The 288,358-nt window shown below is 40.1% G+C and overlaps 1 protein-coding gene, 1 long non-coding RNA gene and 2 pseudogenes across 7 annotated transcripts; 2 read left to right on the top strand and 2 right to left on the bottom strand.

The window, feature by feature from the left end:
* Positions 1 to 24,163: 24,163 nt before the first annotated feature.
* LOC112207230 (small nucleolar RNA U13) lies at positions 24,164 to 24,273 on the top strand (annotated as a pseudogene).
* A 37,487-nt stretch (positions 24,274 to 61,760) lies between these two features.
* On the bottom strand, positions 61,761 to 184,249 carry LOC104003971 (uncharacterized). The gene is made up of 5 exons (XR_676777.4): positions 184,060 to 184,249; positions 181,513 to 181,659; positions 178,835 to 178,947; positions 67,863 to 67,956; positions 61,761 to 62,925 (listed from the first exon to the last, which is right to left on the bottom strand). It is a non-coding gene; the product is annotated as an uncharacterized LOC104003971 (long non-coding RNA).
* LOC112207177 (U6 spliceosomal RNA) lies at positions 106,544 to 106,642 on the bottom strand (annotated as a pseudogene).
* A 788-nt stretch (positions 184,250 to 185,037) lies between the features above and the next one.
* Positions 185,038 to 251,125, top strand: AMOT (angiomotin). 6 transcript variants are annotated; one of them, XM_009439539.3, is made up of 14 exons: positions 185,038 to 185,475; positions 193,558 to 193,634; positions 200,714 to 200,862; positions 202,741 to 203,674; positions 210,050 to 210,566; positions 214,533 to 214,677; positions 215,940 to 216,032; positions 220,828 to 220,973; positions 233,942 to 234,091; positions 235,138 to 235,328; positions 243,209 to 243,331; positions 244,747 to 244,979; positions 246,268 to 247,005; positions 247,338 to 251,125. In XM_009439539.3, exons 4-14 carry the CDS (start codon positions 202,803 to 202,805, stop codon positions 247,433 to 247,435), a joined length of 3,306 nt encoding a protein of 1,101 aa, XP_009437814.2. In that variant the 5' UTR covers positions 185,038 to 185,475; positions 193,558 to 193,634; positions 200,714 to 200,862; positions 202,741 to 202,802; the 3' UTR covers positions 247,436 to 251,125. The 6 variants fall into 6 exon arrangements, with proteins under 6 accessions (XP_009437814.2, XP_063660583.1, XP_063660582.1 ...); XM_063804511.1 differs by lacking the exon at positions 185,038 to 185,475 and adding an exon at positions 185,606 to 185,685; XM_063804513.1 differs by lacking the exons at positions 200,714 to 200,862; positions 202,741 to 203,674 and adding an exon at positions 185,612 to 185,685 and having other exon boundaries at positions 185,103 to 185,475.
* Positions 251,126 to 288,358: the final 37,233 nt, after the last annotated feature.

Below are 288,358 nucleotides of genomic sequence, written 5' to 3'. Positions count from 1 at the left end.
TATATACTAGGTATAAAATATATATTATATATAAATACATACATATTTATATATACTCTAGCTCTCTTTTGATTATGTTAACATGGTTTATCTTTCTCTATTCCTTTATTTTTTGAGTCTTTATCTCTAACTGGGGTTTCTTATACACAACATATGGTTGGATCTTGTTTTCATATCCACTCAAATAGTCACCATTTTTGTTTTTGTTTTTTGTTATTTTTTAAAAAAAATTTTTTTATTTCCATAGTTATTGGGGAACAGGTGGTGTTTGGTTACATGAGTATGTTTTTTGCTGGTGATTTGTGAGATTTTGGTGCATCCATCACCCGAGAAGTATACGCTGCACCCAATTTGTAGTCTTTTACCCCTCACCCACTTCCCACCATTTGCCCCTGAGTCCCCAAAGTCCATTGTGTCATTCTTATGCCTTTTCATCCTCATAGCTTAGCTCCCACTTATGAGTGAGAACATATGATGTTTGGTTTTCCATTCCTAAGTTACTTCACTTAGAATAATAGTCCCTAATCTCATCCAGGTTGTTGCGAATGCCATTAATTCATTCCTTTTTATGGCTGAGTAGTATTCCATCATATATATATGTGTGTGTGTGTGTGTGTATATATGTGTGTATATATATATATATATATACACACATATATACACACACACACACACACACACACATACACATACCAAACTTTCTTTATCCACTCATTGATTGATGGGTATTTTGGTTGGTTCCACATTTTTGCAATTGCGAATTGTGCTACTATAAACATGAATGTGCAAGTATATTTTTCGTATAAGAGAGTCACCATTTTTTAATTTTTGTATTTAGATGATTGACCTTTAAAGTGATTACTAATATAATTGAATTAATATCAACTGTTTCTGTTAGTATTTTTGTTGCCCTTTCTTATTCTTTGTCTCTTTTTTGGTCTTCTATTTTTCTGCCTTCTCTGGTTTTAATTGAGCATTTTATGTGATTCCAGTTTTTTCTCCTCTCTTAGCATATCAATTGTATTTTGTAATGTTGTGTTTTATGTGTCCATTTGACTGCCCCATGGGGTGCCTACATTAAGCATTATTTCTTGGTGTGTCTATGAGGACATTTTCAGATGAAATCTATATTCAAATCAATGTACTCAGTAAATCAGATTGCCCTACCCAATGTAGGTGAGCATCATTCAAACTATTGAGGGCTTGAATAGAACAAAAAGTCAGAATTTACTCCTTTTGCTACCTGCCTGCCTGGGTGAGCTTAGACACTGGTCTTCTGCTCTTCACCTAGAATTAGTACCATCAGCTCCCCTGGTTCTCAGACTTTTTGGACTCGAACTGAAATTATATCACCAGCTTTCCAGGTCTCCAGTTTGCCCATGGCAGAAAATGGGACTTCTCAGCCTCCATAATTGTGTGAGTCAATTCTTCATAGTAAATTTTTTTTTTTGAAATGGAGTTTTGCTCTTGTTGCCCAAGCTGGAGTGCAATGGCACGATCTCGGCTCACTGCAATCTCTGCCTCCCGGGTTCAAGTGATTCTCCCGCCACAGCCTCCCGAGTAGCTGGGATTACAGGTACACGCCATCACGCCCGGCTAATTTTTTGTATTTTTAGTAGAAACAGGGTTTCACCATGTTTGCCAGGCTGGTCTCGAACTCCTGACCTCAGGTGATCCGCCTGCCTCAGCCTCCCAAAGTGCTGGGATTACAGGCATGAGCCACCGCACCCAGCCAGTAAATGTATTTTTAATATCTCCTATTGGTTCTGTTTCTCTGGAGAACCCTAATGTATCTTTTTTAAACCTTTTTTTAAATTGTTGCCCATGAGTTTGCAATATACGTTTACAATATATCCAAGTTCAATTTCAGATAATGCTATACCACTTTATGGATATACAAGTAACTTAGAACATTCCCAGTTCCTCCCTCCTGTCCCTTATAATATTATTGTAATTCATTTCACTTATTCATAAGCTATAATTTTCCAATACACTGTTGCTATTATTCTTATTATATTTATTCAGAATAATAAAATATTTCATTTTATTATAAAAGAAAAAATAAAATATTTTGTTTTAACCTTCATTTATTTCTTATGTAAGTCTCTTCATTTCTTATGTTAATCCTAATTTACAATCTATTCAGTTTTACTTCTTTCTGAAGAACTTTAACATTTTTTGCAAGGGTATACTGCTGATAAATTCCCTCAATTTTTGTTTAATTTTTTTCCCTCAATTTTTGTTTGTCTAATAAAATCTATTTCTCCTTCACTTCTGAAAGATAATTTTTCTGGATACAGAATTCTAGGTTGGTGTTTCTTTGTTCTTTCAACACTGAGTATTTCACTTCACTCTCTTCTTGGTTATATGGTTTCCAATGAGTTCAATGTAATCTTAAACTTGCTGCTTTATATGGGTAAGCTGTTTCTTTCCCACTGGCTTTTTTTTTTCCAAGATTTTCTCTTTGTCTTTGATTTTTTGCAATTCAAATATAATATGGCTAGGTGTACATTTTTATTCTTTATTCTGCTCAGTGTTAACTAACTTTCCTGGGTCTGTGGCTTGATATGTGTAAGTAAGTTGGGAAATCTCAGTCAATATTGCTTTGGTATTTATTTAGTCCTTTACTTTCTTCTTTTTATTTTATTTTATTTCAATAGTTTTTGGAGAACAGGTGGTTTCTTGCTAAATGGATAAGTTCTTTAGTGGTGATTTCTGAGATTATGGTGCACTCATCACCTGAGCAGTGTACACTGTACCCTGTTCTTCTTCTAATATCTCATTAGGTATATGTTACACCTTTCATAATTGTCCCATAGTCATTGGCTATTCTGTTCTGCCCTTATTATTATTCTTTTTCTCTTTGCAATTCAGTTGTGGAAGTTTCTACTGATATTTCTTCAAGCTCACCAATTCTTTCTTTGGCCATACCCAGGCACTTGGTGAGACCATCAAAGGCAATCTTCATTTCAATTGTGGTACTTTCTTTATTTCTAGGTTTTCCCATTGATTCCTTGAGTTTTCATCTCTCTGCTTACATTACTCGTCTCTTTTTGAATGTTGACTACTTTTTCCAGTACAGCCCTTTGTATATTTATCATACTTGTCTTAAATTCCTGGTCTGTCAATTTTTACATTTCTATCATATCTGGGTCTGGTTATTATGTTAGGTCGGTCTCTTAAATTGTATTTTTTGTCTTTTAGCACGCCTCTTAATTTTTATTGAATGCTGAGCATGATGAATTGGGGAAAAGAAACTGAGGTAAATAGGTCTTTGGGGTGAGGTTTCATGTTTATCTGGCTAGAAACTAGGCTGTGTTTACTGTTTGCTGTAGCTGTATATGCCAGAGACTGAACTTTCCTCTGGTGTTTTTGTCTCCCATGTTGTCTTTGGATTTCCATAGAAACTTCTTAAATAATGTCTGAAATGTGCAGTTCTTCTCATTATATCTCCCTGTTATTATACAGGAGCCTTATTGATGTAGTGGTAAGGCGTAGGTGGAGGGAATGCATTTTATAGTCCTATGATTAGGTCCCAGTCTTTTAATAAACCTGTGCCCCTAGGCTTGACCTTCAGAAGAGCTTCTCAGTTCTTTCCCCCTTAGATGAGGCAGGAGGCTAGAGGAGACTGAAATTGGTATTTCCCTTTCCCAAGATGGAAAGCTAGAGGTGGGTGGAGTTGGTTATTTCTCTTCCCCCAGGTTTGTTAGGCTCTGGTAAAACTCTAATAGTTAAGCTCTGAAAACAGTTTTTCTTAATGACAGGTCTTGTTAAGAAGAACAAAATGCTCTGGGCATATTTCAAAATGATAACTTTTTGTCACCCTGCCAGAACTACCACTGAACTTTTATCCAATCTTCACCATGAGAATGTGGTAAGGTTTCTGGAGGTAAAACTCACAAAATGCGAGGGCACTGCCCACCAAGACTGGGACCCCCACCCCCTGGAGTTTTTAACTCGCAAATTTGTCCACATTCAGCCTCCAGCAATTCATCAATTACAGTTTGTTTTCCTACCCCAGTACTTATTCCAGTGGTAATTTCTGCTCCTGTGTTTCTACTCCAATAAGCTGTGGTTCTCTGTATTCATCTGTCTGTCTCTCCAATTTGTGGGTTGGGGGACAACAGTTTGACCTACAATCTCAATTCTTTAAAGGATCTAGGAGGAGTTGTTGAGTTTCAGTTTGTTCCGCCTTTTTCTCATTGTGAAGATGAGAGTAATGACTTCCAAACTCTTTACTGGACCAGAAACTGAAAGTAGTAGTTTTTGTTTTGTAGGAATTTGTACATTTCATCCTGGTTATCTACTTTGTTGGCATAAAATTATACAAAGTGTTCTCTTATAATCCTTTTTATTGCTGTGAAATCAATAATAATGTTCTTTTTTTCATTTCTAATTTTGATTCTTTCCAAAATGCTTTATTTGATCAGTCTACATATGAGTTCATCAATTTTGTTTATCTTTTCAAAGGAAAAAATTTTGGGTTTCTTTGATTATCTCCATTGCTTTTGTACTTACTACTTCATTAATTTCTGCTTTAATCTTTATTACTTTCATCGTTTTAGTTGCTTTAGGTTTAGTTGGTCCACATTTTTCCAGTGTCTTAGATGGAAGGTATCCTTCTCATTATTTAATATGAGCATTTACAGTTATACATTTCCCTGTTAGCACTACTTCAGCTACAACCCATAAGTTTTTGTATATTTTATGTTCATTCCTCTCAAAGGATTTTCTAATTACCTTTGTGATTTTTTAATTTGATCCACTGACTATGTATGACTGTGTTTTTTAATCCCCACATATTTATGAAGCTCCAAAATTTCTTTCTCTTATTTATTTCTAATATTATTTCATTGTGAACAGGAAACATATGTTGTATTATTCTTATCTTTTCAATTTATTGACACTTGTTTTATGGCATGGCATATGGTCTCTCCTGGAAATCTTCCACACCCACTCAAGAAGAATGTGTATTCTGCTCTTCAGAGCATTTTATAGATGTCTGTTAGGTCTATTTGATTTATAGTATAGTATAATAATATCTTCTATTTCCTTCTTGATCTTTTGCCTACTTGTTCTATCCATTGTGGAAAGTGAGATATTGAAGTCTACAACTAGTATTGAATTGTCAGCCAGGTGTGGTGGCTCACACCTATAATCCTAGCACTTTTTGAGAAGAAAGCAGGAAGATCACTTGAGCCCAGTAGTTCGAGTCCCACCTGGACAACATAGTGAGACTGCATCTCACTATGCATCTCACTACAAAATAAAAAATAAAAAATAAATTAGCCAGGTGTGGTGGTATGTGCCTATAGTCCTAGCTACTTGGGAGGATGAGGTGCGAGAATCACTTGATCCCAAGAGGTTAAAGCTTCAGTGAACCATGATTGTGCCACTGTACTCCAGACTAGGCAACAGGACAAGACCCTGTCAAAAAAAAAAAAAAGTGTCTACTTCTCCCTTGAATTCTCTCAGTATTTTTTAATGTGTTTTATGACTCTCTTGTTAGGTGAAAATATGTGTCCTGGTCTGCTAGGGCTGCCCTAACAAAATACCACAAATGAGATGGCTTAGACAATTGAAATTTATTATCTCCCTATTCTGGAGGCTGAAAGTCCAAGATCAAACTACTAGCAGGATTGATTTTTCCTGAAGTCTCTCTCTTTGGCTTGAGGATAGCTGCTTTCTCACTGAGTCCTCACATGGCCTTTTCTCTGGGCATGCATGTCTATGATGTCTCTTCCTTTTTTAATAAAGACACAAGTCACATTTTGGATTACAGCCCCGTCCTTATGATTCATTTTATTTTTCTTCTTCAGATACTTTGCATGTTATGCTTTTCTAAATATCTTTCCATGTCATGTAAGTTATTAAGTGTACTGGCATGAAATTGCTCATAATATCTTCCTATAATCTTTTTAATAACAATTGTATTTTTGTTATATATCCTTTCACATTACTAATATTGTGCATCTGTACCATATCTCTTACTTTTTTATTTCTTGCTTACTTTTGCCAGTAATTTTTCAATTTTATCTTTTTTCCTTAAGTTTGAAATTGGCTGTGTTGGTCCTCTATATGTTTATTTTGTATTTCACTAGTCTCCGCTTTTTGTTGTTCCTTTACTTATCTTTTTCTTGCATTTATTTTTCTACTTTTTTTTTTTTTCTTTTTTTTGTGAGACGGAGTCTCGCTCTGTCGCCCAGGCTGGAGTGCAGTGGCGCGATCTCGGCTCACTGCAAGCTCCGCCTCCCGGGTTCACGCCATTCTCCTGCTATTTTTCTACTTTTTAAAAAATTCTTGAGATGTATGTGTATGCCATTAGTTTCCAGCCTTTCTTTTCTTTAATATAAATACTTGACTATTAATTTCCCTCTAGTTTTACCTTAGATGGATCCAAGTTTTGTTATATTGCATTTTTGTTGTTAATTTTTATTTCCAACTATTTCACAATTTCCATTATCATTTCTCTTTTGATTTGTTAGTTATTAAAATGTGTGTCTTAACTTCTCAGCATATGGTATCTTTGTAGTTATCTATTGATATCTAACTTAATCACATGTGGTCAGAGATTATTGCCTATATGATACCCATCCTTCGAAATTCTAAAGCTATTCAGTATATTTACCCTCAAACTGAATAGTACAAGAACTTTAGTACACTTTAAGCCTTTTCCAATGTGATCAAACCTCCTCTTGACTTGTATGCTGTTATTCAGTATTTTGTTTTATCTGTTCTTGTTCCATAAGACATCATCATTATTATTGTCTAAATATTCTCTATTTAAGTTTACCATGTACTCATCATTTTATTTCTTCGTTATTCCGTCTTGCTTCTCAAATCTTTCATGTTGAATCAAATCTTGCTTCTCAAATCTTTCATCTTGAATCACTTTTGTTCTGCCTGAAAGATATCTTTGTTGGATAGAGATCTCAAGTTTGCTGGTCATTTTCAGATCTCCTTGCATCTGTTGTTCTTTAGTTTCAACAAAATGTTTCTAGGTGTTGATTTCTTTTTTTAAATCTTGCTTGGGATTAACTAGGCTTCTGAAATCCATGTATTGGTTGGTGTCTTAACAGTGTCTTAGTTTGGGCTATTATAACAAAGTACTATAGACTGAGTGACTTATAAACAGCAGAAATTTATTGCTCACAGTTTTGGGGGCTGGACATCCAAGACCAGGGTACCAATATTGTCTGTTTCTGATGAGGGCCCTCTTTCAAGTTGCAGACTGCTGACTTCTAATTTTATCCTGAGACAGAAGAAAGAGGGCAAGAGAGCTCTCTAGAGTCTCTTTTACAAGGAGACTAATCCCATTGATGAGAGCTTTTTCCTCACGACCTAAATTACCTCTCAATGGCCTCACCTCCTAATGACATCATATTGGAAGGCAGAATTTCAACGTATGAACTTGAGGGGACACAAACATTAATTCCATAACAGTTTTACAAAAAAAAAATTCAAGCGTAATATCTTTAAATATTTTCTCCATTCCACACTCTCTTTCTTCTCCTTTTACGTCTCTGGATGTTGATCTTCTCAGTCTATCCTATAAATCTATTAATCCCTCTTTTATATTTCCCATCTCTCATCTCTTTGGGATATTGTCTGTATATTTTCTTTAGTTCTATATTATAGTTCATTAAATCTCGATTTTCTTAGTTCTATATTATAGTTCACTAAATCTCTATTCAATTGTATATAATCCACTGTTAAACTCATCCGCTAAGTTTAAACCTCAATTATATTTCCTATCTTCCTGGAAAAATCAAGTTGTTTTTTATGTATATGTGTGTGTATGTGTGTTTGCATGTGTGTGTGTGTGTGTGTGTGTGTGTTTGTGCATATTCTAATTCTGCAAGTTTTTTATAGCTTTTCACATTCATGCGTTATTTACTCATATTTTAAATCCTCTCTTTAATATATTGAAATAAAGAAAGCATGCTTATTTTATACTCTGAGTTTGGTAGTTTCAAAAATGAAGTTTTTCTGGTGAAGTCTTAGTCTACTATCTGTTGTTCCTATTGGTTCTCACTCGTGGTACCTTTTTTCCTCATGAGTTTAATGGCTTTTTTCTCTCATTTTCCTTTGATTACTATCAGTAGGAATTATCTTGAGCCTGAGATAAAGTGAATCCCCTCAAAACAGGATTTGAGCTTGGTTCTATCAAGCACTTGGAGGAGCAACCAACTAGTCTGCGTCGGCTTCAAACTAAATACTCAACTTTAGGTTTTCCACACCACCCACATAGTATTTGGACTGTAAACCCATGTGAGGACTATCTTGTTATTACAAAATCTCAACAGAAAATAGCCTCACACTCTTAGTGCCAAATATCAAGGCAGGTAGTACAGTTTTCCTTGCAGTCTCTTGGATGAGCAACAGATTTATTTATAGTTAACCCTTAACCTGTGGTGTGGCTCTTTGGGGCCCAAGCTTTGTAAAGCGTCTCCTGTTAGGTTCTCCACCTTAGGAGGACCATGAGCTTTGTCTCCTATTCCGTGAACTCCACATGGCTGTGAAAAACAAAAGTCCAAGTTTGTTAGACTCAGCAAATTCTCTTATATTGAAGGTTGGCTTCAGAAAGCAGTTTATCCATTTCAGGTGTCTGCCTTCGTTTGGCTGCTGGAAGACAATTTCTTATCAGCTTACCGATGTACTCAAGAAGATATTTTTCTTGATAATAAAATATATAAAGGCCCTTATAAATATTCATATATTCAGGCCCAATCATTGCAAATCTAGGTCTATAAACTAGAGATATAATCAGAAATGCAGGAAAGCAAGTTTTATTTATGGCAATATGGTTAACAATATCCCATACATGAAAACACTTAAATGGCCTATAGTAGAGGAAGTATAAAACAAAGTGTGCTGCACCTATGTGGTATAACATTATATAGCAACTATAATTATATTTTAGAAAAGTATGCAAGGACATGTGAAAATGCTCAAGATATAATGCTAGATTTAAAAAACTAGGATACGAAAGTATATAAAATATTCTATACGTATAAAAAAGGGTTGAGATGAAATAATTACTTGACATTATGTTGTGTGTCTTTGGCAAATATGGGTGCTTCTGGTTAACTTTAAAAATTTTTTCAGTATCTTCAAAGTACTTTTTACAATAAACTATATCTTTCAGAAACAATAAAGGTATTATTTTTGTTTTTAAACAAAAGTCTTAGATAATAAAATGGTTTTAAAAGTTGTTACTCTGAAAAATTGACCTTCCCTAGTGTTTTCAATAACGCACTTCATTTTGCCAGTTTTAATAACTAAGAATGTCTTTTGTGTAAAAGATAGCACTTTTAATAAATGATTTGAAAACTTATACCTGATTAAACGTGATTAAGAAACATCCTGATAAATGGTCAGTCTGGTGTTTTCAGACATTTTAACAAGCAGAAATGATTTACTACAAAGGTGATCCCATTGATTATGTAAAAAGTACAATCCTTAAGAGGTCTGAAAAAAACAACTTGACCTAAAAAAGCCTCTCTTCTCTAGCTACCAGTAAACTTGGATCAGCTTTGCATGCTTTTATCATTCTCCTCTCTCTCTGTTTCATTTTGTTTTTCTCTCTCTCCACAGCCACCTTACTCCTCACCTCTCCTTTTTCTTTTTTAAACCAAACTCAAAGCCTTAATATAACAATTGCCATAACATGACTGCAAATATCACTACATCTTGATGGATCTGTCACATGTGGTGCAACTTAAATTTGAGAACTGTTTGAAACTAAAGCATGCAGGCTGGGCACGGTGGCTCATGCCTGTAATCCCAGCACTTTGGGAGGCGGAGGCAGGCGGATCACCCGAGGTCAGGAGTTCGAGACCAGCCTGGCCAACATGGTGAAACGCTGTCTCTACTGAAAATACAAAAATTACCCAGGCGTGGTGGCGCCTGCCTATAATCCCAGCTACTCGGGAGGATGAGGCAGGAGAATCACTTGAACTGGGAGGCTGAGGTTGCAATGAATGGAGATTACACCACTGCATTCCAGCCTGGGCAACAGAGCAAGACTTCATCTCAAAAAAAAAAAAAAAAAAAAAGAAACTAAAGCATGCAAAGCTCACAACGGAAGGTAATAAGAAGTAAACATGTCCAATCTAGCAATCTAGACAGGGAATTGGTTTTGATGGTAGCCAAAGTCAATGACAGTAGGCCACAAGAGCCATGGAAGTGGTGCCAAATGTGGTAGTTTAGTGCAAAATGCAAGGAAAAAGGACATAAAATCTCACAAAACAATCAAGGAGTGATCAAACTAATCCTGCATATTTATTGTCAAGGGAATCATTTTTAGTGTCACAACTTTATGTGGATTATCTTTTCCTTCATGATACCTTAGCCCCAAACATATCCTGTTTTTACCAATGTAAACTCCATGGAAACACAGACCGCTTTGTCCTCTGCTTTATCTAGAACTGATATTCAGTCAGTGAACACTGGTACCACCTACCGGGCTTCATAGGTTCTGATCAATGGAAGTCTAGGCTGCACATGTCATACCAATTGCTAAATATCCTGTATGTTACCAATGGCTAGTACATTGCCTGGCACATAGCAGACATGCTACATATATTCTGCTTTTGTAGTTCTTCACAAATTCTCTGTCCTTTTCTTTCTGTTCTTACTGTCATCGTGGCTTAATCCCATGTATGACTTTCAAGGGCTTGCATCTTCAACACCCTCATACTTTTTCAAGCCAGCATCGATGCCAACCTCTCTTTACCTGTCAATGGCTATCATAGCACCAAAATAATATATCTAAAATGCTATTTTGGTCATATCTCTCCCCTGCTAAAAACCAACAAACACAAAACACACCAACGATTATTCATTCATTAAGATAAAATTTAATAATTCAAACACTTCAATTTGCATCTAAGACTTTCCAAATTCTAGCCCAAACCTATCTTTTTGGCCTCCAAAATTCCTCTGCATCTTTGCTCATAATGTTGTCTCTTATTGGATTATTCTATTTCTTCCATCAGCTCAAGTTTAACTTCACCTGTGAAATGTTTCCTGGTTACTCTAACCCATTGTAAACTCTTCCTCATATGAAAACCAACTCCATTTAAGTTTCATACTTCTGGCCAGTCGCAGTCTCATGCCTGTAATCCCAACACTTTGGAAAGCCAAGGAGGGACGATCATTTGAGGCCAGGAGTTTGAGACCAGCCTGTGAAATATAGTGAGACCACCATCTCTACAATTTTTTTTTAATTAGGCAGGCAATGTGGTGCATGCCTGGAGTACTAGCAACATGGGAGGCTGAGATGGGAGGATTGTTTGAGCCCAGGAGATCAAGGCTGTAGTGAGCCATGATGGCACCACTGCACTCATGCCTGGGAGACAGACTGAGACCCTGTCTTTGACAATAATCTTAGAATCATATTTGAAAACACTAGTTAAGAACACAAATACTTGCTGTTTGGTTAGCTTTCTTTCTTTTCTTCCTTCTTTCTCTCTCTCTCTCTTCCTCTCTCTCTCTCCTTCCTTCCTTCCTTTCTTCCCTCCCTCCCCTCCCTCCTGCCTTCCTTTCTTCCCTCCCTCCCTCCTTCCTTCCCTCCCTCCGTCTGTCTTTCTTTTTCTTTCTTTCTTCTTTCTTTCTCTCTCCTTCCTTCCTTCCCTTCTTCCCTTCCTTCCTTCCTTCCTCCCTTCCTTCCTCCTCTCTCTCTCTCTCTCTCCCCCTCATCTCTCTCCCTCTCTCTCTCAACAAATACTTGTGAGTGTCTTTGCTGTGCCTGGAAGTGAGGACATAAAAATGACAGGACACAGTCCTTGATTTCAAAGACATTTCTGTGCAGATTTCTCTAACCAAAGAATCTTAAATAACCCATTGATCATCCAATGGAAAAGGTCTGAATTATAACTTACTGACCTAATAACCCTTAATGCTTTTTTAAAATTCTATATTTGCCTGAACTCCTTTATTGTTGCATTTTTTTAATTGATAAATCGGCTGTTAAACAAAGGTTGAAGCAAGGTAAGAGCCATTTTGGGCCAGGTGCGGTGGCTCATGCCTGTAATCCCAGCACTTTGGGAGGCTGAGGTGGGTGGATCATCTGAGGTCAGGAGTGCGAGATCAGCCTGGCCAAAATGGTGAAACCCCATCTCTACTAAAAATACAAAATAACTAGCCAGGCATAGTGATGCGCACCTGTAGTCCCAGCTACTTGGGAGGCTGAGGCACGAGAATCGCTTGAAACCAATTGAGGCAGAGGCTGCAGTGAGCCAAGATCGCACCATTGCTCTCCAGCCTAGGCGACAAGAGTGAAACTTCGTCTCAAAAAAAAGATAAGAGCCACTTAGAAAACTCTAGGTCAGCAAAAGATTTCATGGTGTAATAGTGAGCACTCTGGACTCTGAAAACTCTAGGTCAGTGGTCCTCAAACATGGCTGCACTTAATCCCATGGGAGGCTTTTACCCAATAGAGACCAATTAAGTCAGAATGGGCAGGGTGCACATCTGCACATCTAGTCATCTACTTTATAAAAGCTCTCCAGGTGATTTTAATGTGCAACAAGGTTTGAAAAACACTGCTGTAAGCTAAAATAAAATTGTATTTCCATATATTAATTACATTTATGTTTAAAAAGGTAACAAATATATATGGTTTACATATTCATATGAAAATAAAATCATTTCATCCTTTCCATTGTTTAAACAACAAAACTAGGTAATGTCTTCTAAGAAAACAATTTCAAAATTCTTCACTATTTTTACCAGTGTAGATAAAGAAATCAGCTCCATAATACATCAGCTCTATATTTTTTACTAAATTGTTAGGTAAATCTCACTCTGCATCTGTTTTAGGATACTGGTTTCTACTAAGAGGATCTAATAGTGAATGTAGAGTATTGGGTTGGGTGTGGTGGCTCCTGCCTATAATACCAGCACTTTGGGAGGCCAAGGCAGGTGGATCACCTGAGGTCAGGAGTTTGAGACCAGCCTGACCAACATGGTGAAAGCCCAGCTCTACTAAATACAAAAAGTTAGCCGGTTGTGGTGGTGCATGCCTGTAATCCCAGCTACTTGGGAGGCTGAGGCAGGAGAATCGCTTGAAGCTAGGAGGCAGAGGTTGCAGTGAGCCGAGATTGCACCATTGCACTCCAGCCTTGGTGACAAAAGCGAAAAATCTTATTTAAAAAAAAAAAATATATATGTATATATACACACACACATATATATAATATACTAATTATATACTCTATATATAGTATTATATATATAGTATTATATTCTTTTTCCAAGCCCAGTGGAAAAGCCTCAGCAAGCGTGGAGGTATCAGAAGCCTCCAAAAGGATCCCACTAAGTAATTCCAAGTCACTCTCATTCACCCCATTGGAAGTTCCAATGTATATAATACTATATATATAATACTATACTATATACAATACTATATATATAATACTAGTATTCATGGGATGTAAAACCCACATATATGGAGGCCTGACTTTTCATATCCATAGATTTCACAGGGCTGACTGTGAGACTTGAGTATACATGGATTTTGGTATTGGCAGGGTCCTGGAACCAATCCCCTGTGATTATCAAGGGGTAATTATAGTTTCATATTACTATTATTTTGTTAAGGTTTACTACATCTATGTTTAAAAGGGATAGTTTTCTGTAGTTTTTTGTCCTTGTGATGTCATGCCTTTGTTTGATTTCTTTGGTTTCATCTGGAGTTGGGCTTGGGGTTAGTATTTACAGTATTTGGGATTAGAGGGTTAAGGCTTAGATTTTAGGGATTAAGGAATAAAAGAATTTGAGGATTGGGGTTAGGGTTGGGGCTGGGATTAGGATTGGGGCTGGGATTGGGACTAGGGCTAGGGTTAAGGTTGTTTTACTATTGCCTTCCTTTCTTTCACTATTACCTTGTAGGTTAATTTAGCATCCTCCCCGGCTAACACCTTGCCTCTCTACTACATACCCACCTCATCCTTTCCTTCTCTGGCCCTGTCATTCTTACCTATTTTCTGAATTGTTGAACATCGAGTATCTACATGGGCTTCAGAGGCTGCTCTGTGAAGCTCAAGGACTCAGGAAGGAACAAAGGGAGAAAATTCACACTCACCCTAGCTTACTCTTGTCAAGCAGGCATCCTTGCCTCTCTCCTCTGCCACCTACCCTGATAGTTGAGTTAATGCCCCCATGGCCTATTTCCCCATATGCAAGAAGAAATTATCCCAAGGCCCTTAAGGTGGAAACCCACCAGTGAACTCTTCCAGTGCACCATCTCCTAAGCCATTCCCCAAAAGCTCCGTCGCCACTCTATTCCCCTCCATCTATACGCTGGGTCAGGCAGGAGGCAGCAGGGTTATGGCCAGACACCACTGTTCAAAGTGAGTCACCACCAGTCTAAGCCAGTCAAAGCATGTCAACTCGAGTCACGGCTGGTCAAAAACAGTCTGAGGCCACCAGGTGCAGTGGCTCATGCCTGTAATCTTAGCACTTTGAGAGCCTGAGGCAAGTGGATCCCTTAAGGTCAGGAGTTCAAGACCAGCCTGGCCAACTTGGTGAAACCCCATCTCTACTAAAAATATAAAAATTAGCTGGGTGTGGTGGCAGGCACCTGTAATCCCAGCTACGCAGGAGGCTGAGGCACAAGAATCACTTGAACTGGAGAGGTGGAGGTTGCAGTCAGCTGAGATTGCACCGCTGCACTCCAGCCTGGGCAACACAGTGAGATTTTGCCTTAAAACAAAAACAAAAACAAAAAGCAAAAAACAGTCTGATCATGGCTAGTTAAGACTGGTCAAGGCCAGAAAAAAGTAGGCCCAGGCTGGTCAAAGCCAGTTGTAGCTGGTCAAGAATGGTCCTAGGTTGTTAATACCAGTCCAGGCCAATCAAAGCCAGTGACAGCTGATCAAAACCAGCCAAATCCATTGAAAATCAGCCAAATGTGTCCAAAAGTGGTCAATTCCAGTCAAAGGCAGTCAAGGTTGTTTGAAGCTAGTCACTGCCTATCTAAGCAAGTCAAAACTGGTAAATTCTGGACAAAGCCAGCCATAGCTGGTCAAAGCCACTTATAGCCAGTTTAAGCCAGTCAAAACTGGTTAATTCTGGTCAAAGCCCAGTCACTGCCAGTTAAAGCCAGTTACAGCCAGCCTAAACTCATCAACACTGGTTGATTCTGGCCAAAGACAGTCACAGCCAGTCAAATCTCATCATGACCAGTCAAAGGGTTGCCACAGCTGATCTAACCCAGTCAAAACCAGTCAATTCTGGTCAAAACTGGTTGTAGCCAACCTACTCCAGTCAAAACTGGTGTAAGCCAGCCAAAACCAGTTGATCCTGGTAAAACTAGTCATGGCTGGTCACAGCTGGTATAAGCCGGTTGATTCTGGACAAAGCTAGTCACTGCCTGTCAAAACCAGTTGGTTCCAATCAAAGCCAGTCACATATGGCCAAAGCCAGTTACAGCCAATATAAACCAGTAAAAGACACTGAATTCTGGACAATGCCAAACACAGCTGGTCATAGATGGTCACAGTCAGTCTAAATCGATCAAAAACTAGTCAATTCCACTCAAATCCAGTCACAGTCTGATAGATTTGATCACGACCAGTCAAGGCTGGTCACATTCAGTCTAAGCCAGTCAAAACTAGTCAATTCTGTTCAAAGCTGGTCACAGCCAGTCATGTTTTGTCTAAGCTGGTCAAAATCAATGAATGCTGGTCAAAGCCAGTTGTGGCCAGTTATGGCCTGGCCTGTCATGGGAAGTCTAAGCCAGTCAAAATCAGTGTAAGATGGTAAAAAACAGTCAATTCTTGTGAAAGTTGGCTGCAGCCATTCATGGCCAGTCTAAGCAGGTCAAAACCAATCTAAACTGGGCAAAGCAAGTCACAGCCAGTGAAAGCCTGTCAGTGCTGGTCAACGTGGGTCAATTCTGGTCAAAGCCAGTCAGAAGTTGGTCAGGTCTGATCAAGACTACTCAAGGCTGGTCATAGCCAAGCTAAGCCAGTCACAACTGGTAGATTCCAGTTATAGCTGGTCATGGCCAGCCAAAGTTTGTCACAGCCAATCTAAGACAGTCAAAACCAGTCTAAGCTGGTCAAAGCCACTCAAATCTGATCAAAACTAGTCACAGCCAGACTGAGCAAGTCAAAACCAGTCAATCCCGTCAAAGCCAGTCACAGCCAGTCATGGATATTCAAAACCAGTCACAGCCAATTAAAACCACTCCAGGCCATTCAAAGTCAGTCAGACGCAGTGAAAACTGGCCAAATCCAGCCACAGCCAGCCAAGGCTGACCAAAGCTGTTCACAGTCAGTCTAAGCTGGTCAAAACTGGTTACAGCTGGCCAGAGCTAATCAAAGCTGGTCACAGCTGGTTAGAATCAGTTAAAGCCCACCATGCCAGTCAAGGCTGATCATGATCAGTGAAATCCAGCCAAAGGTGGTCATGGCTGATCACTGTGGGTCCAAGCCCATTGTGGCTGGTCAGACCGCAAAAAGGAATTAGTACAATCTAGCCCAATCATCTAATTTTAGATACATGAGATTGGGTGAAATCCAGAGAGGTAAATATTCGTTTTCTTTTTTCTTTTTATTTCCCTAAGACTTCTGAGTCAAGAGGTAAATATCCAAGTCCCTAAATTATTGAGTGACACAGCCAGTGACTAGATCTCTGGTGTCCTGGCTGACAGACCAGTGTTCTTTCTTACACATCAAGACTTAGCAAATGTTCTAGCAGCCCAAGTCAGCAGAATTATCAAACTCACTGACTTCAGTTCCATTTGCATATATACATAGTGGTGTTGAGATGGGGTTATGGCTTTAGAAATTCATGGCAACATACGTTTTGGAAAACTTTCAAATAAAAGCTAAAAATAGGAAATGCTATAGCAAATTCTGTCACATAATTTTTTTAATAGTATGTGTGCTTTAGATGTAAAATTTATTCACCACACCATCAAAAATTAATTGCCAGATTATCTTGCAAGCTAAGAAAAACAAACCGTTAAGTTTAGTAGATCAGTATACTCTCCAGGTGACATTTATTATTTTCATTAGACAACTGACTGGTCACATCTGCTTTCTTCGCCATAATATGCACACAGGATTATCTTATGTAGAAAAAGGCCCACCAGACATTCAATTAACCCAGCTGTCACACATCTGTTGCTGTCTCTATAAATGTGCAGTTAACTGGAAATTACTCTTCTGATAACTTTACACCTCTTTTTTTATTGTGATAGTCTCTTACTTCCTCCATACAAACTACCTCAATGGCTTTGTTTGTGATCCAAAGATTCTAGAACATATCCAACTATTTCTGATCCTCTGAATGGAGGAACAAGTCTGGCATTTACATTTAGTGATTTGGAATCTTACAGATGCAGTCTCAGTGTAATTCATCAGATATTAAAATAAGAACCTAGACTACTTAATAAAGGTCTGAAGTTGTTATTCTACTCCAACCATTACTATTAACTTGCTGTGAGTGCCTAAGTAAATTGTATTACTGCCTTATAGTTGAGTTTTCCAGTTTGTAATATATGCAGGAGGAGAGAGCTCTCCATGCTACTTTATAAAACTTTTGGAACATTGTGTGTGGTTATTCAAATTTCCTGGGGGCATCAACTATATTGTGGTATTAGAGTCCCCCAGAAAACTGAGATAAATAAACGTACCAACACAGCCTTTTTTTTTTTTTTTTTTTTTTTTATTTGAGGTGGAGTCTTGCTCTGTCGCCCAGGCTGGAGTGCAGTGGAGTGATCTCGGCTCACTGCAACCTCCGCCTCCCAGGTTCAAGCAATTCTTCTGCCTCAGCCTCCTGAGTAGCTGGGATTACAGACACACGCCACCACACCCGGCTAATTTTTTTGTATTTTTAGTAGAGACGCGGTTTCACCATGTTGGTCATGCTGGTCTTGAACTCCCGACCTCGTAATCCACCCGGCTCAGCCTCCTAAAGTGCTGAGATTACAGGCGTGAGCCACCATGCTTGGCACAGCTTTCTCTTCCTTAATAAATAAATAACAAATATTATCATGCATTTAACAGCCCTTCACATTATTCAAAAGGGCTTCACCAAGAAGGCATTTTTGAGTACCTGCTATGTGCCACACCCTGCAGTAGGTGCTAAAACTATAAAAATTATTAAAACCTAGTCCCTTGGTTTAGGGGTCTTTAAGGCAGCCCAATAGATAAAAAGTCCCTTTCCTGTTCAAGTCCTGAAACAAATTGAAATGTAGCATATGGTATAGTAAGGTAGACAGATACCAAAATACCAACGTCATTGCTCCTAAAACTAGTATTGAAGAATATGGTGCATCTAAGTCCACATGGACTTTATAATCAGACCCTGAGATTTACAGACTTAACCACTCAACAGAATTAGACCTGGAAAACAGAGCCAGCCCTGGAGAACAAAGGAGAATATATGCTCCCTGCAGGCAGCTACTCCCAAGGAAGCAGAGCAAAGGAAGGGACTGCACTAGGCTTGCTTAATTTCTCCATTCAAAGTTGTCAATCAGCCAGGCACAGTTGCTTCCGCCTCTAATCCCAGCTACTTGGGAGGCTGAGGCGAGAGGATTGCTTGAGACCAGGAGTTCGAGACTAACCTGGGCAACATATTGAGACCCCACCACCACCCCAAGACTCCATCTCTAAAAAGAAACAAACAAACAAAAAACAAAGTTGCAAAACAAATATGTGCTCTTCAACCATCCTCAGTTAAGAATGAGTATGGAACAAATCAGTGCCAGAAGTGTTACACAAATGGATGTCCTTCCACCTGGTAGGAAACATCTGAAGTGGAAAGGAATCATTCCCCCACCCTAATACCTACCCTCAAGAACCTCATTACATTGATATTCACAGCAATCCTAAGAGGTAAATAGGAAATTACTATTTTAACTGTTTTATTTTATTTTATTTCTTCTCATTTTCTTCTTTTTAGACTCAAAATTATGATTAACTGTTTTATGGTAGAGAAAGCTGAGACATGGAAGAGTCACAGAGCTAGGCTGAAACCATAGTAGAATAATATCTTAATTCTTTATGGTATGAACTTGGACATTTTTACCAGTGAAATTAGGTGATGAATTTGTCTATACAATGCCTTACTTTTTTTGCAAGTGAAACATAGGCTTTAATCCAAATGGTTTTGTGATTATCTAAGGTTATGACAAAAGCATCTATCATCTTGTGTACAGATGAGGTTATTTGCACATTCAAATCTTCCATCTCTCTTTCAAGGTTAGGAGTAAAAGTTTTTTAAAAAGAAAAGGCAAAAGCAGATAAGCTTTAAAAAATGGAATGCCACCATAGTAAAGTTTTATAGAGAAAGGAGCCAGGCATAGGTGAGGGAAGCAGATAAGAAAGACAAAATAAAACCAGGCAGTTATCCAATGCTCAATATGAGAAAGAATGCTTAATTTAGTCAACTGACACTGTGTTTCTTTTTTTTTTCTTTTTTTCTTCCTTTAAATGAATAAACCTATGAAATGTGTACCTATCGTAATTATTAGATTCACACATTAAGCATTTTATATGTTTTCGGTTCTGGGCTAAGTACTATATAAATAATACTATATACATAAAGTGCTATGTAAATGCATGTACAAGGAAGTCACCCTCTCTGTTTTGTTTCACATGGGAAAATAGACTTATTTGGATGAAGCAACTTATCTTTTTTCACATAATCAGTAGTATGTGAGAGTGTCAAGATTTGAACCCAAGATGTCTGACTCCAGAGCCCATACTCAGTCAGTTCATTCTTATTTTTTGTTTTTCTTTTTTGTGATTTTTCTTTTTCTTACCCAGTTCATTCTACTGGTCTATCAGCTAAGAGCAGAAATTGTTACTTCTGGGTGGAGCACATTCCAGCAGGGAAAAGAAAATATGTCTAAGATAGCTACCTTATTTGAAGCTTATAATGCAGTTAGGTACACATGGTATAAACACTAAAAAGCTTATGGTAAGTGAACACAAATGAACATATTAACAAGTATATGAGCCTTGAGATGAACTGGAATGAAAAAAATTATTGGAGAGGGAGAGTGTTAAGCTGACAAGCATGTGCTCATAGTCTGAGCTGTTTAAAGATAAGCCGCCTCCAGAAGTAATAAGTTCTCATCATGAGAGGGACTTCTCACACAGGCTGAAGGAACAAACATTTGGTAGATCAAATTATTTAAAATGACATCCAAAGTCCTTCCAACCCTGAGATTCTGTGATTTAGTTATTATTTTGAATAGCCACTATGTGCTAAGTCCTGGGGTAAGTTCCTCTCACAAAGGGGAATAAGACATACCCTAAAAGAGCCCACAGTTTAGTGGAGCACATAGCATAAACTTAGAAATATAGAATACAGTGTAAGAAGTACTCATATGACATGGGAACAAAGAAAATGTGCACCTAATCCAAACTGGGAAGGGCACTTAAAAAGGAAAACTGAAAATGTTTCCTAGATATGAAGCCTAAACTAACTCTTGAAGGAAGAGCAGAAAGCTAGCTAGGTTTTGTTTTATCTATTGCAATGTAACAAACCATCCCTAAAACTTAAAACAAAAAAAAAATTATTATGTCTCATAATTTTGTGGATAAGAAATCCAGGCAGGGATCAGTTGGCCAATTCCTCTGCCCTTCTCTTGAAGTTACTCAATGGTACTCAGCAGCTGAGCTGGTCTGCAGGGTCCAAGACAAATTCACTCACATACCCGGTCTCTTGCAGGGGATGGCTTTAAAGACTGGTCTCAACTAAAACTCTCCTTCTCTTTATGTGATCCCTTTAGTAGGGTAAGTGTATTCTTACATGGCGGCTCAGGAATCCAAAAACTAGTGCCGCAAGAGATCAACATGAATGAACCTCAGAACAGTGAATTTGGATTTGCTATATTACATAAATTGTAAACATTCTAAGAACTTGGGTGAGAGAAAATGATGTCGGCAAAAATGGATTTAACTTACCTCCATACCAGATGGGCCAGATGCGACAGAAGTGGGGGCACAGAAAACCACTTAATTGTTGCAATTTTTATACTAAGAGCTACACTTGTGTGGTGTCTATAGCAGCAGAAAATAGAGGATATCCAGACATTACTGTGAAGACATACTAAAATTATGGATAGCAAGGTGTCCATTTGACTCCCAACTACTGATTATTGGGGAACATTATCATCAAACTACTTGCTTCAGATGGGTAAAAAACAGATGGATAAAAGCAGACATCAGTCTATTTTTAAGACTGTTGACTATTTACTCACTTTATTCAAGCTAACACTAAAGATGTCAGAGGCCTAGTACTGGATAAATGTGTAAAGTATCAATTAAGGCTCATAATAAGACTTGATCGCTTATAATGGAGGTAAGATTCAGGGAAATGTCCCAAGGAGTTTCCTGTGGATGCCTGAATAAATCTTCCCCCTGACACCATACCTTCCTCTCTTGCCTGTAACTCCTTACTATGAACCAAAGAAATAGGTAGGTAATTGCTCACAAAGGGAACTACAAGAAGATTTAAAAGTCACTTACAAATTCAACTAAGGTATTTCAACAAAATAGACTGTTTTCCTCAGGAAAATGGCATTCTTTATAAAATTATAAAATTTCTTAAGCAAACTTCCCAGACCAGTGTAATTAGGAAGGTATTTAAGACTCGCCTTCCTTCCTAACTCTAATTGTCCCCGAGTTATTATTATTTTTTTTTACTTTAAAACTAAGCAATATAGGCTCACGCCTATAATCCCAGCACTTTGAGAGGCCGAGGTGGGCAGATCACCTAAGGTCAGGAGTTCGAAACCAGCCTGGCCAACATGGTGAAACCCTGTCTTTACTAAAAATGCAAAAATTAGCCAGGCATGGTGGTGCATGCCAGTAATCCCAGCTACTCGGGAGGCTGAAGCAAGAGAATCTCGAACCTGGGAGGCAGAAGTTGCAGTGAGCCGAGATTGCGCCACTAGACACCAGTCTCGGCGACAGAGCAAGACTCTGTCTCAAAGAAAAAAACAAAAACAAAAAGAAAAGAAAGTTAAAAAATAAAAATAAAAAAAAACTAAGCAATACTTTAGCTTTTCTTAGACTCTAGAGCCAGTCTTGTGATGTTCAGTTGGATAGCTCGGAGCTTTCCCTCGGGCCACTTCATCATTGTTTCCCGTTATCAGCTAATTAAAATGAGACTAGTAAAAGACAAGCTTTCACAATTGGACTCAAAAGAGAAGACAGCCGGAGATTGGGTCGTCTGTCCCTACCAAACTTACAGACTTCAGATGATTGGAGCAGATCATTTACATTTGTGCAACCAGTATTATACCTATTTTCAAAAGAAAGTCTATTACTCCTGAAATCATCTTGGGGTTTGACTTATCGAACTTATTTCTTCAAGTAAAATAAATTCTGAAAGCATTAAGAACCTTTACATGACATAGAAAATGGTTGATCTTTTGAGAGAAAATGGCCAAGCCAAAAAAAAAAAAAAAAAGAAAGAAAGAAAGAAAGAAAAGAAAAAAGAAAAAGATTGAACTACACAATGGAAAAAAGGATGCTTGATTTTGTTGAAATGACTATAAACTTTAAAATGAGAGACTCACAGCTTACAAAATGTCTCCTCTCAGATGCAATTCTTTTTTAAAAATTTAATCACTTTCTCAGCCGTGTACGTTTACAGTATATTCAAATGTAAATCAAATCACTAAGACAACGAAACCATTCACAATTTATAAACTGTGTCCATAAAAAATTCCATTTTGCCAATAATAAACAGGAACAGTCTCTGCATCACTTTGATTTCCATAAAGAAGTATTATCAGAGGTTGACACGTTACGTTCTTTTTTTAAAAAGACTATTTATTTATTTATTAATTTAGACAGAGTCTCGCTCTGTTGCCCTGGCTGGAGTGCAATGGCCCAATCTCGGCTCACTGCAACCTCCGCCTCCCGGGTTCAAGTGATTCTCCTGCCTCAGCCTCCCCAGTAGCTAAGGTTACAGGCATGCGCCATCACTCCCAACTAATTTTTGTACTTTAGTAGAGATGGGGTTTTACTATGCTGGCCAGGCTGGTCTTGAACTCCTGACCTCAAGTGATCTGCCCACCTTGACCTCCCAAAGTGCTGTGATTACAGGCGTGAGCCACCATGCCTGGCCTATATGTTATCTTTTTAAAATAAAACATCTTATTAATTTAGACCCCTGGGACCCTTAACTATTATATCATGACTTTAGTTTTGCAAAGTCTGCCCACAAGTAGGTTTTTTTTTTAACGTATTAAATACCTAACGCTGCTATGCGAACATACTGTCACCAGATGGCAGTTGTATGCCACAGCCCTCAAGGTTTGATCTATAAGACATAAGCTAAGACTTGTTTCATTGAAGTAGAGATATCTTTCTTTTACCTTGTTCATATCAAAAGCATATAATAAATAATAACGAAATCTGAAAACGCTTTTTTTTTTTTTGAGACAGAGTTTCGCTATGTCGCCCAAGCTGGAGAGCAGTGGCATGATCTCGGTTCACCACAACCTCCGCCTCCCGGGTCCAAGCGATTCTCCTGCCTCAGCCTCCAGAGTAGTAGCTAGGATTACAGCCATGCACCACCATGCCCAACTAATTATCGTATTTTTAGTAAAGACAGGGTTTCACCATCTTGGCCAGACTGGTCTCCAACGTCCTACCTCAGGTGATCTGCCCGCCTCGGCTTCCCAAAGTGCTGGGATTACAGGCGTGAGCTACCACGCCTGGCCTGAAAATACTTTAGAACAAATGCCAAACAAGTGAACTCCAGGATGCAATTTTATTTGCACAACATATCTTACTCTAACCAAATACCAATGTTTCATTAGAATGCTAATCTTTATATCTGTTATCACTTCGACTTAATAGTTCTTCCTGATTTTCTTTTATCCTCAATTTACAGTCTTGTCCCACACCCCTCGCCCAACACTCATTTAGTCAAACACCATATAGCCATGGCAGCCTAGTTATCCCAACTAAAGGAATAGCATCTCTTATGGTCTCTTCATCTCCCTGAAGCTTTCTGGTTCTTTTATTTTTCTCTGTTTCTTCCTCTTCACTTAGGATATATACTTTACTCTCCACAGTTCCTAGAAAATGTATCTTCAAGTTTGTTTCTAATTTTAAAAATTTGTTTGATTTTTCTTGTTGAGAATAATTTACACTGCTCCATTGCTGGAACTGACTAAATCCTTTTGTGGTTCATGAGTGCGATGATTGGTTTTTCACACATATATGTGAGATGTGCCTCCCTCAAACCTTGTTAGGAGTAGAAGGTAGGCACATTACCTATCTGACATGAAAAAAAGAAGAGAAAAAAGTAACATATCTAAAAGGTGCCCAAACAACCCAATTCAAAAATGGCAAAGGACTTGAATAAATATTTCTCCAAAGATGATATACCAGTAATAAGCACATTAAAAATACTCAACATCATTAGTTATTAAAGAAACGCAAATCAAAACCACAATGAAATACTACATCATACCCACTGCAATGGTTATAAACAAAAAAAATCAAAAATAAGTGTTGCTGAGGATGTGGAGAAATTAGAACCCTCTTACACTGCTGGTGAGAATGTGAAAATAGTGCACCCACTACAGAAAACGGTTCGGTAGGCCGTGCACGGTGGCTTACAACTGTAATCCAGGCACTTTGGGAGGCCGAGGCAGGTGAATCATTTGAGGTCAGGAGTTCGAGACCAGCCTGGCCAACATGGTGAAACCCCATCTCTACTAAAAATACAAAAATTAGCTGGGCATGGTGATACACGCCTGTAATCCCAGCTACTTGGGAGGCTGAGGCAGGAGAGTTGCTTGAACCCGGGAGGCGGAGGTTGCAGTGAGCTGAGATAGCGCCACTGCACTCCAGCTTGGGCGACAGAGCCAGACTCTGTCTCAAAAAAAAAAAAAAAAAGAAAGAAAAAAGAAAATGGTTTGATCGTTTCTCAACAAGTTAAACATAGAATTTCCATATGATTCAGCAGTACCATCCCTAGGTATATACTCCAAAATGAATTGAAAGCAGAGACTCAAACAGATACTTGTACACGCATGCTCATGGCAACATTATTCACAATAACCAAAAGGTAACACAACCCAAGTTTCCATCAGTAGATGAATGGATAAACAAAATGTGGTATACACATACAATGGACTATCATTGAGCCGTAATAAGGAATGAAATTCCCATACATGCTGCAACATGGATGAACCTTAAACACACTATGCTAAATAAAATAAGCTTGACACAAAAGGACAAATATTGTATGATTCCACGTGTATAGGATACCTAGAATAGTTAAATGCATAGAGAGAGAAAGTAGAATAGTGGTATCCAAGGACTTGGGAGAAGGGAAATGGGGAGTTAGTGTGTAATGGGTACAGAGATTCAGTTTGGGAAGAGGAAAAGGTCTAGAAATGGATGGTCATGATGGTAGCACAATAATGTAAATATATTTAATGTCACAGAACTATACACTTAAAAACGGTTACAAAGGTAAATTTTATGTTCAGTAATTTACCACAATTAAAAAAAAAAAACAAACTTTAAAAAATGCCCATGGGCCACTTGCTGATAATAGAAGCCTAAATAGGAATTGCCTCAATTTAAAGAAGAATATGTCGTGAAGCAGGAGATTTTGAATAAAGGAAAATCAAGCATAGCTTTACCTGGCTGTGTCACAAACCCATTAATTCAGAACTTGTGATTATTCAGACCAGTGTTGATTTTCTGGGTCTAGCAAAGCATTTCTTCTCATCAGTGTAAACAAGAGGCAGAATTAATCAATTTAACAGAACAATCTATAAGTTCCTCAGCATATTTAGAGTCTATGAGAAAATTAATATTACTAATTATAAGTACTTGTCCCACAGTTGAACTTCCCATAAATTTCAGTATTTAGGGCTGCCTGTTAAGCAATGTAACTTTGTTCATCCAGTGTGCTCTTCTCTTTTTTTTTTTTTTCTGAGATGGAGTCTCGCTCTGTCACCCAGGCTGGAGTGCAGTGGCTCAATCTCGGCTCACTGCAACCTCTACCTCCAGGGTTCAAGTGATTCTCCTGCCTCAGCCTCCTGAGTAGCTAGGATTATAGGCGCGCACCACCACACCTGGCTAATTTTTGTCTTTTTAGTAGACATGGGGTTTCACTATGTTGATCAGGCTGGTCTCGAACTCCTGACCTCATGATCCGCCCACCTCGGCCTCCCAAAGTGCTGGGATTATAGGCATAAGCCACCGTGCCTGGCCACTCTTCCCATTTATCTAAAACATTTTTGTTTTATTGTTTCTCTGGCTTGACAGAATCTCTCCTACCTCTCTGAAAATCATGTAACCCTTGCAGAGGAACAGGGCACCCTCTTCCTCTATCCCAGCTTTTCTAGCCCATCTCTGAGAGGGTAAAGAACCTGGACTATTCTCACATCATTAATATTGTATTATTATTGCCTACCACTGACTGGGGACCTAGTTTGTGAGAGCACTGTGCTAGTGCTTTCCCAGTGTTATCTCTAATTCTAAAAATCCTGCAAGATAGACATGGGAATATCTATTTTTGAGATTGGGAAACTAAGGCAATAGCAGTTATGGGTCTTTGATCAAGGCCACATAGCTATTAAGTGTGCACCAGGTTTTAAACATGTCTTTCATCACCAAAGCCTATATGTGACCTTTCTGATACTGTGCCACCTTCCAAATACTGTCTTATTGCAATCAGACATGTTCTGTGAGAGTTTGTACTAGTCCTAAAAGGAACGAAGATGCATTTCTTCTTAAAGAATGTAAAATTTGAGCTTTTCCCTTTAAGTGGCCTTGCTCCTTATTTTAATTTTTTTTCTGATTCAGTGCAGTTTCTCTGTGAAAGCCTTGTAGCTCAAAGGTCCCTCCACAACCCTAATCTTTAGTCCTCAGGTTAATGTTAGCAAGTCTCGGAGGATGGTTTTCTTCTTGATGACCTTGGCAGGAAAAGAAGTTAACCCCTTCATCAACTCAGTCTGTAGGCAACACCAAAACATGATGAGATGGGCTTCATTTTTTGCCTCAAATAATCTGTTTATGTAAATCCCCAGAGCCCAGCCAAGGCAGCTTAGAGGGCAAAGCAAATGTCTTCCGTGACTGCAGAGAAAAGTTTCCAGGAAGCCAGGGATCTCACAGGCTGCTCTCAGCCCTGCTTGTCAATGAACAAGCAAAAGAATCAAAAACAGATAAGGAACAAGAAGATAAGAGAAGCCCAATATGGTCTAAAACAAACTAACAAAGAAGAGATAAGATGTTTGCAGAAAAAAATAACCTTTGGAAAGGGCTAGCCTTTGACAAAATTGTGAAGGAGGTTGTCTGTTTTCTCTTTCACGCCATCTGCATTCGCATCTCCTCTTATCATTCTACTCCTCCACCCTATGTAGTCACAGAGCTAATAAATACTCTTGAATAAATGCATGTTGAAGCCTCCTAGCATGAGCTTGCCTTCTCCCTGCCACCCCCTTAACATATTTCGTGTTCCACGACATCCTCCCTATCCAAGTCAAAACTTGCTCCCTCCTTCACATTCTCATATAGAAACTCGATCAAATTCACTCGGTCAATTTATCTAGCAAGTATGTTGATGGTTAGCAATGATTTAATGCACTACCCCTACCAGATTACACATTTGCATTTTGATGGGGTTATCCAAACCTTAGACCTGTCTTTCCCTCTCCACTATCTCTTCCCTGGCTTTCACTTGTGAATCCGTAAATCCCATCATGGTGTTTGCACAACTTCTCCAACAAGTAAGTTTTGGCTGTGTAAGATAAAGGACTAATGGCCATAAGAGATATAGCATATGTTTGCAAACATTAATGGGGCATTGCTTGTAAGCCTGGGATTCCTTAACTTGAAGGGGCTTACAATTTAGCTGGGAGACAAAATCAACACCTATAAAAAGTCAAACAACAAAACCAAAATTTGGTGGCCTTCCTATATTTAATAATTTGCAACACCAGCTGACTCCAGTGATCTGACACTACCTCAGGGAAAGATCTAAAAGTAGTATCCTCAAGGTATATGGCAATAGCAACAGTATCTAAATGGTGGAGGGTGAATGAGGCAGTGACAAAGTCACAAATACACTGTCAAAACAGGCCCATAGCCATAGCATGTACACCCATAAATCCTAGTGTGTGTCAGAGTATTCCAGTGGTGAGCATGCAAGCTCAGAAAATACATGCATGAGCCGCTATTTGGTAAATACCTCCACAAAACTGGCTTCCATCATTTTCCTGTGAATACATTGGAAAAAAAATTGATGGCTTTTTAATTAACTCTGTGTCTAATATCCAGATGGTAAGTTCAGCAATTACACAAAACAATTTCCTTAGGTTGCAGCTCTGAAATCATGATTTAGGAATGGAATTTTCAAGAAGATGTTTTGAAACACTACTGAGAGGGGTTGGAAGTTGTTGGGCAAGGGGACACATAAAAGGAATTACCTGTTAAGTTTTTCTTATCTCTCCAAACTATACAGGCATAGAAGGGACAGCTGCATGTGCCCTCCTAAATATTTAAGTGGTGGTGAAATCATTCTAATTATCTGTTTTCAAATAACCTGAATTCCTGTCAAGTTTAAGTTAAATATTTCTATAGTACCTTTCTCTTTTCTATGCCCTACAGCACTGAGTATAGTGCCTTTCACCCAGAAAAGAAATTCAACACATGCTTTCCCATTATTGATTGGTTTATTCTGGTGGAGACCCCAATCTTTTAGAAGTTTCTGGTACAAGCTAAAATTTTTCTAACTCCAAGCTCTGTTTCAGAAAGTTTATAATCCTATCTCTCAACTGAACTGTTACCTTCTCACTGAGAAATTCACTGAGTTCAAACACCAGTTCGCATTAGAAGAAGGTAAAATATAGATCAGAAGGGAGGGGAAGAGATTGAAGTGGGTTTCCCAGAAAGAGAAGAGGGAGGGGAAAAACAAAAGGTGGCTCATGCCTGTAATCCCAGCACTTTGGGAGGCCAAGGTGGGTGGTATCACCTGAAGTCAGGAGTTTGACACCAGCCTGGTCAACATGGTGAAACCCCGTCTCTACTGAAAATACAAAAAAAAAATTAGCCGAGGGTGGTGCCGCACGCCTGTAATCTCCGCTACTGGAGAGGCTGTGGCATGAGAATTGCTTGAACCCTGGAGGTGGAGGTTGCAGTGAGCCGAGATTGCGCCACTGCACTACAGCCTGGGCAACAGAGCGAGACTGTCAGGAAAGAAAAAAAAAAAAAAAGATGTGGTGGAGTAACAACACCCACCCGATTAAGGCAGTAAAGAGACTATGAGGTGACAAGGAGAACTAACAGGATTATAAATGTGGCTTATACTGTCACATAACTTTGAGTGCCCTAATATAGTCCAAAGTCAAGGATATGTTCTAATGTTGATTGTAGAAAACTTTCTCACTAAGACCTTGCTCTGACACCCACCCCACCATTTCATGGCAACCCCACTTTACCCCACCCAACCCCACACCCCATCCTCCTTCCATGCTATGTTTTCTTCCATGGCACTTATCAATACTTATTTTGCTATACATCTGTATTTATTTGTTTACTTTATTATCTATTTGCCCCACTGGTATGTAAGTTCCAGAAGGACAGAGTTTGTCAAGTTCACCACTGTTACAAAACAATTTTCAAAACAAATGGCAAAATCGTGACTCTCATACAAATATAAAAATGAACACCTGTTGAACACATTTCATTTAACTCATTAATAAGGAAACTAGTAACTGTTACAACTGGTCAAAAGGAGAATCCAAGAACAGACACATTTATAGATCAGAAATATTGAAATAAATGTGTAAATGGGAGGAAAACTGTTCTGAGGGAGAGAGTTGTCCCTCCCACCTCACAGAACTGAATTTGCTTGTCTGTAGACAATCGTTATTGTCTATAGACAAGGATTATTTTGCATTGCTATGTTATCTTCAGTTTACAGAATTGCAAAATAACTTCCACTCAAGCAGGATCAAATAACTCTGAAGATGTGCTATAGTCAATGAATAATTTTCTACTGAAGAACAGAATTCTGTCTACATCACAGCAGTACCTAGCAGGGTGTCTGGCACACAGCGGATACTTCAGAGGGAAGCAGAAGGACCAATATGCCCAACATGTACCTAATTCTAAATGAAACCAGGACTGGCGTCTAAAGAAACCTTCACAATCAAAGGCTAAGTAAGGTGCAGATTGGCTCTGTGGCTATGTTATCTCCAAGAGCTCATCATCCCCAATTGCTCTTTCTCTCACACCCAGCTCCTTCCATATCCAATCAATCGCAGTGTCCTATCATTTCTACCATCTGCAAATATATTTTTATTTTTTCCACTTCTCTCCATCCCCATTGCCACTCCTGTACTTCAGACCGCCAGTAGTCTTTCCCTAGGATTATTGCAACAGTCTCTTAACTACTCCCACCTCCAATCCATTCATAAGGAAAATCCATTCTACTACGTAAATCTCATCATGTTGTTGTCATACTTAAAACCCATTGTCCTGGCTGGGCGCAGTGGCTCATGCCTGTAATCCTAGCACTTTGGGAGGCCAAGGCGGGTGGATCACCTGAGATCAGGAGTTCGAGACCACCCTGGACAACATGGTGAAACCCTGTCTCCCCTAAAAATACAAAAATTAGCCGGGCATGGTGGTGCATGCCTGTAGTCCCAGCTACTTGAGAGGTTGAGGCAGGAGAATCACTTGAACACGGGAAGTGGAGGTTGCAGTGAGCTGAGATCGCACCACTGCACTCCAGCCTGGGTGACAGAGCCAGACTCCGTCTCAAAAAAAAAACACCATCAGAATAAACTCTAAAGTAGTTTAAAACCTAAGGCCCTATACTACTGCCGTATCTCTAACAATGGAGAAGAGAACAAAAAGGTCAAATACAAATCATCAATTTAGCATAGTTGCTGGCATATAATGAATGTGCAGTAACTGGTTACTTCACAAAGTTATTCAAAGCTGGTCCTCTATACCTCATCTTCCCTTTGAATACTTTTTTCTGATTATAAGTAAAGTTTATTCTATACATATATCTTCTTTTACCTTTTTCATTTGGAACTCAGACCTCATTTCAAAAAAATAAGGGGCCGGGGCACAGTGGCTCACACCTGTAATCCCAGCAGTTTGGGAGGCCGAGGAGAGAGGACTTCTTGAGTCCAGGAGTTTGAGATCAACCTTGACAACACAGTGAGACCCCAATCTCTATAAAAAATAAAAAATAAAAAAATTATCCAGGCATGGCAGCATGCATCTATAGTCTCAGCTACTCAGGAGACAGGTGGGATGATCACTTGAGCCCAAGAGGTTGAGGCTGCAGTGAGCATTACAGCCTTGGTGACAGAGTGAGACACTAGCTTAATAAATAAATAAATAAATACATAAATAAAACAAGAAAATAATTAATTTTAGGTTCCATGAAAAGTTTTGTCTTGAATCTAAGGTCCTAGAGTATTCAAATTATATAGTTAACATCGCCAACCTGACAAAGTCTTACCTAATGACATGTCCCACCCCCACCCCCAAGGAAGTCTCTAGATGGTACTGCCAAATAATGAATTGTTGCAATGAAAATCAAAAGCCAATGTAATAATTTTGTAGATGTAGAAATTGTTTCTAAGTTAACTGAAACTGGCTGGAATTGAAGGCCTCTCTGATTTTATGACTGATGTTATTTTTTATGTATTTTATTTTCTTTGAAGTGGGGGCTGACATCTAAAGAAACCTTCACAATCAAAGGCTAAGGTACAGGTTGGCTTCGTAGCTGTTATCTCCAAGGGCACATGTTTCTTTGGCAGGGGCAGCTCCTTAGAGTTACTATACAAAAAAGTTCACCAGGAAAAGAAGATGCCAATTCAAAATTTAATTCCAAGATGCCCATAACCAGAAATTATGGTAGTGAAATTCAGTCTTTTACATTTAGCAAAATAAAATCTGTAAGAAATTACCAAAAGCACTGTAGTAGGACTCTTAAAATGCTGTAGTGGGCCGGGTGTGGTGGCTCACACCTGTAATCCCACCACTTTGGAAGGCCAACACGGGAAGATTGCTTGAGTTTGAGACCAGCCTGGGCAACATAGTGAGAACCCATCTCTACAAAAAATACAAAAATTAGCTGGGCTTGGTGGCACCTGCTTGTAGTACCAGCTACTTAGGAGGCTGAGGTGGGAGGATCGCTTAAGCCTGGGATGTCCAGGCTGCAGTGAGCTATGATCTTGGCACTGCATTCAAGCCTGGGCAACAGAGCAAGACCCTGTCTCAAAAATAAATAAATGAATAAAGCTGTACTGAAGGCTGACATTAGAAAATCTGAGGTAAATCAGTTTCACTTTAGTATCTTCCAGCCTTCCCTTCATTGCCTTATCCCCAAAGATACTTCTTCCCATGCTGCCTTAGCAGATAACCAAGATCTCTCATGTGCTAGCCATAAGACATCTGCCTTCTTTGGAAACTATCTTGTCCTCAATTTTCAATCCACCCTTGCTCCATCAAAATTGACCTTTTATGGGCCTCACAGTGAACTTTCATGTTGGAAAATATCAAATATACGTTTGATTGATAAGGTGTAACTCATTTTAGATTATGCAATTCTCTGCTGGGCACGGTGGCTCATGCCTGTAATCCCAGCACTTTGGGAAGCCGAGGCCGATCACTTGAGGTCAGGAGTTCGAGACCAGCCTGGCCGTCATGGAGGAATCTTCGTCTTTACTAAAAATACAAAAACCCACCGGGCATGGTGGCGCATACCTGTAATCCCAGCTATTTGGGAAGCTGAGGCAGAAGAATCGCTTGAACCCAGGAGGCAGATGTTGCAGTGAGCCGAGATGGCACCAAGGCACTCCTGCCTGGGTGACAGAGCGACTCCATCTTAAAAAAAAAAAAAAAAAGATTATTATGCAATTCTCTTTTCAAGGACAGCTGTATTTTGCCATTCTTTAAATCAAAGGCTAATGAGCAAAGGTAAAATTTCAGGCATCTCAAACTGAATGCTATCTGGGAGGCTAGAGTCCTTCACAGTGTTCTTCAAAACACAACAAATAGGCCTGCTCATTGGGACAGCCTACCATTTATAACTGTACTATCTATAACATACTTACTATAAAGTTGTCCTTTTATTTGCCTTGTTCTTTTAAAATTCAAGTGCAGAAAAAAAATCCTGTTAATTGAGAGTTCAGGTTAGTTAGAGTCAGGTCAATCAAGGTTTTACTCTAATAGAATTGAGATGTTGTGACTTTCCGCTGTGAAAATTTTTTTGACTAATCAGTTCAGTTAGCCTGTAATACTGATTTAATGACCTGTTGGAATGAGTCACACTAATTGAACTAAACTATGTTGTTTACAAAAACAGTTGATAGTGAAAGTAATGTGTCCTGCATCCTTCTGCCAAAGCAGAAAATGCAGCTCATTATATTAAAACGGAAAATGTTATTTTATTAAAAGCTGAAAATTATACTGTATTAAATGTTTTATATTGGCTTTCATGAACTCCATTTTGAACATACATTAATTTTTCATTTTACTTCATTTAATATATATACCTTTTTAAAATTTATTTTGAGCAGGGTCCTGCTCTGTCACCCAGGCTGGCGTGCAGTGGCTAAATCTCACAGCTTATTGCAGCCTTGAACTCCTGGGCTCAAGCCATTCTCTTGCCTCAGCCTCCCAAAGTGCTGGGATTACAGACGTGTGTGTGCCATCATATAAAAGGCCTGTATACCATTCTATACATCCTAAGGTGAGCTGATTTCAAGTGGAAAACTATAATAGTAAACAGAAAGGAGACAAAGTCAAGTCTATTTAATCTTGATCACTCCAATTTTTAGTTTTAATTGTTGTGATATTTCTGGGAAAAAAAGTGATTATTTTGGATAACATGAAATAATATTTCGGCTGGTATCAGTTTGAGGGCATACATTAATTTCTTAGGGTATGCTATGGAAATATTTTGAATGTGAAAAAAATGGTGGATACATCCTTTCCAAAGTTCTAATTGTAGACATTTGAATTATGCTACAATACTCTTTCAAACATGTCATTTTGGCCAGAAATATAATTAGTCAAAAACTAAAGCATTAAAATATTAAGGTTATGGCTCTACAGCTTAACAATTTTTAACCACCTATTTTACTTGAAATATTATTCCCTCTCCCAGCCCATAGGCAACCCCGCCTACAAGATATCATGAAAATATAGCAGCCTGCATAGCCTAGCGAGACCTTGTCTCTACAAAATTTTTTTTAAAAAGTTAGCCTCCAGCCTGGCCAACATGGCGAACCCTGTCTCTACTAAAAATACAAAAACTAGCCAGGTGTGGTAGTGTACACCTGTAGTCACATCTACTCGGGAGGCTGAGGTGGGAAAATCGCTTGAACCCAGGAAGCAGAGGTTGCAGTGAGCCGAGATGGTGCCACTGCACTCCAGCCTAGGTGACAGAGGGAGACTCTGTCTCAAAAGAAAAGTTAGCCGGGCATGGTGGCATGTACCTGTAGTCTCAGCTACTCTGGAGGCTGAGAGGTGGGAGGATTGCTTGAGCCTGGGAAGTCAAGCCTGCAGTGAGCTGTGATCATGCCACTGCACTCCAGCCTGGGAGACAGAGCAAGACCCTGTCTCAAATAATAATAATAATAAATACAGAAGAAGTATTTATTATCAACCTATTCTGTGCCCAGAATTGTGCTAGGTACTGTAAGGAATACCCATATAAAGCATTCCCTACCTTAAAGGAACTTGTAATCTTTTTTAAAAAAAAACTTTTTAATTTTTTTAAACTCTCCTATTCTGAGAAACATAAGGAACTTGCAATCTATTTGAGGAGGCAAGATAAATACACATAAGCAATTAACCTCAGTATAAAACAAAAGAAAGAGTAGATGAGAAAAGAGCAGTAAAGGAAGGTTTTAAAGGAAGAATGGGACTCCAGCTTGCTCCTATAATCCCACTCAGGAGGTTGAGGCAGGAGGATCGTTTGAGCCCAGGAGTTCCAGGCTGCAGTAAGGTATGATCCTGCCATTGCATTCCAGCCTGGGTGACAGAGTGCGAACCCATATCCAAAAAAAGAAAAAGAAGAAAGGATGGCAACCTCAGCTCGATCTTGAAGGAAGGCCAGATATTGATAGGAGAAAGGAGTAAGGAGCCATTCCAGAGCAAGAGAATGGCATAAACCAAAGGACTGAGAAGAAAATTGGCATAAAATGTATCTGAGTTGGGAGGAGAAGAACGATGAGCCTGACATGCCTCGAATGAGGTATATTGCACAACAGTGAAAAAGAAGGCCAAATGAGCAGTAAGTTTTGTCTCACATGTGAGATTATTTGCGCCTCAAGGAAAGGAACCATGTTCATTACATCTTTTTTTCATACTTTTTAACACCTACCTCAGTGAAATATACATAATAGATACTAAATAAGGCCTGGTTGAATAAATGAATCTTAAAGGACATGATGACAGATACTAGAGAAATAGGCCTAAGAAGGAACACCTAGCATTAGGATACAGTGAAAAAGCAAAAGCTCAGGATTGCCATCTTTGAAAATTTTACTTGTAACTGTCACTTAGGGAAGGCTTATAAATATTTTGCTGATGAGAAGGTACAGAATCTGCCTAACAAGCTTCTACTTGCTTTTACCCACATGATTTATCCCTCTGTCCAATTAACTTTCCTAGCAACATACTGGTCCTTATTCCCTACACATTCCATATAAAATCTTTCAGAGCAAGGCAAAAAAGTCGCAAAACTCAAGACCTGAAAATTGGGTATACACTGCATTCATGGGTCTGTAAATATTAGAATAGCATTTCCTAAAGTGTCTTCCAGATAGCTCTGAGAGATGTTAATAGGTGTAAAATACAAATATGTCATAGAATCAGGTAAGTTTGGGAAGCCCTGCCTACTCTGTCACTTGCTTGGAGATTTCCAATGCATATTTGCATATCAAAACATTCTGAAATGTACTACAGTAATCTATTTTAAATTATTTATGTTGTTTAATACAATATTTTCCAACCTTATTTTACCACGGAAATCTTTTTTTTAAATACGGACTACTACCCAACATTAAACATCATTGTGTAGGATATTAACGTCTCAACATGTGAAAAATTCCGTTAGGAATACCAAGAGAGTTGTTGGAAAACCTTGACTGTGCCCATATTATTTATTCATTTATTTGGCTCTGTGTCCCCAACCAAATCTCATCTCCAATTGTAATCCCCACGTGTCAAGGGAGGGAAGTGATTGTATTATGGGAGCGGTTTCCTCCATGCTATTCTCATGATAGTGAGTGAATTCTCTCATGTGATCTGATGGTTTTATAAATGGTAGTTTTTCCTGCACTCTCACATGCTCTCTGTCACTTGCTGCCACGGAAGACGTGGCTGCTTCCCCTTCTGTCATGATTCTAAGTTTTCTGAGGCCTCTCCAGTCATGTGAGACTGTAAGTCAATTAAACCTCTTTCCTTATAAGTTACCTAGTCTCAGGTAGTATCTTTACAGCAGTGTGAGAATGAACTAATACATTTATTTTTATTTTTTTAAATAGAGACGAAGTTTTACCATGTTGCCCAGGCTGGTCTTGAATTCCTGGGCTCAAGGGATCTGCCCTCCTCAGCCTTCTAAACTGCTAGGATTACAGGCATGAGACCATGCCCATTTAAAATCATTTGTGCCTTGCTGTCATCTCAAAGAGTGTTCCCTCAAGAAAAGGGTCATATCTCACAAGAAGTCATCACTCCTCACCTCCAGATACTGTAGTTTGTCATTCAGACAATCTGAATTGTCCGCCTACTTGGTGAAATGATCTAGTAGTCCTCAAGAATGAAATAGTTACATCGATCTATGATAGTTATAAACATAGTCTTTAGGCCAGCCCGGCATGGTGGCTCACACCAGTAATCCCAGCACTTTGGGAGGCCAAGGCGGGCAGATCACTTGGGCTCACAAGTTCAAGACCAGCCTGGCCAACATGGTGAAACCCCATCTCTACTAAAAATACAAAAATTAGCCGGGTGTGGTGACGGGTGCCTGTAATCCCAGCTACTCAGGAGGCTGAGGCAGGAGAATTGCTTGAACCTGGGAGGCGGAGGTTACAGTGAGCCAAGATGGCACCACCGCACTCCAGCCTGGGCGACTATGTTTTACTTATTTTTTATTACTTTTGTTTTCTTAATCTGAGTCAGTTTTTATTCAAAAAGTATGTTCTATTTAACTAACATCACTGAATTCAGTGGTAGATTTAAAAATAAATTTATAATGCATTTGGGACTATAATGGAATATTTTGAATAACCATAAAATTTTTTTTTCTTTGGGAAGTACATGAGGATATTAATATTGTTGCACTAGTTCTGATTTGTTATATTTAACTTTTTGTGAGTTTAGCGAGATATAATTTATATTCAGTAAAATTCTAAAATATCAATGAAGAATGTATCCAGTCATGTAACCACCACCACCGTGATCATTATATAGAAAATATTCATCACTCTAGGACATTCCCTTTTGTCTCTTGGTGGTCAATACCCTCTCACAACCTCAAATCCTGGCAACCACTAATCTGCTTCATGTAACTGTAGTTTGCCTTTCATGAATATCATATAAATTGAATGGTCAAGTATGCAACTGGTGTCTGGCTTCTTTCACTTACCATATGCTTTTGAGAATCATCTATGTTTTTTGTTTGTTATCAGTAGTTTGTTCATGTTTATTTTCAAGTAGTTTTCCATTTTCTAGATGTACCACAATTTGTTTAGCCATTCACCCATTGAAGGACAATTCGGTTGATTTTTGGTTTTGACTATTTAGAATAAATCCCCACAAACATTCAAGTACAGATCTTTGTGTAAATAAACACCCTTAATTCTCCATGCAAAAGCTTACAATATATAGCAGACTTTAATGCGGTAGGGCACCTAAAGATAGAAGGAGGTCCACAATAGAGACGTTTCTCAAAATAAGGAGACAACAGAGTCTATGCTTTAGAGAGGGCTAAAAGGATGACAACTGGAAAAGTCACAATATAAAACTATTATCAGAACACTGGAACTTTAGAGAAATAATTTTAGTACAGTTGTGAGATTAGAAGCCAGATTTTAAAGAATACAAACAAGCAGTAAGGAATGGAAACCTTAAAAATAGTCTAAAATATTGGCAGTAAAGGGTATGGGGGGAAAATGAAATGGTAATTTTAGGAGATATACAATTTCAAGCAATATTGTGGAGAATTCTGAGGGAACAAAAGAGATTGACATTGCAGAGAGGAGATCATTGATGCAGCAAGATGCGAGAGGTATTTCTTCCAGAACAAAAATAGGATGTTAGATGCTTAGATACTGGTGGAGAGGAAAGCTTGGCAATAAAAATCTACTTAGAGGGAAACCAGGGAGGGTCAGAGCCCATATTTCATGGCTTCAGTTTTATCCATGGAATTAAGTAACTATGTTTAGAGCTGAGATACTAGACTGTATAAAGCTTAGGCATCTACCATAGGAAATTATCAGAATAGCTTAAGAAAGGCTGAAAGAACTAGTAAGCAAAGTGCAAAATCCAGCTGAAGTTCAATAGCTAAAATTTATTGTGAACTTGGTCATCATGGTTTTGTGACTTTACTCAGAAATGTTTCATGGCCTAGGAGTAAAATCAAAGGAACAGAATGATAGGACATTTCTTGCTTGGTGAGAATGAGCTTTGCAGGGCTGGACGTGGTGGCTCACACCTGTAATCCTAGCACTTTGGAAGGCCGAGGCGGGAGGATTTCTTAAGCTCAGGAGTTAAAGACCAGCCTGGGCAACATAGCAAGCCCTCTTTCCCTCCCTTCTCCTCCCCTCCCCTCCCCTCCCCTTAGACCAGCCTGGGCAACATAGCAAGCCCTCTTTCCCTCCCTTCTCCTCCCCTCCCCTCCCCTCCCCTTAGACCAGCCTGGGCAACATAGCAAGCCCTCTTCCCTCCCCTCCCCTCCCCTCCCCTTAGACCAGCCTGGGCAACATAGCAAGCCCTCTTTCCCTCCCTTCTCCTCCCCTCCCCTCCCCTCCCCTTAGACCAGCCTGGGCAACATAGCAAGCCCTCTTCCCTCCCCTCCCCTCCCATCCCCTTCCCTTTTTTTTTTTTTTTTTCTGAGACGGAGTTTCGCTTTCGTTGCCCAGGCTGGAGTGCAATGGTGAGATCTTGGCTCCATGCAACCTCCACCTCCCAGGTTCAAGCGATTATCCTGTCTCAGCCTCCTGAGTAGCTGGGATTACAGGAGCGTGCCACCACGCCTGGCTAATTTTCCTATTTTTAGTAGAGACGGGGTTTCATCATATTGGTCAGGCTGGTCTCAAACTCCTGACCTCAGGAGATCCGCCCGCCTCAGCCTCCCAAAGTGCTGGGATTACAGGCGTGAGCCACTGCACCCGGCCAACCCCTCATTTCTTACAAAATTAAAAACATTAGCTGGTCACGGTGGTGTGCCTGTGGTCCCAGCTGCTCAGGAGGCTGAGGTGGGAGGATGGCCTGAGCCCAGGAAATCAAGGTTGCAGTGAGCTGTGATCACAACATTGCACTCCAGTCTGGGCAAGAGAGTGAGATGCTGTCCTGTCTCAAAAAAATAAATAAATGAAAGACAGAATGAGCTTTGCAGACTTAACAAAATATCAAATAAATAAGACACTATTTGAGTTAATAAAGAGATATCATGGGTCTCATGATGAGTAGGCAAGAAAGTTAAAAGAACTAAATGAAAAACTCATCAGGAAAGCTAAAAATACTGAAGATTATTTGGTAGGGGTGGGGAACAAAAAGAGAGAGTACTGTAGCTAATAAAAGAAGATGAGGAAGAAAATATTGTGGTCACAGAATAGTGATGGCTGGTCCTTAGAACTGACTCACTGAAGAGATAGTTAAATGGCTGAATAAGGAAGATGTTGGGGAGAAATTTGCTGGAAATGGAATCAGCACAGATCCCTTGTAAAAGATAAATTACTGCAAGACACAATGAAAGGAGAAATTTGATGATAAACTAAAGATCTATTAAGATAAGTTACCTGTTTCTGCAAAAACACAGATTGCCTCCGGGAAGACTGAGGCTCTATCATAGAACCTCATCAAATCAGAGTGCAGAGACAAGCAGTTACCAGTTCTTTGATTGTGTACTGCTTTTCTTTACAATCCATTTATCAGTTTTAGTGCACACTGCTGCCATGCTTACCTTTTCAACTGCTACCACAGTCATAAAGCAGTTGGTGCACAGTACATTTCCACTGTCTGTCATATCCGCCAAGTGTACACTGGCAAATTAAATAGAAAAGGTTTAATTTTTTAAAACACAGCTAGAGTAATACCCTTATTATAAACAACACCAACATATTCTTGCTGACAGTAGCAGAAACAAAAGCATGAGGATACAATAATAAAAATAGTTGTGCAATTGGGGGTGCAGAATGGGAGCTTGGAACAAAAGATCAAGACAAAGCCGAGTTATGTCAATCCAGGAGTTATAAGCTTCAACCCAGAGCCACAGCAACAGTGATAAGATTTGCTTGATACAATGAAAAGGACATGGACACACCAAATTACTTATAGTTGTTATCTCTGGAAAGTGGATAGAGGATGACAAAGACAAAGAGACTTTCATTTTTAACATTTTATACTTTTGTAATGTTTAGGTTCTCAATGCCAATTATGTGTAACTTCTGAGAATTTTCTAAAACTTGCAAAAGGTAAAAAAAAAAGGAAGGGAAGGAGACAAGGAGACAGAGACGAAGAAGTTTATCACCTCCATAACTTTGGGCAACATATTTAACCCATCTGAGCATCTATTTCTTCAATTATAAAATGTGAATATGTATGAAGAACTACTTTGCATGTTTGTTCAATCAGTCAAAAATTGTGTATAGAATTTACTGTCTTAAGTGCTGTGTGTTGGCAGTAATCAGGGCTGTTGTGAGGAATCAAATGAAACGATTTGGATGATGTGGCTGACACAGAGAAAGTACTTAACAGACGTCATTATTTTCCTTCTATCGCTCTTGTATAAAAGCAGAATTGGTCTCAGAATTTGAGGCAAGGCAAAGCAGTCTCAGCTATGGGGGCTGGTGAATGCAGAAGCAGAATATTGGGCAGATTCTAACTATGTGAAATCAGTTTAACCTCATGTTGCCTAGGGGAGAGGATTTCTGTAAGGCCTGAGAAAGCCCCAGAGTTCTCACATTTGTTCTGAGTCGATTCTTGCATCAATAAAATTGGACTGCAAGTCTGAAGTCTCTTTCCATCCCTGAGAACTTGCCTTTTGGGGTAATCTTCATTTCATTCCATCAAAAGCTGCACTGTACAGTTAAATTTATAGTGTCTTGAAGTACCTCACTTACTTGTCCAATAAAGGCTCTCCAGATCTTAGCTGTGCATGCCTAATGTTAAAGTTTAAATGGTAGTAAAAGCTAAAGTGTAATATTAAAGCATACAACTGTCTCTAAATATTGAATACTTTTGATGAAAAAAAGATTTTTTTTGTTCAAGGTTGATCTCCTATGGAATGTCCTCAGGGAGGGAGTGGGTGATAGTGCTGAAGGGAGTCAGCTCAGGAGCTATCAATCATGTCATGAAATAGAGTTGCCGTTAGGAATCAAATGAAATGATTTGGGTAATGTGTCTGGGACAGAGTAATTGTGTCTGGCACACTGATTATTGTTAAGCTGCCAGATTCAGCCTGCTAAATCCAGTCTCCTCATCAGTTACCTTATGATTCTGTAATAAAAGACCATTAAAATAAGTTTCTTTGCAATCTGGTAGAAGCATCTACTCATCACTATTTTTTTGAAAAAATATCAGCTATATCACATTACAATGTGACCACATTATGCTGTTTCTCAGGGCATCAGAGGAGACAAAACTCTGAGCTAGAAAGCTTTAGGTGTAGGAACAACGTAATATGAGGATTAGATTTGAGCTGTAGATAAATATGATTGAAAGGAAAATCTTAATATGCTTTAAGAGAATCAAAGTCTTGGAGAGAAATTAAGTTTTCTTACTTGTGAAAGAGTCCATATTTTGTTAATGCTCTCCTGGAATCAGAATACTTTGATTTCTGATTCTTGAATTCTGGCTCTTCCATAGATTATAGTAACTAGTAATGTAATCTTGAATAACTCACAGACACATATTTCCCATTTGTAAAATGAGTGTAGTGCTAGCTGACTTGCCTAACTCTTGGCGATATAATAAACCTTAAGTGGGATAATATATGCAAATGCACTTGGAAGCATGTAAAGTACTATATAAATATAAAAGAGCATTATCTAATTTCCTTCTACATACTTAATGAAAGGCTTCCTCTCCAATTCTAGCACATACTCTTTGGCCCTTCTTTCAACATTTAAAACGGTACTTTTCAAATAATTATGTTTATTTTAATCAATAGCATTCTTTATTCAAGTGAAATAATAGGAAGATCAAGGAAACCCATAATCTAATATAGGTAAGGGAAGAGCTGCTCCATTGGAGTTGGAGTATGGGCCAAAAAGCCTTCCTGTCTAAGCTCAATATCTCCTATCTTTCCTTTCTCACTCATAGCCTGGGAACTCCTGAGCCAGGCCCATCAAAGGCAACCAGAAAACTACTAATCTGATACTTTTGTGAAATGATTGCTACCTGATTTAGCCCAAAATTAAAAAGATTTATGCAATTCTGACTTATCACTTTGTTAGCTTTTCAAAGGCAAGCACCAGGTCCTCTACTTATTCTGGACCTAAAATGGTACACAGGCCAGGTGTAGTGGCTCATGCCTGTAATCCCAGCCCTTTGGGAGGCTAAGGTAGGCGAATTACCTGAGGTCAGGAGTTCGAAACCAGCCTGGCCAACATGGTGAAACCCTGTCTCTACTAAAAATACAAAAATTAGCCAGTCGTGGTGGCGGGCACCTGTAATCCCAGCTACTCAGGGGGCAGGCAGGAGAATAGCTTGAACCCAGGAGGCAGAGGTTGCAGCAAGCCCAGATCACACCACTGCACTCCAGCCTAGGCTATAGGGCGAGACTCAATCTCAGAAAAAATAAATAAAATAAAATAAAATAAAATAAAATAAAATAAAATAAAATAAAATAAAATGGTAGACAAATGACAAGCAGCTCAAGTAGCATGATTCATCAAATCTTTGATGCCATCAATTGTAGGATGCACGTTATTTTATGTACCATTAAGAAATAAAAAAACTCCACATTGATCATCTTTTTTTTTTTTTTTTTTTTTTTTGAGACAGGGTCTCACTCTGTCACCCAGGCCGGAGTGCAGTGGTGTGATTATGGTGATTATGGCTCACTGCAGCCTTGACTTCCCTAGCTCGAGCAATCCTCCCACCTAAGCCTCCTAAGTAGCTGGAACTACAGCCATGTGCCACCATGCCCAGCTACTTTCTATTTTTTATAGAGATGAGGTCATACTGTGTTACCCAGGCTGGTCTTAAACTCCTGGGCTCAAGTGAACCTCCCACTTTGGTCACCCAAAGTGCTGAGATTACAGGCATGAGCCACCATACCTGGCCACTGGGTAATTTATTAACAATAGAAATTTATTTCTTACAGTTCTGGGGGCCGGGAAGTCTGAGGTCAAGGCAGCACCAGGTTGGTGTCTGGTGAGGACTTGTGCCTCATAGATGGCACCTCCTCACTCCATCCTCACATGGTAGAAGAGGTAAACAAGCTCCCTGAAGTCTCTTTTATAAGGACACTAATATAAGTCTCAACCTTCATGACCTAATCACCTCCTAAAAGTTCCACCTGTTAATATCACCACATTAGGGATAAGGTCTCAACATATAAATTTGGTTAAGGGGACACCAACATTCAGATCATAGCAATCAGCCTCATTAATTTATTTATTCATTGAGGGCCTGTTATATATAATAATGAAGAAAATAGAAAAACAGCCTTGCCACCTGTAGAGCTTACATTCTTAGGAGACAGAAATAAATTAACAAATGAATATATATTGTATTTATTACTGATAAAGGCTATGACAAACAGATTAAGCAGGATAAGGAGGCAAAGAGTGGCAGAAGGTGCTGTCTTATATAGAATGGTCTAAGAGGTCCTGAGGAGGTAATAGTTGAGCAGAAAATGTAATGAAATAAAACAACAAAGGCAACTGCAAGAGAAAAGGTCCTTGGGGGCCATCAAGAAATAGCAAGGAGTGCTTCTGTAAGCAACTGGAGAAAAAACAAACAAACAAACAAAATGGCAAGGAGGCCAGTGTGTACAGAACAGAGAACTATGGATTTCATAAGTGTACTGGGAAGCCACTGAAGGACTTTTTTCGTTTGTTTGTTTTTGAAATGAGGTCTTGCTATGTTGTCCGAGCTGGTTTCAAACCCCTGGGCTCAAGCAGTCCTCCAGCCTTGGCCTCCCAAAGTGTTGGGATTATAGGTGTGAGCCACCATGCCTGGCCAACTGGAAGACTTTGACTAGGTCATTGGCATAGTCCTATTTGCATTTTCAAAGGATTGTTCATCCTATGGTATGTACAATAGACTTTAGAGGGGCGAGAGTGAGAGCACTTAGGAGTCAGCTGCAGTAGTTCAGTTGAGATACGATGGTGTCTTGGGCTGGAGTGGTTGAAGCAGAGATGGTGAGAGGTTTTCAGATTTGGGTTATATTTTGAATGTAGACCAGAATGGATTTGTTGATGGATTCAAAGTGGATTGTGGAAGAGAGAGAAAATCAAGGATATTTCTGTGTTTGGCTTAAGCGACTGAATAATAATAAGGGAAGAGCTGATTGAGGAGGGGGTAGGAATAAAAATATTGGTTTCAGACATGTTAAGTTTAAAATGCCCTTTAGATACCCAGGTGGATAGCCTGGGATTCAGGGAAAGACCTGGGCTAGAGATATAAATTTGGCAGTCATGGTACCAGCTGAGATTATATAGAAACCCATTACAGATAAAGCAGAGCTCCAAGGACTGAGCTATGGGACTTTCCAACATTTGGAGGTTGGGATAAGGAATAGAACCTAGAAAACGAAATGGGATAGTCAATGATGTAAAAGAAAAACCAAAAGAATAATAGTACCAAAGAGCCAAGGAAACAAAATGTTTGCAAGAGGAATTTACCAAATTGCCAATTATATATCCAAAGTTTCAAAATGCTTTTACTCATTGACCCTCCTCTAGCAATTTATCCTACAGAAATATTCACATATGTGTACAAGGATGTAGCTGCAAGAATATTAATTAGATTGATGTTTACAGTAGTGCAGTCGTAAACTATCAAAATGTTAATATGGAATTATTTCAAAAATAAACTCAGCAGCAAAAAAGCCCTAGAAGTCCCATTAAAAATGGTCTAAAGACTTGAATAGGTATTTCTCCAAAGAAGATTACAAATGGCTAACAAGTATATGAAAAGATGTTCAACATCATCCGGGAAATGCAAATCAAAACCACAATGAGCTATAACCTCACACCTGTTAGAAGAGCTATTATCAAAACAAAAGACAACAAATGTTGGTGAGAATGTGAAGAAATTGGAACCTTTGTACTCTGTTGGTGGAAATGCAGAATGCTGCACCTGCCATAGAAAACAGTATACAGTATCATCAAAAAATTAAAAATAGAACTAATGCATGATCCAGCAATCCCACTTCTAGGTATTCATCCCAGATAACTGATATCAGGATCTTTAAGAGATATTAGCAATCTTTTTATTGTAGCACTACTCATGATAGCCAAGTTGTGGAAACAACTTAAATGTCATCAGTAAATCAATGAATAAAGAATATGTGATATAGGCCGGGCACGGTGGCTCACACCTGTAATCCCAGCACTTTGGGAGGCCAAGGCAGGTGGATCACCTGAGGTCAGGAGTTCGAGACCAGCCTAGCCAACATGGTGAAACCCCATCTCTACTAAAAACACAAAAAAATTAGCCAGGCATGGTGGCACGCACCTGTAGTCCCAGCTACTCGGGAGGCTGAGACAGAAGAATCACTTGAACCCGGGAGGCGGAGGTTGCAGTGAGCCAAGATTGCGCCACTGCACTCCAGCTTGGGCAACAGAGTGAGACTTCGTCTAAAAAAAAAAAAAAAAAAAGAATACATGGTATATACATACAATGGGATATTATCCAGCCTTTAAAAAAAGGAAAAAACTGCAACATGCAACAACATGAATGAACCTTGAGGACATTATTTTAAGTGAAATAAGCCAGTCACAGAAGGACAAATATTTAAAGATGCTTAGACCATTATTTTGAGAACATTTTCTTTTTTAATACATGCATTTAGTGTTATACATTTCCCTTGGAGAGTTGCTTTAGCTGCATGTCACAAATGTTTTAATTTAATCCAAATATTTTCTAATTTCCCTTGGGTCTCCCTTTTTTATTCATAGGTTACTTAGTAGTGTCTTTCAAATATTTGAGGGTTTTCCAGATATCCTTCTGTTATTGATTTCTACTTTAATTTCATTATGATTGGCAAACATACTTTGTATGATTTCAATCCTTTTACATTTTAAAAGTTTGTTTTATAGCTCAGAATAGTCTATCTTAGGGCATATTCCATGTACACTTGGTAAGAAGGTGAATTCAAGTTGGTGATAGTCTTCTATATCCACATTCAGCTCCTAATTTTTCTGTCAACTATTGATATATGTATGTTAAAGTTACCATGTACAATTGCAGATGTGTCCATTTCCCCTTTCAGTTCTTTTACTTTTTATCAGGTGTATTTGGAAGATCTGTTGTTAGCTGCATATACATATATGATTGTTATGTCTTCTTTGTGTACTGATTCTTTTATAATCATGGATTCCTTCTTTATCCCTGGAAATATTCCTTGCTTTTAAATTTACTTTATCTGATATTAATATAGCCACTATGGCATTTTTAAAATTAGTGTTGGCATAGTGTATCTTTTCCCATCATTTAATTTTTGACATATGTATGTCTTTATATTTAAAGTGCATTTCTTGTAGACAGCATATAATTGGCTCTTATTTTTATTATCCAATTTTCATTCTGTCTTTGAATTAGTGTATTGAGATTATTTGTATTCAATGTAATTTTTAGCATTTAGGCCTGACATTTGATTAGGCCTGATATTTCCTGCTTTCTCTTGGATTAAATACATTTTACTATTCTATTTCAACTTACATATTGGCCTTTTTGCAATTTCTTTTTGAATTATATTTTTAATCATTTTTCTAGGATTTCTGCATGTGTGTGTATGTGCATATACATGTATAAAGTTGGTGCAAAAGTAATTGTGGTTTTTGCCATTAAAAGTAATGGGAAAAAATGCAACTACTTTTGCACCAACCCTGTGTATGGCTACAATCTATTTAAGAGCTAGCCATTCTTAAGTAGAATTTTGCCACTTCAAGTAAAACATAGAAGCCATACAACCATATAGGGTTTTTTTCCCATTTATTTTCTATTTTTCGTAAGTTTAACATCTACCTACATTGAAAACTCCACCAAATCTTATACCTTTGATTTCAATATTAATATATATTTTAAAGAATTTCAGAGAAAAACAGGCTTTTATACTTAATCGTATAATGTTGCTCTTTCTTCAAACTTAAGGATTTCAGTTTCCCTTTGGTATAATTTTCCTTCATCCTGATGAACTTCCTTTAGCATTTCTTGTAAAACACGTCTGTGAGTAACAGATTCTCTCATTTTCCCTTTTTCTGAGAATGTCTTTATTTCACCTTCAATTACAAAATATATTTTTAGCGGATATAAAACTCTGGGTTGACAGTTATTTGCTTTCAGCACTTTAAAGATGTTGTCCCATCGTCCTCCAGCCTTCATGATTTCTGATGGGAAATCCACAGGTGTTCAAATCATTGTTTCACATATACCATATGATGTTTTTCTTGACTGCTTTTAAGACTTTTACATTTATCTTGGTTTTCAGTAGTCTGGGCATGGTATTTTCTGAGTTATTTTGTTTTGGGTTCACCAAGTTTCTTGAATATGTTAATTTATGTTTTACTATATGTGAAAAGTTTTCTGAGATTATTCCTTAAAATATTTTTGCACTTTTCTCTCCTTTTGGAACTCTAATGACCTGAATGCTATACTTCTTTATAATGCGTCAGAAGTTCCTGAAGTGTGTTCATTTTGTTCAACCTCTTAATCTTCATTGTCTTAGTGTTCCTCAGATTGGACACTATTTACTGACCTATTTTCTAGGTCACTGGCTCTTTCCTCTGTCATCTCTAGTCTATTATTGAACCCAACTGGTAAAATTTTTTATTTCAAATGTTGTGTTTTCCAGTTCTAAATTTTCCATTTTGTTCAATGTTATAGTTTCTATTTTTCTGCTGAGAACACATTCATCTACCCACTCATTTTGAATGCATTTTCTTTTAGTGTTTCTAATAATTCCAACATCTGCATTTTTTCAAGGTTCACATCTGCTGAATGTATTCTCACTTGAGAATTGGTCACTTTTTTTCTGGCTTTTAGTATGTCCAGTTTAGAGCATTTCTTGGACATTTTGATTATTATGTTGTTTAGAAAATTATCCTATTGTACTTCTCTGAAGAATGTTTACGTTTTGTTTTATCAGGTAATCAACCCGTTAGATTCAGCTCATAAATTCTGTCTTGCCTTCTATAAGTGGCAGTTCAAATCTTCTATGGGTGGAATAGCCATATAATGGAATACTTTTCAGCCATTAAAAATAACAAAATACTGATATATGCTACAATATGGATGAACCTAAAAAACATTATGCTAAGTGAAAGAAGCTAGATGTAAAATACTATGTATTGTATGATTCCATTCATATGAAATGTCCAGAAAAGGCAAATCTATAGAGAAAAAAGTAGATTAGTAGTTTTCTGGGAGTAGAGATAAGAACTGTAGTCAGGAAATGGGATCTTATTGGGGTGAAGGAAATGTTCAAAACTAAACTATAGTGATGGTTGCACAGCTCAGTAAATTTCTCAAAAATCATTTAGTTCTAAATTTTAAACAGGTGAATTTTATAGTATGTAAATCATACCTCATTAAGTTTCTGAAATATTGGATTTTATGTTATTCCTCTAAGAATTAGCTCTTTTTATTTTTATCTGTCCATCGAAGGCATTATTCAAGGTTAACCCAAGACTTGTATGGGTGGTTATGATCTCACTTTAGTTCTCAAAGCCTTTACTTTGCTCATTATGGTCTATCCCAAGCATGAATAGCTCAGGGATTCAGCTGTGATTTTTGCAGAATTAGGGGACCCCCTTCAGTTTTCTTCCATTTGTAATTCCTCCCACACTCTCCAGCCTTGTGGGGCTCATTTCCCTTATTTCTTTGACCAGAAAGTTGATGAGATTTCTATCCGAGTTTTAACCTTCGACATCACCACAGCGTTATGTGACTGGGACCCAACCTTGGCACAAAAGAACACAAGAAAAAAAAAAAAAGTAAAACTAACCACCATGCACGTTATTTCTTCCAATTTTGACTTTCTTTTATTATCTTCCTGTTTTATTAACTTTCTTGGAGCCCTCAAGTAGATGGTTTTTTTTGTGTGTGTTTTTCCATAGTTTTCAGTTACAGTCTACTGGAAAAATAGGCTGTAGTTACCTTACATCACCATAGCAGGACTGCAACTATGACAGATCCAGTTTTGAATCCTAGCTCTGCCACTCACTAGCTATATGACAGAGTAAATCACCTAACTTCTCTGAGTCTATTTTATTTTCATCTAGGAACTGGGATTTATAACTATAGCTTCCTGAAAATGATTTTTGACTTGAAAAATGATAGAAAAATGATGAGCAAAGACAAGCCTCCTAGAGATAATCCCATTATTATTTGCTACCAGAGAGGAAATATGTACTTTGCCTAAATGTATTTCTTTGTTTTCTGAGAAGTAACATTGGTTATATTGTGATGAAATTAGTTGTCTCCTCCGCTAGAATGGAAGTTCTATGAAGTCAGGAACTGTATTTTCCTCATTTATGGTTATATCTTCTACAATACTTTCCACACAATTGGCCCTCACTATTTGTTCAATCAATAAAGATCCCTATGAATTGTCAGGCCACTCAGCACCCTGTGTTTACAATATCTTAAGCCTCTAACTCCTGTGACATTTACCTCCATCACACTCCACCTACTCACTACCATAGTGGACCTGTATTTCTTGCCATTCCCCAAAACTACTCTATATCAGAAATCCTTGACTCCAATATCCCACTCTCTGACCTCAACCTTATTCTTCTGCCTTTACTTTCACTACATGTTCTCTTGACCTATAGAAACTCTTGTTCTTTTTCTCTCAGTCTTTTGGTAAGAGGCTTGTAGTTCCCTTGAGGCCGTAAACCATCCTAGAGAAATTTCTCAGGTTCCTTCTCTCTATTTCCTTTGAGCTCCACTCATTGGCCCTTGGGGATACAACAGCATGTTTCTATAGTTATTTTATGTCAGGGATAGCTAAATGGTAAGAATTTTAGATAATCTTTTGATTGCAGACATATGTTCAGTGTGCTACATAAGGTGCCAAGCTCTAAAACTCCATTTTGGTTTATTATTACATGGCAAACTACATATTTTCAAAAACTGGTTCTCATTATGGAAGATCTCTTATACCACACATATTCTCCATATTTTCATTTATACATTTAAATGATTTCCATTTTCATGAAAAGCATAATCTAGTCATGATAGAGACCTTTTGCTTTTTTTTTTTAAAAAAAAGGCATGGCAGAGAGATGTTTTTGAATAAGTAATTTTCACTCAATCATTAGGAACAAATGTTTTTATGAATCAATACAGTCTGTTTTTTTTTTATTCTGGGCTGGTGTTTGGAGAATAAATCCCTCATTAGTCTCTTATGATTCTTTAATCTCACTAACCTAGGGCACTGGCAGATTTGCAAGTGATTTGTATTACTTGGTATAAATGTACATTTCTTTCTACTTTCATGTGTTAATAAAATTTTTACATGCCTTTTTAAAGAAATAGCCAAGTCTCTACGCTTAAGCGTAATAATTTTTAAATGATAACTTCGAGTCATGAATTGTAGTTAATGATTACTTTCATTTTTGGTGGCAGGGGGTTGGGGGGAGGATCCCTGGGGTGCAGAGAGGTAAATGAAGGGGAGAGAGGGAGTGAGGAAAGATGCCTACCTCTTGGTAAAGCAAATGCTGGCCTTGTTTTACCTATTTCATTCTACTCCTGAATTAAAAATTATTTCTTCAGTTTCTCTTTCTTTCATCATCCTTAGCCTCCTAGAAAGTGCTGAATCTTGTTTATCCTAGCCCTAGAATCTTTTGGTCTCTCTGGGAACAGATCATAACATCATGTACTCGAGACACGAGCCACATATGTTTAATACATACTGGGAGCCCCCGCAAAAGGCACCAGTTGGTGACTACTAAGACATCACATCCTCAGAATTCACATCATACACACACTGCCACACTGCCAATTTAGGCTGAAGTATGTAATCTGAAAACTATAAAATGGCAGAATTGAGAGCAGACAGGCAATATAATCCAACTCCTCAATTATATTACACATGGAAAAACTGAACACTTGAGAGGTTAATTAACGTGTCCAAGGTTACATAGCTGTATCATAGTTTTGACATTCATTCTGTGACAAAAGAACATTTTGTAATGTGATATATTTGTTATGCTAACATTGCTATTGCAGTCACACAATGATGCATTTTCCTCTTTCATTCTCATTTTATAAAATATAAAAATAATCACAAATATTTGTTCATTGTCAGAACACCCACTCTCCTGTTTTATTGTATTTATTATTTATTTATTTATTATTAATTTTTTTTGAGATGGAATCTTGCTCTGTCACCCAGGCTGGATGATCTTGGTTCACTGCAACCTCCACCTCCCTGGTTCAAGCGATTCTCCCACCTCAGCCTCCCAAGTAGCTGGGATTACAGGCACATGCTACCACACCCAGCTAATTTTTGTATTTTTAGTAGAGATGGGGTTTCTCCATGTTGGTCAGGCTGGTCTCGAACTCCTGACCTCAAGTGATCCACCTGCCTCGGCCTCCCAAAGTGCTGGGATTACAGGTGTGAGCCACCGTGCCCGGCCCTGCTGTTTTAGGTCATAGGCATAAAATTGCATCTATTTGATATTTTTCTTCTCATAGCTGCAAAATGTAATTTCATTACATATCATTGATTCATTTATTCATCAAGGATTTGAAACTATGTTCTCAAGGCTTGGGCCAAGGATGATATAGGAAGGGTGTTACAAAATAGGAGATGAATTCCTCACTGCCCGTGAAGAGCTTTGAAACTAGTTAGTGTAGGGGGCAAAACATGCAGAAAACGACTCAAGAACAATTACAAAGCTATATATCTGCAGATGCAGATGATTGTGCAAACTGATAATGTGAATGCTGAAAAGAGGCTCCAGAATAATGGGGGGTCCTAAATTAAATGGGGTAAATGAGGCAATTTCGTGGAAAAGGCGAGTTTTGAGCAAGATTATGATGAATTGAAAGGTTGTGGCATTAAAGAGTGAAGAGCCATTTCTGTGGGGGTAGTAAATGTATGGCACTGAGATGCTAAGTAGTGTATGGGGCAGAAAGGAAATTAGTTTTGGCTGTAACGTCATGTCAGGTAGGCTAAGAGCTTTAAAAATTGTCTCATTTGGCCGGGTGCAGTGGCTCATGCCTGTAATCCCAGCATTTTGGGAGGCCGAGGCAGGCGGATCACTTGAGGTCAGGAGATCGAGACCATCCTGGCTAACACGGTGAAACCCCGTCTCCACTAAAAATACAAAAAAATTAGCCGGGAGTGGTGGCGGGCGCCTGTAGTTCCAGCTACTCGGGAGGCTGAGGCAGGAGAATGGCATGAACCCGGGAGGTGGAACTTGCAGTGAGCAGAGATCGCGCCACTGCACTCCAGCCTGGGCGACAGGGCAAGACTCTGTCTCAAAAAAAAAAAAAAAAAAAAAGTGTCTCATTTATCCCTCACAACCGTACTATCAGTGAAGTTGTAATATATTCCCCCACTTTGTTTACAAGGAAACTGAGCCACTGATGAAATAAATAACATTACAGAAGTCTCACAGCTGGCAAAAGGTACTCAGACACGTACCTTCTATCTCTCTAGAGCTTCCCGTTATAACCACTAAAGTTATAAGCATTCTCTATAGGCTTTTTTTTTTTTTTTAGATGGAGTCTCGCTCTGTCGCCCAGGCTGGAGTGCAGTGGTGCAATCTCGGCTCACTGCAACCTCCACCTCCCTGGTTCAAGTGATTCTCCTGCCTCAGCCTCCCAAGTAGCTGGGATTACAGGCATGCACCAAGCCCAGCTATTTTTTGTATTTTTAGTAGAGACAGGGTTTCACCATGTTAGCCAGGCTGGTCTTGAATGCCTGGCCTCAAGTGATCCGACCTCCTTGGCCTCCCAAAGTGCTAGGATTACAGGTGTGAGCACCTGCACCCGGCCTCTCTATGGGCTTTTAAAGAAGAGAAGAACATAATAAAAATAGTGTTGGTAAGAGATTGTTGCAATAGGTATGTAAAGGAAAAGCATAAAAGCAAAGTCATAATTATTAAATAGTTCACATGAAATAGTCACCATTAATTCTGTCACAATTAATAGTAAAGTGCATACCATTCCCCCACTGAATTTTTTTAAAAAACCATATGTATGAATATTCTGATGTGAAAGGAGAAAGATTAAAACTTAATACCACCTGTTTCCTATTCCCAGCTGTGCTGAACAATGGGAACAATACACACAAGTTCATTCTCTTCCCTGACATTCATCATTACCCTTTAAACAGATGAAGGAAGTCTGGAGTTTGATGAACTTTTACATATGTATTTGTTTTGTGTATTTGTCTAATTTTGGTAGGACATAAAATCCCAGGGAAAAATTAATTTTTCTTTTTATAGATCTAGCAAAAATTATATCCAAGTCAAATATAACCTTTTGTAGCAGTTTTGTGATGAAAAATCAAAATAATTGTTCAATTAGTTTCTGTCTCAAAAAGAATTACAAGCTTGAGTCAAAGAACACTTATTCTCTTTTTCTTTGAGATGAAGTTTTGCTCTTGTTGCTCAGGCTGGAGTGCAGTGGCATGATCTCGGCTCACTGCAACCTCCACTTCCCAGGGTTCAAGTGATTCTCCTGCCTCAGCCTCCCAAGTAGCTGCGATTACAGGTGCCCGCCACCACACCCAGCTAATTTTTTGTATTTTTAGTAGAGACGGGGTTTCACTATGTTGGCCAGGGTGGTCTTGAACTCCTCGCCTCAGGCAATCCACTCCCCTCAGCCTCCCAAAGTGCTGGGATTACAGGCGTGAGCCACCGCACCCGGCTGAACACTTACTCTTAATATCACAAAGTTTCTTCCACTGCCAGTAGTTAGACACCTAGACTAAAAACATGAAAAATAAAATCTACAGTGACCATCACTGCCCAGGGCCACCAAACACATGTATGTTGAGTACCAGCAATGAGCCAGGCACTGAGCTAGGGGCATTTGGTTTTATTGGTTTGATTCTTTCCACATAGATACCCAAGATATGTTAGAATGAGTTTAAGAATAAAGAAATATATATGTCCAAAAACTTATCTCTAGGATCTCAAGCACTAGGTGAATTCTGCTCATTTATTTGAAGTGACATGTAAACTGCCACCGATTTTAAGTTATCCAAATTCATTTATGTATTTTAATCATCAGCTCCGTTTCCCTTTCCCCTGAGAGAGATCCACAGTAAACATAAACTTCGACCTGGGCCCCAGCTGCCCCATTTGTCAAGTAAGCTATGAAGGGTCTTGGAGATAAGTAGTCTAACTCCTTTAGAGGGTTAGAATAATTACCAAGAAACTGCAGAAGTCCCTTCCAGTTCCAACATTGTCTAATCTGTGGAATGTCATGGAGATTGTATTAATTCTCTCCCTCTGGTCATTCTTCTGGCTAATTTATAACCATCTCTGTTTACTTCTTACTAAAAATGCAACCTGCAACCTAGAAGAAACTCCAAAAGAAAGAAATTTGAAGTTATTTTCTTTTAAGACAATACTCTTATTACTCTTACCCCCAAATAACTTGTAACACAGAGCATCAACAAAGTTAGAAAGAAAATAAGCATGCCATTTAATCAAATTAATGTCTAGCCTATTCTTAAAGCCAATCCAGGGAGGAAATTCCTATATTCTCCTGGGTAATCTTGAGAAGCTGGTGAAATAGTGTCAAATACATTCATTCTTACTTGAAATTGACTAAACTATGGCTCCTTGAAAATGTTACCTGTCTTTATATCCCCACAATACATCATGCTGTGCCATGTCCATAGTGAGTTCTTTATATCAAATTTTAGATGTTTATCAACAGTGATATTCAGCATAAAGCTCTAGTGACCTGAGAAACTCAGAGCTCTTGCAATAAAACTTGAAAAACGTTTCTATTGTTTTGCATGTACTGGAAGGGGCTGATCTAGTTCATTTTTATTCTTGTCAACATGTAGCTTCTCAAAAGTATTCTTAGCATATAGGATACGACCAAAACACATTAAATAGTCATTTCAAATTCTAGCAAAGGCAGACAACAATTTTAAGCCATTTATTTTCCAAGGTTTGCCTAGTTTAGGGAATTGGAGTATCAAAGCAATGAGATAATTGTCCAGTTTTCCACCTCTTTCAACTGAAATTGAATCTGAGACTTTAGAATTTTTTAAAATCTATGACATAAATTTACATATTCTATAAATGCAAAAGTAGATTCATATAAATTTAAAATGTAATATAAATTTGTAAATTCTGTATAAAAGTACAGGTGTACCTATTCAGTGATACATATGTAAATTACATATACTTAAATTACACATGCTTATAAATATACATACAGATAATTAGAGAATAAGGCTTTTAGACTAGGTTTCGTTTATTTTGGGTTATTTTGGTTTGTTTGTTTTGCGGAGTCTCACTCTGTCACCCAGACTGTAGTGCAGTGGCGCGATCTTGGCTCACTGCAACCTCTACCTCCTGGGTTCAAGTGATTCTCTTGCCTCAGCCTCCCGAGTAGCTGAGATTACAGGCATGTGCCACCACGCCCGGCTAATTTTTGTATTTTTAGTAGAGACAGGGTTTCACCATGTTGGCCAGGCTGCTCTTGAACTTCTGACCTCAGGTGATCTGCCCACCTTGGCCTCCCAAAGTGCTAGGATTACAAGAGTGAGCCGCCGCACTCAGCCTAGACTAGTTTTTAAATATATGTCTGTTGCTCCAAAATGTTAGTAAAACCTTAGTGGTTTGATATTTCTTCTCCCTTTTTTTTTAACCTTTAAATATTATAGGAAATTGTACCTATAATAGCGCTGATTTCTAGAAAATAGTCGATAAGTATTAGAATATCCATTTACATAGAATTCTCATTCTACATAACAAATATCTACCAGTCATTGACTCAGATCCAGCCCATATAAAACTAGCCTGTATTTTAATTGACCTAACATTTAAAAATCAAGAGATATCACTTTTTTAAAATCCAGTTTTCTGATTTCTCTTGGAAAATCAAAAGATCTGGCAACACCAGCCCAACATTCCAGCATGACCACAGTCAGTCAGTAGGAACTGTGTAGCTGCCACTCCCTTGAAACAGAGCTGTGCTCTTCAGGATGTCTCAGCCAAATAGGCCATCTCAATTATTTGTTGCATGTTTGATCCCTATACTCATTTGAGTTAGCAACCACTGATTGGGCCAACCTTTTCACACTATAAAGGTGGACTAACTCAGAAGTTAAGTGACTTTCCTAAAGTCATTTAAGGGGAGAACAAGATGGGTAGATACAGTCCTTGCCCTCAAAGAGTTCATAGTCTGCGTCAGGGAAATACACATATTCATAATAAAGTACAGAATATGATAACAGAACCATGTAAAGAATGCACAGGAAGTTGCAAGAAGGGATCACATCTTGGTGGGAACATCAAAAATGACTTCATGAAGGAAGTATCATTTCACAAAGCAGGACATATCAGAAACCAGTTTGTCAGGTTTCTCAGCAAAACTCTAGCCCTGATACTTGCCAGCTTTCTTACTGAGGCTAAGTTACTTAAAGACTCAGAGCCTCAGCTTTCTCATACATAAAATGGAGATAATTTAGAATCACTGAATAAAATGTTCATGAGGATTAGATGAGAAAATAGAGGTAATAGACCTTGTACATAGTAAGCAACTAGCAAAATATTCTTATTACTTTTAAATGGAGAAAACAGAGTATTTATAGAGGGAAAAGGAAGAGGAGATCCTACTCAGCAGAATGAGCATCTAGTTGGGAAAGTACAGGGCACAGTCAGAGAACAGCAAGTACAAAACAGAGGTGAATTATAAATAAAAATGGCAGCCATGTAAGTGGCATACTCTTCAGGTCCTTCTAGCACACAGCAGCTTGAATCACTCCCCACTGACACATTAACCGGGAATAAGCACCCTGAAGACAACAGAATCACACGATTCCATGCAAGCCCTGACCTGCCTCCTGCCTCTTCCCGCTCTTCATCCAGCTCCTTCCTAAAGCTACCTGGGCCACTGGGGCTCTGCAGAAAAGGGGACATAGTATACACGCAGGACAGAGGCCACTGACTAAAATCAGGGTCCTCCCCAAAACTGGGGAAATGGGGTAGGCTGAGGGGTGGTGTATCGTCTCCCAGGGACAGCCTTTGCGGACAAAAAGGGAAAGTAAAAGCCACGCCACCCAACTGACACACCACCTTCTACCCTGACACCTGGATGACTGGGGCCCCCACCCTCCCCAGCCGCACTTGTGTAGACACACTTGCACACTCCTGGCCCACAAGTGTGCAAGCTCCCATACACACATTCTCACCAAAACAGGTGCTGCCAATAACTGAAAACCTAATTTATTCCCACCACAGAAACGCCTTCCTGGATTCTTCAATGGTGAATTTGTGATTCCTGGAGTGAAGTGCAAATTCTTGATGGTTTCTCTTGCACAACCAGCTCTTCTCTAAACAACAGAATTAGGTAACCCTTACATTCCACTGTGGGGATTCAGAAAACAATACCCTAAAGCGAAGGCCTCAGAAGCAGCCTCAGAAGTGAAGTTCCTCTTTGACTTTCTGCCCTCTTGTCTCCTGTCCCTCATTCTTCCCTAAGGCACGCCATAGAAATGAAAATTCCTCTTTCCCAAGACTGATCATAGAAACCAGAACCTGTTTCCCCTCTAGATTAGCCACAGAAACTAGAATCCCTCCTCCTCAAGGCACACGGTAGAAATCAGTACCCTTTTTCTCCAAAGCCAATCATAAACCCTAAAAATGTTACTCTAATTTTCCCCCATTTTTCTGTGTAAGAAAGAACTGGACATAAGGAAATTAAGACCCTCATTCCACAAAGGTCCTATCTCATACACAGGAAGAAAAAATGCTAGAACAGAGAGGCCAAGAAGAATCTGAACAGACAGGCCTTGCTAGGTTTCTCCCACTCAGTCTGTTTCTATTAGTTCATACCCTTTTTATCTAATCACAGTTTTATATGGCTGCCCTTGCTTCATTGAACCTAAGCATAGAAATAGACAGTTTTCTCTGCATCTTTGGGTCTTTATTCTGAAGGTGTCTGTGTCATGTAAAAGTATGACCAAATAAATTTGCTGGGCTTTTCCCTGGTTAAACTGTCTTTTGTTATGGAGGTGGTAGTCATGACCTTTATGGTGGGGAGGAAAGGAATCACCCCCTTCTTAGCCCCTGGACCACTAAACAAGGATTTCAAGAACACACACACACACACACACACACACACACACACACACACACACATTCATTTCTGATAAACACACTAATAGATCCAACCAACACAAATGGATGCAAACATGGCACCTCACCCAACACAGACAAAATCTGTAAACGGAGAACCAAAAGTAATCTCACCATAGAACAATTTAATTTTTTTCTCAAGTTTTACAACAGTGAATCCCATAAAAGACTACATTATGATTGTACATACTGCAAAACAAATTTTATTTTGAATAATATATTTCCTAAGTGTTAGACTTAAGACTTCACAATAGTTGTTTGATATGACCATACACCCTTTTACCTTAGTTGATTCACCTTTTTTTCACATGCACCTTGCCATCCATTTTGTTTCACTACTGTTACTAAGCAGAAATTACTTCAAAAACTCAAATTGGTTGTTCATTTCAGTCAAAAGTCTACTATTTGTATGTCTATTCCATTTTCTTCAAGCAATTATAAACCACTTTTAATGTGTAGATATAAAAATAATATCACTTTATAACAAATATTTATTGAAAGACTACTTTAGTTTCTATTTCACTGAACAATAGCTCATGAGTATCTACCATGTGCAAAGCACTGTGGTGGCACTAGAGATACAGTGGTGAAGAAGACAAACATCATCCCTGAAATAGTTGGGGTAGGGAAACTGCTGTAGGAAACAAATGTAAGTTGTGCATTTCTTCATGTAACAGTACCAGTGGGTCAATAGGTTGGCATGTCAGTAGTCCTTCATATTATAGTCAATCAGGGACATAAGCTGACAGAGGCTCAGCCTTTTTTAACATATGGTTTCCAAAGTCACTCTCAGGCTTATCTCCATTCTAGCTGGCAAGAAGAGGAAAAGATAATGGAAGAGGTCACTTCCACGTGAAAGGACATTGTGGAAGACTAAGCAGCTGAGATCTGAGGTGGCACACATCACTTCCAATCATATTCATTTGGCTAGAAATTCAATTCATTTGTCTAAGAAATTTAATTCTTCTTAGTGTTAAACTGCAGTGGCCCAAGAAATTTAATTCCTGACTGGACAGCCACTCTAAACTGTGGAAACTGGGCAGCTAGCTACCTCTACCCACAATCCTTGTCCTCATGTAACTTAGACTCTAGTGAAGGAGGCAGGTAATAACACAGGTATATTAAAGATGTATTGTTAAAAATTGTGAGAAACATAAGAAAGAGTAACGCAATGGAATACAAGCATATAAGATAGGAGGAGCCGACCAAGTCAAGGAAGTCATAAATGCCTTTCTTAAGAAAAATAAGCTAAGATTTGAATGATGTGTGTGAGTTAACTAGGGAAAATGAGATAAGTACTTTCCAAGCCAAGAAGAAAGCATGGTCAAAGGCCCTGAGGCAGGAAGATGCTTAGAGAGAACAGGGATTAAAGGAAAGCTAGTGCACCTGGAGTACAAGATGCTGAGGCAAGCTCAGAGTGAGATGAAACTGGAGGGTGTGAGTAAAGGTAGATAATTCAATGCCTTGTTAAGACTTTGAACTTCCCCCAAGATTGGGGGCAAGGAGCATTATATGTTCATGTCTGTATTTTGAAATGATTGCACTGTGGAAAATGGACTGAAATGGGGCAAAAGCAGGTGCAGGAAGATGACTTATTGGGTTTTGAAGTTGTCTAGGTAAGAGATAGTAGATTGTACTAGACTAATGGTGGAATAGCCAGAGAGAAACAAAAGTGAGAGATTTTTAGGAGAAATTGAGAGAGTTACTGATGAATTGAATATGGTAAGGAAAAGAGAGGAAAGAAGTATCAGAGATGATTTAGGCTTGCCTGCCAGAATAGATAGTGGTGCTACGGGTAGAGACCATCGTTTGGAGAGGTAAATTTTGATTTTACTTCTGAATATAATGAGTTTGAGGTACCTTCAGGACAAGAAGATATATCACACAGGCAGTTCACTCTAAAAGCCTGGAGCTAGAGGAACAACTTGTGCTAGAGATAAAATTTTGAAAGTTATCTGAGTAAGGTGGTATTTCAAGTGTTAGACATGGAGAAGATCTCCTAAGGAAAGAGCACAGATTGAGAAGCAATATCCTAAAACTGGCTAGGATGAGATTAACCTGTAAACAAGAGAGAGAGAAAGAAGGAAGCCAAAGACATAAGTGGAAAACTACATGAGAATTCTATCCAGAAAATTAAGACAATAGAGCATTTCAAGGAGTCAGTGGCCTAAACTACAGACTGCTGGCAATCAGGGTAAAAAAAGCCGGCATAGTTGTGTTTTTTTGCTGTTAGTCATACAACCTCATTTCTAAATGTTACGTTAAATTCCCTTTTGCATCTTGTTGGCTTTACAACAGTGAAAGTTTTAGTAGGGAAATTCCTTCATTCATCCTTCAACTTATTTAAAGAACATAATTCAATTTATTTAAAGTACAGGAAAAGAAGGTGGCGGCCAAGAGATAATAAAAAAGTACTGCAAGTTCTTCCAGGTACACTTGAACATTGGTTCCTATATCCAAATTTGCTATAGGAACAAAAAAACTTAAGAAATTTTATTCTTAATGCAGTTCTTTGGGAGCATTTTCTCTTTCCCTATTCTGTAGCTGTGATTGCCTCTTCTTAAAATCACATGGTTGCACGTTAGAAAAAGTAAAAACTGCTGTGCACATTATAATAATCCCCAATTAATGCTAACACAAGTTTTGTGACTGGATAGTGTTCTCCCTTCTCTTCTCTTTACACAGAATGAGATAACGACATCAGTTTAAAAATAGTATCTATGGCGGGAGCGGTGGCTCACGCCCGTAATCCCAGCACTTTGGGAGGCTGAGGCGGGCGGATCACGAGATCAGGAGATTGAAATCATCTTGGCTAACACGGTGAAACCCCGTCTCTACTAAAAACACAAAAAAAATTAGGCAGGCGTGGTGGCAGGCGCCTGTAGTCCCAGCTACTCCTGAGGCTGAGGCAGGAGAATGGCCTAAACCCAGGAGGCGGAGCTTGCAGTGAGCCGAGATTGTGCCACTGCACTCCAGCCTGAGTGACAGAGCAAGACTCCGTCTCAAAAAAAAAAAAAAAAAAAAAAAAAAAAAAAAGTCAATATCTATTTGCAGAGTCAGTCTGATTTCCAGTTACGGCATTGCATTCCAAAAGAAAAAAACAACAAAGAAACAACTGCTATTAAATGGCTCCAGGTTTTGCTTTCGTTGTTAAGAAAATTTAAAGTAACAATAATCATCATAATTAAAAATTCAGGTTCTGTCAACAACCCACACTTCATTCCTCTTGCTATGGAGGCTGTCAGTTTTGGCAAATGTAACCCTCGGTCCCCAGACCATACCAATCATAGAGAGTAATTAAGGGCCAAGATCACATTTCAAGCAGTATTGGGCTCAAATTTTCCATTTGATTTTCATTTTAATTTCAAATATTATTTATTGAGCATCTATTATGTGCCAGGCACTCTTCTACGTGGTAACACTACAGCAATGAAAAAAACAGACATAAGTCCTGGTTTTGATGAAGCTTATCTTTTGCTTTATTTTGATTTTGTGAGGCTAACTTTACCAATACCACTTTCTGACTTTGCTCATATGAGATCTGGATAATTGGGACGAAAAAATAATCTTCAAGGATATTTCCCTTTCCTTTTTCTTTTATTGCTCCTGCTGCTAGGAAATATATTTGAAGTCCCTTAGGAATCAAGGAAGAAAATTATTTGTGTGGCCTGGCTCTCTCCATCACTTTTATCCTTCCTCTATATTTTAAATCAGTAGCCTTATCTTTTAATTTCCCACCATGACAAGGTGAATTTCTCTACCTCCCAAAGGGTTTTGTTTTGTTTTTTGTTTTCAGTGGGAGAAAAAAAGCAGGCTTCATCTCCCCTTCTGTATTTGAAGGTTCTTCAGCCTATTAGTCTCCAAATTTTCTTCAGTTTTTTCTAAGCCTGTGGTAGCATGTCCTCCAGCAGATGGGACTTCTGACAACCTGGCTTGACATCCCAGCACTCCCAAAGAAAACCATTTGCTCCACTGTTTAAAATAAAATAACAGACAGGGTGGCGAGCAACCAAGTCTGAGGACTCTGCCCCAGGATCGCGAGCTGTCCTATCCCCTACTCTTCCACTTCTCGTTGTAACCAATAAAGGGCATTCCTGCCATAATAAATAAATAAATAAATAAATAACAACAATTCAAAATAAGAAAAATCCCCTCCTACCTTTGGAAGTCTTCATGGTGTTCTCACCTCCAAATAGCTACTATGGGGTGATAAGAGAGAACACAAAAACAAAAAGAAATAGGGGGGAATGTATTTTCCTCTCTGCCAAGAAAACAACACAATTGTGATATTAAAGGGCATAAATATTTTAACAACTTTTTTTATTAATGTCAAATTGCTTTCCAAAGTTGTATCAAATGATACTTCCACTAACAATGTGTGGATGACAATATATTAATTGTCTGTCTTTGCCAACTTGACTGGTTAAAAAAAAATAGCTATCTCATTCTATTTTTTCATATATATTATTTTTCTCACCCTTTGTATTTTTTGTTTTGTGAATTGTGAGTGTATGTCCTCTGGTCTGATTTCTGTTATCACTTCACTTCTCACCCACTGGCAGACACCCAAGGTGCCTCCCCCAACATTCCACTCAAACTGCTCTCCACAACCTCCTTGTTACTAAATCCAATGGACATTCTTCAGTGCTATCTTACTCAACCTCTCAGCAACTTTGATACAGTTAAACACTTCCTCCTCCTTGAACACTATCTACATTTAGCTTCCATGGCACACTGCCCCTCTGGCTTTTCTCTTACCTACCTCTTTGACCATTCCTTCACATCTTTAAGGACTTTTCTTTCTCTGTACATTCCTTAAAAGGCAGAGTTCTATCTCAGGGTTCTGTCCTAAGCATTCTCTCTTTTCCTACAGTACTTACTGTCTCTGGATACCCTCATGTCATAGACTACTATTTATTTATATAGTGTTTATTTTATTTATTTACTCTTCATTTATGTGCTATTCACTATTACTATTCCTTTCTCCTGAGTTCTCGGCCAATATAACCAAATGCCTTCTGTAAATTTCCATTTTCAGTCTTTTAGGCACCCATAAGTCAACATTTCCAGAACATGATTCATCATCTTACTTTCCAAAGCTATTCCTACTTCTTTTTGCCACCACCCCAGCTACATCCTATCAATCACCAAGTTCTGCTAATTCTTGCTTCTAAATGTATTTCAAATGCATCCTCTGTTCTCCATTCCCACTGATGTCCCCCTTTTGCAAGCCACTGTTATCTTTATCTTTTTTTTCTGGGTCATGGAAAAATCTTAAATGGTCTGCTGGCCTCAGATTGGGCCCACTCCAATCATTCTCATAGCAGTCTATCATATTGGCTAAGGCCCAAATCTAATCATGATAGTCCCTGCTTAGAGCATTTCAATGGCTTCCTTAAGAAAATCCAAAATTCTCAACATAGTTTGCAATGCTTACATGATCTGACTCCTCCCTTTGCACCCTATGCTTTAGTTACACTGAAATGTCTTCATTTCCCCCAAATATACCATGCTGTATCTCAATTCTAGGCCTTCATGTGCATTGTTCACTATGAGGACTACTACTCATCTGCCTTTTCATCCTCCAGTTCCCTTCTATCTGTGTCTGGCTACCATCTACCTATTTTTTACCTTTAAAATTTAGAGGCTACTTCCTTCAGGAAGCCTTTCCTGGCTTCCCAAGTATGGAGTAGGTGCTTCTCCTATGTGTTCTGATGGTAGCTGCATTGCACACACACACACAAAAATGGGAATTACTCTATTTACTTATCTGCATCTCCCACTAGACTGCAAGCTCCACAAGGGCAGGAAATATGTTATTGTTGCTTTCATTGTTACTATAGTGTAAACCTAGCAGGTGTCTAATAAATATTTTATAATAATGTTTGTCATTTTTCAATTGAGGTGTTCATCTTTTCTCATTGAATTACAAAAGCTCTTTATAGTTTTTTAAATATTTCCTACCAAAGAAACTATGTTTCTCATGTTTCCCAACAAAGTATGCTTTTTACTAACTCCTTTGCTCTATGTGTGTTCTCTCTGTTCGTAATGTACTCACTCTCTGTGCATGTTTTCCTACCCATTCAAATGGCATTTTTCTCCATGAGGCTTAGTTAACTTCTTAGGAAATAATTATTCACTCTTGCCTATATACTCCCATAGCACCTTGTACATCTGTCAACTTCAAGACCCAGTGTTTTTATTTCCAGAGCAATTATCTTTTTTTTCTTTTGAGACAGGGTCTCACTCTGTAGCCCAGGCTGGGGTGCAGTGGTGCAATCTCGGCTCAACAGGAACCTCCTGCTCCTGGGCTCAAGCGATCCTCTCACCTCAGCCTCCCGAGTAGCTGGGACTACTGGCATGCACCACCAAGCCCGGCTAATTTTCTGTGTTTTTGGTAGAGATGGGGTTTCACCATGTTGCCCAGGCTGGTCTCAAACTCCTGGGCTCAAGTGATCTGTCTGTCTCAGGCTTCCCAAAGTGCTGGGATGACAGGTGTGAGCCACCACTCCCAGTTACAATTATAATTTTTTTTTCTTTTGCATGACTTTCTCCTCCATTAGACTATAAGCTCCTCTAAAGCCAAGAATTTTCTTATTTTTATTCTGCACTTGCTATGTCTATCACTATGCCTGGAACATAGTAGTACATTTAGAATATTTTATTAAGTGTGTTAGTTTGGGGCCACAACCGTACAATGTTTAATGGTAAAAATAAAAGAGCAAAATATTTTCTGTGAATAATCATAAATTCAGAACTTCAGGAAGGTCCTGCTTGAATATTTACTCCATGAAAATAGTAAACTGGAAAGTCATAGTTGGCAACTAGAGAGAAGTTAAAGAAAGATCTAAGTATGCATACTCTGTAATTGTGTGTTAAGTATTCAGATAAAAGAAAAAAGTGTCACATATTAATGAAAGACTATAGTGAATTGATAATAAGTCACGTACATTAACTGTAAACCCATGTTGCATGTTAAGAAAACAGAACGTTAGCTGTAGCTCTCTAGTAACTTCTACCGCTTACTGCTTTTAACCTCTGCAGTTTTGACCAAAGGAGGAAACTAATTGACAAATATTTATCCTTAGTTAGTAAATTGTCCATAGTCAAATACTTGAGATTTAAATTAAAATTGACAAATATTTATCCTTAGTTAGTAAATTGTCCATAGGCAAATACTTGAGATTTAAATTATTCTGCTAATTACTTTTAAAAGCTCTAATTGTCCTTGTTTAAGATTGTTTTTGTATTTATTTTGGGTTCTTTTTAGAATCACCTCTAGCTTCTTACATTTCTAATTAGACTTTACTTTTCAAAACCTGCCACTACTAATGGACTTTAGAAAGCTTTTTCTCATGTAATTCTTAAGGAAAAGATTCTATTTTCTTGCACTAGGGTTTTTTTTTTGTTTTGTTTTGTTTTGTTTTTCTACTTAGTTAAAGCCTAAGAGCATTGGAACCTCACATTTTAGGATCAGACTAGAGAGCTAGACAGAACCAGTTACGATCAAGCTTATTCCACTGGCTTATATTTCATATGAAAAAACCAAGGCCCAGGGACGCCAAGTGTCTTCCTCGAGGTCAAACATCAAGTAGCACAAGCAGGGTTAGAGCCAAATTTCCTGCCTCACATTTTCTGTTAAATAACAGCGTCTTTTCAAAAGTTTGATGGGCCATTTAGCCATGATTCAGTAATTCCAGTAAAAACTGATTCATGATTCAAAAAATATATATTAAGGCCAGGCGCAGTGGCTCATGCCTGTAATACCAACATTTTGGGAGGCCAAGGCGGGAGGATCACTTGAGGTCAGGAGTTCGAGACCAGCCTGTGCAACATGGGGAACTCTCGTCTCTACAAAAATACCAAAAAAAATCGACCAGGTGTGGTGGCACATGCCCGTAGTCCTAGCTACTTGGGAGGCTGAGGCACAAGAATCACTTGAACCCAGTAGTCAGAGGTTGCAGTGAGCCAAGATCGCATCACTGCACTCCAGCCTGGGCGACATGGCGAAAGTCTGTCAAACACACACACACACACACACACACACATACACACACACACACACACACACAAATATATATTGAATGTTTACAATTTGCCAGGTACTGTGCTAGGCAAGGGTATTAATTCTTTTAAACTTCGCAACTGCTCTTTGATGTATGCACAGATGATGCATTGGGTAAATAAGACAGAGAAAGTCCCTGGCCTAATAGTCTGATGGAGTTTCAGAGCTATTTCTTCCCTCCCTCATCTTATCTCTATCTCCCACTTTTACTACCCTCTCTCTTTACTAGCACACTCTGTTCTCTCTACAGAAGGAGGAATGGCTAATCTCATTGGTCAAATTCAACCATTCACTGAGCCATGTTATTCTAGCAGCTGAGATCCCCTTTCCCTCCAAAAGCAGGAAACAGCCTCTGTTTTGTCTCTTCCACTGTCTGCCTTACCCATGAGTAAGAAAGGCAGTACCATCTCCATTTTTGTACACCACTGTGTCAGCAGACTCTATTCTCTCTTTTCCTGCTCCTCACCCAGGTTGCTAAATTGGCCAGATCAGCATCAAGGTCTAGCTATCTTGAATCTAGACAATGAAAGAGTACAAAGGCCTATTTTGGCCTCAGGCCTAATCTGTGTCCTCAAACCATTTTCCCTGTACTTTGGGATTATTGGCCACTGCTCTTTATTCTTTGTGTGCATATTTTATTGTTTATAACCCTTTAGGAGAGTAAGTGAATGATAAGCATCCCTCCAAGCCAGTCTAACAAAAAACACAGACATCAAACTAATAACTTGAAAATATTCAACTAAGCTTATATACCAAGTATTTGGAAGATAAGTTCAGAATGTTACAAGAACATATATATATATATCAGAGAAGACTTCCCTGAGGTAGTGTCATTTAAGCTAAGACCTAAAAGATAATTAGGAGCTTAGGTAAGCAAAGGAAAGGTGTGTGGGTGGTGGACAGAGCAGTCCAAGCAGAAGGACCACCATGTGTGAAAGCTCTGAGGCATAGACTAGCATGATACAGACCAGGAACTGAAAAGAGACTAAAGGGCCTGGATCAGAGAGTGGAGGAAGGTGCTTTATCATCCACTATAAAAATACAACACTTAGACCACATGCAGTGACTCACCCCTGTAATCCCAACACTTTGTGAAGTAAGGCAGGAGGATTGCTTGAGCCCAGGAGTTTGAGACCAGACAGGGCAACACAGGGACATGCTGTCTCTAAAAAAAAAAAAAAAAAAAAAAGTGGAAAATAATAGCAGGCATGGTGGTGCAGCCCTATAATACCAGCTACTCGGGAGTTTGAGGATGGAAGGTCACTTGAACCTAGGAGATCGAGGCTGCGGTGAGTCTTCATTGCATTACTGCACTACAGCCTGGATGACTATATTAGTCCATTTTCACACTGCTATAAAGAAATGTCTGACACTGGGTAACTTCTAAAGGAAAGAGGTTTAATTGACTCACAGTTCCACATGGCTGGGAAGGCCTCAGGAAACTCAAAATCATGGCAGAAGGTAAAGGGGAAGCAAGGACCTTCTTCACATGACGGCAGGAGAGAGAAGTGAGAACACAGGAAAAACTGCTATTTATAAAACCATCAGATCGCGTGAGAATTCACTCATTATAGGGAGAGCAGCATGGGAAACTGCCCCCATAATCCAATCACTTCCTTCTATTGACACGCGGGGACTACAGGTCCCTCCCTTGACACATTGGGATTACAATTGGAGATAAGATTTGGATGGGGACATGGAGTCAAACCATATCAATGACAGAACAAGAATCTGTCTCTGTCTATATATATAAACAAACATTCATATATGTGTATGTTTGTGTACAGTGTCTGTAAAATACCCATACAGGACATATTGATTTCCTGATCACAAAGCTAGAATTAATAAAAGCTCTTTCATAGCTCCCTGTTTATCTAGCCTCTTCTTCAAACATGAGAATCAATGTCCAATTCATTTATGTCTCAAGATTTGTTTCTGCCAGCCACTAGTTTTCTTTTTTTAATTTTAGTTTGGTTTGTTTATTTGTTTGTTTGTTTTTCTTCAGCAAGGCAAATAGAAATACCAAAAATAATATACCCTCTTTCTCACTTATGAACCCTTGGACACAATATCAATGTGCAATTTTTTTTTTTTTTTGAGGCGGAGTTTCACTCTTGTTGCCTAGGCTGGAGTGCAATGCCGTGATTTGGGCTCACTGCAACCTCCGCTTCCCTGGTTTAAGTGATTCTCTTGCCTCAGCCTCCCAAGTAACTGGGATTACAGGCATGTGCCACCACACCTGGCTAATTTTGTATTTTTAGTAGAGATGGGGTTTCACCATGTTGGTCAGGGTGATTTTCAACTCCTGACATCAGGTGATCCACCCACCTTAGCCTCCCAAAGTGCTAGGATTACAGGCTTGAGCCACCGCGCCCAGCCCAATGCACAATTCTTTTACCTAACAATGTGCTCTTCTTAGAGGCCCCGTAACAGCCCACCAATCTGACTGCACTGCCAACTCTTTATCCTTAAAGTGCTTGCTGAATTTCAATTTTTATCAGTAGCTTCTGTTTCTTCAGGAGCCCCATTATCAGTCAGCTTCTGTTTATCTGAAACAACCTGCTTCATTTTTTTTTCTAATTGCTGCAGCAAAAAAACAAAACAAAACAAAACAAAACAAAAAAAACCATTATGGTAGTATTTTAAATTAAGTCACAGCTCAGGCATCCACTTGTTTATCTGCACTGTTGGCCTCACACACCATTTCCTTTCTTTTAGAAGTTCAAATTTTCACTTAAGACTCTTTTAATTCATCTTCAGTGTTCTAGATGGTTGAAAATCCTGGGAAAAGGGAAAATGGGCTTTTTTTGTTTCATTCCCCACAGCAACAAAGCACAGATTCATAGAATTTATTGCTGAATGGGACCTTGGTGATCAGACCTCCTCTCATCCAAACCCCAATTCCCCCTGCTACTCCTCCATTCTTGCTCTCAGAAAATGATCTATTTTCTTCAAGTGCAATCCCCCTAAAATGTTCTCCCTGATCTACTCTTAACATACCATTTTTATTTCTACAGTTATTCTTTCTCCAGTCCTATAAATCTCAAAGGAATAGGCACCACTTCACTTTTTCTGCTGCTATAACATCTCTGATTCTAAATTTTATTTATTTGTCTTCCATTAGTTGTTGATAGTAATGATGATCGTGATGAGGAAGGTTATAGCTAATATTTATTAAGCATTTTCTATGTGCTCAGCACCACCTATTTCATTCCCACAGTAACAATATGATGTAAATGTTATTATTATCCCCATTTTACAAAGGCAGAGACTGTGATCTTCTTAAATATCTGCATTTTAGGCGATTTATACTTTCTTCTTTGTATTGTCTGTACTGTTTGGATTGTTTACAATGAACTATATACAACTTTTAAAATGAAACACAATAGATACCATAGAGCTTTTCTCATGGGAGGGGTGTGGGACCATCAGGGTAGTTTATATCCAATCTCTGATTTTTTCTCCACTGCAACAACATAATGGTCCATTCCATCCATTAAAAAAAATTTGAAGCTGGGCGCAGTGGCTCACGCCTGTAATCCCAGCACTTCGGGAGGCCAAGGTGGGTGGATCATTTGAGGTCAGGAGTTCAAAACCAGCTTGGCCTACATGGCGAAACTCTGTCTCTACTAAAAACACAAGCAATTAACCAGGCATCGTGGCAGGCGCCTATAGTCCCAGCTACTTGGGAGGCTGAGGCAGGAGAATCACTTGAACCCGGGAGGCAGAGGTTACAGTGAGCCGAGATCACACCACTGCACTCTAGCTTTGGCGAAAGAGTGAGACTCTGTGTCAAAAATAACAATAATAATAAAATAAAATAAAAGTAGTTTTAAAAAAAATTTGAGTGCCTACCATGTGCAAAGCACTATGAAGGAAACAAAGCAACATAAGCAGGAGTTGGAGACGGTTAACTTTTAAAAATGAATGGTATCTATGCCATCAAGAGTTTAGAGGAACAGGAGTTCACGGTGACAAGAATGCACTACGACTATAGCTCGGCCTTAAATGCGAGAGTCTCTCAGATACAGAGGAAAAAACAACAGCTGAAAGAAGGAAGGAAGAAAGGAAAAAGGGAAGAAAGGAAGGAAGGAGTGAGGGAGGGCAGGAGGGAAAGAAGGAAGGAAGGAAGGGAGGGAAAAGAGAGAGAAGAAAAAAGAAAGAAAGAAAGGAAGGAAGGAAGAAACAAAGAAAGGAAGGAAGGAAGGAAGGAAGGGAGGGAAAGAAAGGAAAAGAAAAGACAAAGCAAGGCATGTCTCTATTCTGATTCCCATAATCGTTTCTAATCCCTTTCCTCTCTTGACTGAGACAACGATAGCAAAAACTAATACTGGAGTATAGGTGTAAATAGGAGGATGTTTGATCCCTGCCTTGATTATTTTTTCCATCCTTGGCTTTCCTGACTATTTCTAAGTCATGAAAGTAAACCTTATGTTATTTCAAATTAACCAAATTCCTATCTTACTTTCAAACTTGCTTTTATTCACTTGCTTTACGTTCAACTTCAAGCAGAAACTCTGAAAACATATATAGAAGAATATGTAATAGGAGATGTAAAATGGCATCTATGTCAATCTTTCCCTAAATAAACTGCAAATTTTACTTAGCATGACTGCAAGCACAGTGATGGGCACATTAAAGACACATAATCACTTGTAAAATGACTGATCACTAACCTCTAGACCTTTAATCACCTTAGTTCCAACAGTTTACAATAAATTACCAACTCCCACAAGAGTAGGGTTTCACAAAACTAAAGCAATTCATCTCCGTTAAGATTTTGAGATTAAAAAAAAAAAGTTCTTTGAATTTAAGCTCTTTTCAGTACCAAAATAAACTTCAAACTATACATAAAACCTATCAAGAAGCTGTGAACCTCACTATCTTGATTCTTTGATATATATCTTGACAAAATCTAGATCAATTTAATAGATCAGAACATAAAAGTTTATTCTCTTCTTTCATCAACTATACAAATTCTATGGTGTTGCCATGGCAAAAACTGTCTCAGAAATCCTTAAAGTTAGAAGTTATTTCAATTCCATCATATGCAAAGGTGGAAAGGTGGCTTCACTCTTTCTTCGGTGTTGATCTTCCCTCTCAGTTTTCTCCTCAAAACTGGGATTCTCTTCAGTTTTGGAGCTCTCAATACGTAAAGCGAGATTTCCTAGAATGTCAACATCTGACGGTATTTTTCACATTAGGCAAGCTTGTTTTCATCACAAAGACCACAATTACAGAAAAGATTGGTAAAATCTATTTTTTATAAGAAGATGCTTATAAGAATAAAAAGGCATACAATTGATCATTACAATAGCTGTAAGCTTTGGTTTCATTTTTAAGTCCCTACTCTAAATAGGTGCAAGTCAGTAAAGGAAGGTGGCTATAGATTTAACATATTCATTTCTTTTTTTCCTAAAATCTGTACTGAAGTGATCATATTAATTTCTTTATTGAAGAATTTTGAAGAAAAAAATTGCATCACAAAATTATAACTAATTTGGGCAAAAGCATTATTCCACTTTGGCAAATAATTAAAAAAGCTCTGTATAATGCTTTTCTAGGTTGCATAATTGAGTTAATAAGTAGAGAAATGTAAAGTGAAATTTAAAAGCCTCAAGGAAGGGCCTTATCCAAAGAAAGTTCATCTACACAGTCTGAAATTATCCTTTTCTCATTCCCTGTGGGTTTAGGTATAAGGTCCGATGGGATTGTAGCAGTGTGGGCCCGAGGGGAGGATGAGGAATAAACACCAAGGCAGGCTGTGGGTACCTCATACTTGGCTCCAATTGGCCTCATTAGCTCCATTAGCTCACAGAGTAAATCTTCCCTGTGGCACATAGCAACAGGAAGTCCCAAGCAGGCAATACCTGAAGCCAGAAAGGGAGAAACATCATAGTTTAAAGTAAGTGATTCATTCAGAGACCTCTTGAGCCAACAAATGTTGGGTCCAAGGAATAAAATATGTTGCTTTGTGGGAAGAGACTGACAGGGACTAACTGTAGCCATGCAGAGTTGTCAGAGACTCAGGTTAATATAGTTTGGGTGGGAAGCAGAGACCCAAGATTAGTAAGAAATTGGGGTGCCTTGAGACAGAGGCTCAGTTTGATGACCAGGGGAGATTGTAATTCAAACAGTATACCAGATGATGTTAGAGATGCCTCTCAGAGCTTCACTTTTCCTCAAGTGTAAAAAGAGAATAATAAATGTTCCTGTTTCATAGGGATTGGTGAGGGGACTTACCCATCAAAAGGCAGAGAGAGACAAATAGCTATTTCTCTATTTTAATATGTGTGGTTATAAAAACAGTTATATAAGTGGGAAACAAGGATTTGAATGGAAAGAATATAAGAGCAATAAATTTTCAATGGCAATAAGAAGAGATGGGAATCACTGGTAACTAATAAGCAGAAGCAATGGGAATTGAACTCAGGATCCTATTCACATGATTCAGAAGTCCATTATTATGCATTCCTATTTATGTGTGTCCATGTATCTACCATTTTATTTACTGAGTGCTTACTATGTGTCAGGCACTGTGCTAAGCACTTTACATGAAATATCTCATTTAATCTCACCAGTACCCTGTGAGTAAGGTACTGTAGTCATCCCCATTTTACCAATGAGATAACTAAGGCTAATTTAGGACAAACTAAAGTAAGAGAAGGAAACAGATCAAACTAACAGACTTAGATTCACTAATATTGAATGATATAGGTAGAAATAGTTTGCATGGAATATCTATTAGTTCCCTGAAAACCAAATAGATCGTGACATCAATTATGATTTGAATCTAGCTCAAGATGGCATCACAATGGGAACATGCCAAGTATCATGGAATTCGGTGTAAACAGTGGCTGTTCAAAGGCAGCAAAGTGCCAAGAACTGCCAAAGAATGGACATTAGGCTACTGACTTGAGAGGGGCAGCCTAGCTATCCAGAAGACCAGACTAGGAGAGAGGTCCTGTTCTGAGTATTATGCTCCAGGAAGAGTTCTTGTTTTTCCTACAGATAACACAAGGTTAGGGCAGCATAAAAACATTGGAAAAAGAAGCCGATTTAAATGTATTGAGCCTTTATGACACACCAAGCTCTTTACTAGCTTTGCATATATTATCCCAGGCACTAGATAATGTAATGTGCACACACACGCAGGCGTTTTACCAGGTTTTCTATGACAGCCATTCATTCAAGATGGAGAGACATTGACTGGAAACTATTTAAATAGATTTTTTAAGTGAATAAATGACCATAGCCAGAGTGTTTTGATGTCCTGTTATAGTAGGAGTCTCTATATTATTTAGCTCATGCATACCTTTAAGAATATGATGAAAGCTATGGAGCTTTCTTCCAGAAAAAAAATATGTACATATTTTGCAGAAAATTCATCAAGCTTCTATAGAATCTGAGATTATACTCATGGATCCCAGTTAAGATCTAATGTGCTAAAATATTTCCAATGGGAAATTTTATGGTTCTTTTATGTTCAATAATTTTACCAATTCTCTAGATAAAGAAAGAGAAGACTGACTTGTCATGTTTGGACATGGCAGAAGATGAGAGAGCTATAAGATATATTAGAAATCATAACTAAAGTTTTCAAAAGAGCATGAGGAGCTGTTTGTAATGAATAGTACCTAATAGAAGATTTAAATTAGGGTTTCAGTCAATAGTAAGCTTGACTTAAGATAACATTGTGACCATGTCACCAAAAGCAGCTAATTTGATGTTAGGCTGCAAGCATAGAACCAAGCACATGATAGTACTTTACAGTGACTGCAGCCTACTGTGAGTATATACAGTATTGTAGGTGCTACCCTTTCAGAAGTGTACGGGTAAATATATTCATAAGCACTTCACAGGGATAGTAGAAAAACATGAAATCAAGTCTTGCAGTAACCATTGGTTGAAATGGAAATATTGAGCTGAGAGTAAAGACGATTCACGTGGAGAAGAAACCTTGTCAAATGTTAACTGGTTCTAAACATTTGAAAGCCTTAAAGTGGAAAAAAAAGATTTATTCTACATGGTTATAAGTCATAAATCTAGGATCAAATGTTATAAAAACACATTTTACTTCAATGTCAAGAAACACCTTCTAAATAATAAAAGCAGCCCAAAGATACAATGGCCTGCCTTAAGCACTAGAGTGTCCATCTTCTCACTAACTCTGGTAAAGCTGAGGCTCCATAATCAATTGGCAGTGATGCTTTAGAGGAGGCACAAGCATCAGACAGGAGGCCGGAAACTAGATAACAGTGAAAGTTCCTTCCTACACCAAAACCAAGAGTCTCTGAGTCTAGGAACCAAACAAATTAGGTAATTGTAAAGAAAAGTGCTCCAAAGTCATCTATGTGAACTCCATACTCAACCTATTTAGAAGCCACTGAGAATCTTTTAGTCACTCAAGTTTAGTATATTATGGAAACTAATTAACCTTAAACCTATTCATATTTTAGCTTCTTAAAATTTTTTATCCATACACAGTATATTGGAAATGACCTTTACATTTAAACATAAAAATATTCAGATATCTTCATATCACAAACAAAAGAATTGCATATGGTAACACTGGAAACAAAATTAAGCAAAAAATATCTAGTTTTTTTTTCCAAAAGGCATGGCTGCTGATAATTTGATAGGTTTGGAGACAGGGAGAGTACTAAGATGAATTCAATCCTACCACAGCTGCAACAATTTTTGGCAGGTAAAGTTCTGATTTTAAATTGTAAAAATGCCTCATTTCCATGACAAGATCATTGAAATATGTCATCCAGCAACAGCAAGCAGATTCACTCAGTTGTGGACATTGCAGTGGTCTGGTACATTTACTATTACGAGGATAGAAATCGCACAAAATTGCTTTCTAAATGTCATCCATTTAATAAACAAGAATGTCAAGACATGAAGAACACTCACCATTTCTGTAAACAGAGTGAATCTTGAGAGGGAGAGAAGGAAGAAAGAAAAGACTAGAAAGGATGCAAATAGAAGAAAGTAAGGAAGAAGAGGAAGGAGAGTGTATGATGAATATGCATTGATTATTTATTAGTTCTATGCTTGGTGATTTCACATATATTATTAACTCTTCCCCACAAGTGAAGCAGAAATAATTGTCCTCATTTTTAGAGACAAAGTAGCATGAATAAAGTAGTGAAGTAACTTGGCCAAGGTCCACAGTTAAATAACGGTTAAACATGGATCATCTCTCTGACTCCAAAGGCCATAATCTTTCCACTAACAGAATACTGCCCCTACAATAAGTGTGGAGTTTAGGAATATTTAGAAGGCCTAATATTTAGTAATCTTCACTGACTTTCAAACATCTTCAGCATACAAAGCCCTTGCCCCTCCTTACTTCTCCAGATTCGCCTTTCATTACCCCACCCATCAAACTCTACTGGCCAGCCACACTGAATACCTTGTAGGTTCCCAAAATGCTCCAGGCTGTCAGCCTCTTTGCTTTGTGAATTCTTCTCTTTGATTTCTTTCTTCACCTGCTGCCCAGCTCCTATTTTTTTTCAAGATTAAGTCAAGCCCAACTAACCTCTCCAGAAAGTCTTTCTTGTCCACCTCAGGTAGGTAGCTGCCTTGCCTCTGCTATTCCTTACTACCTTGAGTATATCTTGATCACATCCTCAATCAGGCTGTATTGTTTGCTCATCTCTCTCTCACCTACTTGACAACAACCTCTCCAAAATAAGAACTGGAACTCATTTTCGCATTGCATCTCTAACATCTAGAATAGTTGTTAGACTGTAGCAAGCACTTATAAATGCTGAAACAATAAATGAATGAACAAACAGCAAAAACAATGACAACGAAATGAAAAAATGAGGTCGGTAGGTCCGATGTAGTAATAGGTAGACAGACTGCATGTGATCCTAAGTAAAGCTCCGAGATAAACAGTTTCACAATAAATCAGGGAAAGCTCTGGTCAACCAGGACACCACATTTTCCCTTTGTTAAAAGAAGAACCACATTTTCCAACTAGATTTGGACCTCTTCCAAGTTGTCCTTCTCCCTCACTACCAAAGTTGGTGCACTAAATAAGAAGTGATCCACTCCCTTAAATGTCAGCACCCACATCTAGGTTCTAAGCAATTTAGAAGCAGAGATCCTGGCAGCTGCAGCCTTGGTCCATCTCTCCACTGAGAGAGACAGATGCAACTTTTTGTTTACAGTCCAGAAGTGAGCAGATGTTTGCTTGCTTTCCCTGATGTATATGCCCTCTGCTCTATGGCAGCCGTCCGATTGCCTTGTCTTGCTTCCAACTGTTTTGCTAGCTTCCTTTCCCTCTTGATCCAGAGACAAAAACAGAAAGAAACAAAGAAATAAGCCACATATATCATTTTTCAATTTTCTTGTGTGAAACCCTGTGACTGCTTCATTTCAATGAGAAGGAAATTAGTTCTTTGCCCTTTGAAGTGAGCTGAATCACTCATAATGTGAAAACAATGCAACTGTGGAGAGACAGAGTAGTGCCTACAAAGGAATGCATGTAAGATGACCTGGGTTCTTTCTAGTCCTAGCTGTACCACCAGCCAACTATGTGACCTTGGACAAGCCACTTAACCTCCCCAGGCTTTGGTTTCTTCATCTGTAAAATTAGGAGATTTGGCTATATGATCCTTAAAGTCTCTTTCACTCTTAAATTATGTTTTGGACACACAAGCATAGAAATAAAGTGGTTTCACCATAGTACAGAACCCCACATTTTAAATAATTACTGACTCACTCTAGGTCCAAATCTATAAGCCTATTCTCACTCTTCCATCCTTCTGTCTTTCTGGTTGAATGCATGTTTCTCTTCAACATGTGATTCGAATTCAAATATAATATTCTCAGTGTGCTAAAAGGGCATTGCTGGAGCTTGTAGCCTTGGTACTCTGGTCTAAATGCCCCGGACTGGAATCTGAAGACCCTCATTTCCTCTGTACATGCCACTGTGCTGATCATATGGCACAGTCCACATTCAACATTCACCTGATCCCATGCTAACTTTCTAATTCACCTGACTGGGTTTTTGTTGTCAACATTGGGAGACTGTGCATTATGGCAAGAGAGTAGGGAATTGGAACTAAGGGTATTCGTAAGATGTGAAATTCACAGTCTAAAAGAACTGATAAATTAAAGATTACAGGAGGCAATGAGTTACAAGTGAAAGATTCATAGTTACCAGGGATATCATGGAAAACTGTGGGCCAGAAACTAGGCAGGCATGGAAATTAAAACCTGGAATATATATATACCAATGGTTAAGGAAAGAAAATAGATAGTCAAAGTCTGAGCAAGCAGAAAAGAACCTGAAGTGGTCATATTCCAAATAACAGATGGCTGGTAAAGCCCTTGGCTAGTGGTTAGGGCCCAAGAGATCCCCCAGAATCAAAAGCAGAGGACAACGTGGACAGGAGAATGGATGTGAGTTTTTGGCTATCAAATAAATCTTGATTCTGATCCACACAAACACTTGCTGCTAGGAAAATAATCATTGAAGAGCACATGTGGCAAAGTAGAGGAGTGAAGCCATCTGACTAATCTGGGGAGTTAAAAGTTACTGTCAGTTTGGTCAAGCACGGTGGCTCATTCCTGTAATCCTAGCGGTTTGGGAGGCCAAGGCGGGGGAAACACTTGAGGCCAGGAGCTTGATACCAGCTTGGCCAACATGGTGAAACCCCGTCTCTACAAAAAATACAAAAATTAGCCGATTGTGGTGGCCTCGTGCCTGTAATCCCTTGGGAGGCTGAAGCACAAGAATTGCTTGAGCCCGGGTGGCAGAGGTTGCAGTGAGCCGAGATCACATCACTGCCCTCCAGCCCAGGCAACAGAATGCGACTCTGTCCCCCTGCAAAAATAGAAGTTAGAGGCAGTTAAAGGCAGAAACCAGCTATCCACCTGGTTCATTAAAGGGTATGGCACCATGGTGTCAGAAGCCAGTCTCACAATACATGGATCATCTTTTTTTTTTTTTTTAAAGGATAATATGACCACCCTTCCTGTCTAACCTTCAAAGGGTGATCCCATCAACAAACAGAAAAGTACGTGCATGGGTCTCTAAAGCCCTATGGTGGTGAGATTCCCTTCAGAGCCTCCTTATTTTTCATGAAGAAAAATCAGCCTGTTCACAGCTTAGTGAAGATAAGTGAACCTGACTGGACATCAGTGAAGAGCTGGCCAGGCAACACAGCACTGAGCCTAAGAGACAGCAGCAACTCCCAGTTCAGGAATGATGTCCACTTCGCAAATTTGCACTGGCTTCCTACTTTTAGGTTTGTGTCATGCATTGTTACCTAATCTCAACTCTCTTTCCCAATAAGCCTGGAAATCCTTCTCATCACAAAGCTCTGGACATCCACTACTAATTAGTAGATGAAGACTAGCAAAAGAGATTTAAGTATATTTTCCATCTAGGTTGCAACTAGTTGTTAGAGCAACTGCAGCCCCAGACATCTCAAGGCCTCAGTGAACTTTTTCTGTGTTGATTTTACGACCTCAATCCTCGATGCCTCTCTATAGTCCAAAAATACCACCTGGAGCCCTAGGATTAAGAACAAAATCATTTTACTCCTGTAAGCCTGCTACACAGATTCACAGTGATTGACACAGCCTACCCAACCATGCTTCTGCCTTGCATTTTGTTGTTAACCCCTCATGACCCGTAACGATGACCTCAAGGTAATGTAACACTCAGCCAGCACCACTGCCCCGCTGACCCAGCCACAGTAGATATAATCTTAGGTTTTAATTCTGCAGGACCATTCCACACACCATTTATAATATTTTTCATTTTTCGAAAGTGATCCAATTTCCTGGAAAAATCATTCTTGAAAAAGTTATTATCTTCTTGGTAATTCTTCAGGTAAAATAGTTCCAGAGGCTAGTCATAAGGGCACCTTTCCAATTGAATGTATAAATCAAAAGGTTTGCTTTACTTAAAAAGATTTCCTCCTATCAAAGAGAACTCTTCCTTTGAAGGTGAAGATTCGCTTCTGGTCTTCTGGCCTGATTTACAACCAATGTAAACAGAATGGAATATACTCCCTTTCTCATTTGAGGATTCTAGTACAAATAAAAACAGCTTGTTAAATAAAGCAGTGATAGGGCCATTTTGCATGGTTGTGCTGAAGAAATCCATTAGTGATAAAATAGCTTTATGTTTTCGAACAAGTTTAAGGCACAGAAAGTCTCCATTTTTCCTACCTTTAATTTAGATGAAGCTTGATAATACTTGTCAGTTTAAAACTAAACATCATATATGATGCCTTTCTGAAGACCTATTTTTGGTTTAGTTTTAAACTGACAAGTATGATCAAGCTTGTTTTATATATATAGAAGAACAAAGATGAGGAATTGTAATATTTGAAAGCCAGTTTTAAAGGGAAGTTATTTTATTAAGAAGTATTTGTATCTATAAATGTATGCAGTTTTGATTTATGGGAAAAAGTCTTTTGTTTCAAAGAATCAGAATTAGTTTCATTTTGTTGCTTTGCTTTTAAACTAAACCTTATTACTTCACAAATAGATCTGAGTGCTACAAAACTCCCTTTCAAAGTTAATGGTCCTTAAAAATTTTATGCAGTAATATGCTAACTATGATTCAGATATTTTCTTTTTTTGTTTGTTTTTGAGACTGAGTCTCGCTTTGTTGCCCAGGCTGGAGTGCAGTGGTGCCATCTCGGCTCACTGCAAGCTCCACCTCCCGGGTTCACGCCATTCTCCTGCCTCAGCCTCCGGAGTAGCTGGGACTACAGGCACCCGCCACCACGCCCAGCTAATTTTTTGTATTTTTTAGTAGAGACGGGGTTTCACCGTGTTAGCCAGGATGGTCTCGATCTCCTGACCTCGTGATCCACCCGCCTTGGCCTCCCAAAGTGCTGGGATTACAGGCGTGAGTCACCGCGCCAGGCTGATTCAGATATTTTCTAAGCAATTTTAGCAAACATTAACTGAGCCCATACAATTATATTAGAACCACTGGGAGCTTTGAGTGCTTTTTAAAAATTTCTGGAGTGACTAACAAAAAATAATGTCATCTTATAATCAGGAACTGATATATTTTAAAAATGGAAAATATTTAAAAGACTAATAATTATTTCACATACAAATATTTGGAATACATCAGCTACATTGCTATTATACTAATACTGAAATAATTAAACTTAAAGGTAACACAGCTTAGAGTCTTCAAAGTTAAATGCCAGAATTCAACTTTATATTTCAGAAATAAAATAGAGTGGTCGGGCGCGGTGGCTCACGCCTGTAATCCCAGCACTTTGGGAGGCCAAGGTGGGCGGATCACGAGGTCAGGAGATCGAGACCATCCTGGCTAACACGGTGAAACCCCGTCTCTACTAAAAATGCAAAAAATAAGCCGGGCATGGTGGCAGGCGCCTGTAGTCCCAGCTACTCGGGAGGCTGAGGCAGGAGAATGGCGTGAACCCGGGAGGCGGAGCTTGCAGTGAGCGGAGATCGCGCCACTGCACTCCAGCCTGGGCGACAGAGCGAGACTCCATATCAAAAAAAAAAAAAAAAAAAAAAAAAAAGAAAAGAAAGAAAGAAAGAAAGAAAGAAAGAAATAACATAGAGCTATGATTTTTCAGATTCAGATGTCTAGTAACCTCAGCTATTCAAAGCAACCTAGAACCCGCCAAATAAGGGAAATCATGAAAATAGCCAAGAGTTAATTAAAGGTGCATAGTTTATAGGTCTTGTGTTTATGGTATTTCACTGACCAGAGGTAATGAGCCAAATTTCACACAAACCACCTCACCCCTCTTTTTCCTAGAAAGAGGGAATATCCGATGGATTAGCCTGGATAGCCAAATCCAGACCCATTAGCAACAAAACTGAGAAGAATAGGAAGAAAAGGAGAGAGATCAGAGAAAGAGAATGAAAGAGAGAGAAGCAGAGGGAAAGGGAATCATTGTTATAAAATACAAGAAGGATAGCAAGCAGCAGATGCCCTGACGTCAGTGATCAGAGACAGCAGAGCACAAGGAAGGAAACAAGAAGCATCTATTAGTTACTGGTCTGAGGGCTTATAGCCAAAGAAGAAACTAAATCCTCCCTAACAATGGAGAGAATCACTGAGTTAGAGAGTCAGAAATTAAAAAAAAAAGAAAAGAAAAGAAAGAAAGAAGCAATTAATCTGAAGTTAGTCACTTTAGGTTCATACAATATTCCAAACCCTAATAGTTTCCAAAGGTTTGCCATAACAGTAAAAGAATTTATAAAAACCTTGAATCAATCATATTCAAGAAAACCCTTTACAAAGGCAGTGAAGCTTAAAGTATATTTTAATATAATTTTCACCATAAACAATCTTTTTTTATGCTTGAGGGATAAAGCTTCCGTTCTCTGAAAAAAAAAAATCACAAATTCAAGACACATAATACCCACATCATGTAAGACGACTTAAAAAATCATTCTACATAGAAAATTCCAAAATTGTTAAATACTCTTTGAAGTAATGCTAATGAGTGAATACGGATGGCACTTTGGGGAAATATTGACTGACGCATTAGAGACAGTACATCACAGTAGTTAAGCCAGACAGCCTATGGCCAAATTCTAGTTCTACCACTTACTGATCTCGTCTTTGGTGACCTCATACTAAGTAACAGCTTGGGTACATTTTTCATTGTTCTGTAGCTCAGTTTCCTCATCTGTAAAATGTAGATAACAAATGTTGCCTATCTCATAGGGTGGCTGAAGGAATAAAATGAGATAAGGCAGATAAAAGATTAGCAAAATGCCCGGGATATGGTAAACACTCCATAAATGTTAGCAATTATTATCATTACACATTACTTAGACATGTCAAATAACCTGCCCACCTTTAGTCTCTCCTGATCCTAATCCCTGCCACACACTGCCATCATACAAATTTTCTAAAAATTAACCTGCTAAAAATAAAGTTTGATGATTTCCTGTTGTGTAACAGCCAAGTCTACATTTCTTGTCTTGTAATTTAAGATAGTTAAAGCCCTGTGACAATCTGGTTCCTTTCTCCCATAATTACTATTAATTATGTGTTAGTATCTTCAACCCCATTTTACAGACAAAGAAACTGAGGCCCATTCTGTTAAGAAAAATATTGCCTGTGTGACATTTCTACAGAATTACTTTTGGCTCAGCAACTTGTAATAAACCTTGAAGTTAAAGGTTGACAGTAATTATTTTGGTCCCCAGAATAATACCCCTTCCTCTCAGTTCACCATAACTTCAGGCCATGGAGATGAATCTGAAAAAAAAGGCCTAAAGAGTCCAATGATTCTATGTTTTCCAATATCTCTGTATTCTCAGTGGGAGATGGGGAAGAATTTTCTAATCCTTCATGATCAACTTCATGTTTCTAAATACTTAATAACATAAAGAAGGGTGAGAATGATTCGAAGCAAAGAAAATGCATAAAGAAGAGAGGAAATGGAAGGGGAGAACATATAAAAAACAAAAAGGAAAAGGAGGAAGGAGAAAGGGATGGACAAAGATGCTTCAGTCACTGTTTTGTTGTTGTTGTTGTTTTGAGACAGGCTCTGGCTCTGTCACCCAGGGTAGAGTGCAGTGGCATGATCTCAGCTCACTGCAGCCTCGAACTCCTGGGCTCAGTTGATCCTCCTACCTCAGCCTTCTGAGTAGTGGGGACTACAGGCATGTGCCCCCAATGCCAGGCTAGTTTTTCTATTTTTTTTTTTTTTTTTTTTTTTTTTAGAGACAGAGTTTCAGCATGTTGCCCAGGCTGATCTTGAACTCCTGAGCTCAAGTCAAGCGATCTGGCAGTCTTGGCCTCCCAAAGTACTAGGATTACAGGCGTGAGCCATGGCGCCCAGCCAATCACTGTTGGTATACATTAACTTTTGTTTTTTGAGAAGAAATAGGCAAAATGGCTACAAAATGTGCACCCATAACAACATCTTTCACAAGAGGGCACTAGTACATAGGATGATGATATGAATATGAATGAATGTACCTAAGGGCAACAAAAAGAAGGTAACCCTGTGTTTGGCACTTGCTATGGAGCCATTCTCTTTATGCATTTCACATCCTCTACACCCCAGAGTATGCTCTGGAGCACTTGGAGAGTAAAAAGCCTTGTCTGTCATTACATCAACATGAACACGAGGTCTTTTTAGCTCCAAATAGAAAATGAAACAAACAAACAAAACACACATAAATACTACAATGCCCAAGAGAGCCAGGCACTATAAACTATCATGTGAAATGGCTGATATTTTGGAAGTCTTACAAATTTCTTTCCTATATTTCTATTTTTATATTAGGCAATAGTTTCACTGTCACCCAACGAAACCCACGAAAATTGTATTCATTGCTAGATCTATTTGAGGTCCTTTCTTAGCATTATAACACAACTCAATTCAATAGTCCTGTAAAAAAAAATAATAACTGTGGTTGTTTTCTTAACTGATTATTCCACAGATGGGAAGGCCACTTGGAGAGGTCATCAGTCAGGTTAGAATGAGATTCTAAGTTGGAACTCAACATTGATGAGAAAAAAAACACTGAACCTAAATTTGGAAACCCTCAAAAAGGCAATTCTGTCTGTGAAACTGCAAATGATCCTCATAGAAAGGAGGGAACGTGGTAGTGTTTAAATAAACCAGTGTCATCACACCAGTAGCTTTCTGACAAATTGTTTTAAAATAATACTTTTTTAATGGAAAGAAAGGAGAGGCTACAATAGGACATTTATATAATTGAAGCATAATAACATTCTACAAAATTCTCCCCACATGCATATTGTCTGATTGCAGAATTCTAGTTAGCAAGCATCCATGAATTTACCAAGAAAAGCAAAGGGTGCTGTTTGTCTCATCTAGAATAAAATAATAAAGAACAGTGAATATAGCAATTAACTGTTTGCAGAGTGCTTTCTTGTGCACTATTTAATTTGATCTGCATGAGAACCCTTAAGAAAGAAATTATTAATTTCTCCATTTTATGGAAGAGAAAATGAGAGGTCACAGAAAATAATTGACCTGAGTCACACTACTAATAGGTGATGACCCAGGGACTGACTGGAAGCCAGGGCTTCTTGCTCTAAAAGTTCATGCTTGTTGCTCTTTGCTGCTTCTTGTCAAAATGAATGCATTGCCATGAAGCTGAGAAAAGACATCGATTTTACTTATGTTTGTGTTTCACAGAAACCGACATATTTATATACAACTACATGAATATGTAGTTATTTATAAATAAATAGCTTTATTTATGAAATTTATAAATTATTTATAGATTTACAAATAAATTAGAATTCTGTTCATTCTAAGACATACCAGGCTATGACAATACTTTAATTGTGTATTATTTCTACTTTGACAACAATTACAAGGAATTTTGTTTATTTTTCAACAATATGAAATTATTCAGAATCGGTTATTCAGAATTAATATCAGAAAGAATAACGGATTTATTAAAGGCTTTAATTACATAGAAGGTTACAGCTCTTTTAACGCAGGTTAGGTTTTTAACTTTAAATAGGTTTTTTTTTTGCAATTTATAGAAGTCATACATTGTTATTGTAGACAATTTGGAGTACACAGAAATTTAGTGCTTTTTAAATTTTTTTTCTTTTTTAATTTTTATGAATACATAGTAGGTATATATTTATGGGGTACATGAGATGTTTTGATACAGGCATGCAATATGAAATAATCACATCATGTAGAATCAGGTATCCATCCCCTCAGGCACTTACCCTTTGAGTTACAAACAATCCAATTACACTCTTTATTTTAAAATGGACAATTAAGTCATTATTGACAATAGTCACCCTGATGTTCTGTCAAATAGTAGGTCTTATTCCTTCTTTCTACTTTTTGTACCCATTAACCATCCGCACATCACCCCCAGCCCTCTACTACCCTCCCCAACCTCTGACAACCATCCGTCTACTCTCTATGTCCATGAGTTCAATTGTTTGATTTTTAGATCCCACAAATAAGTAAGAACATGCAGTTTCTTTTTCTGTGCAAGGCTTATTTCACTTAACATAATGATCTCCAGTTCTATCCATATTGTTGCAAATGAATGGATCTCATTTTTTTTATGGCTGAATAGCACTCCATTGTGTATATGCTCCACATTTTCTTTATCCATTCATCTGTTGATGGACTTTAGTTTGATTCCAAATCTTAGCTATTATGAACAGTGCTGCAACAAACATAGGGGTGCAGGTATGTCTTTGATATACTTTCTTTTGGGTATATTCCCAGCAGTGGGATTGCTGGATCATATGGTAGTTCAACTTTTAGTTTTTTGAGGAACGTCCAAATCGTTCCCATAGTGGTTGTACTAATTTACCTTCCCACCAACAGTATACAAGGGTTCCATTTTCACCACATCCTTGCCAGCATATAAGCCATTTTAACTAGGGTGAGATGATATCTCATTGTAGCTTTGATTTGCATTTCTGATGATCACTGATGTTGGGCATCTTTTCATATGCCTGTTTGCCATTTGTATGTCGTCTTCTCAGAAATCTCTATTCAAATCTTCTGCTCATTTTTTATTGGATTACTAGACTTTTTCCTATAGAGTTATTTGAGTTCCTTATATATTATGATTATTAATCCCTTGTCAGATGGGTAGTTTGCAAATATTATCTCCCATTCTGTGGGTTGTCTCTTCACTTTCTTCATTGTATCATTTGCTGTGCAGAAGTTTTTTAACTTCATGTGATCCCATTTGTCCATGTTTGTTTTGGTTGCTTGTGCTTGTGGGATATTGCTCAAAAAATCTTTGCCCAGACCAATGTCCTGGAGCTTTTCTCCAATGTTTTCTTGTAACAGTTTCATAGTTTGAGGTCTTAGATTTATGTCTTTAATCCATTTTGATTTGACATTTGTATCTGGCAAGAAATAGGGGTCTAGTTTCATTCTTCTGCATATGGATATCCAGTTTTCATAGCACCATTTATTGAAGAGACTTTCTTTTCCCTAGTTTATGTTCTTGGCACCTTTGTCAAAAATGAGTTCACTGAAGGTGTACGGATTTGTTCCTGGGTTGTCTATTTTGTTCCATTGGTCTAGGTGTCTCTTTTTATGCCAATACCATGCTGTCTTGGTTACTATACCTCTGTAGTACAAATGGAAGTCAGGTAATGTGATTCCTTTAGTTTAGTTTGTGTGTGTGTGTGTGTGTGTGTGTGTGTGTGTGTGTGTGTGTGTGTGTGTTTTGCCTTAGGATAGCTTTGGCTATTCTGGGTCTTTCATACTTCCATATAAATTATAGGATTGTTTTTGTATTTCTGTGAAGAATGTAATTGGTATTTTGATAGTGATTGCATTGAATCTGTGGATTGCAATTAATAGTATGGACATTTTTAACAACATTGATTCTTCCAATCCATGAACATGGAATATTTTTGCATTTTTTGGTGTCCTCTTCCATTTATTTTACCCATGTTTTACAGTTTTCATTATAGAGATATTTCACTTCTTTGGTTAATTCCTAGGTATTTAATTTTATGTGTAGCTATTGTAAATGGGATTACTTTTTTTATTTTAAGTTCTGGGATACATGTGCAGAATGTGCAGGTTTGTTACATAGGTATACATGTGCCATGGTGGGTTGCTGCACCTATCAACCCATCGTCTAGTTTTTAGGCCCCGTATGCATTAGGTATTTGTCCTAATGCTCTCCCTCCCCTAGACCCCCACCCCTCGACAGGCCCCAGTGTGTGATGTTCCCCTTCCCTCATTGTAACTTTGAACTCCTGGGCTCAAGCAATCCTCCCACCTCCAATTCCCATGTAGCTGGGACTACAGATGAACACCACCATGCCCGGCTAAATATATATACACATATATACATATATATGTGTATATATACACATATATACGTATATATATGTATATATACACATATATATGTATATATACACATATACACATATATATGTATATATACACATATATACATATATATGTGTATATACACATATATATGTATATATACACATATATACATATATATGTATATATACACATATATACGTATATATGTGTATATACACATATATATGTATATATGTACATATATACGTATATATGTACATATATACGTATATATGTGTATATATACACATATATACGTATATATGTGTATATATACACATATATACGTATATATGTGTGTATATACACATATATACGTATATATGTATATATACACATATATACGTATATATGTGTATATACACATATATACGTATATATGTGTATATACACATATATACACATATATACGTATATATGTGTATATACACATATATACGTATATATGTGTATATATACACATATATACGTATATATGTATATATACACACACACACACATATATATACACACACACACACATATATATACACACGCACATATATATATACACACACGCACATATATATATATATATATATATTTTAGAGGTGGGGTTTTACCATGTTGCTCATTCTGGTCTCAAATTCCTGGGCTCAAGTGATCCTCCTGCCTTGGCCTTTCAAAGTGCTGGAATTACAGGTGTAAGCCACTGCAACCAACTGGGGCCACAATTTTTAATTGGTGGCATTTGGCTCCTGTGGAGACATTGTCTAAAAGTTTCCTGCCTTTCTAGGCTGCTCCTTTCTTGTTCCTTTGGTTAGAGAGAGTAGGCTTTTGTTGTGGCTTTTTTGTGTGTACTTCTTAGTATTTCCAGGTTGCAGTCTTCAGTTCTAAATCTAGGATGTGTGAGGCAAAACAAAAACAAAAACAAAAACAAAAACAAATCTACCCAGGGAACTCGTCTTCATGTTCCCTGACATGTTATCATGTAATTACTTGGGTCTAGCTAGTCTTCTTTCTTTTATCTACCTCTCAGAGACTTCTTACTTTTGTTTTATATATGATTTGCAGAGCCTTTTGTTGTGCTCAGCAGGAAGAATAAGGAGAAGTATGTCTATTCTATTGTCCCTGTAACAGAATTCGCAGAACCAACTTTTAAAAAGAATAGGTTGAATTAACTTAAATTATAGGTTATGTACATAGAGAAAGAGAGAGAGAATCTCACTTTGTAACCCAGGCTGAAGTGCAGTGGCGCTATCTCAGCTCACTAGAACCTCCGCCTCCCAGGTTCAAGCTATACTCCCACCTCAGCCTCCTGAGTAGCTGGGATCACAGGTATGCACCACTATGCCCAGCTAATTTTTTTATTTTTAGTAGAAACGGGATTTTGCCATGCTGGCCAGGCTGGTCTTGAACTCCTGACCCCAAGTGATCTGCCCACCTCGACCTCCCAAAATGCTGGGATTACAGGCGTGAGCCACTGTTCCCAACCCACAGGATATATATATATATATATATATATATATATATTTGTAAATCAGAGCCAGACATAATGGCTGACTCCTATAATCCCAGCACTTTGGGAGGCTGAAGTGGGAGGATCACTGGAGGCCAGTTGTTCAAGATCAGCCTGGGCAACATAATGAGGCCTCATCTCTACAATAATAATAATAATAATAAGTTAAAAAATTAGCCAGGCATGGTGGCATGCACTTATAGTCCTAGCTACTCAAGAGGCTGAAGTGGGAGGATTGCTTGAGCCCAGGAGTTCAAGGCTGCAATGAACTATGTTTGCATTACTGCACTCCAACCTGGGCAACAGAATAAAACCCTGTCTTTAAAAAAAAAAAAATCATTAGCTAATTGTTTTGTTTCCATTGGTTGCTTCCAAGGTAACTAGTGAAAGAAATGTACTACTAAGAAGCAATGCTACAGTAATATTCCCAAAGGTACAAAAAGAGATGTGTTTGAGATTGTCACACACACATTGTTGTAAACTTAAACAAAAGCTAGAAATAATATAAATGTCCATTAGTAAAGGATTGAATAAATGGATTCTGGCATATTCCTGATTGATATTTTGCAAGCATGCACAAATGCAGATAAAATAGTTGGTAAAATACTGAAATAAGCTTAATAGTTTCTGTCTTGATTCCATACACTGAGTGCACCCCTCCAGCACTCTGGTCATCTTGGTTCTTTCCCCAGGATACCTTGAACCCCCACACAATCTAACAACTAAAGTCTTAACACTTGCATAGCAGGGGGCTTTAGGACCATATGTTACCACTATAACTGGTGCTCATTCTGATTGCTTGAGACCCAGGTCTTAATACATATCGAATATTTTATGTATCACTGCTTGGTCCACATAAACTATAGAATACCATACAGCTAGTAAAATGAATGAGGAGACCTCTAAGTAAGCATAGAAGATTGAACAAATATACGTATCTCCACTCACTCCTGAAACCTCACTAAAATGGCAGCAAATAAATTTATTTATTTATTTATTTTGAGACAGAGTCTCGCTCTGTTGCCCAGACTGGAGTGCAATGGCACAATCTCGGTTCACTGCAATCTCCGCCTCCCGGGTTCAAGTGATTCTCCTGCCTCAGCCTCCCAAGTAGCTGAGATTACAGGCGTGCACCACCATGCCTGGCTAATTTTTGTATTTTTAGTAGAGACAGGGTTTCACCATGTTGGCCAGGCTGGTCTTGAACTCCTGACCTCAGGTGATCCACCTGCCTCGGCCTCCCAAAGTGCTGAGATTAAAGGCATAACCCAGCAAGCCAGGCCAAGAATTTTAAAAAGTAATAAAAGATCCTAAAGTACAAAGAGAACATGAGAGGAGATGAAAGTAGAAGAGAAATACCAACACACATTTTGTAAGCTAGAAAATAGATGGACAGGTGGTAAATGACTTAGCAGTGTAGATAGATAATACTGAAACTTAAGCCTGAAACTGGGTAGAAGCCAACAAAAGGCGAGGCAATTCATGCTGCAGAACCTCAGAAAGTCTTAGGATTTGCAGGCACCAAGAATCTCTAGGGGCAGGGGTGTGAGTGGGACTGAAAACAGAAGAGTAGATTATCAGTTGGTATAAGGAGTATATAGTCCTTCCTTCTAAGTTCACTCATGTACTCCATGGAGTAATTTCCCTTTGCCAATGCATGTAGAAGACAGGAGGGTTTTTTTCCTGCTGGAAAAAGTTTATATGAATAAGAAGTGGGGTGAGTTGCCACACCGAAAATGAGGATACAAAACATGCATATTTTTCTTTCCTTTTTTCTTTTTTCTCTTTCCAAGATGTGTTCTCATCTGGAAAACCTGCATGTCAAGAGGTTCAATCTTCAGTCCCTACCTTATTCCTGTCATATATCCCAGAATACTTGCAGCCAGGTTTATAATTACCTATAGGAAATTGGACTATTTCTTTCTGTGGAAAATAATTGTCTAATAAAAAGGACTGAAATATACTGATATTGTTGAGAATCCCAGTGAAAAAGCTGAGTTGTAGCCTTCCCAACTTAAAGGACATTTCACCATATAACAGTGCCTACTCATGTACACAGAACTTCTAATCAGCTTCTTGGTGTCTTACTGTTATATATAAATGGGCCATCAAGAGTGATAAGACATCGAGGCTAGAGATAAAAACGACAGAACAAAGAAAGTGAATTTGACAGAAACAGAGACAATACAGGGAACAGAAGAAAACTTTAAGAACTAACTTTTAGAGAGATGAGAATATACGGCATTCATTAAAAATTGGCTTAAAAAAAAGAACATTCAGAGAATAAGATAAAACTTTTGGAAATTAAAAATAAGATAAAAATAGAAGTGTTGGAATATAAGTTGGAGGAGACCTCCTGAAAATTAAAATAAAAAGACAAAAAGATGGAAAATAAGCAGAAGAGATGACTTGGGGGTCAATCTCGGATGTTCAACATCTGGCTGATAACATCTACAGAGAAAAAAAGAGAAATGAGAGTAAAAGGATATTATCCAAGTAATAATGCAAGAAGAATTTTCAGAACTGAAGGACACAGGTTTCCTAACTGAAAGGGCCCACCAAGTGCCTAGTATAATGAATAAAAATAGATCACACAGCCGGGCGTGGTGGCTCATGCCTGCAATCCCAGCACTTTGAGAGGCCCAGGTGGGCAGATCACGAGGTCAGGAGATCGAGACCATCCTGGCTAACACGGTGAAACCCCGTCTCTACTAAAAAATACAAAAAAATTAGCCGGGCGTGGTGGCGGGCGCCTGTAGTCCCAGTTACTTCAGAGGCTGAGGCAGAAGAATGGCGTGAACCCGGGAGGCGGTGCTTGCAGTGAGCCGAGATCGCGCTCCTGCACTTCAGCCTGGGCGGCAGAGCAAGACTCCGTCTCAAAAAAAAAAAAGATCACACAATGACATACCATAGTGAAGTTTCAAAATACCATGGAATCAAAGTAATAATATTGACTCAATGGCAACACTGGAAGCTCAAAAGCAAGGAGCCAACGCTTTCAAAAGTTTAAGGAAAAGCTATTTCTAACCTAGAAGTCCATAACCAGCCAAACTTAATGGTAGGATTTTCACATATGAAAAATGTCAATTAACATTTTCTCTCTCAAGTAACCTTGCACAGAAAATCTTGGAGGTTGTGTTCAATCAAGATAAAGGAGTAGCAACAACAGCAAAAGAATATGTGGAAAATAGTATTGACAAGGGTTTTCAGGGCTTTCCCCAAGAAACAGTAGAGCCTGTATTAGGCTCCCTCCTATCTGTGGGTCAATCAAATAAAATCTGTTTTAAAGAGAAAATTTGGTGGTAAAGATTGTATAGTGTTGCCTTGATTAAAGGGTAAAGCACCAAGAATATTAGGCAGCAAGAAATTTTTCAAGGAAAGCTTTTCCAAAAATGGCAAGAAGACAGCTAAGAAAGTAGTGAAAGAAGGAAGATGTTACAGAATTTTATTTTCACCACCCCCATAGAGAATCCCAGACCCTAAGATAGTCTTGAAAGTTACTTTGGTGGATGGTTGGCAGAGTGACAAGCAGGCAGTACAATGTTCCCTACAAGTCACAGACAAGGGCTGACTTCCAGAAAGATGGAGGTTAGGTAAAGTTGGTGTACCCATTCTGTTACTTCTCTTTCTCTGCCTGCACTCACATTCCGTATGCTAGCATGCTTCCCTTGCCTAGTCAAAACCAGGCTTACTAAGACTTTAAACAGACCTTTACTTCATTTAAACCAATATCAAATCTTGTAAACTTGTCATCCACCTTAACCGATATCAAATCTTTGTCTTGCCAGTCTATTTCAGCCAATTTTCAGAGGTCTGCTAAATAAATCCAGACTAAAATGATAATGACAGCAGGCTGATGGGCTGCCCATCTAGAGGTATTTACATTTCAACAGACTACCCATGAAGACCAAAGACTGTAGGGATCAACCTTCCAATTTCAAATGAGCTTGTGAGGTGAATAATTTTCAAATGTAGGGTCATCAGATCGCACAACATATGCAACCACCTACTTCGCTTCTGAGCAAAACTAGTTGGAAACTTATATCTGCAACCATGTCAATGTATTATCTGGGACCTAATTATTAACATAGTCGTGATGAGCCATAAATTGTCACCTGAAATCAATCCATCAATCAAAAAAGTAGAAACATTTTTCAGGGTCATCACATGGTTATTCTGGCGTGGGGTAGGGGATGTCTTAAAATAATTTTAAACATGATTCAAGACATGTTGCAGGTTAATGAATTTGGCACTAAAAGATGCCTCAAATATAAAATCTGGTAGGTAAGTTAAAGCACTGAGAGAAGATAAATTCCCCCTTAAAACTGCTTTATATAAGGATGTCATATTATAACCTGAGACAATGAAATGTCTAAAGGAAATATAATGTTATATAATAGAAAACACAAAGTAATCATATGCATTTATATCAGTAATCCGAATCACATTAAAACATGTGTACCAATGTAATTGGCAACAGAATCGTGCCCAGAATAACACTTGAGTCACATCAGGTCATTCTTAGCAAACATACTGGACAATCCCATAACTTTGAAATCTAAGGAAAGTGATAGGGGACTCAGGGATTTCAGTAAATGCAGCAAGTACATATCTCATGTTTAGAGCTATCAAATTCGCATTGTGAACTTTAGCACAAATCTCACTGCAACTCAGGGGAATGTTCTAATTCTGGTAATAGCTTTACTGAAGTATTCTGAGGACTTCAGCTAAATCATACTTAAGTCACAATGTAAAATCTAAGGTAGGGCATATGAAAGAACATGAAAATAAATACATGTGTATATATAAGATGAGGATATTATTTAAGTACTCTGTAATGTACAATGAGGCCAGGAGCTCGCTTTGGTATGCTGGATACAGTGGCAAGAGCCCAATACTCAATGCCACATTCTCTGAGGGGCAGGAGGCAACGATGCCATAACATTCCACAAATGTCCTTTCACACGGTAAAAATATTTCTGACAGTCACTCTGCCCAAACCTTCCTATTCATAACACTATCAGCTGGTGTGTCACTCACAGTGACAGGAAAGGAGAGAGGGAAAGATGATGGTAGTGAAGAAGATGGTAGGAGTTAAATCACTACATGGTGAACAAGAAAGAAGATGGTAGGAGTTAAATCACTGCAAGGTGAACAAGAAAGAAGCACCTGAACTGCCCATTGTCACATAGATTGCTGACATATTCCTGGCTTAAAGGGCTGAGAGGGAAAATATTCCACTGGCCTCAGGGAAAGGGGAAGCCACAGTATTCAAATGATTGGAATTCAGAAATGATGGTATGAGATCAAGTTGAATTAGAGTGTCAAAAAAGTGATGGAGCCTGAAGGGATCTTGGCGGGAGGGGCACTTCATCTAGTGATTTAGTGGAAGGACCTGTCAGTCCATTCAGGCTGCTATAACAAAATACCGTAGACTGTGAGGCTTACAAAGAATCGACATCTATTTCTCACAGTTCTGGAGCCTGGGAAGTCTAAGGTTGAGGTGACGTCAGATTCGATGTCTGGTGAGGACCCGTTTCCTCATTCATATATAACTCCTTCTCTGCTGTGTCCTCAAATGGCGGAAGTAGTGAGGGGTCTCTATGGGGTCTCTTTTATAAGGTCACTGATCTCATTCACGAGGGCTTTTCCCCCATGACCTAACCATCTCCCAAAGGTCCTACCTCTAAGTACCAGCATCTTGGGGGATATGATTTCAACATACAAATTTTTTAGGGGACATAAATATTCAGATAATCAGAGCAGGGCTCATGGAAGCCTAGCTTTAAATTAAATCTTACACAGAAGTTCAGTCTGTTAAACAAATCAAGAAGAACTATTTTGATTGAGGGGGCCATATAGGACTTCCCTCTCATTCCCTCTTAACTGTCTGTCATCTCTAAAACGCCTCCAAGGAATTCCAGAGATCTTCACCATGCCCTTGGAAAATAGCATATCTAAGCCCAAAATTACTCTGCTGAAGCTCGCACGTGGTGAATTAGTATCAATCCAGAAAATTTTCTCAAGTCTCCTGACTTCCAAGCCTGTGCACAATTCCAAGCAATACATTGTCATCCTATGTCAAGTGCCCTCCTTACTTTCCTCACATGAGTCCATGATATTGTTATCACTGATGCACTGAGCAGATCCAGCAAGTCAAAAAAGGTTTTACTGAAAATATGATCTTTAGGAATAGAGATTATACACAAAAACAAAACCAATGATGGTCAGTCTTAGTGTAAGACATTTGCTACAGTATGTTCTTATATCCTGGCAAAATTAAGTATCCGACCCAATTCAAGCACTCGAAGAACAAAATATGTATGCACTTTTTTGATTAGCGTATAGGTTGGCATTCTGTGGCATTTTCAGAAAGGATGCATGATGTGCAAATTAAAATACTGCTTTTTAGATATGAGTAAAATAGATGTTTGTTAGGAACTTGATTGTCCTTATAGAAAAACTATTACCAAGATATTTGCTGCATATTTGGGTATACCAAGCTGTGAATTATGTGAAAACATATGTGACTAGCTGTAAAGTTTATAGTCATTTTTTGCAGTTAGCCCCAGTCTTGCATTTAAGTACCTTTGTTTCAAGAGGGGAAAAAGTTGAATAGGCTTTGCCTTGGGGCATCTTAACGGATGAAAACAATCTCATTGTTTCATTTCAGACTGTTCATATAAGGTAGCAATAGATCAAATCCATAGAGATCATATTTTTCCCTTGCCATGACCATGAAATAATGGTATCTTAAGACATAGAATCGATTTGACTGATTTTGCTTTTGCCTCTACTCTCATGTGTTCCTTCTGAATGACCCTTGCTTGGCCTATGGTTAGGAGTTTCACAGTCACAGAAATTACTTTTCCCTGGAAGCTGAAATTTCTTTGTTTGGGATTTGTTTTTAAGCAGGCTGAGAGAGGTTTGTGGCCCTTCCGCTCTGGGCTTTTTTTCTCTCATTTTTAAAGGCAGCTTTGATTTTCTGCTTTAGTTCTGCTTGGTTTTGAAGCAAGGTGAGAAAATGCCCAAGGAGGGAAGGCATGCACATCAACTGCTGTCTGAAGATCTCTATGAACTTCATCTACCCAGCTCCACTACCCTATTCTGAATGGCTTTGCCACTTATACAGGCCATGTGGGGTACTAAGGTCTCTTCCCATCTATCCTGACTGATGTCTGGAAAGTCCTTTTGCTGTGGATTCAGTCAAGAGAAGGTTGACTCATTATAAACAGTCTTTTTTATAGAGCATAAGTGAAATTTATTTATTTATTTATTTTTTATTTCCATAGGTTACTGGGGAACAGGTGGTGTTTGGTTACATGAGTAGGTTCTTTAGTGGTGATTTGTGAGATTTTGGTGCACCTATCACCCGAGCAGTATACACTGCACACTATTTGTAGTCTTTTATCCCTCACCCCCTTCCCACCCTTTCCACCTGAGTCCCCAAAGTCCATTGTGTCATTCTTTTTTTTTTTTTTTTGAGACGGAGTCTCACTCTGTCACCCAAGCTGGAGTGCAGTGCTGCAGTCTTGGCTCACTGCAACCTCTGCCTCCTGGGTTCAAGTGATTCTCCTGCCTCAGCCTCCGAATAGCTGGGATTACAGGTGCATGCCACCATGTGCGGCTAATTTTTCTATTTTTAGTAGAGACAGGGTTTCACCATGTTGGTCAGGCTGGTCTCGAACTCCTGACCTCGTGATCCACCTGCCTCGGCCTCCCAAAGTGCTGGGATTACAGACGTGAGCCACCATGCCCTGCTTATTGTGTCATTCTTATGCCTTTGAATCCTTATAGCTTAGCTCCCACTTATCAGTCAGAACATATGATGTTTTGTTTTCTATTCCTGAGTTACTTCACTTAGAATAATAGTCTCCACGCTCATCCAGGTTGCTGCGAATACCATCAATTCATTCCTTTTTATGGTTGAGTAGTATTCCATTGTGTGTGTGTGTATATATATATATATATATACATAATATATTACATACTATATATATTACATATTTTCTACATATATATATATATTTCACTCATTGATTGATGGGCATTTGGGTTGGTTCCACATTGTTGCAATTGTGAATTGTGCTGCTATAAACATGCATATGCAAGTGTCTTTTTCGTATAATGACTCCTTTTCCTCTGGGTAGATATCCAATAGTGGGACTGCTGGATCAAATGTTAGTTCTACTTTTAGTTCGTCAAGGAATCTCCACACTGTTTTCCATAGTGGTTGTACTAGTTTACATTCCCACCAGCAGTGTAGAAGTGTTCCCTGTTCACCACATCCATGTCAACATCTATTATTTTTTTATTTTTTTATTATGGCCATTCTTGCTGGAGTGCAGTGGTATCGCATTGTGGTTTTGAGTTGCATTTCCCTGATCAGTGGTGATGTTGAGCATTTTTTCACGTTTGTTGGCCATTGGTATATCTTCTTTTGAGAATTTTCTATTCATGTCCTTACCCCACTTTTTGATGGGAATGTTTGTTTTTATCTTGCTAATTTGTTTGAGTTCATTGTAGATTCTGGATATTAGTCCTTTGTCAGATATATAGGTTGTGAAGATTTTCTCCCAGTCTGTGGGTTGTCTGTTTATTCTGCTGACTGTTCCTTTTGCCGTGCCAAATCTCTCAAATTTAATTAAGTCCCAGCAATTTATCTTTGTTTTTATTGCATTTGCTTTTGGGCTCTTTGTCATGAAACCTTTGACTAAGCCAATGTCTAGAAGGGTTTTTCCAATGTTATCTTCCATAATTTCTATAGTTTCAGGTCTTAGATTTAAGTCCTTGATCCATCTTGAGTTGATTTTTGTATAAGGTGAAAGATGAGGATCCAGTTTCATTATGCTACATGTGGCTTACCAATTATCCCAGCACCATTTGTTGAATAAGGTGTCCTTTCCCCACTTTATGTTTTTGTTTCCTTTGTCAAAGATCAATTGGCTGAAAATATTTGGGTTTATTTCTGGGTTGTCCATTCTGTTCCATTGTCTATGTGCTTATTTGTATACCAGTACCATGCTGTTTTGGTGACCATGGCCTTATACTATATTTTGAAATCAGGTAATGTGATGCCTCCGGATTTGTTCTTTTTGCTTAGTCTTACTTTGGCTTTGCAGGCTCTTTTTTGGTTCCATATGAATTTTAGGATTGTTTTTTCTAGTTCTGTGAAGAATGATGGTGGTATTTTTTATGGGGATTGTGTTGAATTTGTAGATTGCTTTCGGCACTATGGTCATTTTCACAATATTGATTCCACTCATCCATAACCATGGGATGTGTTTCCATTTGTTTGCGTCATCTATGATTTCTTTCAGCAGTGTTTTGTAGATTTCCTTGTAAAGGTCTTTTGCCTCCTAGTTTAGGTATATTCTTAAGTATCTTATTTATTTATTTATTTATTTACAGCTATTGTAAAAGGGGTTGAATTCTTGATCTGATTCTCAGCTTGGTCGCTGTTGGTGTATAGAAGAGCTACTGATTTGTGTATATTAATTTTGTATCCAGAAACTCTGCTGAATTATCTTATCAGTTCTGGGAGTTTTCTGGAGGAGTCTTTAGGGTTTTCTAAGTAAACAATCATATCATCAGCAAACAGCGACAGTATGACTTCCTCTTTACAATTTGGATGCCCTTTATTTCTTTCTCTTGACTGATCGCTCTGGCTAGGACTTCCAGTACTATGTTGAAGAGGAATGGTGAGAGTTGGCATCCTTGTCTTGTTCAAGGTCTCAAAGAGAATGCTTTCAACTTTTCCCCATTCAGTATTACGTTGGCTGTGGGTTTGTCATAGATGGTTTTTATTACATTGAGATATGTCCCTTGTATGCCAATTTTGCTGAGAGTTTTAATCATAAAGGGATGCTAGTTTTATCAAATGCTTTTTCTGTATCTATTGAAATAATCATGTGATTTTTCTTTTTAATTCTGTTTATGTGGTGTATCACATTTATTGACTTGTGTATATTAAACCATCTTTGCATCCCTGGTATGAAACCCACTTCAATTTGAGATGACACCACTTTTGGATGACCAGGATCTCTGCTTTCTTTTAGAATTTACTCCCTGTTCCTTTTTGGACACAAGTCCTCCATCTCATCTTCTAACCCTTGGTTGTTCTAGACTTCCACTAGGCAGTTGCTCTAACTCTTGAGTCCAACCTCACTCAAGCCTTATTCAGTTCTTGGCATCATTGACCCTTTGAAAAGAAGGTGATATGGTTTGGGTCTGTGTTCCCACCAAATCTCATGTTGAATTGTAGTTCCCAATGTTGTAGTTGGGGCCTGGTGAGAGGGGGCTGGATCATGGGGGTGGATTTCTCATGAATGGTTTAGCAGCACCATGTCCCTTGGTATTGTCCTGATGATAGTGAGTTCTCATGAGATCTGGTCCTTTTAACTAGAACTCAGGATTAAGAAACTCACTCAAAACCGCTCAACTACATGGAAACTGAACAACCTGCTCCTGAATGACTACTGGGTACATAACAAAATGAAGGCAGAAATAAAGATGTTCTTTGAAACCAACGAGAACAAAGACACAACATATCAGAAACTCTGGGACACGTTCAAAGCAGTGTGTAGAAGGAAATTTATAGCACTAAATGCCCACAAGAGAAAGCAGGAAAGATCTAAAATTGACACCCTAACATCACAATTAAAAGAACTAGAGAAGCAAGAGGAAACACTTTCAAAAGCTAGCAGAAGGCAAGAAATAATTAAGATCAGAGCAGAACTGAAGGAGATAGAAACACAAAAAACCCTTCAAAAAATCAATGAATCCAGGAGCTTGTTTTTTGAAAAGATCAACAAAATTGATAGACCGCTAGCAAGACTAATAAAGGAGTAAAGAGAGAAGAATCAAATAGACGCAATAAAAATGATAAACGGGATATCACCACCGATCCCACAGAAATTCAAACTACCATCAGAGAAAACTATAAACACCTCTACGCAAATAAACTAGAAAATCTAGAAGAAATGGATAAATTCCTTGACACATACACCCTCCCAAGACTAAACCAGGAGGAAGTTGAATCTCTGAATAGACCAATAACAGGCTCTGAAATTGAGGCAATAATTAATAGCTTACCAACCAAAAAAAGTCCAGGACCAGACAGATTCACAGCCGAATTCTACCAGAGGTACAAAGAGGAGCTGCTACCATTCCTTCTGAAACTATTTCAATCAAAAGAGAAAGAGGGAATCCTCCCTAACCCATTTCACGAGCTCAGCATCATCCTGATCCAAAGCCTGGCAGAGACACAACAAAAAAAGAGAATTTTAGACCAATATCCCTCATGAACATCGATGCGAAAATCCTCAATAAAATACTAGCAAACTGAATCCAGCAGCACATCTAAAAGCTTATCCACCATGATCAAGTGGGCTTTATCCCTGGGATGCAAGGCTGGTTCAACATATGCAAATCAATAAACATAATCCAGCATATAAACAGAACCAACAACAGAAACCACATGATTATCTCAATAGATGCAGAAAAGGCCTTTGACAAAATTCAACAGCCCTTCATGCTAAAAACTCTCAACAAATTAGGTATTGATGGAGCATATCTCAAAATAACAAGAGCTATTTATGACAAACCCACAGCCAATATCATACTGAATGGGCAAAAACTGGAAGCATTCCCTTTGAAAACTGGCACAAGACAGGGATGCCCTCTCTCACCACTCCTATTCAACATAGTGTTGGAAGTTCTGGCCAGGGCAATCAGGCAAGAGAAAGAAATAAAGGGTATTCAATTAGGAAAAGAGGAAGTCAAATTGCCCCTGTTTGCAGATGACATGATTGTGTATCTAGAAAACTCCATCGTCTCAGCCCAAAATCTCCTTAAGCTGATAAGCAACTTCAGCAAAGTCTCAGGATACAAAATCAATGTACACAAATCACAAGCATTCCTATACACCAATAACAGACAAACAGAGAGTCAAATCATGAGTGAATTCCCATTCACAATTGCTACAAAGAGAATAAAATACCTAGGAATCCAACTTACAAGGGACGTGAAGGACCTCTTCAAGAAGAAGCACAAACCACTGCTCAACGAAATAAAAGAGGATACAAACAAATGGAAGAACATTGCATGCTCATGGATAGGAAGAATCAATATCGTGAAAATGGCTTTCCCAAGGTAATTTATAGATTCAATGACATCCCCATCAAGCTACCAATGACTTTCTTCACAGAATTGGAAAAAACTACTTTAAAGTTTATATGGAACCAGAAAAAAGCCCACATTGCCAAGTCAATCCTAAGCCAAAAGAATAAAGCTTGAGGCATCACGCTACCTGACTTCAAACTATACTACAAGGCTACAGTAACCAAAACAGCATGGTACTGGTACCAAAACAGAGATATAGACCAATGGAACAGAACAGAGGCCTCAGAAATAATACCACACATCTACAACAATCTGATCTTTGACAAACCTGACAAAAACAAGAAACGGGGAAACGATTCCCTATTTAACAAATGGTGCTGGGAAAACTGGCTAGCCATATGTAGAAAGCTGAAACTGGATCCCTTCCTTACACCTTATACAAAAATTAATTCAAGATGGATTAAAGACTTAAATGTTAGACCTAAAACCATAAAAACCCTAGAAGAAAACCTAGGCAATACCATTCAGAACATAGGCATGGGCAAGGACTTCATGTCTAAAACACCAAAAGCAATGGCAACAAAAGCCAAAATTGACAAATGGGATCTAATTAAACTAAAGAACTTCTTCACAGCAAAAGAAACTACCATCAGAGTGAGCAGGCAACCTACAGAATGGGAGAAAATTTTTGCAATCTACTCATCTGACAAAGGGCTAATATCCAGAATCTACAAAGAACTCAAACAAATTTACAAGAAAAAAACAAACAACTCCATCAAAAAGTGGGCAAAGGATATGAACAGACACTTCTCAAAAGAAGACACTTATGCAGCCAACAGACACGTGAAAAAATGCTCATCATCACTGGCCATCAGAGAAATGCAAATCAAAACCACAATGAGATACCATCTCACACCAGTTAGAATGGTGATCATTAAAAAGTCAGGAAACAACAGGTGCTGGAGAGGATGTGGAGAAATAGGAACACTTTTACACTGTTGGTGGGACTGTAAACTAGTTCAACCATTGTGGAAGACAGTGTGGCGATTCCTCAGGGATCTAGAACTAGAAATACCATTTGACCCAGCCATCCCATCACTGGGTATATACCCAAAGGATTATAAATCCTGCTGCTATAAAGACACATGCACACATATATTTATTGCAGCACTATTCACAATAGCAAAGACTTGGAACCAACCCAAATGTCCAACAATGATAGACTGGATTAAGAAAATGTGGCACGTATACACCATGGAATACTATGCAGCCATAAAAAATGGTGAGTTCATGTCCTTTGTAGGGACATGGATGAAGCTGGAAACCATCATTCTCAGCAAACTATCGCAAGGACAAAAAACCAAACACCGCATGTTCTCACTCATAGGTGGGAACTGAACAATGAGAACACTTGGACACAGGAAGGGGAACATCACACACTGGGGCCTGTTGTGGGGTGGGGGAAGCGGGGAGGGATAGCATTAGGAGATATACCTAATGTAAATGACAAGTTAATGGGTGCAGCACACCAACATGGCACATGTATACATATGTAACACACCTGCACATTGTGCACATGTACCCTAGAACTTAAAGTATAATTTAAAAAAATATATATATATATATAAATAAGATAGATAGATTTCATTCATTGGAAAAATAAAAAATAAAAATAAAAAAGTGTGTAGCACCTCCCTCACCATCTTTCTTCCTCCTGCTCTGGCCCTGTAAAATGGGCAGGCTCCCCCTTTGCCTTCTGCCATGATTGGACGCTTCCTGAGGCCTCCCCAGAAGCAGAAGTCACTATGCTTTCCTGGACACCCTGCAGAACCATAAGCCAATTAAACCTCTTTTCTTTGAAAATTATCCAGTCTCAGGTATTTCTTTATAGCAATGTGAGAACAGACTAATACAGAAGGTGAATTCATATCAGGTCTTAAATATTTCTTCAGTTGCGAGCTATCAATTATCAATCTTTCAGTTACCTCTCTTACAGATCTCAGAGATTTCTGTGACCATAGTCCTCTGACTCATTTCTCTTGCTCTTGTTCTGTTCATTTCAGACAGACTCATCGACCAATTTAATTTCTTCTGTTATTGTTCTAGTCATATTAGTTCCCTCAAATTATCAGAAACTGCTTGCCTCTTCTTTTGAACCAAAATATAAATAATATGCAAACTTGGCCTTCAAAATAGAAGCTAGATAGCTAACAAATGCAACTCTCATTAGAGTATTACATTTAACATATTTCATAGACAAAGATAAAGAAGCATGTTTCAACAGTTGTTTAGTTTGTGTAACACCATAAAAAACGTACGCATACTTTTTAAAAGAGAATTACTATGGGTGTAGTGTGAGTACAACAAACACTGTAGTTTGAGATCAAAAGTTTTTGCCTTTTAAGTATTCATTTGGTCATTTGGGCATGCCTCTTAGCAGCCAGAAATTATTATCTAAAATCTGATAATATCCATTCGTCTCTACCTCCATCCATTGTCTACTCTTAAGCCAAAATCAGAATTTTAAAAATGTAAATATGATCATATTACTCCTCTGCTGAAGACCCTTTAATGACTTTCCTTTGCAGTTTCAATAAAATATAAATTCTTTTTTTTTTTTTTTTTTTCTGAGACAAGGTCTTGCTCTGTTGTCCAGGCTGAAGGGCAGTGGCTAGATCATAGCTCCCTGCAGCCTCAAACTCCTGTAAGCAATCCTTCCACCTCAGCCTCCTGAGTAGCTGGGACTGCAGGTGCACCCCACAGCATCCAACTAATTTAAAATGCAATTCTTTAATACAGGCATCAACATCCTGCATAATCTGATCCCTGCCTACCTTCACCACCTCGTCTCATGCTAGTGTCCAGCTATCTCTCCAGTCTTTAGCCACGCTGGCCTTTAGCTACTTGAGCATGTTTTACACCTTCATAAAAGGTGTTCTTTCCTTCTTGAACATTCTTCCACCCATCTTTTGCGTGGCTGGCTCCTTCTCATTCTTCAGATCTCAGCTTAAATATTGCTTCCCCAGAGAGGGCTTCTTATTCACCCAAGCTAAACAAGCAAATTAAAGTGTGTAACTCCAGTTGTTTTCTCTTTGTGTCCTCTGTTTCTTTCATAGAACTTATCGACATTTGTAATTATGTATCTATTTGGCCATTTAAGGGTCTAATGTCTGCCTCCCCACTAAACTAAAAGTTTCATGAGGACAGAGAGTACATTCATTTTATTATAACAATGTAATACCTAGTATAGAACCTAGCACATAGTAAACAATCAATAAATATTTCTCCATTAACTCATGAATGATAAATGGGAGATTTGTTGCCAAAATAGTTTTATTTAAATAGGGAAAATACAACAAAATTAGCCACCCTAAAGTAAGGATCTGCTTTCATTCATCATTATAAACTTGAGTGCAACTCTAGAATGTTTTTGAAAAAACAAATATAATTTTAGATGGCATCAGCACCAAATATTTCTTGGTATATTTGATTTCCAAAAAGAAATATAATTTAAAGCTTTTAAAAATGCTTTCGCTTCAATTCAGTACTTATTGGACGAGAATAATTGTTTTTATAGATGCTCAGATACAGATATAATTTCATATATTGTAACGCAATTTTTAAAAAGAAAGGCGCACACTTGGTACCATACACATTGTAGAATAATGCAAAGGACTTTACTGTAGAATAAAGCAAATTCCTGCAATTGGAATCAGTTTGTCTCCTTTGCTTTTAAAATGAAGCCTGCCAAAAGATGACTATGAAGCTACATTAATAGATATGCTAATTGAGGTAACCACCTCAAGAAAATCGAATTTTTGAAATTACATTTTAAAAGGTTCCTTAGATCAGAGGGTAGGAATTGTAAAATACCTCTCTTTTAACCTGACACCTACAAAAGGAAAATCCAGAGGTAGTACTAACTTTCTACATATTTAGGGCCATCTGCCAAAATAAGCAATTCAACCCTTGTTGCATATACTTTTACTATAGAAGGAGAAAGAAGCATTAGAATAAATTACTGGTCCATGAAAACTATGCCATTAACTCTCCCTATGAGCTTCTGGACTGTCAAGGACTCTGACTTACTGGTAGTGTCCCCTTCAAAATAATCCAGGAGCCCAGAAGGAGCTGCCACGACACAAATCCTTTTATCATTGTGCTAACACGGGTCCAAAATGGCATATGCCTGAGCTCGTGGGGAAACACTAAGCTCCATTTCACTATTCTGAGGCTCTAGAGTTTGTGACATTTATGTTTGTTTTTTAAAAATCCGGCCGGGCGCGGTGGCTCACGCCTGTAATCCCAGCACTTTGGGAGGCCGAGGCGGGTGGATCATGAGGTCAGGAGATCGAGACCACGATGAAACCCCGTCTCCACTAAAAATACAAAAAATTAGCCGGGCGTGGTGGTGGGCGCCTGTAGTCCCAGCTACTCGGGAGGCTGAGGCAGGAGAATGGCGTGAACCCGGGAGGCAGAGCTTGCAGTGAGCCGAGATCGTGCCACTGCACTCCAGCCTGGGCAACAGAGTGAGACTCTATACTCCCTCTCAAAAAAAAAAAAAAAAAAAATGCGTGTACCCATACCATACTGTTTTAATAACTGCAATTTTTGAACCAGGTTTTATCATTTGTTAAAGTCCTCCTCATTGGTCTTCTTTTTCAGAAAATATTTGCTATTCTTGGATATATATTCTTCAGGATGGCGTTTAAAATTACTTTACCAAGGTACAAGAATAATCTCTGGTACTTTTATTGTAAATTTTATTAAAACTATTTCAGAGGAATTAACAAGTTAAAAATGTTTGTCCTCTCATTTATGTTTCACGAGGTTTTTTTGGTAAAGTTTCACCATTTTCTTCATACAGATCTTGCACATTTCTTGTTGAGGTTATTTCTAGGTATTTTCTACATTCTGGTGTTACAGCAAATAAGCTCTCCACTGTGTTTTCTAACTGGTTACTGAAATGTTTAGGAAAACTAACAAACCTTTAAAATCTCATTCTAAATGGTTTTCATTTAGACTCCGTGGGTTAGAAAATCATTTCATTTGAAGATATTAATTGTGCCTCCTGATTTCTATTAGTGATGGCTCTTATTTCTGTTTCCTGCTTTATTGCACTGGCTAGGGAATTTTAAAAATTAAATTATAATGGTGATAGCAGATCTTCTTAGCTTGTTACTGATTTTAATGGGGTTACATCTATAATGTCTTACCATTGCAGATGATGCTAGCTGATGGATTTCAGATAGACATTTTCAATCCCAACAAGGAAAAAAGAATATATGATATTCTTTATGAATTGACATATCATCCTTGCTCTTCCAATCTTCTCTATATTTTTCCAAATTTAACACACATGCTGCAGAAGAAAGGACTGCATTACTCTTTAAATAAAATTAACCTGTTGCCGGGTGCGGTGGCTCACGCCTGTAATCCCAACACTTTGGGAGGCCGAGGCAGGTGGATCATTTCAGGTCAGGAGTTCAAAACCAGCCTGGCCAACATGGTGAAACGCCGTCTCTACCAAAAATAATAATAATAATAATAAAAGCTGGGTGTAGTAGCCTGGGCCTGTAATCCCAGCTACTTGGGAGGCTGAGGTAGGAGAATCACTGAACCCAGGTGGCAGAGGTTGCAGTGAGCCGAGATCAGGCCACTGCACTCCAGCCTGGGAAACAGAGCAAGACTCCATCTAAAAATAATAATAATAATAATGATAGCATGTCATATTTAAATGTCTTTTAAAATATTTTGAGGGTAAAGGTCAAAACATGTTTTAAAAGCAGTTGGCATTAAAAGTAGGGCTCATAGAGGTCTGTAGCAGGTTGTACAATATTCAACCTAAAGCATTATGGTAATGAATCCTTTCTCTACGGATATAAGCTATTCATCTAGAAAAAGGGAAATCGATTGAGTAAGTTGGTAACTTTGTTTCCACACAGAGCTTTTCTCTGATTAGAGGCCAGGCATTTAGGAGGAAAATGTTTATTTTGGGAGACAACCCAAAAGCCTTTTTTGCTCTAAATATTAAAAGTAGGCAAAGAAATGCTATTGTCCTCCAAATCTAATTAGCAATAATAAAAAAGGGAGTTTTTCCCAGAAAGGGGAGAAGAGATAGTTAACAGTTTTTGACACCTGTAGGAAAGAGAGGGAGGGGGAGCTCAGGGATTTGACCATTAAGAATTGTTAGTTAATGTAGTAGCTGAAGAAAACTGCCAGCCCTTGTCAAGATCCTGTGAAAATAGAGACCAGACATCTTTTCAATGTGTGGAAGCAGTGTAGCTGAGAACAGTAAACGTTTTCTTACCCGAGGAAACACCAAGCTTTATTTAAGGTGATTAATAACAGGTGAGCTTGATGAAAAAGGAGGCCAACCTAAGTAGGTGGTAATATTTCTTTGTATTTTGTACATATTATATATCTAGGTAAATATCTACTTGATATAGTGAATGCTAAATGTTTACACAGGTTTTTTTTTCCTCTAGTATACAAGGTCTTTATTCATTCTAATTTAAGATATAATTTCCATAACATATTTTGGTATTTGGAAGCATTATATTTCACACTCTATATATGAACTATTATTGCTTGTAAAATAAATAAGCATTTCTACATGTTTAAATCTAAAAGTTTAATAATCTATATTGACATTGCTTACACTATTCTACTACCTGAATTACCATGTGGTTATTACTTTTTCAAAAAAATATGATCCATTAAAAATCTTTTATAAGCGCCTATGCCCAGCCGCTGCACCGTCTGGGAAGTGTGGAGTGCCTTGGCTGGGCCACCATGCAACCCTCCAGGAGTGAAGGGGCAGCCTTGTGTGTGATCTTTTTGCCCTCCCCAAGTTTGCAATTTTAACAGTAAAGTTTACTTTTAAATTAAAAGATTTAAATTGGGGAAGATAAAACAATTTATAAATAATACATATTCCCTGTAAAAAGTTCAAAAACAGAAAAGGGCATAAAGTGAAATTTGAAAGTAGCTACTGCATCCAACCTCATTACTCCCACGTAGCCACTGTTAAGGATTTGCTGTATATTTCAGAGCAAACAAATTCAAAAGCTAGCAGAAGGCAAGAAATAACTAAGATCAGAGCAGAACTGAAGGAGATAGAGACACAAAAAAAACCTTCAAAAAATCAATGAATCCAGGAGCTGGTATTTTGAAAAGATCAACAAAATTGATAGACCACTAGCAAGACTAATAAAGAAGAAAAGAGAGAAGAATCAAATAGACGCTATAAAAAATGATAAAGGGGATATCACCACCGATCCCACAGAAATACAAACTACCATCAGAGAAAACTATAAACACCTCTACACAAATAAACTAGAAACTCTAGAAGAAATGGATAAATTCCTTGACACATACACCCTCCCAAGACTAAACCAGGAAGAAGTTGAATCTCTGAATAGACCAATAACAGGCTCTGAAATTGAGGCAATAATTAATAACCTACAGACCAAAATAAGTCCAGGACCAGATGCATTCACAGCCGAATTCTACCAGAGGTACAAAGAGGAGCTGGTACCATTCCTTCTGAAACTATTCCAATCAACAGAAAAAGAGAGAATCCTCCCTAACTCATTTTGTGAAGCCAGCATCATGCTGATACCAAAGCCTGGCAGAGACACAACAAAAAAAGATAATTTCAGACCAATATCCCTGATGAACATCAATGCGAAAATCCTCAATAAAATACAGGAAAACCGAATCCAGCAGCACATCAGAAAGCTTATCCACCACGATCGAGTTGGCTTCATCCCTGGGATGGAAGGCTGGTTCAACATATGCAAATCAATAAATGTAATCCACCACATAAACACAACCAAAGACAAAAACCACATGATTGTCTCAATAGATGCAGAAAAGGCCTTTGACAAAATTCAACAGCCCTTCATGCTAAAAACTCTCAATAACTACAGATTGATGGAATGTATCTCAAAATAATAAGAGCTATTTATGACAAGCCCACAGCCAATATCATACTGAATGGGCAAAAACTGGAAGCATTCCCTTTGAAAACTGGCACAAGACAGGGATGCCCTCTCTCACCACTCCTATTCAACATAGTGTTGGAAGTTCTGGCCAGAGCAATCAGACAAGAGAAAGAAATAAAGGGCATTCAATTAGGAAAAGAGGAAGTCAAATTGTCCCTGTTTGCAGATGACATGATTGTGTATCTAGAAAACCCCATCATCGCAGCCCAAAATCTCCTTAAGCTGATAAGCAACTTCAGCAAAGTCTCAGGATACAAAATCAATGTGCAAAAATCACAAGCATTCCTATACACCAATAACAGACAAACAGAGAGCCAAATCATGAGTGAATTCCCATTCACAATTGCTACAAAGAGAATAAAATACCTAGGAATCCAACTTACAAGGGATGTGAAGGACCTCTTCAAGGAGAACTACAAACCACTGCTCAAGGAAATAAGAGAGGACACAAACAAATGGAAGAACGTTCCATGCTCAAGGATAGGAAGAATCAATATCATGAAAATGGCCATACTGCCCAAGGTAATTTATAGATTCAATGACATCCCCATCAAGCTACCAATGACTTTCTTCATACAATTGGAAAAAACTACTTTAAACTTCATATGGAACCAAAAAAGAGCCTGCATTGCCAAGACAATCTTAAGCAAAAAGAACATAGCTGGAGGCATCACGCTACCTGACTTCAAACTATACTACAAGGCTACAGTAACCAAAACAGCATGGTACTGGTACCAAAACAGAGATATAGACCAATGGAACAGAACAGAGGCCTCAGAAGTAACACCACACATCTACAACCATCCGATCTTTTACAAACCTGACAAAAACAAGAAATGGGGAAAGGATTCCCTATTTAATAAATGGTGCTGGGAAAACTGGCTAGCCATATGTAGAAAGCTGAAACTGGATCCCTTCCTTACACCTTATACAAAAATTAATTCAAGATGGATTAAAGACTTAAATGTTAGACCTAAAACCATAAAAACCCTAGAAGAAAACCTAGGCATTACCATTCAGGACATAGGCATGGGCAAGGACTTCATGACTAAAACACCAAAAGCAATGGCAACAAAAGCCAAAATTGACAAATGGGATCTAATTAAAGAGCTTCTGCACAGCAAAAGAAACTACCATCAGAGTGAGCAGGCAACCTACAGAATGGGAGAAAATTTTTGCAATCTACCCATCTGACAAAGGGCTAATATCCAGAATCTACAAAGAACTTAAACAAATTTACAGGAAAAAAATCAAACAACCCCATCAAAAAGTGGGCAAAAGATATGAACAGACACTTTTCAAAAGAAGACATTTATGCAGCCAACAGACAAATGAAAAAATGCTCATCATCACTGGTCATCAGAGAAATGCAAATCAGAACCACAGTGAGATACCATCTCACACCAGTTAGAATGGCGATCATTAAAAAGTCAGGAAACAACAGGTGCTGGAGAGGATGTGGAGAAATAGGAACACTTTTACACTGTTGGTGGGACTGTAAACTAGTTCAACCATTGTGGAAGTCAGTGTGGCGATTCCTCAGGGATCTAGAACTAGAAATACCATTTGACCCAGCCATCCCATTACTGGGTATATACCCAAAGGATTATAAATCATGCTACTATAAAGACACATGCACACGTATGTTTATTGTGGCACTATTCACGATAGCAAGGACTTGGAACCAACCCAAATGTCCATCAATGATAGACTGGATTAAGAAAATGTGGCATATATACACCATGGAATACTATGCAGCCATAAGAAAGGATGAGTTCATGTCCTTTGTAGCGATATGGATGAAGCTGGAAACCATGATTCTGAGCAAACTATCGCAAGGACAGAAAACCAAACACCGCATGTTCTCACTCATAGGTGGGAATTGAACAATGAGAGCACTTGGACGCAGAGTGGGGAACATCACAAACTGGGGCCTGTCATGGGGTGGAGGAAGGGGGAGGGATAGCATTGGGAGAAATATCTAATGTAAATGACGAGTTAATGGGTGCAGCAAACCAACATGGCACATGTATACACCTGTAACAAACCTACACATTGTGCACACGTACCCTACACCTTAAAATATAATAAAAAAAGAAAAAAGTATACCACATACAATTATGTACAGTACATAATACTGACAAAGATAATAAATGACTATACTTTAATGGTTAAAAAAATAATTTGCTATATATTTCTATGCATATGCAAACACACAAATACAAAGATTTTTTTGTTTGTTCTTTAAATGTGATTACATACACTATACAGATTTTTTACAACTTGCTTTTATTCACAACGTAATTGATATCTTTCCATATCTACACAGCAATTTCGGTAATAGTAATATTTTTGTAAAAAAAAAAAGGCAGAGGAATCTAAATTACTACTTTTTTTTTTTTCTGTTTTAAGTTGGCCCTGTCTGGATAAACTTCACAATTGTACCAAACCAGTAAACCTAATTTAACATCATCCACCCTGTGGCAGCTAATGGAATTATTGGCTAATGTCTTAAAGTAGTAATTCTCAAATTTTAGCATCTATTAAGGTTGTACAACATAATTGCCTTCCCACTCAGTCCTGCGGGGATGATTTATAGGTTTCTTATGAGCAAGGCTTTGAAACTGAGAGAATAGACTCTTTCTCTTCTGAAGACCACTCTATCTCCCAATTACCCACAATAAAATGCCTATTAGCAATTCGCTAACACAACACAACACAGTTGTCCTCAGAAGTAAAACATGGAGAAAACACACAGGCCCTTGTCCCCAGAATAGCTCAGACCAGTCATTCTCAAACTGTAGTACACACTAAAAATGACCAGGAAGCTTGTTAAAATACAGACCACTGGGTCCCACAACCAGAATTTCTGATTCTCAGGCTCCAGCCTGAGAATTTGCATTTCTAACAAGTTCCCAAGTGATGCAGCTCCACCTGCTCCCAGGACTACTCTTTGAGAATAACTGTCTCACAGAAAATAATCAACCTCTTCATCCACTTCCCAATGTGTCTGACTTAAGACAAACAAAAGTCACAGAACAGAATTCACCAAAAGTCAAAAAAGTAGGCCGAAACTAGAACTTGCATATAGAATGCTCTTTAATTGCTATCTGTCAAAACCAAACTGCAGTAAGAAATGTTGAAGCGCTTATCTCTATTTACTGGATTGAAAATATAATTTTTCTTTTCCCCCAGGTCTTCTTACTTTCAATTTAGCTAGGTCCCCCAATTAAGATGGAATACGTGGCCTCAGAGCATCATCACTTAAAAAATAAAAAAAGCTATTGTAATCCTAGAGTGAAAAATGAGACCCTAAGAATGGTTAATAGCATATTTCTGTTCAGTCTTCGTAGAAGCTCCTAGTAGAAATGGAGTCTTTCAAAGGAAGCCCTTCTTCATTCCCAATGCCAAACCAAGCTCTTTTCTACTCAAGTGATTCCTGTTGTCCAACATTCATCCGAAGAAGAATATTGAAGGGGTAGGGCTGGGCACAGTGGCTCACACCTGTAATCCCAGCACTTTGGGAGGCCGAGGTGGGTGGATCACCTGAGATCAGGAGTTTGAGACCAGCCTGGGCAGCATGGCAAAATCCTGTCTCTACTAAAAATACGAAAATTAGCCAGTATGGTGGCGTGCACCTGTGGTCCCAGCTACTCGGGAGGTTGAGGCGCGAGAATCGCTTGAACTCAAGAGGCAGAGGTTGCAGTGAGCAGAGATGGTGCCCCTGCACCCCAGCCTGGCCAACAGAATGAGACTCTGTCTCAAAAATAAATAAATAAAAAAGAAAGAATAATGAAGGAGTAAAGAGTACTTGGCTCCGATCCCAACTTCACACTTCCTACCTGTGTCACCTGACCTCTGTACCTTCAGTTTTCTTACCAATAAAATGGGTATAATAATAACCCCTATTTGAAAGTTATACAGATTCAATAGTATAATACAATGCATGTAAATCACTTAGCACAGTATCTGGCATATAATAAATATTCAATAAGTAGCTATTACTACTAAAACTGCTAATGCCTACTAAATAATTGGAATACAGAATTGGGTTTCTGGCTATATATCTATCTTTTTTTCAACACAAACATAACTAGCAATGTACCTTTAAAATTTCTTTTAGGTTGAATGTTACATGATCCAATTTACATATCATATGATCTGTGTCACTGCTATACAGAGAGTGAACCATGTGTACACAAAGATGAAAATGAGAACCTACACTGGAGACTATTACAATAATCAAGGGGAGAGATGATGGTGGCTTGGACTAAGTGATTGCAATGAACATAGGAATATGAGATTAACATGAGAGATTTTGGAGATAAAACCAAACAGATTTGGGGATAGATTAGATATCAGGAAAAAGGAAGAATTTAAGATGACTACTAGTTTCCTAGCATGGAAAACTAAGGGGATTGGTGATATGATTAACCAACATGAAAAAGAAGCAAAGATTATGGAGAGTAGGAATAGAAGCAAAATGTTGGGATTTGAAGACAGTATGCCATATTCTCAAGCCACCCTGCAGGTCACTGCCGAGTATGCCAAACTGTAAGTCCTAATCATCCTCTGACTCTGAACCTTTTCTGCAGCTAGTCACATAAACAATGAAGTAGGTCAGGTATAACTACCATGCAACTACTATGCAACTATTTTCTCCCTGGAGAATGCACTGGCTTGTTTACTGCTTGCTACAAAAGGTGCTGAGCCTTTAGTCCTGGATTCCTCAGGTTGCAGTGCAACTTACTCCATGTGGAGCTACCAACCAGGGCCATACGTCCATGTGGTACCATGGGGAACAAGCACTACCATGTGAATGCTCTTCCTGTTTACTGTAGGCTCAAACTATAACGTTCATATAGAATGTTCCTTAATCCGTTTACCGTGCTGTGAGTATTGTCTTGTTCTGATTCAGGGGTCAGAAAACTGTTCCTGCAGTGGGCCAGATAGTAAATATTTTAGGTTTTCTAAGCCAGCTGTAAGAATTACTCAATTATTGTCATTGTAGCATGAAAGCAGCCACAAACAATATGTAAACAAATGAGTGTGGATGTGTTACATTAACATTTTATTATGGACACTGAAAGTTGCCTATCATATAATTTTCATGTGTCATAAAACATTATCCTTCTTTTGACTTTTTTAAACATTAAAATATAAAAACATAGGCTGGGTGTGGTGGCTCACACCTGTAATCCTAGCACTTTGGGAGGCTGAGGCAGGTCGATTGCTTGAGCCCAGAAGTTCAAGACCAGCCTGGACAACATAGCAAGACCCAGTCTCTAAATGAAAAAAAAAATTAAAAATAACTATAAAAACAGTTCTTAACATACAAAGACAGTTGGTGGACTGGATTTTGCCAGCGGATGTAGTTTGCTAACCTCTTCTCTATAAAACTGATTCAAGTTGCCTACTTTTGACTCGTATGGCACTGTGGCAAGACAAACTGCTTGCTTAGTAATCTCTTTTGGAGTTTTGTTATTCCTTCCTATTCTCTGTCAGATTGGGAGTCTTTGCCAACAATGGGATACATTTTTAACATGCTTAATTTGAGGTACCCATAGGACTATAGACATAGAAATGGAGATAGGCATGCCCACCCTAAGGAAAGATATCAGAAATAAAGATATATTTGAAAGGCATTAGATTGTAGGTGATAATTAAGACAAAAAGGTTGGCTAAGTTTGCCCAAGGATAATATGAATAATGAGAAAAGAAGAGAACCAGGGATGTGAGATCCTGGGAAACTTGTACATTTAGAATAGTGTTTCTGAACTTGGGGTGATCTTGCCTCCCTAGGGACATTTGGAAATGTTTGAAGACATTTTTGGCTATCACAACTGGAAGAGTGCTACTGGCATCTAGTGGGTAGAGGCTAGGAATGCTACTAAACATCAGACAATGCACAGTCTAGCCCCCACAACAAAAAAAAATTTCCAGTTCAATATGCCAGTAGTGCAGAGGGTAAGAAACTGATTTAGAAGAAAGAGAAAAACAAAAAGAGAAATAAAATAAGACCCAAGGAACACACCCAGTGCCTAGACCTTGAGCTCTAATACCATTCCTAATAAAAGTAAGCAGTAATTCTTAAAAGAAGTGGTTGCTTCTAGGGACTGGTGCAGAAAATGTACAAATGAACTTGGTGCATCATGTGGTATCAGAAAGTAATTAAGTGCTAACACACACACACGTTGATGGAGTATGTCAAAGGGACAAGGAAGCCAACTGAAAGAGCTCCCAATGGCCAACTGGAACAACTTGAGCGACAAAACAAATATATTGCATTGGATGGTCATCCAAGAATTAAATAGACATCCATGAGTCTATACTGATATAAATGAATGACTGAATAAATAAATGAGGAAGAAGAACCAAATCTCCAGTGGAAAAGAATTGCAAATACTTTAGATATTCCACCCAATAGGAAAGGCAGAGCACAACTACTCACTCCTTATTTGTGATATGGGCTCTGCAGAGTAGCATCCTTCCAAAAAGAACAGTATGGAAAGGGGGGAAAAAAAACACTACTTTAACCAGGTGATCAAGGTCAACAATTGTGATAAATCAATTTGGTGTTAAGGACCCTTGATATAACTGAAAAGAATGATAATTTACCTCTGTGGTCTTCCTCCTCAAAACCCAGAACCCCAGTCTACTTAGGAAGAAAACATCAGACAAATATCAATAGAGGGACATTCTGCAAAATACCTGACCAGTACTTCTCAACACTTTCAAGGTCATCAAAAGCAAGGAAAGTCTGAGAACCTGTCACAGCCAAGAAAAATCTAAGGATACATGACAGCCAATTGTAATATAGTATCCTAGATGGGTTCTGGAACAGGATAAAGATATTAGGTAAAAACTAAGAAAATCTTAATAAAATACGGGCTTTAGTTTGTTATAATGGACCAATATGATTTCATTAATTGTAACAAATGTACCATACTGGTGTAAGATCTTAATAATAGGGAAAACTGGATGTGGGGCATATAGGAACTCGTACTAAATTTACAATTTTTCTCTAAATCTAAAACTACTATAAAATAATAAAGAGTTTATTAAAGAATGGAAGGGCTAGGAATGGCCAGAGAGGTGGGATAATTGTAATAGCAATATGGAAAGCAAGGAAGAAGAGGATTTCAATGATCAGTGAACTATGGATTAAGGATAAACAAATAAGATAGGATTAAAAAGTATCTCATGGAGTTGGTGCTTGAAATTGTTTCCTGAATGACTGGTGTAGACTATTCTTTCAAGAAGTTTGGTTTTGAATAAAAAGAAAAATACAAGGTTCAGCTGGGCGCTGTGGCTCACGCCTGTAATCCCAGCACTCTGGGAGGCCGAGGTGGGTGGATCACCTGAGGTCAGGAGTTCGAGACCAACCTGGCAAACATGGTGAAACTCCATCTTTACTAAAAATACAAGCCGGGCATGGTGGCAGTCACCTGTAATCTGTAATCCCAGTTACTCAGGAGGCTGAGGCAGGAGAATCACTCAAACCTGGGAGGCGGAGGTTACAGTGAGCCGAGATCACACCATTGCACTCCAGCTGGGCAACAAGAGTGAAACTCCGTCTCAAACAAAAACAAAAACAAGACACAAGGGTCATAACTGGAAGGTGAGATTGGTTGGAAAGGTAGATTTCCTCCTTTTTCAAGTCAGAGAAAAACTCTACTTATTTTCTCCCTCCATATCATTTATCTAGAGAAAACACCCTTCTCATCTCTATTTAGTTTCTACCATATCTTTGTTTTTTTGTTGTTTTTTTGGTTTGTTTGTTTGTTTTGTTTTGTTTCTACTCCATGAATCAGCAACTACTATATATATCCTTTAAGGCCCAACTCTGTCTCCATCTCTGTTAACTCTTCCTCAATTACTTCAATCCACACCAAGTTTTCCCTTCCCTAATTCCCACTACACTGTTTGTCATTATTACACAGTTGGTCCCTTACTATTCTCATGGGGATAACCACCTTGAAAATAAGGCCTCCAGCACACACTTTTGCACCTCCTGCAGTTTCTATCACTAGACTCTACAGGTAACAGCTACCAGGTAAAGTCTATTTGGCTCGCTGGATGACTTCAAACATTCTAGCTAACTCTAGGAAGCTTGTGATGATCAGCTTCACTGGATTTGACTTCTGCTTCACCCCATTCAGTTTGTCTATGTGGTGCTTTCTAAAAATCTTCCTCTGTAACTCCTTACAGTGCCCAATAGAGAATAAATGTCTGTTGAGTGAATAAATGAGTTCGCATTCTGTCATCCTCTCTGGATAAAAATCTTCTTGAGGGAAAACTTAGTTTTTCCTGATATGTCTCTGTAGTACTCAGTACAGAGATCTGTACACAGTAGATTCAAAAACTCTAATTGACTGACCAATAGCTAAATTGCTAGTAGTAAACGTGATCCAACCTTTGTGTTTGTGCTCTCAGATAGATGTTTCTTCAGTTAGCACCTAAAATGGATATTTTTAAGAAATGCTGTGAAAATTTTCAAACATTCATAGAACTAGAGAAAATAATATAAATCCTCATGTTCTCATAACTGGGCTTCAACAATTATAAATATTTTGCCAATCTTACTTCATATATTTTCTATCCTCAGTAACGGTTTTTTCTATTTTTTGAGGGGGCAGGACATCTTAAATAAAATTCCACATGTGATGTTACCTACCTTCCTTCCTCTCTCCCTCTCCTCTCTTTCTCTCTTTCTTTCTAGACAGTCTTGCTCTGTCACCCAGGCTGAGTGCAGTGGCATGATCTCAGCTCTCTGCAACATCTGCCTCCCAGGTTCAAGCAATTCTCGTGCCTCAGCCTCCTGAGTAGCTGAGATTACAGGTGCACGCCACCATCCCCAGCTAATTTTTGTATTTTTTAGTAGAGATAGGGTTTTGCCATTTTGGCCAAGCTGGTCTCAAACTCCTGGACTCAAGTGATTTGCCTGCCTCGGCCTCCCAAAGTGCTGGGATTACAGGTGTGAGCTACGGTGCCAGGCACATAACATTATTTCAACTGGAAATATTTCAGTAAATTTCTCTAATAGATAAGGACTTTTAAAACAAAGCATAATACTGTTATCATACCTAACAAAATAAAAACTACGTTATTAATATCATCTAATATGTATTCAAATTTCCCTATTGTCTCAATTTTTTTTTAAATTATTCTAGGTCTGGCCGGGCATGGTGGCACTTTTTATTTTATTTTTTTAAAAAGTTATTCGGAGCCCAAACAAGATCTGATTAGATAGTGTCGTCAGCTTAACAGCAAAAGTTTTAAAAATAATACTTATAGCTGTCATAGAAGAGGGAGCAGGAAGGTCTTGGCATCAACTGTCGCACCACACAACCTAACACTCGATAGTATGCTGTCTTACATTGTTCTCCAGCTATATTATGAGTCTTAGTTCCACAACTAGATTGGAAGCTCTCTGAGGACAAGAACCATGATTCCTACTTCTCTGGATTCCCCACTGTGCCTGTCATAAAGCTGAACAGACGGTTTTTGAGTTTATTAACCATATATTTATATCACAACACAATTTGGCTGATTAGATCAATTCAGATATTTTTTAAGTACAACCACAAAAATTAACAATAGCACTACTCTTTTTCCAAAGTTTCTATATTGAAACATACTATTAACTTCCACGATTATCTACATCTCAGGAATTCTTCTAAATACATACCAAGTGTAATCATAGCACTGTGATTCTCTGTGAATTCATAATGGCTCTCTTAGGGACCTATTTATTTAATCCATTCAGCGTCTAGGTCTGGTTCCTTCCAACTTTTGGCAATTCTGAATAAAGGCTCTACAAACATTCGTGTGCAAGCTTTTGTGTGGACATACGTTTTCAGCTCCTTTAGGTAAACACTAAGAAGCATAATTGCTGGATTATATGGTCAGAGGATGTCTTCCAAAAATGCTGTACCATTTTGCATTCCCATAGCAATGAATGAGAATTTCTGTTGCTTTATTATCCTCACCAGCATTTGCTGTTGTCAGTATTCTCGATTTGGAATTCTAGTAACTGTATAGTGATAGCTCATTATGGTTTTCATTTGTAATTCTCTAATGATATATGTCAGATTCTTATTTGCAATCTGTATATCTTTGGTAAGATGTCAGTTAAGGTCTTTGGCCAATTTTTTTTTTTTTTTGAGACAGAGTCTTGCTCTGTCACCCATGCCGGAGTGCAGTGGTGCAATCTCAGCTCACTGCAACCTCCACATCCCCAGGTTCAAGCAACTCTCCCACCTCAGACTCCCCAGTAGCTGGGATTACAGGGATATGCCAACACACCTGGCTAATTTTTGTATTTTTAGTAGAGACTGGGTTTTGCCATGTTGGCCAGGCTGGTCTTGAACTCATGGCCTTGAGTGATCCACCTGCCTCGGCCTCCCAAAGTGCTGGGATTACATGTGTGAGCCCCAGCGCCCGGCCTTTGGCCAATTTTTAATCAGGTTTTTTTTTCCTTACTGTTCTAAGAGTTCTTTATATATTTTGAATAACAGTTCTTTTTTCTTTTTTTAGACAGAGTCTCACTCTGTCACCCAGGCTGGAGTGCAGTGGCATGATCTCAGCTCACTGCAACCTCCGCCTCCCAGGTTCAAGTGATTCTCCTGCCTCAGCCTCCTGAGTAGCTGAGATTACAAGCATGCGCCACCATACCCAGCTAATTTTTGTATTTTTAGTAGAGATGGGGTTTCACTACATTGGCCAGGCTGATCTCGAACTCGTGGCCTCGGGTGATCTGCCTACCTCAGCCTCCCAAAGTGCTGGGATTACAGGCGTGAGCCACCATGCCCCGCTGGATAACAGTTCTTTATGTGACATGTCTTTTACAAGTAATTTCTCCCACTCTGTGGCTTGTCTTATGATTATTGATATAGTTGGATTAATATCTACCACATTTGTTGCTGTTTTCTATTTGTTGTCTTTGTTCTTTTTTCCTATCTTTGTCTTCCACCTTTTTTCTGCCTTTTGTGGCTTTGAGCATTTTAAAATGCCATTGTCTCTTTTCTTAGCATATCAGTTATCCTTCTATTAATACTTCTTTCTAATTTTTAGTGTGGTGTTTGTTTCTACTTTCCTGTGGTGTTTGTAATATAAATTTACCACTAATCCAAGCCAGCTTTGAAATAATACTATATAGTTTCATGGGTAGTTTAAATACCTTATAATAACAAAATAATCCTAATTCCTGTCTCCTGTCCCTTGTCATTGCTGTCATTCATATCACTTATACATAAGCAAATACATACATAATTGAACATATTGTTGCTATTACTATTTTGAACAAACTATCATCTGGACCAGTTAGGAATAAGAAAAATACCTTATTTTACCTTCATTTATTCCTTCTCCAATACTCTTCCTTTCTTTATGTAGATCCAAGTGTCTGACCTATTTAATTTTTCTTCACTCTAAATAATTTCTTTTAACATTTCTTACAAGGCAAATCTACTGGCACCAATCTCCCTCCATTTTTGTTTGTCTGACAAAGACTTTTTTCTCTCAATACTTTCAGTATTTAACTCTAATCTCTTCCTGCTTGCATGCAAGGTTTCTGAGAAGTCAGATATAATTCTTATCTTTGTTCCTCTATAGGTAAGGTATTTTTTCTACTCTAGCATCTTTTATAATTTTTTCTTTATCTTTGATTTTCTGCAATTAAAATATACTATACCTAAGTGTACTATTTTGAGAATTTATCCTGCTTGCTGTTGTCTGAGATTACTGGATTTGTGGGTAATCTGGAGATGTGCTCAGTCATTATTGATTCAAATATTTCCTCTATTCTTTTCTCTTTCTTCCCTTTCTGGTATTCTCATTATGTGTATGTTACACCTTTTGTAGTTTTTCCACAGTTCTAGAATATTCTATGCTTTTTTTTTTTTTAGTCTTTTTAATCTGTGTTTTTCAGTTTGGAAGTTTCTTTTATAATATTCCTAAGCTTAGCAATTCTTTCCTCAGATGTGTTCATTCTACTAGTAAGCCCATCGAAGACAATTTTCATTTCTTTTTTTACAGTGTTGTTTTATTTCTAGCACTTTTTTTCTGTTCTTTCTTAGAATTTCCATCTCTCTGCTTACATTGCCTATCTGTTATTGCATGTTTTCCACTTTATCCATTAATATATTAATCACAGTTGTTTTAAATTCATGGTCTAAGAATTCCAAAATACTTGCCATATCTGAGTCTGATTCAGATGCTTGCTCTGTCTCTTCAAACTGTATTTTTTGCCTTTACATGTGCCTTGTGATTTTTTGTTGAAGGGTAGATATGATGTACATGCTAAAAGGAACTTCTGTAATTAGGCCTTTAGTAATGTGGTGGTAAAGTGCAGCAGGGAAAGAGAGGAAACATTCTATGCTCCTATAATATGGTCTCAGGCATTTAATGAGCTTGTACCTCTGGACTGAACGTCAAAAATGCGTTTCAATTTTTTTCATGCCTTAGATGGGACACAATGGCTAGACTGGGCTGGAGTTGTGTATTTCTCTTCTTCTATGTGAAAGGCTAGACGGGGCAGGAATTGAATACTTCCTTACCCCAGGTCAGTCAGGTTCTGAAAAAAACCCAATACTTTAGGGTCTGGTAAAATAATTTCTCTTGAAGACAGGCCTTGTTAACAAGAATAGAATGCTCTGGTGTTATCTCAAAATGATTACCTTTTTCCCTTTCCCTGTGGAAGCACAAAGGGATTTCTCTTTCATCTTCACTGTGAGAATGCAATTGTATTCCTGGAGGTAAAACTCACAAAAGTGTAACCCCAACCCTAATCCCCCAACCTCATGACTGGTACTTCTGGTTATTTTATGGATTTCTGCTCTGGTAACTTGTGATTCTCTGTATTCTCCTGCCTGTCTCTACAATTTTGGAAGCAGCACTTTGCCTTGTGACCTCACTTCTCTGATAGATCTAAGAAGAGTTGCTGATTTTTCGGTTTGTTCACTTTTTACTTTTTGTTAGGATGAAGTGGAAGCGTGAAGCTCCTTACATGCTGGACTAGAAACCGGAAGTCCTGAATTTTTCATCACACTTATAAATAGACCTTAAGATAAATGATGTTCAAATCTATAGAGCACTGTTTTCTGTCTCTGTAACAAGAATACTACGGATTAAGTTATTCATAAAGAAGATACGTTTATTTAGTTCACAGTTATGGAGTCTGGAAGAGCATGGTGCTGGTATCTGATGAGAGCCTCTGCTGGGTTATACATGGCAGAGGGCAACATATGGCAAGAGGGTAAGAGCAAGAGAGCCAGAGAGAACGCACTTTTATAACAAAGCCACTCACAAAAGAACAATCCACTCCTGTGATGGCAACATTAATCCATTCATGAAGCAGAGACCTCATTAGTCCTCTCATGGGGGCAAAGGAATTAATTTTCCAACACATAAACTTTTTGGGGCCACATTCAAACCATATCAAATATACTACCATATTTTCACACTCTTCTTTCAGAGAGTGATGGTTTTGCAAAGGCTGTATCCACACATGATATCAACATTCACAAGAAAACAATGTCATCACTAATTTCAGCATTCAGAAGGACAAAATGAAACAGTATGTAAAACATTCTACAATTCCATGACAAATTCAGCATCCATTATGTATAGATTCCCCAATACATTTTCCCTGTTGATACTTTTTTGAAGACAACATTGCTAAAGTTTTTCCATTGCTAAGAAAGTCATGTGTGAAACCTCCCAGACCTAGAGGCAGGGGGCCTAATCTCAGGGGCCTTTCCCCACTGTTGAACAGTTAGAACTTCAGTTAGGCTTTGCTCTTGTTCAAATCTATCTCCCCTTTGCAAAATGAAAAATGCTATTTCTGAATGGACTCATTGGGACTGGTAGAAGACCCAATAGCTTCTTAGGTCTGAGTGCTTATAGAAACTGTTTTGCTTTCTATTGTTTTAGTTGCTTAGTTTCAATTAAACTTGCCACACCAGGCGAGATGATTGCTTTAGAGGCAGTCTCAGAAAATAGGTCACCCTCTTTGTCAAGCTATCTTCCTCTCCAGAACTGCTTCAGACCACTCCCAGCAGACATGTTACATGTCTTTCTTTCAGCTAACTGATGGGAGCACTTCCTTCTGAGCCAGATGCTGTATTGTTAATTTGTTGGAAGATATACTATTATTAGCAAGACTGGCCTTACACAAAGATGGGGTAGGCAGCCTGTTAGTGTTATTTCAGTGACAATGGGAAGGCGCCCTTTGCCAAAAATATCGCTCCAGCCTGTTCTCTGAGGCTTAAAATCATTTAATGAGGACTTTGCATTCTCTTTCAGAATTAGAGATAAAGATGATAAATCAGATACTCTTGAGAGAGAGAATTGGACTCCCACAGCATTTGTCTCATATCTCAGTAATAGCACTTAAATATGTTGCTTTATAATTTATCTGTTTGCTTGTCTGTCTGCCCCCACAAGGCTGTGAATTCCTTGAGGGCAGTGACCATGCCACACTCAATTCTGACTCCTAAGACTTTTTACAAGTGCCTGGCAGAAAACAAATACTCAGTAAACAAAATGACAAAGGAACAAATTAGTGAATGAGAAAATTTATATCTACCATGAGATCTAAAGGACTGAGAAGAAACTTTTTCTTAGGAATAGGGAATAAAAGGGAAACAAAAGTGCTATCAGAGCCCCAGAAGAGGTATGAGAGAATAATGATAGTCCTAACTATAGAAAGCCCACTGTTAAAGAAATTGTCATCTATTCCTGATTCAGGGCTGCTTCATCTATTTACTTTGCAAGATACATCTGTCCTATTTTGTTTAAGAAAAAAGTAAAACCACTGTCAAAATGTTTCATTTCTAAAGAATCCAGAAAGAGCTAGCTCAGTTTGCCTCCACGGATTAGGCTTTTTTACCCCTTTAGGAAATTAGCCCTCACTGTAGGAAGTGATTTGTGAGCAGTCTCACAGAAGACACATTAAAGTCCAACATTTTATAAAATGAAAACTTGTCCAAAGTCCAGGTCTGTATTGGGGAAATTAAAAACCCAGCCTGGCTGATTCATTCTTATGTTCTGTCTTTAGAACAAGATGTGTGCTGTGCAAATGATCCAATTATAATAGATAGGTGCATGATATTTTTACACAAACAACAACAAAAAAATCCAATCCATTAATTTTTCAGCTCTTAAGGCCGGGAGCGGTGGCTCGTGCCTGTAATCCCAGTACTTTGGGAGGCCGAGGCAGGCGGGTCACCTGAGGTCAGGAGTTCAAGACCAGCCTGGCCAACATGGTGAAAACCTGTCTCTGCTAAAAATAAAAAAATTAGCCTGTAATCCTAGCACTATTTGACCATTTCTTTTGATACCTGCAAAATTCTCAGGCTCCAGCCTAAGAATTTGCATTTCTAACAAGTTCCCAAGTGATGCAGCTCCACCTACTCCCAGGACCACACTTTGAGAATAACTGTCTCAGGAAATAACTTCTTCATCCACTTCCCAATGTGTTTGACTTAAGACAAAAGTCACAGAACAGAATTCACCAAAAATCAAAAAAGTAAGGCAAAACCAGAATTTGCATATAGAATGCGCTTTAATTTCTATCTGTTAAAACCCAACTGCAGTAAGAAATGTTGTAGCACTTATCTCTATTTACTGGATTGAAAATACAACTTTTCTTTTCTTACTTTTGACTTAGCTAGGTCCCCCAATTAAGATGGAATAGGTGGCCTCAGAGAGTCATCACTTAAAAAAAACAACAACAAAAAAAAATATTGTAGGCCGGGTGCAGTGGCTCACACCTATAATCTCAGCACTTTGGGAAGCCGAGGTGGGCGGATCACGAGGTCAGGAGTTCAAGACCAGCCTGGCCAACATGGTGAAAACTCATCTTTACTAAAGATACAACAAATTAGCTGGGCATGGTGGTGCACGTCTGTAATCCCAGCTACACGGGAGGCTGAGGCAGGAGAATTGCTTGAACCCGGGAGGCGGAGGTTGGAGTGAGCCAAGATCACACCACTGCACTCCAGCCTGGACGGCAGGGAGAGACTCTGTCAAAACAAACAAACAAACAAAAAAAACTATTGTAATCCTATAGTGAAAATGAGACCCTAAGAATGGTTAATAGTATATTCTGTTCAGTCTTTGTAGAAGCTCCTAGTAGAAATGGAGTCTTTCAAAGGAAGCCCTTCTTCATTCCCAATGCCAAACCAAGCTCTTTTTCTACTCAAGTGATTCCTGTTGTCCAACATTCATCCGAAGAAGAATATTGAAGGGGTAGGGCTGGGCACAGTGGCTCATGCCTGTAATCCCAGCACTTTAGGAGGCTGAGGCTGGTGTACCACCTGAAGTCAGGAGTTCAAGACCAGCCTGGCCAACATAGTGAAACCCCATCTCTACTAAAAATACAAAAATTCGCCAGGCATGGTGGTGAACACCTGTAATCCCAGCTACTCAGGAGGCTGAGGCAGGAGAATCACTTGAACCTGGGAGGCAGAGGTTGTGGTGAACCGAGATCGTGCCATTGCACTCCAGCCTGGATGACAGAGCAAGACTCCATCTCAAAAAATAAAATAATAGCCGGGCATGGTGGCCAGTGCTTGTAATCCCAGCTTCTCGGGATGCTGAAGCAGGAGAATCACTTGAACTCGGGAGGTAGAGGTTGCAGTGAGCCAAGATCGCACCACTGCACTTCAGCTTGGGCGACAGAGTGACGCTCCATCTCAAAAAAAAAAAAAAAAAAAAAAAAATGGCCGGGCATGGTGGCTCATGCCTGTAATCCCAGCACTTTGGGAGGCCGAGGCGGGCGGATCACGAGGTCAGGAGATCGTGACCATCCTGGCTAACACGGTGAAACCCCGTCTCTACTAAAAATACAAAAAATTAGCCGGGTGCGGTGGTGGGCACCTGTAGTCCCAGCTACTCAGGAGGGTGAGAATGGGGTGAACCCGGGAGGCGGAGCTTGCAGTGAGCTGAGATCGTGCCACTGCACTCCAGCCTGGGCGACACAGCGAGACTCCATCTCAAAAACAAACAAACAAACAAATAAAAAACTACCAAATAATGTATTCATTTTGCAAGTATCGATTAAATACCTACCATGTGATAGGCTCTGAGCTAAGTGCTGGGCATTTAATAGTGAAGACGACAAACAAGGTTGTGTCCCACCACAGACCATCTTGCCCCATCTATCATTTCCAATCCATGTGTAAACTTGACACTTGCTGAGCCTGGTTCAGAAGGATGAGAGGGAGGATGAAACAACTGCCAGGAACGTCTGTGCATACATCATTTGTTAATAAAAGCCATGTTTTTCAACCCAGTTGTTTTATCAAAATAGATGCCACAAATTGGCTATGTCAGTAGGAATCAGCCTTGATCAGGGAGAGCATGGAGGTCCTTGAGAAACTCTTTACTCTAGGCAGAAGAACCTCCGGCTATGTGCTGGGGGTCTAGATTCTAGTCCAGGCTATAACTTCCTGTGAAATATAAAACAAATCAGTTAAACTCTACGTACCCATTTCTTTCTTTCTTCCTTCCTTTCTTCCTTCCTTCCTTCCTTTCCTTTCTTTCTTTCCTTTCTTTCTTCCTTCCTTCCTTCTTCTTTTTCTTTGACAGACTCTTGCTCTGTCCCCAGGCTGGAGTGCAATGGTGCAATCTCGGCTCGCTGCAACCTCTGCCTCCCAGGCTCAAGCAATTCTCCTGCCTCAGCCTCCTGAGTAGCTGGGATTACAGGCACGCACCACTGCTCCCAGCTAATTTTTTTTTTTTTTGTATTTTTAGTAGAGACGGGGTTTCACCACGTTGCCCAGGCTGGTCTTGAACTCCTGACCTCAGGTGATCCACCTGCCTTGGCCTCTTGGCCTCCCAAAGTACTGGGATTACAGGCGTGAGCCACCATGCCTGGCCTATGTAGCCATTTCTTGAAAGGCAACATGAGAATTATCTTCTCTGCTATTTCTATACCACAAGATGATTTTTTTTTTTTTTTGAGACAGAGTCTCCCTCTGTTGCCCAGGCTGGAGTGCAGTGGTGTGATCTCGGCTCACTGCAACCTCTGCCTCCTGGGTTCACACCATTCTCCTGCCTCAGCCTCCCCAGTAGCTGGGACTACAGGCGCCCACCACCACGCCCAGCTAATTGTTTGCATTTTTTAGTAGAGACGGGGTTTCACCATGTTAGCCAGGATGGTCTCGATCTCCTGACCTCGTGATCCGCCCACCTCAGCCTCCCAAAGTGCTGGGATTACAGGCGTGAGCCACCGCACTGGGCCACCACAAGATGATTTTGATAATAAGATGTAAACTAATAAATGACAATAATTATAGTGAACATTTGGACACACCATGTACTAGATGTGTGCTAAGCCCTTTCACAGACTCATTTAATGTTTTCAGCTGTATGAGATTATTGCTACTATTTTCTATTAGTTTACAGGTAGATAACCTAGTTCAGAGAGGATAGGTGACTAGCTCAAGATCACACATTTAAGTGGGGGATGAAATTCAAAATAAGATCTTTCTGATTTCAGAGCCCAACCAAGATGTGAAACTATATATATGGCTAGACTATTTAGCACATTATATTGGAGCTAGATATTAACATCTTAGTATGAACTGATAATTTGTTATATCCTGAGCCCTGAAACCTGATGGAAAAATGAGTTAATCATATTCTGCTTGGTATTCTAGACATATTCTCTCCTCCCTTAACCTACTCTAAGCTAACTATCATTGGAATATCTGATTATAAAATTCACACTAAGATATTACTGCCTGATAAACAGTTTACTATGTTTTCCTTCTTAGGGTCATTGAATTACAACAGGAGGCATGAACCATAGGAATTGTGAAGAAGGCATTTTTTAGACTTACCAGTGTCCTTTAACACTCCTTGTATTACATTCATAGGCAATCACTTACTCAGCCTATGCACAGAACCAACACTGAAAAAGCTTCACTGTAGTTATTTGTATAAGCTGGGACAAATACTAGAGATCAAAATCTGGAAACATAGTTAGAAGTCTGTTATTCTAGAGCCATGCCTAGTGTGTTTATATAGAAAACATTTATTGAGCATCTTCTATATCTGAGGCATTTTTACATGCAGCATTTCCCTTAATGCTCACAGCCACACTGTGAGATAGGCATTATTTTATTATTATTATTATTTATTTTTGGGATGGAGTCTCGCTCTTTCACCCAGGCTGGAGTGCAGTGGTGCAATCTCTGCTCCCTGCAAGCTCCACCTCCCGGGTTCACGCCATTCTCCTCCCTCATCCTCCCGAGTAGCTGGGACTACAGGCGCCTGCCACCACACCCGGCTAATTTTTTGTATTTTTAGTAGAGACGGGGTTTCACATGTTAGCCAGGATGGTCTCGATCTTCTGACCTCATGATCTGCCCGCCTCGGCCTCCCAAAGTGCTGGGATTACAGGCGTGAGCCACCGTGCCCAGCCGAGATAGGCATTATTATACCTAATTTTGTAGATGCATTAACTGAGAATTTGAAAGGTTAGATAATTTGTCCAAAGTAGCGTAGCTAATAAATATGCACATTAAATCATGAGTACTCTGGCATGTATGGTTGGCATCTGAGCCAAAAGTCATTTCTCACTCTTTCTTTCCTAACAGATCCCAATGTTATTCTAGCAGCAATCTGTTCAGGCCTAGAGGATGTATCATAAATTATTTAAGCCCGCAATGGCAATGCTGTACCCCTTTGCCAGTGACTGAAAATCAGCTGGGGCATCTGAGAAAGGCATAGGAATAAAAGGCTCTTTTGGTGCCACTGATGCCCTCTTGGGTCCTGCTTTGGACACGGTAGTATGATGATGTGATGTGTGGAGCTACAGCAGCCATTATCAAATCACGAGGAAAGACATCATGGGCTCACTGAAGAAGGGAGGGTGGAAGGCATCACAGCAACCTGCCTCCTTAAGGACATTGTTGAAATACCAGATCAACCCTGGGCCCTTCCTTCTTCATTGTTCTGTGATTCAGCTGCTGTTAGTTAGGTATTCTAATATTTGCAGTCAGAAGAATTTTTAAACAACTACAACAAAATAAAATATACCATATGAGTCAAATGAATGGTGTACAAATTAAGTGCTGCCTGAGAGCAAGAAGAGGTTCTCTTGGTTGAGTTTGTCAAAGAGAGGGACATAAAATAAGACTACTTGAAGCTGGGTCTTAAAGGATGATGGGCATTTCTAAATATAGAGATGAAGAGGAAGAGTATTTGAAGCCAGGGCCGTGTTTGTCATATTCACTGCTGTAATTCCAATTCTTAGCACAGTTGACAGCACATAGCTGTCACTCAATACATTTTTATGAAATGACTTAATAAATGAGAAAAAACACAGAGACAAAAAGGTATGGAACATCTTGGACAGATAAGCAACATGGAAAAGACTACATAGGATGGGGAGTGGTAGGAGCTAATGTTGGTCACAGGCAGAGGATGGAGGATTGAGCCTGTCCCTTGAGAAATTTGCGTTTCATCTTAACCCTTGCTTACTTTCTCAACCCTACAATCATAATAAAATCAAACAGGGGATTTGACATGGTGGCCTATAGTATTTCAAGTGTACACTCAGGTGACAAAATAAATTAAGAAAGCCATGGGTCAGAAGCATTGCTGGGTGGCCTTAGAAGCCAAATATCACAGACAACATTAAACAAATAACTCAGCACTTGGAAAGTGACTAATTCTGCCTTTCAGCCCCAAACCCCCACCCTAATGACTTTTCCCAAAGACAAGAAATATGTCTGCCTTAAGAAAGGCTTTCTCTGTGTTAAGCGATTGCTTCTTTTCTGATAACAATTTCTTGGAAAATGAGCTCTCACACCTTAAAAGTGTTCTTTTACAGATGCCATATTGAGTGCTCTGGTCTAAGAGACAGAATAACTTATCAGGAGCCATTACTTGCATAAAAATTAGAATTCGCATATCCAGGTCATTTTTCCCCCAATGTAGTCAAGAAAGTTAATTTTTAAATATAAAATAACATATAGATATTAAAAAATAAACATCATCTGGAATGAGACTTATACGAACTCTGGAAAAGGAAAAGTTAGAATTAAATTGGAATGCCATGAGAGACATCTCAGCCTCAGCAAGTAAATTTGTGACTTGCCATTCTCTAATCCCAAACTCCACTCTCTACCCACACTGCCCTACTCTTTCCTTAGTAATTCTGGCTCAAGACAGAGTCTGAAACATGTCCCCAATGAGATATCAATGTCTGATAATAATAACAGCTACCATTTCTTGACTGCTTTTCATATGCCAGGTATTATTCTGAGTGCTTTACTTACATTATCTTATTTAATACTCAAAAAGCCTATGAGATAGGTGTAATTATTATCTCCCATTATTACAGTTAAGGAAAGAAAGGCTGGGAGAGCAAAGCAACTTATCCAATATCATTCAGTAAGCGGCAGGGCTTACATATGAACCCAAGCATTCCATCTGGAGCTCCTCTTAGTTTACCCACTGTCCTGTGCTACCCCTTCATACATTTGTTTTGCTTTCTTTTAATGTCAGAGATAAAACCTTAGAATAAAGAAATGAAATCCTTTAGGTTGAATTTCAAGTATCAGATAGGGGATATAACTGGCTTGGTATTCTAGCACCTTTCTGTCCAGACTGAGTATGTATTAACTCAAAATCTCCAGACTGAGACCACCATTTCAGTTTTGGTTGAGTTATATTTTTCAAAAAGATCATTTGGCTCTTGAAATCAATCATGTTAATTTGATTGGTGTTGCTGTGATCCATCTTCTCCTATGACCTATTAAATGGTTTATGTGTTGACTGGGTATAAGTTCATGCTGATTTAACAAGAGAGTTTGCAGTCTTACGTTATTTTTATGCCATATTCTCATATTTTTATGTTTATATTCCTCTTGAGTTTCTTTTTCTAACTTGATTCCTTGAGTTTCTTTCCTAAAATTTGTTCTCACATGTAGACAATGTAACCCAGACAGAAATAGGTTTTTCTACACTGCCACTGTGCAAGGAATACTCTTTAGCTTGTCTGCCCACTCTGTGGACAAGAATTATTATTACAATTCTCAAAGGAGAACATCCAGTTTAAATACATCAGTAATAATGGAAAAGATTCTTAAATAAAGACCTACAGATCGAGAGTAATAATGCCAATATTATGGAATGAATTATGTGTGTAATTTCTTAAACAGTTAACTTTAACATGAATATATATACACCAATATACAAATAAGTTCAAGCATCATTAACAGGGATTTGGGTTTGACTTACTTCCCATCCCTTTGTGAAACCCTTAGCCATGAAACTCTTGTCCTGGTTCCACTCCAGGTTGTTTTTATCTTTATTATCCTGTTTTCATACATGATCTGTGCCCTCATTTCATTATATTAGGGCTAATATGCAAATTTCAAACAATTCTGAATCTATTTGTATGCAATTATTCAAAATTCCATCTTCTAAAGCAATGGCTCCCAAATTTGGCTGATCTTCAAATGTATTAAATCAGAAACTCTGCGTAGCAAGGCCTGAGCTATGTTTTTTAAAGCAACCCAGGAGACTCAGCCTGGTTTGAGAACCACTGATCTAAGTACAGATTTTATCAAATATATTTCCATAGCTCTTGCTTTGTATTTACTACTACAATTATTACTATTATTATTTTTTGAGACAGAGTTTTGCTCTTATTGCGCAGGTTGGAGTGCAGTGGCATGATCTCAGCTCACTGCAACCTCTGCTTCCCAGGTTCAAGCGATTATCCTGCCTCAGCCTCCTGAGTAGCTGGGATTACAGGCACTCACCACCACGCCCAGCTAATTTTTTTGTATTTTTAGTAGAGACGGGGTTTCACCATGTTGGCCAGGCTGGTCTCAAACTCCTGACCTCAGGTGATCTGCTGCCTCGGCCTCCCAAAGTACTGCAATTATTTTCATAAATGTTCAAAGAACTAAAAGTGGTGTGACTCTTCCAGCATGTGCTTTGTTTAATATGTGATCTCCAAAACTGAATCTATTACAGCTGCCTAGAAATACTTCCTCCTCTCTATGCTATAGTGGGAAGAACTCTGGGGACAGTATTTTCCAAACTGCAGTCCCCATAACACTGATATCCTCCAGAATGTTAGTAAGAGTCCTTCATTAACAACTAAAAAAATGTTCTGTGGTCAAATGAGTTTGAGAAATGGTGGGCTAAAGAAAGGTGAACAAAATTCTTAATTGGAATGATTCTCAGTGCTAATATTATGCAAATATTCCGGATGAATGCCCCCCAAAAGATTCAAAGTACAGTGTTTCCTAAATAAACATTTTTATTCTGGTAAAAAAAAAACATACAACATAAAATGTACCATATTAACTATTTTTAAGAGTAAAGTATATCAATGTTAACTATATGCACATTGTTGTTCAACGGAGCTCTAGAACCTGTTCATCTTCCATGACAGAAAATCTATACCCACTGAACAATTCCTTATTTCCCCCTCTCTATAGCCCCTGGCAACCATCATTCTACTTTCTGTTTCTAAGAATTTGACTACTTTAGATGCCTCATGTAGGTGGAATTATGCAGTATTTGTCTTTTTGTGACTGGATTATTTCACTTAATATAATGTCCTCAAGGTTTATCCATGTTGTGACATATGACCTGATTCTCTTCTTTTTTAAGACTGAATAATATTCCATTGTATGTATATACCACATTTCCTTTATCCATTCATCCATAGATGAACATTTATGTTTCTTCTACCTCTTGGCTATTGTGAATTATGCTGTAATGAACATGAGTGTGTTAAAATCTCTTTGAGATCCTGATTTCAATTCTTTTGGATATGTATCTGGAAGTGGGACTGCTGGTTCATGTGGTAATTATATTTTTAATTTTTTTTGCAGAAACTCCATACTGTTTCCCACAGGGGCTGAGCCATATAGATTCCTTTCGTAAATTAATTTTGAACATGGAAGCTTTTTCTCTTGGAACATGTATTAACATTTCATGGTAAACCAGAATATAGTTGAAGAAAGGATATAGTTTGGGAGACACTGTTACAGGGTGCCTTGGATTTTGACAAGGAAAAGAATAACTTCTAGGCTGAGTGCTACCTCAAAACATATTCCCCTATCATGCTGGATATTTTCTGTGTTTTGCTACTAGACATCCTGCCTTCAGGAAGCCCATAATCCTTTAGAGGACAGAACTTATTCACATTTAACAATTAGAACAATAGAAATATTTACCCAAGGCTTAAATTTAAGAAATAAGTACATTTTTAATAATAAAATAATACAGAAAATGTTTGCATTTAGGACACTTTAGTAATACTGATCTCATTTAAAGGTTCTAGATTTGCTAGGTCTTGTAGAAAATACAAGGACAGGCAGTCCTCATTATCCAAGTATCCACGATCCATGTCTGAGAAATTAAGATGATGTGAAGGGAAGCACAACTTATCGGAACACAAATTATTCACTAACGAACTGACCCCCTTTAAAATTAGCCTCTACTAAAGCACCTCTTCCTGCTTAATATGAGCCTATGTTGATCAGTCTCTGGATGATTTTCTGATACTGCCAGACAATACAATGCAAACAAATTGCAAATCTTGCAAAAACATTCAGGATTGCACGAAGTTGGTAAAAGTGATGCTGAAGAACTACTCCTATCACATGCAACACTGCAACAACTGATGATCTAGTACAGTAAGACCAGTTAACAAATGAAGAAAATAAAGTTAACAAGAATGATACCAGAAGATAAAATTAACAAGGAGTATACATCAAAAGAAAATGATTTGGATGTCAAAGGATTAAGAGAAGTCCTTGGGAAAATTATAATAAAGTCCTTGACTTTTTGAGCCTTTCAAACATCTTATTCTAAAAATAGTACAAAACTATAAATTTTGCCTGAGTTTGGGTACACTTTGGTGAAAATAAACTTTATTGTCATAATTTTTGTTTCCATTTTATGAAAATTGGAATACTATCAGGGTTTGACGTGTATAGACATCACCAGTGAAACAGAACACTCCTTTATTCTGCTTGGAAAATTAGCCAAATACATTGCATCTTCTCAGCTATTTTGGGAAAGAATGGTTGCACTTGGAGGCTTCCTTATTTACTTCAGTTAGCAAATATTCTAGCCATTTGCAGGTGCCAAATATGTGTGCTCTAAATAAACAGGGCAGCATTCGATTTCATTTATCTTTCCTCCCAGATGCAGTACCTAGCATAGTGCTGAGCATTTAGTTGGTGCTCAAAGAATGATTAAATTTATTTGAACCTCCTCCATGAAGATTCACAATCAAGAAAGTTTATACACTTGGATATCTCAAGCATTAAAAATAAATTCCAGCTGGGCGTGGTGGCTCACGCCTGTAATGCCAGCACTTTGGGAGGCTGAGGCGGGTGGAACACCTGAGGTCAGGAGTTCAAGACCAGCCTGGTCAACATAATGAAACCCTGTCTCTACTCAAAATACAAAAATTAGCCGGGCATGCTGGCACATGCCTGTAGTCCCAGCTACTCGGGAGGCTGAGGCAGGAGAATCACTTGAACCTGGGAGGTGGAGGTTGCAGTGAGCCGAGATCGTGCTACTGCACTCCAGCCTGGGAGACACAGTGAGACTCCATCTCAAAAAAAAAAAAAAAGTTCCAAAGCAGTTACCACTGGGTGCCTGTTCAACAGAGAAAACAGAATTTGGTAGCTAGGCTCTTTCCTGAGATGAAGTCATTGTGAGGATTTTGTGGATGCTGCAACCTATAAGGATGAAATCAGTGATTTCTGAATAACATGACAGTTTGGGTATATAGAATAAAATACCCTTTAGTTTCCTCAGATAGATTTGTCTGGGACAAAAACATCTAATCTCTTAATTAAGATTAACACCGTACAGATATGATCTCAGTTGGAAAGATCCTAAAATTTATAACTTCCTTTCTTTTTCAGTACAGTCAGGTCTTTACAAATTTATGGTATTTAGATGTACTATGATTAAAGTAAATTATTTAGTATCATTCCTAAAGTACAACAAATGTATTAATGTGTTTTTAAATGAAATATGTTTGAATTTATTTTATTATTCTTGGTGAAATATCTGAAAAGACTTTTCCATCAGCACACTTAGTACAGAGACCCATGATTACCATATTTGCTTAAAACTTTCCTCTTTGTGGAGGCATTTTACCCATTATGGAGGAAACTATTAAAGCAAAGTACTTTGGTAGCTGACTTCTGGGACCACTGCCACACCTAGAAGTCTAATTTCCTCCGTGGATAAGCTTTTAAAGGAATGGTCAAGACAGCTAAAGAAGCCTAAACAATGATTAAGTTATCTTCCTTTTGCATTAGTGGAGTTGTTTATTTCTTCTCTACTGCCCTAACCAAGCCTTCAGTGGGGTTACTGCCGGTATATGTGGTGTCTTCCCAGGAGGAAAATCAGACAAAGTAATTCATATACTTTCCTTCATCACTGGGGAAGAGAACTTATGGAAAAGGAAAATTTTCTGATAAGAGGAAATGATCAAAATTGCTCCTGCCTTCAATAAACAATTGATCACTCTTCATTAAAAAAGTATGAAAACTTCACAGATGTTGATGTCTATGGAGAACATTCTATTAAAGATAGCAGTTCTCAAATGTTCTGTCTTCAAGAAAAAAAAATAAGGTTGCACCATCCTTATCTACTCCCATGTGTTTATGCATCCCCTCAACGCATCAATGTATCCACTCGTGCAGCCAGCATTATCTATTGAGCAGCTTACTATTTACCTACCATTTTTAATTTGGATTTTGAGATGTTTTAAAGACAAATCAGTTTGCACCGTTTCCTAAAAACCCCGGTAAGTTCCTGTTGTTCTTCCTGCAGAGCGTGTGCCCAGCCGCTGTGGTCTAGGGTGAAGTGACACCTTAAACAGATGGCGGCTGGGCCAGCCAGCTCAGTGGACCGATGGGGGAAATTAGATCACAGAGAGTCTAAAACGTGGCTCACCAAAGCACAGTAGACCAAAAAAGAGAAAAAGAAAACTGAAAACTAAAAAATAATAATAATAATAAATGAAAATTAAAAAAATAATAAAGACAAATCAGTATCCAGAAAATTTTAGGTTTTCTAAGAGATTCAAAGCCCTTATGACAACCAGAAAGTTCTTAGAGATATTTCTTTCCCAGGAGTTTCCTAGTACCTGATATTTTTGTTCATGTCTCGCTTAATCAGAAGGCATCCAAGTAAATGATACTTTAAAGGAAAAAATTAGACTCATATCTCTTTTTGGCTTTGCTGTAAAAATAAAATCCTAAGACAAATATGTGCTCAGTGTGCCACATGTTGAAGAAAAGGAACATTCATCAAGCTCATTTCCTGCAGAGCAAACCCTCCCACATCATTCAGTCCAGCCACAACATCTGGGTAATTGGCTGCAGCCTGGTGGGAGCCACCCTCCCCAACACACACAAACAAGATTTCTGGATAATTCCTGATCATTAAGCATGCAAACCTCCTCAGTGCTCACCTTGAATATTTGTTCTCCTTTCTTTCTCATCTACTGTTCGTAGTTTCAGCTGCTCCCCAACTACCAAATAATTTTAGAACAATCCTCTTTGAAATAAATGCTCTTTAAGAAATGCACAAAAATCCAAAGGTGATAGGAAAATTTCTTTTCCTTGTGGTGATGCAGATGATATTCTCTCTCCTTCCTAGGCATTACTCTTAAGGGTTTAGTTAACTCGGTTCTTCTTGTCCAGCTCTTTGGAGCTCCAGAATTGCAAAAAAACACATTCAAATACATCTTGTAATGATCTTGTACAAAGGAAAACCCAGTGCTTATCATTTTTAGATTGTCAAAACTATTAAGATGAGAGTTTTCCATCAGCCCAGAGTATTTATCTTTCCAGATTTAAGAGAATATTGAAGGTAGTTTCCAAATATTTTATAATTCTAGGACTAGATTTTGAATTCCTTTAGGTCATAGGCCTTATATAAACAGTACTTTACACGGGGTATGGGACATAGTAGGTTTGCAATAAAGATTTGTTGAACAAATGGAAGAATAGAAGACTGACCTTATGTTTGTATTAATAAAATGCTTTAGTATTCATCTGGCAGAAATGTTACATCTAGTGCTGAGATTCAGCTGATAATGCAGTTATAGCCTTACAAGTTTTAGGGCTTGCAAAGTCACCTTTGACTGTTGGTGCTGGTTGCACTCTGGTTGTTAAATATTTTGGAGATCTCTCTTAGCAACAGAATGCCATAGCACAGAGAATTATGTACTCTTTTAAACTTTAAACATGTGTTCATAGAGTGTTTAGGACCCAGACCCTTCCTTCTGAGTAACAGTGACTAGGTATATCTGAGTTTAGCAGTGGTCAAGGATAAAGCAGAGAAGTGAAACATTCAGGGAAAAAAAGTGCAGGTGGGAGTGTCTGTATGACACTGTTGGATAATGCCTGGGTTTTAAAATGGATATTGGGGTATAGAGTTGTGGTTTTCCAGAGATGAAAATGTTAGGCACACAGGAAGTCAGAGTAAAATTGTTATTTAAAGGTCAAGAACAAGAGGCCTGGCACAGTGGCTCACACCTGTAATCTCAGAACTTTGGGAGACTGAGGCAGGCGGATCACCTGAGCTCAGGAGTTCGAGACAAGCCTGGGCAACGTGGCAAAACCCCCTCTCTATCAAAAATACAAAAACTAGCCAGGCGTGGTGAAATGTACCTGTAGTGCTAGCTACAGGAGGCTGGGGCAAGAGGATGGCTTCAGCCCAGGAGGCAGAGGTTGCAGTGAGCCAAGATCACACCACTACACTCCAGCCTGGGCAGCAAAGCAAGACTCTGTCACCACACACACACCTGCGTGGCAGAGCGAGACTCTGTCACACACACACACACACAGTCAGAGAGAGAGAGAGAGAGGGAACAAGAGAGGTCAGAAGCATAGCCTAAACATAGCCTAAAACAGGATAGACTATTCTGAGGCCCACCCTGTTCCCGGCAGAAAGTTCAGACTTTGCTGACCCCCACCCCCAGCACCCACTCTTTGTTTGTTTTGTTTTGTTTTTGTTTTGTTTTGAGATGGAGTCTATCTCTGTAGCCCAGGCTGGAGTCAGTGGCGCGATCTCTGCTCACTCCAACCTCTGCCTCCTGGGTTCAAGCAATTCTCCTGCCTCAGCCTCCTGAGTAGCTGGGATTACAGGCGCATGCCACCACGCCCGGCTAATTTTTGAATTTTTAGTAGAGACGGGATTTCACCACGTTGGCCAGGCTGATCTCGAACTCCTGACCTCGTGATCCACCCGCCTCGGCCTCCCAAAGTGCTGGGATTACAGGTGTGAGCCATCGCACCAGGCCCCAGCACCCACTCTTAATCAACATAGGCCGGGTCAATCACTTGTTGCCCCATCAGCCTACTCCTCCACTTGGGCCTTAATAACATCTGAAATGTAGACTGCTGGCTTAATTAAAAGCTTCAGCTTGTGCCCTTCAGGGCCTACTGAATTTTACTCTACCAATAAGCAAGGCAATGTTTTGAATAATGTGGGGAGCAGGTGTGGGGAAGGCATTCTGCTGCTATGTTAGTGTTGTTTCTTTGCATGCTCAATAAGGTCAAGTATACCAAGAGATTCCATTTGACCTTGAAATTGATTTTTTTTAATGCTGGGCAGACTCATACAATGTTCCTGACCATTTATGGGTCCCAAATATATGCCACTTGAACATCTCTCACCTTATTAAGTTCACCTGAGATCAATATATTGGGTAAAATTGTCAAAAACTTAAAAAGCACATTTCTGCCTTGAGTTCAGAGATCTAAGTATCAAAATCCTAATCAACAGCTCTCTGCTTACAACTCTAAGTTGCACCATCAGGCTCACTATTGGTTGATGATTTCTCAGATAATATGCTGCAGAATCACCTTGTATATGGAGGGCACGATAAAGCTCTTGACTGGACTCTATTTTATATTTTTAGTGTCAAAAAAATTGTCCTAGATGTTAAAACAGAGAAAGGTCCTAGATGGTAAAACAGCATTGCTGAATGTCTTCTAAATCAAAAGAGCAGTTACCAATATTAATCCTGCCCAAAATATGACCAAATGAGTCAACAGAACACATGTGGCACCTGGCCCCAAAATTCTACAGGTCACTTCAGACACACCAACCCCCATTCTGGCTTCGGAGGATGATATGAATGCTGTTTTTGCTGACTCAAGGTCATGGAGTGGTAATTCCTCTCAAAGAGGGGGTACCATTCTTAGAGAGTTTGCCATTCAAAGTTTATTCTTAAAATGTCAGAGCAGGATCACATAATCTCTCATTATCTTAGTTAAAGTAAGCATTTATGCTTCAAGAAAACAAAAGACAGAACTTGTAGCATAGTCAGAGAGTTAACAGCAGGTTAGCTCTGAACACTGCAATACTTGCAGCAGTAGGAAACAGTGTCCATGAGTGTAAGATGGCATGCCCCTAACTTGTTAAGACATTTTCCACACCTTTGTTTCCAAGGACCACTCTCCAAGCTTATTGACCCTCAGGAGTAAAATAACAGAGTTGAGGTGGCTGGAAAGCTTCCTTAGGTAGATGCAGCATGACTACTCCACAGAGATGTTTGCACTTGTAAAGGTAAGAGGTGGTACAGAAACCTCTTAGGAAGTGACTAGGAAAACATTTGTATCCTTAGAAGTACTGGACATTTGCGGTGATAACAAATTTCCTAAAGTGTCCTTCAGAAAACAGAAAGTTACAGGAAATCCATACCATAGGCACCACTTACATATATTTACTTGTCAGCTACCTCCTCCAACAAAGTACTTGAGGTTATAAGCATGTATAAAAGAAGAAAAGATAAATAGTTTAAAGAACGAGGTAGGTGAAAAATAATAAAATCGGTGGAAGATTAGTGACTAGAAATGCATAGCTATGATTGCATTAAGTTACTGAAAGTGGGCTTCTAATTTGATTTGAAGCTATCTACTGGCCAAAATGAAGAAGAAAACCTGATCAGTTATAAAATTTACTGAGGGCAGGAAATAATTATTGGAATACAGCCTTTGCACTTATGTGCCTGAAAGTTAAAGTTGTGTCTTTTTACATTAAGGCATAAAATGTGGTAGTATCTGAGCCTCAGGTACTTATACCCAAAAGGTCATAATAATAGTGTCCATCCTAAAAGCACTGAACAGAAAAGAAAAAGATCTTAAAAAGTAATTTCAAATTCAAAATAAGCTTGATCAGTTGATGAATGAATTCTTAAAAATCAAAACATTCTTGCATTCAAACCTGCAATAGAAAAAAAAAAAAGAAAAATCAGGCTGGGCACAGTGGCTCAGGCCTGTAATCCCAGCACTTTGGGAGGCCGAGGCGGGTGGATCACAAGGTCAGGGGTTCGAGACCAGCCTGGCCAACATGGTGAAACCCTGTCTCTACTAAAAGTACAAAAATTAGGCCAGGTGCAGTGGCTCATGCCTGTAATCCCAGCACTCTGGGAGGCCAAGGCGGGCGGATCACGAGGTCAGGAGATCGAGACCATCCTGGCTAACACAGTGAAACCCCATCTCTACTAAAAATTAAAAAAAAAAAAAAGCTGGGGGTGGTAGTGGGCTCCTGTAGTCCCAGCTACTCGGGAGGCTGAGGCAGGAGAATGGCGTGAACCTGGGAGGCAGAGCTTGCAGTGAGCCGAGATCACACCACTGCACTCCAGCCTGGGTGACAGAGGGAGACTCCATCTCAAAAAAAAAAAAATACAAAAATTAGCCGGGCATAGTGGCACGCACCTGTATTCCCAGCTACTCGGGAGGCTGAGGCAGGAGAATCACTTGAACCTAGGAGGCAGAGGTTGCGGTGAGCAGAGATCATGCCACTGCACTCCAGCCTGGGCAACAGAGCAAGACTCCGTCTCAAAAAAGAGAGAAAAAAAAATCAAAATATCTGCCTCACAAAAACAAGAAGCAAAAACCCTGAAACTCTCAGCAATTGAAATTCAGATTTTAGATCACACACTGAAGTTCTTAAAGAATATTTTTATTGCCCAAGAGCAGAATGCAAGGAGAAAAGTCGCAAGAAACTGCAGGAAAAAATCAGCTTTTCTATAAATTGGCCAAGACAAAAGCTACAAGCTATCCCAGAACTGAAGAAAGCACCAAATATTAATTTTGATTCAGACCTAAAATGGCAGGACTCACAATAATTGCTCCACTGAAGCAACGGAAAGGGATCCTGTGGATGAAATCTAGGTGTTAAAGCCATTTAAGTTCCTATTATACTTCCTGAGGAAACTTCAATGCCACAAAGAAAAAAAAAGTAATATTTCTTAGGTGACTACTACAACTGCTGAAGTAGGATAACAGGGAAATTCTAAGCAACCTCTTCTAGCAGAAACATCCTCATGCTAGAGTACTTAGGATACTCCTCCAACGATGCACCACCCCACCTCCCCACGAACCTGGCCCCTGACAAATACACCCTTCCTGGTTACAAGATTATATTAGTCGGGTGGGATGAGTATATATGTTTTTAGGAGCCATTTATTTGTATGCTAGAAAAAAATGGAGATTCATGGTTGTGCAGTTCTTAGCTATAGTAGTGTTCTATTGCTGAAATCAGCTTAGCTTCTTCTTAGAAGAATCTCAAAACTCTAAGGAAACGGCCAAATCAAGCTGAAACTTTTGGCTCAGATTCAGTCCAGTTATTCTCATGTAGATACATAATGAGTTCTTCTCTTCCAAAGAAAAAAATAATGAGAAAAAAAAAAACCCACCAAAAACGAAAAAGCTAACAAACGTTAACTGTTTAACAAAGTCTGATTAAATTCAAAACCTGGAATCCACAGGGCTACAAATGTGATACTGACATTTGCAAGGTGTGTGCCTATAAAACAGTAATTTAGGCATTTGAATTATAGTCATGAAAACACTAATTCATCTCTTTTCCTAGGTTTCAAATTCTATTGTCTTAGAGTTGAGAAAGTATAATGAAATAAAATTAACTACACTCTTCCAAAATGACTACTGATAAGGAATATTCTTAGAACTCAACTTTTTACACTACTTTTTTTTTAAAAAGTGCTGCTTGGTTCTTAAAAGACTTATCTACACTTCCTCCAGCTTTAAGTATTAATGACTTAAACTTATTAAAAGTTTACAAAATAGGCCAGGTGCAGTGGCTCACACCTGTAATCCCAGCTCTTCGGGAGGCAGAGGCTGTGGGTCACTTGAAGCCAGGAGTTTGAGACAAGCCTGGCCAACATGGTGAAACCCACTCTCTACTAAAAATACAAACATTAGCCGGGTGCGGTGGTGCATGCCTATAATCCCAGCTACTCCAGAGGCTAAAACACAAGAATCACTTGAACTCAGGAGGCGGAGGTTGCAGTGAGCTGAGATCGTGCCACTGCACACCAGCCTGGGTAACAGAATGAGACCCTGTCTCAAAAAAAAAAAAAAAAAAGAAAAGAAAGGAAGGAAGGAAGGGAAAGAAAGAGAAAAAAAAAGGAAAGGAAACAAAATATTTTTAAGAAATAACTTCAGAATGCAAGTAGCTTCAATTGGCCAACACCTCCTCCCCACAGATCAAAGAAAGAACATTCTGCAGCGTTGTTCCCAGTCGTTCCTGTTCAATTCCCCAGCCCCACCCACAGCAACACTCTCATCCTCTCCAGACACAGAAGAGACTTGGACCACCTGAAGTGTGCTGTCCCATGTCCTCTCCTTTCTATCTCCAAACATCACCTTAGCCACACCCTCCTATCCTAAATCAGAATTTTTTTTTTAGGTTTTTTTTTTTTTTTGTAACTTTTAAGTTCAGGAATACAAGTGCAGGTTTGTTACACTGGTAAACTTGTGTCATGGGGGTTTGTTGTACAGATTATTTCATCTCCCAGGTATTAAGCCTAGTACCCATTAGTTATTTTTCCTGATCCTCTCCCTCCTCCCACTGTCCACCCTCTGGTAGGCCCCAGTGCGTGTTGTTCCCCTCTATGTGTCCATGTATTCTCATTATTTAGCTCCCACTTACCATATCTCATCTCTACCAAAAAAAAAAAAAAAAATTACATTAGACAGGCTTGGCGGTGCATACCTGTAGTCCCAGGTACTCTGTAGGCCAAGGTGGGAGGATTGCTTGAGTCCAGGAGGTTGAGGCTGCAGTGAGCCAAGATTGCACCACTGCATTCCAGCCTGGGGAACAGACCAAGACTCTGTCTCAAAAAAATTTAAATTAAATTAAAAAGTGCCATCTTCTCCCTATAATTTGTGGATGTATTCTAGTTCTATTTTTCTGAACTCTCCTCTACTGGCTTTGCTAGCTTCTCCTTTGACTCCATAAATGTGGATTGTCTCTAAGGTTCAGGCCTGCTGTCCTTTTCTCTTTCTATAGTCTCTCCCAAGGTGCTCTCATTTATCTTTTAGCTTCAGCTTTCACCTCTGTACAGTTTTCTCCTCAATCTCTTTCTCTACAACTCAATTACTATCTTAAGAAATCACTCTAGGCCGGGCGCGGTGGCTCACCTATAATCCCAGCACTTTGGGAGGCCGAGGCAGGTGGATCACCTGAAGTCAGGAGTTCGAGACCAGCCTGGCCATCATGGTGAAACCCCGTCTCTACTAAAAATACAAAATTAGCCAGGCGTGGTGGTGCACGTCTGCAATCCCAGCTACTCAGGAGCCTGAGGCAGGAGAATCGCTTAAACCTGGGAGGCAGAGGTTGCAGTGAGTGGAGATCACGCCATTGCACTCCAGCCTGGGCAACAAGAGCAAAACTCAAGAAAGAAAAAGAAAGAAAGGAAGAAAGAAAAAGGAAGGAAGGAAGGAGAAAGAAAGAGAAAGGAAGGGAAGGAAGGGAAGGAAGGGAAGGAAAGGAAGGAAGGGAAGGAAAGGAAGGAAAGGAAACCATTGTACATTTAAAACAACTTGCTGAAGAGCAACACAGAATGTTATATCTGCACATTAAACTCAATCTGCCAAAAACACACTCATCATCTTTCTTAGAAAATCAGCAGCTCTTTTTCCAGACTTCCATCTATCTGCTGATAAAAAAAATTTTAAATAATAATAATGAAAAACACTTATTGCGCATTTTTTATGTGCCAAACACTATGATAAAATGATTTACATTTAGGCCAGGCACGATGGCTCATGCCTGTAATCCCAGCACTTTGGGAGGCCGAGGCGGGCGGATCACCTGAGGTCGGGAGTTTGAGACCAGCCTGGCCAACATGGCGAAACCCCGTCTCTCCTAAAAATACAAAAATTAGCCGGGCGTGGTGGTGTGCACCTGTAGTCCCAGCTACCCAGGAGGCTGAGGCGGGAGAATCACTTGAACCCAGGAGGTGGAGATTGCACTGGGCCAAGATCATCCCAATGAACTCCAGCCTGGGGGACAGAGCAAGACTCCATGTCGAAAAAAAATGTACATTTAATAACATATGTACCTCATAATAAATAACTGTACAGAATAGACACTATTATTATCATAATTTTACAGAGCAGGAAACTGAGACCTTAAAAACTAATTAACTTCCACAAAGTTAACAGCAAATAAGTGAGGAAGGCAAGCTTCAAACCCAGACACAGCAGGTTAAACTAAGGACCAGTAATCCAAGCAGCAGAAATTTGGATTTTTCAAATATTAATGCTTTGTAATGATTCATTTTCAAACCGTCTATTCTGTCAAATGTCAAGGACATTATATATATATATATATATATATATATATATATATATATATATATAACCCAACAGCTAGGGTTATAAGAAGTTGACTGGAAGAAAGTTATGATACTCATTTTCTTTCTTTAATGGGTACCAGTGAGAAATCTAATCATCTCCTTTACTATACAAGATAATTACCTCTCAGTTCATCCATTCATTCGTTTAAGTAGCTCCTATGAGCCTAAATTTGAGGTCAATCTGCAATTTGCCATGAAAACACAGAGAAACTAACAATTGAGGGGGTGAGGGACTCTTTTATGAACACTCCGTGGGTGCTTTTGAATTTTCATGGCCAATAAATACTGTGGCATGATAATTCGGTGACTCTACTTGTACTCTTTGATCTTAAGGGCATTAAAGCCTCCCTTTTTATGTGAATACAAGTAGTGACATATGAGCCTAACAAGAAATGTGAAGACATTAGCTCTTTTCAAATGGGGAAAGAGAAGAAATACATTCATATTTATACAATCTGTGTATATCCCACACACATTATGTACCCACAAAATCCCCAAGGGAACGGATAAGGAAGAACAAACATATCTTGACTCAATTAAGGTGCACAATGACGATAATTCATATTTACAGTGACACTCCAAACTTCAAAGGATGCTCACAAAGAGACATCATCTCATTTTACAGAAAATGCAGCACGAAGCTTGTCTTCAGCAAAATAATAAACTACACTAAGTCTATCATTTAGGCATCCATCCATCCAGGTCCCTTAAGTTACACCCTCAGACATCACCCCCACATCCTTCTGCCATTTTCTTCTCATTCTACACATCCTCTGGATTTGCTTTTTCTGTCCCTCAGGCCAATTATCCAACACAAAAGAATAGGTCTTTAAGAGAAAACATGCTTCAATCATTCATTCACTGAACAAACATTTATCAAGTAACCACTACATGCCAGGCACTGTGCTTGGTGCTAGAAATACAAATGTTTGCAAAAACACATAGTGCAGTCTTTAATTGGGGCCTACTCCACCTCTATCTTAGTCAGCTTGGACTGCTATACCGAAATATCATACACTGGGTAGCCTCAATAACGAACATTTAGTTCTCAGTTCTAGAGGTTGGAAGTCCAAGATTGGGGTGCCAGCATGCTAGGGTTCTAGTGAAAGCTCTCTTCCTGGCCATCTTTTTGCTGTATTCTCACAAGGTGAAGAGAGAGAGAGAGAGAGAGAGCAAGCAAGCATATTATAAGGGCACTAATCCCATCAGGAGGGCTTCACCCTCATGACCCTCACCTCCTAATACATCACAATGAGGATTAGGATTCCAACATGTGACTTTTAGGGAGACACATTCAGTCCATAACAGCCACCAACACAGAGCACTACAAATTGGTCAGGAGATAATTGTCTTGGCTCTGGTTTATTGGTTCTTACATTGGACTTGTCCTTCCAACTCTCGTTTTGTTTGCTCTTGCTCAGACTTGTAGATACATTTTCTTGAATTGGTTATCAGAGCTTGGTTCCTCAGCAATTCTACTTTTACACTACATCTAGTCTCTGGTATCCTATATCCTGTCTATAATAGTCACAGAGTCTGCCCATTTGGCTTTGCTATTTCTACCTCAGCAATAAGAGCTCAACTGTCTGTAGCCCCATTATGAAAACTATGATAGGATCCCTGCCTCTTTTATTTGAATTCCTGCCCTTACATCTCTCATTTGTCCTATTATCCTCTATTCCATATTGATCTAATTCTCCCCTTCCATTCCTCTTGGTTTACTCTCTTTGTCCTCTAGCCAGCACCCTTTTAAAGCCCAGTGATCAACCCTGGTAATATCCCAAGTCACTCTATGATAAGACCAAAAAACCCACAATACATTTCTTATGCATATTTTCCAGACTTCCTGGATCCCAGGGCTGCTACAGCTTTCATGGAGTCCAGCCTGACCAACCAGAGAAACCTATATCAGTGAAGCCATCAGAGTCTCTCAAAGCTAACTGATCTTGTCCAGAATGTGGGAATCTTCTTCAATAGTCAGTCTTCTAAAAAATATCATCATCTGAGTCATTTGTTCCTCATGGTCACTGTTGTTAGGCAAACATCCAAGATTCTTGCTTTGGTAAGGGTAAGTCTTTGGTTTCTGATCCTCACCAAGAGGTTTTGAAAATCCCCCTAATTTCATGGCATAAAAAGATGTCCATATTGCCTTTGTGGAAGGCTGCCACCCAGTCATGAAACATCTTCTAGAAAATATAATGTAGTAGAACAAACACTGGATTGGATGTCAGAAAATCTGGATCCTTCTTCTTGCCATGTCACTGATTTATTTAGAGACTTTGAGTCATTTGCAACAGGATTCAGGTAACTCATATGCATAATGTGGAGGCCAGTCTAGCTGAAAACATGGTTGTTTCCAGATTATAATGTTCATGACTCTATTTCTGTGCCTCTATAACCAGTAAGACAGATTTCCGTACCCTTTTTATTGTATTTGAAAAGCCCCATGATGTTATGGTTTCCTGGAACTTTGTGGCTGTGCTGGATAGAGCGATATGAAAACAAACAAATAAGCAAAACAAAACAATCAGAGTAAAAGGTTGGCTGCAGGTGCTTCTGTGTTACACTTAGACACAGCCTAATTCCAGAAAAGCAGAGTTCACAGTGGTGAGTGTCATGGAAACTGCCTATGAATGTTACAAGACTTGCACGTAAACTGAAAGCCCCATTACTGGTTGAGGAGACAGAAGTGGAGAGGATTTTGTGCAGATGATTTTCTCCTTTTAATTGAACCACTCCAGTAGCAGGAACCAAACTGAAACTCCCTTAGACATTTAAATGACTCACATATTTTAGTGCTTGAACATCAGCTCTGTGAATACCTAAAATGGGGCTAAGTGAAAATTGGATAACATTTGCTTGACATTGTCACTGGCCTTTCTCTAATGTCAAAGATGGATTTGCATAATTATGCTGAAAGCTAGGAAACTGCACCCAGCAGGAGGTTTCCTTGCCGGTGTTAGGTTTTAGTTCTACTCCAGCTGTGACTCTCAGGACGAAGAAAATCTTTCAGAAATGAACAGACAGAGTGCACACTTTCTAAAACAGTATAGTAACAGCCTAACGACAATTTAACTTGCATACTGATTTCCAAGGTATAATTAAGATAGGCCTGATAAGCAACTGATTGACTGAACAACCTTTTGCTTGGTATCAAAAGGGCTTCAGAGAGGAGAGTGTCCAAGCAATGTTACCTCATAAACCTCTTCCTGATTAAAATTCTTTTAAGCTGGCCAGATGCCTGATAGAAGCAAACTTCTAAAGGCTGCCCCTGTAACAGGTGTGTGTCTATGGTGCAATCCTGTCTTTCCAAGGTCACTGCAGTCATAAAACGTCTCCTGAATGTATCTATAAGGGGAAAATGCTGAAGCAGGTGAGGCCTCTCTGGGTTCCAACTTTTACCCCTTACATGGGGCACTTACTAACCTCAAGCTCTCTTTCCCCATATGCTTTTTCATTTTCAAATCCTCCTCTCACAAAAGAATTTGAACCCCTTAACATCCTAGAGAATCACTTCTCTTGGTCTGTCAAGAAATCATCTCAATGTTTTTAACTTTCACTTGTAAATGACAACAGTTCTGTTTTGCTATAATTTTAAATAACACCTAGGTACTTGCAATATATTAATAGGAAAAATAATGAGAAGTGTAAAATTCCTAAGCTCCTGGAATGAAGCTCCAACAAAAAGTGAACATCCAGATTGCAGTCAATTGAGAGACACATTCCTGAGGACTACTAGTCGGTTCACCTGGTACTTGTGAAATCACAGAGTTTAGATAGCCATGAGCTTGGTTTTCCAAAGCAATATTTTCAAGCAGACCTAACAATGTATTTCTCATTGAGATTTCACAGCTTACAAAGCCTTATATGCTTGTTGTTCACTCTCCTGTTAATTAAAACAATTTCCATGCTACCTCTGGGTTTCACTACAGAATTCATAAATATCTAAAATTATTTCATGGAGAAAAGCACAGATGAAAAGTAGCCCTTTTTCATTCACATGCACTACTTGCTAGGTTCAAAATGTGATTGTTTCTTTGTTTGCTTTTACTGCTTGTACGGCACTAATAAGCAGAATCTGCACATGTAGTTCTCCTCTGACCATGTTATCCTGTCTTGCATATATATAGAGATAACTTTTGTCAGACTTCAAATGCCAAAGAGCAGAGCATATCTTCCAGCTTATTTCTGGTTTGAGCTGGAGGTCGCAGCTTGTGCAATTTGGTAGACAGCAATTCGCCTTGGAACAAGCTCATAAACATGGAATAGGCAGATAGATTGATTCAGAATTTCTGATTTTTTTAAAGGGCAAGAGAGCAAATGTCTAGTTTCTAAGGCAAAAAGGTAGCAGCAGAAACAAAAGCCACACACATTTTAACTGAGCACTATTGTTATTATTAACGCATTGCACTAGTATCACACTTTACAGTTTACAATGACCTTTTACAGCCGTTATCTCATTTGATACACCCACCCTGTGGAACAGATGTGCATTAATATAGGCATTTGACAGATGAAGAAATTCGGGCACAAAAAGGTTAAGTGACTTACCTAAGGTTGCACTGTAAGTTGGTATACATATGTTGCCTTTTGTGCTAGATAGATAAGGAATGGAGGCATCTGAAGAACTCTCAATTCTGTTTTTTATGAGTCCGGATTGAGAAGAAAATCCCACAGCAGTGCGTTGCATGCTCATCTTTATTTCAACTAATGTTTTCAGTATGTAAAACGTTGTGCAGAAGCAGCACACTTGCAGGTTGCTCAGTGAAACTGGCATGATGCAAATGTGATGGGTAATGTTCAATAAGGAACTAATGCTCAACATTATCTGCCACTTAATCAATGTGCAGTGTGGCCTAGGCACCACAAAACATCCAGATTTACAGCATTAATTCTCATGGATTTTATGATTGCTTATTTCCTGATAAATTTGGTAAATTAACATCTGCCCCTCAAGCAAGTCATGGAGTAATTATTCTCATGGCTTGATTTTCACTAACCATCAGCCAACCCACTTAACAAATGTTGAACAATAACCTGTTGTTGATGTGTCTCCCAGACTGTGAGAGACACGTCTCAAAGCTGAGATATTCTGATATCTATTAGGATTAATTTTCAAGATCTAAAATGGTCATGTTCCCCAATGTCTCTGGAGTATAGCAACAAATACCAATTAGCGAGAACACCGGGATACTTCCTCATCCCCTTCCTACTAATTTTTTTAAAGGAAAAAAAAATGAAATGGAAGTTATATCATATTCCATGAAGGCAGTCTTTCAAACATAAAAAAGTGGGAGTTTTGCAGCATTTATAGTAAAACTTTGCTTTCCTTGGAGATATTTTTAAGGTAATTTGATATTCTGTGTTTTAAAGGCTACTTCTATAGGGAAAAATAAGGTTTACTCACCAAATTTTATTGTTGAAAAATAGCTACTAAACCTGCTAGGTGAAATGTGTTTATGTGAAAAAGCTGCACTTTGAAGATGGTAATTACTACTTTATATGTTTCCATTGCCACTGCTCAATTCTCATTTTCATAGTTTAAAAAGAAAAGCAGATTTAAATAATGCAATGCTTATTAGCGTATGAATATGGACCTAATTGTCCCTTTTTAACTCTAAGAGGTAATTTGGAATATAGTCTATATAAGCGGGTTAAGAAGTGTGCCACATATGCAATTATGACTAAAAACTTTCATTTGGAAAATTGCAACCTTATCTCATTGTCTTTTAGTAGCAATGTCTTGTGTGCTGCCTGTCACTCTGCAGTTTCCTTAGAAGATGTTTATAGGAGTATGTGTAGAGTAGTAAAACCAGTACATTAAATTATAGCAGAGTTGATCAGTGCCTTGTAGCACTGTGTAATACTGCACATACTCAAATTGCATCAAACAAAGCCACAAGGATAGTTGAAAAATGAAAACAAAAACAAAATGGTTACTTAGCATCAAGTAGACCCTGAGATAGCCCCCAGGTTTTTCTTTTAAATTCAGTTTCCTTTTGAACTGGACGAACCCATTCAGGAAGAGAAATAGCCTAAAAATGTTCTAGAAGTTTCTCAGAGATTTCTTCAGTGACCTTTCCTAAGACTTGACAAAAAAATGCTTCCATCCAACACTGCAAGTTTCTTCTTTCTACCAGCTCAGAAAGTGCCTGTCACATTTCAAAACATGTGCTAGAGACCAATGAGATTTTAGTTAAATTTGCTTAAGGATGATAAACACTCATTTTAAAAACACTGGGCTCATTTATATATGATTGCTCAAGCTGTTAAAGTGAAAAACTCTCTTGAAAAAAACAGATTTCCTTTGGGCTGTGTATTGACAAATACTAGTTTGGCTAATTGTGTTTGTTTGGATGGATTTTAATCCTGAATGACTAATCAAACCGCCATTTCATAGACCACATGTATATGAATTTCAAAATATCCTTGCTATGCATACTTGATATCCCATGCAACCATTTTTAATATATTTGTTCTATGTTATACTGACATCTATGGACCCCATAAGAGAAATTCAGCTTTTTAGAAAAATTCTGTTAGCTGCTTATAAGCAACTTAAAATGTGGCTCAACCAGGTAGACTAATGGTCCTAATCTATTGTGTGTGGGCAACTAGTTGATCTTTGAACCTTATCACTTTTTTCAAAATCATTATGGAGTTCTTATCTCTACCTACAATCAAAACTTAAGGGAGAGGGAATGAGTGAATCACCTTAGTAAAGAATTAGGGCATCTTGGCCGGGCGCGGTGGCTCACGCCTATAATCCCAGCACTTTGGGGGGCTGAGGAAGGCAGATCACGAGGTCAGGAGATTGAGACCATCCTGGCTAACACGGTGAAACCCCGTCTCTACTAAAAATACAAAAAAAAAAAAAAATTAGCCGGGCATGGTGGTGGGCGCCCGTAGTCCCAGCTACTTGGGAGGCCGAGGCAGGAGAATGGCATGAACCCGGGAGGTGGAGCTTGCAGTGAGCTGAGATCGCACCACTGGACTCCAGCCTGGGCGACAGAGCAAGACTCCGTCTCAAAAAAAAAAAAAAAGAAAAGAAAAAGAATTCGGACATCTTAAATAAAAGAGTGGTCCTTATTGATGAGACAGTAAGGGGGATCCTGTCAGTGCACTTGTATCCATCTATAGTATTAATTCAATAAGATTTATTATTGTAATTACTGTATACTGAACACTGAGCTAACAACTAGGGGTACAATGACTAAAGATATACTGGTCCTGTCCCCCAAGGAAGTCCCAATCTAATGGAGGAGACAAAGTACAAAAACATATAAAATACAAGAAAGGATGATAAGTACTATGATAGATAGAGTGTTTTTGTCAGGATAGGCTAAATGCTACAACAAATCTCAAAATTTCAGTGGCGTAAGTCAGTAAAGATTTTTTTGCTCATTCGAGTCAAAGCCCAATGTGGTCAGTAGGAGCAGAGGAGCATCTAATCCAGCTAGTCATTTAAGGACTGAGACTCCTTCAGTCTTATAATGCTACCATCTTCAGTGCATGGTCTCCAAGGTCATTGTGAAGAGGAAAGAGAGAGTGTAAAGAAAACATATCCACTCCTACCTGCTTCAACCCAGAAGAGACACATCACTTCTGTTCACATTCTATAGGGGAGAACCAGTCACAGTGCCCCATTTAGACAAAGGGAGACTGGGAAAGATATTTCAGCTCTGTTCCTAAGAAAAGAAAAGAATCTTGGTGGACAACTATTGATAACTAGATGTAACTGGTAGTAACTAACTTGTTAACTAAAGATAACTAGAAGAAGCCAAGATGCGAAAAACAAACAAAACCAAAATCCTCTCGAATCTAATTTATTTCATGTTAAAATCATAGTGACAACTACAGAAAACTAGAAAAAATAGAGGATCATCTTAACTAGTAACTAGCTAACTAGATAATTAGAATAACTGGAATAAGCCAAGAAACTCACGATGATATTTTCATCTCAACTCTAATTTCTCATCTCTTGCTTGAATAACTAGGGATAACTAGATGTAACTAATGTTGATTAGATAAATAATGAATTAGAGATAACTAGAGTAAACCAAGAAGCTAAAAAGTATTCCTCTTAAATCTAACTTTTCATTTCTTGTTAGAAGAGCGAGTGAGAAGTATAGAAAACAAAAAACAGAGAAATGATACAATTAGTTAACTAGTAACAAGCAAACTAATAGCTAAATATTATAGACAACAAGAATAACTGAAGCTTAGAAGATCAGAAACACACATTCCAATCAATTATAACATCCTATTTCTTATTTAAATAACTGAGAGTAACTAGATATAAGTAGTGGTAAATAGGTAAATAGTTAACTAGAGATAACAAGAATAACTAGAGGCAGCCCCAAAAAACTGAAAAAAAAAAAAAAAACTGAAAAACACATTTCTCTCCAATTTAATTTATTACTCCCACTTTCTGAGCATTGTCCACCTCTCTATTTCCTCGTTGTTGTAATATGTCCCCTATTAGGATACCCCATTGTTTCATTGTAAATGCTATCTGCTTCTACTGATGTTGAAGACCAATTCCTTCACTGGATGGCTATGTCCAAAACATCTGCTCCATTACTAGTTGGAGTATAATACTGTTAGATTGGTGCTCAGTGGTGGGCCACAGGGAGCCAGGTATGAAGTGTTGACCTGTTTACACAAAAGGAGGAGGGGTTGCTGGAGCACAGACTATATCTGGGATACGGAGGGAGCCAGACAACCAGTTTGAACATGGCCATTATAGGAAAGTACATTTTCAAATGACAGCAACCCAAATTAAAGTCACTTGGGAAAAAAACCAAAATGATTGGGTTATCTAACTGGGAAGTCTAAGGTAGATATGGCATATTTGAGCCAGATGCTGAAATGATACCATCAAGAATATTTCTGTCCATCTTTTGCTTTCCTTTGTTTGTTGGCCCCATTCTCTTCTCCTAAGATAGATTTTTCCATATGGCAGGAATGATGCCTGTTTGTGGCTCCCTTTCTTATTCTAGATTTATGACCTCAAAACTAAGGCCAATTTTCTCTAGATCAAAATTGAAAATTTCAAGGAAGGAATCTGATGGGCTAAGCTTGGTCACATACTCAACCCAGAGTAATTAGTGTAGTTACAGAAATGGAGTTTTATGTTTGAATGGGCTTGGGTCAGCACCCAAGCCCTGTGACCAATGAGATAGAGCACTATGATTAGCAGCTGCCTCAACAAAATCACATGATTGTACAGCACAAGGAGCAGTTCCACCAAATGAGGTAAGGGTGCTGGACAGAAAAACCAAGTATATCCACTACAGCATCCAAGCGCTTGTAATCAAAGGTTTTTGAGCAGACAGGTCCAGACCTCTACTGAGATGTCCTCCGGGGGTTTGTCATGGATTGGAACTAAGCTTATTCTGAGGTATTGCTTGCTGAAGGATATTTGTGCTGTTAGAATATTTGTCAGGTGGTCATCTATGATAAAAACAGCATTGGAAACAGTTGGGATTGGAAGATACAAAGATGAAAACCACATTTGGTGTAGAGTGAAGTATTCTTGATAGATATGTAATGTGGTCAGTGTAAGAGACATCCAGTGAGGGTAGTAAGGCTACCTGCATATTTTGCTATAGCAGGTATAGAAATTGAGTCATTGCTCAAAAATCTGGGACTGATGTATGAAGATAAGTTTGTAATCAGTAAGATGTCAAAGAGAGACTTTCTAGATCCAAAAGTTGAATTTAGATAGAAAGCAGAACATTTACCTAAGGATGCATATTTGTGCAACCTATTCTTAAGAGAATCTAGTTTCAACGTCATAGATGGCATCATAGCCCCAAAGTCATGAGTCATCCATATCCATGATCAAATCCAGAATTATGAAGGCCCATGTTCAAAAATAGTTTTGGATATATTAAATTATATAATAGATATTAAGTGCTTAACACAATCAGCACATTTTTTTTTTTTTTGAGATGGAGTCTCGCTCTGTTGCCCAGGCTGGAGTGCAATGGCCTGATCTCAGCTCACTGCAAGCTCCACCTCCCGGGTTCATGCCATTCTCCTGCCTCAGCCTCCCAAGTAGCTGGGACTACAGGTGCCCACCACCACGCCTGGCTAATTTTTTGTATTTTTAGTAGAGACGGGGTTTCACCGTGTTAGCCAGGGTGGTCTCGATCTCCTGACCTCGTGATCTGCCCACCTCAGCCTCCCAAAGTGCTGGGATTACCGGCGTGAGCCACAGCATCCGGCCACACAATCAGCACATATTAAATGTTCTCATAATAATGAGAGGCAATGGTTCTCTCATTATTATTATTATGTGCATGGCATCATGCCAGGTATTTTAGATACATTATGTGACAATAATCCTATTTAGATCAATATTGTTACAATATTTTAAATAATTTGCTAAGATAACATAAATTTTTATTTGCAGAGTTGGAATTTAGCCTAGGTCTATCTGACTCCAAAGCTTGTGTTCTTACCATTATGCCACAGGGCTCCCATGAAATATTGGTAACATCCTATGAAACCTAGAAAGACTAGGTACAACTGTCTACCACTTCCTACTTCCCACTGCAGTTTCATAAGTATTATTGAGACTTTAATGTCATCACTCTCCAGGATAGATAACTGATATTTCTTATCCATGACTTCTTAGACTACATTTCCTCTCACCTAGGTCTCTGAAAGACACTCAAATTGATATAAACATGGAAGGAAGATTAGAAGAAAACTACCTTCCAGACTGAACACAATGTGCACCAGTTCAGACACTGTACTATCCATAACAGCCTTGAAGTCTTTCAGAAATTCATGAAAGTTGTATTTCATTATGTACTAGAAGAGTGTGGGGTTATCAGTCTACTTTAGCAATAATGGGATGTACTCCAATGTTCTTGCTTGAGTGAATAGAACATCACATTCTGGACAGATCTAGTGGGAGCATCAATTCTATAAAGAACTCCAGAAATGTCAATTTAACCTTCTAATGTCAGGTTTCTTACCTTGTAAGGAATTCAGATGTCAACTCCAAAATACCATACCATACTCTAAGCACCAAAAATATACCATGTAATACCTAGTCTTTCTAGGTTTCATGGGATGTTACCAACATTGCATGGGAGGCCCGTGGCATGTGGTTGCTATAACCAAGCCAAGACGCTACCTACACACTGTGCTTCTGTGTTTCATAGAACACTAGAGTCCCACCACACATATATTGATAGACAGATAGATAGATAGATAGATAGATAGATAGATAGATAGATAAATAGATATTGCTAGGGAGAAAAGAAAATATATATGGTGGTCAAAATATCTGGGAAATAGTGGTTTAAATGTTCAATAGGGCCAGGTGCGGTGGCTCACGCCTGTAATCCCTACCCTTTGGGAGGCCAAGGCAGGAGGATTGCTTGAACCCAGGTCAAGACCAGCTTGGGCAATATAGTGAGACCCCATTTCTGCAAAAAAATATGAGACTTAGCTGGGCATGGTGATGCATGCCTATAGTCTCAACTACTAAAGAGGCTGAAGTGGGCGATAGCTTGAGCCCAGGAGGTCAAGGCTGCAGTGAGCCAATATTGTGCCACTGCACTCCAGCCTGGGCAACAAAGCAAGGGCCCATCTCAAAAATAAAAATAAATAAATAAATAATAAGTGTTCAACAGGTTTATTACTTATTAAATTCTCAGAGATTTTAATAAGCTTATGTGCTATAAATCTTTAGGAGAAGCATCTACTATGAACTGTTTTCAAATCCATTTGACCAGGAATTTGTTTGCTTGCTTGTTTTTGATGACTATGTGCTAACATACTACAGAAAACCAGTATGTTTCCATGAAATACAGTTTAGAGGATGCTGGTCTAGGAATAAGTATGACACAAACCAATTGGTATCCATACTGGAAGATCAAGGCACTAGATATTTCTGGCAGCCAACCCAAAAATTCTGGCATTAACCCAGAGAAAGCTTGATAAGAGTGCTTTCCTCACCACACAGCATGTCTGACAAACATCTTTTAAGCCCAGGAACCAATGTGTCTGAGGAAGGTCCTGTGAACTCTAGGCCCACTTAGGTTACACACCCTCCCCAGGCCTTGCTGTGCTGAGTTCACTGATAGAGGCTGGGCTTCCTGTTTCCAGAGCACACTCCTGTTCTCTCACTGTCACAGAAACTCTTTTCTCCATTCCAGTCTTTATGGCATTAACCCTGACCTCTTGCTTAATTCTTGTCAGATTCCTCTCCTTGGGGACTGTCGATGATTAAGTGATAAAGTATGATGAGTAAATGACATGGCCTATGTTTTAAGAGGTAAATTACACATGTAAAACACTCAACGCACTGTCATTTGGCATATACTCAGTAAATGTTAGTTTCTAAATAGATGTCAAAGATTTCTTTAACAACGCTGACATCCATCCCAGACTTTTTCTTTTCATTTTATACACTTTGGTGTTATTTGGAATTTTTAAAGCCGCAAACTTAAATTACCCTCATTTAAAAAATTATAATAACTAAATAAGCCAATCACAAAGAAAAAAAGCACTGTGTGATTCCACTTATGTGACATACCTGGAGCATTCACAGAGGCAGAACATACAATGGTGGTTACCAGGGGACATGGGGAGGAGGAAGTATTGAGTTAGTGTTTAATGGGTATAGACTTCTAGGCTTGCAAGACGAAAAGAGTTCTGGAGATCAGTTGCACAAAAATGTGAATGTACTTAACACCTCTAAGCTATACATTTAAAAATGGTTGAGATGGTGAATTTTGCATTATATGTATTTTACCCCAATTAACAATTTTAAAAATTAAAATTAAAATAAATAAATGAAAACATGTCTCTCCCTTCCTCTTGTCCTGCTTAAAAGTCTGCTTACCCTTTGTCTCCCACTTAACCTATTTTCCATATTGCCACTGCAGTGGTAAATCTGACCACAGTACTCCCCATTAATCACTATAGGATAAAATGCCAAGTTTTCAGCCTGACATGCAAGGCTCTTTAACTAAAGCCCCTACCTAGCTCCATCTCTTAACACTGCCCCATTTTGTACCTCTGATCAAGCCATACCACATTGCTCTTTTCAAAATGTGGTATTTCATGACTTCTTGTCTCTGCCTAAAATGACTTCTCAGAATCCTTTGTATGCCTGCTGAACACCTCATCTTTCAAGACTAGGCTTAGTGTCTGCTCTGTGGAGCTTTCTTTGACCAAGCAGAACACTGCCTCTTTTGTATCACCACTCTACCTGGTAGAGCACTCTATCACTGCAGGTAGCATGCGGTATTGCAATGGTTTGTTTATGTCTGCATCCCTCAGTAGACTGAGAGGACCTCAAGGGCTCATTCATGTTTGTATCCCCAGGATTTAGAGCATGGTGCCTCCTACATAGGAATTGATTAATACATGGTTGTTGAGTAAGTAAATGAATGTATAGAAGTGGAAGCACAGATCTGAGAATTTTTATCCCTATTTTCACTACTACTATCAATAAAAATCCACAAAAATCCTTAAAGAAACTGTGTGTTCTCAGGGTAGCAGGCAGACCAATACCTGGTGATAGAAAAGAAAAAGGGTGGGAGCAGCCTCAAATGCCTAAAAGTGTCTGCCTTCCTTCTCTTTTCCTGTTCCTGAAGAGATCACCATTATCTTGGAGTCAGGGTTTGTTCTCTTTCACACTGCCTGCCTGATAAAGGATTGAGTAAGGGTAGGGAACAGTGCTGGAGGGGAGTCACCCCAGGAAAGGGGAATTTATTCTGGTCTTCCTATGTTGGATCAGAACTGTTTTTCTTTTCTTTTTTTTTTATTTTACTTTTTCTGGTTACATGTGCAGAACGTGCAGTTTTGTTACATAGGTATACATGTGCCACGGTGGTTTGCTGCACCTGTCAACCCATCATCTAGGTTTTAAGCACCGTATGCATTAGGTATTTGTCCTAATGCTCTCCCTCCCCTAGACCCCCACCCCACCCCCACAGGCCCTGTGGTGTGATGTTCCCCTCCCTATGTCCATGTGTCCTCATTGCAGAACTGTTTTTCATAGAAATGTTATTATATATGATGTACTTAAAGCTTTACTTCAAGCACATTATAGGTTAAGTAGCCTTGGGTGGACTGGTTTGGGAATATAACCATAATTTATAACATTGTTTATATAGGAAATTTGTTTCTGAGTTCAAAAAAAAACAAACTTTTGGAACTCGACATGAGGACTTCCTGAATTCTTTTTGAAAATACAATAAGTGTGTCAATAGGAATCCAGAGATTTATGAAAATGAAGAGTTTTAATTCGTGGAAAAGTGATCACGGCAATATTTAGCTGTAACACTGTAGGCATTATGACTAATTTATACCAATCCTATTCTGTGGTTCTCAAATTACCCATTATTACAACTAGTCTTAAACTCTATAACAAGGTAATTTAAATAAAGTTTTAAAATGCAAGTTCCCATTTTAAACCCAGTCTCATAAAGGTCCAGCATCCAATACAGCCTGTGTTGTGTCTTACATGATGCCTGCAACTTGCTTTAGGACACAAGCAGCCTGTAAAAGCGATACACCCTCTCTCAAGCACTTTAACAGCAAAATGTCAGGCCATGAAAATGACTCACTAACTTACAGTTTGTCATCAGGGTAAAATATTCGCTGAAATGAAACAGTCTTCTGTAGGAACCCTCTGTATGTAAACAGATGCATCTGAAACCCATATGACCTATATGGTTATTTCTGGCCATTCCCCTTCCCACATCCAAATGTTTGTGATATATTACTATGCAGTTGAAGGCTGCAAGGCAATATGCGTGATTTGAGAGGAAACAGTTCATTTACTGACACTACACAGAAAAGTTGAAGAAAGAGGCTTTCTTTAAAAAAAAATAGAAGAATCTAAAACTGCTTTTAAGAATCACCCATTTTCCTGTTACAAAAAACAATCGTGGATATCTGTCAAATACTAATGACAGTCTGTCAATCACACCCAACCCCACCCCTCCCTGTTTTCAAGAGCTTGTCTTCTTATTGTAAAACTAGCTTTTAACTTTTTCCAAAGCAACAGAATTATATTGCTGCTACGTGTGACTGAAATGTGTGACAGGTTGTTTGGATTGTAATTCCAAGGTCCCAGTTATGACCTATCAGCTAATACACTCTCCTTATTCAATAGAGCCTTGTGTCTACATAATGTCAAACAAATGGCAGGGCACTAAACAAATAATGAGCTGATTTAGTAACCTGTGGAGTGTCTCAGGTTATGCTGCACAGTAGGTTGGCAACTTGAGATTATTCTGAGAGGCACAGTGAGGCCTGCCCCATGGTAATACTGTGATATCGAGCGATTGTCTGGGCCATTGTCCCACATCTTGCCTGGGTACACAGTACTGAACATGGTAAACACATTCATTCACTAAATACTTGAATGAACCCTGAGGAAAGACTTTTAGATCTTTCTGAGATGGACTAAACTCACCTAGTTTTTTTCTTATTTTAACCAACCGATTCACGCACATTCCAAGGAATGAACTACTCAAACAGCAGCAATATTTTCTTAAATGTTCCCCCAGGGAAATCTTAGGCTATGGCAAATTAAGAGAATTGCTCTGTCTGTCTGGTGACTCAGGGCACGGCTGGATTAAAAGAAAACGATGTATTAAGTTTGGGTCCTGGTGAGAGCAGGAGTGGGAAATGGCCTGAAGTGTTCAGGGAAGGTAACAAAGAAAACATGGGCCTTGGGGCCTGCTTTTTAAAACAGATGACACTTGTCCTCTCAAACTCTGCTTCTCTCTACCTCTGAATTCATGAAAGCATCTTTCTCTCCAATCCCAAAACATGATGTACACCTAGCCATTCTCCAAGTTCAACCTTCCTGACTTTCCTATGAACATTTATAACACTTATTGTCACATTCAGCATGGACAACTCTACTGACTAATACAGCTAGTACCATGGCTTGTCTACACAGCTGGATCATAACCTGCCTGAAGAGAGGGGCATTGTCCTCTATTTCTCAGGATAACTGTGCAGTGCTGGGTAACTCTTCTCTTCCTGCTCCTGTTGGATGTTTTGACTCTCTCTTTGCTTACTAACATGCACAGGACCTTCTCACTGATTAAAAAGACAACAACAACAAAAACATGACTCTGCCTTCCCTAATGTTTTATCATCAATCTTCTTCTTTTCTTACTGTATTCCTTTCCCTAGATGATATCATCCACTCTCAGGATTTCAACCATCAACTATGAAGATGGTTTGTAAGTGGCAATCTCCAGCCCTGATTTTGTCTTAGAATTCCAGTACTACCTCGCCAAACTGCCCTATGACTTGCATAATTTTCTGTCATCTCATACTTGGCCTAGGAATAAAATCCCCCTCCAACATCCAAACTGGTTTTTCTCCCCTGACATTCAGATTTCTACTAATGGAGCATGAGTCTCCATATTATCATATTAAGTTCAGTTTATTTCAGCAAATATTAACTGGGTGCTTACCATGAACAAGACATTGAGCCCAGAAATCTTGCTAGCATATTTAAATCTTTCCTCTCATTTTGTGTTCAGTCTAACCTGAAGCTTAGTATGTTCTTCCTTTGAAATGTCACCTGTATCCAAACCTTCCTCTCTATTCCCCTTGTCCCCCACCTCAGCAGTCCCAGGACTCATGTTCTTACTATCCCTGTGTTATTACAGCCTTTTGGCTAGTTTCCATGCCAGTATCTCTCTTTTCTCGATTGCAGTGGTTCTCAAACTTTGCTGAATATTAGGAATATCTGGGGATCTTTTTAAAATCTTAAGGCCAAGGCTATATCCCATACTATTAAGTCAGAATCTCTGAGGTTAGGAGCCAGACATCAGTATTTTGTAAATCTCCCCAGTTGATTTTAATGTGCAGTCAGGTTTGAGAACCCATGATTATTCCTCTCTACTCACTGTTGCCAGGACATTTACAAACACTGCTTCATTACGTAACTTACTGGTTCAGAAACCTTTAATAACCCCCCATTGACCAATTTCAAGGCTCTTTACATTCTGATTCAATACTAGCTCATGAAACCTATGCCTTCCCACCTCAATGACCATCCACTGGAATGCCTTTCCTCTGCTTATCCAAATCTTATTTGCCCTTTAAGGTCCAGTTTATTTAAAAAAAAAAAAAAAGCGTTCCCCACTTTGGGAGGCCGAGGCGGGCAGATCACAAGGTCAGGAGTTCGAGACCAGCCTGGCCAATATGTTGAAACCCCGTCTCTACTAAAAATACAAAAAAAATTAGCCGGGCATTGTGGCACACGCCTGTAATCCCAGCTACTCAGGAGGCTGAGGCAGGAGAATTGCTTGAACCCGGGAGGTGGAGGTTGCCGTGAGCCGAGATCGCGCCACTGCACTCCAGCCTGGACGACAGAGGAAGACTCCGTCTCAAAACAAAAACAAACAAACAAACTAACAAACAAAAAAAGCAGTCCCTAAGGAATCTAGACCACAATGATTATCTCCCCTCTGGACACTGAAGCGCTTTTTGCCTATATAGTCCTTTCCTAACTATCACCTTGCAGTAATATTTTCTGCTCTTATGTCTCATTTTCAAACTAGTTTGTATGGTTTTGAGGACATAGTCTATATCTACCATATGACCCCTACTGTACCTACTGTACAGTGCTGCAGTGCTATGAAAATTATAGACATTCAATAAATATATACAATGGTTTATGTCCATCCAATCATAAAGAATATTTCAATCCACATGTAACTAACCTTAAATGTTTGTGCCATGTTGTAATATAAAAAAATTAGGCAGTATGCTTAATATTCTCGACTTTTTTTTTTTTTTTTTTTTGAGACACAGTCTCGCTCTGTCGCCTAGGCTGCAGTGCAGTGGCGCGATCTTGGCTCACTGCAAGCTCTGCCCCCCGGATTCATGCCATTCTCCTGCCTCAGCCTCCCGAGTAGCTGGGACTACAGGCGCCCGCCACCATGCCCGGCTAATTTTTTTTGTATTTTTAGTAGAGACAGGGTTTCACAGTGCTCGCCAGGATGGTCTCGATCTCATGACCTTGTGATCCGCCTGCCTCGGCCTCCCAAAGTGCTGGGATTACAGGCGTCAGCCACCACGGTGGGCCAATATTCTCTACTTTTTGTCAGTAGACAGACGAACAGAAAAGAGGATATCACTCTGAGATGGGGCTGCTTGTCTTGAATACCTCCTGACTGAGTAATATTCAAAGGATGTAAATAGACTGCATGTAATAAACCCAAGGGAGGATATTAACAAGTCAACATTTCCTGTTCACGTGAGAATGCTAATTCCATTTATCAAAGATAGAAACATTATTCTTTTAGTCTGATCCTCCCTTTTCGGCTCCTCACGGCCCGAGACTATCATCACTAGTGGAGCCAAGAAAAGAGAGAAAACCCTCCCACTGACCTTCAGACCACTGGGTCAGAAAGTTAGGCTAACAATAAAGATTTTTACGTTCAGAAATGTTTAAATGGGCTATTTGTAACTGGAGGTAGCTATGGGTCACGTAAAAAGCAGGAGGCCTGGAGTCAGAGGAGCTGGGTTCAAATCCCAGCTCTGTCACTAAATAGTCCTGTGACTTTAAGCAAGTCACCAAGCCTCTCTGAAACTCAGTTTCTTCATCAGAAAAATGGGATGGGTAATAAATAGCATAGTATTTGGGAGATTATTAAATAATACAATATATGTGACTGTCCCTAGCACATAGTAGGTACTCAGTAAACATTAGCAGATTTGAATAAGAAGGTTAAAATAATCAGGCTGGGCACAGTGGCTTACGCCTGTAATTCCAGGACCTCGGGAGGCCAAGGCGGGCAGATCACTTGAGGTCAGAAGTTCAAAACCAGCCTGGCCAACATGGTGAAACGCCATCTCTACTAAAAAAAAAAAAAAATCAGCTGGGCATGGTGGCGGGTGCCTGTAATCCTAGCTACTTGGGAGGCTGAGGCAGGAGAATCCCTTGGTCCCTGGAGGCAGAGGTTGCACTGAGTCAAGATCACGTCACTGCACTCCAGCCTGGGTGACACAGTGAGACTCTGTTTCAAAAAAAAAAAAAAAAAAGAAGGCTAAAATATGTTATTTGCATATTTAGCATCAAAGGTAAATATTTTAACAAAAGGGAGCCAAGGGAGCCATCCAGCTCCCCAAGAAAGTTCCATACATTTTTAAAAATGAGTGTCTTGTTTGGAAATAATTTCAAACTTAGAAAAATTACAAGAATAAAACGGCACAAAGAATACTCACCTGTACTTTACCCATGATAATAACCCTATTATAAACATTTTACCCCATTTGCTTTATCATTTTTATCTGTCTATCTAAATTTCCAAATCATTTGGGAGTAAATCGCATACATCACGGCCTGTTGCCTCTAACTGCTTTGATGTATATTTCCTAGCTATGAGCATATTGTCTTACATACCACAGTGCGGTTAATAATTTCAGCAATATCAACATCAGTCCAATATTTTATCTAGTCTACTAACTCTTTTCCAGTTTTGTCAATTGGCCCAATAATGCCCTCTATAGGATGTTGCTCCCCTCCCATATGAGATTCAGGCTAGGATAAGGTATTTCATTTAATTGTCATGTCTCTTTAGCCCCATTTTATCTGGAACATTTCCACAGCAGTTCTTTGTCTTTTATGACAATGGATGTTCCATAAATTTTAAAATTGAAACTGAGTACTTTCACAAAGTATAGCAGTTAAGAGCATAGACTCTGAGGCCAGACTGGCTGAATTAGAATCCTACCCCTGCCACCAATTATCTGTGTAACCTTAAGCAAGTTACTTAATGTCTCTGTGCCTCAGCTTTTTCATAAAAAATGGGGCTGATAATGCTACTTCATGGGGTTGTTGTGAAGATCAAATAAATTAGCACACATAAGACATTTTGAAAGTGCTTACCACATGGTAAGTGCTCAATAATGTTACATATTAATATTATTATAATTCCAATGCCAAATCAAACCTACCCAAATTTACTGAGTACCTCTTACATGCAAGGTATTTTACTAAGACCAAGTCATATGTACCACACCAATTACAAAGTCATAGAATGTTGGACTTAAAAAGAGCTTAATGATTATGGGTTCTTAATTTTTATTTTTATCACAGCCCCCAGAGAATCTGGTAAAAATCTATAAACAGACTTCCCTGCCTGCGCCCCCCTCTCCCCCGCAAACACACACACACACACACACACACACACACACACACACACACACGGTAGTGGTTTGAATGGTTGTTCCCAGAAAGATATGTTCACATCCTAATCTCCAGAACATGTGAATGTGACCTTATTTAGAAAAAGAGACTTTGCAGATGTAATTAAATTAAGGATCTTGAGATGAGGCGATCATCTTGGATTATTCAGTCGGGCCCTAAATCAGGTGGCAAGTGGCCTTCTAGGAAACACACAGGCAAGACAGAAGAGAAGGAAGCAATGTGAAAATAGAGGTAGAGAGTGGAGTGATATAGCCACAAGTCAAGACATTCTGGCAGTTACCAGAAGCTGGAAGAGGCAAAAAACAGACTCTCTCCTAGAGCCTCTGGAGGAAGCTTGACCCTCCTGACCCTTTGATTTCTGACTTCTGGTATCCAGAACGGTGAGAAAATAAATTTCTGTGATAATTTGTTATAGCAGCCTCAGTAAATTAATACAAATACACATATTCACTCACAATTTGGTAGACTTCAGCTAGTCTGTGGATCCCGGGTTGAGAAACCCTACTTTTATCCTACTTTATAATTTACCAATCAGGAACCAGATTCAGATAGACCCATAGCTAAGTATTGAACTAGAGGGAGGGAGGGCTGATGGTGGCAACCCCAAGGCCCTTATATGGGATGAGATATGGCTGATCTCAGGAAACACAACCTAACTAGCCAGGCCTAGCAAATCAAGGGACAGGGCTGGAACGTTTTCCCTGCACTTCATCAGCATCTCAGTCCTTCTTGCTTCCTCAAGAGCCATCTTTTCCACCACCATCAATATTTGCAAACTAGAGAAAATAAACATAGTTACACCGAAAGAATTTGAACAAAGAACACTTGCACAAAGAAAGTAAACAAACCTTAAACAATGGGGAGGGTATGCCATTTGTCCAAGTAAATTAAGATATTGAAAACATGACCATTCAAACAAAGATTGTACAAAGAAAGTTAGACAGAAAAAGTGAGAGCTTGACTATAATAGAGATCAAGCCCAAAGCTAGGTCTGGAAAAAGATTGTTCCCTAAACTTAATAACCAAAAAATGCTGTTAGGAGCCTGGGTTCATTTGGGCCCTGTGGGTTAAATTGTGTCACTAAAAAGATGTGTTGAAATCCTAATCCCAGTACCTGTGAACATGACCTATTTTGAAAATAGGGTCTTTGCAGATGTAATCAAGTTAAGATGAGGTCACTGGGGTAAGCCCTAATCCAAATATGACTAATGTCCTTTTAAGAAGAGGAGAAGAAACAGAGAGAGACACAGAGAGGAGAATCCCACGCAGAGACACAGAGACACACAGAAGGAAGACAGCCATGTAAAGATGGAGGCAGACATTGGAGTGATCCTGCCACAAGCCAAGGAATATCTGGGGTTACTTGTAGCTAGAAGAACCAAGGAAGGATCCTCCCCTAGGAGCTTCAGAGAGAGCCTGGCCCTGCCAGCACCTTGATTTGGGGCTTCGGGCCTCTAGAACTGTGACAAAATAATTTCTGTTGCTTTAAACCACCCAGTTTGTCTCACTTAGTTATGGAAGCGCTAGAAAACTAATACCAGCCCTTACTTGGGAATCCAAAAGACATTTACTGAATAACTAACATGTGCCAGGCACTATGCTAAGCCCTGGGAAAATACAAAGATAAGACAGGCCATTTTCTTGCTTTAAAGCTGACTTCAGTTTTCTGTGATGGAGTAGGTAATTTCTAGGGCCCCACAGATGCCTTTCTCTGTCCTGTGACCTGCAACCATATCTAGTTTTTGTCTTATTTGCTCATGTATGCAGAGTATGTAAGTGCTTTAAAGACAAGATGTCTCCTGGCATTTCTGACTACTCTACATAATATTTATCCAAGAACACAGTCATTCAGACAGCTCCTTCTTCTTTTTAAGGTTCCAAGGGAAGGGGAATGGGGAAGGGGAAAGGGAGAAGGTTCCAGGATAGCTTTCATTTTATTTCCTGCCCATATATTTACTGGTAAAGCCATATTACCAATGACATCTCCCCTGCTATAAAATGAGTAGCTCCTCACACACTTTATCAAACTCTGTACATGGACCACACTGTGGCACTGTTTCATTCCCAAAATTTAATAAAATACACAGTTCATTTTATATCACAATATGAGGCCTTCACCTCATGGTTTATGGTGTGAGTGTCTGTAGTGTACATATTTAAGACCAATTAAAAGTCTACCTCAGTAACAGAGCCTAGGCCTCATCACTTGGCGATATTGTGCTGCTATTATGTGAAGTCCTTGGCAAATTGATGAAATAGGCTGTATTTACCTTGATTTGATTCCCATATTCATGATTAGAGATCCCATTTTCTATCATGCTCTACCTTCTCCCCTCTGTTTACCCTAGTAAGGTGCTTCTTACCTTGGGTCTTTGTCATATTCTTCCTTTGGCTGGCTGTGGTAACTTATAACACAGTGATGTCTTGAGATATGATCCCTCAGAAGAATCATTTATTTTTAAAGTGGGATATCTTAAAGGTGAAAAAAACCCTCGAATCTAGCTTACTGTATTCTTTACAAGGACCTTGTGAAGTGGATATTCACATGTTCATTTTTTTTTTTTTTTTGAGATGGAGTCTCGCTCTGTCGCCCAGGCTAGAGTGCAGTGGCACGATCTCGGCTCACTGCAAGCTCCGCCTCCCGGGTTCACGCCACTTTCCTGCCTCAGCCTCCCGAGTAGCTGGGACTACAGGCTCCCGCCACCACGCCCGGCTAATTTTTTGTATTTTTAGTAGAGACCAGATGTTCCTCTGCAGGGATTCACCGTGTTAGCCAGGATGGTCTCGATCTCCTGACCTCATGATCCACCTGCCTCGGCCTCCCAAAGTGCTGGGATTACAGGCGTGAGCCACCGTGCCTGGCCCACATGTTCATTTTAAAGAGCAGGAAACTGAGGGCCAGAGAACTGAAGTGACTTGCCCACGGGCAGAAAGCAGGAATGCGTCAAAGGTAGAACAAGCTCTTCATGCCTCTCTGATTTCCAGTCAGTACTCTTTCTTCTATACCACACTGCCTCATTTGACATGTTACAGATGGAAGGAATGCCTTCTATGTGCAGGATTCTGCCTTGAGCCTTATGGGATGATGCCGAAAAGGGTACAGTATGTCCATGCCCTCTAGCAACTTAGAACCTATTTTCCATCAAATCATATCATGCAGGCAGTGCCTCAAGACCAGACTATCTCATACCTTATCTTGCCCAAGTCTAAAGAACTCTCATTCCGAGTCACTCAGGTTGGGGGAAAGGGGGAGGTGGTTAACGATGCTTTCACTCAGATGCTTTCTTGTGACCGAAAGTCTGAAAATCTTTTTCCTTCTATACGCAATGTCTATTTTCCCCTGGGTGAGCAGTAGCCTTCTGTTAACTTCCAGCATCCTGTTGTGCTCTACCCTCCCAGGAAGTCAGCTATTTCTCCTGGTTAGGCTGGACTGTTTCTCTTTTGGAACAGAGATTCCTATCTTGCCAGGGCTTGCCCTCTCCAATGATGGGCAGTTTCTGTGGGACCTTCAGTGTGACTTTTTCTCTGTTCATGGCATCCCCTAATGTTCCACATAACAACATCTTCCCCATATTTTAAGTCCGCTGCCACCTTCATGCTTTCTTTGCTCTGTACCTACCAAACCTGCTGTTTGGGAAATTGATGAAATAGGCTGTATTTACCTTGATTTGATTCCCATATTCATGATTAGAGATCCCATTTTCTATCATGCTCTACCTTCTCCCCTCAGTCAGGTACCTGACTCCATAAGGGGTCAGGTATCATCCCTTTATATGTCACTTTGAATATGTTTAAATTCATTCACCGATCTATTCCAATTACAAATACTTTAAAGGATGTAGATATTGTTAATAGAAAAAAAAAGACACGGGCCCTTTCCTTCAAATAACTCATTTTCCTTTGGAAGAGACAAACAGACCATTACAATATAATGGAATGTGATTCCTTTTCTATTCAAAGTATGACTAGAGTACCACAGGGACCACAGAGGAACATCTGACCCACACTAGGAGGGTTCAGGGAGGGTTTCTCAAACAGGTTATGGTTAAGCTATCTTGAATGACAAGTAGTAAATAAAGAAGCAAAGAAGAGGTAAGAATTTCCAGAGAGAGAGTGTGCACACAATATGCGCTAAGGCACTGGGGCATGAGCAGGCACTTAAGGAAGGAGTAGCTGTTCTGTGTGAATGGAACACAAGGCATGAGTTGGAAAGAAAAGTGAGATATGCTAGAAGGCTTGTGAACCAAACTAAGGAGTCTGGGTTTTACCTCGAGAGGAATATGGGGCACTACTTAAGCCCTGTACATGGAGGAGTGGCAAGATTTAATCAATCACTAAAATATTCAATCAATATCTCTTCCTCACCACCCATATTTAATCAATCAGTAAAATATCTCAAATCTGTAAAATATCTCAAAGCTCTGAGGTATTTTAATGATTGATTATGCATGGTGAGGAGGAGGGAAAGATTTTTGTAAATCTGTGTTTTGTGACCTCTCTGGGTAACTAGGCAATTAGTGGTACCATTCATGGAGATGAGGCATACAGACAGAGGCATAACAGATTAATGGGTAGCGATGGAGGCAGATTATATGTTTGGTTTTTATATATTCTTTTTTTTTTTTCATACAGGGTCTCTCTATGTTGCCCAGGTCTCTATATTGCCCACTACTTACAGGCGTGATCCCACTAGTGACCAGCACAGTAGTTTTTGGTCTGCTTCATTTCCGACCTGGGCTGATTCACCCCTCCTTAGGCCACCTGGTAGTCCCCAACTCCTGGGAAGTCACCATATTGATGCCAAACTTAGTGTGGACACCCAATCAGCATCGCATACTATGGCCCCGAACTCCTGGACTCAAGCAATACTCCCACCTCAGCCTCCTAAGTAGCTGGGACTTCAGATGTTCAGAAATGTTGAAATGTTGAAACTAGCACCTGTCTGGTTTTATACATTCTAATTTGAGGTGCCTATCAAACATTCAGAGGGTTCCAGTAGGCAGCTTGATACATGGATCCTGTAAGAGATCTAGCAGGTGGTATTGATTTTGGAATTATTAGCCACCATGTTCACTTGTCATTCTTTGAGGCCATAAGACATCTTTGGCTTCTGAATCTTCAAGAGCAGCTACCAGAGGCATTTTTAAGGGAGAGAAACTTCCAGGTATCTTTAAAACACTTTCATGGTCCTGCCACCTGCTGAATATGCACTACCAGCACAGTCTAGCTGCTCTTAACCCAGCATGGGTGTGTCGATTTGGCTGCAAAATCTGACATATACAGCAGTTAAGGTATTTTTCAGAGGATGGTAAAACACTCAAGGAAGTCAAACTTTGTATTTGTCAGTCTTTCTCCCTAGTTAAATAGTGAGAGGTGACAGCATGCTGGCAGTCCTCACAGCCCTTGCTCGATCTCAGCACTTCCTCTGCCTGGGCTCCCACTTCGGCAGCACTTGAGGAGCCCTTCAGCCCCTTTCTGGGCTGGCCAAGGCCGGAGCCGGCTCCCTCAGCTTGAGGGGAGGTGTGGAGGGACAGGCGCGGGCGGGAAGCGGGGCTGCGTGCGGTGCTTGCCGGCCAGCGTGAGTTCCGAGTAGGTGTGGGCTCGGAGGACCCCACGCTGGGACTAGCCGGCCGGCCCCACCGCCCCGGGCAGTGAGGGGCTTAGCACCTGGGCCAGCAGCTGCTGTGCTCAATTTCTTGCCGGGCCTTAGCTGCCTTGCCGTGGGGCAGGGCTCGGGACCTGCAGCCCGCCATGCCTGAGCCTCCCACCCGCTCCGTGGGCTCCTGTGCGGCCGGAGCCTCCCAGATGAGCGCCGACCCCTGCTCCATGGCGCCCAGTCCCATGGACCACCCAAGGGCTGAGGAGTGCCGGTGCAGGCGCGGGACTGGCAGGCAGCTCCACCTGCAGCCCCTGTGCGGGATCCACTGAGTGAAGCCAGCTGGGCTCCTGAGTCTACTGGGGAGGTGGAGAACCTTCCGCACTCTGTATCTAGCTCAAAGTTTGTAAACACACCAATCAGCACCCTGTGCCTAGCTCAGGGTTTGTGAATGCACCAATTGACACTCTGTATCTAGCTACTCTGGTGGGGCCTTGGAGAATCTTTGTTTCTACACTGTTCATCTAGCTAATCTGGTGGGGACGTGGAGAACCTTTGTGTCTAGCTCAGGGATTGTAAACACACCAATCAGCGCCCTGTCAAAACAGACCACTCGGCTCTACCAATCAGCAGGATGTGGGTGGGGCCAGATAAGAGAATAAATGCAGGCTGCCGGATTCAGCAGAGGCAACCCACTGGGGTCCCCTTCTACACGGTGGAAGTTTTATTCTTTTGCTCTTTGCAATAAATCTTGCTACCGCTCACTCTTTGGGTCTACACTGCCTTTATGAGCTGTAACACTCACTGCGAAGGTCTGCAGCTTCACTCCTGAGCCAGCAAGACCACGAACCCACCAGAAGGAAGAAACTCCGAACACATCTCAACATCAGAAGGAACAAACTCCAGACACGCCGCCTTTAAGAACTGTAACACTCACTGCGAGGGTCCACGGCTTCATTCTTGAAGTCAGTGAGACCAAGAACCCACCAATTCCGGACACAATAGCATGTATGCACCAAGGAGAACTGAACAGAATAAATAAGATATTGTATACTCCTGGCGTTAGTCTTCTTGGTTCTTAATGGTCTATAAAGTCTTCCCAGCCTCTTGTTTATACACCCTCTAAACCATTCTGAACCACCACCAGGGTGCTCTGTAAAATACCACTCCCATCAGTCTCCAAAACCTCTGAAAGAACAAGTTCCAATTGCTCTAGTTGGCATTCAAGTTCCTCAAAAATTTGGTCCTAATTTACAGAGCTGAATTTAACTTTTCCTAACCTCTAACAAATTATCTGCTCCAACCAGGCCAGGCTGCTCACTTGTATTGCAAACAAACCAAACTTTTTCTGATTATAAGCCTTTGGTAATGCTATTATTCTATGAGGTTGGAAAGCTTTTCCCAAACTCTCTTCATAAAGTCATTCAAAGAATCTGCATTGAACACCTACTATGTACCTTCTTTGATACTCAAAGCTCGTAATGATCTCTCTCTTCTCTATTACAAAAGGCATGGTTGCAGTGACCATTTATTCAGAATAAAGTAACAGTTTTATATTTTTTAATATACATAAATATTTAATATTAATTAAATATACATTAATATTTAATTAATAATAAATATTAAATTAAAGCCATTCACTCATCAGGATTGTATTATAGAACCCCTTGCATAGTTATTTAAACATTTTGTCTCTCCAGCTATACTGGAATTTTTGGAGGTTTGGAGTCCAATTTTAGACTTCTTTGTACCCTACATGGCACCAATCACATGCTAGGTATTTAACAGTTATTCAGTAAGTATCTGTGTTTGGACTAATAGCTAATGTTCTTTGTTTGAGTCTGGCAACATTCTTTAGGTGTGGCCTACCCTGGTAACTAGGAAGGTAGTGCACAAGGAAAACCAATGAGAGTAAGATTAAATTCAGCAGAAAATACATTTTAACAGAGGAGATTAGCCCTTCTGCTGAGTAAGCTGAGCCCTAGTAAACTGATCCTGCCTTCTTCCAAAGAGCTATGGAAATAAATCACCTTGTGGGCGAAACAGAGTTAGTCTCCATTTGCAGGGGGATTTTAAGTGTCTCCATGGTTTAGTCGTCCACAAAAATCTCCCCATATTTAACATCTGCTCTGTCTTCAAATTACCCTGAGCATTTTTCTGAGACTGTGAAAATGAGCAAGGAGCTCTCACTTTCCGAAGTGTCCACAAAAGCCAAAAGGATATTAATTAGAGGCAGGAGGGGAGGGAGCAGGGAGCTGGTTTTACCGAAGGAAGTTACTCGCTGGGAAAGAAATGAAATGTGAGTTCAGGAGGTAGAACAGAAACCTTTTAAACTCTCCATGGCTAGACTGGAAACTGAATGCAAGGGATAGATAGAGATGGTAAAATGGGGCGATAAAAGTCAGAAGTTTCCTGTAACTTTGGAAGAGAAGGTGATAGGGTCAAAACTGCTTCAAACTCTGTTTTTGGATACTAAGGAAAACTCTAGAAGTCAACACACTTTTTCTGTAATGAACCAAACAGTAAATATTTTAGGCACTGTGAGCTACATATCTATAGTCTCTGTTGTATAATCTTTGTTTAACAACCCTTTAAAAATGTGTATACACACACATACACACACACACACACACATATAGAGAGGGAGAGCTGAGGTTTCGCAAAAACCAGCCACTGGTGGACAGTAATTTCCCCAGTCTTGCTCCAGAAGATGGTGATTTTTTGTGTAAATTCCAATTCCATTTCAACTTGAGGAATACTTACCGAGCACCTACTGCGAAAAGATCAACTATGCAAAGCCAGTGGTGGAAGCCCTCTATGATAAATATAAAGAGGATTCTGAATGAGGAAAAGACTAAACCTGGCAATAAACTAATCAGGGTTCCTCAGCCTGCAATAAGACAACTACTTCCAGCAGGAAGAACTAGCTCAAGACGGGGGCAGGTTTGAGTGAATCTAACAGTCTGTGCAAAAGCTATTCAAAGTGAAAAAAAAAATGCTGAGTGCAATTTGAGCAGGACACTGAGCATCTGGCCAAATTAAAGCTGGGGAACTCCCTCAGGAGATTTCAGTGCAGACTCGAAAGCAGTCTGGAAGCTGGGGTCAAGGAGAGAGGCAAACGCTGAGAGTGTTTTTTGACCACAAAGGCGGGGGAAGTCCTGGGTTTTGTAATTACCAACCAGCTGACACCACTTTGGGAATAAGTGAAATCTCTGCAAAATGTAACTTACCTGCCTGGGATCAGTCTAAAATATCTTATAGGGTAGACTCTGATGGATGTAAAGAAACTATGCCTGAAAAATTGGAGTCTAGGGACCCTGGGAGTTCTGGTGCAAGGGAGGAAGAGGTTGGAAATGTTCCCTTTTCCCCTTCCCCCACAATAACCACTTTTCACTAGAGAGGACAAAGCTGGCCTGAAGGTAGAAGCTACATAGAGCACCTGACAAGAAGCTTTTGAGAAGCCAAGGGAGTGGCTCCCCCTAGATACTGATTGAAAAGACCTAAGGGCAACAAGTCTTAAGCCAAGATCAACATGTCAAGAAGATAGGAAGAACAATGCTTTCCCCACCCACCGATAGCCCAGGGCTAGAGTGTTTAAGAAGGAATCAATGCTTGGTGCCTAATGGGGGGAGGAAGCGTTAGTGTGGGTGGTAACCATGCTAACCACAGGTGTCCTGAAAATAACCATCTATTTCAGTTTCTAAGTTGTTTTCACAACCATTGTTTGATCTAAAGCTTGCAAGCCAGTGAGGTACCAAGACATGACAGCAGTTATTCTCTCATTTTTAACAGACAAGGAAATTGAGACTCAGAAGGGTTAAGATGCTTGCCCAAGTGTGCACAGCTTGTAGACTGCAACACTACAGTCAAGTATCCTCAAAATCCAATGCTACTTTTACACCAAGGTGGGAAATGATTGGCAAATAACAACATTTTTAGGATAGGTGACCCTCTTGGGAGTTAAGAGTGGGTGGAATGCAGATGAACAATGGAAAGATAAGGACAGTGGAGTCAGGAAAAACAAGGCTTTCAGAGGCCTGGAAGTTTAAAAGGCTTTTAAATTAAAACAGTTCTGATTCCAGAGTCTGTGTTCCAAGGAAACAGAGAGTTGAGTTTACAAAAAATAAATAAATAAAAATTAAAAAAAATTTGAGGGCTACCTGGGAAAGCTACTGAGATACAGTTAGGATGGCTTGTAGGGGTTTTCATCTAAGGCAGAGGAATACTCTAGAAGAGCAATGACTTTGCCTGATGACTTGACTACAGATGTTAGAAAAAAATAGCTTTGGCCGGGCGCGGTGGCTCATGCCTGTAATCCCAGCACTTTGGGAGGCCGAGGCAGGCGGATCATGAAGTCAGGAGTTCGAGACCAGCCTGACCAACATGGTGAAACCCCATCTCTATGAAAAAATATATATATACAAAAAAAAGCTTTGATTTTGGACTTAAACACAAAGTAGGATGGGGTATCTAAAAGGATGATAAAGAATTCATTTACACAAAAGCCTGCATCATAAAATACATGTTTCCTTCATCCAACAAACAACTACGGGGTACCCACTACATGCCAGATACAGTTTGTGCTAGGTGTGGGGGATACAGCAGTGAATTGAGACACTGTCTATGATATAGGAGACACCTACGGCTTAGTTGGCAATACAGAGAATAAATTGTTACAAAACAATGTGATAAGTAATCTGATAGAGATAGGAACTAGAATGAGAACTGAAATCTAGAGAAAGGAAGGAAGCTAGGGGGACATGTGCAGCTAGCCCAAGGAACACTATCTCTCCTTGAACACCTTGAGCTAATGCCTGCTCCAACCCTGGGGTAGACGGGAAACAGTAATTAAAATGCTGGAAATGTGATAGTATATGAAACATGGCACTTGGTGAAATTTAACCACATAAAGTGTGAAACATAGTCACAGTTCTGTTGTTCTGCAATAAGGTAAAAACTGCAACTGAAAAAAATCAAACTAGATACTACGAACCATAAAAAAATATGAGCAGCATCTTCTCCTTCCCCCATTCTGACACACTATGCTTCTAGAAAGGGGGCTATGGAACTAGAGGAGTGGGACATAGAATTTATGTTAAAAGTTCAATTGGTTAATGTCATCCAGGTAAGAGTATGGTGGGAGTGGTTGTAGGGGAATGTCATTAATCCAGATGCATACTCTTTGATCTCCTGGAGATAATGAAGCAGGAAAGTTTATCCAAATAAACACTAAGCCTACTGTTCAGAGCCATCCTGGGCTACATTTTACCTCAGGAGGGATTGCTACTAAGGAAACCATAGTAGAAAAAAGTACTGGTACTTAGAATGGAAAAACCCGTGCAAGCCACCTGCTAGTACTGTATTGCAAGAATCTCAAGTACTTTTTTCAAGCCACTTATTGTCCCTTGCACAGAAATTACCCAGTTTCACCTGAGTTTTAACAGACGGTAATTGCTTTATTAAAATATAATAATAGTAACAGCCAGTATTTATCGAGTACCTATCCAATTCCAGGACTGTAAGGATATCATGAATCATCACAGATCTTAAATATCTACCCACTATTCCCATATCCCTCCAAAGCATAAGTCCCATAAGGGCAGGAATTTTGCCTATTTTATTCACCAATGTGTGCCCAAGTGCTTAGAAAGTGTTTAACACATAGTGGATGCACAATACACATTTGTTCGACCAATCAATTAGAAAATTGAGACTTGAGAAGTTAAGTGATTTACACAGGGTCACACAACCAGCTAGCTGTATGTGGGGAATTTAGTCCAGTTCTATTTGATTTAAAATCTTTGTTTCTTCCACTATACTTGGCTCACTTTTGGTAAATCTAGTCCTACTTCACAGTTCTGATGGGGGAACAGGAAGTGACAACATCTGTTAAGTCATCTGGAACTGTCTGTTTGCCATCACAGGCATTGAGCCAGCCAGTCACACTTTACTCCCTAGCACTCATGCCTGCACTGTCTTTCTCATTTGCTAGTACCACATAAACACTCCACCTTTTGCTTAAAGCATTCACACCCACATTTCCTAGATATATTTCAAAACTCCCCATTTTACACCAAGATCAAATAACTGGGGGGCAGGAGGATGCCACTGCAGCTACAGCTTCCCACTCCAGCATTCAGAAAACTTGTCAGCATTCTGACAACTGTTAGCAGTTAACAGTTGCAAGGAACCCTGAAGATCATCTAGTTCAATGCCCTCACCTAGTGTAGGAATAATTCTAAAAACTATGAATTCCTTAGGGGGTAGGAAAGGGGTGCTGGGGGGTGTACAGAGCTGCAGGGTACGCATGAAGTTTCTTCCTGGACCTGAAATTTTCTAGACTGGGAAACAAAGTTAAATAATTTACATATTAAATATTTTCAATATTATTTTATATTAAAACCACTTCCAATATAGTTTATCAAGTAGAATGCACAATTCACATAAATGTTTAAAGATAAACAAGAGAAGGGAGTGTAAGTTATCACTCAGGGAATACTTCCCTGAAAAGATGATATTTAAGTTGAAGCCTGAGAAATGAATTGAATTCATGAGGCGAAGAGTGGGAAGAGAGTGGGGCCGAAGATGGGGTATGCAGAAGGAGTGGCGTGCACAAGGGTTCTAAGGCAGGGGAAAAGTGTGGAATTAAAAGAGCGGTAGGCCTGAGTCTCCCAGGCCCATGCTCACAGCGCACATGTTCTATTATCTCGCAATCTCCTGCAGCAGCACCTCCCAGGAGTCTGTCTTTCCACTTACATCCTGCCAAACCCCTGTGAGAATCTTGGAGGCAGGAGGTCCAACACCTAGAACTGAGATGCCTACGACTGCCCCATACCACCCCAAATTCCCTAGCCAAGATCAGGAAGCCAGGGACATATAACTGTTGTTTGCTTAAGGGTGTTCAACACTCTTACTAAAACCATTCACTGGCCTGGCGCAGTGGCTCACGCCTGTAATCCCAGCACTCTGGGAGGCCGAGGCGGGCAGATCACCTGAGGTCAGGAGTTCGAGACCAGCCTGGCTAACATAGTGAAACCCCGTTTCTACTAAAAATACAAAAAATTAGCCAGGCTTGGTGGTGCACACCTGTAATCCCAGGTACTCAGGAGGCTAAGGCAGGAGAATTGCTTGAACCTGGGAAGTGGAGGTTGCAGTGAGCCGAGATTGCATTATTGCACTCCAGTTTGGGCAACAAGAGTGAAACTCTGTCCAAAAAAAAAAAAAAAAAAACCATTCCCTGGTTTAAATCAGAAACTGCTGGTAGAAAAAAGTAAACTTTGGTCAGTCCATTGTACAAAATATTACAAGTAATAATATCAGCTAATATTTGTATACAACTGTCATTTTACCTTTACAACCATCCTCTGACATAGATGCTGTCATTTTACAAATGAGGAAACTGATACTCAAAATTTGCCTGAAGTCACATAGCTAGTGAGCAATAGAATGAAGACTATGAAACTAAGTCCTTTTGGTGCGGAAGCCCATAGCTTAGCCTCACACTGCCCTGTGGAGCAGATTTAGTAGAGAAGAGTGATTGCGAGGGCCTTACAGCTAGGTGCTTTTAATCTCTATAAGCCACCAAGCAAACCCACTGTCCTACACCCTTGAATGCCCTAAGAAGAATGAATGGAGGGGCATGAAGAAATAAACTGTGTTAAGGGACTACTATATGCCAGACATCATGATAGGACCTCTAAATGTGTTATTTCATTTAATTATCAAAGAAACCCTTATGGTGGAAAAATTATTATCCCTATTTTACAGATGAGGGAATGGCAGCTCAGGCTGGTTAAGGAATCTGCCTCATTGGTAAGTAGTGGAGCTGTGACTTGAATCTAGGCTTGGGTGACTCCAAAAGTCTATACCCCTTCCACAGAGCACACCAAGGATGGCTTACTATTTAACCCTTCCCAGGTTAATATTTGCACTTTAACAAGGGTCTTTCCTGTGTGAATTTCACAGGACAGTGGCAGACCTGAAGAGAAGGCTGATTTGGGCCTGCAAGGTGGGCCTGCCTTAAATCACACTGGAATGGCATTGACCTACCTTCTCCCTGGAGTTCCTAAAGTGGGGCAGCGAGCCAGAGAAGATAAATCTCTACTGCAGTCACAGCCTTCTTCTCCTCCAACTGGGATAACAACTCTCAGACACTCTGGCAACTACAGAAACAGAGAGAGCTCTGAATCAATCAAGAGTTTATTTGCAAAGGGTAATGTCAGAGGATGAACTTCCTCTAAATCCTGCTAACTCTGTACATTTAACGTGCTTACTGGCTCAGGAATTTGATTTTCCTCTGACTTGCTTTCAGAGGTTTGTTTTTTACCATTGACTAAATTATATTTTCCCTCTCAGCCCACCGCCTTTCAGGGTACAGACTGATGTACGTTCCTCAGCCTCCCTGCTTCCCTCTTGCTCCGGCTAACCTAGGAATTTGCAAATAAACCCTACTGAGAAGTATGGACAGTCTGGGCCTTTCCAGAAACTCAAGCTGCTGAAGGAGATATGGTATTTAGTTAAGCTGAAGTGAAGCCCTGCATAAATCATAAAGAGGCGAGCCCAGGTTACTCAAACAAGACCTTAGGAGGTGTTTGGGGAATAGACTTGTAGGCAGCTTTATTTTTCTACAGCCGATTTACTTCCAAAATGCTGGGGCCCACAAATACCCCAGGAGTAACTTGGCTCCCAAATGCTGGAGCAGGTCTTGGCCTTGGAGCACAGTTCTGGTGTTGTTTCCTGAATTCCCACATTGCTGTTTTCCACACATGGATCAGGCTTCAAACTTCCTGTGTCTGGACTGTGTGTGCATGCTGTGTGTGTGTGTGTGTGTGTGTGTGTGTGTGTGTGTGTGGTTGGGAAGGGTGGAAGGGGGGAGGGAGGGAATCCAGAAGGAAGAGCATTTAACTGAAGTCGTGTATTGCATATGTGTCCCTTTGTTCCTTTCCTGTTCAGATAAACCTGCTATTTTCTGATCAGCTGGCTTCTGCATGTACAGGGCTAGCGTCTCTTTATGAATAAATAGGAGGCTGACTTTTGGAGGTGTCCTGGAGAAGGCTGCTTCTCAACGTTTGTCTGGAGGAATTAAGGGGGACAGTTATGTATAGAGACATAAATCTTTAAGATTTATTTTTTCTAGTATACGTGCTTGCCTCTGCTTTTGTTCATAAACGCATTTAAATCATTTAGTTGTTCACTAGGCAACTAGAGGAAGATGTGCACATTCCATATTCCTGGTTCACTTGGTAAGTGGGGGAGAATGCCATTCAATGCAAAGCACTACGGTTTTATCATCTTTCCTTCAAGAAGAATCTGGCCAGGGATTGGGAATAGACCATAAGCTATACACTCCTTCCTACTTTTCCTGTACGTTGGACAAAAATATTGCACACAAAGGGAAGATTTTTTAATTAAGACATTTATTAGTTGGCAACATGAAACACTGGAGATTTTATATTAAAAACATTTGACTTCTGGTTTCTCTTGAAAAATCAGAAGCTGTGGTCACACTGGCCTGCATTTCCCTGTAGTGGTGATCAGGCTGCCCCTTTCACATGGGTTCTGCCTTCTTGCAACCCCTATCACTGGCATTGTCTCCTGACACTAAGCCTAAGGGTTATTACCTTTTGTGTGTGTGCGTGTGTGTGTGTGTGTGTGTGTGGTAAGAGATACATAACAAAATTTACCATTTTAACAATTTTTAAGTGTACAATTCAGTGGCTTTAAGTACATTCAAAATATTATACAACTATCACCATTATCTAGTTCCAAACCTTTTCATCATCCCAAACAGAAATTGTACTATTAAACACTAACTTCCCACTCCCTCTTCCTCCAGCCCCTGATCACCACTACTCTACTTTCTATCTCTATGAATTTATCCATTCTAGATCCCTCATGTAAGTGGAATCATACAGTATTTGTCCTTTTGTATCTGGCTTATTTCATTTTGTGTAATGTTTTCAAGGTAGACATTTGATTTTTTTAATGGACTTTATTTTGTACAGCACAGATATTTTTATTGTGCAATAAAGGTGTATTTTAAGAAAAAAAAATAAAGGCCAAACAGGACAGGTAGTTTGGGATGTGGAATCTTGACTTCTGAGCTTAAAATGATCCTCCTTTTTTCCATATCGTTATATGGAGGTTTTTAATGTGTAGTATCTAGGCAACCCAGTGTCTTTACACAGGTGTTTTACAGCTAGTGGTTAATTCTCCTGGTCTCCCCCAGAGGGCTTTCTATACTTTATAGTCAGGATATGAAGACACAGGGATGCTGTGGGGATTAGTTAATTGCGTGTGGCACAGTTTGCTGTATAAACTAACTCTCTGGAACTAGTTTTCACTCTCTGCTCTTAACTTCCACAGCTTTTACTGTCAATACCATTCATTTGGCACTTAGCACATGCTTGTTAGTTGTCTTTTTATGTTTATATCCTTGAAGGCAGGAGCTAAGTCTCATGCCTCTTTGTTTTTTCAGTCTTGTCTATAATAGCGGCTCAATCGATGTTTGTTGATGTTGGCCTCCCCCTCCCCCTCTCTTTTAAGTAGCGCAGGCAATGCACAGCTTTAAATCCAAACTCGGTTTAAACAAACTGAAAGGTTTTCAGGGTGAAAACAAAGAAGTCTTGCATGGCAGGATAGAAGGCTTGGAAGACCTGGGTTAAACAGAAGTACCAAAAAGCTGTTTGCCACAGGTTAAGAAATGACTCACACACAGCCTGACTCACCATTAAGTTCAGAGTTCTGCTAACTCTACTCCATCAAAATTTGGAGAAGAGTAATGCCCAAGCAGGGTTTGAGGAGCGGATGTTAAACGAATTAAGTGTTTTAGAGGTTTCCATTGCTCCAATTCCATTGCTCCACAGTACCAGTCGCTGTGGGGAAAGGAAAACATGTTAGAAAAGTGTTTTGAAGGCAACTTCAAGGCTAGGGGCAGGCATACTACAAATGAGCCACCAGGCCTTTGTTACCAGGATTTTTTAAAATAGCATCTTCCGTAGTAGCAAAAGATGGGAAATAGCCCAAATTTGCTTCCATTTTTTTTAGAGATAGAGTCTTGCTATGTTGACCAGGCTGACCTTGAACTCCTGGCCTCAAGAGATTCTCCTCCCTCAACCTCCCTAGTAGTTGGAACTATAGGTGTGTGCCACCACCGTGTCTGTCTCCCAAATCCCCATTTAATAAGGGGATGAGTAAAGGAATTTTGGCACAGCTATGCAATAGAATACTGAGTTATAATAAAAGAAATAAGGTAAACATAGTTATCCTGAGATGGAAAAATATTTCAAATACATTGTTGAGTAAACAAATGCAAGGTGTGCCTTGATTAATGATCCCACTTGTAAGGAACAAAAAGGGAATATGCACTCATGCTTGAATATGCAAATAATCTATTTGGAAGATAACATACAGTCATAAAGAGAATGGGACTATGGGAGCAGAGTGGTGGAGAAGAACTTTTCACTGTAGTCTTTCAGTACCTTTTTGTTTGGTGTTTTTTGTTTGTTTGTTTTTTGTTTTTTTTTGACGGAGTCTCGCTCTGTCACCCAGGCTGGAGCGCAGTGGCGGATCTCAGCTCACTGCAACCTCCGCCTCCCAGGTTCAAGTAATTATCCTGTCTCAGCCTCCCGAGTAGCTGGAGCTCAGTGGCTGATCTCAGCTCACTGCAACCTCCGCCTCCCAGGTTCAAGTAATTATCCTGTCTCAGCCTCCCGAGTAGCTGCTACTACAGGCGCATGCCACCACGTGCGGCTAATTTTTGTATTTTTAGTAGAGAAGGGGTTTCACCATATTGAGCAGGCTGGTCTTGAACACCTGACCTCAAGTGATCCACCCGCCTCGGCCTCCCAAAGTGCTGGGATTACAGGTGTGAGCCACCGTGCCCAGCCCAGTACCGTTTTATCTGAATTCTTCCATGTGCATGTTTAACTTTTTTCACTTGGACAGCATTGATTTTAACAAATATCCTTTTGCCACTGTGATTGGTAGTAGTCCTGCAGCATATACCCGCCCCCCCCATCTAGCTCTCCTGTCCACTCCAAATAACAAGGCTGAAATAACCTTTCCTTGCTTCACAAACCAGGTGTCTCCATATTTTGAACATTCAAAAACTCACTTTCTCCATGAAAAATCACCCAAATAACTTCACTTCATACATAAACAGAATCATAACGAGAATCATTTTGTGCACACTCCTGCTTCTGAATCTTTCCACAGCTCCTAGCAGAGCATGCTGCACACTCCATGACATGCAATAGTCCACTACTTTTCCTGCAGAGTTGGATTCTGAGCCCCTGTTTACTGTGTGATAGTGTTTCCTTTAAGCACACTTCCTCTTGCATGCCTTGATCCATGGCCCCCCAGATGGCTCCCATTAGGCAGGCTTGAATTGGATGTCACTCTTTCATTGGCATGAGCCATTATAATGGCCTTGCGCTGTCAAGGCGTTTACATTTAGGCTTGCTTCCTACTTGAAATGTTTTCTAGGAAATATGGATCTGTAGAGAATGGTGGTTTCCATGGTAAATGTTCCTTCATATTTGTTTTCTTAAGTTCACTTCGGAGATACACAGCATGATTTCCTCTTTCAGTACCAGAACCACAATAGCTTTGTCATGAAACTGTAGAACTTTAAAACAGAAATCTCACCCACCCTGCTTAGAAAAGGGGTAATTTATTATTCTAACGGCAGGGAGTCAACTTCATATCCACCCCCAAAATTGTAGGAAAAGAGTTGACTTTTTAAAATAAAGCCACAAAACCTACACGACCTTGGATGTAAATGCTTAAAACAGATGAGCAAAATATTGATCCTCTAACACATCTAAGACTCTCCATTATGTTTCACACACAAGTAGGAACACATACATGTGTGGAGTGCTTTATAGTTTTCACACACATTTTATTTTCATACCAGTGCCTTTAAGTTAATAGGGCATGTCTTATAGCATTTACTTACAGGTAGAAAAATTAAGGCTGAGAAGTTAAGCCACTTAACAGAAGTCATACAATTAGCTAGTAAGTGCCAGGGCCCCAAATGAATTCTTCCTTTGGTTCCAAATTCCACGTTATTTTGCTACCCTGACATTGTTTCTTTGTGCCTTCGTTTTTCTAGATGTAAAATGGTAGATTTTCCGTGTCCCAGGATGCTGTTCTCAACCCTCTCTTGTTTTTAACCAATGTCAGCTTTTTTCACAGTCAGCAGAACACCACAATGACACTTCATGTACTTTCCCCCCTCCTGATTTAATAAACTAAGGGAGAAGAAAAGTTACCTATTCGCAGAAAGCTGGACAGTGCCATAAACATAAAGGCGTACCAGAGTCGGCCGACACACTGTTGAACTCTTTTATGAGACTGAGAAATAAAGCGTCTCATCTTTCTCTTCCCAGCAGTAGCTGGGGTAGAACATAGAACTACACAATAGCCTCTTGTTTAGTTTTATTAATTTTGAGGGCGGGTGGGACAAAGGGATCAGACTGGCGACTCCAGGGCCCAATCGCAAGCGTATACTAGGCCAGGCTGGGCCAACCGGTAGCTGCAAAAGAATGGTGGGCGGGACTTACGCTTCAGGGACCCGCTCCGCCCAGGCCGGCGCTCCCAGCCCGCCCAGGGGCGGAGCCTCCGCAGAGCCCCGCCCGCGACCCCTCCTCCCTCGCCCCTCAGCTTCTGCGGCCCGCCAACGGGAGGGGGGCAAGCGCCCGGGGCGGGGGAGCGGAGGAAGAAAGGAGGGTGTCTCGCAGAGCTGTGACCTGGGTGGGGGCCTGCTGGTAATAGGAAGCAAGAGGGGAAGGAAAACGAAGGAGCGCTTCTCCTTCCTGCATTATTTTAAGCAGGCTTTGGTGGAAGCTGCTTTTCAGCATTTCTATTATTTGTTTTTCTTCCTCCCGCAGCGGGGCGGGGAGCTGCACTGGCTCTCCCACGCGTCTATGCCGCGCTGTTGCCGCAGATTATTATTGTAGTCTTTTGCAAAACCTTTCCTTCTTCCCAGCCAGTCCCCGCGCAGACTCTCACGGCTACGGCAACCGAGTCGTGCCCCTCTAGTGGGAAGGCGAGAGCGAGGGTCCCCTGCTTTCGCCCGAGCTCCCGGACCCCGCGGTTCAATTGTTTGAAACTTCCACGCCCCCCGGCCCCGCCTCTCTTCCGCGCTCCCCTTACTCCTCACTTCCAGGGTCCAGGCAGGCTCCCGCCCTTCTTTCCCCGCCCTCTACTCCGCCTTCCTCCCTCGTCCACCCCTCCCGCCGCCCTGCTCCGGGGCGGTCCTAGCCGCTCACCGCAAGAAGAAAAGCCACCCGTTCGTCCCCCTCCCCTACCTCCCATCCTTTGCCCAGGAGCTGCCTTGGCAGTCACGCCCCTTCCTTCCGAGGAGCTTTCTGGCTGCCTAAACTGGTAGACCCCCTGAATTACTCCTCCATCTCCGCTCTCTTTCGCCTCCTCTTCTCTTAGTTCTCTCCGCCTCCCCCTCAACTACCACCACCTCCAGTCAGTCTCGCCTCCGGCTATCCGCTGCTCCACCCTCTGGCCCGGTATCCTGCCTGTCCGCTGCCACCAAGGAGAGCCCGGACGGAGCAGCGAGGAGGGGAGCAGCCGGGAGTTGGGGCTTCCCCCCTGCCCATCCCTGGCCGCTGGCCCGGGACCGAAGCCACTTGAGCGAGCAGAGAGTCGTCACCTTGTCTTCTTTGCCTTCAGGGGTAGGAGACGCGTGGTTACTTTTCGCGGGGAACTGGGGCAGGAATCCATGGTGGCATGAACTTGGTCGTGCCCTCGGCGTGAGTGAATCGATCTAGGCGCGTGTGGGAATGCCCGTGTATTCTACTTTCTTTGCAGCTCGCCATGAGTTTTTTTGGATGTGCAGCAAGTTAAATCGGTTAGAGTGTGCGCTGCTTTCCCGTCCTACTTCGGTGAGGAGATGCTAGTGGGTACCACTACTAGATGGTACTTTTACTTCTTTACCTCCTGGGGTTCTTGTGGGTCTCTAGGTAATTAATCACATTGAGGAGCTAAAGACCCGAGGGAAGCTGAAATCTACATTTAGCCCAGCATGCATGTCAGTGCTTATCTCAGATAACTAGATAGGTTTCTGCTAAGTGCTTAGGCTTGGGGTGGGGACTCACACTCCCTGAGGCGGGAGCAGGAGGGTAGGACCGTGAATTCTTGAAGTTTTAAAGTCTGTGTAATCTAAAACAAGGCTACTCTTTGAGATGTGTGGTGGTGGTGGTAGTGCTTGTGGTGGTAGTGATAGTGGTGGTGAGGAGGGAGTTGCCCTTATCTGCTTTAGAAGATCCAAAGATGTTAGTAAATAGTTTTGGGGGATCTTGAGGGTGTCTTGAGGGTCCAAGCCTGGGCCACTGCACATTGGTGCTTCAACAGTAAGATGGGCTTCATGGGTTTGTGAAAATGAAGAGAAAGAAAAGTGGGAGGGAAAATAACAGTCTTTAATAGACTGTGAGCAGTTCCTGGTAGATTGCCACTAATAATAATATAATAATTTGCATAAAGGGACTAAGTAGAATTAAATGAGCAAGGAAAGAGAAAGTTGGTGAGAAACAGCATTTTCAATCTCTAGTGTATGTTTTAGAACGAACTTTTCAACAACCTGGGATGTTTAGTGCATGAAGTTCTCCTCCCTCCCCGCCATGAAGAGTGGACGTTGGGAGGCAGTTTAAAACTTTTATGAATATAACCCTCTTCTCCCATTCAGAGAAGAAGATAATTAGTCACCATAATCTTCAATGATGAAGGGCTAAGGATATTTAAGTCTCCTTGAGCTAGGCTTTGTGAAAAGTTCTTTCTCAGGCCAGCCTTTGTGAAGCCTTCTCAGTTAGACCTTTCAGCACCCTCATTTAGTAGCTAAGAATAGTTTGAAATGCCATTTTGGATGTGGTATACATTTTCATCCATCTCCCACCTATCTTCAATTGGACAAGTGCGTCAAGCCTGTAAGTGATGGTGTTCAAAGACTTATTACTGAGATGTCCTTAACCCATTGCTTATTTGGGAACACATTATTAACATACATTTTAAAATAACTTTGGTTGATTTTAATGAGGGAAAGGAAAGTAGGAAGGTAGAGAAGGGCGACAATTTTAAAGGCTATCCTGTTTCAGATCAGCTGGGAGGGAAAAGCTGGCCTGACCAAACTACATTTTATAACTGGCCTGGGACATTTTAACAGCCAGGTGGTTGTAGAGTAGTTGCCTCTATTTACAGATGATAACTAAGGTTCCAACTATTCTGTATGGGTTTATCCGGCGTCATTGACAGACACTTTCTGGCACTACATCATACTTCATTTTAAATTACTTCTTTCCTTGGAAAAGTTCGTGGCTTTGTAAAATTGAAAGTGCTTTTTCTACCTTCACAGTCTAGATGTGAAGTAAACCTCTGACCACAATTGTATGTGGAGTCACTTTTACATGAAATTTGTGGATTTGTTTACCTATTTAAAAGATTTTAGAAAGGGAATTTTAATAATTCATAGTCAATGCAGTTTTGGATTTGGAAATTAAAATTTCATTTCTGGTTTATGAAGTTTGATTTATTAGACTAATTCCCAACAAGGACATTTGTAGAGTTGCTTTTTCTTTCTGATGTTTTGTAAAGACCGCATCAGACTCTAGAATGCTTTAAGAATAGCCTAATCAGAAGGCAGGGGGATGGATACTATGACCTTGAGGTCCCATTGAGTGCCAGAATTCTAAGTGGGTACATCTGCTTCTGTGCCTCTCCCAAGAGCCCTCTCCCAGGGCCTGCGCCTTCTTTAAAAGGGTGTCTTTGTAATTAAGCGGCCCTTCTTCCCCATCCCCCTTTCTTCCTTTGATCCAGCTTTTTAAGGCCTTTTTTTCCATTTGGAGACAAGAGGGGTTTCTCACACTTTCCTGTTCCCCTCTTAACGCTTCTTTTCCTTTACCCCAGAAAAGTCCCCTGAAGTTCTCAGGATGGTTAGAAGTTGTTTTGTTTTGTTTGGGGCGTGGGGGTGGAGTGGGGGAGTTGTTACCAATGAGGAGGAATAGAGGATATATTCCCTCTTGGGAAATGCTTGTGACCAGGTAGCCTCCTCCATGGAGACTGAGCATTTGGAATGCATGAGAACAGTCTATTCTTGGGGACTGTCTGGTAGAAATTGTCCTTTGCACCCATTAAGCCCAGCTTAAACACTGAAAGGGGTGGGGAGAGGTGTGTGTGGTCGTACTGGAGCCTTTTAGGATGGTAAATGGGTAAATGTTTCCAAATCTCCTATTACATCATCTCTTTCTCCCATGGATTCAGTAGGTTTAGTGATCTGCTTGACAAGTTAATTAGCTGGGGACTAAACCAATTTGTTTAGAATTGTGATCCATTGATTTCCTGTCCCCAGGAATTTTTGTTGGTGTTTTACTATGATGTGTTGTCTTTAGTCTTACTTACTTTTCCCTCCTTGCTGCCTTTTGTGGACTTTGGTCCAAATTCTAGGGTTCCACCCCCAAGTCAAAGGTTAGAATTTTGTCCCAGGAACTAAGGGGGTATTAAACAGGCTGGCCATACTGCATTACTCTCCTCCATGGTGGGCTTCTGACCCCTTTTAACCCAGAGAAAGGAGGGAAGTCGCCCCTTCCACACACAACACACAATCTGAACAAAAAAAAAGAAAAAGAAAAAGAAAGAAAGAAAATAGGAGGTCATTTGCTTTATAAAAGAATCCACAACAGGTTTTCTTTGTAAGTACTAGCTTTCCTAGTTAGTGCCTTTAAACTATGACTTGATATATAAAAATTCACTCTAACTGGGCCTTCTCGGAAGCATATTTATTGCATAAAGGAATACATAAGAATTTGTAATGATTATCGCTTAAATTAAGTGAGGCCATTATTTGGCCTTTGAAATCTTTTTGTTATATGGAATGGAGTTAGTTAATTGTCTAAATCATTCTGGCTTGTAATAATGCTGGCCACGTTAGCTCCGGCCTACAACTGCTTGCAGAAGAAAGCTAGTATTACTTTTTGAAAATAAATCAGACTTTATAGATTTTGAACAATTCTAAGGATGAGACTATCCACCCCATATAGGTAAAATGTTTTATTTCCAGTTACTGTATTTGACTAACCCAGGGATCCAGAAAGTTATTTCTAGTAAATAATGGCGACTGATGCCACTTTAACCTAAGAATCTGCAATAAGATTTCCTAGTGAGCCTATTGGTGAGAAGGACCTGGGCTCTAGGCCCAACTGTAACTCGGTTTACTACCTCTGTTAAGTTTTTTTTTTTTCCACTGTAAATTATGGGTTTGGACAGGGTAATTTTGAGAGCCAGTTCTTATACGTTTATGGTTTTCTTTCTAGGCCTCAATATCTAGTATGAATGTGAATGATTGCTACTAGAATGAAATGCAACAGTTGTTAGAAATTCAATCATCTAGTCATCATGTTAAAGAAAAAAAGATCCTGTAAGGATATATGAATATAGATGCATTATGTTTTACATTTTAACAACTCAAAATTAAGAAGCTAAGACTCTGTCCAAAACTTCAAGAATTCCATCATCCTAACAGATCACCTGCTTTCATTTTTTCTAGTTCCTTTCAAGTCCTGGTTCCTGTACTAACATGAATTTTAGATAATTGGAGCCACAGATACATACAATGTTGCTTTTCAATAAGAGCCCACCTAAGACTTAACTTTGTGAACCCATGTGGAGGAACGAAGTCAGAATCTGACCGAGGACACATGAAGACTCCCATATATTTTGTTTCTCAAATGCCAGGAGAGGCTAATGGATATAATAAGTAATCCCTAAACACTCTCTGTGATTCAGGAGTTGTTCATGTATCTAGCAAGGCTGTTAATTTAATTCCTTTGACCTCCTGTTATCCCTCCCCCATTCTTGTTAACAACAACAACAACAAAACTAGGGTCCACTGTTTACTTTGTCTAAATCATTGGCAATGATTTTTAAATCACTGTATGGTGAAATCCCATCAAGTGAGTATAAATTTGAGTGGAATATGAAATCTCCAGAATGAGAAAGGAGAAGCAGGAAAGCACAAATATACTTGTTTTGTAGCATGGAAAATAATATGTTTAAATTAGACTAAAAGATAGCAAAGAAACTAAGGATTTTAGACAGTTAAATAAAAGACAAGAAGTGCAGCAGCAGAATGGCCCACACATAATGGGTTCTTCACCTGAGGTCTTCACCATGTAGTGAAATTTCATAGTTCTTTAATTTTCCTTTGATAACAAAGGTGTGGTATACATGTGATCTCTAAGATTTGATGGATTAGCCAGGCATGGTGGCTCACACCTGTAATCCCAGCGATTTGGGAGGCAGAGGCGGGCGGATCACCTAAGGTCAGGAGTTCAAGACCAGCCTGACCAACATGGTGAAACCCCTGTCTCTACTAAAAATACAGAATTACCTGGGTATGGTGGTGCATGCCTATAATCCCAGCTACTCAGGAAACTGAGGAATAAATTGCTTGAACCTGGGAGGCGGAGGTTGCAGTAAGCCAAGATCATGCCATTGCACTCCAGCCTGGGCAACAAGAGCAAAACTCCGTCTCAAAAAAAAAAAAAAAAAGATTTGATGGATTCATTCCTGGAAACCAGTGGCTCATCATAAATTAGATTAAATTTCTCTAACTGGAATAGAAAGTGTGGTATGGGTTTTTAGTATTTAGAAAGTAGCAAATGAGGAACAGGAACTTTTTTTTTTTGGTAATATATGATCCTGGAGAAAATGCAAATGGGTGTATTTGCCAATGTTTCCTAAGGCAATTCTTGAAAATCTACTCTTTTAAGTCTGTGGGCTTGCCTTGACATTTGTAAAGGCACTTTCACTCTTGCCCTAACTCCATGAAATATCATTAGCCTGTGTGACTTGAAGCCAGGATCTGGTTTTCTCTGCCCAGCCCCTCTCTGTCTTACCATGTGACCAAGGGTAAATGAATTAGCTGCTCTAAGCTTCAGTTACCCTTCTGGGAAGCAAGGATATTAATACCTCACAGAGGTGTTTCGGCATGCTTCATATTGGGCACATGCTTTGAGGTCATTGGATGAAAGGTGTTTGCATGATGGCAGAGCAGGCTTATTATAGGGTCTTGAGCAGGTGTTCCTTTTTAATGAGCTTTGCTGTCTTATAACATACAGTGCCCTTTGGTGCCCCATTGCCTTACTGACTGTAATTACCATTAACCCAACATTTGTATTATTGGCCCTCTCGGCTTTTTGGAAAAAAAATTAAACAGTTTTGTACTGTGTGGTAAGTTGAGGTACAAATAAGAGGACTCTAGCATCTTACAGGGTGGTGAAAAATAGCTTCAAAAAGAAACGTTAGTTGAAAAGGGCTATAGAGATCAGTGAGTTATTCAAAGCTCCTCCAAAAGATGAAAAAGAATAAAGCAAACTTCTGTGTGTGTGCGCATGCACGTTTTAAGGGAGAAAGTTTTCAGTAATATTTGCTTGTGACACATACTGATGATAGCCAGTAACTGAAACCCAGCCATTGTAGTGTTTTATACACAGCTGGATTTTATTAATGATGGAATATTTATGCTTGCTGTACAATTCGTGGCTCATTTCCATGTGTATGTCAGAACTTAAATACCCCCAAAAGAAACATTAAGATAACATGAAATATAAATGTGGCCAAGCTAGAAAGGGTGGATTTGGTGGAGAGTCTCCCTTCTTCTTATTGGTGTCACATCAGATCACAATAACTGTGCCGCCCCCCTATCAACCTTAGGCATTGATACTGATCTTTTTTTCCCCTTATATATACCCCATAGCAAACTTCACATTTCAATCTTTTTGATATGGACAAACGATCTGCTCTCCTCTTTATAATGCAGATAAAACTGATGTATGTGTTTTTTAAGAGCATATTTTCCCTGCACATGCTTCTCATTATCCGAGAGGCCTGGACTCAATCAGTAAAGGAGCAGAGAAACCACATAATTGAAAGGAGAATGACGGTGGTGCATACTTGGAATATTTGTGGGAAGGGGATTGCTGACATCAGAAAATGTAGTGGCCTGAGTGTTAACAGCATTGAAGAGAAATCAGCTTTCTGTGTTTCTGTGTATTGAAAATTATTTTTAAGGGAATAAAAATATGGGCCAGGTTTGACATCCTTTTATGAAGTTGCCCTGGAAACTTTGATGAAGATTGTTAAAGAATAGCTCAATTAAAACCTTCCCCATTAGGAAGCTAATTAGTACATCCCTTACTCATTTTGGTTGTTTTCAAGGGGCATGTATTTGCATTGAATTAGTGACATTTGTTCCATGTGATAGCAAACTAAGATAAAAATCACAGATGGGGAAAATTATTTAGATTGCCTGTTTTGAAGAAACCTAATTTCCTCTTTATTACATTTAGATTTTCAGCTCAGAGTTTTGTTTTACTATGTTTATATACAATGATCACATTTTAGTGTGGTAGCCAGTTTTGCTTTCTGGATCATGGGCTGTAAACCAAAGCTTATTTGAATTTCCCGTATGAATTAGGGAAATAGAACAAATGACAACAAACCATTTTATTAAGGTAAGATTTCATTTTTTTCTTCTACAATTAGTTTCTCTTTGGTCTATGTGTGTGTGCCTGAGAGAGAGAGAGTAGGGGAGGCAGATTGTTTTTTTAAAAAGCAAACAGTTTTTGAAGCTAAGAAAATTTTGATGACCCCCCCCCCCTTTACTCCCAGGAACATTCTGTCTGCCTCAGGCTGGGACCAGTTGGGCTTTGGTTAGGGGAACATGATGAATTTTCTGACCTGGTGCTTTCTGTGACCAGGCTAAGTGGTTCTCCCTTGGAAGCCTGAAGGAAAGAGGTTATGGTGAGAACAGGAGTGCAAGATTTCTAGCAGGTTCTTTTTACTGTTCTCCACCTTTTTTTAGAGGGGTGAGTACTTGCTTCTGAGATTTTAGGGCCATTTGCAGTAGAGTCAATGCTTTATAGCCAAATGTAAAATATGGGCCAGTTGTGGCCCTCCTTTCCCTGCATCACTTTAGGTGACGGTCATTCTGTACCTAGGTTCCCATATGCTGTGCCCACGGTGTAGGTGTATGCCTGCAGTAGTTTGTGCAAGTAAGAAAGTTAGCTGGGTTATATGATTTGTGGTTTAATCTCACCTTAGTCCTTCTTGGGAAGGCAGGGTTTAGACTCAGTTCTGCAGTGGCACCTCAGGCAAGGCAGGTTCCCTGTGCTTGCAAGGCAACAGCAGGAGGAGGAGGGGCTGCCTTCTGCCTTCAGAGAGTGACTCAGGCCCTCTGGTATGAAGATATGAAATGCTGGCTCCTGTCCATACACCTGCTGGATGCCACACCTGCAGTCAGCACCTGAGCCCCACTCAGACACAAAAACCAGACTGAAGGCAGATGGGGCTCCCTTGAAAAGGGGCACAGCGAAACAGGGAGCTCTCAATTATGTTAGTAGAGCCCCACTGGGAACTGGGTTTAGTCATCCCAGTGTTGGCGTGGGGAAACAGATTACTTTCTTTTAGATGCAGCTCACTCACTTGCTCAAGATACTGTTGGAGTGTTTCAGGAGTTTGCTTTCCTAATGAATTTCTCTTGTGAACTGTCCTCTTAAAAACTGGAGGGGCAATTCTGTGGAGGGTTATGTCTTAGAACCAAGCACAGGGCAGGAAGTCGCAAGACCTGGGTTCCAATGCTGGCCCTACCAATGGGCAACAGTGAAATTCTGGTCCAATTAGTTATGATTAGCTATCTGTTCTGGACTTGAGCTTCCCTCTCCAGTTCTAAAATGGAATTAATCACATCTGCCTTTATTTCCCCACAGAGCTGCTGAGAAGGACAAATAAGATAGCAGAGTGAAAGAGCTTTTGTCTCCTTAGAAGGAAGGCTGAGAAACTAAAGGTAATAATAACATTATTATTATTGTTATTCCATGTCTTTCTTTGTTTTCTTCTCCTGCTGTGGCCTCTAGAAAAGTTTTGGGGAAGTTATCATTCACTCAGTATGCAACTATTAAGCACATTTTATGTACCAGTTAATGTTTTAGGTATTGGGATGCATACAATGAAAAATCACGCACCCCGCCCATGCCCTCTAAGATCTTACAGTCTAGCAACTTCCCTTTCCATTTCTGGCTCAACCCGTAATAGTGATTGCTACCAGGGCACTCAGAAGCTTAAAAGGTGAGAATTAACTTCTTTTTTTCTCTCCACACTACAGCTGGGGATTTCTGTCCCTGGAGCTGTGTATTGCAAGGTCTAGCTTGGAGATATATGGGAGGAAAGGCCATCGGGATAAATAAAGGAATTTCTTTCCCTCCCACATTTGCAAAGTACCTAACCCTTGAATGATCTTTTTTTTTTTTTTTCCCCAGAAGTCCATGTTTAGTTTCATCCTGGGTTCTGTTCTGTTCCTAGTCAATATGGTCCAGTCCTCTCTTATGACCTTAGCTGTCATCCATATGCTAATGACTCCCAAAGATATATCTCAACCTATCTTTGATGTCAAATTGGTCATCACACTCCATGTCTTCTACTCAGCTTATAGGTTTTTGATATTTTCCTCCTCTTGGGAGCTTTTTCAGGTAGCCCAGGGTTTTTTGCAGAGCCCTATGTGTTGCCGGAGCTATTGGCTCATACCTCTGTTTTCCCGTTGAATTGGGCCTCCTCTGCCTGACTGGGAGCTCCTCAAGTACTGGGCTCTCTTTTTTATTTATTTATTTATTTATTTATTTATTTATTTATTTATTTATTGCCACCCTAGGGCTTACCTAGCACAATGTCTGGCTACAGTAAGTGCTCAGTAAAAGTTTATGGAAAATTTGCTGTGATAAGTGTCATCATAGAGAATTCATTTTCCATGTTGAGCAGAGTTGAGGTCAGGAATAGATGGAGAGGGATTAGGGAAAAATCTTCAAAGAGAAGATGGACAGCAGAACTGCCTTATTTTGAGAGTTCTGGCTAAGAAGTCACGGAAGGAATGCCTGTTGTGTCCACTGTTGTTAAACCAGGGGCATCTCTGACCTATTGCCTCCCCTGCTTTAGGACCGGATGACTTTTATGGTCAGGTCTGCAAATCAACCTCTGTCTATAATACATTGACCATTTAAGACAGGTGTCACTTAGTCATCTAGTATTAAACAGGGCTGACCTTAAATGTGCCACCTTAACTGAGGCTGAAAATAGAGCTACACACACAGGCTCATTGATCATGCCTGCTTAGTTCTATACAGCAAAACGTCCCTTAAGATATATTGAAGATTGGGATCTAAAAACTGACAAATTCAATTCTCAGAATGTAAGCAGGTTGGGTCACAAGAACTGAATGTCTTCAAGCTGACTGTCAGATCTTTCCAAGGGCAAAAATGAAAGATGATATAAGCTATTACAGGCCATGAACCTGTTTTCACCCACCTGATGCTTTTACTAATTAGCTTCTTGGCTGGGTGGCAATTTGGGGCAAGTGCATGCAAGCTGGATTCACAGGGGAGCCCGCATTCCACTCTGCCATTTCGCAAGCCACTGGGATACTACACTGCTTCTCTTGGCTTCTTTCCCTCCCAGGAGCCCTGCTCTGCCCTGGTGGAAAAATGAGAGCGGGAGAATTTTTCATTAAATGAGGGACGGATTTCATGGGACTCTGGTGTTTTGCTAATTTTATTTTTTAGTGGGTTGTCTAAAAACATTTATGCTTCTTGACCCATCAGTTTCACTTCTGGGATTCTATCATGAAGAAACAATCTACAATATTGAAAAAGGTTAAATCACAAAGATGTTTTTGTAACATTATTTAGATTAGCATAAAATTGGAAGCAATTTACATGTCTTAATAATTGAAGAATGGGTAAGTGAATGCTGATACACTTGTTTAATGCACTATTATGCAGCCATTACGATGTTATGAAGTTATGCCACAACATGGAAAAAGTATTTATGGTGAGGTGAAATGCAGGATCCAAAATTACATCTTATTAATAATTCATTGCTTGTAAAAACACAAATACACATAGGAAAACTAAAGGAAATATAATGTTAACAGTGCTTAAGTTGAGGTGCTGGGATTATAAGTGATTTTTTTCTTTATTAAAAATAAATGCATGCTGTGCTTATATTACTTCTAAAATAAAATATAAGTAGATATGAAAATGGGTGGTCTGGCATTGGCGGTTAAAGATTGGTCAAGCAGGCAGCTTCTAGGTATATTCTTAAACTTTTCTCATTTTAGGCTCCATCTAATTACAGGGACTCTTTATACTTTTCTCGAGATAATAAAGAAGGGGATGTGATGGTGTGGTCTACTCCTCTTTTGGAATGGATGTGTGTGCTGGGAGATAGAGGGAGGTGGCAACAGGATTCTCCTTGCTACCCAGTATGTCACTGCTCACATCCACTTCAGGGTTGATCACCTTTGTTGCCTATAAACATGTTTAAGGTAATTGCTTCAGAGCAAAGCAAAGTCAAACTGGGACCAAAAACGACCAAGACCTTGAGTTACCATCCCAGAAACGGATCTCTCACACTGATCCTCAGTAAGATTTGGAAATGCCAAGGCCTTGCTGTGGTTCTTAAAATAATTTTTCAACCTAATCTAATAGGGTGTTCAAAAATAATTGTGGTGTTTGCAATAGAGTGTATTAAGCTGTCCTTGCATTGCTATAAAGAAGTACCGGAGACAGGGTAATTTATAAAGAAAAGAGTTTTAATGGGCTCACAGTTCTGCAGGCTTTATGGGAAGCATGGTGCGAACATCTACTTGGCTTCGGGGCGGGGGCCTCAGGAAGCTTGCAATCATGGCAGAAGGCGATGGGGGAGCAGGCACATCACATGGCAAAAGCGAGAGCAAGAGACAACGGGGGAAGGTGCCACACATTTTTAAACAACCAGATCTCATGAGAACTCACTCTCAGAACAGCACCAAGAAGATCTGCCCCCATGATCCAATCACCTCCCACCAAACCTCACAATTCAACATGAGATTTGGGCAGGGACACACATCCAAACTATATCATAGAGGTAGAGATAGGAACAAAGAAGAGTTGGGGCTGACTCTTCTCTTAAGCCTTTTCTTGAACTAGTGCTAGAGTTAGGTAAGAGCAAATGCCAAGCTGGTATGATATTGAACAGACCTGGAACAGGGGGTCTGGAAACATCCATCTGTGGAGGTTCATGTTGCTGTTCAATCCACCTCACATCTTAGCCTAAAAAGCGAATTTGCAAAGCCTTTCTATAGTAGTACTTGTAGCTAAACACTTCCCCCTTACTGCCTTGAATTTTCCTTCCTTCCATTAACATTTTACTTCCAATGGAACTGGAAAATCAGTGGTAGCGTTAAAGCAGGTTTATAGTCTTTTAAAATCAGGGTCAATTCTATGTAATAAATAGTTATTAAGCATCTCCTTTGTACAAGCAAATAATGCTAGATAATATGTTGTAGTGGAGGGGCTCTTGCCCTAGGCGTTATAAAAACTTTCATTTTGGTCCTGGCTCTCTCTTACCCTTTGAGGCCCTGGCATCTTCATCTATACAAGAAGAGGGTGGGACCACTAGGTGGTCTCCGTTTCCAGTTCTGGCTTTCAATGATCTAAGGACCCCTGTGTAGTAGACTGAGTTGCAAATAAAGTTTTTTTGTTTTTGTTTTTTAAAAAAACAACCTTTCTTCATAAAATTGCTGTACACTTCTAAAAAAAAAAAGGCTACTTTGAAATAACAATTATAGTAATAGCTTACTTTTATTGAGGCCTTACTATGTGCCAGGCTCCATGCTTAGCACTTTACATGGATTAATTCCCTTAATCTTTATAACAACCCTATCTAGTATGAACACCATTATCCCTATTTTGCAGATGATGAAATTGAGACTTGGGAGATCAAGAGACATGTACAAGATCTGTTAGTAAGCCATACATCCAGGATTTAAACTTGGGCAGTGTGACTAGGCCCAGACTCTGTGCCACGGTGTTTATGATGCCTATCCATTGAGATAACCTGCAAAAGGACCATTGTTTTTCACATCCTAAATGCAGTGAATTGGTATCTTGGGTTGCAAGACTGTTGGGAAAGTTATTCTCTAGGGTACTTTGGCTACAATATGGACCAACCTGAGAGAACATAAGAATTTACTGGGGCCTCACTTTTTGTGAGAGGTTATGTGTGTGTGTGTGTGTTTGCACAAATACATACACATAGGTACAGGGAAAACTTTGAACTGGCCCCCTTCCATTTATCTGGGAGTCAAATTGGATGAAACAAGTTGACCAAGATTTAGCAGAGAAACAGCTTTCTTAGACTTAGATTCTTTATCCTGGTTGGTAGAATGAGAGGTAGGGGCAGAATGTGGGAGGGTTTAGAAGAGGGGATAGAAAGAAGATCTTATAGGCATATTGCAAAATTTATTTGAAGGGTGGGAGTTTGGTCTGTCCTGACCACCTTGTAATGTTGATTTTCTGGGACTTGTCTTGGGAAACATTAATGTGTTTTGGCTCAACCTCACAGGTGTATTGGGAGAGGCCAATGACTGCAAATGGAGTAAGAATTTAGCTTGGCCTTGCTTCCCTGTTGTTGTTACAGAAGAGTTGATTATATAGATTCAAATTGCATTTTTAAAGACAGAACCGCAATTATTCTTTTTTTCCTATCAAATATTCTCAGAGACAGTCTGTGTGCCCAGGACAAACAAGGTTATTTTATTGATTGAAGATGATGTCAGACCCCTGGCAGTGGCATGATTAAAGCTACAGGGAGATTAAAGGTTATAGTGTTCATACTGTTTTAGTTCTTGTGCATGAAACAAGGAGTCTTTTCCTTTCCTTTCTCAAATAAATGGAGTAGTGTTTTCCTCATTATGTGACTCTTGACATGTAGATGAACATAAGTTCTTTAAGAAAAAAATAGTAAACTGGAGAGGACTCTGCAAAGCTTTTTTCTTAGGCTGATTTCTTTTTTAAACAGGAGACAAAGATGGCAGGAGGAGGGTGAGAGGGTAGGGGAACGATCTGTGTCCAGTTAACATAAAGTGATTTGGGTTTTGAAAAGGATATGGAGGGGCCGAGCGTGGTGGCTCACGCCTGTAATCCCAACACCTTGGGAGACCGAGGCAGGCAGATCCCTGAGGTCAGGAGTTCAAGACCAGCCTGGCCAACATGGCAAAACCCTGTCTCTACTAAAAATATGAAAATCAGCCAGGCATGGTGACACGTGCCTGTAATCCTGGCTACATGGGAGGCTGAGGCAGGAGAATCACTTGAACCTGGGAGGCAGAGGTTGCAGTGAGCCGAGATCCCACCACTGCACTCCAGCCTGGGTGACAGAGCAAGACTCCATCTCAAAAATAGATAAATAAATAAGTAAGAAAAGGATACAGAGGACAGAATTGAGAGAAGAGAGTAAGACCTTGCACGAGAAAAGTTTTCTCAATGAAGAGCTGAGTATCAGGAGAAAGTCAGTAATATCAGCATGAAGAATCTAAGTAGTACTGGAAAAAAATCATATGGTAGTTTCTCTCCAGGGACTCGCGTTTAAAAGCCTTGGGCTGTTTTCTGGTGTTTCAGTTGGAAAAAAAAGGATGAATGTTTTGTTCAGAATTGGACAATAGAAGCACGGTGGTTATGTACCATAGCTCTGTTAACAGTCCAGCTTTGATTCCAATTAGAAGTTGTTCCTCTGCTTCAAAATTAGGGGAGATACCCTAAAATAATTACCTTGCAGATTTGAGATGATTTTGCTTTTGATCATGATTATATGTTGTGCCAAAACAAGATGGAAAGACACATTTCTGTGTTTGTTCACTCTATATCTGTTCACTTTATTTTGGGCAACATTGCAAGGAAATAATGTTAAATTAATCACTTTGTGGTTTTGTGGAGTTTTTAAAAACTTGAATGTTTTGAACATGCTCTCAAAATACAGAGATGTTTGTGTACTTCTTTTGCATTGCTTTCCTCCTCTCATGGAGTCACTGATGTGGATTAAGCCTTTCCTTTAAGTGATATGAATGAATCATACATAGGCCAGGACAGAAGATAGGAATGTGGTTCATGTGCATGTCGCTTAAACTCCTGAGTCTTAGAATCATTTTGATTAGGCTGACAAGGCTTTGCAGAGAGTCCAGGCAGAAATTAGACATAAGGACTATCTCAAATCCAGGTCTATTATTCATTTGCATCCAGTCTATATAATGTAAGTCTATGAGTTTTTTTTACTGAGACACTGGGGCAGTGGAAGTGCCAAGAAAGCAAGTGGAGGCATCTTCTGCTTGGAGAAGGGTTGCGCTCTGTGTTGGGAAGGGCAGTCTACTTTCCTACTCCAAGAATGGATGGACCATTGATCAGATGATCAGAGTGTAAGCTCCATGAGGGCAGGAATTATATTTTATGTGTCTTTGTAGCCCTTATTGTGTCTAGTATGAGGCTGACAAATGTGTGGAATAGTTGATACACAATAAATACTTAATGACTTGGTTGAAAAGAAGGTTATTCCCCTCCCCTCCACCTATCTGAGCTTGAGGCACTCAAATTGGGAGCCTCACTGAGTGTTCTTTTTTTGACCAAAAACCTACCTTATGATGACTGCCCTCCCTTCTGGGATGTGGGACAGTGAGCCTCACTAACCTCCCCTGCTACTAATAGCAGTTTAAAGTTTGCACCCTAAAGGTGACAGTGGTTTTGGCTTTTGTCATCATCCACCATTCCAACTTGGAATGGAAGTGGTAGCTTTCTAGGGCTGTGAGGTCAGAACAGAGCAAGTCTCAGACCTGAACATTTCCATCACTGGAGACTGGCCTGGCCTTCCGGACACAGCTACTGGACACTGAGGTTTCTTTTCTGCCCTAGTGGAGATGGACTCTGCTACTCATTTAAAAGCCAAGCACCATAGGAGGACAAGTCATTCTCTTGGAAGAACTGGTTTGATTAACTGCTGGCCATTGGTGGCAAAATAGAAACGACGTTTTTATTTCTCCCTCCCTCCCTCTCCTGAACATTTCAGAGTGACCAGTGGTTGGACTCTTGGCGGCGCTTACCCTGAACCTGAGTGTTAGGGGAGAGGGAATCTGCCGTTGCGGTTTCTGGAGCTGCTCATAAGCAAGAATTCCCTATCCTGATCAAGGCTTTAAGCCTAAAAGAAAGCAGAAATAGGTATGGAATATTTCTGTGTGTGTGTGTGTGCGCGCACGCTCGTGCATGTGTGTATGCATGTGTGCCTGTGTGCATGCTGGGTGGGGTGGGTGTGACGTGGGAGGGGGTGGTATACTTTTCAGGGTCCAGGGCAGCTCAGTGTCTGCATTTCCCTGCCTTACAGGGAGGGTTTGTAAATCACTTTTGCTTTAACACCATACTTGTTCCTGTTTCCAGTTTGTGAGCAAGGAAAAGTAATTTGGTAGTCATCTCTCTAGTTTTGGGCACCAAAAAGGATTTATATATTATGCTTGTCAGCCTATCAGAATATCCCAATTTGACAGTTCAAGTACAGGAGTCCTGGAGGCACATTGGGAGGAATGGAAAAGGGACTGGGTTGCTTAACCCACTGGTGTGCACTTCCCAAGAGAATATGATGAGAGGGACTTTGGAGGGTCCCTTCGTGTTGTCAGACTGCCCAGCGCAACAGTTGGAAGCCAGGTAGCAGTAACCAACAAGACGTGAAGAAAGAGAGAAGATGAACTTTCTTCATATACTATATGTACATTCTGGGTCACTCTCTCTCTGCATGACCAAAAAAAGGGGTTCGTGTTTCCAGAGAGATTGCAGGCCACTTAATATCATAGAAATAAGAGCCTGGGAGCCAGGGATCCAGAGTTGCCATCTAGAAGCCTGATGCTGGTTAAACTGACCTTTATTGTGACTTTTCGTGTGACATTATGTTCATTCTCCACCAATTACTGAAGCTCCTTAGAGTGAAAGTTTCATTATTGAACATTATTACTTAATTCCAATACTTAACATTGACAGATTCTGCCCAAAGAATTTTTGAATCTCTAATGAATTAGTGTGTACTATACAGTGCTGAGAGAGAGAAATCACCTACCAGCCATTTTTTGTTGAGAAAATAGACATCAAGAAAAGAGGAATCAGTTGTATACCCTGTAAACCAATAGTATGATTAGAATTTGAATATTAAATTGTGTTACTAAAATCAGTTTCAGTCAACCCATAGTACCTGTTCAGAAGAATTGATGGTGAGGGAGGGGATATGCTAATCGTATACCCTTTCCAGAAGGATGATCTTTACATTTTTCAATTTCTAAATTTTGTCAGAGGCACACTTCAAATAAAAGAGGCTTCCCCTTTAAGCTTCTACCCAATAACAATAACAGCAAATCTAAATGACTGTTTCTGGAGAGCTGAAAGGCAACTTTGTCAGTAATAAGTATTCCAAGTCCTTCTCTTATTAAGCCAAGGAGCATCCAAAATGGAGACTATGAAAATGATTTTTTAAAAAGATGTTTCAGAGCCTTATGAGATCAGAGAAAAAGATTTGCATCGAGGCAGGGATCATTACTGTCTGGTGCAAGCCAAGCTCTCTTCACCTTTTATTTATTTGAGTCTTTATTTTGCATTTTGTAGCTGCCTTCATATGCTGAGCTGCTTTACAAATCCCGTTATGGGGTAACTTTCCCCACTGTCCTGCCCCCACCTCCACAGCCATAAGATTTGGGTTTTTGCTTTAAATAGAATACAGAGAGATGAAGCCTGTGAATATGGACCTTGAAAAGTTACCCCCTTTGATTACCCTAGTTGACTGTTCCAGGTTTCTCAAGCATTCTTAGGAGTTAAGTCCAGATTGAATATTTAACTCATGCTAAAAGTGAAAGAGGAAACCTAGAGCTCTTATGCCTCCATGTTCTTCATCATATCAGTGCTAGGGCCTGGAATCCCCAACAATCTATTAATTTTAGAGTCAATTCTCTACTTTGTTTCTGCAATCGAATCCTCACCCTCCAATATCCATTTTCTTTCCCTTTAGAGGACTGATTTATCCATCAACTGGGTGTTAAGCTTCCTGTTTCCCCTTCCCAGGTCAAGGGCAGCCCAGGTGCCCAATTTCTCTCTCTCTTCACAAGGCACCACCAGCAATAGAGATGAGAAATTCTGAAGAACAGCCAAGTGGAGGGACCACGGTATTGCAGCGTTTGCTACAAGAGCAGCTTCGCTATGGCAATCCTAGTGAGAATCGCAGCCTGCTTGCCATACACCAGCAAGCCACAGGGAATGGCCCTCCTTTCCCCAGTGGCAGTGGGAACCCGGGCCCTCAGAGTGATGTGTTGAGTCCTCAAGACCACCACCAACAGCTTGTGGCTCATGCTGCTCGACAAGAACCCCAGGGGCAGGAAATCCAGTCAGAAAACCTCATCATGGAGAAGCAGCTGTCTCCTCGAATGCAAAATAATGAAGAACTCCCGACCTATGAAGAAGCCAAGGTCCAGTCCCAGTACTTTCGGGGCCAACAGCATGCCAGTGTTGGAGCTGCCTTCTATGTCACTGGAGTCACCAACCAGAAGATGAGGACCGAGGGACGCCCATCAGTTCAGCGGCTCAATCCTGGAAAGATGCACCAAGATGAGGGACTCAGAGACCTTAAGCAAGGGCATGTCCGTTCCTTGAGTGAACGACTAATGCAGATGTCACTGGCCACCAGTGGAGTTAAGGCCCATCCACCTGTTACCAGTGCTCCCCTCTCCCCACCACAACCCAATGACCTCTACAAGAATCCCACAAGTTCCAGTGAATTCTACAAGGCCCAAGGGCCACTTCCTAACCAGCATAGCCTGAAGGGCATGGAACACCGAGGCCCCCCACCAGAATATCCCTTCAAGGGCATGCCACCCCAATCTGTAGTGTGCAAGCCCCAAGAGCCAGGGCACTTCTATAGTGAGCATCGCCTGAACCAGCCAGGGAGAACAGAGGGGCAACTGATGAGGTATCAGCATCCCCCTGAGTATGGAGCAGCCAGGTAAGAGAGTTCTGTTTCTGTCATTTCCTGACCTCATCCCCAACCAGCTTCTGCTGTGTGTTGGGAATCTTAGGGAAGGAATGGGCAGGTGTTTGATATAACAAACTCTGCAATGCATGACAGGCCTCTGGCTTCGTGAATTGCCTGCCAACCTGAATTTGTAGCCTCTTTAGCCATAATTAGCACTGTATTAACAATCCCTTAGCTTTGTAGGTTGAGCATGGCCTCAACTGCCTAGTGGATGAACAGGAGCAAAAGTCTTGTTTTCAGCAGCTATTTGCTGTCCTCTCTCCTAGGATGTTGAAGGGGTCTGTGTTTCTCATAAGCCCTCCTTGAGAGGTAGAAGCAAATTACCTTGCACTTTAATTAGTCTGGAACATCCTATCACTTGCACATATTCCCCTCCATGAAGCTTTCATCATTTATTTTTGCAAACAAATCTGTGTATTTCTTGTCAGTTACCATTTTTCCATAGAATTACCATTATTCTTTTGGACTCTAAACAAACACCCAGATGTTATGGTGGGGGAGCTATGTATGTATGTAGGTTCAGAATGTTACTTGCCTTATGCTTGCAGTTTATGAAATCTGGACTGTTGTATCTTTTTTTGGTAGAGAATTTATTAGTTGCCTGTCACATTTTTAAACCTCTGAGTTAAATTCCCATCACATCATATAGAAATTTTGGTCAGATGCTAGAATACAGAAGGAAAAATATTACCATTTCTGTCTTATATATTTAGTTGTTCCTATATATACTTCTTAATTATTCAGAGGTCCATTGTCCCACTGCTATATTCACTAGACCTTATGATTCTATGATTCTGTTCATTGTTCCTGTTGTTAATATTTGGGCCATGTCTCTGATCAGTAGTATTTCCACATATAGGGCAGGAGAAAAGGTTTAAACCGTGGGGACCGATGGTGGCATTTAAGTGTGATATCCTGCCTCATAGCCATGAGTAATGATGGGTGACCATCAGGTTTGAAGTGCTTGGTCCTAGGCTGGCCTTCATTTATATGCGGCTCACAGACTAGGTCTGTGATGTCCTTTGATGTCTACCTCTTTGTCTCCTGTACCCTACTTGCTCATTTTGGAAAAAACCTTCTGGCTTGAAGTTCATTGAGTGACTCAGGAGAGAAGGCAGTCATGGGGTGGAGTAGGGTGAAAGTGAGAGAAGGCACCTAGCATTTCCTGGTATTTCTTTTTTTTTCCCCTGCAGGTCCTGTTTTTGTAGCCAGAGGCAATTCACTTTGGACTCCACCTCTAACTTTGCCAGTTTAGGATTTTTTTTTTTCCCCTCTTAACCCAGGTTGATTTCCTAACCCTTTTCAACCTCCTCTGTGCAGCTTTCAAAGGGCAGGAGCCTATGTTCTGATCAGTGTCTTGGAACAGGAAATGGGGTAACCAACAAGGCTACTCAGGTTTAAAAGAGATCAAGAACCAGATTCCCATCTGACCAATGAAACAGAAGACCCAGGGAGGGGTTGGTCTGTTCAAGACTGCCTCACTTAGTGGAAACCCATTCAAGCCAGCAAAATATCAATGAAGCTGGGGGTTTTTATTTTGCTTTTCCCATCAGTATGGAAGAGTCTGTTGATGGGCTGATGTCTGTTGCCTTGTGGGAGGGGAGTGTGTTGGCTGGGGTGTGGAGCAGAAGCCACAGCCCCACTCAGCACACAGCCCGCCTTCCCAGGAGAGCTATTTTCAGAACTCATTCACCAGTATTGTTTGTGATCTGAAATGACTCCCACAGTGTTTGAAGCTAGATGGAAAATTATCTGCCCTTTGATCTGCCTAAATAAATAATGAGGAGCCCAAAGAGATTTTCTTTTTTTTTCCTTTTCTTCCCATCCTGATTAACCACCGGAGAAATTTAGCTGCATGTATTTTACAGGAAGATACATATTTTTTATCCTCCCACCTAAGTTATCTGTGGATTTCTCTTTCTTTCTGTCCTCAAAAGCAACAGAGCCCATGATGATCTACCCTTGTTGAGCAGCATTTTAATACACAGTTTTGCTGTAACAGGTTTTTCTCTATGGGAAAGGAGCAGAGTGCTTGATAATGCTTGATGAATAAGCAAACCTAAAATGGCCCTAGTGGGAGGATGCTCCATATGAAATTTGGGTCTGCATCAGGCAAATACTGGCCGTAAAATTGTTGCAGGGCCCTACATGAGGGAGTGGCACCTACTGACAAATTACTGGCAAAAGGAGGTAGTTGAACTGCTTTCCAGAAGTGTACTGCTTTAAGGTGGTGACACATTGTCCCTCCTTTATTTCCTTTAACCAACTAGCTATACAGTTTGTGAGTACCTTTCCAAGTAACTGCTGCTAGCAGCAACCAATTAGAAGACTACATTCTGAGCCCTTAATCCACAAATTACAAGTCAGGATGCAAAGCAAACTCTTTGAACAAATTTCTGTTAAGAAAACATTTGCTTGCTTTTCGAGGTGCAGTGAACTGCTGGAGATTTGCTGTTAAAATGAACAAAATTATAAACAATCCTTTTATTACTTCATCTTTCTTATGCCCTCCTCCCCTTAAAAAATAAATACCTTGAATGCCCAGAACCCCAGATGAGAAACAAGGCCAAGCTATCTGAATAATTTTAAAATTTCAGAATCTTTGTCTTTCTAAGTGCTGAACCTTTTCTGCATCCTAGGTTTATACATTTATCAACTGCTTTTAAAAATTAAATCATTTCTGTTTATAAAGCAGCCACCTCCTTTCAATTGTTGAAATCCTGCCCAGATCTGAGGTTTCTTGAAATCCTTGTTTAGTGGAATCTAAGGGTGACCTAACTCTGTAGTTCAGAGCAGAGCTGGTTGTGCAAGAGAAACCATCAGGAATTTGCAGCCTGCTCCAGGATTCACAGATTCACCGATTCACCATTGCAGAGCCTGGGAAAGGCAGTTTCTGTGGTGAGGATCAATCAAGTTCCAGGCTATTGGGTGGCACCTGCTCTGGTGAGAGTGTGTGCGCAGGATTGCACATGTGTGTGCCAGGAGTGTGGAGTGTGTGTGTGCATGCACATGTGTGCATGTGTGTGTGGCTGGGGAGGGTGAGGGCTCCCAGTCATCGAGGTGGCAGGGTGGAAGGTGCTGTGTCAGCTGGGTAGAGTGGCTTTTACTTTCCCTTTGAGTCCTTACTACTGTCTCTGGGAGGAGTGTACCCCCCACCCTACCCCACTTCCCAGCTTTGGGGAGGATCCTGATTTTAGTCACTGGCCTTTGTCCTGCATGTATGCTATGTCCCCTTTTCTGCAGAGCCCCAGTGGCCCAGGTAGCCTTAGGAAGGAGCAGGATGAAGGGAGGGAAGTGGCAGGAGGCAGGTCAGGGCTTGCATGGAATCATGTGATTCTGTTGTCTGCAGGCGGCTTGTTGTTCCTGGTTAACGTGTCAGTGGGGAGCGATTCAGGCTGCTGTGTGCTGGAAGGACCTGGAGAGTGTGCTGCTCACATGGCTGCCACCTTTATTATTACTGTCATTACTTTTACTGTTATTATTTAACTTGGGGTGTATTTTGGCTTCCTCTGACATCCGCCCCCTCCAACTCTCCCTTACCCCGTCATTCCTTAATCTCTTTTTCTCAGGGGGAGCTTCACCCCAGTGTTCATTCCGTCCTGCTTTCCCCTGGTGGGTGGATGCTGGAGCCCAGATTGAGTTCTTCACTGAAGGGCTTTCTCTCCCTTTGCGACTGCCCAAGCCATTGCTGGTTTGCAAACCAACCAGTGACGGGCTGCCTTGGTTTTCCCAACATCACGGTGCACTGAGATCTGCTTCCTTTTCCAGCCTGGGGAATTGAGGGGCAGCTGCCTTGTCTCTGCTTATCTTCATCCTCAGCTTATCTGACCCCAGAGACCTCCTTCTGGAGACCTCATGGTCTCCTCCTTCCCAAGGTCCCTGGAAGGCCATGTGCTGTTGTCCAGGGAATGGAGGGGCCTTTCAGTCTCCAGGCAGGAGGGAGGCCAGTGGCTGAGTTTGTTTGAGAGAGAGGCCTGGGTTGCTTGATGAGGCCCAGGGGAGCTGTGGAGAGAAAGCCCATTTCAGAACTGGGCGTTTAGTCTTTAAAAGAGAATACCTCCCAGGCCTTGGACTGCAAATCCTGGGAACAAAAATGAAGGTTAATATAGTGATTTTTTTCCCTTAAAATTTGAGAGCTGCATTGGAGAACATGAAACTTAAGCCCCTCTTTTTTGCCCACAAAGCAGAAAAGAGACACACAAGCCCCAACAAATCTCAGGACATTATATTTTAATTCTGTAGGCATGTAGAAATTGTAATAGCTCTCATTCAAAGAGAAAAAAGAGCACTTAGTCTTTTACCTGTGAGGAAACTGAAGATCCATAGAATGGAAAATAGGAGCTCTTCACCAAATAAATGTATAAATAACTTCCAGGCTTTTGATTGAATGAGTGCTTTGAGCTCTGGGGAAAAATATTATGTATGGCAGCAACTTTCCAGTTGTACTTATGAGTACCATGTCAATTCTTCTTTGCCCAAATAGTTCGCATGCCCTCTTCAATATTCAGCAATTATTTATAATGACAGATGTATGTGATTGGAAGAATGTGGGTACACCAGAGGCATAGGTGGGCCTGAGCGACAGAATCCAGGGTTTGTACAGGTTTGAGGACTCTTGGGGAAGATCTAGGTTATTGGGTATCCATGAGAAAGTGTTTGGAATGATTTTGTAGCTGTAAAAAGCCCTTATAGTTAAGATCTCTTGTAAAGATGGATACATGAACAGTAATGGTAACTGGAGTGTGTGTCTGAGGAATGTGCTTTAGCATCTGGAATGCCAGTTAAAAGTTAATTGCTCCTGGTGATTTGTCCCAGTTCCACCATGAATTTTATGCAATTTATTGCAAAGATTAAATGGATATCCTTTAAGTAACAAGCTAACAAGGTCAGCTTATCTCACTGGGAGGTAGAGAAGTGACTGTAATTCCTATTCCGCCAAAAATGAGAAGACCCCAGTATTTTTGCAATTTATTTGTGACCTCAAGAATAAAATGGGCTCATGCAGATTAAGTAACTTGCACCAAGTTACACAGCTCGTGAGCAGTAGGAGAGGTCTCCAGACTCCCTCTGTTGGGATCCAGATCCCATGCACTTAGCCATCTGTCTTCCCTGGATTGAGAAATATCAACTGTAGAACAAGTGTCCACAGGACATGGGAGCATATGAGGTTAATTGGGCATGAGCTAGGGCATGAACAAGCTTTTTGTCTTCAGTGCACACTGACAGATACTATTCCTGGTAGTGGTGATGGTGGAAGTGATCCATCCACATACTAATTGTTTCCCTTAATGGCTAATAGTCATTAGGTATGAATTATTTATACTTAGGTGTTAGCATTTTGTACCTGGTAATTAGGTACAAAAATGGGAGAGCCACATTAAACAATGTACCAAAGGTCTCTTTCTGGAACTTTCTATGAGCAATAGGTTGGAAATCTAAGTATCAGTGCACAGAAATCAATGCATTATGGCAGTAGAAAAAGCCAGAAAATGGGAATTGGGAAAGAAGGATTCTATCTTGGCACCACCACTCTAATATTTGGCAGATGACTTCCCCTTTCTGGACCTCATTCCCCATCTGTCCAGTGATAGAGTTGAACTAAATAATTTTCTTTTAAGGCCTTTCCAGTTCTTACATTTTGCGATTCATTACATCAAAAATAGTATGTTAGCATTGCTTGTAACCCTCTTCAAGTCTTTTTATGGTTATTGCTAATGGGAATCATTAAATCGTTAACAACTGGAAGCAACAATAATTATTTAGTGTCTCTAATATAAGTATCTACCAATCCTTGAATAGTTTTTTTTTCTTTTTTTTGTGAATGTATGAATTACTAAAGGGAGTTGCAGATAGCAAGATGGGGGTGGTTTTTATGGCTGTTTGTTGTTTCCATCCTGGCAAATGGAACATAGTTTCTAAACTAGGATCTTTATGTGTGCTGGACCACGTGTATAATGTCAGAAAAGGTTTAATTTAAAATAATGAGATGAAAATTACCTTGTAGAAGAATCGTTTGAAATGTTTAGACTTGAGCAAACGGGTGTACAGGTGTGTATCACTACGATTTTCACAAAGTGACCATGGAAGTTGTCTGGTTCTGACCCTCATGGGATCACACCTCTGTTTGTCAGGCAGAGGCACAGAAGGTCAGGCTGGAAAAGGGCTGTAGTCTTTGCAGAGATAGAGCAGGCTGGGTTAGACTTCCCCATAGTCAGACCCTGCCTGCTCTTCATTTTGCAGGTGTCCTGGGGGCATCAGAAGCCTCCTCATCTCACTTTTGTGTGCCCTTCTCCCCCAGTGCCTTAGGAGAGAAATTAACCCGCACCTGCCCTTCATGTTTTACAGGCCAGCGCAGGACATCTCATTGCCATTGTCAGCCAGGAACTCGCAGCCTCACAGCCCTACTTCTTCTCTGACCTCTGGGGGGTCCTTGCCCTTGCTACAATCTCCACCATCCACTAGATTGTCTCCTGCCCGACACCCCTTGGTCCCAAACCAGGGAGACCATTCAGCTCACCTGCCTAGGCCGCAGCAGCATTTCCTTCCTAATCAGGCTCACCAGGGGGATCATTACCGACTCTCCCAACCTGGCCTGAGTCAGCAGCAGCAGCAACAGCAGCAGCAGCACCATCATCACCATCACCACCAACAGCAGCAGCAGCAGCCACAGCAGCAGCCAGGAGAAGCCTATTCAGCTATGCCTCGGGCTCAGCCATCCTCTGCTTCTTATCAGCCAGTGCCAGCAGACCCTTTTGCCATTGTTTCCAGAGCCCAGCAGATGGTTGAGATCCTCTCAGACGAGAACCGGAACTTGAGGCAAGAGTTGGAAGGATGCTATGAGAAGGTGGCAAGACTGCAGAAGGTGAGGCTTCCGTTTTGGGATATTAGGGTCTCTAAGTCTTTATTTGTGAGACTTGTTTAATATCCACATTAAAGTCTCCAGTTGTGAATCCCAGCATTACTTGTGGCAGGTCTTCAGGATTTTTATATCTGAAGGTTAGATATGAGTCAAACTTTGGAAAAAGCCTTCTACCTGTCTACCTAGGAGAAGTAACATCTTACATTTACACAAGGAGAAAAAAATTTATGCAGTTTTTCCAGACGCTATAGCCCTAAAGAAAACGTGATTAATTCTTTTAGAATTCCAAAAGGCAGTGATACTTCTTGATAAGAATACTGGTGATGCCTTTATATGTAAAGGATCTGACGGCACCTTAAGGCTCATTGTCTTGGTCACATTTTCCCAAATATGAATTTGAATCTTAAATATAAAAATAAATGTAGTTCCTAGAAAAATCTCACCAGCTAAAGTTTGAGCAGTCCTGCCTTGTTCTGGAAAAGGCTCAGAATACTTTTTCCTAGTGGGAGTTCTCATAGTAACTCTCTTTCAACAATCCCTCCACCCCACCCTTTGATTTGGTCCCTCCCTGCAGCTCAAATTCAACATCTGCTCTCTTTCTCTGTTGTATGTGGGGGGCAGGAGGGGCTTAACACCACAGCTGGGTGACAGGTGACAGCCCTAGGCTGAGGAAATAGAAAAAAGAGTGTATCTCCAGTTCACATTCTTCTCTGCCCACCCCCATTGGGACTTTACCTCTGGAGTACCCCAAGCGAGGAACCTTAGCTCTTGGCTTCCAGGGGCTGCTGGTAAATAGGGTTATGCCTTTGGCCGCTTCTTTGCAGCTTTTGTCATTGTGGAGCTATTGTGGTTTGGTCTCCCTACAATGTGAACTGTTCAGAGAGGTGAGGGTGAAGGTGGGGGAGGGACAGGAGGATGCCTTGTATTGTCCAGCAACTCTGTCCTTAGGAAACACCAGGAGTGGAAATTTCAGAGGCCTGAATGAAGCTGAGTATTTGTAAACAGACACCAAATCTGGGGGCCTAAAGGAGACAGGGGCTTATTATCAGCAGAGGATTTTTTTTCTTTCTTTCTTTTTTTTTTTTTTTTTGAGACGGAGTCTCGCTCTTGTTACCTAGCCTGCAGTGCAATGGCACGATCTCCACTCACTGCAACTTCCGCCTCCTGGGTTCAAGCAGTTCTCCTGCCTCAGCCTCCTGAGTAGCTGGGATTACAGGCATGTGTCACCACGCCTGGCTAATTTTGTATTTTTAGTAGAGACAGGGTTTCTCCATGTTGGCCAGGCTGGTCTCGAACTCCCGACCTCAGGTGATCCGCCCGCCTTGGTCTCCCAAAGTGCTGGGATTATAGGCGTGAGCCACTGCGCCTGGCAAACAGAGGATTTTTATATAGGAAAATGGCTTCCCTGTCCCTTAGTTTTCCTAAATCTGGATGAGGGTTGTTGGAGTGCTCTGAGAATTGTTTCTTCCCGGCTTTTCCCTGATTTTGTATTTTCACCCCCAAATTTTAACTATATCCCTATCCCCATCGCTTTGGTGAAATAAATTAATTATATCCATACACTAGAAACCCAGTCTGGCTGATTAGGCTAACAGTTGACACCCCCTCTCCAAACTCTCTCTTCATGGTGATCCCAGCCCATCTTTGATACAATCACTGAAGGATGAACCCAGCTCTAATACGGGCCCTTTTTGCCAGAGGATCCATGGTGATTTTTTGTGTGTGTGGGAGTGGATTCAGCCAGTGACAGGGAAGAGGGACAGAGAATAGGATTGCTGTTGTTTGTTCCCCAAGATGGGAAAAGATGCCTCAAATAAGTGTAACTGGAACAGCTTGAATGTTGGGAAAGTAGAGGCTGACCCAGTGTCGAGGTAGAGTAGAGGGGAAGGTGGACCAGGAGAGGAAAAGGAAAGTGGGGAAAATTAAGGTAGATCCCAGGTAGTGCTGGAGGAAATGAAAAGGCCTGAGGCTCATGAGGGGAATAAGTAGACAGAGTAAGTCTGGAAAACCCACTGCCACCCTCCTCTCTGCCCCCACCATCACCCAGCCCAAACCAGTGGATATATCCTTCTGTGATGGCTTTTCCTGGAAGGCCCTATTGAGAGCTGTGGGACTTGCCCTTTTGAAGGATAGAGTATCTACACAGGGGGTAGGGGAAGGATTAGTACGAGATCTTGAAATAGCAGTCTGCACACCTTGAGGAAAGGGACTACCTTCTAGGTGTTGCATTCTGTGCACAACCGGACAGCCTTGAACTATAAATGCTGCCCAGAGCAGACCAACACCAAGCCTGCTCTTTCAGATGGAAATGTTTATTTTCTCTCCCCAGCGCTTGAGTTTCATGCAAAAGCTTCATCAGGCGCAGGCCTTGCAGATCTTGTCTCTAAATGCCATTCACCAGTTTTCACCTTCTGTGCTGCTATCTTGGTGCCATCTGTGAAGAGAAAAACACTTTTGAGTCTGCTCTTTTCTGTGGTGTAAGCCTTATTTGTTTGCAGGCAGTCCTGTCTCTGGCAGAATTTTGGAGATGGAGGCGGGTTGAATCTGACTGGTTTGGCAACCTTACCTTTCCCCTAGTGTCCCATTAGGGGCCTGATATTTCTCCCCTGAAAGTACTCTGAGCTTTGTTAAACAGGATAGTGGAAAACACAGAAGCAATGCAGAATGGTTGCAGAGTCCAATTTAATCTGAAAATTGCTTAATAGACCGTGGGTTTATTTGTCTTATACAAATTATATGCAAATATCTGTGTGGCTATTATATGTGCAATGGAGCTATACTAGTTACAGAAAAACTCTGGAGTCTAATTTCTCATTTTCTGCCTGATTGTGGCTGATTCAGGGGAAGACCCTTTCTCTCTGAGTTTATTTTCCCCATTTTATGAGATTTGCAGGGGTGTCATAAAACACAACTCTGATTATGATTTTCTGTTCAAAAACCTATACTGGTTTCCCATTGACTATGGGATAAAGTCCAAATGCCTGGCATTAAAAGCATTTTATGATCTGACTCCAATCTATCTTAGCAGCCATATCTCGCCAGGTTCCCTCTGCGTACCCCACAGTGTCCAGCCAAATTAAACGACTGGTCATTCTGGGAATGCATTTGCTTACTCAGAATAGAATACCCTTCCCCTCACCTCTGCTCATTGAAATCTGACCCAGCTTTCAGGATCTGACTCTAAATGCCACCTCTTCTCAGAAATTGTTCTCCTCCCCACTTCCCCAACCAGGAATAACTTCTTCCTTGTCTGTACTTTATGGCACTACTTCTACTTTTCTTAAAGATGTATCTTGCCCTATATTCTTTCATTCGATTGGATTGAAACCTCCTTGAGGGCAGTGAGAATGTTCTCATTCATATTTACACACCCCCAATAGTACTTTAAAGAGTTCGTGCAAATATTTGGCCCTTGGTAAATGTTTGTTAAATTGAACTGAACTACTTCATGAAGCTTGGGGTTTTTAGGGTTGGTCTCTGCTGCTGACAGTTGATCTTCAGAGGCAATTTGACTTTTCTCTCTACTAAAATGAGAAGAGGTATCCTGTCTAGGCAGATAATCAGTGCAGACTGGAACCAACATGTGAAAGCCCTTTGAATGCTTTGGAATATCTACATACTATATATATTATTACTAATATTTTCAAAATTAAGAGTTTTCTTCAGAAATTAAAATCCTTTATAACTATTTATAAAGTTTATTCTATCTTACCATCTCCTCTGAAGGCAGAAATTGTCTATTTTTTTAACCCGAGGAAAGACCATGACACCATGAGTTAATTACTAAGCTTGTGGTTAAAGGTGGAGATCCTTTCTTGAAACTTGTCTCATCTGACTGTGTTATGCTTGCCTCCTGGCCATCTGTGAGCCCTGGGAGAAGCTGTCAGCGAGGATTTGCCTGTTTGTTTTCAGACCATTTTCCCCATCACCCTCCTACCATCACCACCATTGTCTTTTGTTGTTGTTAAGGTGGAGACAGAAATCCAGCGCGTCTCGGAGGCATATGAGAACCTCGTGAAGTCATCCTCCAAAAGAGAGGCCCTAGAGAAAGCCATGAGAAACAAGCTAGAGGGCGAGATTCGGAGGATGCATGATTTCAACAGGGATCTGAGAGGTGAGGGAACCAAAAGACTTGTCTTTGTACTTCTGAAGCAGCTGCAGGGTGGTGAAGGGAAGGGCTGAGCAGGATCCAACTAGGCTCTTTGGGGTTGTCCAACCCACCGGTATGGGCAGTAAATGGCTGGGCATGTGCCAGGCTAATTTTTTGTGACTGCAATAGTCCTCAGTCCCAAGCTTGATTGATCAAAGTGTGGATGCACCTCACTGGTCTTCTGAGCAATGAGCTGATGTGTTAATCAGGCAGGATCCCTGCTGGGACTCCTGGACCCACCTGGCCCACCTCCACAATAGGTGCTGCCTCTTCTTTTTAACAGGTTTTACAGAGGCGTGCCCTTTGACTGCAAGCTTGAAGTATAATGTCCTCTCTTATTTCCAGGACTGACTGACTCCTTTTATTTTTGACTTTCACCTGATAATATTGAAGACTTTGGGAAATATTTCTACTTTAAAGTGCCTTCAGCACCTTCAAAACTGCTAACCTTGGGGATGGTACTTTCTTTTTTTTTTCCTTTTTCTTTTCTTTTTTTTTCTTTGAGTTGGAGTCTTGCACTGTCGCCCAGGCTGGAGAGCACTGGCATAATCTCGGCTCACTGCAACCTCCACCTCCCAGGTTCAAGTGATTCTCCTGCCTCAGCCTCCTGAGTAGCTGGCTGGGATTACCAGCGTGCGCCACCATGCCTGGCTAATTTTTGTATTTGTAGAGATGGGGTTTTGCCACGTTGGCCATGCTGGTCTTAAACTCCTGACCTCAGGTGATCCACCCACCGTGGCCTCCCAAAGTGCTGGGATTACAGGCATGAGTCACTGTGCCCGGCCAGGGATGTTACTATCTTTGAATTTTGGTTATTTTATCTTTAGAGTCAGGGGGCCCAAATACATGCTGCTAGTTGTCCCTTTCTAGCTTTGACATTACATGAGTTTAAATACTTTATAATAACTGTGATACTCTTTTTTTTCTGGTTAATGAAAGATATCTTTATATATTTGGGGATGGATAATTTCATTGAAATTTAGAATTCTGCACTTAACTTAGGTTTTGGCAGTGAGGAGTGAAAGCATTAAATACTTACCTCCTCCTCCCCGGCCATGGTCTAGTATTATTTTGGGATTCACATTTGCAAACTCATGTTAGTCACCCATTCCTGTTTAACAAGAAGAAACAGGCTTGTTTTACCAAAGGTCAGTATTTAGAGGGCCAATAGTATGTGCATGAAAGTTTACATTTGAGACCCTGTTGATTGTCTCCAAATTTCACAGAGCGTCTAGAGACTGCCAACAAGCAGCTTGCAGAGAAGGAATATGAGGGGTCAGAGGACACCAGAAAAACCATCTCGCAGCTCTTTGCAAAAAGTAAGTCTGCAAGCTGCAGAAACAGGTATTAACGTGTGGATGGGAGCAAGGTGCGTGAAAAGATTACACTGTTCTCTTTAGCCTTTTAGAACAGCCAGGGCAGAGTCAATATCACTTAAGGATTGTTTTTCCTATTCAGGCATGAAGTTGGAAGATTCTGTTCTTTTCCTCCTAAGCCAAGAAGGCTGCTTGCCACAACATCTCGTCACATCACATTGGTCCTTCAGCATTAAACTAGAGAAGCCCCTTGAAATCCCTGCTAGTGTCATTGCTATCTAAATAAAGAGCCTTACTGAACATGAGGTCCCTTCATGTTGAAGGGATTTTCTTAGAAGAAACTGTGTGTTGGCTCTGGTAGAGATGGGATTAATATGCAGGATCGATGATAGTGTTTGGAATACTTCACCTGTACCTGGGGCTCCCTAGTATTTATTGTTACACAGCAGCAGATTGCAAGGGGAGCTAATCCTATGGCCTGAACTAGTGACTCTGGCTGCAGAGTTGGAGGATGTGGGGGAGGGCAGAGCTGTGTCTTCCTCATAATAGTGTTTCCTTTCTCTGGAAATACTCCTAGGACCATGACAATGAATTAATCCTTTTCTTTATCGGTCTCTAATGGACCCCACCCAGCTAGACAATGTCTAATTATTTCCAATTGCCTTAATAAAACCAGCAATAAAAACTTCATAGTGGATTGAGTCCACAGGGAGAATTAGTCGGGAGGAAACAGATGAACTGCTCTCATTTCTGCAGATGCTCGTAGCTAGTTTCCTCTACCCCCAGTCTCCCTCAGTGTAGCTCTGGCTGTAGTTGTGCTCAGTAGGGATTTGTCATTCTCTTCCATCTTTGCTAGGTCTCCAAATGACCCTTTCAGCTCATTCCATGCAGCTTCTAGCCAGCTTTTACAAGTTCGTTTGATCTTCACTTACAATACTGCCCTCCCTTCCTGGGTTGTTCTGTTGTGCTCTGGTTTCAGAACAGGTTTTTTCTTTTTCTTTTCCCTGTACCTCCTGTTCCTTTGTCAGCATATCTTAGAGTAAGGAATGTAGTTTTTCTGGTGTCATCAGTGCCTAGTATAAATTTTTGTGAAATTGCTTTTGTGGCATCACAGTTGCTGTCAGAGCTAGTTCACTGGCAGAAAGAGGGTGGCAGACTCTCAGATCAAAACAAAACAAAATGTATAGATTCTTTGTTCTGGATCAGCTAGATCATACTCCTTTCTGTGTGGAGATGGTATTTCAGGTGTCCTAGGAGCTCTTTACAGGTTTATAAAATGTGATAACTTAGTAAATCAGACGGTATTACCGGCAGGGCAAAAGACTGTCAAATGGCTCTAGGAAGGAAAAGTGAAGTTCATCAACTAGCCAGGGAAGAGGGCATGACTCTTGTCCCTCCTAATTTCTTTCGGCTTGGGACACTGACAGGGTCCTGTATGGTTGGAACTGTGGCAGGAGAAAGGAAAGCCCTCTCAAAAAGCCTCTCTGGGGAATGTACTGCAGGAATCCTAGAGAAACCAAACCAACTCAACCCTAGAAGAAGGCAGCCCGGTATAGTAGAACCAATCTGGGTGTAAATAAGGGCTCCACTACTTATTTACCAACTGTGGGACCTTGTACAAGTTAGTCAAGCTGTCTGGGTCTCTGTTTTCTCATATGCAAATTGGAGAGGAGAATAGTACCTTCCTTGTATGGTTGTTCTGAGGATTAAGCTAGTACAATACCTGGTATGCAATACGTATTCAACAGATGTTCCTTTCTTTCCAAATGCAAAGTCAGAGTGGGAAAGAAGGTGAGACTGCCCTATTGAAGTTTCTCCTATAACTTAAGGTTTAAGTCTCCAGATGAAGAGCACTTAACCTCCAAAAAATCGAAACTACTTGTTTGAGTTTCTGGTGTGAGGTCTGTCTTAGTTAAGAGGAGAGGAAAGACAAGGGACATAACTACATGTGTCATGGTCCCCTATAGTTATAATGATTTGATTCAGAAACATGGAATTGCTGATTTTATAGGTCAGGTGACTCTCAACTTTCTCATACTAAAAATTAGTGTACAGAATCTGTTGTATCACAATGAAAGGTTTTGAAGCTACAGATTCTCATTACTAATCGTAGTGATGATGATCATCATCTGCTTTATGTAGTAAGTTCCTTTGGTGTTTGGTTATGCTTTCTAACATTTCTTTCACTTAAATAAATCTTCTATCTCATTTGATCCTTACAAATATTGTGAGGTTAAATAAGATGGTATTGTTACCTCTGTTTTACCATCTAGCATTGTTGATTCTTTCTTAACATGTCTTTCTTTCTGCTTATATTATTGATCTGATCTTGCATGCTGTCTACTTTTTGTATTAGAGCCGTTAGCATATGAATCATATTTGTTTTAAATTCCCAGTCTGTTAATTCCAGCATCCCTGCCTTATCTCGGGGTCTGGTTCTGATTCTTGCCCTGTCTTTTCAAACTGTATATTTTACCTTTTAGTGTGACTTGTAGGTTTTTTCGTGTGTGTGTGTGAAATGGCAGACCTGATGTATGGGGTAAAAGGCAACTGTGGTAAATAGGCCTTTCAGGATGTGATAGTAAAATCTGGGGGAAAGGGAAGTGCTCTAGACCTATGATTAGGTCTCAGTCTTTTAGTGAGCCTGTGCCTCTGGACTGAACTTCACAAGTGCATCTCAGTTTTTTTTCACCCCTTTAGGTGGTGCAGGATCACTAGAAAGGGCTTCAGCTGGTTATTTCCTTCTCTCGTGTGGAAGGCCAGAGCAGACTGGAGTTGGATGTTTCCTTTCCCGTGGGTCAGTTAGGCTCTGGAAACAAACAAACAAGCAAACAAAATCCCAAAAACTCATAGATTAGGTTCTGGTTAAATAGTTTCTCTTGAGGGCAGGCCTTGTTAAGAACAGAATGCTCTGGCATATTTCATAATGGTTCCTTTTTCCCTCTCCCTGCTGGAGTCACAAGGGGTCCATTTCACAAATAGACATCTACAACTAGGACCAAGCAATGAAATCTTTAAGTGATCATTTGGGAAGAGTGAGAATTACTTCGTTGGAATTCAGTGATATCACTTCAGGTGTAATATTCTGATATTCTCATTAGCTGTGGGTACTGGAACAAGGTACAGCCAGCCACTAGAAGAGGGCAGATTGAGATAAGAATAGTGTATGGACCAAAGTGTAAAATCTGTTTAGGGATTACTTATAAATCTGTATTAACTTATGCAAATGCTAGCTTGTGATCATGTTCCTTCATTCTCCTAAAAATTATAGTTTTGGCTACTGTCTCATACTGGTGCTTTCTTCCTCTATTTTTCTTATATCCATCCACAGATGTTTATTAAACGCTCATTATATAGGTGCTGCTAAACTGAGCTCTCTTTAAAACCCAAGCCAGAAAGACCATTATCTGCCCACTAAGCTCTTCCATTCTAAGGTCATAGAGTATATTTGTATACACATATGCACACACATGCAAGTATTTATATACACACATACGTTTTTGTATATATGCAAGTATATATATATATATACACACACACATGTTTTATACATATGTATATATACATATGTATAAAACGTGTGTGTGTAAGCACACAAGCATATTGGATTACTTTTTTTTAATTTTAATTTTTTTGAGATGGAGTCTTGCTCTGTCACCAGGCTGGAGTGCAGTGGCGCTATCTCGGCTTACTGCAACCTCTGCCTCCCGGGTTCAGCCTCAGCCTCCTGCCTCAGTCTCCCGAATAGCTGGGATTACAGTCGTGTGCCACCACGCCCAGCTAATTTTTGTGTTTTTAGTAGAGACAGCGTTTCACCATGTTGGCCAGGATGGTCTCTATCTCTTGACCTCGTGATCCGCCCACCGCAGCCTCCCAAAGTACTGGGATTACAGGCATGAGCCACCATGCCCAGCCATATTGGATTACTTTATTTAAAAAAAACTGAACTTTCAAACTCTAATAGGCTTAAAGGGAGAAAAGGAGATTCACAAATAGAGGATGTTTTCTTCAGGTGAAATGGCTGCCTTTCTTCCTCTGATCTTGATGTTTTCCATCTAACTTTGCCCTGTTCTTTACAGTGTTCCCTCCACACCTAGCCTATCCTACCGGAGAAGGAGTAGGATAAAAGCATAACATGATTTCCAGTTTTAGTGTATTATCTTTTAAAAGACATTGGATTCCCAAGAGAAGCAGATGCTGAGATAAAGTGGGTTGGGTTAGGGGGTGGTGTTGGGTTAGGTTTTCCGTGGAGAGGACATGTTGTCGAGTAGACTTGATCTCAGTTACAAAGTGATGTTAGTGTGTGAAGGGTGGGCTTGAGCTTTTATCCAGTTTATGAAATGTCATTTTTAGCTCTATTTAATGTACTGTCATGAGGAAACAATTGGGAAAATGTTTTGAGCTCAATTGCTTTTTGCCAATGTAAGACAATTTGGAAGAAATAAAATTGAGGAGATGAGCCTACCTTTTCTTCTGAGGGCTCTGTGTGTGTGTGTGTGTGTGTGTGTGTGTGTGTGTGTATTCTTTGTGTAATGCCTAATGATTTTTGGAACACGTTACAACTATTTTCTCATTGCTTCTGCTCAACAACCATTAAGTTGTTAAGTGACTTTTCTGAATTTCTACAACAAGTTAGTGATAGAGCCAGTGATAGAGTCCAGATCTTGGGTATACTGGTTCTTCAGCTGTGCACTAGAGCAGTAGGCTATCTAGTAAAGGGTATGATGTGTCAATTTTGCTCAGGTAAGGCTTTGAGCCAGCTCCAGGCTGGCAGTGTTGATGTTTAATGTCCTGACAGATAAAGAAAGCCAGCGTGAGAAGGAGAAGCTGGAAGCGGAGCTGGCCACTGCCCGTTCTACCAATGAGGACCAAAGACGACACATCGAAATCCGAGATCAGGCCCTGAGTAATGCCCAGGCCAAGGTGGTAAAGCTGGAAGAAGAGGTATGGTTTCCTCAGGTAGCATATGAGCCTGGGGGTGGGAGGGCTGGGAAATCGGGGACACTGGGCTCCACATTGTGGTGAATTGGCAGCTGCATAATCCCCAGAAGGGAGGTGCCATCTGCTGCTCCTAGTTTCCACTGTGCTGATGTGAGTGGACTTTGCTTTCTTTTCTCTTCTTGGTAAATTCTTTTCTTTTGCTCCAAAATAGGAAATCACCAGGGTCAAGAAACAGTTTCCATTTGTTCATTCATATAAGAAGCTCACTGCCCCCATATTCCAAGCTCTTACTATATACCTAGCCCTACCATAAGCCTATGACAGATATATAAATATATATATGGACATAGATGTATAGATATGTATATGTATAGATGTATATTTTAATTTCTGCCCTTACAGGTATTTTAAAACTTTATAAAACTAGAAAATAATTCTAGGTAGCTTAAAGTACTCTAAGGATTTTGAAATCTGAACAGCCCTTGTCTACCCAGGCTTAGTGGGAAGTCAGTCCCCTCTCAGGTCAGAAATGATTCTTGCTGGCCATATCTTTTACTGTTGGACTTACTTGGCAGATTGGTTTTTGAATAGAAGCAATCTTGGGAGGTCTGAGACAGGATGGGACCCAGGGACAGTTTACAGTTTATTTCAGAAAAAATGCACTGGCCAAAAGCTGTGCTGTGGTTCTCAGTGGCTACTTCTAGAAAATAGTTACGTGGAGGAATGGACTTGTCATTTATGTGTGTGCAGAGATGAAGCCTTCCCTTGACAAATGCAAGGGCCCCCAAACTATTAAGCATATGATTAATATGTATCTGATTAGGCTTGACATAGATGCTATTTGATTGCAACACTAAACTGTACTCATGTGAAATAGAGGGAAATTTGCTGCTGGCTTGTCATTAATTTATCTTGGATGTCAGTTGTTATTGCACTGGACTACTAACTCTTAGATGTTTTGCCCTTCAGGGGATGGGTGTGTTCCAGCAAAAATTGATGCTAAAGTGTATCTTGGTAAAGAAAATTTCATATCTCACAGACTTCTGCTCTGAAATTTGAATTGTTTTAAGGGGAAAAATAGCCTTCATCATAAAAAGTTGAGAAATTTGTAGATTTGAAACAAAAGAAATTTATTAGCATTTAAAAAGCATTCTGGCTATTGTATATGAGGTATCTTTACTGCCTTCATTCATTGCTTGCTTCCTTTCCCTCAATAAGAATAGGTCTAGTTCCTGGAGATTTCCCAACTTATCAATTTCCTCTGCTTTCTTTTTTGGATATTAAAATGCTTGTTGGAGTTGAGCTGTAAATTCACACTTTACCAGTGGGTAGTGCCATCTAATTCATGATATCCCTTAGCCTGACTTGCTAAAATATCAACTTCAGGTAGTATAAAATCAGGTTAATATCTAGCTTCATCAGTTGTCTATATCAGAACTATGCTAAGTTGCTCAACAGAAAATGAGGAAGACTTGTACTTACCTGATGTCTAGGTTTAAGGAGCTTATCGCATCCTTTTGCTACACCCCATATATTCCCTTCCCTCACATTTTTGTGAGGACATTCCAGAGAAAATTACAGGATGGGGTAAGACTGAATTCTTTTAGAGAAGGGCAAGCTAAGAGACCTGCTGCGAAGAAGTAGCTTGCTGGTGGTCACATGGCCAGTCTTGGGTAGAGCCAGAAATAAAACTGGTATCTCATGACTCTTCATTCCCTAAACCCTGCTGCCTTTCTCCCTGTCTGAATCATCCTTTGGTTCACCTCCCAAAAAGAAAATGTGGGTGCTTGTTCAGATTTAGTAACCTCTGCATCTTTTAAGTTTTTAAAAAATTTCTTCACTCGTCGGGCCTTTCTTTTCAAAAGACTATGAGAAACTTGTCCAGACTGCTTTGAGATTGGGGTGTACAGAGAGTCCTGCTGCCCCTCCAGGAAGGGTGCTCAGCCAGTTGGAGATAAATGGGGACAGACTGTCTGCAGCCATTTTTCTTTGCAACATCCGAGGGCACAGTGGTAACTGGTTGTTTGAAAATATTGAAAATAATATATGTGTTGGGAGAAAATGTTCATTTCTAGTTCCCACTGGGCAGCCCTCGCTGAAAAGGTTGCCTGAAATGTATTTCTGGCTTCAGACTTCTGAGGCTTTTCTGGGCATTAGTCCTGGAGATTTTTAGTAGTTTTCCAGGGGCCCTCCCCAAAATATGTATGTAGCTTTACAATATAAAGAAGTTCTAAGTATTGAGCTGGGATTGAATGATGGCATTTATTTCAAATGAGGTCATCAATTATTGTTAAGTTCTTAGTCCTCATCCAATTTGTGCTTTCACATGGAGTCTAATTGTTAGGAAATTCTGAGTTGCTCTTGCTAAAGGAGGTGAAACCTTTGACTGGGAGAGCAGGCTTCCCACCCTCTACTCAGCGGAATCTCAGAGGCCATGTGATGTCTTCCAGACTTTCAAGCCCGCTCACTTCTAGCACATATAAAGGCTTGGAAGACCACATCTCAGAGAAAATCAACTGGTTCTTATTTCCCTTTTTGTTTTAGCAGTCTCTCAGAGCTGGATTTGCTCCTGGGCGCTGTTTGTCGTGTCTCCTCTATATTGTTCAAAGGAAAACATCCCTTTTGCTTATCCTCAGATATAGGAAATTGCTAATTTAAGTTTTGCTTTGCTGCTGTGACTCAGTCTTCATTAGGCTTTGCTCTTTCAGGGCTGAAATTTCAAAGTTTGGAACATCATCAGGGAGGTATTTGAGGTAAACAGGTAGTTCTGGAACAGATCTAGGAAGGAGCCTTCATTGTGATTGCTTCACAAAATCATTGAACATTTCTAAACCGAGAAAGGTATTCATGAATAGAAGAGTTATCCTTCTGTCTGTTGGAAATGGCTCAAGTAAGGCTGTTTTTGAAGGCACATGGATATGTTAGATAACCTGCCTGTGTCCCATATAAACAGATAATTTAGTGATGGCTTACAAATGGCATCATGAACTTTCCTCTTTTCTCGAACCTTAGAAGTTCTTCCAAGGAAAACCTTTCTAGCCTACTTAGCAAATCAAAATTAGGGAAACTTTCTCAAATTAGACCTTTTGTCAGGAGACTATTTTTCTCAGCTTTCTAACTACAAGGTCACTTAGGTAACTACTTCTCATTGCATTAAGGTGGTCAGGGAAAGGTTATGACTACTTTAATGGTCAGAGGACCCTTGCATTTATTTATGTCTTTCTCTTTACAAAGACCTCATTTAGATGCTTTTCCTGAAATTCATTCCTTCTTGCTAATCTCATTAACTCTCTTGCCTGAGGTTCTCTACAATCACTGTGCTCTAAACTCTACATAGAAATGTTGCCTCAGGCTTACAAAGAACTTTCTCCTGAAATCACAGCTTCCATTTGCTCCCAAGTTCAATGCATTCTTTCATGGACCTGGCTCTGCTGACATCCAGGAAGGAGGTATCTTGCTGGGGAGGGGATAGCACTGTAATTATAAATCAGACCTGTTTTCTTGGTGAGTCACTCTGATCCAGGCCTTGAACCAGCGTGTACCCTGTGCCCCTATTGCAGTAGCAGCCGAACGAGGTAAATGGTGCCTTTCCGTCCTTGCCCTTATCTTTCTTTCGGGACACGTAGGTCCTATTGAAGTGGAGGCTCATTAAACTCCAAGTCAAAAGAGCTCTGTGTCCTACAGCAACCACGGTATTCTCCCATTCAAAGACAGCCTCCCCACCCCCTACCAATTTGACCTCGCTGGAGATTTTCGATGGATGTCTGGCATATCCTCTCACAAGGCTCAGGGCAGCCCAGGCTTCTGGCTGGCTGCTGTCTTATGATGATCCGGAGTGGAAGCGGCTTGGGTAATTGTTTCAGGGATGGTGGGAAAAAGGCCTTGGCAAGATCAAAGAGGGAAGATGCTGCGGGTGGGCTGCTTACTGAACTGAGTGCACAGGAAGGGAGAGTGTGGAATGTGAGAGGGCTGGCAGAGAGAGCCAGTGAGCCTTGTTCTTTGGCTTTAGGCTAGAATGAAAGCCATGGAGATTCAACAAGAAGGGGCCCAAATGTTAACCTTTTCTGAACTGCAGTGGCTAGTGATGATTTAGATGTCACATTGATAGCTCGTATTGGAGTAGCCAGTGCATTTTCTGGAGTCCCATTGCAATTCTACTTAATTCTCTAAGGCTAAATTCATACCGTTTTACTCCATTTCCACCATTGTTCTTAAGGGCTAATATTTTCCCTTCTTTCTGGATCCCTTACTAATTTGATTTGTCTTTTTGGTTTTAAAGATACATAATTTTCTGCTATGACACCTATCCACAAAGCATCATAACCAATTTCCTGCTTCCCTGATATTAGAGGAAGATGTCATAGGCATAGATATTTATATGTCTAATACTCCAAAATAATTTTCAAACAGCAATAGGATTTCATTGGTGAAGGTAAATCTTACCCAGTGTTTTGATGGATTATAGATTTGGATGGAAGATCCAAGGATGTGAATTATGTGTGCATTTAGAGTATTGATAGGATACAGATAAAATACATATCCACCCAGGAATCTTCCAAGGTGTTCTGCTGGTGCATTATTGATTTATTTGAAGTGCATTTCATCTAAGGATGACATTCTCCATATTTATCTCAGTCTATTTTATCTCTTTCTTTTCTTTTCTTTTCTTTCTTTCTTTTGTTCTCTTTTTATTTTTTATTTATTTATTTATTTATTCATTGAGATGCAGTCTCGCTTTGTCACCCAGGCTGGACAGCAGTGGCCTGATCTTGGCTCACTGCAACCTCTGCCTCCCGGGTTCAAGCTATCCTCCTGCCTCAGCCTCCCAAGTAGCTGGGACTACAGGCATGTGCCACCACGTCCAGCTAATTTTTTGTATTTAGTAGAGACGGAGTTTCACCATGTTGGCCAGGCTGTTCTCGAACTCCTGACTTCAAGTGATCCACCCGCCTCGGCCTCCCAAAGTGCTGGGATTACAGGAGTGAGCCACCGTGCCTGGCCGTATTTACTTTTAGGTAGGCGTTTTTCCACCCAATGTGTTACAAGAAAGAAATTATGTCTACCCCCAAATAGAGATGGAGTGATCTCTCTGAGCTCAATTCTTTCAGTCTTTCCTATGATTTTGGCTTTTGGAATTCCTAAATTGGAAGCCTTGTGGGTTTCTCTTTAGTCGCCTTTACAACATGAGCCCTATTCCTGAGGTAGCAAGTTTTTAGAGGTGGTTTTTTTTACTCTTCAATTCTTTTAATATCTACCAGTGGACCACAGCCTACTGGCAATGGACAGAGGCAGCTTGCTAATACCAGGGTAGTGTTACCAAATTGCTTCAGCATGAACCCTTACTTGGATCCAGTGGCTCCTGGGTAAGACTAAATCAGATCAAACTAAAATCAGGCTCTTGGAGCAACATATAACCAGTGGTATGAAGGAGAATAACAATAAAAATACACTTCAGTTGTGACATTTGTATAAGAGTGTTTGGAGTTGTGGACAATACAGGGGAAGAGGAAAATTAGACAATGAAGGCACTGGACTTAGTTTTATATTTTTAGCCTTAATGTCCTTTAGCCAATGGAGTGTTTGTATATGTTGGTGGTCATCCAGCTGGTATTAATAGTCTGTCCTTTCTGCCTACTGATCTGTATTTTCTTGTTTGTATTTTTTAAACATTAAACATATTTACAGATATATTAGTATATCCCCAAAGAACCTTGCAAGTGTTATCCTCATTTGACAGATTAAGAAATTAAAGTACAGACAGATTAGGTGATACAGTCAGTGATAAATTTAGGAGAAAACCCAGATCTCTTAAATCTAAAACATTTTAACCCTGTTCTTTGTCCACTAGTGAATAAATGGGAAGCTAAATGATTAAGTCGCTTCCTTGCAAATGGCTAAGACAAATGGGGCTCTAGAAGTAATTTTGTATATAGCCATCCTTTAAAAAATAAGTTTGAAAGACACCCACAGTTGTTGGAAGGAGGGAAGAGATGCCATCACGTGGTATTCATTTGCAGGGATCAGATTTTCCTGAGTCAGAAGGGGGTTAAGAGATCTGCCAAATACTTGGGAACTGGTTCAAAATATTACAGAAGTGTAATGGAAAATCATATGATTGATTGAGCTCAAGAGTATTTGCCTTATGCTTCAATAGATTGCCCTCCCACTGTTCTTCCTCTCAATTTTATGATTTTCCTTTAAAAACTTATCTCTGAATAGGAATGATATGAAATTCTTATCTTGACTGGGCCAAAGTGAATACATTTATGAGGTGTGTGTTTGTTATTTGTATATTTGCAGTGTTGTAGATAAGCTATACTATGCTCATTTTTGTTCTTGAATGTAATAGTTATTTAATATTAACTGTTCACCAAGAATATAGTGACCAGTAAACTAGAACTAGAACTTAAGAGAGACACCAAGGAAAATAGAAGGGCTCTACCCTTAAGTGGCCTAAGGATATTGCCTTCCAATTGAGGCAGAAACTTTGTCTTGTTTCCCGCTACATCCCTCCTGCTCTCATTTGTAGAATAGGGCCTGATGCATAATAAGCATTCAGTAAATATCTGTTGAATGAATGAGTGAATCCACACATGAATAAAATCTTTAAAAAATGACTGCTTAATAGAGTACACATGATGAGAAGCTATAAAGAAAAGCAGCAATCAGGATCAGGTAAGATTATTCAAGGAAGAACTCTTGGAGAGTTTAGTGATTTAGTAAGGAGGGATAAGAAATGATCAGACCAATATGAAGTTTGAGTATTTGCATAGTAGACCTGGAAGAATTTTAAGACAGTTGGAGCCTAGATTGATAAGGCATTTTTAAGAGCCATATCTAGGCTGAACAGGGGAGAATGACAGTACACTGGTGAACGTAAAAGCATCAAGTAGTTTGAGGTATGGATGAAAGAGAGCAGCTCTGGTCTAAAGAAGAGAGGAGGTAGGTTTAAAAGTGCCTTGGATATAATAGGTACCTAATAAACACTAATTGAATGGGTGTGCTAGCAGTAGTTTAAGAGGTTGCTTTTTCTTTCTTTCTTTCTTTCTTTCTTTCTTTCTTTCTTTCTTTCTTTCTCTCTTTCTCTCTCTCTCTTTCCTTCTATTTCTTTTTTTCTCTTCTTCCTCTTCTCCTTCTCCTTCTTCTTCCTCTCTCTTTCTTGTCTTTCTTTCTTATCTTCCTTTCTTTTTTTGACAAGAGTCTCTCTCTGTCGCCCAGGCTGGAGTGCAGTGGCGCGATCGCGGCTCACTTTAACCTCCGCCTCCTGGGTTCAAGTGATTCTCCTGCCTCCGCCACCCAAGTAGCTGGGATTATAGGCGTGCACCACCACACCCAGCTAATTTTTGTATTTTTAGTAGAGACGGCGTTTCACCATGTTGGGCAGGCTGGTCCCGAATGCCTGACCTCAAGTAATCCACCCGCCTCAGCCTCCCAAAGTGCTGGGATTACAGGTGTGAGCCACTGCATCCAGCCAGTTGCTTTTTTTCTTAAATGACTATTTCAGGAAGTCTGTTATAGCAGCTGTCTATAGGATGGACTCATGGGTGGGTGTGTGTGTGTCTGTGTGTCTGTGTGTGTATGTGCATGCATGTGTGTATAGATCAGGAGAGCAACTGAAAGTAAGATCTGTTAGGTGTTATTATAGCTTAAACTGTGTTGGCTATGAACTCACAAAGAAATGAAAGAATATGAGAGATGTTAGAATTAAGACATAGTGGTAGATTGGATATGATAGACAAAGGAAAGAGGGAAGAATGATAATTCCAAGATTCTGAGACTGGAAAAATTAGGTAAGTGATGATGATCATGACTGAACTATCAAAAGGATGACATTTTGAGGAAAGATGAAAGCCATCTGGGGCATGCTAAGTTTCAGAGTGAGAAATCTTATAGTCACCTAGAGGTCTGTGACTGAGGATAACATGATAACATTAAAATATTAGTGTGGCACAAAGGAGATCTCCAGTAGTGCTGCAATGTTGAGCAAAGTTTCTGAACCTCAGCGTTACTGACATTTGGAGCTGGATAACTCTTTAGTGGCGGTGGTAGGATGCTGTCCTGTGTATTGTGGGCTATTTAGCAGCATCCCTGGCTTTTAGTCATTAAATGCCAGTAGCACCCCACCTCCAGTTGTGACAACCAAAGATGTCTCCTCCACACATTGCTAAAATGTCCCCTGGATAGTTGGGCATGGTAGGGGGTGGGGAGATTGCCCCCAGTTGAGAACCATTGATATAAAGGCAAAAAAGGAAACTACCATAGATTGGACCTTGGAGTACTGTAGGAGGCGGGAGTCAGGGTAGGGTTAGGGAGAAAGTGGATCTAAAGATCAAGCCAGGGAGTAAAAGCGGTTTAGGGATCTACATTAAGAAAACACAGAATTGGAGAAAGCAAGGAAAGGATTTGACAACTTCTTGAAAGTTGGCATTTGGTAAGAAAACTTTAATAGATGAAGGATTTACTCCATTCACTGAATGTTCAAGAGGGATTTGGCTTAAATGATAGATTTACTTGGAATCTTGAGGGCTCATGGGTACTGGTCTCTAGATTAGAAACTAGAGTGTCTAATCTGTGGTCCTCACAACTCATTTTATGCACAAACACTCGAACCACTTTCTTGGCTTTGGAAACTCTTTAAGTGAACCTTCAGTTCTTTGAACACTGAAAACAGAAAAATAAATCATCTAGGGTCTTATGACAAGAACACACATTATATAGTATGTCTCTTGCATGTACATACACACAAACTAAAGCAAAACTTTTGTTTTTATGCCTAAGAATGTGACAGTACAGAATCTTAGGACCCCGTTTGGCTGAGCCCTCTTGGATATTGGTCAGTGTTGAAGGTGAAAAGGGGATTCTGATTCACAACCGATTTGGGAGTTAAAGACTCTTAGAGATCTTCTGAGATCATGTATCTAGCCCTGTTTTTTTTTTTTTTTTTTAAAAAACTTCTGAAATCCTGGTGGGGCAGGGCATTCCTAAGAGAGAGAAGATCATGTGCAAAGGCAGTGAGGGGTGAAATATTATGGGCTATTCAGGAACCTTAAGCTATGTAACCATACTGAAGCATCAAGTATGAAAAGATGATGGAACAAAATAAGGTGGGAGGCCCATTCTCTAGGGAAGACAGGTAACAGACAACAAAAATGAACATGAATACAACACACACAAAGCTCTGGCAATTGTTTTTTCAGGTGAAATTTTAAATAGAACCCTAATACGTAAAACACATAAAAGAGGAGCCATCTGATACAACCCACCCACCATAGTGGCCCCTCAAGCACCTCCACCAAACACTGGGACTCTGCATCACCATTTGAAGACCTCTCCAGGGGTTTGCCAACTTTTCTCTAAAGGACCATATTGTAAATATTTTGGAGTTTGTGGGCCATGCAGTTTCAGTTGCAACTTCAGCTGTTCGACTCTGCCATTGTAGCTGTAAGGCAGCTATAGACAAAATCAATGGACATGGCTGGATTTGGGCTGCTGCTGACCATTTTGGTTTGCTGACTCCTGAAACCCCCCTCATTTTTTTAAACAAATGAGGTCTCTGTAGCTGAGAATAGAGAAGCAAGTTGCTATTAATAGCAGAGCTAGGACTAGAACCCAAGTCTCCTAATTGTCACCTTGTTCCTTTACCTTTCATTGTGCTGTCAGATAGAAATTTCTGATATGTGTATCTGTGTGTATGTGACATACACATACACACACACACACACACGCACACAGAGAGAGACAGAGAAAGAGGGAAGAGAGAGAGAATGAAAGAGAGAGAAAGAGAATTTGTTTTGCCTAGGGGTCTTTAGTTAAATAGTACTTTTTATATTAGGTAAAATATTTCTTTCTCCTAAAGGAGAGGTACCTTGCAAATCATGTCATTTGGAAAGAAATGCAGTATCCTTGCAGCTACTCAGTGGTTGCTTCTAACTGTATTTCCAATGAACAACTTGCTGTCCAAAGATATCTACAGCATAAAGTGTTTGAGGCCTAATGTTATATGTCCTCCTGTGGGAAAATGGCTATATTTGCATTGTCTAATTAGACAATGATGTGATCATTAGAGTTACTGAGAGAATGATAGCCATGTCAAGGATATCTGGAGTGAGTGTTCAAAGTTGAGAGGACTGGAATGTGTATGGCTTGGTATTAATTTTTCTCTAAAAAAGAACAAACCACCTGGAGTACTTTCTGTACTATACACTCTACTAAGCACTTAATGCATCATCTCATTTGATCCATATAAAGATACATCATGATTTGTCATGACTAAGGTAAAAGTGAAGCACATAATGTTCAAGATAGTAGTGGAGTTAATAAAGCGTATAGGTCTTTGTTCCTTTTTACACGTAGATAAGATCTAGAAAATGTAGAGAGTGTAACTTAGAAGATGGTTGGCTTTGTTGATTGCATCTCTAGGATCTTGGACTGGTCACATGCAAGAGTTGTCTTTTTCTACCCTATCTAGAGAGTAGGCATTTACTAGGTGATTATGATGTTTATGGGTGAGTTGCACTTTTTCTCCTTTTAAATGAGGTGGGAAAACTATGCCAGCCACAGTGGTCTTGCTACCTTGTGGAAAATCATCCCAGTGGCAAATCAAAATGAGATATTTTTTGGCTTGCTTTGTGGAATTTATCTGACCTGCATGTCTATCTTTAGCCAACTCGGAGAACTCCCCAGGCCTTTATTGCATTTCCCTTCCAGAGAGTTGGCTCAGTGACTTCTATTGCGGGGTGCTTTTGCTAGGATATTTAGGTTTCCTTTCTGAAGAAATCCACGTGGCCCTGGATTGCTTATTTTTCAGTTTTGTGAGCTTGCATTGCAGTAGTTTACCACCAAGGCAAGAACTGCATGCTATCTAAGTTTAATTGCCTTTAAGTATAACTGCTGCAAGCCTTAGTAATTATAGTTCACATTCTCTGCGTTAACATTGCCCTGCTCCCTTAGGACTTTCAGAGCGATTCACAAATAAATGCATTCAGCTTTAAATTGCTCATAAGGATTATAAGACCCAAAAGGTGAAGGATAGAGGTTGTTTCCTTCTCTCCAATTATTCAAAGCTTAGCAAATAGGAAGGCAGAGGCAAAAGTTTTGGTTGCCCTAGTCAGTGTTGTTATAAACAGCTACAAATCCCGGGGAAGAAAGGTTTAAACTTACTGAGGTAAAGAGTTTGATGGTGTTTTGTTTGTTTTATTTCCTAGGAAAAGTTCTAATGGATAAAAACATCTAGGCTTCGAACTCACCTCAACTGGTTTTCAAGGCTAGATTGAACTAGACTTGGAATGAAAGGAAATGTCAAAGAAGTACAACAAAAGTCGAAAAAGTTTTTGTTTTCCAGTTACCTAGGCAAGGCATACTACAGGTCTGGTAGGAAAATACAAGATAGGGTTCCTTCGACTTAGAGAAAGTTCAGCAATTCTAATTTGAGGAGGGGGCCATTATAAGACAAAGAGGGTTTTTCTATCACTACATGCTAGTGCTGTCTGACTGGAAATTCTACCAAGTAGTGATTTGGACTCATTACCATGAAGGTTTCTGCAATGAGGGAGTCAGGTTGGTTCTGCCAGCTGGGCCCCAGCTAAGTGGCTGTTAGGCAATGCTGGTAGGGTGGGTAACTTATGTTGCAGTTATCTACCTAGGTAACTCAAGAGCTTGGGAATTTGTTGAAAAGTCAGAATCGGATGCCTGAATTTCTTTTTGACTAGATTATCAAGAATATTTTCATATTTTAATCTGAAGAGTGAAGGTGTCTCTAACATCAAGTTGATGTTGATCCCTAACATCAACTTCCATCAGAAGAATAATGACAGATGTGCCCCACTTGGAAGAATTTCTGCTTTGGAAACAGCTATGAGTTGATTTATTAGCATTGAGGAGGCCCCACAAGTATTACGAGAAGCATAATCTGCTTATTTGTTAACAAGTTGGGAAGCCTGCAGTTTCCCCATATCTTCTTTAAAGAAGAAGATATATATCTTCTTTAAAGAGCTCTGAGATCTTTCTCATTATTTTATCTGCATAGAGTCAAGCTTTTGCTTATAAGCTACAAGGTTACAAAGAACTCACACTCTTATTCCCTACTTGCTTCTACATTTGCTTTTGGATATGGCTTATAGGCTTGCAAAGAGGAATAATAATGTTTGACTCATTTAGTTTCACTTTTGAGTCATTAATTTGAGGCTTTCGGGATCTTTTATGGTTCCAGAATAAAAGTTGAGAGACTATAGCCCAGGGTCTCCAATTCAGGCTCATGAAGTAGCAATCACAAATAACCTAAAGAACTAGCAAGGCAGTGCTAGGCGATGTGGAGACTAAAGGCTTTTGACCCATCACGTGACGCCTTTACTTTTGAGAAGCAGAAACTTTCCAGGAGAGCAGTGATGGATTATATGGGGTGATTACCAGGACCAAAGACTTCAAAAAGACAATTCTGACTTTCTTGTACCTTCAGCAGTTGATCACCCTTTTTCTCCAACTTGGAGAAGAGACAGCTACATAAAAGGGGTGGGCTTCCTTTCCATACCAAAGCAAACCTTTCTTCCTGGAGATCCACCCTTTTAAAGCATTTGCCTAATGCAATAACCAAAATAAGATATGCCTTCCCCAAGAATAATCCATATGAGAGTGAAAAAGGCCAGAGATAAGGATGTGCATAATTGGGAATCTGAAAAACTTGGCCATCTAACATAGATGGTACTGATAAGAGTAGACTTTGGGAAGGTATAGAGATAGGGAAGAAGGAAGAGGTTTAAAAGGTATTCTCGATTCCTTCACATTCTCTTTATGAGCAATACAAGGCAGCCTGCTACTCATTGTGAAGGACCTTCTCGCCATCCATTCCTTTTTGCAGCTGGACTCTAAAACAAGAAGAGATCTAAACACAAGGCTGGATTTAGGGGATACATAATTGACCCTGTTGCTTGCTGTTTTTCCTTTCACCTTGCAAATTACCCAACATGGATTTCCAGCTGAAAAAGAAGCAAGTGTACGTTGACAAAGTGGAGAAGATGCAGCAGGCCCTTGTACAGCTCCAGGCAGCATGTGAAAAACGTGAGCAGCTAGAGCACCGTCTCCGGACACGACTGGAGAGGGAACTGGAATCCCTGAGAATCCAGCAGGTATGGAGAACTTAAAGGAAGAAAGGAAAAAAAAAGTAAGAAAATGACATTATTCCTGGTTGCTTATTTTTCAGTTAGCATTTGACGTGAACACTGAAAGCACACACTTGCTCATTTTTACATTTTTCTCCCACCTAATCTTACTCCAGAGTGCCTCCCAATTGTGAATACAAAGTCTGTTTCCTTAGCTTCCTATCCCAGAAATATCCTTTAAGCCTTTTATCTTGCACCTTTTATTTTCACATGAACTCCAGGAACAGTAGACGCTGTAAGAATTAGCGCTGCTACACAAATACACATCTTGATATTGTAGAACTAGAAATGGTCTTCAGAAATCATCTGGCTGTACCACTTTTCAGTTTTAGATGAATGAAAATCAAGACTAGGAAAAGTTGGCATGAGTCACTAATGATAACTACAACAAGTTATGGGCAAGATAGGATCTAAATCCTAGATTTTTTTTTTTCTTGAGACTGAGTGCAGTGGCGTGATCCAAGCTCACTGCAACCTCCACCTTCCATGTTCAAGCAATTCTCCTGCGTCAGCCTCCCGAGTAGTTGGGATTACAGGTGTGCACCACCACGCCCAGCTAAATTTTTTTTTGTATTTTTAGTAGAGATGGGGATTCACCATGTTGACCAGGCTGGTGTTGAACTCCTGACCTCAGGTGATCCACCTGCCTCAGACTCCCAAAGTGCTGGGATTACAGGTGTGAGCCACCATGCCCGGCCAGATTTTTAAATTCCCATTTCTGTTGTGTGTTATGCTGGCAGGCAGGGATGGCAATTTTTAGGCCATTAATTCACTTTCTGAGTAGCATGACAGTTTGATATGACAGGCCCCTTTCCTGGCCAAGGGAACCTCACATTCAAGCCCATGATAGGAAGTCCTGTGGCCCTGGGAGGAGATCTGAATTCCCCCTGCTTCTTTCTGAATCAGAGTCGAAACAGAAGTAGGCTGGGCAGTAATCCTCTCCAAGAATAGGGGCTCAGACACCATGGTTCTTCTCTCACTAACTTGAGGGTTCTCTGCATCTGCCCCAACAGCGTCAGGGCAACTGTCAGCCCACCAACGTTTCAGAATACAATGCCGCTGCGCTGATGGAGCTCCTTCGGGAGAAAGAGGAGAGGATTCTGGCTCTGGAAGCTGATATGACAAAGTGGGAGCAGAAATATTTGGAGGAGAATGTGATGAGACATTTTGCTCTGGATGCTGCTGCAACCGTGGCTGCTCAGAGGTAAGTAGTTAGCTGGTAGGGCATGAGTGGGAAGAACAGAAAGGTCACTGATTCATAGATTTTTCCAGTGTTTTATTTTCTTTAATATTCTGGGTTTCCCCCCCAATTTCTGCCTAAGTGTGTTTTCTTTCATCTGATTATGCAGGGACTGAACGGCTGTAGAGACAGAGGGTCAGGGATTTGAACATCAAAATTGTTTTATAAACTTCTTAGAATCATAGTTCAGCTTTCCCCAGAAGCCAGAATGATTGCAGATGGGATCAGCTGAAAATTTGCACCCCTCCTTCCCCAGAGCCACAGATTCTTTCAGCCACATATGCAGGTTGTTTAGCCCCAGGACCGGAGTGAAAGCCCCTCCAGAGAAACTACCACTCAGAAACTAAATGTCACTGAGGAGTTGCTGCTGTCATTTGATAGCTCTGGCTTGTCCAAGGTATGTCAAAGGCTGTGCTGAACTTGAACCCATCCCTGCCCTTTGGGAAGGTCAATATTTGAAGGCCACATTCTCTATGTGCATAACCTCATCGTGTGTGAGCGGTCACATTTCATCTGGTAAGGGAGAGAAAGTGGCTGGAGGATTTTTACTTTTTGCTCCTTATTTGTTCCCCTTTTCAAATTATAAAAGTCAATTATTGGCCTTTGGAGGAAATAGTTGCTCTTACCTCATGTGTCTTACCTTGCTGCTGCTCAAAATCATCAGTTGGGGTAAAAAGAAAGGAAGAAAGAGAAAGAGAAAAAGAAACAACAACAAAAACTGAATTAAAGTCAGGTGATGACTTGGGTTGTGGCGATAACAGAGCCTTGGTCTGGAATTGGGTATGAAAGGCAGGCTACAGTATATTGCACCCAGATAGGTCTCTACCCAGAAAGTTATTAAAAACCACAGTGTTGTTTTTAACATTCTCCTAAACATGGTAAGCCAGCAGAGTCTGGAAGTGCTTGCCAGACTTTGGGTTGGGATATGTATGTGGAGCGGGCAGTGGATACATTTATTTTTGAGTCCTTCCATGCCAAATCAGGTGGGGAGGTTCAGTGCTAAGAGCTGAACCGGTGCTTTATAAGCCCACTTCGGTTCTTTAGGAAGACATGTCTCTCTAATGTCATCTGCTTGTCTTCATTAGATATCATCTATGCCTCAAATGGATGGAAGCTGCCTGTGGCTTGATTCCTAAGCAAGGCATACTCAATACATGCCAGTGTGGCAATAGAGTGCACAGAAGCCCCAGCTCTGCCAGAAGATGGTCTCGAAGGTTGTAGGCAGGTTAGAAGCAGAATTAAATGTAATTTTACCTGCTAGCTCCCAAGAAAACACCTGTGTCCAGCACTTGTTCAGAGGTTATATAAGAAACCCTGATGCTGAAAAAACATTGTTATTATTGACAGGTGGAAAGATACAGGGTAATTTTGTCACCTTTAGGCAGAAGCTTAGAAACATACAGGTCACGAGAGTGTGCAGTGTGAGAAAATACTAGAAAGCTACGGTTCATGGTGCCTACCTCAGAATAGACTCCAGGTCAAAATGCAGGAGAGCTTCAGGGGTTGTCACTTGGGGGCCTTGTATAAAGAAACTACCCTCCTTCCTTCGTCCTTTGAAAGCTTTGTGTATTCGGGGAATCCCCTTTCAGATGGATTTTCAGAATCTGTTGGCTCCCACAAGGTAGATTTAATTTAAATTGAATTCATTTTAATCATCACATAGAAACTTTTCATCTAATCACTGTTTTTGGCAAAATGTGCATGCCTGTCATTTAACAGGCTAAAACACAGCCTGGTTCCCACCTAGAAAGAACACTTTCCAATAGTTCCACAGGTGAACATTCCAGATCACGACTGTGTGTCTTTCTGGCATGCTACTAATCCAATCCACAGGAGATGCTGACAGAGAGATTGTATTGAAATTTCTGTAAAATATGGGAATTGGACTAGGTGATTCCTTCAGACCTTCCTATTTCTAGGATTATATTACTTTTCCAGTGATAGTGCCTCTTACGTTCTACCATGGAGGTTGGTTTTCTTTTCCTCTTTCCTTTCAAATGAGATTCTATATTTGGGAGGTAACATTCAGAAAACTTTATTTTAAAACCTGTGGGCTCTTCTGCATTTCTTTCCAACATTTCTTTTTATTCCTTTTGTCTACTTGTTTTCCTCTTCTTTCTCTCAATCTTAAATGTAGCTATTGACCAAGGTTCTGCTCTTTGCCCCTTTCCATGGTAAAAGTTTTATATTTTCTTTTCTTTCAAAATAATTCTTTTTTTTTTTTTTGAGAAGGAGTCTCGCTCTGTTGCCCAGGCTGGAGTGCAGTGGTGCTATCTCGGCTCACTGCAACCTCCGCCTCCCGGGTTCATGCCATTCTCCTACTTCAGCCTCCCAAGCAGCTGGGACTATAGGCGTGTGCCACCACGCCTGGCTAATTTTTTGTATTTTTAGTAGAGACAGGGTTTCATTGTGTTAGCCAGGATGGTCTTGATCTCCTGACCTTGTGATCCACCTGTCTCGGCCTCCCAAAATGCTGGGATTACAGGTGTGAGCCACCACGCCCGGCCTCAAAATAATTTTCAAGTGTCTAGGATATTGGCTACAATTGGAAAGTGCTCAAGTATATTTGAGGAAGGAAGGAAAGTAGAAAAGAAAGAAGAAAAATGGAAGGAAGGAGAAAGGAAGATGTGAAAACAAGAAGGAAACAATTTCTAAATGTATAAATTATATCCCTAAATCTGGTGCCACATTTCAATGATCTGCTTGGTTTCTGTGTATTCTACCAGGATCTCAAACTTAATATATTCCAAACCTAATAGCTCATTTGGTAAATGACAGATTTCACAATTAGGACATCTTGCTTGGATGGTATCAATGATAGTTGGGTAAGACAATTTTTTTCAATTATGATATTGGTTACATATTAAAAAATCACCTGTTGTAAGCGTACGGTTTGATGAATGTTGGTAATTGTATACAATAGTGTAACCACCACCACAATTAACACAGAGGACCTGTTCTAAAGTGTTCTTGTGCCCTTGAATTTGATCGCTTCCTCCCATGCCTGACCCCAGGCAATGACTAATCTGTTATTTTGTCATAAAATTATAATTTTCTTTTCCAGAATGTCATATAAAAGGAATCATATTGCATTTACTCTTCTTGTTTGACATATTGCACTCAACACAATGATTTTGAAACCCATTCAAGTTGATGCTGAGTAGTGTTCCATGGTGTGGATGTATCACAGTTTATGTATGCATATTTGGATATATGCATATTGGGGTCATTTCCAGTTTTTGGCCATTGTGAATAATAAAATATAGATTATAATATAAGAACAGGCAAGTGTCTTTTCTCAGGTGATAAGTCGTATTAGGTGGTCTATTTATACCCCTTCCAACACTTTGATATTATGATACACCTCTTGTCAAAGGGAAAGCTGTTGATGTTAACGATTTCAGACAAGATCAGAGTGTGAAAACCTAGGTTTTTAGCCTTAAAGAGTCCAGGAGGAGGCATTTTGATGCATATGGAAAGTGCTGGCATTGCCCTTTATCCTGAGATGCATCTTAAACATCAGATACAGCAACTCTGTGAGATTGGTCAGCTGTATGTTTAGGTGAATTTTCCTTGATGAGAGGTTAAGAGGGCCAAGAGATAAAGAGAAAGCGAGAGAAAATTGAAGATATTTTGGCATATCTAAAATGAGTATTTGATACTTAAAATATTTGTTTTGTTCAAAGTGATAACAGGAAATTTATTTCTTTCATTTTATTTAGATAATTTGCCCAAGATCACACACAGCTACTAAATGGCAGAAGAACTAGGATTTAAATCTGTATTTTTGTCTCCTTAGCTGCTATAATTCTGCTGCTTCTTAGAAATGGTGTAGCTCAAAGATGGTAAAATAGGAATTATTAGCTGTTCAGTAAGATACTAATTGAGGCTAATTATTTAGTTACCTGGAAATATTATAAATAATCACAATAATATGGCCTGAATTAAGGCTCCATATTATTTTGTCCCTAGGGAGTCCTCTCTAGATGCTTAATATAGATGAGGGGAAATTACTACTGAGTAGGATTCCTTGTTCATTCGCAGAAGAACCAATTTGGCAATGCAGATTTTTAGTTTCAGCTCATAAACAATGAATTTATTTCTGAAGAGCAGCAAAAGGATGACAAGATAACCCACCCAATCAACTATGTAATTTTTATCAGCTTGCATTTACTGAATTAGGTTGCTACCTTTCTCAGAATGTGTAATGTTTCATGTTTATTTTGAGCAAAAGTAAATTCTGGAAAGGAGGAAGTAAAGAAAAGGGAAGCAGAAGGTAGAAGCTGTTCACACACATAATGCATGTCTACCTATTCCCTCTTTGTAGGCATTTCTCAATTTCCTTCCTCTGCTTTCTTCTCATCCTACCTTCTGTCTTAGTTATATTGTTCTCTGCTCTAGCTTCTCAGTAATAATAGCAATGATAATAACCGTAATAGTAACTCTGATATCTCTAAAATTAAAGTTAGAACTTTGAACAACTTGTTAGATACTGGCATATGGCAATTCTTAAGTCACTTTCACTCCAGTGTACCTAAAATCAAAACCCATTGCAGTGCTTTCCAAAAGAGCCTTTCCTCAGTTTCCTTTTACAGCAAACAGTATTTCATCTCTCCTAGGCATTTGAGTTCGAAATAACAAAGTTGTTATTCATTCTTCCATCTCCCTAACTCCCACATTGATATTGTCTCCAAATTCTATCAGTTCTACTTCCTATAGCCTGTTTCCATTTCCGTTGCCACTTCGCTGGTGCATAGTTTCATGATCTGTTGCTGGGATTATTACAATCACCTTGCTGACTGGTCTGCCTGATTCCAGTGTTTCACTTCTCTTATCTTTCTGTCACATTTCTACGAGAGATAAGGCCGTCTTCCTAAGGCATGGCTTAGATCATTTTATTCCCTTGGAAAGCTCTAATAATTTTCAGCACCTATTGGAATAAAGTCCAAACTCACTGCTGTACTAGTTAATTATTGACTTTTTTCTCTTCCCTTGTAAGTTTCCTACAGTTAAGGACTAGTCTTATCCATGCCTTTCCCCTCTCCAGCCTCCCAGGAACTTCAAACACAGTGCTCCACTTACGTAGAGTTCACATATTAAACAAACAAAACGATGATGCTGATAGGAAAAGATAGGCTTGAAGTTTGAAAGGCCACTAGGTGTTTTAGGAGGTTATTTGTGACATGCTAGAAAGCAGTTTGAGCAATGTGATGGGATAACTTTGTCAAAAAAAAGAAGGAGAAAGAAGATGACAAACTGTTTACTTAAGAATTTGAGAAGGAGGTTGTCAACATCAGGAATATGCAGTTTGGGGTTTGCAGGTTTTATTTTCAGATCGTAGCCCAGCATCTCTCTCTCCTGATGTTCTTAAAGAACGTCTTGGAGTATTGGAAGGTAGCAGGTCAAGTTGCTCGTTCAAATACTGTGCTTGCTTGCTTTTGCCTAAGCCATTGGCCTAGTAGCCCTAGTCTTCTAGAAGGAAGATTGATGCTGAGGGCTGCCCTGGCAGCCCTGTCGGAATTCACTAAGTGCCCCACATTTTCAGGCTCCATTCCTGAGGAGTTAACAGTGTCCATATCAATTAGCTGGCAGGGCTCTGAGTCCCCAAAATGGTCTTTTATGCAATGAAAGTGGCAGCAGGCCAGCACTAGTTCCCCCAGTGACAAACCGTATGCTCAGTTCCCCAGTGTCGGTAGACACCATGCACTTTTCAACAGTCCCGGCTCTAAAGCCCCAACCTTCACATTGGAATTCTGCAGTACAGGAATTGCTTCCAGGATTTTACCAAGAGCTGGAATTCTTTCAAGTCAGAATCTCTTGTAATCTCTGTATGTTAGTCTCCTTCCATCTTTCCACCTATGTGATTCATTCTCTCTCGCTCTCGCTCTCCTCCACCTCTCTCTTTCCCTCCTTCTCTTTTTCTTTGAGAGACAGGGGTCTTGCTGTGTCACCCAAGATGGAATGCAGTGACACAGTCGTAACTGACTGCAGCCTTGAACTCTTGGCCTTAAGCAATCCTTTTGCCTCAGCCTCCTGAGTTATGTGGTTCTCTCTTAATAATAGCTTTGTTGAGTGTTTTGACCATGCCTGACACTGTTTTTACATGCATAATTTTATCCTCTATGAGATGAAGTTACAAATATTGTTCCCACTTGGCATATGAAGCGGCATGCTTAGAGCAGGTAATTTGACTTTCAGAGGTCATAAAGCTTGTTAGGGGCAGAGTGTACTTGGAGAAGCTGGGACCTGCTGAGTTGTCTGTATTCAGAGCCTGTGCTCTCAAGCACTATGCAAATGCTGCTTCTTCTTGGGTACCCAGTAGGACTACAAGCCAGTGAATTGCACTAGAGAAAGTATAGAATGCTGAGATGGTAAAATATTTTGAGTTTGGCAAATGATGAAAGCCATTGTATTCTTTCCCCTTCTTGTTTTCCAATTATTTCATCATTCCATAAATGGTTTCAACCTTGCATATAAGGTACACGTATATTTTGGGGAACAGTAATTTTATAGAGGCTCACCAAAATCCCCAACCTTAATAGCAACTTTCTGCCTCTTTTTCTTGCCGCTTCATCCCCATCTGCACTAGACATAATCTTGAAGCTAAGAGAACATAGTTAGCTCCCAACAGAAAACATGCCTGGAGTTCTCCTGCAGATCCCCATTCTCTTAGGAAGTATAATGAAGCAGTGCCAGTTCATTGTTTTCTCGGTCTATTGTCTGATTTCCTTGAAGACCAATATAATTGCATCAGTATTCTCCCTAATCCTAATAACCTCCCTCACCCGCCCACCACACACACACACACACACACACGCGCGTTTTTCCTTATTAATTGGTCTTTGAGTTAATGGCCTGAGACACTTTCAAATGGAACATGATGGTCCTTTATGCAGTTAGAACTCTGGCAAGAGAACAGTCACTTTGTTGGGGTAGACCCATTGATTTGGTGCTAGAATGTTTCAGATGTAGATTAGATAGGAATCGAGTGGGACTGACTCAAAGGCACTATTTATTAGCTCACGTGCCCTACCTAATCTTAGCTGATGTGTCTGTTGTTTGCTTCTAGTACTCAGGTGTATTTACCAATGTTCATCTGTAGCCATAAGTTACCTAGTATACCCTGACTTTCTTGAAAGTCTGACCTTTCCCCCTCTATGACTTCTAGGAGAATAAAATGGAAATATATACATATTCCTTTTTTTTTTTTTTGAGACAGAGTCTCCCTCTGTTGCCTAGGCTGGAGTGTAGTGGCTCGATCTCACCTCACAACAACCTTCACCTCCCGGGTTCAAGTGATTCTCCTGCCTCAACCTCCCAGATAGCGGGGATTACAGGTGTGCACCACCATGCCTGGCTAATTTTTGTATTTTTAGTAGAGACAGGGTTTCTCCATGTTGGCCAGGCTGGTCTCAAACTCCTGACCTCAGATGATCCACCTGCCTCAGCCTTCCAAAGCATTAGGATTACAGGCATGAGCCACCATGCCTGGCCCAATATATACATATTCCTGTTGCTTGGCCATGATCTAAAAACTTGAAGGGGCTATCTGCCAGAAGGTTTTGGGATGATATCTGTTCAGTTCTGAAGGCAAGTCTGTGCATATCTCTTCCCTCACTGACTTTTGCAGCCACGTCTATACTAATAACGTTGCCTTCTACCCTGAACGCTGAACTGTCCTATTTTGGAGGCTCTTACGGGTTAGTTCCCCAGAAACCATCTGTTCCAAATGTGCTTGATTTCAGCTTAGGACTTTCCAGAAAAGCTTTCCTTGACTTAGAAGAAAGATAACATTCATTGATCTTGCTATGCTCCCATCTCATCACTTCCATTTTCCTCCCCAGGGACACAACAGTCATCAGTCACTCTCCTAACACCAGCTATGACACAGCTCTAGAAGCTCGCATCCAGAAAGAGGAGGAAGAAATCTTGATGGCCAATAAGCGTTGCCTTGACATGGAGGGCAGGTAAAATGTTGTTCTGGACCCTGAGGAATCTGAGACATTGATATAGAGACCACAAAGGATCTTTATTCACAGCTAGGAAATCTGATCATGCAGCCTCCCCGCTCCACCATCACCCCTGCCAGCCTGTCACTTAAAGGTGTGAGATGCAATGACATTTACCTTGATAATCTCCACTAAACATGGAATTCCAGGTAGGGTTTCTGTCCCTTTGGCCTTCCTAATTGCTTTTCCTCTTCCCTCTGCCTGAGCTGAATTGTTGGCATTTGCACTCTGGGGTATTCTTTCTAGCACTGCACCACAACCCTGTGATACAGCAGATTGCTTAATAAAAGAGTAAAAGAACATCCACTCGGCCGGGCACAATGGCTCACACCTGTAATCCCAGCACTTTGGAAGGCCAAGGCGGGCGGATCACCTGAGGTCAGGAGTTCAAGACCAGCCTGGCCAATATGGTGAAACCCTGTCTCTACTAAAAATACAAAAATTAGCCAGGTGTGGTGGCGGGCACCTGTAGTCCCAGCTACTCAGGAGGCCAAGGCAGGAGAATCGCTTGAGCTTGGGAGGCAGAGGTTGCAATGAGTCAAGATCATGCCATTGCACTCCAGCCTGAGCGACAGAGCTAGAGTCCGTCTCAACAACAACAACAAAAAGAACATCTACTCAAAGTGGAGGTAGGATACCTGATTCCTTTTATAAACACATGATCATTTACTTACTACCTGCAGGTTGTCGCTCATTCATAGAAGATCTCATCTTCTCACTGAGTAAATTGTTTCCATTGACTGAGATTCTTCACTACAGCACCTAGTACATCAGTTCATTCTCTCATATTCAGCCTTTTTTTTCACTGGTACTTTATTGTGACTTACTAAGATTTAAGCAACAGCTCCTGGATGCTCTGCTGTATCCATTTGGGTGTGCAGAAAAAAGAAAAAACATGTTTTAAAAACTGTAGCACACCATCCCTTGTTTTCCAACTCAGAACTAACTAGATCAACCTTTAGTCGAAAAGATAATGGGAGCTCCATGTAGTCATGTAGTCAATTAGACCAAAATGTGGAGGTAGCAAGAAGGTTTTTTTTTTTTTTTTGAGATGGAGTCAGTCTTGCTCTGTCACCCAGGCTGGAGTGCAGTGGCACTATCTTGGCTCACTGCAACCTCCGCCTCCCAAGTTAAAGTGATTCTCCTTCCTCGGCCTCCCGAGTAGCTGGGACTATAGGCGCCTGCCACCACACCCAGCTAATTTTTGTGTTTTTAGTAGAGACAGGGTTTCACCATGTTAGCCAGGCTGGTCTCGAACTCCTGACTTTGCAATCCGCCCACCTCGGCCTCCCAAAATGCTGGGATTACAGGCATAAGCCACCGCGCCCAGCCCACAACAAGGTCTTTATATGTTCTTTGCCTTTGGCTCCTAGGATTAAGACCCTCCATGCCCAGATTATTGAGAAGGATGCCATGATCAAAGTACTCCAGCAGCGTTCCCGGAAGGAGCCGAGCAAGACAGAGCAGCTGTCGTGCATGCGGCCAGCGAAGTCTCTGATGTCCATTTCCAATGCTGGATCAGGCTTGCTCTCCCACTCATCCACCCTGACTGGCTCCCCCATCATGGAAGAAAAGCGAGACGACAAGAGCTGGAAGGGGAGCCTAGGTAATGACAGTAAATAAGGAAGATTATAGTCACGTGTTCAAAGAGAGCCCTGAGATAAGCACCCATGCTTAAGGAAAAGGGATGATGGTCCAGGTTCTAGAGAGGAAGGTGTACCAGGGTTTGGGGGTTTTTTTTTTCCTCCTGAGACCCTAGTTCCACATTCTGGAGCTCCTCCACACTTTGAAGTCTCCCGGTGAGAATATCGATTGAGGCCAAGGCTTAGAGGACAAGAATCTTGAGTTTCATTTGGGTGTCAAGGAAGATAACTCTAATTTCCTCTAAACTATTCTCAGATTTGGCCTTTGCCATGTGGCACCTTTATCTTTCTCCAAAGCCCATGTGGCCTTTGTGTCGTTCCAAATGTCAAAATTCCGGCATTTCTGTGTTCCTTCCTCCTCTATAATAGGAGAACCCAGAGTTTTAGTTACACTAAATCGTTTGGGTAGCAGGTTTTGTTCCCACAGTGTTGTGAGATGAGAACAGAATGTACTTTTTCATTCCGTTCCTGTCCATTCCCTCCCCTCTAATCAAAACCCCAGACATATTGTGGATACCACGAGGCACATTTTTAGAGCCTGAGGAAGGAAGCTTATATATTTTTTTATTTTAACCCTTTTTGTTGCTTTTAATTCCTTTCTTGGTCCTCTGATACTTGTAATATCTTTTGGTTAGAATAAGCATTTTGGGGACTATGGTCATGGTGAGAACCTCAGATCACACAATTATTACCACACTCAATCTGTGTCAACAGACTTCTTCCCCAGATCCTTTCTTGCTCCCTGGTAACGTGTGGTAATGGTTTATAAGTGGAGCCGAGTAGGAGCATTCTGACAACTTGGTGGAACCCAATCACCATCGGAAAAATAAATCAAAACAGATACCCAGGTCACTTACAGGCTTAATATGTTGTGCCAGGTGATGGATGAGGACCAGAAGGGATCTTCGAAGTCTGTAAGAAACTTTTAGCCATGGTTGGAGGAGCCTCACACACTGATTTCTGGGTTCCCTGGAGGCAAAAATAAATAATTTAGACTATTTTAAATTATTTAATATTTAATGTTTAAAATAATAATATTTTAAATATTTAAATAAATATTTAAATAAATATTTAAATAAATATTTAAATAAATATTTAAATAAATATTTAAATAAATATTTAAATAATATTTACTGATTTAAAAATAAATAAATAAATTTCTTCTGAAATTTGAATGGGAGAACAGGTAATTAGATGTCTGGATTTGAATCCCCTATTGTTTGCTAACGTCTGTTCCTCTTTCATTTGTAGGCATTCTCCTGGGTGGAGACTACCGTGCTGAATATGTCCCTTCCACACCCTCGCCTGTGCCCCCCTCGACTCCCCTGCTCTCGGCTCACTCCAAGACAGGCAGCCGAGACTGCAGTACCCAAACTGAACGTGGGACGGAATCGAACAAAACTGCAGCTGTTGCTCCCATCTCTGTTCCTGCTCCAGTTGCTGCTGCCGCCACTGCTGCCGCCATCACTGCCACTGCTGCCACCATCACCACCACCATGGTAGCTGCTGCTCCAGTTGCTGCTGCTGCTGCTGCTGCTCCAGCTGCTGCTGCTGCTGCTGCTGCTCCAGCTGCTGCTGCTGCTGCTGCTGCTGCTGCTGCTGCTGCTGCCCCGTCTCCAGCCACTGCCGCTGCTACTGCTGCTGCTGTTTCTCCAGCTGCTGCTGGTCAGATTCCAGCTGCTGCCTCTGTTGCCTCAGCTGCTGCCGTTGCTCCTGCTGCTGCTGCTGCTGCTGCTGTTCAGGTTGCTCCAGCTGCTCCGGCTCCAGTTCCAGCTCCGGCTCTGGTTCCGGTTCCAGCTCCAGCAGCGGCTCAGGCTTCTGCTCCTGCTCAGACTCAGGCACCAACTTCAGCTCCGGCTGTGGCTCCAACTCCAGCTCCAACTCCAACTCCAGCTGTGGCTCAGGCTGAGGTTCCTGCAAGTCCAGCTACCGGTCCTGGACCACATCGTTTGTCTATACCAAGTTTGACCTGCAATCCAGACAAAACAGGTAATTATTCCCTTTAGCAGGTAGGTTTTGGTTTAGTTCTGCTCTCAAATACAGATTTATTTCTTGTTGTCTGATGTCTGGGCAGAGTTATCATTTGGACTGAGTTTTTCACGTTCTAAAGGAGAGAGAAGAGAGTCTGTAAATGACTTCTCATCCACCAAGATGGGAACAGGCATGAGTAGAGGCCATTATCTTAGCAGAAGTAAATGAGGGAGGTGGCAGGCAAGTCTCACTTTGCCATTGGCTTCATGAGGGCTCTGATGGTGTCTGGTTCTAGAAATATGGGTTTTTTCTTCATCCCTAAGTGTTTTCTAACCCTTATTTCCATTTAGATGGGCCTGTGTTCCACTCCAATACTCTGGAAAGAAAAACTCCCATTCAGATCCTGGGACAAGAGCCTGATGCAGAGATGGTGGAATATCTCATCTAAACGGCCAAATCAAGAGCTGCAGATTATCAGCAAAAATGCTTTTAATCATTTTCCCCCTTTTATTGGTTCTTGTTTTGAGGGTGAGGACAAGGGTTGTGGGGAGGGGATGTTTTTTAACAGGACTTTTTATTGGAACAATGTACTACTTGAGTAATACCATGTGAACACCAGTCTATTTTGGTATGCTTAGGGAGTACCTCTAAAGACAGATTAATCAGAATGTGCTCTAAAGCTTATTGTTTGAATTTATATGAATACTGGGACTGTTAACAGGTGGCTATACATCGATGTTTTCAATGTGCTTAAATTTGTTTAAATTTTCCATATTCTAGATCATTTTTTATTGAAGAGCACAGTATGTGTGGAAGACAGTGTATAACACGTAGTTTGGAAGTGGGAAGCTAGAGAGAATTGAGTGTGTGCTGTTTTGTATAGTTACTATCCTGTGCAGCAGCTGGAGAAAGCGCTCACCTCAGGCTTACAAAAGGGAATAGTTTCAGGAGCTATGTAAGCTGGAAAAAAGGTAGGGAGTTTTGGGGTGCAGAAGGGTACTGGAGCTAATTTTTTCTTCCAGTTTCCCAGCTACCCTGCCCCAGGGAATTGTGTTTGTCTTCATTTCAGTGGTGCTTTGGAAATGGATTCTTTTGGTTCCCTCCTGGAGGTTCATACATTCATATATATGCTCTGGAATAATTTATGCATTTGGATAATTAATATATTGCTTTCAGATGCTGGGAGAGTACATTAACTGAGTGATGCGCAACTTCCTCTCTCTTAGGGAATTAGACCATCAGAGGCTTTGATGGAGAGTTGCATGGGGTGCTATATGCAGACTTCCATGGTTTGTGTGTAGCCATGAACACAGCTTGCTTGCATTTAGTAAGACCAATCAGCTTAGTGTTTATTTCTTCTACAGCACAGATTCACTGGCTGGGTCTCCAGTCTCAAATTGCCAATCATTTGCAAAGTGAGGAAGGATCTTTGTTGACAGGTTGAATGCTTTGAATTTCTGGTGACTACTTTGAAATAACTTGTTTTGTTTGTCAAATTCTAAGCATATGTCTTAAAAGGCGTTTTTGACTATCACCTCCAAGGGAATAGCATGAGAAACCCAAAGTACTATGCTGCAGTCGGGGGAGAGGTGGATTGCAGCAGTATCCTCAACTACCTCTTCTCACTGTCAGTGACACCATCTTGGAATACCTTTGGGAAGCAGCAGGAAATGTGCATGTGGGTAGAGATCAAAGGAGGCAATGGCTCCAAGCCTTGCCATAGGGCTGCCTCCAAGGACACAGAAGGATGCCAGTTGCCACAGGTCCCTGCCCTGTGTCACCTGTCTGCCCTTCATTAAGGTGAGAAATCTGCAGATAGCATCATTAAGATCAGTTTTAAGGGGTATAGGGAGGGTGAGGGAAGTGGGGGGTGTTAGGTAAGGGTTGGGGGTAGAGGTTTTGGGATGTCTTAGTTAGAAACCAGATTAATAGAAGAGTAGGCCTGATATATTACATCATGAGCCATAGTGGTGGGAAAGAACTTTAGCAATATAGCCCTACCCCCTCATTTTAGTGATGAGGAATCTGAGAACTGGAGAGGTTCAGTGACTTTTTGAAAGTCATACAACACAGCTAACCATTATGCCAATCACCATGCTTATTTTGGGAAACTCTTTATCTTTTTTAAATTCCATTTTATGAAAAGGCATCTTCATGGTCCAGGAAATATGTATCTTGTAAAATGTACCTGGTTGGAGTAGCTTGTCCAGTCTTGACAAACTACTGAATTTCTGTCTTGCCTCTCCTTCAGTGCCTTTTAAAAGGTTTTCCCTTTTCTGATCTGCATTTCAACATAGAGTCACATAAATGTCCCCCTGAGAAACCAATCCCACTTCTTTCTAGGAGATTGGGTATCTTAGATAATCTTTTGGGGTTCCTCTGTGAGTATAGGAATGGTATCTTTCCTAATTATCTTCCAAAGGAATTATTTTGTGTGTGTGCGTGTGTGTGTGTAGAGACATAAAGGAGGGTGATGTGATTTTCAGCTAGTCCTTTCACATTTTCAATAATGAGGTAATCATGTTACATACACATTAGTCCTCAGTTATAAAGTGAATCTCAGATAGAAATTAAAAGTGCAGTTGTGTTAAGACTCTTTCATACTACCCTTTAGTCATAAGGAGAAAAAAACACTCAAATAGTAGAAGCAGCAAGTAGCAAACTTCAGGAGAGCTACTTTCTATCCAAATAATTTAAAAAACACTTTTCACCTACTCCTTTCATGGTTATAACACATTGGCAGACTTTTTGCTGGCTCTGGGAGCCATGATTTTAATCACATTCTGCAAGGTGACAAATGTCATACATTCCACATTGTGTGGTAGCCATCTCTTTAGACTCATGTGTTTTGGGGAAAGGAAGAAGTTCTTGGCTGAGTACTATTTTGAACTTTCCAGAACCCTCTCACACCAGAGACAGTTCCTCTCTGTTCGGTTTCCAATCCCCGATAATTTGCTAAAATAACATTGTACATCCAAGAGAGGGAAGAAGAGTATGTCAGTATATTATGCAGAAGATAGATACAGCCTTTTCAGAAGATCTTCACTAGTTTTTGTACCAAAAATTCAAGTTTATGGGAGAAATCTCAATTAGCCACCTTTTCACAGTTGTGTGGATATAACATTTGGGGGATCTTTCTGGACTCCTACCTATCTGTGCATTTTACCGGCACCTCAGGAAAGGAGGGTGACCAGGTTGTCTTAGCTTGTACTGCTTGGTGATCTCTGAGGACCTTCTAATTCAGTTGTACCCCAGTGTTCCATGTATAGAAAAACTTCATTAGAACAAACTTTACTTGATATGAAACTCCTATTAACAGTCTTTTTTTGAAATAAAAAGTAGCTTGAGCTTTCTTTTAAAATCATGTATCTTGATTGTTGATTTAATGAAGGATTTCCTTTTAATGCTGCTTTTGAGCTTCAAGGTAATAGGACAGCAGGAACCTAAAATATCTGCCATCAACTGCCATAGGAAAGATACCCAGAGACCCATCATGTTCTCTTTTTGTTGTTACACTGTTGGGTGGGTATAACAATTGGAAAATGAACAAACTGATTGATTGTGCAAACTACTTTTTATGACAAGCCTAAACCCTCATAATGCGGCAGCTTAAAGTGTATACATATGCACTAACTTTGATCAATTATATTCTCATATCTGTTAGCTACACAGTCTCCTATTATCTCAATTGCTTATGCGCATATGGAATATGTTACTTAAAACGTGTGCATTCTTACTGAAAATGTTTTCAAAGGAAGGTATCAGCTGTGGGCTAATTGCCACCAATTTCAGCCTGCCACGATTCTTGGAAATATGTCTTCCAAGTGCCATCCATCATCAGTAGGACAAGTGTCGGGAGTTTGTTTATTTTTTTCCAGTAGCAACGATGGGTTACATGGAGCCATGAAACCTCCTTCTGGCCTCCCTTGTGATTAATGGCATGTGTTTGTAAAATGGATAGCTGGGGTTGGCAGATGGCTAGAGAAGAATCGCCTTTGGTTTAAAATGTATGTGGTCCCCTAATGATTGTGACCCCATTCTGTAATCAACTGAGCTAGTTCCAATAAAGTTAAGCAGGTTTAAATCCACTTTGTGCCTATCTTTTCACTGACAATAAAGTTAGCTATTTTAAAATGCAGTACCGTGTGGAAAATGCTTTGGTGTTTACCCGACAGAGGCTTTATTTGTGCTGTATCAGTGATTACTTTCAATTCAGTATGCAGTGAAATTGCCTTTCAAGGGCAGCGTGCAGCAGAATTTGCATTTGCTTGAAGTATGGAATGTGATTATAGATTATAAAGTATTAAGACAACACCACAGGCCACATGCTCTAATCGGTCTCTTTATATACTCAGGCAGCATATATTAAAAGCTTTGCATCTTTTTATCTTCTGGTTTCTAGGGATAAAATGATGGCCACCCAAAGCAGAGAATTTATCCTTTGGTTAGCATTTTGGAAGGCCCCTTGATATTCCTTTTGTACCCTTGTTCTGATGCCAATTCATCAGTTTTGGTTGAGGGAGCTTGTTATTAAAAACAAATCAAAACCACAAACGAGTTGGCTCTTCACTGAAAATGTTAAGGCTGCCTTTACACTGCCCTTTCTGTGCCTCCTGTTTACCAATGAGTTCCAAACCTGACTGGTGAGGCAAGGATCCCCAAGGACTTTGAAATGACACATTTTCACAGTGAAATAGACTTGATGGGTGTTGCGAAAGGGATAGGGCAGGGGTCTAGAATTCATTCAACTGTAAATTTGATTTTTCTTAAAGTTGGACTTGATTCCCTCCATATTTATGATAGGTGCTTTGAAAACCGTATGGATGAAAGGCCTCCCTCTTTTTCAGGACAAAGAAGATAAGGTATTAAGTTAACCAGACCTTCTTACAAAGCTTTGCAAAGCATTCTTTTCAGAAATGTATTGCGCCCATTTCTTAAGGAGCAGTCACTTGTTGAAAGAAAAAGCAAATGTTCCTTCAAAAATGTGTTAGATTGGCCGGGCATGGTGGCTCACGCCTGTAATCCCAGCACTTTGGGAGGCTGAGGCGGGTGGATCATGAGTTCAGGAGTTCAAGACCAGCCTGGCCAAGATGGTGAAACCCCATCTCTACTAAACTACAAAAATTAGCCAGGCGCGGTAGCAGGTGCCTGTAATCCCAGCTACTTGGGAGTCTGAGGCAGGAGAATCACTTGAACCCAGACGGCAGAGGTTGCAGTGGGCCAAGATCTTGCCACCGCATTCCAGCCTGGACGACAGAGTGAGACTCCGTCTCAAAAAAAAAAAAAAAAAAAAAAAAAAAAAAAGTGTTAGATTGCATTGTAGGAGCATTTCTAGATATTATTATCCAGTTATATAACTGATCTGGCATCTGCATGGTACTTCATCTCTCCCTTTCTGTGTGCACTTCTTATTGAGATAAGTGATCTGCACACCCTATATGAGTTACACAGTGGCAGAAAAGAAATGTTCTGCTTCCCACCTCCATCTTATTCTGCAGTAAGGTTTTTATTGGAGAAAAAAATGTACATGGTTTGGTCTTAGATCACTTTCTACATTGACTGGCAATTGCCCTTGTATTTCAGTGAAGAGCCCTGTGTTACAAGACTTAGTTTCCAAGAAGAAAAATGTTCCCCACAGCACCAAAATTTTATAACACATTACAAATACCCACCCTTTAGATGCACAAACTAACCAAGCCCATGGTATGTATTTTGGTCTCCATGTTTTTTTATTTGCTAGTAGCCTCTACCAATGGATTCAGGCACATGTGAGTTGTTGAATAACTACTTACTAGATGGTGCCATTATGTAGATGGCCCTAGAATACAAAATTTAAAAATAGTCCATGATTCTAGTTTATTACAGAAAACCACACACAGACACACACATTTATAATTCATTGTGATATATGAAATAGCAAAGGTTTGAACAAGAATACAGAACTAATGCAAAGGAGGGAATGATTGTTGGGATGGCATAGGGAGAGGGGAGTGGAGAGGAACTAAACTGAGCTTTGAAGGCTATGTAGATGTTAACCAAGTGAACCAGAGGATGGGGATCAACATTCCATGCAGAAGGCATAGCATGTGCAAGGACAATCTCACTTTGTCAGACCCGCAATCAAATGAAGACTCCGTTTCCAAGATCAAAGTCCCTAGAGAACTGCTGTGAATTTTAACAACCTACTAAATGGAAACACAAACTCACTCAGTCAGGTGGTAGAATATACTAGTCTAGAAGTCAAGAGAACATAAAGTTTCAGTCCTACAGTTGCCACTAAACAGATACTTACTTGTGGGCAAGTTCCTTAACAGGATCAGAGAAGTTTATCAGTAAAATGGGGATAAATACCTGTCCCTGTGAACCTTGTGGAAAGGGATAGGAGAGGCTAACAAAGTAAGAATATAAAAATGCCACTCAAGGCTGGGCACAGTGGCTCATGCCTATAATCCCAGCACTTTGGGAGGCCCAGGCGGGCAGATCACCTGAGGTAGGAAGTTTGAGACCAGCCTGACCAACATGGAGAAATCCCATCTCTACTAAAAACACAAAATTAGCTGGGCGTGGTGGCACATGCCTGTAGTCCCAGCTACTTGGGAGGCTGAGGCAGAAGAATCACCTGAACCCGGGAGCCGGAGGTTGCCGTGAGCCAAGGTCGCGCCATTGCACTCCAGCCTGGGCAATAAGAGCGAAAACCCCGTCTCCAAAACAAAAACGAAAACGAAACAAAACAAAAAAGATGCCAGTCAAAGCAAAGGGCTGAATCTATAAAGATGAGATGGTTTCTTTAACTTTTTATTAAGGAAAAATTCAAGCATATGCAAAAACTGAATACCTAGGGCACCTCCATTTACCCATTTCTAGGCTTCAACAATTATCAGTACATGGCTGATCTTGCTTCCTTTATCACCCCCACCCACCCTATATTATTTTGGAGCATATCCCAGACATCATAGCATTTCATCCATAAATATTTCAATATGCATAATGATAAAATTTTTAATAATGAAAAAGTCAAGTGTTATATCTGGAACCAAAATATGTAACACATCAAACAAACAAAACGACAGCATGTTTGTGCTTTGCCACTTACAAAGCTTCTTGGTTTGATACCACAACTCATGCTTTAAATTGAAACATAAGAGGGGTTCCTTCTCTCACAACCCACATATCAAAGGGCAGGATTTTTTTTTAAGGCTCTCCAGTGTAGGTTCCAACTTATTATTTATCCTTCACTCGTATAAAAAGCTCTGTCTCCCTTAATGTCCCTGTCATCCAGCTTTTCCTTGCTTACCCTCGTCTACTAAGTTGGTCACTATCCCAAGTGCACTGATGGTTTTGGGCCCTGGTCACAGTTGTCTCTCTACCCCAAACAACCCAGACAGCATCTTGGCCCATCAGCTCCTTGGCCTCTCTGCCTTCACTGACCTCCACGTCCATTCCACCTCAGCTCACTGTGCCCATGGCCAACCCAGAGCTGGTCATCAATCAGCACTGCTCCACTGTGGACATGTCCACCAGTACCCCACTCTCTGACCACAGTCTCCCACCCTCTCAGTTTGCCTGCTCTGACTCTATCTACCTTTTCACATCAAAGAGACCTCAAATCCCTCAATGCCTCCATTTCCTCCCAAACTTTTAGCTCTTACCCATCTATTCTTGGCCTCAAACTCAATCACTTGAGCCTGCAATCAATTCATACCCTCCAAGAACCTCAACCATTCATTACAAAATCAGAAACTCATGAGTCATCCTTGATACCTCTCTCTCTCTGATAGCTAACATCCAATCTATTACTGATCCTATCAAAATAAATCTCAAAACTCATTCACTTCATTCCAACTCTACTGCCAACAGCCTATTCTAAGCCACCATTATCCTTCACCTAGACTATTTTAGTAGCCTATTCACTGATATGTCATGCCGAATCTTTTGTTGTTGTTGTTGTTGTTTTTGAGACGGAGTCTCACTCTTGTTGCCCAGGCTGGAGTGCAATGGCGCAACATTGGCTCACTGCAACCTTGGCCTCCCCGGTTCAAGTGATTCTCCTGCCTCAGCCTCCCAAGTAGCGGGTTACAGGCACCCGCCACCACGCCCAGCTAATTTTTGTGTTTTTAGTGGAGATGGGGGTTTCGCTATGTTGGCCAGGCTGGTCTTGAACTCCTGACCTCAAGTGATCCACTCACCTCAGCCTCCCGAAGTGTTGGGATTACAGGTGTGAGCCACTGTGCCCAGCCTGCCATGCTCAATCTTGTCCCACTGTTTTTATTCCAGTCACTAGTCAGCAACAAATATAATTAATATCATGTCATTTCCCTGCTTACAGTCTTTCAAAAGCTTCCAATTGTAGTGTGAGTAAAATGGTGTCACAAGAGGTAAAACAACTAACCCAAAGTTTTACAATTAGTGAATTTGGAACCAGGATGCAGATATCTTGAACTATTATTCCATCAGAATCATTGTCACAAAATGTAATGAATATCTTTTTTTCTTTATGCTCAAAGGATGCTACTGAGATGACATCATTATTTTCTCTGATATTAACCTAGAGCAACTATTTTTGAAGTGTGCTCCAAACCATCTGTCTTGAAATCACCTTTTCCCTGGCCTTGCTCCCAGAGACGCTTATCCTGTACTTCTAGAGTAAGACCAAGGAATTTGCATTTTAACAAGCTTCCCAGGGGATTAAAAAAATTATGATAGACACACAATAATTGTACATATTTATGGGGTACAGTGTGATATTTCAATGCATGTACAAATTGTATAATAATCAAATCAGGAATATTAGCATATCCATCGTCTTAACGATTTATAATTTCCTTGTAATGAGAAGATCCAGAAACCTCTCTTCCTAGCTATTTTGAAATATACAATATATCGTTAACTCTAGTCATCCTACTATGCAATAGACCACCAGAACCTATTCCCTCTATTTAACTATATAGCTTTATATCTCTCCTTCCTCTTACCTTCCCCATCCTCTGGTAACCACCGTTCTATTCTCTACTTCTATGAGGACAACCTTTTAGATTTCACATATGCGCGAGATCATGCGGTATTTCTCTTTCTGTGCCTGGCTTGTTTCACTTTGATATGACATCCTCAAGGCTCATCCATGTTGCTGCAAATGACAGAATTTCCTTCTTTTTTACAGCTGAATAGTATTCCATTCTGCATATATATATATATATATACACACACACACACACACCCCACATTTTCTTTATCCATTCATCCATTGATGAACACTTAGATTGATTCCATATCTTTGCTACTGTGAACAGTGCTACAATGAACATGAGAATGTTGCTATCTCTTCAGCATGCTGATTTCATTTCCTTTGGATATGTACCCGGTAGTGGAATTGCTAGATCTTTGTAGCTCCTTCTGAAAGCACATACTTTGAGAAGCACTGGCCAAGGATTTCCTGGCATTTATATACTTCTCTTCATCTCTTCAGTCCCCTTGCTACATAACAGACTCCCAACTGCATGTTGTCAAATGGGTAAGTCTGGTGTGGATATTAGCTATCACACACCCTGGTACTTCAGTGGACAGTCACTTTATTTTCTTAATTCACCTGTAGTACCTATGGTGAAATGGCTGCCTATTCAGCTCCCCAGATATGACTCTAAGTAGTTGGATTTACTGCTCTGATCAAACAGGTCATGTTGTTGGCTACTTTTGTTGTTGGTTTACATGGTTTATAGTTCTTGAGGCAACCACAACCACATTTGTAATCTTGGCCAGCTCATTTACCTCCAATGACCGTTCTGTAATATGAGGTCACTGGATTATGATCTCTAATGTCCCATCTGGCTCTTACATTCCGTGATTCCATGAGACTAAATACTGCCTCTGAGGTCATAAATTCTTTCACACGGATCCCAAATTGGCTATGCAGCACAGATAAAAAAAATTAAATCTGAATATACTGAAAATATTCTACAGGCCTGCAAATTTACCCATGAAGCCTCAATTTTTTTCCTCAATAGTTGTATCTGTATTTGATAATTTAGTCTCCCATTTTGGCTATACCTACTCCATTCTCCTACTTTGTATATCGTTTTCCAAAGAAGACAGGTCCACAAGAATGAATTTGCCCCCAAAATCTGAGGAGACCAAAACAGAGGAAAGGCAGGAGAGTTTGTATATATTTTTAGCCATGAGTCTGTGGTAATTTGCATTTATCCAGTTTTGTAAGGACTAAGTGGCACAAACAAGGGAGGGTAAGAGGGAAATATTCAAGGCATTTGTCATGTCTCAGTAGATGGTCAAGAAAAGTGTGGCGGTTGCTGAGCCACCATAATACCCATGGGAATAACTAGGGATAGGAAAAGGGGAAAATAAAATTACTTTTTTGTGAACTGCCAGGTGTTGAAAACTAGTTGTGTGACAGATACATAACTTAGGTATTCTTTGCAACAGCCAAAGTTGTAAGATCTAACAGAAAAAGGCTGGGGTGGGGGTTGGGGTGGTGCATATCTTTCAATACTCTTTTCTTTCTCTCACACCCAACAGCAGATCCACATTTTGTGAGTCCTGAAGCTTACACAATTTGGAAAGTCCTCTTTAAGAAAAAGAATTTTAAAAATTATGAATACACAACCACATACTAATTATGTAAAACTAGAAATCACAGCTAAGTACAAATTTTTAAAAGCTGAGAAATACCACAAACATCACAATATAAAACCCTGAACAGTATTTTTTAATTAATTAACAGCAAACACACCTCCATAGTACTTTTTTTCTTGCATATTTGGCTTCATATTCTTCGTTTCCTTCTTTATATGGTAATGGTTTTGCAATATTGAGATAATTCAGTCTTTCCACTAGCATGGTTGATAAAAATTTATTATTATTACTGATATTTGGGAAGCTAAAGCACGCAACTTTACACACAGATGTTCTCAGTGCTGTAGAACTAATTCATGTTTGTGCTCTACGAACATAATAATTCTGATAAATTATGCTTTATGCAATTCCCATCACAGATTAAATAAAAGCACAATTCATAGTTGTGTACATTGTATTATTGAGTATATTCCTAACAGAAGAGAATTTCCTCTGTGTTTAGGCATTAATGAGATCTGAATATTCTGCATACCATTTTGCACATCAGGTGATTGAAGGAATTAGTCATGGACTAGCATCTGAATCCATACATTTCAAATCTTGTTTCTCTTCCAATACCACACACTTTCAGTGCCAAGTACCATAAGACACTTTCATATAGTGATAAGACCTCTGGCTTTGCACCTTTGTAATTACTATGCTGGATAAGTTAGCAGAATAAACTGTAGGGGTATTTCTGGAAGCCATTCCTTTACCAGGATAGGTAAGCAATGATTTATCTACACACAGGACTGACTGAAAACCATATAAACATATCTCACTAAACACAAACTGAATGTATCTCCAACTCAACTTTGCCTTTGTGGGATCTCCAACATGAGAGAAAGTATAATACAGGGAAATCAGAGTAGAAAGAGATGATACTTGTATTAGTCAAGAATCTTCAAAGAAACATAACAAAGAAACATAACCAAAGAAATATAGCATACACACACACACAGGAATATAACATATATATGTTAATTTCTTTGGTTATGTACAAAGTACATAAGTAGAGCATTTGCCCCTGCTCTACTCATCCTGGTTTCTGAACTTGTTGAAAACTAGGGTATAGTTTTTACAACTCAGGTGGATCCCTCATCTTCAGGAAGTATATTTTTGTTAAAGCTTTCTGAGATCTATGCCGTCCTTTCTATATTCTCAGTGTTTCTCTTCACTGCCTCCCATCCCTTCCTCCCTTTCCTCTGGTTTCTCCCTTTTTTTCTCATATTTTTGTTACTTTTGGCAACTACTACATATATTTTTGAATCTGTACATCATATATACATATATATGCATGCGTATATATGTATATATATATTAAAATTGTCCTATGTAATTCATACTACACATCCAATCCATCAGCAAATCTCATCAGTTCTACCTTCACAATTTACCCAGAATCTGACCACTTCCACTGAGTTCTGCCAGCTCAAGTTTCACTTTCTTCTGTTGTATCACCATCTCTTCCACAGTTCATTAATCTCCGCTTTCTATTCTTCATTTAGATGGTTAATTACTTAATTATTTTTTAAATTTTATGGAGGAATGTTTTAATCTACTCAGCAGCAAAATTTTTGTGGTGTTTTGTTTTTGTTGTACTTTTCCACCTTTTAAAAAATAGTGTGGTTTTATCAATATTGTGCCAGTCCGTTTTTAATTATCCACCTTTGCATGATTTGGATTATCCTAGCCCAGCTACTTACAGGTGGCTCCACTGATGGAAAAATGGACCAAGGTAGTCCTCCATGTTTCACAATCTGAAAAAAAGAAAAAATTTAGACAAAATTAATAGTGTTTATTTGAGCAAAGTATGATTCATAAATCGAGCAGTACTCAGAACCCAAAGAGGTTCAGAGGACTCCAGTCTGCAACTTGGGCAGTGAGTATTTATAGACAGAAAAAGGCCGAAGAAAGCAGGAACAAGAAACAAAAAGCAGATCCGTTGTTTGAAACGTACCTTCCTTGTAAAGGTTAAAGCAGAGGGGACTTCCTTATCATGCTGACTAAAACTGGCCTATTTGGGGATTTGGCCATTTTCTTTCTTTCTCTCCTGATTTCTCGGAAGATCAGATAAACAACTTAGTTTCAGCTTGTTGGTGTATCTTTAGCATGGATGATTCCATTTTGGTTTGGTCTGTTGGGGCCTAGTGCAGGAGCTCAGTCCAAATCAATAGCCTCCTATAAATATTATTTAACACAGTCAAAAACCTCTTCCGCTACAGGCAGAGAAACAGACTGCTTACTGCAAATATGGCTCCTTTGTGTGGTTCTTTGTCTAGTCCCACCTCTTCAGCCACTCTAAGCCAAACTTCGTCTGGGAGGGCATTTGCCCCTGCTCTAACTTGTTGAAAACAAGGGTATAGTTTTTACAACTCAGGTGGATCCCTCATCTTCAGGAAGTATATTTTTGTTAAAGCTTGGTTTCTGAACTTGTTGAAAACTAGGGTATAGTTTTTACAACTCAGGTGGATCCCTCATCTTCAGGAAGTATATTTTTGTTAAAGCTTTCTGAGATCTATGCCGTCCTTTCTATATTCTCAGCACTTCTCTTCACTGCCTCCCATCCCTTCCTCCCTGTCTTCTGGTTTCTCCCTTTTTTCTCGTATTTTTGTTACTTTTGGCAGCTACTACATACATTTCTGAATCTGTACATATCTGTCTTAGTAGATGCGTGGAGCTTGTAGGGATTTTTTATTGCATTCCCCTTGTTGCTCTTGCATGATTTCCAGGAAATGAAAGGGAATATGCTGACTTCTACAGCCATTTTGATATTGCAAATGACCTTGTCTATATCTGCTCATTACTGTACCTCCAGAGCCCAGAAGAGTGCCTGATGCAAAGTAAGTGCTCAGTAAATACTTTTAATAAATGAATGAATGAATGAATGAATGATCTAGCAAACTGAATTCCCCCATCCTGTATTGAGCTATTGTGGTTGCTGGAGAAAGATGTGCAGATTGGTGCCATCACACATTCATAGGCTCCAATTTCAGCTGGGACCTTCTGTACTTGCCCTTGGCCAGTGTCCTGTTCCCCTAAGCAAGTATTCCACACATAGTATTCTTTTCACACAACCTGCAAATATTCACCTCCCTTACTCACAGATAGCAGTCAATGCCCATTTCAATGTGGAAGCAGAGTCTGCAGTTGGGAACACGAGGTTCATATTAAAAACATATAGCAATAGGTAGAGCGCAGTCGTTGAGCCAATCGGAAAGCAGTTCAGCTGTCAACAGCTACTATTGCTGTGATGGTGTTAACCAGCTCAAAATCTGCCTCAGGAATAACCTCAATGTCCAGCCTTCTCCAATGGCAGACTTACCAACAGCTTCACTCAACTCACATTTTTCTCTGGTCTCTGAGGATAAAGCATCCTTCCAGACCAAGATTAACTTTCACACCTCAATCTTTGCTCTGGACCTCACCCCTTCTCATCCTCAGGCACCTTGATCCACCCACAAGCTCCCAGTTTCCCTTGTCTGCAACCTCTTCCCTCCTCCCTGGGTCCTCCCCCAATCTAATCAAGGTGCTCAAGCTGCAGCCTCATCTCCTTCTCTTCACAGCCATGTTTCTCAGGCCAGAAACTCAGATGAGGGATCCAGCGAGAAGCCTTCTTTTCCAAACTAGGGCACAGGTGGGGAAGAAGCTGCAATTCAGAAATTAACAGAACAAGGAAAGTGCCCCAATGCAAAGCCCCAGCAGTTGGAATTTAGTATGAAGGAACCTGAGGCAGGCTGCTTGAGTGCTTCCTGAGGTGGGATAGAGTCCTTGGGGTAGATCAGTAGGTCCAGCTGTGGGGTAGTCCAGGCAGACAGAGGCAGAGACAGAGAAGCTGAAGAGGGGGTGGCTGATAATGACAGTCGTCTTCAAATATTTGAAGGGCTGTCAAGTGAAAAGGAAGATTTACACTATATAGCCCCAAGGCTAGGCCTATGAGCAACAGGTAGAACCAAAGGGGAGTGAAATTTCTGCAGTGAGAGCTTTCTATCTAAACTCTCCAAAAATGGAATGAGCTGTTTAGAGAAGGATTAGATCCTCATGATTAGAGAAGTACAGTCCAGAGGCCAAATAATCACTTACCAGACATTTATCATGCTGCAGTACTTATTTAGTCACACTCCTTTAGAAAAGTATACGTGATTTCTTTAGGTGTCCTCAGCATTTGTCACAGTGCCTGATTTAATGCCTGCTACATAGTAGGTGCTCAATGAGTGTTAGTTATTAATAATAAAAATAATGGTAAGTTCTCAGTAAATGTTTTATAAAATGACTACACTAAAATAGGATTAAAATAAGCATCATGAGGATTGGTAAACGAAGTGACATTTTTAAACATGCTATTCTTGTAGTTTCCACAAAGATCGAATATGTGAAGGCCCTTTGCAAATTGTAGAGTGTTATTATCAACATTAGGTATTGGGCCAACGATGGTGGCTCACACCTGTAAACCCAACACTTTGAGATACCAAGGCAGAAGGATCACTTGAGTCTGGGAGTTTGAGATCAGCCTAGGCAACATAGCCAGACCCTGTCTCTAAAAAGGAATAAAGAAAGAAAGAAGTATTTTCAGAAAGTTCATCATCTTTTTTTTTTTTTTTTTTTTTTTTGAGACGGAGTCTCGCTCTGTTGCCCAGGCTGGAGTGCAGTGGCACGATCTCGGCTCACTGCAAGCTCCACCTTCCAGGTTCACGCCATTCTCCTGCCTCAGCCTCCCGAGTAGCTGGGACTACAGGCGCCCGCCACCACGCCCAGCTAATATTTTGTATTTTTAGTAGAGACGGGGTTTCACCGTGTTAGCCAGGATGGTCTCGATCTCCTGACCTCGTGATCCGCCCGCCTCGGCCTCCCAAAGTGCTGGGATTACAGGCGTGAGCCACTGTGCCCGGCCAAAAGTTCATCACCTTAGTGCAGTCCTATAGTAAGCCTTACGGGCAATACGATAATACATAAGCCTGGGCCCCTGATTTTGAGAAACTTCCAGTTCATAGAAACCAAATAAATGCAAACAAAGTAATTGGAGGAAACCAGTGCTAAATTGTGTGGTGCTGTGTACATACAGCACTTCTGATGCTCAAGGGGCCAGTGTGGCCCTGTTACTTTGTTGATGATTGCTGACATTCTTTAAGACTTCAGCATTGACTTCAACAGTAACAGGATTTGTGACTTTGGACACTGTCATAGCTCCTTGGCATCTGTTTCCTCATCTGATAAATGAGAATAATAACTCCTGGTTTACTTTGAGGACCAAGTGATGTAATGTGCCAGAATATACTTAGTCAAAGTAAACCATACTCTACAAATGCAATTATGATCATTTATCTGCTCTTGTGATACCTAGCTAATACTCATTTTTTCTTACTTATCATGCGATAATTGGTACCCAAATCATCCAAATTCTCCTTCTCCTTCTTTTTGGAAGGAAGATAATTGAGCCCTAGAGAGCATAAATCTACTTCCTGGGGTACCTGTTGAAATGTGGGCTAAAGCGACACCCCTTGGCAGAGGTACACATCCATCCATTGGGGATGGCAACTGGTTGAGTGTAGAAGTGGGAGGTGAGGGTTGCAGAGTGCAGACTGACTGGCGTGTTGGCTGGTAACTCTTTCCCTTGTCTGATATGTGCTTCTCTTTCTTGGTTGGACCTCTCCAGAAATTGCTTGCAGGCTGGCCTAAGTGTCCGTTTTCAGTGTTTTTACACTGACTTCCTGCAGGACTATTTTCTGAATAGTTTTAGATCTAATCATTTCTTCCCCGTTTCTTGCTCATAGTTCTCCAGAAAGACTAGAATGTGCTGGGAATGCAACATCCTGAGATAAGTGGGGAGCTGGCTGGAGCAGCCCAGACTGTTTCAGCACCTCCCTACCCCAAGAAATAGGGATGCTTTAGCCCAGTGAGTCCTGTGACTCTAGGTGTAAAACCCAGGGTGGGTTGCTTTCTGGGGTCTCTCATCTACAGTGAAAGTGGGAGCATACTCAGTCAAGACTCCATCCACCCCAGGCGGCTTTCTGAGCCTTGGGGGACCAGTTCGTAATGAATTCTAGGCATCTGTTGTCTCTTGCTGCCTACCTGTAAGTAATAAATCTGCTTCATGTAACTCGTTGCATGTGTGGGTATTCTATTTCAGCAGACTCAGACAAGTTGGTAACTGGTACACAGTGAACCTACTTGATACTTCCTGCTATGAACTGAATTGTGTCCACTCCCACCCAAATCCATAAATTGAAGCCCTAACTCCCAATGTGACTGCATTTGTAGATAGGGCTTTTAAGAGGTAATAACGTTAAGTGAGGTCATAAAGGTAGGGCCCTAATCCAATAAGGTAGGCAGCCTTTTAAGAAGAGGAAGAGAGCACTCTCTATCTCTTTCTCTTCCCACTGCTTTTCTGTTTCTTTCTCCTCCCATGAGCATGCACTGAGGAAAGACCATGTGAGGACACAGTGAGAAGACTGACCTTGCCTGACAGACTTTGATCTTGGACTTTCCAGCCTCCAGAAGTGTGAGAAAATAAATCTTTGTTATTTAAGCCATCCAGTCGATACAAGTATGCTGGTCTATGGTATTTGTTACGGAGTCCTGAGCTAAGAAACATCCCATCACACTTAAGGTACATGCAGACTTGCACACAGGAGCCATGGAGGAAGTGGCTACAAATCAAGAGGAACAGAAACCCCAGCCTGATCTGCAGCCCCTAAACACAGGGAGGAGTAGTGTGTGGTATGTGAACAATTGGCGCCTGTATCCCCAGACAAGGATAGATGAAATTCAGTGTTGGGCTGGTGGAATCCACAACTGTTTTTTTAGCAGGGGGTCATTTGTGTTTTAAACTAAAGCCATATTTCTGAGCAAATTGCCGAATCCTTCTGTGGTAAAGCTGGCTAGGTTGAACCATGAGAAGCTGAGTCGCTGAAGCAAGGAACAGTCTGTTTCTTTTTTTAGTGGTCAAGTTCTGTGGAGGCCTTCTGTAGCAGATGGGATTATTTCTGCACCTTCCTCTGGTACGTTTCTCCCCCTGCTTCTCTAGAACTGGAAGTATAAATAGAAATTGAAGTCAATTTAAAAATTAAAATATATTTTTCTTTATTTGTAAATTATTGCTATTGCTGTTTTTGATTCTGTGCTCCATTGAGCAGATTTATTTCCAGGGATGCAGAGGAACAGGGGCTTCTTCAGACTACATCACCTTACAGGTCAATGCATGGGGACAGAATGAAAAACCACAGGCTTGGGGGCTGCTTCCTGCACAGGCAAAACTGCCTGCTGTCCTTGCTTCACCAACCTGCCTAGGAAAACATTTAGTTTCCAGATGCTATGTATGACAGAGCACTTGTTCTTTCTTATGGTCCATGTGACCTGAGCTAGGGATGCCTCTAAGAATACAGTCAGAACTACTTTCTATAGTCATCGTTTTCAAGTAAATGAGTAAAGTTTAGGACAACAGGACATGTGGGTGGTATAGGCTAGGAAAGATTCAGTGACATCTGCTGGCCAACCTTGACTTTCTTTAAAGCACTGCTTAAAATTCATTTGGGCAGTATCTAAAAATACAAATTCCTGGGCCTCCATTCCCAGAGGATATGATTAAGTTGGTCTGGCATGGGATCTGAGTATCTGCATATTTAATAAACTTCCCACATTATTCTGATACACAGTCAGGATTGAAAAGCCTTCTCTGTTTTCAAGAGTCTCCATAAAGAAGAGGTGGACAGAGTAGTGCAAAAGTCCACATCACCTTTCTTTAGTTAGATCAGTTTCAGACCCTCAGGCTGCCAGGTTTTGAAGAGAAGCAGCTGTTTCAGGCAGATGCTTGATATGTAAGACAAAATAAATGATCTGTCATGCTTGCTTTCAGATGAAGAAAAATGAAGTAGCATTTTGAGTTAAATGAAATGGAATATGCCATCTGAATGTTGCTATTTAAGGGACATTTATTAAATATTTAATAAGTCCCCACAGTGGGCAGAAGGGAGCTTTCCATTCTACTGTTTGTTTTAAAAAAATTGGTCCCATCCGTAGATGTTATACCAGCCACAGAACTTCAGCCCAATTTTTCATTCTTTTGTTTATGTATTCATATTTCCATACAGACCCATTCATTCATTCATCAAACCATGTACCAGAGACTGTGCTGGCTATGGGATTATAATGAGAAAGTCAAGTCTCTGCCTTTAAGGGTGCTAATGATTAAACAAACAAAAAAAAGCAGCAGCAGCAGTCTGGCACAGATGTTACCAAAACAAAGTTGCATTTAGGGTGAACCATATATGGGCAAAAGAGGCAAAGGCTTCAAAGAAATCTATTTGTTATTATAAACCAACAGTTATGTAGTACAGTAGTCCCCCCTTATATGAGGGGGACACATTCCAAGGACCCCAGCGAACGCCTGAAACCACAGATAGTATTGTAGCCTACATATACTATGTTTTCTTCCGATACGTACATCCCTATGGTAAAGTTATAAATTAGGCAAAGTAAGAGATTAACAACAATAACTAATAATAACATAGAACAATTAAAATGATATGCCAGCATCATCACTCTTGCCGTTTGGGATTATTATGAAGAAAAACAAGGGTGACTTAAACATTGCAATACCATGGCAGTTGATCTGATCACCGAGACAGCCACTAAATGATTAACAGGTGGCTGACATCTACATGGACAAAGGGATGATTCATGTCCTGGGCAGGATAAAGCAGGATGGTGAGGTATTTAATCATGCCACTCAGAATGGCAGGCAATTTAAAACTTGTGAATTGTTTATTTCTGGAATTTTCCATTCAATATTTTTGGGCAGCAGTTGACCATGGATAACTGAAATCACGGAAAACAAAAGTGCTTAATAAGGGGAGATTACTGTATTTACTAAATACCTGGTTTACTCTATGTGTCTTACATCTATTAACTCATTTCATCCTCAAAATAATGCTAAGAAAGAAATACTGCTTTCCTCATTTTACAGATGAAGAAATTTTGATGCAGAGAGATTAACTCATTTATTAAGAGGCAGACCTAAGATTCAAAATCCTGTTCTTAATCGCTTTGCTACAGTCCCTTCTCCTTGATGTCTGAAATCCCCACCATTAGAGAATCATTGCTCTTAATCACTGTAACAACCAACAATGGTAGCATTTGTGAAATACTTAATATGTGCCAGGTACTGTTTTAAGCACTTAAATATATTGCTTATCTCATTTAATTTTTACAACAAATATCCCCATTTTAGAAGGAGGAAGCTGAGAATCAGAGAGGTTAATTCAGTTGCTCAAGGTCACACAGCTGGTAAGTGGCAAAGATTTGATTTGAAACAAGTTCTGTCTGAAGAGCCCACACTCAACTGCTATATCATATTGCCTTCCAGAAACTAGTGACACAATTAAGGCAATGTGATGGCAAGAGGGCAGTGATTAAAAACACGCACACTCCAGAGCCAGAATGCCTGGAATTGTACCTGCTCTACCACTTACAAGCTGTGTGACCATGATACAGTGTCCTCATCGAGAAAATGAGGATGATAACAGTATCTATCTCACAGAGCTGTCATGAGGATTAAATGGATTAATATAAGAAAGTAAATAAAGAATGCCTGCCACACGGTAATCACTATATAAATATTGGCTATTACTATTATTATTCCTTCATATGTCCAAAAGAAGCCATTATCACACATCTCAATATGAATGTCTATCAGGTGTTGGCTAGCTTGTCACCTAGCAAAGCTCCAAGAAGACGTAGTATAGGATTTGTGTGGCAGGGGGATTATGACGAAGGGCATTCCAGGCAAAGGCATGAAATTCAGAAGTAGCATGGTATGTTTGGAGTTGGGGACTGCAAGATTCTCAGAATGACTGGGACAGAATGTATTTGAAAAATGTTTAAAGCTGAAGCATGGCAGGTAGGCAGAAACCGCATCATAAGGAGTCTCACCTGCACACACAGGGATTTGGACTTGACCCTCTGGAGAGTTATAGAAGGTTTTAAGCAGGAGAGGGACATGGCCAGCTTTGCATTTTAGAAAATCATTCTCTCAGCAGCCTGGAGAATTGATTGAAAGGGGTCAGACTTAAAGCAAGTTTTGACAATAGTTTTTTTTCTCTCTCTCTCCCTCTCTCTCTTTCAATGAGTAGTAATGAGTGCCTGAACTAGGGCAAGTATTAGCAATGGGAATGAATTTCAGAGACAATTAGGAGGTGGCATTCACAGGACATGGTGAATGATTGACTGTAGTGGGGTAAAGTAGAGAGAGAAATCTAATATGAATCCCGGTGTTTCTGGCTTGAGTCACTTTGTAGGGTCAGTGGTACAATGGACTACGAGTACACAGGAGGAGAAGGCTGGTAGAGTGGGGAGTAGAGATAATCTGTGTGGGAAACATTACGTTCGATCTCTCTTTGGCACATTCAAGCTGAGATGCCATGTAGGTAGATGGATATATGGGTCTGAAGCTCAGGAGGGAGCTCTAGACTAGAGATAAAGATTTTTGATTCATCCATCTGTATGTTGTATTTAAAGCCACAGGCCCAGTTGAAATTGCATAGAGTGTATACAGAGTGCAAAGAGAAAAAGGACAAAGAAAGAACAGCAGCACTTAAGAAGTGAGCAAAAGAAAAAGAGGTTAGTAATGGAGCCTGGGATGGAACAGCCTGAGATAAAAAAGAGACCCAGGAGAGAAGCTTTCTGTTAGGAATTGGGGTAAAATTTTGCTAGTATTTAGATGGCATTAGTCTATAAAACCAGGGACTGCTAAAATCCTGCCTTGCCAACCAGCCCTTCCCCTTATGAGATCCTGTATGGAAAGATTTGCAAGGATCAGTAGCCAAAGGGTGAACAAAATATCACTTTAATGGAAAAGCTGAAAACTCTGGGAGTGGTGGCTAATGCCTGTAATCCCAGCACTTTGGGAGGCAGTGGCAGGCAGATTACTTGAGGCCAGGAGTTTGAGACCAGCCTGGTCAACATAGTGAAACCCGATCTTATTAAAAATACAAAAAAAAAAAAAAAAAAAAGCTGGGTGTGGTGGCACATGCCTGTAATCCCAGCTACTCAGGAGGCTGAGGCATGAGAATCACTTGAACCTGAGAGGCGGAGGTGCAGTGAGCCAAGGTCGTGCCACTACATTCCAGCCTGAATGAGAGAATGAGACTTTGCTTCAAAATAAAAAACAACAACAAAAAAAAAAAAAAAAAAAGAAAAGAAAAGGAAAAGAAAAAGAAAAAAAAAAGCGGCTGAAAACTCAATGCGTGGCTCTCTAGGAAAGTTGGAGTACAGTGTTTAGGTTAGAGGCATTAAGTAGGGCTTCTACCTCTTGCTAAAACCTATCACTCTGTAGGTAGAATTTGGAGGAAGCTGCAAGAACAACCAAGCCAAAAGCAAATTCTGTGACTCATTTATCCACCAGTACCTGAAATTGGCAATAGGAGATAAAGAAACCTCAGTTTAATGGAAGAGAGAAAACACAAGAGAACAGAAGGTGAGCCAAAGAAATAAATAGTAAGACAGGCTAATAGGACAACCCAGAGTGTGTTCAAGAAGAGATTGGTCATCAGTGTTGAAAGCCGCAAGATAAGTCATATAAGATAAGGCAGCAGAGGCAAGTGCTGGAGTTTTCTCCTTATTTTCATTTCTCATCTTCACCCCCAAGCACTGTGACATCTGCAGTGGAACAAGTTATTTTAATGAGCTCAAATTGTTCTTTGCTTGCCCTTGGGTCACAAGGATGGTAGAATGCGTGGCCCTGACTTAAAATCCGAACTGGCTCCTTGTGTGTTCAGAGCCCTAGAACAGTAGTAAATTGGTAGCTGGCAGATGTGATTTATTTGACCTTGTTAGTGTTTGCCAACATATAAAAATCAGGAGAATTCACATAACAATCTGGATTTCTGTATTCTTTTAAAAATTTAGATTTGGAAAAGCTGAGCCTGCACTGTGAATGATTATAAATCCTTGTTGCCACCTTTACATACACATGTGTTCTTTAATTTTCTGCACCCTCCTGTATCACTTTATGTCCAGGCTGTGTCAATCACTGATGTCAATAGCCTGGCATTTGCCAAGTACAGAACTTCACAGCATACTAGCAATGAATAGATGGGCATGCACTAGAGCAGAGGATGGCAAACTTAGTCTGTAAAGGGACAGATTGTAAATATTTTAGGCTTTGCAGACCATACAGTTTTGTCACAACTTCTCAACTTTACCATTGTAGTGTGAAAGCATCCATAGACAAAGTTGTAATCCAATAGGTATGGCTTGTTCCAATATAACTTTATTTAAAGACTGTAAAATTTGAATTTTATATAATTTTCATGTCATCAGATATTTTTCTTCTTTTGATTTTTTTAAACATTAAAAATGTAAAAAACATTCTTAGCTCATAGGTCACATAAAAACAGGCTGCCGAACATATTTGGCCCCATGGGCTATAGTTTGCTGACCCGAGCCTAGGTAACCAAAGGCCTCATTTCCCCAGTTAGGACATGTGATCATGCATAAGAACTGAGGAGATATGGTTATTACTATGAGGAAGGCAAGACTGGCTTGAGTATATCATTTTGAATGGCTAGGTGTGGGACCTGGCTTTATAAAGAGCCTCCACTCACTATGGGGCTTTATAAAGAGCCTCCGCTCACTATGGAAGCGCCAACGGCAATGCAAGAATAAAGAACCCAGAAAAAGACAACCGTCTGAAACCAATCAGGCAAAAGGAGGCTGGTGCCAAACAGCAACCCAAATCAGGCAACCCCTCTAGTTAACCTACTCAGGTTTCCTCATTTTGATAAATAGCATGACTATTCTCCAAGTCTTAGGGGACTTTGGGTGGGCAAGCACCTGAGAGAGAGACTAGCCAATCCTTGTGGGGACAGTAACAATAATGAAAAAGCTGTTAAAATGATCAAGGTCAACCTGACTGATAAGAATTAGAATGAGTCTGGAGGGTGGGCGCGCGTGGCAGGGGAGAAAGAGGCTTTCTGAGAAAGGTTGGAAAGTTACTATTTGACTTGGGCTAGAGTTTGTAAAATGGGTACACGACAGAACTCACCTTATGGCTAACAACACATCCTGGGACCTTGTCAGAGAATCCATAAGGGTACCAGTTTGGGTAAGGTATGAGCAGGTACCAAAAGATGTCTCTTCATCTCTGTGTGAGATGGAAATGGAGATTCTTTTTTTTTTTTTTTTTTTGAGAAGGAGTCTCGCTCTGTCGCCCAGGCTGGAGTGCAGTGGTGCGATCTCAGCTCACTGCAAGTTCCGCCTCCTGGGTTCACCCCATTCTCCTGCCTCAGCCTCCCGAGTAGCTGGGACTACAGGCACCCGCCACCACGCCCAGCTAATTTTTTGTATTTTTAGTAGAGATGGGGTTTCACCGTGTTAGCCAGGAAGGTCTCAATCTCCTGACCTAGTGATCCACCTGCCTCCGCCTCTCAAAGTGCTGGGATTACAGGGGTGAGCCACCGTGCCCAGCCGGAGATCCTTTCTTTCTACCTAACTTAAAAAAAAAAAAATTTGGTCCCGATGATCAAAACAACACACATTGACTGTAGAAGTGTAATATGGATAGTATAGAAAAGTGTTACAAAACAAGTTAAAAACATCCCTAATTATTTTTTCACCTAGATGAAGCTCCTGTTCATATTCTGGTCCAGTTTTATTCCAGTGCCTTTAAAATACCTTCACATGGTTGAGAATTATGTATTTGATTTTTAGCTTGCTCTTTTTACTTGATCTTAAAATTTTTCCATATCATTGGAATTGTTTTGCAAACATGCTTTTTGCAAATTATGTGTGTGTGCATACATATATATTCCCCCATTCTCCCACTCTGCACTTCAGCACCAGCAGTGTTAAACATTTAAGCATGCTTGAAATTTTTGCTATTATAAATAATGTTCCAAGTGGTGCTTTTATTTTAAATGATTTCATTAGGAAAAATATAGTTAGAAGTGGAACTACAGGGTTAAATGGTACAATATTTTTTAACTGTTGCTAAATATTTTTGTCTGATTTTGAAGATCTGTATGGGAGTTTTCATGAAGGTTTTAATGATCTTCATTTTTTGTCTTCATTATTTTGTTTCAGCATCTTCATTATTTTTACTCATTTAGTAAACATTTACCATCACCCACTATATGTCAAAGCTCAGACGTGGACACAAAGAATTTAAAGGTATAAACTGTGTTCTTTGGAGCATGCAGCCTATCCAAAAAGACAAGACCCAAATACCAAATTCTACTGGAATTTCAATTATACATATACTTGCACAATTTCACTAAGACATATGAAGAAGGATATTCACTGCAACAACAATAACAACAACAACAACAACAACAAAAACTAAGAAACAAAAATAGCAAAAAATAAAAAAAGCCTGGCACTTTGGAAGGCCGAGGCGGGTGGATCGCGAGGTCAGGAGATCGAGACCATCCTGACTAACACGGTGAAAGTCTCTACTAAAAATACAAAAAATTAGCCAGGCGTGGTGGTGGGTGCCTGCAGTCCCAGCTACTCGGGAGGCTGAGGCAGGAGAATGGCGTGAACCTGGGAGGCAGAGCTTGCAGTGAGCTGAGATCATGCCACTGCACTCCAGCCTAGGCGACAGAGCGAGACTCCATCCCCTCCCCCCAAAAAAAGCCTGGTAATTACCAACATGTCCACCAAAAGGGCAGAACAGTGTGTATAGTGCCCTCTTTGCACGTGTGCGTCTGTGTGAATGTGTGTATTTGAGAAAGCGATAAACAGAGACAGAGACAACATGAATATAAAGACAATCCCTTATCTGCAGTTCCTTAATTCTAAAAAATCTGAACATGGAATTTTTTTCTTCAAAATCTGGCACAAACTCATTTGGGGGAAACCTCATATGAACTGACATGTGGTTATTTGTAGTCTTCATTTATCCCACCTAGTGTGATTATTCAAACACCTTGTCCCATAACTTTTTATGTTCAATTAATATTAAACATGTCTAATTTATGTCTTTGCTGTCCCAAACCCTGCTGAGGGGGTGACATACTAAACGTCATGGGCACTATATCATCATGTTAAAATCCTAAAAATGTTGCATTCCAACATTTTTCTGACCTCAAGAGTTTGGAATAAGGAATTATGTCTAGTACAGATACATCTGTGTGTGTGTGTGTATGTGTGTGTGTATGTCTGTATGTGAGTTTATGTTGTTTTCATTTTTTCTGGATGATACTGCATGAAATATTGTATAGCGATCTCTGAGAAAGGAACTAGGAATTTTGGGGAGTGGCTTTTACTTTTCATTTTGTACCTTTCTGTAGTTTGAATTTTCTGGCCTTACATGCGTATTATGTATTTATTTATTTTAAAATTTTAAATTGCAAAAAAGCATCTATATTTACAGTGTAGAACATGATGCTTCAAAATATACGTATATTGTGGAATGGTTACATCAAGCTAATTAACGTGTTACCTCACATAATTATTTTTTTCATGGTGAGAACACTTAAATCTATTCTCCTAAAAATTTTCAAGTATGAAATACATTGTGATAACTATAGTCATGATTTTATACAATAGATATCTTGAACTAATTCCTTCTGTCTAACTGAAGTTTATATCCATTGATTAACATCTCCCCAGTCCCTAGGCCCTGCCATGTGTTACCTTGATATATATTTTAAAAACTCAGCAGAGTCTTAAGGATGAAGATTATGGCCCATTTTGTTTTCTTCTTTGTATCTCTTATTAAAGCAAACTATGGCCTCAAAAGGACTCCGTACTTTCTGAGTCCTTGTGGATGAACTGTAACCTAGCTTAATAGACAAAATTGAAAAACTAACTTAATAGTATACACCTGTAACAATAGCTGAGTGTTGGCCAATCCCAGGGGCCACACTTCAACCACTCAAAGACTGCTGAGTGTTCGAACTGTGTTCAAATAAGGCAAACACCGAGCTGTAGCCAATCTCACCGTTTCTGTATCTCACTTCCAATTCCTGTACATCACTTCACCTTTTTTTGTCTATAAATTTGTTCTGACCATGAGGCACCCTTGGAGTCTCTGAATCTGCTGTGATTCTTGGGGCTGCCCCATTCGCAAATCGTTCATTGCTCAATTAAACTCCTTTAAATTTAATTCGGCTGAAGTTTTTCTTTTATCGCTCTCCATATTTAATATCAATATGAAAGTAATTAAAATTTTTTAGAAGTGCATTTAAAACAATAAAAACAAAAGTACCTATGATGAGAGAGCAGCCTATGGTAAGAATTAGGAGGTGCATATCCCAAGAGCCACAGAAGTCTGAGGGGTCCCTGTAACCTGAGAGAGATCCAGACAGCCTTCGTGGGGCTGATGGGACTTGAGCTAGACATAACACATATTTAGGATGCGATTGGTAGACATGATAGGGAGTTCAAATGGGGAAGGCTGTCCATAAAAAGACAATAAAGTAAGAATGAACTACAGTCACCTGAAAATTTGGGAGACTAAGTAGGCAGAAGGATACCAGCTATCTTGAAGGTGCAAGGGACAGAAGAGTGAAAGGTGGCTGCATTCCCACTTACATTTGACCCTGAATGTGCTCTCATGGAATACAGGTACCACCAAACTGGAATGTATGAAGTTACCATTTGTCTTCCACCCACCCCCAACCCATTTATTTTCTTTCTTCTATTCCCTTCATAGGCCTTTCATTAAACAGCCACTCTGAAAAATTCTCAGGACTCTATCTCTAGAAATAGTTACCACTGACATTTCTGTGCATGTTAAAGACATGCACAGAATCATTTTGGGGAGACAGAAGCTTGAGGAAATCAACAAGTCCACCTCACTCATACACTAGAAAAGGAATACAAGGTCTTGAGAGGTGAAACATCTTGCCATGTCACATAGTCCACTGGTGCAGAGGTCCAAATAAAACCCAGTCTTCCACCTTACAGGCCAGTTTTAGACTACTCTTCTTTCTGTGTTTACTGATGATATATTCATTTTCCAGACTAGCCTGCAGCATGTTATTGATGTCTGGGAAAGGTGAAACAAAACATAAAAGCATGTGGAACCAGGTGGTCACTAGAAAAGCTGTGCTAGCTTGTGTAGACTGGAGCCGCGTTCTAATGAATTACCATGGCAACATCTGGGCATGCATTTTAGGCTCGAGGGATAATATATAATACTAATATCTTGCCTGGCCACTCATTCCTGTCAAGGTATGATTCATCACTCCAAGAGAATGGGCCTCCAACTGTCAAGTTGGGGAGAGGACAGTGGTGATGGGGAAGTAGACACTCTCTTCTTCCTGTTTGCAGTGTCGTCATTTTTGAAGTGGAGGGAAGGAAAGAAGGAAAGAAGGAAGGAAGGGAGGGAGGGAAGGAAGGAAGGAAGGAGAGATGCTTTTCTTTTCATTGATATTTTGCTTGCAATATAAGACACTATGCTGCCATTAACCTTTCCTGGCCTGGAAAAAAATTGTTCTAGCTATATCTCCTTCCTTTGAAACCCAATTTGCCCTTTAGTTTAATTAGATCCCATTTGTCAATTTTGGCTTTTGTTGCCATTGCTTTTGGTGTTTTAGACATGAAGTCCTTGCCCATGCCTATGTCTTTAATGGTACTGCCTAGGTTTTCTTCTAGGGTTTTTATGGTTTTAGGTCTAATATTTAAGTCTTTAATCCATCTTGAATTAATTTTTGTATAAGGTGTAAGGAAGAGATCCAGTTTCAGCTTTCTACATATGGCTAGCCAGTTTTCCCAGCACCATTTATTAAATAGGGAATCCTTTCCCCATTTCTTGTTTTTATCAAGTTTGTCAAAGGTCAGATGGTTGTAGATGTGTGGTATTATGTCTGAGGGCTCTGTTCTGTTCCATTGGTCTATATCTCTGTTTTGGTACCAGTACCATGCTGTTTTGGTTACTGTAGCCTTATAGTGTAGTTTGAAGTCAGGTAGCGTGATGCCTCCAGCTTTGTTCTTTTGGCTTAGGCTCTGCACAGCAAAAGAAACTACCATCAGAGTGAACAGGCAACCTACAGAATGGGAGAAAAATTTTGCAATCTACTCATCTGACAAATGACTAATATCCAGAATCTACAAAGAACTCAAACAAATTTACAAGAAAAAAACAAACAACCCCATCAAAAAGTGGGCAAAGGATATGAACAGACACTTCTCAAAATAAGACTTTTATGCAGCCAACAGACACATGAAAAAATGCTCATCATCACTGGTCATCAGAGAAATGCAAATCAAAACCACAATGAGATACCATCTCACACCAGTTAGAATGGCAATCATTAAAAAGTCAGGAAACAACAGGTGCTGGAGAGGATGTGGAGAAATAGGAACACTTTTACACTGTTGGTGGGACTGTAAACTAGTTCAACCATTGTGGAAGACAGTGTGGCAATTCCTCAAGGATCTAGAACTAGAAATACCATTTGACCCAGCCATCCCATCACTGGGTATATACCCAAAGGATTATAAATCATACTGCTATAAAGACACATGCACACGTGTGTTTATTGTGGCACTATTCACAATAACAAAGACTTGGAACCAACCCAAATGTGCAACAATGATAGACTGGATTAAGAAAATGTGGCACATATACACCATGGAATACTATGCAGCCATAAAAAAGGATGAGTTCATGTCCTTTGTAGGGACATGGATGAAGCTGGAAACCATGATTCTGAGCAAACTATCGCAATGACAAAAAACCAAACACCACATGTTCTCACTCATAAGTGGGAATTGAACAATGAGAACACTTGGACACAGGAAGGGGAACATCACATACCAGGGCCTGTCGTGGGGTGGGGGGATGGGGGAGGGATAGCATTAGGAGAAATACCTAATGTAAATGACGAGTTAATGGGTGCAGCACACCAACATGGCACATGTATACATATGTAACAAACATGCACGTTGTGCACATGTACCCTAGAACTTTAAAGTATTAAAAAAAACAGAAAAAGAAACCCAACTTGCCTTACTTCTCTCTTCTGATTCCATATAACGCCACAGGATTTCACTAACAGTCTGACATGGCTGAGTGATTCACAAGCTTTTATAGCAAAATTAAATGTTATTATTCTTAAAGGACTCTTTTTTATCTGGGACAAAACCCAAGAGTCAGTAGTAAAGCAAGAGATCTAGATCAGGACAAGTATGGAGCTATGGTAAGATTCTGGAGTAGATCGAATTTGCTTTGGAGTCCTAAGGCAGGAAAGGGACCAAGTTTAGCTTAGACCTCACAAGGCCCACTCTCCTGACCCAACCTATACATCTTACTGCATCTCAGTGGGGTGCACAAAGGGAGACACAAAGGGATAGCCAAGTTGAGAAGGGGAGATCACGACCTTGGAAACTGATGGTATACCATGAAGTTATCATGTGGGGAGCCCTGAGGTATGATTTAAAAACATAATCATCTAAAGTGGACAGAGTAGGCTGGGATGGCAAAAGATTGCTGTTTCTGGGTCTCAGTCTCTGAATAGGGCTGCTCCAGTACCAAGGCTCAATTGTTCAGTCTGTGAGGTGGGAAGGATGATGCTATCAGCCCGACTTCCTACCTTTCTCCGTTCTGTAGCCTCTGGAGCATTCAAGTTAGTCTATTCTCTTTATTCCACACACACACCAGGCTAATTTCCACCTTCTGTTTCTGTGGTTTCTTCTACTTGGACTCACCTCCTCATCCTCTCTGCTTACCCTACTTCTAATCTATGTTTCAAAATCAAATTAGAGTTCTGTATCCTCCATGGGCCATTCCATTATTGCCCCCAACTCATAATTAGCCCTTGCACAAAGCTTATTTAAGTTTTATATTACATAGTTATTTAATCTCTCTGTGCTTTGATGAGGAAAATAACAGCACCCACCTCCTAGATTTTTAGTGAGGATTAAATAAAATAATTCATGTAAAGCATTTAGGGGAGTGCCTAAAGCACAGTCAGTGCTCAATAAGTCATATCTGTTTTTATTTTCACGGCAAGGCATTATATAGCCCCAAGTTAGGGCCATCACACATTGCTGCGGTATAGTACGTAGTAATAACATCAAAAGCAGCAGGCAAGGCCTTTTGTCCTTTTAATATGCAAAAGGATACCTTGCCTTCCAGAATAGATAAAGAATAATAGGTAACATTCTGAGTCCTAACTATGAGTCAGGGTGATATTCTAAGTGCTTTATTTATTTATTTATTTATTTTTAGACGGAGTCTCCCTCTGTCGCCCAGGCTGGAGTGTGGTGGCGGGATCTCGGCTCACTGCAAACTCCACCTCCCGGGTTCACGCCATTCTCCCGCCTCAGCCTCCTGAGTAGCTGGGACTACAGGCGCCCGCCACCATGTCCGGCTAATTTTTTGTATTTTTAGTTCAGACGGGGTTTCACCGTGTTAGCCAGGATGGTCTCGATCTCCTGACCTCGTGATCCGCCCGTCTCGGCCTCCCAAAGTGCTGGGATTACAGGCGTGAGCCACCGCACCCGGCCTAAGTGCTTTACTTTTATGAACATGTTGAATCGTTACACCACTAAGAGTTCAGGGCTGTCATCATTATCCCCATTCTACAGATGAGTAAAGAGATCCAGAGAGGTTGGATAACTGGCCACGGGTCACACACTCAGCTAGCAAGTATGGTAGAGCGGGATCTAAATCTAGATAGTGTGGCTCCAGAGCCTGGACTCAACCATTACGCTAGCCCCCTTGCAAATTGGAAGATGAAACCCCAGTCAAGGCCTTGGGGAGCAAGGAGCCTATTTAGAAAAGGGAAGAGGATTTAGCTGGAAAGTGTCCAGATGCTTTAAAGCACATAAGCTTTGGGGTGGGTGGCCCATATCTGTGGAGAACAAGCCAGTCTTGCATGTGAACTGGGTGTGCTCATGCTATCCTTGCTGTCTGTCCCAGGGTAGTTTCAGCTGCACTCAGGGAGCCTGTCCTGAGAGTCTGTGGCTGTCATAATGACTCACTGTGAGGAGGGCGACTGGAGATAAGGGAAAGGAAGAGTAGCAATCTCAGGCTGTGGGCACTAGAAGAGTCCCCACAATCCCTGGGGTGGTGGCAGGAAGTCTTGAAGAAAGAAGCCAGCGGACTGCTGCCCAGCCACTGAGGGATATGAGCATTTTCAGAAATTTGCCTTCATAAATCAAACCTTTAGGTCTTATCTCTAACTTATTTCTTGGCTCCTTCTTGGCCACAATCCTGTCATTTATCTGGAAGGAATTCCAAGTGTTACACAAAGCTGAGACAGAACATCGACACTTAGTTTTGACGAAATAGTGCTCAGAGAGGGATTGGTAAGCTCCTCTGAGTGAAGGCTGGGTGGGGGCTTTTAGTCAAAGGGTATGCCAGCATGCCCTACCTTAAAGTACACAGTTCTGTGGGGAATTTTTGCTTTTGGTTTCATGCTATTGTCAACTCTCTGATGACTTCACAATTTCTTTGGAGATTAGGTACCACCAGAAGAACTGCTGAAGCCAGGGCTGGAGACTTACATGGTGTTTAGTCATCAGGAATACTAGACAGAGCCTCATCCCTGAAATGCTGGCCTAACCAACACCTGTCATCTTATTATTGGTACTGGATGTCTGAGTCTTGAAGATTTTATTTTTCTATCTTCAAGAATGTCCATTTAAGAGCTAGAAAAACACACGAAGTTCATCTGGTCCAATCCAGTTAATCTCTATTAAAGCATGAGCATTATTTGATGCATTATTAGCATTCATTAAGTTAACCTGAGGTTTATAAGTAGGTTCTATGAATTCCCTAACACTGTATGCCAAGTTTCATGTGAATGTCCAGATGTGCACTTTTTACACATTGTAAAGCTCTGATCAAGCCAGAGGGTACTGGGTTGTGTTAATACTCAGGAGGCAGTATGACACAGTGGAAAGCATAGGCTTGTAGAAAGGCCTGGCTTTGAATTCTGGCTCTTCCACTTACTAGCTGTGTGGCCTTGAACAAAATGCATGACCATTCTGAGAGCAATTTATAAAATGGAGAAAGTAATAGTGCCCAACTTGAGTTGGTATTGTGAGGATCCAATTAAATAAGGTAGGTAAAGTACAGAACATAGTTCCTGGCACAAAGTAGAGGCTCAATAAATATTAATTCATTCAACAAATATTTTTTGACTGCCCACTCTTTGCCTTTCATTTTTCTATGTTCCATAGATACAGCAGTGAACAAAGATTCCTGCTCTTGTGGAGTCTACATTCCAGTGGCTCATACTGTGAATATTACTCTGTCAAGCACTGTTCACTCACTCATTTATTCCTTCAGCACATTTCTATTAATTACCTATTATATGTGATCTACTGCGCTGACAATGAGGCTAAGATGGAAAACAAGACAAATGTGGCCCTTTGTCTCATAGCAATTTGATGGGAGAGACCTCCAAAAAATAGTTAGAAATTCTATACATAAAATAGCTAAAATTATGATAAAGACCATGAAGGAAGCAAAGAATGGACACAGAGAAGGGAGAATAAGGGGGATGGGAGAGAGGAGAATCATTTTGAGCAGGATGGTCAAGGTATGACCCTGACATATGGTGACATTTAAGCTAAGATTGAAAGGAGATAATTATGAAAAGGGAAGGATTGTGTATTAGTTTTCTATTGCTGCCATAACCAATCACCACAAGCTTAGTGAATTAAAACAATACTGATCTATTATCTCACAGTTTCCATGGGGCAGCAGTCCAGGCACTGCATGGCTGAGGTAGGTTCCCTGCTTAAGAGCTCCAAGATCAAAATCAAGGTGTAAGCCAGCTGCATTTCTTGCTGGAGTCTCTGGGGAAGAATCCACTTCCAAGCTCATTTCCTTTTTGTGTTTTCCACATGGCCCTTTCCATCTTCAAGCCAGCAAGGGTGTCTGGAGACTTTCTCATGCTTCAAATATCTCTGACTTCCTTTTCTGCTGCATTTTTTTCTGCTTTTTAAGGGCTCATGTAATTACACTGGACCTACCTGGCTAATTCAAGACAATCTTTCAATCTTGAAGTCAGTTTATTAGTAACCGTAATTACATCTGCACATGACAATAGGTTTGACATCAGGCAGTGAAGGTTATGGGAGCCAAAATTCTGCCTCCCACAGATAAAAAGGATACTGCAGGCAGAGGGAACAGCATAATGACCAAGTGCACTGCAATGGACTCCAGTTTGGCATATTTGAGGAAATGAGAAGTCCGTGTAGCTGGAATGTTGTGAGCAAGCAGGACAGTGGGACAAAATGAGGTTGGAGAGGTGAGCAGCGGTCAGCTCATGCAGAGCTTATGGGCCATGCACAGGAGTCTGGGTTTCAGTCTAAAGGCAATGGGGAGCCATTAATGAGTCTAAATCTGGGAAATGACATGACCTGGTTGACATATTTGAAAGTTCATTCTTGCTACAGTGTGGACGATGAGTTGGAAGGGAGCAAAAATGAAAGCGAGAAAGTAATCATGAAGAATAAAGGTAATGATTCCAATCTTTAATTCTAGAGCTTCTCACTTTGTTCCAGTAACACAGCACTGGGAATCATAGAGTTCTTCGTGGAAAATTATAAAATATTCATATTTAAATCATAAAATGTTTACAAATATAATTCTATGTTAAATCAGATGCTAACTTTTTCATTCTAGTATAGGCACGCGGGAGCAGGGGCCAAGGGTTTCAGCAAAATTTATAGGAGCACATTCTAACTACAAACTTACTGCTTTTCCTTGAAAAACTTGGTGAAAGACCATCATTCCATTTCATTTCATTTTTAGTGGCAGAATACTCTTATTTAGTTCACAAAACACAGAAGTTTCTGAGGGGATAGTTTAAAAAACATTGTTAAGAGGAGAGCAATGTCTTAGGGCACAGGCACTAATGTAGGTTAGACACAAGACAAAGGTCCTTCCCATATCCTTTCAGTCTCTTTTGGACCTCCCTGTCAGGATTTTGAACTAGCTGTTTGAAATGTGCTATTACAGTGGGAAAAAAATTCAAGGTCCAATGGCTATGCAGATGGAAGAAGGCCAAGTTCACAGAGTAGCCTAATTCATCAATGGGAGGTGAGATCTTTTCAGCTTCATTGCGAGGTGGGCCCTTTGGTCCCAGATTGAAACTGCTCTGATTCTACCTGGTAGCCCAACCAAACAAGGCTCCCATAGTCTCCTCTTCTAAAGCTCTTTGAGCACAAAGCCCCCAGTCACTGGCAGTTTCCCACCCAGCCTCCTCCTCTTCTACCCTCTGGCTTTGAAGAATTCTGTGATCTATGCTCCTAGCAGGCACTTAGATTTCTTTCTCCTACTTTCTCATGCTGTCTGTTCATTTACACACCTCTCACCAAGTCCTTCAAACGTACCATTTTTCTAAATAACCCTTGTGTTTCCTTTCATCATTTCTACGTCCCCTCTTCCCAGTGTCACACATCTGGGGCTTTGATGGCACTTGTCCATTTCTGTTGCTCACATCGACTTTGTTCAGCTCATCCATGCTCAGGACACACATTTGCATGTCTAAAGTCCCATTAACATTATGATTATGCCTTCCCTATTCATCCTCCAGTTTTCTCAACATCACATACATTGAGAAGAGGGAAGGAGTTTCTATAAGAGCCAGGATGCAGGTGTCAGAATTGTGAGAGAGGCCTTAAAGGTGGCACTGTTGGATTCCTGAGAGCCTGGGCTGAAATAGCTAAGAGTGGGCTGAAGAGGCGCTGGAATGTCCACTTAAGGATTTGTGGGAGATTCTAGTATCTGAGAAACAAAAGTAATATTGTCATCCCCTTCGGACAAGTCTACCCAGATTCAAATGGAGTGGGGCCTGCGTCCCGCCGCATCTTTTTATCTGTTTGGAACATTGGGGGCTTCTTTGGTGATGGTGGGGGAGGAGAGATGTGAGACGAGAAACAGAGAGCGTGAGAGAGTGTGAGAGAGCTGGAGAGGGCACTAAGGCGGGAGAGAGATTGATAAAAGGGAAGTCTTTTCAGTGTTTGGAGAATGCATTTGAAAAAGTGTAGAGGGTACAGGCTAGTCTGGTTCCAGCAATTACTCTGAATGAAACAGGGAATTTCTGCAAAATATGTCTTGGGGGCAGCTCTTTCTTGTACCAAATTATTATAGTAATGTTAAGCATTTTTTTGGGTGCCCACTACTATGTGTTGAGCCCTGTGCCAGGCTTTTTATTTGCCCTAACTCATTTAATCCTCACAATGACATTAATCAACGGAGGTTATTATTATATTTCCATTATGGGTGAGAAAAATGAGGCATGGAGATAGGAAGCAACTAGTTCAAGGTCACATATCTGGTAAGTGACAGAATCAGGATGCAAGGCCAGGTCTGGGTAAGTTCAGTGCCCATGCTCTTAACTACTATGTTCTGTTCTGCTGGCATCATTGGCCAGTCAGTGAACCATTGTAGAGGCCAGGAAGTCCTTTCTCATCCAACTCACGTCTGGTTTTTGTTGTTGTTGTTTTGTTTGTTTGTTTGTTTTTGAGAGTCTCAAAGCTTAGGGAATGGGAAAGACTTGGAGTAGGAGTACAGCCAGTTCACAGCAGAAAAACACCCTTTGGTGTCCATACCAAGGCAAGCATTGATGACTAAAGAATCACAAGCTATCTTCATGTGAGCCAAATGCGTATTTTCTCCCTTTCACAAAGGTAATTAAAAATCTATACACCACTTTCATGTCTGCTCCAGGATCAAGCACCTGCTGGATATGTCAAAGCCCAAGACTCAAAACTGGATGTCTTCAACCCTGTCCGTCACCCTGCATTCCTCCCCTTTGCCTCAGCTCTGTCTCCTGCCTTCTGTTACTTCATCTGTTTTTGTCTCCCACTTCTCTCACTCCCTCTTCATATTTACGTGCTAAGCCATAGCCAGAAAAGAGAGTTGTATTTTTACTTTTCAGGGTAATTTCCTGGCTGGTCACATTCTCCTTTAGTGACTGCCTCTGATTATTACATTCTCTCAGCAGCCACTCACATATATATTTAAGATTTAGAAAGAGGCCAGGCGCAGTGGCTCATGCCTATAATCTCAGCACTTAGGGAGGTCAAGGCAGGAGGATCACTTGAGCCCAGGAGTTCAAGACTAGCCTAGGCAACATAGTGTGACCCATCTGTATTTTATTTAAAAAGAATTTAGGAAGAGAAGGGGGCCCACTTGTATTCAGTATGGACAAAGCTGGAATCTAGTTCCTCCATTGAAAAACAAAGTGAATTGCCAATTAAAAATGATAGTGTCATTTTGTTAAAATGTTACTTTCAATTTCTCAGGATTTTTTTTTCTTTTCCATTCTTCGATATTACAAGGCATAGTCAAGGTTTGGCCTGTGTAAGTGACTACAGAACTTTATATTAATAACTCTCTCTCTCTTTTTCTGTTTTTTTTTCTCTCTCTCTCTCTCTGTGTGTGTGTGTGTTTCAGGCTACAGCTCTGAGGTACACTATGCAAGTATAATTAACTCCATTTGCTCACAAGCAAGTGACTTGCTCATGGTCATACTTCTAGAGAGAGACAAAACTAGAAGTACAACCTAGGTATCCCATCCTTTGCTCCAGAGATCTTTCCACTGAGCCATACCTAGTGGATATGCTTCTTCCTCCATGTGTTCTGGATTTTAGGAGGCTGCAGTTGGAAGCAGCTGGTAGATGGCACTCTTGAGTGATGAAAGATATGACTCAGGGGCATAAAGAAAGATTATGGCACTAAACAGAATACCATACACACGTTTCTTTATTTTTAAGAGGACACATTTGGGCTAGATGAATTCACAAATTCCTTTTAGGGCTACCAGTCTAGGAAATCTAATCCTCTGAGGCCTCTCTTCTGAGCCAGCTTTGTCTGAGTAAATGTGCTGGAAGGAAATTTATGAGGAAAGATTGTCCATTCCTTGGCCTCTTAGCAGAATCACCCCTTGACCAGCTCAAGCTTCTCAGATCCTTCTGTTCCTTAGGCCCACCAGATTCAACTCGCCTTTTTAGTTGCACATTCCAATATTTCAACATGTTTTACAGCCGAATGATCACTGTGCACATTTAAGTTTTCTTTCTTTGGAGGATTTTTCTGAATGCAATATTGGAACCTATTTAGTAGATATCCATGAAAGGGAGACTTGGTGATGGGAGAGCTGGGTTAGGGCACTAACTGAACCAGTCAGAATGAATGTGACTCTCAATTTGAAACAAGCGATATGTTGAAACATCAAGGCCCTTCAAGGGAATATGAGGAGGTTGGCTTTCTTCACACCTGACATTACTGAGTCCAGAATGCCTGATGGGGATACTTGCTTCAGTTAGAAGTTCGGAATTTCGGCTGCAGCTTCAAATGTTCCCCTCTCTCAGCTCCCACTTAACAGAAAGAAGTACCTTAGTCTCCATCTCTCAAACTCTATTCAAGCAAACATTTCCTCCAGATAAAATATGGAAACCATGAAGTGTACAATTTAATCAAAATGCCAATAATCTTACTTTATATGATGTAGAAGTTAAAAGCCCTGGAGTCAGACAGAGCTGGGTGCAATTACTAGATATTGATCATGACAAGCCAGCCTCTCTTTAACCCACTTTTCTCATCCCTAAAACAGGGCAACAATAGCTTATCACGTCAGGTTTTGTGGGACTTAAATGAGAACATGCACGTAAAGCACAGGAAGCTTCCAGAAACTGTTCATGCTATTATTACACTTTTTGGCATACTTTCTCCTCTCACTTCTTTTAAAAGTCTCACTACCCATTCTGTGAGGTAGAAGCTGGGGCAGAGTGGAATAACTTGCTCAGGACCACACAGAGTCCTGACAGAATGGTGCTGTCTCCACCAGTGACAAGAGCTCCACCTCCGGGCTGGAGCTCCCAGCTGCCTGAGCATGTTTTAAAGGATTCCATTGTAAACATATGTACTAAGTTCACCAACTCCTTCCTTCCTTCCTTCCTTTCTTTTTTTCTTTCTTTCTTTCTCTTTCTTTTTCTTTCTTTCTTTCTTTCTTCTTTCTTTTTTCTTTCTTCTTTCTTTCTTTCTTTCTTTCTTTCTTTCTTTCTTTCTTTCTTTCTTTCCTTCTTTCTCTCTCTCTCTCCCTCCCTCCCTCTCTCTTATGTTCTTTCTTCTTTAAGGAAGAGAAATAAAACCAGACGCTATAAGACCAGGGCAAAATCTCAGGACAGTCTTGTTTTCAGTTAAATTTTTATAGTAATATTTTATTGGCACACTCTCTGTCTTTCCTTTCCTCTTCCTCCATCGCTTTGCAATTCCATTGCCTTCATCTGCACTTAAAATGGCCAAGGCAAGCAAGGCAGGCTAAAAGGCAGTAGGGGCAGGGAGGCCTCCTCGAGATTTCCAGGTCAGGACTGCCATAGATTTTGTGTCCTTGGAGAGAGGCTTCCTTTTCTGCTGGGCTTGGAAATATCTCCGTCTCTCGGGTTGACACAGTCTCAGGTTCCCTACTTCAGAATCCCAGGGCCTCTGATGGGGGCAAGAAACAGGTAAGCTCTCCTATCCTGGTCCCCCACTCCCCCTCCCCCAAACACCCACTTCCTTTATAGCAGCTGCAGCTGTTGGGTCAGCCTGGGAGCCCAAGCCCCCTCCCCCATACCCCTTTTCCCCAGGTAAAAATAAATAAAATGTCAGTGAGCTGATTGCTTTTTGGATTACACTTCACCTCTTTCTTCCTGTTTTGAGCTTTTTGGTTTCTTAGTGGAAACTACAAACCTTGCCTTGACTCCAGTGTGGGTGTGATTTCCTTCTTCCTGGCTCCCATCCCACTCTTCCCCGACTCCTTCCTTCTCTAGCATGACTCTCTTATCTTTCTAATTGGGATTCCTCACCAGCAAAGGGTTTTCATCTCTGAAATTAGTAGGTGTCTTGAAAGGATGGTGGAACTAAGTTTTCTGTAACCCAGCAATTGGAGCCAAGAAATGAGAACTTCTAATCTATCTTTTACCTAAGACTCACTGTGTGACTGTAAGCCATTCACAGTGGTAGTGCCATTTGACTTGGAGAAAGAGGTATTAGCCCATATTAATCAAGTTATGCCAAAGAAGCTTACAAAAAGTGTGCTTGCTCTACAAACACGTTTTCAAGACAAATCCCTTAATTTTTACCTGTCCCACCAAGCCTCTTCACATAAAGAATGTAAATGCAAACAGTAAAAGGGTAGGAGGTGAGTAGATGCAGCTTCTCTATATAGAAATTCTGGAGCTACTGTTGGTTCTTCACTTTCTATGTTAATCTCTTTTTTAAGACTGTAAAACAACATCAACATTTAATATCTTTGGGATAGACTGAGATGCTTGCAGAGTTTACCTGGTATATGTAGGTCCCAGACTGTAGTCTGGACAGAACCAATCAGAATATTGGCCTGTGTGGTACATTTGTAGTTCTGCTTATAATCATTTTAAAACTATACCCAAAACAATTAATGAACAGTGATTGAAACTCTTATGCAGTGTACAACCATATTCTGTTCACCTGAAGTGCTCTCAGGCCTCCTCATATGGATCTGGAAAGCATTAAAGTAATTGAGGCAATGGAAAGGAGCAAAGCAGTAGCTGGAGACAGGCTTAGAAATGTAAAGTACATTGTTTTAGGGCAAGGTAGCTGAATAGCAGGGGGCAATTGAGGGAGGAAAGGTAAAGTGCTGATTATCTAAGCAGAGTGGAGGGCTGGAAATCTGCACCCCTATCTCCTGTGGGGAGCAGACTTGGGAGAGTTAGAGACTGTGAGTCTAACTTTTGGATGAGGAAAAGAGTAGTTCCTGTCCTAGAGGAGTTCACATTTAGTAGGGATGAGAAAGTGTACACAGATGAATAGTGGTTAAGAGCGTGGTCTGGCACCAGGCCACATGGGTTTAACCAGATCTTCCACTAACCAACTGTGTGACCTTAGGCAAGTCATTTCAGCCCCTGAGTCATCGTGTCCTCACTTAGAATATGGAGGCAATAGTTGTACTTACCATACGAGGACAATGAAATGAATTCATACACGTAAAGTGCCTGGCACATATTGAGAGCTCAACTGATGTCAGCTCCTATTTATTCGGGGCTACCTCTGTGCTACATCCTTTGCATGCGTTGTCTTTTTTACTTCTCACCACTACCTATAAAGGAGAAATTATTATCCCCTATTTCCAGATGAGGAAACTGAGGCTAAGATAAGTTAAGTGGATGATAATAATTGAGTGTAGAAAGTGCTATAATAGACAGGTGTAATAGGAATGCAAAGATAAACATGTCTAACTGCCTGGAGAAATTTGCAGAGGGCATCACGGAGAAGGACACATTTAAGGTGGGCTCTGAAGGGTAAATAAGGTTTCATCAAGAGGGGCACAGAACATGCAAAGGCAAACAGATGGTAGTTAAGCATAGCTGGAGTATAGATGTTGGCAGGTTAGGTATTAGCAGGAAATGGGCCTGAAGGTTGGTTGTGACCAGTTTGTGTATGCCACCCTAAGGAGTTTGGACTCTACTCTTTAGAGAATCATCAAAAACTCTCTGTGTTCAGGTTGTGTAAAGGGAGGGAATTTCGATGACTGATAACTAGGGTTTGTACTAGCATAGTAGCAATAGGCATAGAGAGATGACTCCAAATGGAGAGGTCAAAGGTAAAGCACTTCCGGGTGGGACGCAGTGGCTCATGCCTGTAATCCCAGGACTTTGGGAGGCAGAGGCAGGGAGATCACCTTAGGTCAGGAGTTCGAGGCCAGCCTGGCCAACATGGAGAAACCCCATCTCTACTAAAACTACAAAAATTACCAGACTGTGGTGGCATTTGCGCCTGTAGTCCCTGCTACTCGGGAGGCTGAGGCAGGAGAATTGCTTGAAC

Source organism: Pan troglodytes, chromosome X (assembly GCF_028858775.2).
Source record: "Pan troglodytes isolate AG18354 chromosome X, NHGRI_mPanTro3-v2.0_pri, whole genome shotgun sequence".
NCBI lineage: Eukaryota > Metazoa > Chordata > Mammalia > Primates > Hominidae > Pan > Pan troglodytes.
This window is presented reverse-complemented; position numbering and strand designations above follow the sequence as displayed.

Bases quoted from the DNA above. Each gene is read 5' to 3' on its own strand.
- AMOT (XM_009439539.3), top strand. From the start codon at position 202,803: ATGAGAAATTCTGAAGAACAGCCAAGTGGAGGGACCACGGTATTGCAG. The intron at 220,974-233,941 runs GTATGGTTTCCT...ATGGATTTCCAG, and splicing joins TGGTAAAGCTGGAAGAAGAG to CTGAAAAAGAAGCAAGTGTA. The intron at 234,092-235,137 runs GTATGGAGAACT...CTGCCCCAACAG, and splicing joins AATCCCTGAGAATCCAGCAG to CGTCAGGGCAACTGTCAGCC.